At 41.2% G+C, this 288358-nt stretch overlaps 1 protein-coding gene across 2 annotated transcripts; it reads left to right on the plus strand.

Moving 5' to 3' along the window:
• The first annotated feature begins 5907 nt into the window (after positions 1-5907).
• On the plus strand, positions 5908-239364 carry KDM4B (lysine demethylase 4B). Of its 2 annotated transcripts, XM_053703173.1 has the most exons (23): positions 5965-6030; positions 21035-21186; positions 41015-41185; positions 78577-78752; positions 88121-88235; positions 90210-90403; positions 127074-127123; positions 136086-136189; positions 136284-136421; positions 169387-169583; positions 169783-169937; positions 201438-201832; positions 216759-216873; positions 217189-217367; positions 223360-223552; positions 223788-223864; positions 224090-224145; positions 224360-224468; positions 225416-225601; positions 228828-228992; positions 229229-229348; positions 229484-229576; positions 237955-239364. In XM_053703173.1, the coding sequence occupies exons 3-23, from the start codon at positions 41048-41050 to the stop codon at positions 238123-238125; spliced, it is 3126 nt and encodes a 1041-aa protein (XP_053559148.1). In that variant the 5' UTR covers positions 5965-6030; positions 21035-21186; positions 41015-41047; the 3' UTR covers positions 238126-239364. The 2 variants fall into 2 exon arrangements, with proteins under 2 accessions (XP_053559149.1, XP_053559148.1); XM_053703174.1 differs by lacking the exon at positions 21035-21186 and having other exon boundaries at positions 5908-6030.
• Positions 239365-288358: the final 48994 nt, after the last annotated feature.

A 288358-nucleotide genomic window follows, 5' to 3' on the forward strand; every position in this document is an offset into this window, starting at 1 on the left:
CTTCAACAAAGGACAAGGATTAGAAATCTGTGTGATATGTATTCACAACTATATTCTTAAAGTGATGGATAACTATATATAAAAGTACATATGGGTGTACAAAAAATATATAAATAAATAACAAAATAACTGTGGATATAGACAAAAACAATGTGCCTGTAAAGTGTTACTAGTGTGTCTTGCAAATCAAAAAATAAAGATATCGAAAACAACCTCCAGCAACTATGTTGCTGAGATGAAATAACTATCAATGCGAGAGTAGTTACAAACGCATAATAGTAACAAACAATGTTAGAGACACATATTAGTGGAGGTATAGCATAAAAATACCAGATACATACAATAGGTGCCCAAAAACAAATAGGGTGTATATATAGTTCTTATCCAAAGTTCATGGAGTGGAGATTATTTCCTCCGGGTGTTCCCTCAGATAGCGGGTATGCGGCAGCAAATACTCCTTCCAAAGCTGATGGCACCAGCGACGATCTGCAGATAGAGGGGAGAAAAGAAGGAGGCGCCACAATAGTGTGAAATCGTAGATGAATAGGACCCCCACACAACGATACAAGATCACTTACTAGATACAGAGCACTTGAGAAGTGCCACAGGTGCAGGCTGAACTATTCACAAGCTGTCCAGCGAGCTTATCCTCACGATCTACTCCGATCCAGTAGCCAAATATCTAGGTGTATAGAACTCTCTATACACCTGATGAAACGGTTGTTGTGACCGGGAAACGCGTAGTGTATTAGGTTTTAATAAACTTATATGTTATATTTTAACCTATCTGTCATCACGCTTGTTTTTATCTTTGCTTTGAAAAGCTATTTTCAACTTTTTATCAGCTATCAGCTTTTGACACATCAATATTAGCTGTACTTTTGCCCTGAGGAGGACACTCGTACCATCATTGGGCATCTTTGCGACCCCAAGTACTTGTGGGGTTTCATGTAATCTTCACTTTGGCTACTGGATCGGAGTAGATCGTGAGGATAAGCTCGCTGGACAGCTTGTGAATAGTTCAGCCTGCACCTGTGGCACTTCTCAAGTGCTCTGTATCTAGTAAGTGATCTTGTATCGTTGTGTGGGGGTCCTATTCATCTACGATTTCACACTATTGTGGCGCCTCCTTCTTTTCTCCCCTCCACATTTGAAATCTCTTTTCATATGCAGTGTTTTAAAGGCTTAACTAAGACTTTTAATTTCAAGAAAGCAAAATTCAACGATTTAAGGAAATCATTAAATAATATAAATTGGGACAATGTATTTTCTAATAAAAATACAGAGGATAAATGGATAATATTTAAAAATTTGTTAAATAAATATACATATCAATACATACCATATGGTTATAAAAATAAAAATAAAAAAAATAAGCCGTTATGGCTAAATAAAAATGTGTTAAAAGAAATTAGGAAAAAACGTAGGGCATTTAAATTATTAAAAGAAAATAGTACAGACTCAGCATACAATATTTATAAGGAATGTAACAAAGCATGCAAAAAAGCAATCAAATTAGCCAAAATTGAAAATGAAAAATTAATTGCCAAGGATTCTAAGTCTAACCCTAAAAGGTTCTTTAAGTACATAAATAGCAAAAAATCTAAGAAGGATAATATAGGTACATTAAAATGTGTGGAGGGTAGCATGATAAATAATGACAGGGAAAAGGCTGAGGTACTAAACCAGTTTTTTTCTTCAGTATACACAAGAGAGGAACCATTGAATGATACTTTGGAACAGAATAGAACATGCCAGTCCATACCACTAACTGGGTTTTGTTTAGAGGATATCAGGAAAAAACTAAAAAATATTAAGGTAAATAAAACTCCAGGCCCAGATGGAATACACCCAAGGGTGTTAAGTGAACTTAGCACTGTTATAGACAAACCTTTACTCTTAATTTTTCAAGACTCATTATCCTCAGGCATGGTACCCCAGGATTGGCGTAAAGCTGATGTGGTGCCACTCTTCAAAAAGGGAAGCAGGGATGATCCAGGAAGCTATAGACCAGTTAGTCTGACATCAATAGTGGGGAAGATATTTGAAGGGATTATAAGGGATTATATTGATGAGCATATTCGTGTAAACAAGATTATGAGTTCTAATCAGCATGGCTTTAGGAGAAATAGATCATGTCAAACAAATCTAATTAGATTCTATGAGGAAGTAAGTAAAAATATAGATAAAGGGGAATCAGTTGATGTGATATACTTAGATTTTGCAAAGGCATTCGATACAGTGCCACATGAGAGATTAATGCACAAAATTAAGGGACTGGGAATAGCTGAAAATGTTAGCTCATGGATAAATAACTGGATAAAAGATAGGGAGCAACGAGTAGTAGTAAATGGATCATACTCAGATTGGACAAAGGTAATCAGTGGTGTCCCCCAGGGATCAGTACTGGGCCCTGTTCTTTTTAATATTTTTATAAATGACTTGGAGCAAGGATTAAATAGCGACATCTCTATTTTTGCAGATGATACTAAATTAAGTAAGGTCATTAGGTCAGAGCAGGATGAACTCTCTTTGCAAAGGGATTTGCGAAAATTAGAACTATGGGCAAGTGAATGGAAAATGAGATTTAATACGGAAAAATGTAAGGTTCTACATTTTGGAAGTAAAAATAAGCAGGCTATGTATTTTTTAAATGGGACAAGACTTAGCCAAACACAGGAGGAAAGGGATTTGGGAGTAGTAATAGATAACAAGCTAAAAATGAGTGCACAATGCAGGGCAGCGGCTTCAAAGGCTAATAAGATACTAGCATGTATTAAAAGAGGCATTGATTCAAGGGAGGAAAGCATAATTCTGTCATTATATAAAGCCCTGGTAAGACCTCACCTTGAGTTTGGAGTGCAGTTCTGGGGACCGATTGCTAAAAAAGATATTGCAGAACTAGAAAAAGTTCAGAGAAGGGCCACAAAGCTAATAAGGGGATTGGAGAAATTAACCTATGAGGAGAGGCTAGCCAAACTGGGTCTGTTCTCTTTAGAAAAAAGGCGCTTGAGAGGTGACATGATTACTTTATATAAATATATTCAAGGCCCATATACAGAGATGGCAGAAGCTCTTTTTATTCCAAGAAAATTGGTTCTGACAAGAGGTCATAATTTAAGGTTGGAGGAAAGGAGATTTAATCTCCTGCAACGGAAACGTTTTTTTCACTGTAAGAGCAATAAAATTGTGGAACTCATTACCAAAGGAGGTAGTGAATGCCAATACCATAGATACATTTAAAAATAGTCTGGATAAATTTCTGTATATAAACAAAATTCATGGATATGATTGCTAGTATTAAATGGGTCACATTTTAATGGGGTTATTTAAGCTTAACTGGAGCTTTTTGTAAGTATTTTAGATTTGTATAGGTTGAACTCGATGGACTTCAGTCTTTTTTCAACCTTATCTACTATGTTATGTTATACTATGTTATGTTATATGTATCATAGTTTAGTTTCTATAGCACTTTTAAATGTAATCCCATTATAGTCTATGGGCATTCCATTTTGTCATTCACCCTTGTCATTCCATAGAAAGCAGCTATAATCTGAAGTAATCTCACTTTCAGAATATGCTACTGTACATGGGGAACATATCTGGTAAATATCTATTTGATATGTATCATAGTTTAGTTTGTATAGCACTTTTAAATGTAATCCCATTATAGTCTATGGGCATTCCATTTTGTCATTCACCCTTGTCATTCCATAGAAACCAGCTATAATCTGAAGTAATCTCACTTTCAGAATATGCTACTGTACCTGGGGAACATATCTGGTAAATATCTATTTGATATGTATCATAGTTTAGTTTCTATAGCACTTTTAAATGTAATCCCATTATAGTCTATGGGCATTCCATTTTGTCATTCACCCTTGTCATTCCATAGAAACCAGCTATAATCTGAAGTAATCTCACTTTCAGAATATGCTACTGTCATTCACCCTTGTCATTCCATAGAAACCAGCTATAATCTGAAGTAATCTCACTTTCAGAATATGCTACTGTACCTGGGGAACATATCTGGTAAATATCTATTTGATATGTATCATAGTTTAGTTTCTATAGCACTTTTAAATGTAATCCCATTATAGTCTATGGGCATTCCATTTTGTCATTCACCCTTGTCATTCCATAGAAAGTAGCTATAATCTCAAATAATCTAATTTTCAGAATATGCTACTGTACCTGGGGAACATATCTGGTAAATATCTATTTGATATGTATCATAGTTTAGTTTCTATAGCACTTTTAAATGTAATCCCATTATAGTCTATGGGCATTCCATTTTGTCATTCACCCTTGTCATTCCATAGAAAGCAGCTATAATCTGAAGTAATCTCACTTTCAGAATATGCTACTGTACCTGGGGAACATATCTGGTAAATATCTATTTGATATGTATCATAGTTTAGTTTCTATAGCACTTTTAAAACTAATCCCATTATAGTCTATGGGCATTCTATTTTGTCATTCACCCATGTCATTCCATAGAAAGCAGCTATAATCTGAAGTAATCTCACTTTCAGAATATGCTACTGTACCTGGGGAACATATCTGGTAAATATCTAGTTGATATGTATCATAGTTTAGTTTCTATAGCACGTTTAAATTTAATCCCATTATAGTCTATGGGCATTCCATTTTGTCATTCAACCTTGTCATTCCATAGAAAGCAGCTATAATCTGAAGTAATTTTACTTTCAGAATATGCTACTGTACCTGGGGAACATATCTGGTAAATATCTATTTGATATGTATCATAGTTTAGTTTCTATAGCACTTTTAAATGTAATCCCATTATAGTCTATGGGCATTCAATTTTGTCATTCACCCTTGTCATTCCATAGAAAGCAGCTATAATCTGAAGTAATCTCACTTTCAGAATATGCTACTGTACCTGGGGAACATATCTGGTAAATATCTAGTTGATATGTATCATAGTTTTGTTGCTTCAACACTTTTAATTTTACATCCCATTATAGTCTATGGGCATTCCATTTTGTCATTCACCCTTGTCATTCCTTTTAGTACATCCCCCCTTTAATATCTTTACTCTATAAAAGAGTTACAAAAAATATGTTTTTCACATTACAGAGAAAGAATGATTGATGTGGGAGCATATAAAAAATTAAATTTTTCGTTTATTTGTTGTTTTTTGTCAGATTGTCATGAACGTAATAAAAAAGGTTAAAAGCACATTAAATTGCCATAACATTTATACACGGCAGAACGAAGCCCAAATCACGTTTACCACGATAATGAAATTCTGCCTAGCCTCCTATGGTTATAAAAAAAAAATGCATCAAACGCCTGCCATTGAGGATTAAATAAAAAAATCCTCAAATGCTCAATGAAAATAAATTTATGTTTAAAATAATTGCATGGGCAGCAAAAATAGATCACAAATGAATGCTACCATACGTTTTTACCAAATCTGCAACCTCTTGGTCACCCTTTACTCGCTCTTCCCCTCCCATTTTTTCTGCTACAGTGTGCCTGGAATCACGTCTTCACTCTTTGTGCTACTGCCCCAGCTCGTAATCTTGAGTGACAATAATATTGACCAATTGTAGAGATTAATGAAATGTATAATACAGCAGGTCAGCCAATCAGAAAATAATTGTGTAAGGGCGGACGCAGGCTGGAGGATATATTATAAAGTGTCAATCATTTTATGCTTGGTCACTAATTGGAAGAAATTTTCTTCATAAAGACCTTCTTCCCTAATGTGCGTCACGAGACCATAGCCAATGAAACGCAATGTTGGTATCAGTAGGCGGGTATATGTCAGTTTTCAGCCTATAGTAAACCTCTATATTGTTGACCATCAAAGTAAAGGGGTAATGGGATAAATGTCACTCATGCTTGTACAGTCAATCACAAAACAGTATTGAGCTAGCTTGGTTCTCTTCCACCAATCAGCTCGCCATGTGGGCGGGCGCTGTTCAGTTGCGGCCTGTCCGGGGATTGAGGCAGACACTGGCCGAATAGACAGACGAAGATATCAGGCAACAAGACTGGGTGAGGAGTTGCTTGGGAGGAAATAATTACTACACTGTCCTTCGTTTTACAACGTGTTAGACAGCTTGGGTGATCACTGATGTTAATAAAACCATGATCTGAACACCAGGAAACTATATGTATTAAACATATACATGTCTCTTCACATATAAACACTGATATAAATACGCACATTTAGGGTATAAAATTATTTTTAGAATAGCAACGAACAGTTTAATGATTGTGTGAGGCGAGCTATCTGTAGTATTATAATAACCTACGGTATTATGTCTGTAAGCCTGTACATGTTTTGCATGTATCTGTATATAATACCCCCCCCCCACACACACACACACAGAAAATCATGAGTTTTCACATTATTTACGAATATACACAAATTGCATGTAGAGAACTATCATTTGTCTCCTTTTATAAACACAGGCTGACTTGATATATGTATGGAGTTTGCATTTATTTTTAGTGTATTTTATATTTGGAGATTGTCACTAGTAAATTACATTTGTGTGTATATATATATATATTATATTGTGCAGTTAATGTGTGTCTATATATGGCTGTTTAGAACAAATCTATATTTTTCTAAGGATGTGTAAACAAATACACCCTCCCAGCAGATATTATTTAGTGCAGTTCATGGTGCTGTGTCTGTGTTATTGTGCTTCCATTTTAAAAATGTAAAAAATCTATGCTTTTGGTGTGTTGCAAACATTTTGTCCCTCACCTTAAAAAAAGCATCTAAAACCCCCCTCCAACCCATACTTTCTATCAATTTTAAGCACAATGTGTATCCAAAATAATTTGTTCCAAACCAGGAATGTATACATTTGTGGCATATTTAGCTAAATAAATATTAATTTGCAGATTATATAAAAGTACATTTTGTGATTAGTTACACACACTCTCTCACTCAAAACTTTGGCATTTGTTAAAAAAAAAGTTCAACATTCAGGTTAAAAGTAATGAAATTTATTAGGTAATGTAAAAGTCTACAAACAGCAATTAGTACAACAGTGTAGAACAATTAGTAATTGTACCTTTTTAACGTTTATTCATATTTCCTGAGATAACTGATGGTTTGTTTCAATGTATTGCAGTTCTTATGAAGAATCATTTGTTGATGCATGTAACCCTTTAGATACACTACATACATTGATTTGAGATCTCTTAGTTATAAACACTGGTGATGCATGTGATGTCATTGCATTGTGCATGAGGATGTCACATGCAATGAAATGACCAGAGGCAAAGTGTTTTTGTTATAGGGAAAGTAAAGTCAAACTTAAACATTATTCAGAGCATGCAATTTACTTCAATTATCAATTTCTTTGTTCCTTTGGTATCCTCTGTTAAAAAATAATGCTAGGTGAGCTCAGGAGTGTGCCATCTATCAGCAGTGTTTGCAACTAAGATTGCTATAAACATTGCTACCATAGAATGCTATTAACACTCCACAGCAGCAGTATTCTTACAAAGGATACCAAGGGAACTAAGCAAAATTGTTTATATTTGTAGGCTCTACGATGTGTATCATGTTTGTTTATGTTTTTGGTGGGTCAATTGAACACATCCTTGTCTTGTATACACCAGTATGCAGCTACATATGCTTAGAGGCTGGCACTTGGAGTGTATACAAATTGCTGTAAAAGCTTAAAACTAAATAACATTTATATAAAACAATGAGTCAGCCATCTACAATTTTAATTTTTGGTGTTATGGGTACCTTGTAGACTCTAAACCTGGGCACCAGGGCCTGATGCTATGATTCAAAATGGTATCACTTTACAATAATTGCATTACTTCTGAGTTTTACAGTAGGGTATTTGCTCTTATGTAAAATTAAAAACAGTTTAGATTTACTGTATAAAAAAAAAAAATATAGGCCCCATGGTAGGAACTCATCAAAAGTCAGTATAACTTTCATTACTGAGATTCATATCCTTTTATTTGTTTCAATACTTCGGATGTCCACCTTTATTTTTGATGACAGACTCAATCCTCCTTACCATGGAGGATACCAGTGTTGCACAAATTTATGGAGAGAGGTTCTGCCAATCGCTAGAGAGACAATTTGTTTCAGCTTTTTTTGCTGGAGAGCTTGTGTTGCTCTTCCTTTCTCTTTAAAATGCCCCAGAGGTGTTCTATTGGATTCAAGAAAGGCAACATACTTGGCCAGGTCATAGTTTTTACTTTTTTCTTCTTTAGAAACTCCTGTGATTTTGGCAGTGTGCTTTGGATCATGATAAAGTTAGAATATTCCTTTTGCCAAGCTTCTCAAGACTGGAAGTTATCACGTCAGGCAGTATTTTGGTATATCCATAGGCGTTCATGGTACCATCTATAAATGTCATCTCCCCAACACCTTTTGCATTCATGCAGCATCATCACACTCCTACCTCCGTGCTTCACTGTTGTGTCTATGCATTCACTGTGGTAGTCAAACATGCTGGACTCCATCTGAGCCAAACAAATTTATCTTGGTCTCATCCGACCAAAAAACGTGCTCATAAGGCATCAGACTAATTCTCGTGTTTTTTAGCAAAGTTTAATCTTGCAGTTTTGTGCCGAAGAGCAAGCAAGTTTTTTTTTTTCTTGGGCACAGGTTGACGATACGCAATGTTTGAGCTGTCTCAGAAACTCATTGATCACCTTTGAGCCAGGTCTGAAGCATTTGCTCGTCTGTTTTTCAGAGCTAGATTGTGGAAGTAGCGCACTGTCTATGGCGTCATTTTAGGATGATGGCCACTGCAGCTTTAATTATTGGTACTATGGCTCGTTCTATACCTCCTGATTACTGCTGCAAGTGTATTTCGTCTGATTTTTAGTTGGTCACCAATCTTCCTGTATTTATTTCCATATTTGTGACATTGCATAATCAGATTTTTCAATTCCTCTGGCAATTCTTTTCCATGTGGAGAAACACTATAGTTCTAAAATTGAGAAAGTTCTGGTGTTCATAGGTAATTTTATAACCATGTTCATGTAATTAGGCTAATTGGCTAATTGGAAATCACAGGTTTACTAAATTGTTTCATTGATAACATGTTTTTTAACTTTTGTGTCAATGATCACAGGTGTATTCACATTTGTTACATTGTGTTTCTACTTTGGGGCCTGTATTTTCAATAAAGTCTTTCTAAAGTATTTTTTCCATTGTTCATATCTACTTGTCAACTTACAAATAAGGCAATTATTGAAAGGTGATACCATTTTGAATAATTTGATATTTAAGTGATATTGCACAGTGGTGTACCCACTTATGTTGTACGTATATGTGTGCGTATTTATATTTTTCTATATAACATGTATATGTTGCATTTTAAGGATTGTGTGGCTCCTTGGCATCTTAGATTTGTTGAGCTTGTTCTAGAGTACTTGCCTATCTATTTAATGACAAGGATCTAGTCAGCAGCACTAGTTGCACTGCTGATTAAAGGGACAGTATATTTTCATATAACTGCATGTAATAGACATTACTATAAAGAATAAGATGCTCAGATACTGATATAAAAATCCAGTATAAAATCGTTTAAAAACGTACTTAGAAGCTTTCACTTTAGCTCTGTTGAAAAGGTAGCTGGAAAGCCCACTGCAAGTGGGAAATAAGACACTCCCCCCTCCCCCTTCTTTTGCATATGAAAAGACCCTTTACACAAACAGGAGCAAGCTGGAGAAGGTAGCTGATGGTATTCAAATAAAACTTTGGGGCTTGGTTAGGAGTCTGAAAATCAGAGCAATATTCTTTAAAAATAAGCAAAATTATACATTTAAAAAAAAAAAAAAAACTTTATAGGCTTTATAAATAGATCATCTACAAAACATTTATGCAAAGAAAAAATGAGTGTATAATGGCCCTTTAAATCAGTGGCAGGTTCCGCTCGGGACCAGCAGTGCACTGTGGGTCCTGAGAGACATTTTTTATTGTGTGCTTCACCCCTTTTGCGGAGGTTAAGCATGCAGTAAGAGCAGGGTAGATAGTTGTAGAATTACATGCTCTTACAGATTAGAACAAGTCATTTTTTGACTATTATCGCCCTTTAAAACCTCTGACTGTCTTGTGTTGGTAGATGGTAGAAATGCTGGGATGCAGGGAAATGCAAAAGACTAAACAATAAATAACTTTGAGATACAGCATGGTTGATCATTCTTTCACATTTAATATAAACAGTAATCTTGAGTAGAGTAGTAATGTTTTGTGTGAGGTTAAGTAGACATAAAATTTAGTTCCCCATGAAATATTTAAATATGCATAGTTTAGGAACTTAACTGAAAATTTCAGTGTTTCCAATCTCTGAGGCTGAGTGCAATCAAGAAAGAGGCCTTTCAAGGGGTATGTCCTGGCCTGCAAAACATAATTATTTTCTAACAAAATGACGTATAAATTTTTTTAAAGTATTTTTTTTTGTATGCAGATTTTTTTTAATGCATTTAACAATTTCTGATGCATAAACAAAAAAAACAAAAAAAAACAAACAAACCCCAATGTCCCTTGAAATAATCTATTATTTGATTTCCAGGAGAAGGCAGCTACAGATCTGAATATGCATATTCAGGGGAAGTATGCTTTAGTTTCTGACTGGAACTTTGGTTGTGTCGGCATGTTACAAAACAGCTGTCCTTACTCGCTACACTTTTTATTTATCTCAATCGGTTTAGGTTTCAGTTTCTCTTCTGCAGACGCAGCTGTTTAGTGTGAGAAGTCACGTATCCTGACTAGCATGCTGTTTTCTCTTGGTCATATTTTTCTTTACATATTTATGAAATGATTTTATCAAATTTGCTTTATTCTCTTGGTATCTTTTGTGCAGAAATGCACTACTGGGAGCTAGCTGATCACATCTGTTGAACCAATAACAAAAGGCATACATGTGCAGCCACCTATCACCAGCTAGCTCCCAGGGGTGCATTGCTGCTCCTGAACCTACCTAGGCATGCTTTTCTGCAAAAGATATCAAGAGAACAAAACAAAGTAGATATCAGAAGTAAATTTGAAACTTTAAAATTGCTTCTTCTATCAGAAATACAAAAGTTTATTTAGACTTTACTGTCCCTTTAAAATTATAAGTTCTATCTGAATCATGAAAGAAACAAATTGGTATTCAGATAAGTTTAATAGTGTATTACTTGAATTGTCTGCAGATAAATCAATTTCTATTTCCTGTTTAAAATGCAAGATGACTTTTTAAAATGCAAAATATAGGAATTTTTATGGAAATGTTCAAGTTGTTCAGTGCTTAGTATGACAGACATATCTCCAATTCATCCTCCATACTCCCCCTTTTCTTGTCCTCAAGCTGAATTAAAGGGATATGAAACCCACATTTTTTTTCTTTCATGATTCAGATAGAGCATGCAATTTTAAGCAACATTCTAATTTACTCTATCTGAATCATGAAAGAAAAAAAATTGGGTTTCATATACCTTTTTGAAAGGGATTCTAAAAATCTTGTAATTAATAGATATTTCAGTTTGTTGTCTTGCTATAGAAAAACATATCAGCCATTTGTAAAACAAGTTAACATCTTGTTTTCTTCAGTAGTTTTTCAGTAGCCAAACCATGCCTACCACTTGCTTTATTTAGACGAGCCAGGCCGGAGAAGATAAGGCTAGCCATAGTGTTAGTATAAAATGCATTGTTTCGCTGTTCTCATGGAGCCAATTTTAGAAAGGTTATCCTTGAGAATTGTGGTGTGTGCATTTCCTGTTCTGAGAATCAGTAAGTCCACAATTTGTAGAGCTAAGTTACATGAAAAGGGGGCAAAACTAAATAACTTTATGCATAACTAGACATTTTCAATTACATTCTCATTATGTTCACTGTCTGTCAAGAACCAGCTATTCCAAGTGAGTCCGTGATGTAGTTTTGTGGGTGCAAGGATTAAAATTAAATTAAATTGCAAAAGACCTAAAAAAAAAAATGTATTAAAAATCACCTTTTAACACCACCACCCACACTAATTCAACTATGTAAGCCACCACCAGGACGTTTTTAGTCAGGGAATCCTCAGTCGTTCCAACCTAATAGATTACAAAATTGTAGTTTTTTTTTTTTTAAAAAAGCTATATAAAAGCAAAACTAATAACTGCATCTTCAGTAACATGAATCTTATGTCAGACAAAGACAGAACTTAAGGGGATACTGAACCCAATTTTTTTCTTTTGTGATTCAGAAAGATCATGAAATTTGAAGCAACTTTCTAATTTACTCCTATTATCAAATGTTCTTTATTCTCTTGGTATCTTTACTTAAAATGCAAGAATGTAAGTTTAGATGCCGGCCCATTTTTGGTGAACAACCTAGGTTGTCCTTGCTGATTGGTGGATAAATTCATCCACCAATCAAAAACTGCTGTCCAGAGTTCTGAACCAAGAAAAAAGCTTAGATGCCTTCTTTTTCATATAAAGATAGCAAGAGAATGAAGAAAAAATTATTATAGGAGTAAATTAGAAAGTTGCTTAAAATTGCATGCTCTATCTGAATCACGAACGAAAAATTTTGGGTTCAGTGTCCCTTTTAATAATTAAACATTTATTATAAACAAAAAAAGGTCACAGTGCATGCATAAAAAAAAAAAAAAAAAAAACGCTACAAAAAAAGAATTGCACCAAACAGTTTAAAATGAAAGGGTGGAAAATAACAGAAAATCATATTTTTACTCACTACTAGCAAGATAAAAGTATTTCCTGCCCCAAGGAAGCTTTGTCAAAGAAATAGACATCCAATACACCACAGGTTGGCTCCCCACTGAATGCCAAAGTTCTTCGGTTCTCCAACATATTTGATGTCATAACTCTGTCTCTCCTGGGAAAGTACACCGAGGAGCCTGGGGTGGGCTTTTACAAGGGGCCATAAAACTTATGCCAAAGCTAGATGACAGTATATATTACATCATATTTTATACTCAGGACCATACAGGAAATATCAGAATAAGTTTGCTACGGAATGTGATAAGTCTAATGTAAGAGATGTTTTAAATGCATAATATTTCGAAAAATCTTATTCTGATGTTGATTAAGCGCTAGCCCTTATTGACCTCAGGGCTGTGTGCTGAAGAGCCACAAGGTCTCTGGATGTATGTAATCTGCTCTGGCAAAACATAAAAACTATTTAGTACAGGGAACTGAAGAATGCTCATCTAGAAAAACCAAGTAATTAAGTTAACCCCTCACAACCTAAAATGTACAGGTCTTCTTGGTGCTGTTCCTTTAAAGGGGCTGTAAAAACCTTGTGATTTGTATATAAAATGTTTAGATATTATTTATTTGCTCCCTTCTCATGCAAATTAGCTCGGAAAATTGTTGATGTGCTAATACTCAGAATTCGAAAAGCACCTTCCTGACTTCTCACGACTAAGCCTGCTTAATATATTTCCTTATTTGTCTTTAAATAACAAAAAGCAATGCATTTTATACTAGCATGACTGTGGCCAGCCTTGTTGTGTGCAGGCTCAAGTCTGAATTGGCTCCTCCAAATGAGGTTAAAGGGACATTGTACGCTAGATTTTTCTTTGCATAAATGTTTTGTAGATGATCCATTTATATAGCCCATCTGGGAGTGTTTTTTTTTTTTTTTTTTTTTTTTTTTAACATGGTGTATAGTTTTGCTTATTAAATAATAATTGTGTTGATTTTCAGACTCCTAACCAAGCCCCACAGTATCAGATGTATACGCTCATTTACAGACTACTGCTGGCTCCTGTTTGTCTAATCTGTCTTTTTTTATGCAGGGGGAGGGGGAGTTTCTGTCTGTTTCTGATTTCCCAGTCCCTTTCACTGGGTGTCCCAGACTAACCTCATCAACAGAGCTAAACTGGGAGCTTCTAAGTAAATTTGTAAAAGGTTTTATACTGTTTTTTTTAAATCAGTATCTGTGCATATTCTTCGTTATAGTAGTGTCTATTACTTACATGCAGTTATATGAAAAATGGTGTATGCTGTCCATTTAAGTGGTGGGTGGCATATGGCTAATGAAAAACATTTAGACTTGGCTTTTATCTTTATACTTTTTATTATAGTTATATGAAAGCCACATTTTTTTTCTTTCATGATTCAGATAGAGCATGCAATTTAAAGCAACTTTCTAATTTACTCCTATTATCAATTTTTCTTCATTCTTTCGGTATCTTTATTTGAAACGGCAGAAATGTAAGCTTAGGAGCCGTCCCATTTTTGATTCATACCTGGGTAGCGCTTGCTGATTGGTAGATGGCAGCACAACAGTCTTGTAATTACATGTTGTTTACTGTATCTCTGGTGACCTGTAATGACAGTGGGAAATACCAAAAGGAAGAAACCCTTCTCTGATGCTCTTGCAGTACAGGACATGGTCATTGTGTTGCTTTTACCTTGACCCTACAGCCAGTGTTCCCTCTATGGTCAGTTTTGTGAAACAGTTGATAAGGGAACCACACCCTGCAGTCTTTATTGTGTAGTGTTTGCTAATTACTCTAATTATCTTTTCCGCTGCTGGGCTGCTCACAAAACTGGCATTAGAGGGATCATTGTCCACTGCATTATTATTATTATTATTATCGGTTATTTGTAGAGCGCCAACAGATTCCGCAGCGCTGTAAACAGAGGGTAGTACAACAAAACCATTAAAGGGATCAGATGGGTAGAGGGCCCTGCCAAGAGTTGCACTGTTGTAATTAGCTCTTAAGAAGGTGATTTACAAACAGCTGGACTTAAGGGGGTTCAGGGGATAGCAATGGAGGAGTGGAACTGGTATAAAGTAAGGTTAGCATAGGTTGTATGCATCCCTGAACAGTAGAGTCTTTAGGGAGCGCTTGAAGTTTTCAAAACTAGGGGAGAGTCTTGTGGGGCCAGGCAGAGAGTTCCACAAGATGGGAGCCAGTCTGGAGAAGTCCTGTAAACGGGAGTGCGATGAGGTAACCAGAGAGGAGGAGAGTAGGAGGTCATGAGCAGAGTGAAGGGGACGGGAGGTAGAGTATCTGGAGACAAGGTCTGAGATATAGGGGGGAGAAGTGCAGTTGGGGGCTTTGTATGTCAGAGTGAGAATTTTGTGTTTGATCCTAGAGGCAAGAGGAAGCCAGTGAAGGGATTGGCAGAGAGGAGCAGCAGATGAAGAGCGACGTGTAAGGAAGATGAGTCTGGCAGAGGCATTCATTATGGAGTGTAAGGGAGCTAGGCGGCAGGTGGGGAGACCAGAGAGGACAGAGTTGCAGTAATCAAGGCTGGAAAGAATAAGAGAGTGGATTAAAATCTTAGTTGTGTCTTGTGTAAGGAAGTGTCTAATTTTGGAGATGTTTTTAAAGTGGAAGCGGCAGGCTTTAGCCAAGGACTGAATGTGAGGAGTGAAGGAAAGATCTGAGTCAAGTGTGACCCCGAGACATCGGGCATGCGGGGTAGGGGTAATGATGGAGTTGTCGACAGTTATAGAGATATTGGGGGTGGAGATTTTGGAAGAAGGGGGGAAAATGAGGAGCTCAGTTTTGGAGAGATTTAGCTTGAGGTAGTGAGAGGACATCCAGGAAGAGATGTGAGAAAGACTGTTAGTGACACGGGTTAGCAAGGAAGGAGATAGGTCTGGTGCAGAGAAGTAGATTTGGGTGTCATCGGCATACAAATGATATTGGAAACCGTGGGACTTAATTAGGGAACCTAGTGATGACGTATAGATTGAGAAGAGAAGGGGACCGAGGACAGAGCCTTGCGGTACTCCGACAGAAAGTGGTGACGGGGCAGAGGAGGCCCCAGAGAAGGCTACACTGAAGGTACGGTTTGACAGGTAGGAAGAGAGCCATGAAAGGGCTGTGTCACAGATGCCGAAGGATTGGAGGGTTTGGAGCAAAAGAGGGTGGTCGACAGTGTCAAAGGCTGCGGACAGATCAAGGAGCATAAGCAGAGAGAAGTGGCCTTTTGATTTTGCTGTAAGTAGGTCGTTGGTGACCTTAACAATAGCTGTCTCTGTGGAGTGATAGGGACGAAATCCAGATTGCAGCGGGTCAAGAAGGGAGTTTAACGTAAGGAAATGGGATAGGCGTGCATATACTAGTTTTTCGAGAAGCTTTGAAGCAAGAGGGAGGAGGGAAATAGGGCGGTAGTTGGATGGGGAGGTAGGATCAAGGGAAGGTTTTTTGAGGATAGGTGTGACCAGTGCATGTTTTATCGATGAGGGAGAGGTTGAAAATGTGTGTTAGTATAGGGGTAAGTGTAGCAGAGAGGGAGGGGAGTAGCTGTGAGGGGATAGGGTCAAGGGGACAGGTAGTGAGGTGAGAGCGCAGTGTAAGTGCCGAAACTTCTTCCTCAGTAACAGGGGAGAATGAACTAAGTTTCAGGTTATGATTGTTGTGGTTGAGTGAGAGCATTTGAGGGGAGGAGAGAATGGAATTATGTTGAGAGCTGATTTCATGTCTGATGGAGTCAATTTTGTTAATGAAGTGACTGGCAAAGTCTTGAGCTGACAGAGAAGTTGTATTAGGAAGTGGGGGAGGGCGGAGGAGAGTATTGAAAGTGGAGAACAGACGTTTTGGGTTTGAAGAAAGATTAGAGATAAGAGTAGAGAAGTAGTGTTGCTTGTGGATACTAAGGGCAGAATACTGAGTTCAAGATGAATTTGTAGTGAAGAAAATCAGCTGAACTCCGTGATTTCTCTTGTAAGGTGTATCCAGTCCACGGATCATCCATTACTTGTGGGATATTCTCATTCCCAACAGGAAGTTGCAAGAGGACACCCACAACAGAGCTGTAATATAGCTCCTCCCCTAACTGTCATAGCCAGTCATTCTCTTGCAACTCTCAACAAGCAAGGAGGTCGTAAGAGAGAGTGGTTAAATATAGCTAGTTTATTTTCTTCAATCAAAAGTTTGTTATTTTTAAATAGTACCGGAGTTGTGCTATTTTATCTCAGGCAGTAAATAGAAGAAGAATCTGCCTGAGGTTTCTATGATCTTAGCAGGTTGTAACTAAGATCCATTGCTGTTCTCTCATATGTCTGAGGAGTGAGGTAACTTCAGCGAGAGAATGGCGTGCAGTTTACTCTGCTATGAGGTATGTGCAGTTATAATTTTTTCTAGAGATGGAAAACACTAGAAAATGCTGCTGATACCGGATTAATGTAAGTTAAGCCTGAATACAGTGATTTAATAACGACTGGTATCATGCTTACTCCCAGGGGTAATACCCTTATGATGTTGCAATATAAAACGTTTGCTGGCATGTTTAATCGTTTTTATATATGCTTTGGTGATAAAACTTTATTGGGGCCTAGTTTTTTCCACATGGCTGGCTTAAATTTTGCCTAGAAACAGTTTCCTGAGGCTTTCCACTGTTGTAGTATGAGTGGGAGGGGCCTATTTTAGCTTTTTTTGCGCAGTTAAAATTACAGACTAAGACATCCAGATTCCCTCAAAGGCCCTCTGAATGCTATAGGACATCTCTATAGGGCCCAAAGGCTTTCCAAAGTCGTTTATTGGGGAAGGTAGGGCCACAGAAAGCTGTGGCAGTTGGTTGTGACTGTTAAAAAAACGTCTATTTCGTTTTTTTGATCCGGTTTTTGAACTAAGGGGTTAATCATCCATTTGCAAGTGGGTGCAATGCTCTGCTAGCCTATTACATACACTGTAAAAATTTCGTTTGATTTACTGCATTTTTTCACTGTTTTTCAAATTCTGACACAATTTTTCTCTTAAAGGCACAGTACCGTTTTATATTTTTGCTTGTTAACTTGATTTAAAGTGTTTTCCAAGCTTGCTAGTCTCATTGCTAGTCTGTATAAACATGTCTGACATAGAAGAAACTCCTTGTTCATTATGTTTAAAAGCCATGTTGGAACCCCCTCTTAGAATGTGTACCAAATGTACTGATTTCACTTTATGCAATAAAGATCATATTCTGTCTTTAAATTTTTTTTATCACCAGAGGAATCTGCCGAGGGGGAAGTTATGCCGACTAACTCTCCCCGGGTGTCAGACCCTTTGACTCCCGCTCAAGGGACTCACGCTCAAATGGCGCCAAGTAGATCTAGGGCGCCCATAGCGTTTTCTTGACAAGACATGGCGGCAGTCATGGATAATACACTGTCAGGGTATTGCCAGACTACCTGAACTTAGAGGTAAGCGAGATAGCTCTGGGGTGAGACGAGATGCAGAGCATACTGACGCTTTAAGAACCATGTCTGATACTGCCTCACAATATGCAGAAGCTGAGAAGGAGAGCTTCAGTCTGTGAGTGATGTTTATGATTCAGGAAGGTGCAAGGATTACACGAAGATATCTCAATTAATATCTTTAAAACCGATTGTTCGACACTCTCTAACATGGTGGACAGATCACCATCGTTTAATTCAGGGGGCTTCTTTTGTGCTTCCGACCTGGACTGTAATTTCAACAGATGCAAGTCTCACAGGTTGGGGAGCTGTGTGGGGATCTCTGACGGCACAAGGAGTTTGGGAATCTCAGGAGGTGAGATTACCGATCAATATTTTGGAACTCCGTGCAATTTTCAGAGCTCTTCAGTTTTGGCCTCTTCTGAAGAGAGAATCGTTCATTTGTTTTCAGACAGACAATGTCACAACTCTGGCATACATCAATCATCAAGGAGGGACTCACAGTCCTCTGGCTATGAAAGAAGTATGGTTTGGGCGGAATCCAGCTCCTGTCTAATCTCTGTGGTTCATATTCCAGGTGTAGACAATTGGGAAGCGGATTATCTCAGTCGCCAAACGTTGCATCCGGGCGAATGGTCTCTTCACCCAGAGGTATTTCTTCAGATTGTTCAAATGTGGGAACTTCCAGAAATAGATCTGATGGCGTCCCATCTAAACAAGAAACTTCCCAGGTATCTGTCCAGATCCCGGGATCCTCAGGCGGAGGCAGTGGATGCATTATCACTTCCTTGGAAGTATCATCCTGCCTATATCTTTCCGCCTCTAGTTCTTCTTCCAAGAGTAATCTCCAAGATTCTGAAGGAATGCTCGTTTGTTCTGCTGGTAGCTCCGGCATGGCCTCACAGGTTTTGGTATGCGGATCTTGTCCGGATGGCCTCTTGCCAACCGTGGACTCTTCCGTTAAGACCAGACCTTCTGTCACAAGGTCCTTTTTTCCATCAGGATCTGAAATCCTTAAATTTAAAGGTATGGAGATTGAACGCTTGATTCTTGGTCAAAGAGGTTTCTCTGACTCTGTGATTAATACTATGTTACAGGCTCGTAAATCTGTATCTCGAGAGATATATTATAGAGTCTGGAAGACTTATATTTCTTGGTGTCTTTCTCATCATTTTTCCTGGCATTCTTTTAGAATACCGAGAATTTTACAGTTCCTTCAGGATGGTTTAGATAAGGGTTTGTCCGCAAGTTCTTTGAAAGGACAAATCTCTGCTCTTTCTGTTCTTTTTCACAGAAAGATTGCTATTCTTCCTGATATTCATTGTTTTGTACAAGCTTTGGTTCATATAAAACCTGTCATTAAGTCAATTTCTCCTCCTTGGAGTTTGAATTTGGTTCTGGGAGCTCTTCAAGCTCCTCCGTTTGAACCTATGCATTCATTGGACATTAAATTACTTTCTTGGAAAGTTTTGTTCCTTTTGGCCATCTCTTCTGCCAGAAGAGTTTCTGAATTATCTGCTCTTTCTTGTGAGTCTCCTTTTCTGATTTTTCATCAGGATAAGGCGGTGTTGCGAACTTCTTTTGAATTTTTACCTAAAGTTGTGAATTCCAACAACATTAGTAGAGAAATTGTGGTTCCTTCATTATGTCCTAATCCTAAGAATTCTAAGGAGAAATCGTTGCATTCTTTGGATGTTGTTAGAGCTTTGAAATATTATGTTGAAGCTACGAAATCTTTTCGTAAGACTTCTAGTCTATTTGTTATCTTTTCCGGTTCTAGAAAAGGCCAGAAAGCTTCTGCCATTTCTTTGGCATCTTGGTTGAAATCTTTAATTCATCTTGCCTATGTTGAGTCGGGTAAAACTCCGCCTCAGAGAATTACAGCTCATTCTACTAGGTCAGTTTCTACTTCCTGGGCGTTTAGGAATGAAGCTTCGGTTGACCAGATCTGCAAAGCAGCGACTTGGTCCTCTTTGCATACTTTTACTAAATTCTACCATTTTGATGTATTTTCTTCTTCTGAAGCAGTTTTTGGTAGAAAAGTACTTCAGGCAGCGGTTTCAGTTTGCATCTTCTGCTTATGTTTTTCGTTAAACTTTATTTTGGGTGTGGATTATTTTCAGCAGGAATTGGCTGTCTTTATTTTATCCCTCCCTCTCTAGTGACTCTAGTGTGGAAAGATCCACTTCTTGGGTAGTCATTATCCCATACGTCACTAGCTCATGGACTCTTGCTAATTACATGAAAGAAAACATAATTTATGTAAGAACTTACCTGATAAATTCATTTCTTTCATATTAGCAAGAGTCCATGAGGCCCGCCCTTTTTTTGTGGTGGTTATGATTTTGTATAAAGCACAATTATTCCAATTCCTTATTTTATATGCTTTCGCACTTTTTTTCTTATCACCCCACTTCTTGGCTATTCGTTAAACTGAATTGTGGGTGTGGTGAGGGGTGTATTTATAGGCATTTTGAGGTTTGGGAAACTTTGCCCCTCCTGGTAGGAATGTATATCCCATACGTCACTAGCTCATGGACTCTTGCTAATATGAAAGAAATGAATTTATCAGGTAAGTTCTTACATAAATTATGTTTTTTTTCAGTACAATGTCTGTCCCCCTCTACAAATACAAGCTACAATTAATTGCATTAACATATAGAACAATATAGCTATTTTTGATTGTCTTTTTTTTTTTTTTGTTTGCTTTTTAGAGCTTCTTTCCAGTGAAATTCTGCAAAAATGCTACAAAGGTCAATGTAAAGTACAAAGTAATGCCATAAACACACATATTCATGCATTTACTTAAAGGGACATTATACACTCATTTTTTCTTTGCATAAATGTTTTGTAGATGATCTATTTATATAGCCCATAACGTTTATTTTTTAAAAATTTATAGTTTTGCTTATTTTTAAATAACATTGCTCTGATTTTCAGACTCCTAACCAAGCCCCAAAGTTTTAGGAGAATACGACGTATACCTACTCCAGCTTGCTCCTGTTTGTGTAAAGGGTCTTTTCATATGCAAAAGAAGGGGGGAGTGGGCTTTCCAGCTACCTTTTCAAGAGAGCTAAACTGAGAGCTTCTAAGTAAGTTTTTAAACCTTTTATACTGGATTTTTATATCAGTATCTGTGCATCTTATTCTTTATAGTATTGTCTATTACATGCAGTTATATGAAAATTGTTGTATACTCTCCCTTTAATCAGAAGCAAAAATGACAGTGATTAGGAAACCATGTACATTATTTGGGACATTTTTCAAACTGAATTGTAATACAATTGCTATACAATGTTTTTAGCATGGCAGTGTAAATGAATTGAAATGCCATCATAGATAGTTTTATATATACCCTATTGTCATATTAAAGTGTTGGATAAATCCGAGCATTTAAAAAAACACTAGGATTTACCATCACTAAAAATAATGTGAAGTTTCATTGATCATTTGCTAAAAGAAAGGTGCTAAACTCAATCTGTCTGTGCCACGGCAGTTTGCTAAAGTCAGAGCCTCTGGCAGCCCACAGCACAGTGATCTTTTTCAATAAGGTGCCGTTTCCACCTCTAAAAACCAATAGCTGTGCGTGTCATCTGACAGTGTTCTTTATGCTAGCACGGCTATTGGTTTAGATGTGGAAAAGTCACCTCATTGATAGAGTGCAGTTATGACTAAAGCAAGAATCGACATGGATTTGCTATTGATGCAGTGGTCCCATTCCTCCTTGGCATATTATTGTTTTGTATTTTTGCATCAGCTTTTTGAATCTGTGTGTCAGATGTCAGTAAAACAGTTTTATTGCTGTTTGTGGAGTGAATTATCTCATCTTCTCTGCACCTTACTAAAGTCTGTTTCCATCAGGAAGTATACATCTTGCAGGACATTTTTATAATTGGAAAACATAGAAACTGAATCCTAAATGTGAATGTTTTGGAAAGATGAACTCATGCTATCAAACCATTAAGACGCTTGAAATCTACATTTTATAAATGAATAATGTATAGGCCCATCTGCACATTTTTCCTTTAGAAAATCTTAACTAATAATGTTTCATTTAAGGCCGGAGATTCTGGTTAAAGGGACACTCAGATTAAATTACATTTTCATGATTCAGATACAGCATGTAATTTTAAACAACTTTCCAATTTACTTCCATTAAAAAAAAATGTGCACAGTCTTTTATATTTATAATTTTTGAGTCACCAGATCCTACTGAGCATGTGCAAGAATTCAGACTATACGTATATGCATTTGTGATTGGCTAATTGCTATCACATGGTACAAGGGGAGTGGAAATATATATAACTTTGAAATTTGTTATAAAAAAATCTACTACTCATTTGAAGTTCAGACTAAGTGCTATTGCATTGTCTTGTTATCTTGCATTTGTTGATTATGCAAATCTAATGTGTTGACTTGTCCTTTAAGGAGATGCAAAGTGCCTCATATTTTTTTTTTATTCAAATGTTGAACAGTGCTCTCCACAGAAAATGTTGCAAGCCGGGTGGCATTATGAAGTAGCTGGGTGGGTGTAATATATCACTTTCCGCTATCTAAAGCACAAATTAATTGTATCATTTAACATAAATGTATTTAATGATCATTTAAAATTTTTAGCTTAATATTTAGCAGGGTGATCAGTAAAATCAGAATCGGCTTAAAAGGTCCTGGGGAGAACACTGTCTAAACACGTGCACGGACATTGGAAGCACAGGTGAAGCTTTATAAAGCTGATTTACATATCCTTACTCGGAATCCTTTACTGTTTTCTGTTCAGGGAAGTACAGACGGTCTATACAAGGATCTTTTGTGTATCACTATACATATAGTGGGTTATTGTACTAGTTACTTAAAGGGACAGTAAGGTCAAATTTAAACTTGCGTGATTCAGACAGAGCATGCCATTTTAAACAACTTTGCAGTTTACTTCTGTTATCAAATTTGCTTTGTTCGCTTGGTATCTTTTATTGGAGAGTAAAACTAGGTAGGCTCGTTAGAGCTCAGGAGTGTGCACGTGTCTTTAGTACTCTATGGCAGCAGTGTTTTGCAACATTGTATAACAAAGCTACAAATAATGTTGCAAAACACTGCTGCTATAGATTACTAAAGACACGTGCACACTCCTGAGCTCTTATGAGCCTACCTAGTTTTACTTTTCAATAAAAGATACAAAGGAGAACAAAGCAAATTTGATAACAGAAGTAAATTGGAAAGTTGTTTAAAATTACATGCTCTATCCGAATCATGAAAGTTTAATTTTGACTTTACTGCCCCTTTAAGACTGGGTTAGAAAAGAATAATCAAAACTGTTTACTTGTATGATATGAAGCATTGTGAGAAATAGATTTGTATTAGAAAAATACATTGTTTTATAATTTGCTAATTAATATTTCAAAGCACTGATGCTATATAGTTGCAGGAATTTAAAAGAACACAGATTGTCTGGCACATTTAAGTCAGTTAGTAAAACCGGCAACAAACTGCGTAAATATAAAGGTAAGAGGTTGTACAAATGATCTGATTATAAATTAGACTGACCACCGCCCCCCCACTAACAGCAGCACCAATCTGGCAATCCCCTAATATATCACATTATAATGCTCAGTTAAATCACAACTCCTTGCATAATTACATATTTAGTTATATGAGTGGTGCTTGCATCATGAATAGATTGTCCAAGTGTTTTGGACAAAGGCTCCAAAGAAAGGATGCAATTGTAGCACTCTATGCCCAGACCAATTTTAGACTAGTTACCTTTCAAACATAACTTATATTAAAATGTCACTTTTAAAAATATGGGAAATACCTTTAAAATATCACTCTAGCCTCAAACTGGTCTGGGCATAGAGTGCTACAAAAAAACCTTTGTCCAAAGAAAAATGTACAAAGAAGTTAGATCAGACCAAGCATGGTATCATGGCACTGGGTCTTGGGGAAAAAATGTTTGAAGAACAATAAGAAACATAATATTCTCTAGCAGAAAATGTGTGGCTAATGAAGAGATGTAATGGAGAAAAAACTAGGTGTTTCAGCCATAACCGGTGTATATAATCCAGCACATAGCCATAAAATCTTCATAGACAAACGTTGTCAATACAATGAGTTGTACCGAAGAGCTCAGTGTCTTTAAACCTGGCACTGTCATAGGACCTTTGTCAGTTCATGAATTTTCTGCCCTCGCTGGTTAACTAAAAATAAACTTTCATGATTTAGAACATGCAATTTAAAACAACTTTCCAATTTGCTTCAATTATCATATTTGCTTAGTTCTCTTGGTATCCTTAGTTGAATAGTGAATCTATGTAGTCTCATAGGAGCTCAGGAGTGTGCATATATCTTTTAATTCTCTATGGCAGCAGTGTCTTTCAACATTGTTTTTAGCAGCGCTAGATACTGTTTCAAACATAAAGAACTAAAGACAGGTGCACACTCCTGAGCTCCTATGATACTACATCGATTTACTATTCAACTAAGGATACAAAGGGAACAAAGCAAATTTTAAAATAGCATGTTCTGTCTAAATCATAAAAGATTATTTCTTTCATGTAATTAGCAAGAGTCCATGAGCTAGTGACGTATGGGATATACATTCCTACCAGGAGGGGCAAAGTTTCCCAAACCTTAAAATGCCTATAAATACACCCCTCACCACACCTACAAATCAGTTTTACAAACTTTGCCTCCTATGGAGGTGGTGAAGTAAGTTTGTGCTAGATTCTACGTTGATATGCGCTCCGCAGCAGGTTGGAGCCCGGTTTTCCTCTCAGCGTGCAGTGAATGTCAGAGGGATGTGAGGAGAGTATTGCCTATTTGAATGCAATGATCTCCTTCTACGGGGTCTATTTCATAGGTTCTCTGTTATCGGTCGTAGAGATTCATCTCTTACCTCCCTTTTCAGATCGACAATATACTCTTATATATATATACCATTACCTCTGCTGATTTTCGTTTCAGTACTGGTTTGGCTTTCTACAACATGTAGATGAGTGTCCTGGGGTAAGTAAGCAAGCTTATTTTCTGTGACACTCTAAGCTATGGTTAGGCACTTTTTTATAAAGTTCTAAATATATGTATTCAAACATTTATTTGCCTTGACTCAGGATGTTCAACATTCCTTATTTCCAGACAGTCAGTTTCATATTTGGGATAATGCATTTGAATCAATCATTTTTTCTTACCTTAAAAAATTTGACTTTTTCCCTGTGGGCTGTTAGGCTAGCGGGGGCTGAAAATGCTTCATTTTATTGCGTCATTCTTGGCGCGGACTTTTTTGGCGCAAACATTTTTTCTGTTTCCGGCGTCATACGTGTCGCCGGAAATTGCGTCATTTTTTGACGTTTTTTTGCGTCAAAAGTGTCGGCGTTCCGGATGTGGCGTCATTTTTGGCGCCAAATAATGTGGGCGTCTTATTTGGCGCTAAAAAATATGGGCGTCACTCTTGTCTCCACATTATTTAAGTCTCATTATTTATTGCTTCTGGTTGCTAGAAGCTTGTTCACTGGCATTTTTTTCCCATTCCTGAAACTGTCATTTAAGGAATTTGATCAATTTTGCTTTATATGTTGTTTTTTCTATTACATATTGCAAGATGTTCCACGTTGCAACTGACTCAGAAGATACTTCAGGAAAATCGCTGCCCGGTGCTGGAACTACCAAGCTAAGTGTATCTACTATAAACTTTTGGTATCTGTTTCTCCAGCTGTTGTTTGTATTGCATGTCATGACAAACTTATTAATGCAGATAAAATTTCCTTTAGTACTGTTACATTACCTGTTGCTGTTCCGTCAACATCTAATTTTCAGAGTGTTCCTGATAACATAAGAGATTTTATTTTTAAATCCATTAAGAAGGCTATGTCTGTTTATTTCTCCTTCTAGTATACATAAAAGTCTTTTAAAACTTCTTTTTTCAGATGAATTTTTAAATGAACATCATCATTCTGATACTGATAATGGTTCTTCTGGTTCAGAGGTTTCTGTCTCAGAGGTTGATGCTGATAAATCTTTGTATTTGTTCAAGATGGAATTTATTTGTTCTTTACTTAAAGAAGTATTAATTGCATTAGAAATAGAGGATTCTGGTCCTCTTGATACTAAATCTAAACGTTTAAATCAGGTTTTTTAAATCTCCTGTAGTTATTCCAGAAGTGTTTTCTCTCCCTGATGCTATTTCTGAAGTAATTTCCAGGGAATGGAATAATTTGGGTAATTCATTTACTCCTTCTAAAACGTTTTAAGCAATTATATTCTGTGCCATTTGACAGATTAGAGTTTTTTTGGGACAAAACCCCTAAGGTTAATGGGGCTGTCTCTACTCCTGCTAAACGTACTACTATTCCTACGGCAGATAGTACTTCATTTAAGGATCCTTTAGATAGGAGAATTGATTCCTTTCTAAGAAAAGCTTACTTATGTTCAGGTAATCTTCTTAGACCTGCTATATTTTTAGCGGATGTTGCTGCAGCTTCAACTTTTTGGTTAGAAGCTTTAGCGCAACAAGTAACAGATCATAATTTTATAGCATTATTATTATTCTATAACATGCTAATAATTTTATTTGTGATACCATCTTTTGATATCATTAGAGTTGATGTCAGGTATATGTCTCTAGCTATTTTAGCTAGAAGAGCTTTATGGCTTAAAACTTGGAATGCTGATATGTCTTCTAAGTCAACTTTGCTTTCCCTTTCTTTCCAGGGTAATAAATTATTCGGTTCTCAGTTGGATTCTATTATCTCAACTGTTACTGGAGGGAAGGGAACTTTTTTACCAAAGGATAAAAAATCTAAGGTAAATTTAGGTCTAATAATCGTTTTCGTTCCTTTCCTCACAACAAGGAACAAAAGCCTGATCCTTCATCCTCAGGAGCGGTATCAGTTTGGAAACCATTTCCAGTTTGGAATATATCCAAGCCTTATAGAAACCTAAAGCCAGCTCCTAAGTACTCATGAAGGTGCGGCCCTCATTCCAGCTCAGCTGGTATGGGTCAGATTACGTTTTCTTCAAAGAAATTTGGATCAATTCCGTTCACAGTCTCTGGTTTCAGAACATTGTTTCAGAAAGGTACAGAATTGGCTTCAAGTTAAGGCCTCCTGCAAAGAGATTTTTTTCTTTCCCGTGTCCCAGTAAACCCAGCAAAGGCTCAGCATTTCTGAAATGTGTTTCAGATCTAGAGTTGGCTGGAGTAATTATGCCAGTTCCAGTTCTGGAACAGGGGCTGGGGTTTTATTCTATCTCTTCATCGTACCAAAGAAGGTCAATTCCTTCAGACCAGTTCCGGATCTATCAATATTGAATCGTTATGTAAGGATACCAACATTCAAGATGGTAACTGTAGGACTATCCTGCCTTTTGTTTAGCAAGGGCATTATATGTCTACAATAGATTTACAGGATGCATATCTGCATATTCCGATTCATCCAGATCACTTTTAGTTTCTGAGATTCTCTTTTTAGACAAGCATTACCAGTTTTGTGGCTCTACCGTTTGGCCTAGCATCAGCTCCAAGAATTTTTTCAAAGGTTCTCGGTGCCCTTCTGTCTGTAATCAGAGAACAGGGTATTGTGGTATTTCCTTATTTGGACGATATCTTGGTACTTGCTCAGTCTTCACATTTTCGCAGAATCTCATACGAATCGACTTGTGTTGTTTCTTCAAGATCATGGTTGGAGGATCAATTTACCAAAAAGTTCATTGATTCCTCAGACAAGGGTAACCTTTTTAGGTTTCCAGATAGATTCAGTGTCTATGACTCTGTCCTTGTCAGACAAGAGAAGTTTAACATTGATATCAGCTTGTCAAAACCTTCAGTCACAATCATTCCCTTTGGTAGCCTTATGCATGGAAATTTTAGGTCTTAGGACTACCGCATCGGATGCGATCTCCTTTGCTCGTTTTCACATGCGACCTCTTCAGCTCTGTATGCTGAACCAATGGTGCAGGGATTACACAAAGATATCTCAATCAATATCTTTAAACCAATTATACGACACTCTCTGACGTGGTGGACAGATCACCATTGTTTAGTTCAGGGGGCTTCTTTGTTCTTCCGACCTGGACTATAATCTCAACAGATGCAAGTATTACAGGTTGGGGAGCTGTGTGGGGGTCTCTGACGGCACAAGGGGTTTGGGAATCTCAGGAGGTGAGATTACCGATCAATATTTTGGAACTCCGTGCAATTTTCAGAGCTCTTCAGTCTTGGCCTTTTCTGAAGAGAGAGTTGTTCATTTATTTTCAGATAGACAATGTCACAACTGTGGCATACATCAATCATCAAGGAGGGACTCACAGTCCTCTGGCTATGAAAGAAGTATCTCGAATTTTGGTTTGGGCGAAATCCAGCTCCTGTCTAATCTCTGCGGTTCATATCCCAGGTATAGACAATTGGGAAGCGGATTATCTCAGTCGCCAAACGTTGCATCCGGGCGAATGGTCTCTTCACCCAGAGGTATTTCTTCAGATTGTTCAAATGTGGGAACTCCCAGAAATAGATCTGATGGCTTCTCATCTAAACAAGAAACTTCCCTGGTATCTGTCCAGATCCCGGGATCCTCGGGCGGAGGCAGTGGATGCATTATCACTTCCTTGGAAGTATCATCCTGCCTATATCTTTCCGCCTCTAGTTCTTCTTCCAAGAGTTTTCTCCAAGATTCTAAAGGAATGCTCGTTTGTCCTGCTGGTAGCTCCAGCATGGCCTCACAGGTTTTGGTATGCGGATCTTGTCCGGATGGCCTCTTGCCAGCTGTGGACTCTTCTGTTAAGACCAGACTTTCTGTCGCAAGGTCCTTTTTTCCATCAGGATCTCAAATCCTTAAATTTAAGGTATGGAGTTTGTACGCTTGATTCTTGGTCAAAGAGGTTTCTCTGACTCTGTGATTGATACTATGTGACAGGCTCGTAAATCTGTATCTAGAGAGATATATTATAGAGTCTGGAAGACTTATATTTCTTAGTATCTTTCTCATCATTTTTCTTGGCATTCTTTTTGAATACCGAGAATTTTACAGTTTCTTCAGGATGGTTTAGATAAAGGTTTGTCCGCAAGTTCCTTGCATGGACAAATCTCTGCTCTTTCTGTTCTTTTTCACAGAAAGATTGCTAATCTTCCTGATATTCATTGTTTTGTACAAGCTTTGGTTCGTATAAAACCTGTCATTAAGTCAATTTCTCCTCCTTGGAGTTTGAATTTGGTTCTGGGGGCTCTTCAAGCTCCTCCTTTTTGAACCCATGTATTCTTTGGTCATTAAATTACTTTCTTGGAAAGTTTTGTTTCTTTTGGCCATCTCTTCTGCCAGAAGAGTCTCTGAATTATCTGCTCTTTCTTGTGAGTCTCCTTTTCTGATTTTTCATCAGGATAAGGCAGTGCTGCAAACTTCTTTTGAATTTTTTACCTAAGGTTGTGAATTCTAACAACATTAGTAGAGAAATTGTGGTTCCTTCATTATGTCCTAATCCTATGAATTCTAAGGAGAAATCATTGCATTCTTTGGATGCTGTTAGAGCTTTGTATTATTATGTTGAAACTACTAAGTCTTTCCGAAAGACTTCTAGTCTATTTGTCATCTTTTCCGGTTCTAGAAAAGGCCAGAAAGCTTCTGCCATTTCTTTGGCATCTTGGTTGAAATCTTTATTTCATCATGCCTATGTCGAGTCGGGTAAAACTCTGCCTCGAAGGATTACAGCTCATTCTACTAGGTCAGTTTCTACTTCCCGGGAGTTTAGGAATGAAGCTCCGGTTGATCAGATTTGCAAAGCAGCAACTTGGTCCTCTTTGCATACTTTTACTAAATTCTACCATTTTGATGTATTTTCTTCTTCTGAAGCAGTTTTTGGTAGAAAAGTACTTCAGGCAGTGGTTTCAGTTTGAATCTTCTGCTTATGTTTTCATTAAACTTTATTTTGGGTGTGGATTATTTTCAGCAGGAATTGGCTGTCTTTATTTTATCCCTCCCTCTCTAGTGACTCTTGCGTGGAAAGATCCACATCTTGGGTAGTCATTATCCCATACGTCACTAGCTCATGGACTCTTGCTAATTACATGAAAGAAAACATAATTTATGTAAGAACTTACCTGATAAATTCATTTCTTTCATATTAGCAAGAGTCCATGAGGCCCACCCTTTTTTGTGGTGGTTATGATTTTTTTGTATAAAGCACAATTATTCCAATTCCTTATTTTTTATGCTTTCGCACTTTTTTCTTATCACCCCACTTCTTGGCTATTCGTTAAACTGATTTGTGGGTGTGGTGAGGGGTGTATTTATAGGCATTTTAAGGTTTGGGAAACTTTGCCCCTCCTGGTAGGAATGTATATCCCATACGTCACTAGCTCATGGACTCTTGCTAATATGAAAGAAATGAATTTATCAGGTAAGTTCTTACATAAATTATGTTTTTTGACTTTACTGTCCCTTTTAAGTGCTATTTTTGTAAAATGGAAGCATCTAGGAGGAAGAACAGCAACAAAATGATATATTACGCAAACTCACTGCGGGGCTGCCAAGTGCTGAAATGCATACAAATTGCATAAACTGCACATAAAAATAAGTTGCATCAGTCACTTCAGAGCTCCAACATCAGCACATGAAGTGAGCATTGGAAGCTTCATGGCCGATCAACTGTATAAACATGCACCATGCCAAGCATAGTCTGATGTGGTGTAAATCGGCCACCACTGGACTCCGGGTTAGTGGAAACTTGTTCTCTAGAGCAGTGTTTCTCAACCGCGGTCCTCAAGTACCCCTAACAGTCCATAGTTTCATTATAGCTGAACTAGAGCACTGGTGAAATAATCAGCTGATGGGCGAGAGCAAGTTAGTAACCATGGTTACTTATCAGATTATTATTTCCTGTGCTTTAGTTCAGCTATAATGGAACCCTGGCCTGTTGAAGGTACTTGAGGACCGCGGTTGATAAACACTGCTCTAGAGTTGATAAACACCCTTCACCATCCGGCAGTCTGATAAAAGAATCTGGGTGTGGCGATGCCAGGAGAGCCCTTCCTAGGGGATGCATAGAGTCTACTGTAAAGTTTGGAGGAGATGGCATAAAGGTTTGGGGCTGATTTTCAGGGTTTAAGTTAGGCCTATTAGTTCCAGTGATGGGTAGTCATGATAGGAGATACAAAGACATTTTAGATAAACTGGTGCTTCTAACTTTGTGGCATCGCAACAGTTTGCTCCCAGTAGTGCATTGCTGCTCCTGAGCCTACCTATGCTTTCCAACAAAGAATGCTAAGAGAATGACGTCAGTTTAATTACACAAATAAACTGAAAAGTCTCTTAAAATTGTATGATCTGTCTGAACCATAAGTATTTAGTTAAATGGAAAGTAAACACCTTGAGATTTTTATATTAAAGGGACAGTCTACACCAGAATTGTTATTGTTTAAAAAGATAGATAATCCCTTTATTACCCATTCCCTAGTTTTGCACAACCGACAGTTACATAAATTCACTTTTTACCTGTGATTAGCTTGTATCTAAGCCTCTGCAAACTGCCCCCTTATTTCAGTTCTTTTGACAGACATCCATTTTAGCCAATCAGAGCTGACTCACTGGATCTCCACGTGCATGAGCACAGTGTTATCTATGTCACATATTAACTAGTACTGTCTAACTGTGAAAAACTGTTAAAATGCCCTGAGAGAAGAGGCGGCCTTCAAGGGCTTAGAAATTTGCATATGAACCTCCTAGGTTTAGCTTTCAACTAAGAATACCAAGAGAACAAAGCAAAATTGCTGATAAAAGTAAATTGGAAAATTGTTTAAAATTACATTCTCTATCTGAATCATGAAAGTTTATTATGGACTAGACTGTCCCTTTAAATGTTTACACGTAATGAAACAACTTTGCTATATAGTTTCATTATATTCAGTATTTTAAGTATATTTTTTTCTGTCAAATTTCAGTTCAATTTTCCTTCCCTCTGTATTATGTGACAATCATCAGCCAATCATAAAATACATATCTTCTATATATACTGTGAATTCTTGCTCAGTAGGAACTGGTGCCTCATAAAGGGTGCATATTAAAAAGACTGTGCACATTTTGATAATGGAAGTAAATTGGAAAGTTGTTTAAAATGACATGCTCTATCTGAATCATAAAAATTTAATATTGACTTAAGTGTCCTTTAAGCAATTTCCTATTCTCAGAACTTGAAATGCACTCTGCTGACTTCTCAAGGCTAACTCTTCTACATATATAGTCGTAATTGACCTTATCAGATAAATACTGTAAAAATATGCACTTTTAACTAACATTATCACAGTGACTTACCTTTTTGTTTGTGAACTAAAGCACCGAATGGCTTCTCCAAATAAGGCAAATTGTGGGCGGAATTTGCTATATAAAAAAAATTGCAGTAACAAAACCTATTAACTTAGCTGATATGTTATTATATAGTAACATAACAGAAATAACTTATAGGCCCCATTTAACAAACTCCAGGCAGACAAGGTTCGTTCCCGCAAACCTATAGACTCGTCCTCATGGAAAGCGTGGAGCTGTCAATCAGCCCAATTGGACTAGTCCCAGGTGATTGCAAATTGCCGGCTAAGAGCTGGCATATATTTTAGGAAACACCAGTCTGAGCTCCAGACTCACTTGATAAATGGAGACCATAATTACAAGGTGTTTTCTGTTCCCTTAAGCTCAGTTACAACAATGATTTATCTCAGCGCTAGCAACAGATAGGTAATCAAGGTATTAAATCTGTTTCATAACTTGTGTAATTAATCCATGATCTCTTACATCAGTCCTGGGTGCAGGGACTCACTCACTTTTGTTGTTGTTGTTGTTGTGCAAAGGGTTGGGAAGTGATAACATAAATACTGGTGAGTCTGCTGCCATGAGAAGACATAGATGATTTATGTGACTGTGGCAGTGCTTACTGCAAACTGAAGAGGTGCATGGGGTCACAACCACAACTCTGCTTATATAATGCTGTGCCCTGTTGTCTGGACGTCCTGTTGCCTGTATTGTAGACTCATTTTCTAACATTTGAATTGGTTGGATGAACGAATCAGATAATTAGAATGAAGAGATGTGTAATGAAAACACGTACAGATGCTAACTTTTGATTATAAGTTTGTTAATTGGGTCTCTACTATGCTGTTTGCAGTGGTTTTGGGGAGAATTACTAGCTTGTAAATCCTCAGTACTGCACACTTGGACAGCAGACCAATTTGGAGTACAGTATCTCACAAAAGTGAGTACATCCCTCACATTTTTGTAAATATTGTATTATATCTTTTCATTTGACAACACTGAAGCAATTACACTTTGCTACAATGTAAAGTAGTGAGTGTACAGCCTGTATAACAGTGTAAATTTGCTGTCCCCTCAAAATACTCAACACACAGCCATTAATGTCTAAACCGTTGGCAACAAAAGTGAGTACACCCCTAAGTGGAAACGTCCAAATTGGGCCCAAATAGCCATTTTCCCTCCCCGGTGTCATGTGACTCGTTAGTGTTACAAGGTCTCGGGTGTGAATGGGGAGAAGGTGTGTTTAAATTTGGTGTTATCGCTCTCACTCTCTCATACTGGTCACTGGAAGTTCAACATGGCACCTCATGGCAAAGAACTCTCTGAGGATCTGTAAAAAAGAATTGTTGTTCTACATAAAGATGGCCTAAGCTATAAGAAGATTGCCAAGACCCTGAAACTGAGCTGCAGCACGGTGGGCAAGACCATACAGCAGTTTCACAGGACAGGTTCCACTTAGAACAGGCCTCACCATGGTCGACCAAAGAAGTTGAGTGCACGTGCTCAGCGTCATATCCAGAGGTTGTCTTTAGGAAATAGACATATGAGAGCTGCCAGCATTGCTGCAGAGGTTGAAGGGGTGGGGGGGTCAGCCTGTCATTGCTCAGACCATACGCTGCACACTGCATCAAATTTGTCTGCATGGCTGTCGTCTCAGAAGGAAGCCTCTTCTAAAGATGATGCACAAGAAAGCCCGCAAACAGTTTGCTGAAGACAAGCAGACTAAGGACATGGATTACTGGAACCATGCCCTGTGGTCCGATGAAACCAAGATAAATTTATTTTGTTCAGATGGTGTCAAGCGTTTGTGGCGGCAACCAGGTGAGGAGTACAAAGACAAGTGTGTCTTGCCTACAGTCAAGCATGGTGGTGGGAGTACCATGGTCTGGGGCTGCATGAGTGGGGAGCTACAGTTCATTGAGGGAACCATGAATGCCAACATGTACTGTGACATACTGACATACATTGTAGCAAAGTGTCATTTCTTCAGTGTTGTCAATTGAAAAGATATAATAAAATATTTACAAAAATGTGAGGGGTGTACTCACTTTTGTGAGATACTGTATATAACTTGTGCATTTTTACCTGAAAATATTCTAGGGCTGGTGTTTTCAAACCTTTATCCTGAAGGAGTGAGGCAATCTAAATATTTTGAATATTGTTATTTGTTTTGTTTTTTCATTAATTGTCTATTAACATGCAAATTGAGCATGCAGAAGACGTCAAAGGACCATAAACATTATAACAAAGACCCACCCCCCTGCACTAAACTTACCCAGATCGACACTTTACTTCATATCACATAAGTCAATTAATCCACTAAATGTGTGTTTAAAGGCAGCATTTTTCTTAACTTTTTTGTCTCTGGACTACCCATCTAGGGTTGCTCTTTTTTATATGCATATTAGCTACAGGCTGCACGCATGTGCTGAGTGGCATTCGGTACATTGTAATATAAGCGATATGCTTTCTTTTATAGAGAGTTTGTAAAGTCGGGGAACGCACAGTGTAAATAATTGATGCTCGCCATTTTGGCTTCTGATTGGTCTTAACATCCAGTTAGTCAGTAACAAAAATAAGAGCAATTGTGGTGGGCATCGAGGAGATTATAAAAGTTAAGTAAGATGCTGCCTTAAAAAAAAACTATTAATAAAACTTTGCTAGGTATAGGGGGATGTTTGAATTTATAAACTCCATTAAAAGCAATGCAATGCACTTCACAAAGGAACCCAGCAGAATTCTCTCTTTCTCTTGCAAGGTGTATCCAGTCCACGGATTCATCCTTTACTTGTGGGATATTCTCATTCCCTACAGGAAGTAGCAAAGAGAGCACACAGCAAAGCTGTCCATATAGCTCCCCCTCTAGCTCCAGCCCCCAGTCATTCTCTTTGCTGGCTCTAAGCACTAGGGTCTCTCTCGGGAGTGTAAAGTGAATGTGGTGTTAGAATTGTAGTTTTATTATCTTCAATCAAAAGTTTGTTATTTTAAATGGTACCAGTTTGTACTATTTACTCTCTAGCAGAAAAGTGATGAAGATTTCTGCTGAGAGGAAAATGATTTTAGCATGTTGTAACTAAAATCCACTGCTGTTCCCACACAGGACTGAGGAGTACCAGAAAACTTCAGTTGGGGGGAACAGTTTGCAGGGTGATCTGCAATAAGGTATGTTCAGACATTTATTTCTAGACAAGACTGAGATAATGCTAGAAGAGACTGACAATATCCCCATGAGGGGGAGGGTAAGCTATGTTCACAGACTTAGTAAGGAATTGAATGCTTACATAATAGGGCTAATATACTGGTTGACACTTATTCAGGGCAATCGATTGTTTGGCTGAGGAAAAATAATTTTGCAAGACACTTTGAAAGCCCTTTCGGTTCTTTCTGGGGTTATTACCACATGGCTGTTTTTTAGTCACTTAGGAGTGATTTACTAGGCCTCACAGCTCCGGAGTAGAGTGGGAGGGGCCTAATTTCGCGCCTCAGATGCGCACTTAGAATTGCAGAGAAGTTCATGCTGTTTCACATGGAGGGTCCTGCTGATGTTTGAGGACCTAAAAGAAGCTACATTCCCCCAAATCTGATCCCTAAGGGCAGGTAGGGCCACAGCAAGGCTGTGGCAAGGTGCTGTAGTGATTTAACCGGGTGTTGGCTTTAGGCTGCTCCGGTTTGGGCATTAAGGGGTTAATCGTTTTGAAACTTGTGGTGCAATCTTATTAAGGCTTTAGCTACATACTGTGAAAATTTCAGAAAGATTGATGCATTTTTCACTGTTTTGTAAAATTGTGTGCTCTTTTTATCTCTTAAAGGCACAGTAACGTTTTTTTCAAATTGTGTTTTTTATTTGATTAAAGTGATTTCCAAGCCTGTTTGTGTATATTACTAGTCTGTTAAACATGTCTGACACTAAGGAAAATCCTTGTTCAATGTGTTTAGAAGCCATGGTGGAACCCCCTCTCAGAATGTGTCCCACTTGTACTGATATGTCTATACACTTTAAAGATCATATTGTTGCACTTAAGAATGTGGCCCAAGATGATTCTCAGACTGAAGGTAACGAGGGTAGCCCGTCTGTCTCTCCCCAAGTGTCACAACCAGTTACGCCCGCGCAAGCGACGCCTAGTACCTCTAGTGCGTCTAACCCTTTTACATTACAAGACTTAGCGGCAGTCATGGATAATTCTCTTACAGCATTCTTATCTAAATTGCCCGTGTTCCCTGCAAAGCGTGATAGCTCTGTTTTAAGAACAGATTATGAGCATTCTGATGCTTTGGTAGCCGTATCCGATATACCCTCACAACGCTCTGAAGTGGGAGCGAGGGATTTGATGTCTGAGGGAGAAGTCTCTGATTCAGGAAGAGTTCCTCCTCAGACAGATTCAGATACATTGGCTTTTAAATTTAAACTAGAACACCTCTGTGTTTTACTTAGGGAGGTATTAGCTACTCTGGATGACTGTGACCCTTTGGTGATCCCAGAGAAATTGTGTAAAATGGACAAGTACCTAGAGGTCCCTGTTTACACGGATGCGTTTCCGGTCCCTAAGAGGATTGCGGATATCGTTACTAGGGAGTGGGATAGGCCAGGTGTCCCTTTTGTCCCCACTCCTGTTTTTAAGAAAATGTTCCCCATATCTGACCCCATGTGGGACTCGTGGCAGACGGTCCCTAAGGTGGAGGGGGCTGTTTCTACACTAGCTAAACGCACAACCATACCAATTGAAGACAGTTGTGCCTTTAAAGACCCTATGGATAAAAAAATTAGAGGGTTTACTTAAGAAAATTTTTTTTCAACAAGGTTTTCTTCTCCAACCTATTGCCTGCATTATTCCTGTAACTACTGCAGCTGCTTTCTGGTTTGAGGCGCTGGAAGACTCGCTCCAGACGGAGACCTCATATGAGGAAATTATGGATAGAATTAAGGCTCTAAAGCTAGCTAATTCTTTTATCACTGACGCCACTTTCCAAATAGCTAAGTTAGCGGCGAAAAATTCAGGTTTCGCCATTTTGGCGCACAGGGCGCTATGGCTAAAGTCCTGGTCGGCCGATGTGTCGTCTAAATCCAAGCTTTTGAACATTCCTTTCAAAGGGAAGACCCTATTCGGGCCTGAATTGAAAGAGATTATTTCAGATATCACCGGGGGAAAAGGCCATGCTCTCCCTCAGGACAAAGCCTTTAAAACAAAGAACAAAGCTAATTTTCGTTCCTTTCGCGATTTCAGGAACGGCCCCGCTTCATCCTCTCCGGCTGCAAAGCAAGAGGGTAACGCTTCACAGCCCAAGGCAAACTGGAAACCTTACCAGGGCTGGAATAAGGGTAAACAGGCCAAAAAGCCTGCAGCTGCCACCAAGACAGCATGAAGGGGTAGCCCCCGATCCGGGACAGGATCTAGTGGGGGGCAGACTCTCTCTCTTCGCTCAGGCCTGGGCAAAAGATGTACATGATCCTTGGGCATTAGAGATTGTAGCCCAGGGATACCTTCTAGAATTCAAGGACTCTCCTCCAAGGGGAAGGTTCCACATTTCTCGTCTGTCTACAGATCAGACAAAGAAAGAGGCGTTTTTACGCTGTGTAGAAGATCTACATCCAATGGGAGTGATCCACCCAGTTCCAATTGCAGAACAAGGACTGGGGTTTTACTCAAACCTGTTTGTGGTTCCCAAAAAAGAAGGAACTTTCAGACCAATCCTGGATCTCAAAATTCTAAACAGATTCCTCAGAGTCCCATCATTCAAGATGGAGACCATTCGGACAATCTTACCAATGATCCAGGAGGGTCAATATATGACTACCGTGGATCTAAAGGATGCATGTCTGCACATTCCTATCCACAAAGATCATCACCAGTTTCTCAGGTTCGCCTTTCTGGACAAGCATTTTCAGTTTGTGGTTCTTCCTTTCGGGTTGGCCACTGCTCCCAGAATTTTCACAAAGGTGCTAGGGTCCCTCCTGGCGGTTCTAAGACCGCGGGGCATAGCAGTGGCGCCTTACCTAGACGACATCTTAATTCAGGCGTCAACTTTCCAAAGAACCAAGTCTCACACGGAGATTGTATTGGCCTTTCTGAGGTCTCACGGGTGGAAGGTGATCATCAAAAAAGAGTTCTCTCTCCCCCCTCACAAGAGTTCCATTCCTAGGAACCCTGATAGACTCGGTAGAAATTAAAATATTTCTGACGGAGGTCAGGAAGCTAAAACTCTTAACTACTTGCCGAGCTCTTTATTCCATTCCTCGGCCATCTGTGGCTCAGTGCTGGAGACAATCGGACTAATGGTTGCAGCAATGGACATAGTCCCTTTTGCTCGGATACACCTCAGACCACTGCAACTATGCATGCTCAAATAGTGGAATGGGGATTATGCAGATTTGTCTCCTCAAATTCAGTTGGACCAGGAGACCAGAGATTCTCTTCTCTGGTGGTTGTCTCAGGATCACCTGTCTCAAGGAATATGTTTCCGCAGGCCAGAGTGGATCATGGTAACGACCGGCGCCAGTCTGTTAGGCTGGGGTGCAGTCTGGGACTCCCTAAAAGCTCAGGGCTTATGGTCTCGGGAAGAAACTCTTCTCCCGATAAACATTCTGGAACTGAGGGCGATATTCAATGCTCTTCAGGCATGGCCGCAACTAGCGGCAGCCAAATTCATCGGATTTCAGTCGGACAACATCACGACTGTAGCTTACGTCAATCATCAGGGGGGGAACAAAGGGTTCCCTAGCGATGACGGAAATAACCAAAATAATCAGGTGGGCGGAGGATCACTCCTGCCATCTCTCAGCAATTCACATCCCAGGAGTAGACAACTGGGAGGCGGATTTTCTAAGTTCTCAGACTTTTCACCCGGGGGAGTGGGAACTCCACCCGGAGGTATTTGCCCAGCTGACTCAGCTATGGGGCACCCCAGAGTTGGATCTGATGGCGTCCCGTCAGAACACCAAACTTCCTATCTACGGGTCCAGGTCCCGGGATCCCAAGGCGGTATTGATAGATGCTCTAGCAGCGCCTTGTTCCTTCAATCTGGCTTATGTTTTTCCACCGTTTCCTCTCCTTCTGCGTCTGGTTTCCAGAATCAAGCAGGAGAAGGCTTCAGTGATTCTGATAGCGCCTGCGTGGCCATGCAGGACTTGGTATGCAGACCTAGTGGACATGTCATCTGTCCCACCATGGACACTGCCAATGAGGCAGGATCTTCTAATACAGGGTCCGTTCAAGCATCCAAATTTAGTTTAGGATTCCCAGGATATTGTCCTTTCTCCAAGAAGGATTGGAGAAAGGATTGTCAGTTAGTTCCTTAAAAAGGACAAATATCTGCTTTGTCTATCCTGTTACACAAGCGTCTGGCAGAGGTACCAGACGTTCAAGCGTTTTCTCAGGCTTTAGTCAGAATCAAGCCTGTCTATAAACCTGTGGCTCCGCCATAGAGTTTGAATCTAGTTCTTTCAGTTCTTCAAGGGGTTCCGTTTGAACCTTTACATTCCATAGACATTAAGTTGTTATCTTGGAAAGTTTTGTTTTTGATAGGTATCTCTTCTGCTCGAAGAGTTTCAGAATTATCTGCCTTACAGTGTGATTCGCCTTACAGTGTGATTCACCTTACCTAGTGTTCCACACAGATAAGGTAGTTCTCAAAATTCTAAAGTTGTTTCTAACGAGAATATTAACCAGGAAATAGTGTTCCTTCTCTGTGTCCTAATCCATCTTCGAAGAAGGAACGTCTATTACACAATCTTGATGTAGTTCGTGCTTTAAAGTTCTATTTACAAGCAACTAAGGATTTCAGACAAACATCTTCCTTGTTTGTTATCTATTCTGGTTAGAGGAGAGGTCAGAAAGCGACTGCTACCTCTCTTTCCTTTCGGCTGAAAAGCATCATCCGTTTGGCCTATGAGACTGCTGGCCAGCAGCCTCCTGAAAGAATTACTGCTCATTCTACCAGAGCAGTGGCTTCCACATGGGCTTTAAAAAATGAGGCTTCTATTGAACAGATTTGTAAGGCAGCGACTTGGTCTTCACTGCATACTTTTGCCAAATTTTACAAATTCGATACTTTTTGCTTCTTCGGAGGCTATTTTTGGGAGACAGGTTTTACAAGCAGTGGTGCCTTCCGTTTAAGGTACCTGTCTTGTTCCCTCCCTTCATCCGTGTCCTAAAGCTTTGGTATTGGTATCCCACAAGTAAAGGATGAATCCGTGGACTGGATACACCTTGCAAGAGATAACAGAATTTATGCTTACCTGATAAATTACTTTCTCTTGCGGTGTATCCAGTCCACGGCCCGCCCTGGCATTTAAGTCAGGTAAAAATTTTTTTGTTTAAACTACAGTCACCACTGCACCCTATGGTTTCTCCTTTTTCTTCCTAACCTTTGGTCGAATGACTGGGGGGTGGAGCTAGAGGGGGAGCTATATGGACAGCTTTGCTGTGTGCTCTCTTTGCTACTTCCTGTAGGGAATGAGAATATCCCACAAGTAAAGGATGAATCCATGGACTGGATACACCGCAAGAGAAAGTAATTTATCAGGTAAGCATAAATTCTGTTTTTTTGGTTATTGTGTAGGGCATAGAAGTAAAACGTTAATGTTGAGATCTGTTGTGTATAAGGTAGAGTTCTCTAAATATTGTTGTTTTTTTTGTTTTTTTTTGCTCAGATTCTTCTTGGGAGAAACTAAACTGATCCAAACATGGGGTCAGAGACTTCTCCTCACAATTCCAGCTGCAAGATTATGACGTTTAGGCCCACATTGGAGGAATTCCAAGACTTTGGTAAATACATGGCGTATATTGAATCCCAGGGTGCACATCGGGCTGGCCTAGCAAAGGTGAGCAGAACAGATGAGTATGGAAACATTTTATTTTTAAGCCTAGACTAAAGTGAGCAGCAAAGGTCTTTATATGTGTAATGAGTTGGGAACATGCAGATATAATTGCTGTTTATCTAGGTGTTTGTAGGGGAGCAATGTAGAACAGGAAAAATGTTTTTTTAGGCACTGTGACTCGGTTTATGGGATTTATAAAGCGTCTAAGAAAATTAATCTGGAAAATTTGCATCGTTAGATTTGTTAGTGGAAGGTATTGGACAATAGAAGTGGTGTTTTGTTGTGAAGACATCATGATTTTAGAATGTCAGGGGTAAAAAATTTTCTTTCTTTGCTTTTTCTTCTCTGTTATTTACATTATTTTTTTTTAAAAAATAGCCCAGAACTCTAAAAGTCAAACTTATGGGACCACTGATTTTTACTTCCTACATCTGGTTCATCAGGATACAGGGGGTCAATTAATTCTTCCCACTACATAGACTTTTATGAATCAAAAATGTCAAGCCAGGGTGACAGAAAACAATGTCCCTAGGAAGACACCAACTGAGGTTGGTCAGAGTAACACCCTGTGATATCTTAAAACATGCTTTCATCACATTTATGGTATTGGACAACGAAATATAACAGACGTTATGTAATCCTCATGATGTCACAATGGGATTGCTTATAAGTGTATGTGTACTGTATTTACATAAATGAAATTAAGTTATTCTATAATTTCAGCCAGGGCTGCAGGGCCTTTTATGGCTTGCCATAAAAGAGTGGCTATCTTCCTTGCCCACTCTGGAAGGGATCTGGTCAGAAAACTGACCTCAGGAAATGTTTTTATTTAACTGTGATTTCAGCAAAATATTGTCATTCTACATGGGATGCTGTATGCACAGCATGTTTGACTTGTCTTCATTCCATCTGCCTGGAACAGAGGCTATTCTGGTAAAATGAAAGGTTCTGTAATATTTCTGCTTTTTATTTAAAACTGTTGCTGTGTGTAATTTCTCCAACATAGGTGTGTCCGGTCCACGGCGTCATCCTTACTTGTGGGATATTCTCTTCCCCAACAGGAAATGGCAAAGAGCCCAGCAAAGCTGGTCACATGATCCCTCCTAGGCTCCGCCTACCCCAGTCATTCTCTTTGCCGTTGTACAGGCAACATCTCCACGGAGATGGCTTAGAGTTTTTTAGTGTTTAACTGTAGTTTTTATTATTCAATCAAGAGTTTGTTATTTTAAAATAGTGCTGGTATGTACTATTTACTCAGAAACAGAAAAGAGATGAAGATTTCTGTTTGTATGAGGAAAATGATTTTAGCACCGTAACTAAAATCCATGGCTGTTCCACACAGGACTGTTGAGAGCAATTAACTTCAGTTGGGGGAACAGTGTGCAGTCTCTTGCTGCTTGAGGTATGACACATTCTAACAAGACGATGTAATGCTGGAAGCTGTCATTTTTCCCTATGGGATCCGGTAAGCCATGTTTATTACGATGGTAAATAAGGGCTTCACAAGGGCTTATTAAGATTGTAGACTTTTCTGGGCTAAATCGATTCAGTTTTAAAACATATTTAGCTTTGAGGAATCATTTTATCTGGGTATATTGATATTATAAATATCGGCAGGCACTGTATTAGACACCTTATTTCTCTGGGGCTTTCCCAAAGCATAAGCAGAGCCTCATTTTCGCGCCGGTGTGGCGCACTTGTTTTTGAGAGGCATGGCATGCAGTCGCATGTGAGAGGAGCTCTGATACTTAGAAAAGACTTTCTGAAGGCGTCATTTGGTATCGTATTCCCCTTTGGGTTTGGTTGGGTCTCAGCAAAGCAGATACCAGGGACTGTAAAGGGGTTAAAGTGTTAAAACGGCTCCGGTTCCGTTATTTTAAGGGTTAAAGCTTCCAAATTTGGTGTGCAATACTTTTAAGGCTTTAAGACACTGTGGTGAAAATTTGGTGAATTTTGTACAATTCCTTCATGTTTTTTCGCAATTGCAGTAATAAAGTGTGTTCAGTTTAAAATTTAAAGTGACAGTAACGGTTTTATTTTAAAACGTTTTTTGTACTTTATTATCAAGTTTATGCCTGTTTAACATGTCTGAACTACCAGATAGACTGTGTTCTGAATGTGGGGAAGCCAGAATTCCTGTTCATTTAAATATATGTGATTTATGTGATAATGACAATGATGCCCAAGATGATTCCTCAAGTGAGGGGAGTAAGCATGGTACTGCATCATTCCCTCCTTCGTCTACACGAGTCTTGCCCACTCAGGAGGCCCCTAGTACATCTAGCGCGCCAATACTCCTTACTATGCAACAATTAACGGCTGTAATGGATAATTCTGTCAAAAACATTTTAGCCAAAATGAACCCTTGTCAGCGTAAGCGTGGCTGCTCTGTTTTAGTTACTGAAGAGCATGACGACGCTGATATTAATATCTCTGAAGGGCCCCTAACTCAATCTGAGGGGGCCAGGGAGGTTTTGTCTGAGGGAGAAATTACTGATTCAGGGAACATTTCTCAACAGGCTGAACCTGATGTAATTGCATTTAAATTTAAGTTGGAACATCTCCGCATTCTGCTTAAGGAGGTATTATCCACTCTGGATGATTGTGAAAAGTTGGTCATCCCAGAGAAACTATGTAAAATGGACAAGTTCCTAGAGGTGCCGGAGCTCCCAGAAGCTTTTCCTATACCCAAGCGGGTGGCGGACATTGTTAATAAAGAATGGGAAAGGCCCGGTATTCCTTTCGTCCCTCCCCCCATATTTAAAAAATTGTTTCCTATGGTCGACCCCAGAAAGGACTTATGGCAGACAGTCCCCAAGGTCGAGGGAGCGGTTTCCACTTTAAACAAACGCACCACTATACCCATAGAGGATAGTTGCGCTTTCAAAGATCCTATGGATAAAAAATTAGAAGGTTTGCTTAAAAAGATGTTTGTTCAGCAGGGTTACCTTCTACAACCAATTTCATGCATTGTCATGGACAGAATCAATGCTCTCAAATTGGCTAATTCTTTCACCCTAGACGCCACTTTGCAATTGGCTAGGTTAGCGGCTAAGAATTCTGGGTTTGCTATTGTGGCGCGCAGAGCGCTTTGGTTGAAATCTTGGTCGGCTGATGCGTCTTCCAAGAACAAGCTACTAAACATTCCTTTCAAGGGGAAAACGCTGTTTGGCCCTGACTTGAAAGAGATTATCTCGGATATCACTGGGGGTAAGGGCCACGCCCTTCCTCAGGATCGGCCTTTCAAGGCGAAAAATAGACCTAATTTTCGTCCCTTTCGTAAAAACGGACCAGCCCAAAGTGCTACGTCCTCTAAGCAAGAGGGTAATACTTCTCAAGCCAAGCCAGCTTGGAGACCAATGCAAGGCTGGAACAAGGGAAAGCAGGCCAAGAAACCTGCCACTGCTACCAAGACAGCATGAAATATTGGCCCCCGATCCGGGACCGGATCTGGTGGGGGGCAGACTCTCTCTCTTCGCTCAGGCTTGGGCAAGAGATGTTCTGGATCCTTGGGCGCTAGAAATAGTCTCCCAGGGTTATCTTCTGGAATTCAAGGGACTTCCCCCAAGGGGGAGGTTCCACAGGTCTCAGTTGTCTTCAGACCACATAAAAAGACAGGCGTTCTTACATTGTGTAGAAGACCTGTTAAAAATGGGAGTGATTCATCCTGTTCCACTAAGAGAACAAGGGATGGGGTTCTACTCCAATCTGTTCATAGTTCCCAAAAAAAGAGGGAACGTTCAGACCAATCTTAGATCTAAAGATCTTAAACAAGTTTCTCAAGGTTCCATCTTTCAAGATGGAAACCATTCGAACTATTCTTCCTTCCATCCAGGAGGGTCAATTCATGACCACGGTGGATTTAAAGGATGCGTATCTACATATTCCTATCCACAAGGAACATCATCGGTTCCTAAGGTTCGCATTCCTGGACAAACATTACCAGTTTGTGGCGCTTCCTTTCGGATTAGCCACTGCTCCAAGGATTTTCACAAAGGTACTAGGGTCCCTTCTAGCGGTGCTAAGACCAAGGGGCATTGCAGTAGTACCTTACCTGGACGACATTCTGATTCAAGCGTCGTCCCTTCCTCAAGCAAAGGCTCACACGGACATTGTCCTGGCCTTTCTCAGATCTCACGGCTGGAAAGTGAACGTGGAAAAGAGTTCTCTATCCCCGTCAACAAGGGTTCCCTTCTTGGGAACAATTATAGACTCCTTAGAAATGAGGATCTTTCTAACAGAGGCCAGAAAAACAAAACTTCTAGACTCTTGTCGGATACTTCATTCCGTTCCTCTTCCTTCCATAGCTCAGTGCATGGAAGTGATCGGGTTGATGGTGGCGGCAATGGACATAGTTCCTTTTGCGCGCATTCATCTAAGACCATTACAACTGTGCATGCTCAGTCAGTGGAATGGGGACTATACAGACTTGTCTCCGAAGATACAAGTAAATCAGAGGACCAGAGACTCACTCCGTTGGTGGCTGTCCCTGGACAATCTGTCTCAAGGGATGACGTTCCGCAGACCAGAGTGGGTCATTGTCACGACCGACGCCAGTCTGATGGGCTGGGGCGCGGTCTGGGGATCCCTGAAAGCTCAGGGTCTTTGGTCTCGGGAAGAATCTCTTCTACCGATAAATATTCTGGAACTGAGAGCGATATTCAATGCTCTCAAGGCCTGGCCTCGGCTAGCGAGGACCAAGTTCATACGGTTTCAATCAGACAACATGACAACTGTTGCGTACATCAACCATCAGGGGGGAACAAGGAGTTCCCTAGCGATGGAAGAAGTGACCAAAATCATTCTATGGGCGGAGTCTCACTCCTGCCACCTGTCTGCTATCCACATCCCAGGAGTGGAAAATTGGGAAGCGGATTTTCTGAGTCGTCAGACATTGCATCCGGGGGAGTGGGAACTCCATCCGGAAATCTTTGCCCAAGTCACTCACCTGTGGGGCATTCCAGACATGGATCTGATGGCCTCTCGTCAGAACTTCAAAGTTCCTTGCTACGGGGCCAGATCCAGGGATCCCAAGGCGGCTCTAGTGGATGCACTAGTAGCACCTTGGACCTTCAAACTAGCTTATGTGTTCCCGCCATTTCCTCTCATCCCCAGGCTGGTAGCCAGGATCAATCAGGAGAGGGCGTCGGTGATCTTGATAGCTCCTGCGTGGCCACGCAGGACTTGGTATGCAGATCTGGTGAATATGTCATCGGCTCCACCTTGGAAGCTACCTTTGAGACGAGACCTTCTTGTTCAGGGTCCGTTCGAACATCCGAATCTGGTTTCACTCCAGCTGACTGCCTGGAGATTGAACGCTTGATTTTATCGAAGCGAGGATTCTCAGATTCTGTTATCGATACTCTTGTTCAGGCCAGAAAGCCTGTAACTAGAAAGATTTACCACAAAATTTGGAAAAAATATATCTGTTGGTGTGAATCTAAAGGATTCCCTTGGGACAAGGTTAAGATTCCTAGGATTCTTTCCTTCCTTCAAGAAGGATTGGAAAAAGGATTATCTGCAAGTTCCCTGAAGGGACAGATTTCTGCCTTGTCGGTATTACTTCACAAAAAGCTGGCAGCTGTGCCAGATGTTCAAGCCTTTGTTCAGGCTCTGGTTAGAATCAAGCCTGTTTACAAACCTTTGACTCCTCCTTGGAGTCTCAATTTAGTTCTTTCAGTTCTTCAGGGGGTTCCGTTTGAACCCTTACATTCCGTTGATATTAAGTTATTATCTTGGAAAGTTTTGTTTTTAGTTGCGATTTCTTCTGCTAGAAGAGTCTCAGAATTATCTGCTCTGCAGTGTTCTCCTCCTTATCTGGTGTTCCATGCAGATAAGGTGGTTTTACGTACTAAACCTGGTTTTCTTCCAAAAGTTGTTTCTAACAAAAACATTAACCAGGAGATTATCGTACCTTCTCTGTGTCCAAAACCAGTTTCAAAGAAGGAACGTTTGTTGCACAATTTGGATGTTGTTCGCGCTCTAAAATTCTATTTAGATGCTACAAAGGATTTTAGACAAACATCTTCCTTGTTTGTTGTTTATTCAGGTAAAAGGAGAGGTCAAAAAGCAACTTCTACCTCTCTCTCTTTTTGGATTAAAAGCATCATCAGATTGGCTTACGAGACTGCCGGACGGCAGCCTCCCGAAAGAATCACAGCTCATTCCACTAGGGCTGTGGCTTCCACATGGGCCTTCAAGAACGAGGCTTCTGTTGATCAGATATGTAGGGCAGCGACTTGGTCTTCACTGCACACTTTTACTAAATTTTACAAGTTTGATACTTTTGCTTCTTCTGAGGCTATTTTTGGGAGAAAGGTTTTGCAAGCCGTGGTGCCTTCCATTTAGGTGACCTGATTTGCTCCCTCCCTTCATCCGTGTCCTAAAGCTTTGGTATTGGTTCCCACAAGTAAGGATGACGCCGTGGACCGGACACACCTATGTTGGAGAAAACAGAATTTATGTTTACCTGATAAATTTCTTTCTCCAACGGTGTGTCCGGTCCACGGCCCGCCCTGGTTTTTTTAATCAGGTCTGATAATTTATTTTCTTTAACTACAGTCACCACGGTACCATATGGTTTCTCCTATGCAAATATTCCTCCTTAACGTCGGTCGAATGACTGGGGTAGGCGGAGCCTAGGAGGGATCATGTGACCAGCTTTGCTGGGCTCTTTGCCATTTCCTGTTGGGGAAGAGAATATCCCACAAGTAAGGATGACGCCGTGGACCGGACACACCGTTGGAGAAAGAAATTTATCAGGTAAACATAAATTCTGTTTTGTTCTTTTAAAGGGACATTAAACACTAAATACATGCTAGATAGAATGATGCATTCAAAGAAAAGATAAGTCCATGACTAACATGTAGATGTATTTTTTAAAGTTTCATTAGTTTTTTCAAAAGTGACAAAATAAGGGTAAAGTTTTAGTGCTTATAAAACACTGGGAGCTGCCATGTTGTAACTTGTGTTACCTTCTCTGCTGTGGCCAATTAGGGGCAGTTATACATAGGTCATTAGAGTGTGCAGCCAATAGTTGTGCTGGATTTAACAGTGTTCTGCACTTCCATTTCTATCAGGAACTGAAAAGCTCACAATTTCAGAATGGAATTACAGGCAAAGAGGACAAAATAAATAATGAAAGTATATTGCAGAGTTGTTTTATATATACAATTTATCATTTTATATTACCATCTCAAAGTGTTTAATATCCCTTTAATTCCTTTTTTTATATAAATGCACTGTGATTTATTAAGTGTTTGCCTTTGTCTAATATTTGAACCACGTTACTGAAGAGACTGGTAATAACAATACTGTGTTTTTTAGATTGATTTTTTGCTAAATTATATTTTGGGATTTCTAAACTGTTAGTTGGGGGTTTTCCTTAGGATTTACCATATAATAACCTTAAAGTGAGATAGTTTAGTGTGGGTGGCATTAAAGGAGAGTTTGGGCATTTTTCCTGGTCTAGTACAGACTAGAGAGTCTTGACCCTTGCACCCACTGAACTAAGTTACAGGTTTGCCTGGAGTGGCTAGACTGTAACAAACTGGTTATGGTGGAAAGAGTTGATTAACCCTGTATGTCACAAACCTTCTTTTCTTCTGTTAAGTGTGATCAGTCCACGGGTCATCATTACTTCTGGGATATTACTCCTCCCCAACAGGAAGTGCAAGAGGATTCACCCAGCAGAGCTGCATATAGCTCCTCCCCTCTACGTCACTCCCAGTCATTCTCTTGCACCCAACGACTAGATAGGATGTGTGAGAGGACTATGGTGATTATACTTAGTTTTATATCTTCAATCAAAAGTTTGTTATTTTAAAATAGCACCGGAGTGTGTTATTATCTCTCTGGCAGAGTTTGAAGAAGAATCTACCAGAGTTTTTGTTATGATTTTAGCCGGAGTAGTTAAGATCATATTGCTGTTTCTCGGCCATCTGAGGAGAGGTAAACTTCAGATCAGGGGACAGCGGGCAGATGAATCTGCATAGAGGTATGTAGCAGTTTTTATTTTCTGACAATGGAATTGATGAGAAAATCCTGCCATACCGATATAATGTCATGTATGTATACTTTTCACTTCAGTATTCTGGGGAATGGTACTTCACTAGAATTACACTGTAAGAAATACATAAAGCTGTTTAATAACTAGAGATTATGTTTAACGTTTTTGCTGGAATTTAAAATCGTTTTCATTTGCTGAGGTACTGAGTGAATAAATGTTTGGGCACTATTTTTCCACTTGGCAGTTGCTTAGTCTGTTTTCTGACAGTTTCTGTTCTCCCTCACTGCTGTGTGTGAGGGGGAGGGGCCGTTTTTTGGCGCTTTTACTATGCATCAAATATTTCAGTCAGCAACTCATTGTATTCCCTGCATGATCCGGTTCATCTCTACAGAGCTCAGGGGTCTTCAAAACTTATTTTGAGGGAGGTAATTTCTCTCAGCAGAGCTGTGAGAATTATAGTTTGACTGAGATAAAAAACGTTTATTCTGTAATTTGTTCCTGCTTTCAGAATTTGTTATCTTTGCTAATGGGATTAAACCTTTGCTAAAGTTGTGTTGTTTACAAGGATTGAGGCTATAACTGTTTCAATTTATTAATTTTCAACTGTCATAGATCTTCTGTGCTTCTTAAAGGCACAGTACGTTTTAATATTATTCTAATTGAATTGTATTTCCAAGTTGCAAGTTTATTTGCTAGTGTGTTTAACATGTCTGATTCAGAGGATGATACCTGTGTCATTTGTTGCAATGCCAAAGTGGAGCCCAATAGAAATTTATGTACTAACTGTATTGATGCTACTTTAAATAAAAATCAATCTGTACAAATTGAACAAATTTCACCAAACAACGAGGGGAGAGTTATGCCGACTAACTCGCCTCACGTGTCAGTACCTACATCTCCCGCTCAGAGGGAGGTGCGTGATATTGTAGCGCCGAGTACATCTGGGCGGCCATTACAAATCACATTACAGGATATGGCTACTGTTATGACTGAGGTTTTGGCTAAATTACCAGAACTAAGAGGTAAGCGTGATCACTCTGGGGTGAGAACAGAGTGCGCTGATAATATTAGGGCCATGTCAGACACTGCGTCACAGGTGGCAGAACATGAGGACGGAGAACTTCATTCTGTGGGTGACGGTTCTGATCCAAACAGACTGGATTCAGATATTTCAAATTTTAAATTTAAACTGGAAAACCTCCGTGTATTACTAGGGGAGGTGTTAGCGGCTCTGAATGATTGTAACACAGTTGCAATACCAGAGAAAATGTGTAGGTTGGATAAATATTTTACGGTACCGACGAGTACTGAGGTTTTTCCTATACCTAAGAGACTTACTGAAATTGTTACTAAGGAGTGGGATAGACCCGGTGTGCCGTTCTCACCCCCTCCGATATTTAGAAAAATGTTTCCAATAGACGCCACCACAAGGGACTTATGGCAAACGGTCCCTAAGGTGGAGGGAGCAGTTTCTACCTTAGCTAAGCGTACCACTATCCCGGTGGAGGATAGCTGTGCTTTTTCAGATCCAATGGATAAAAAGTTAGAGGGTTACCTTAAGAAAATGTTTGTTCAACAAGGTTTTATATTGCAACCCCTTGCATGCATTGCGCCGATCACGGCTGCAGCGGCATTCTGGATTGAGTCTCTGGAAGAGAACATTGGTTCAGCTACTCTGGACGACATTACGGACAGGCTTAGAGTCCTTAAACTAGCTAATTCATTCATTTCGGAGGCCGTAGTACATCTTACTAAACTTACGGCGAAGAATTCAGGATTCGCCATTCAGGCACGCAGGGCGCTGTGGCTAAAATCCTGGTCAGCTGATGTTACTTCTAAGTCTAAATTGCTTAATATACCTTTCAAAGGGCAGACCTTATTCGGGCCCGGGTTGAAAGAGATTATCGCTGACATTACAGGAGGTAAAGGCCATGCCCTGCCTCAGGACAAAGCCAAAGCCAAGACTAGACAGTCTAATTTTCGTTCCTTTCGTAATTTCAAAGCAGGAGCAGCATCAACTTCCTCTGCACCAAAACAGGAAGGAGCTGTTGCTCGCTACAGACAAGGCTGGAAACCTAACCAGTCCTGGAACAAGGGCAAGCAGACTAGGAAACCTGCTGCTGCCCCTAAAACAGCATGAATTGAGGGCCCCCGATCCGGGATCGGATCTAGTGGGGGGCAGACTTTCTCTCTTCGCCCAGGCTTGGGCAAGAGATGTTCAGGATCCCTGGGCGCTAGAGATAATATCTCAGGGATACCTTCTGGACTTCAAATACTCTCCTCCAAGAGAGAGATTTCATCTGTCAAGATTGTCAACAATCCAGACAAAGAAAGAGGCGTTTCTACGCTGCGTACAAGAGCTCTTGTTAATGGGAGTAATCCATCCAGTTCCACGATCAGAACAGGGACAGGGGTTTTACTCAAATCTGTTTGTGGTTCCCAAAAAAGAGGGAACTTTCAGACCAATCCTGGACTTAAAGATCCTAAACAAATTCCTAAGAGTTCCATCGTTCAAGATGGAGACTATTCGGACAATTTTACCTATGATCCAAGAAGGTCAGTACATGACCACTGTAGATTTAAAAGATGCTTACCTTCACATACCGATTCACAAAGATCATTATCGGTACCTAAGGTTTGCCTTCCTAGACAGGCATTACCAGTTTGTGGCTCTTCCATTCGGATTGGCTACAGCTCCAAGAATCTTCACAAAGGTTCTGGGTGCTCTTCTGGCGGTACTAAGACCGCGGGGAATCTCGGTAGCTCCATACCTAGACGACATTCTGATACAAGCTTCAAGCTTTCAAACTGCCAAGTCTCATACAGAGTTAGTGCTGGCATTTCTAAGGTCACATGGATGGAAGGTGAACGAAAAGAAAAGTTCACTCGTTCCACTCACAAGAGTTCCCTTCCTGGGGACTCTTATAGATTCTGTAGAAATGAAGATTTACCTGACAGAGGACAGGCTAACAAGACTTCAAAGTGCTTGCCGCACCCTTCATTCCATTCAACACCCGTCAGTGGCTCAATGCATGGAGGTAATCGGCTTAATGGTAGCGGCAATGGACATAGTACCCTTTGCACGCTTACACCTCAGACCACTGCAACTGTGCATGCTAAGTCAGTGGAATGGGGATTACTCAGACTTATCCCCTTCTCTGAATCTGGATCAAGAGACCAGAAATTCTCTTCTATGGTGGCTTTCTCGGCCACATCTGTCCAGGGGGATGCCATTCAGCAGACCAGACTGGACAATTGTAACAACAGACGCCAGCCTTCTAGGTTGGGGTGCCGTCTGGAATTCTCTGAAGGCTCAGGGACAATGGAGTCAGGAGGAGAGTCTCCTGCCAATAAACATTCTGGAATTGAGAGCAGTTCTCAATGCCCTCCTGGCTTGGCCCCAGTTGACAACTCGGGGGTTCATCAGGTTTCAGTCGGACAACATCACGACTGTAGCTTACATCAACCATCAGGGAGGGACAAGAAGCTCCCTAGCTATGATGGAAGTATCAAAGATAATTCGCTGGGCAGAGTCTCACTCTTGCCACCTGTCAGCAATCCACATCCCGGGAGTGGAGAACTGGGAGGCGGATTTCTTAAGTCGTCAGACTTTTCATCCGGGGGAGTGGGAACTTCATCCGGAGGTCTTTGCCCAAATACTTCGACGTTGGGGCAAACCAGAGATAGATCTCATGGCGTCTCGACAGAACGCCAAGCTTCCTCGTTACGGGTCCAGATCCAGGGATCCAGGAGCAGTCCTGATAGATGCTCTGACAGCACCTTGGGACTTCAGGATGGCTTACGTGTTTCCACCCTTCCCGTTGCTTCCTCGATTGATTGCCAGAATCAAACAAGAGAGAGCATCAGTGATTCTAATAATAGCACCTGCGTGGCCACGCTGGACTTGGTATGCAGACCTGGTGGACATGTCTTCCTGTCCACCTTGGTCTCTACCTCTGAAACAGGACCTTCTGATACAGGGTCCCTTCAAACATCAAAATCTAACTTCTCTGAAGCTGACTGCTTGGAAATTGAACGCTTGATTTTATCAAGACGTGGGTTTTCTGAGTCAGTTATTGATACCTTAATACAGGCTAGGAAACCTGTTACCAGAAAGATTTACCATAATATATGGCGTAAATACCTATATTGGTGTGAATCCAAAGGTTACTCTTGGAGTAAGGTTAGGATTCCTAGGATATTGTCTTTTCTACAAGAAGGTTTAGAAAAGGGTTTATCTGCTAGTTCTTTAAAGGGACAGATCTCAGCTCTGTCCATTCTGTTACACAAACGTCTGTCAGAAGTTCCTGACGTCCAGGCTTTTTGTCAGGCTTTGGCCAGGATTAAGCCTGTGTTTAAAACTGTTGCTCCACCATGGAGTTTAAACCTTGTTCTTAATGTTTTACAGGGCGTTCCGTTTGAACCCCTTCATTCCATTGATATAAAGTTGTTATCTTGGAAAGTTCTATTTTTAATGGCTATTTCCTCGGCTCGAAGAGTCTCTGAATTATCAGCCTTACATTGTGATTCTCCTTATTTGATTTTTCATTCGGATAAGGTAGTCCTGCGTACTAAACCTGGGTTCTTACCTAAGGTAGTTACTAACAGGAATATCAATCAAGAGATTGTTGTTCCTTCTTTATGCCCAAATCCTCCTTCAAAGAAGGAACGTCTACTGCACAACCTGGATGTAGTCCGTGCTCTAAAATTTTACTTACAGGCAACTAAGGAATTTCGACAAACGTCTTCTCTGTTTGTCATTTACTCTGGGCAGAGGAGAGGTCAAAAAGCTTCCGCTACCTCTCTTTCTTTTTGGCTTCGTAGCATAATTCGTTTAGCTTATGAGACTGCTGGACAGCAGCCTCCTGAAAGAATTACAGCTCATTCTACTAGAGCTGTGGCTTCCACTTGGGCCTTCAAGAATGAGGCCTCTGTTGAACAGATTTGCAAGGCTGCAACTTGGTCTTCGCTTCATACTTTTTCCAAATTTTACAAATTTGACACTTTTGCTTCATCGGAGGCTATTTTTGGGAGAAAGGTTCTTCAGGCAGTGGTTCCTTCTGTATAAAGAGCCTGCCTATCCCTCCCGTCATCCGTGTACTTTTGCTTTGGTATTGGTATCCCAGAAGTAATGATGACCCGTGGACTGATCACACTTAACAGAAGAAAACATAATTTATGCTTACCTGATAAATTCCTTTCTTCTGTAGTGTGATCAGTCCACGGCCCGCCCTGTTTTTAAGGCAGGTAAATATTTTTTAATTTATACTCCAGTCACCACTTCACCCTTGGCTTTTCCTTTCTCGTTGGTCCTTGGTCGAATGACTGGGAGTGACGTAGAGGGGAGGAGCTATATGCAGCTCTGCTGGGTGAATCCTCTTGCACTTCCTGTTGGGGAGGAGTAATATCCCAGAAGTAATGATGACCCGTGGACTGATCACACTACAGAAGAAAGGAATTTATCAGGTAAGCATAAATTATGTTTTTACAGGCCTTAAAATGTTGAAAGGGTATTTAATAGACTAAGAAGCACTATCAGGGTTTGGCTTTTAGTAACCTAATGATTAACACTATTTCATTCTATATGTACTAAAGCAGCACTGACTGGTACTGATTTTGTAATTTTACAGGAATTTAAATGGTTGTCCAAAGTCTCATTTGACTTACTGTATCTTGATAGGGCTACTGGTGGAGGCATGGTCTCATTTGACTTACTGTGGCAGTTTGGGATAATCACAATAAAATAAACACAAAGTAAATTTAATCTATATGCAGCTGATATGGTAGCTCTCTTAAAGCGCCATTAAAATCCAATGTAATAAAAACATAGAAATAAACAGAATTTGATTTAATGCTTATGGGGTGGTGTCACTGCCCACAAACTGTCTCCAAGGATAAGCATTTTCTCCAACATAGGTGTGTCCGGTCCACGGCGTCATCCTTACTTGTGGGATATTCTCTTCCCCAACAGGAAATGGCAAAGAGCCCAGCAAAGCTGGTCACATGATCCCTCCTAGGCTCCGCCTTCCCCAGTCATTCTCTTTGCCGTTGTACAGGCAACATCTCCACGGAGATGGCTTAGAGTTTTTTAGTGTTTAACTGTAGTTTTTATTATTCAATCAAGAGTTTGTTATTTTAAAATAGTGCTGGTATGTACTATTTACTCTGAAACAGAAAAGAGATGAAGATTTCTGTTTGTAAGAGGAAAATGATTTTAGCAACCGTTACTAAAATCGATGGCTGTTTCCACACAGGACTGTTGAGAGGAATTACCTTCAGTTGGGGGAACAGTGAGCAGACTTTTGCTGCTTGAGGTATGACACATTCTAACAAGACGATGTAATGCTGGAAGCTGTCATTTTCCCTATGGGATCCGGTAAGCCATTTTTATTACAGAAAGAAAAAAAGGGCTTCACAAGGGCTTTTAAGACTGTAGACATTTTCTGGGCTAAATCGATTTATATATAAGCATATTTTATACTCCATAGCCTTGAGGAATTATTTTAATCTTGGAAATTATGTAAAATAACCGGCAGGCACTGTAGTGGACACCTTATTCTCTAGGGGCTTTCCCTAATCATAGGCAGAGTCTCATTTTCGCGCCTCTATTGCGCACTTGTTTTTGGAAGCATGACATGCAGATGCATGTGTGAGGAGCTCTGATACATAGAAAAGACTTTCTGAAGGCGTCATTTGGTATCGTATTCCCCTTTGGGCTTGGTTGGGTCTCAGCAAAGCAGATACCAGGGACTGTAAAGGGGTTAAATATAAAAACGGCTCCGGTTCCGTTATTTTAAGGGTTAAAGCTTCCAAATTTGGTGTGCAATACTTTTAAGGCTTTAAGACACTGTGGTGAAATTTTGGTGAATTTTGAACAATTCCTTCATACTTTTTCACAATTGCAGTAATAAAGTGTGTTCAGTTTAAAATTTAAAGTGACAGTAACGGTTTATTTTAAAACGTTTTTTGTACTTTGTTATCAAGTTTATGCCTGTTTAACATGTCTGAACTACCAGATAGACTGTGTTCTGAATGTGGGGAAGCCAAGGTTCCTTCTCATTTAAATAGATGTGATTTATGTGACACAAAATTTAGAGAAAATGATGCCCAAGATGATTCCTCAAGTGAGGGGAGTAAGCATGGTACTGCATCATCCCCTCCTTCGTCTACACCAGTCTTGCCCACACAGGAGGCCCCTAGTACATCTAGTGCGCCAATACTCCTTACTATGCAACAATTAACGGCTGTAATTGATAATTCTATCAAAAACATTTTAGCCAAAATGCCCACTTATCAGCGAAAGCGCGACTGCTCTGTTTTAGAAAATACTGAAGAGCATGAGGACGCTGATGATATTGGTTCTGAAGTGCCCCTACACCAGTCTGAGGGGGCCAGGGAGGTTTTGTCTGAGGGAGAAATTTCAGATTCAGGGAAAATTTCTCAACAAGCAGAACCTGATGTGATTACATTTAAATTTAAATTGGAACATCTCCGCGCTCTGCTTAAGGAGGTGTTATCTACTCTGGATGATTGTGAGAATTTGGTCATTCCAGAGAAATTATGTAAAATGGACAAGTTCTTAGAGGTCCCGGGGCCCCCCGAAGCTTTTCCTATACCCAAGCGGGTGGCGGACATTGTAAACAAAGAATGGGAAAGGCCCGGTATACCTTTCGTCCCTCCCCCCATATTTAAGAAATTGTTTCCTATGGTCGACCCCAGAAAGGACTTATGGCAGACAGTCCCCAAGGTCGAGGGGGCGGTTTCTACTCTAAACAAACGCACCACTATACCCATAGAAGATAGTTGTGCTTTCAAAGATCCTATGGATAAAAAATTAGAGGGTTTGCTTAAAAAGATGTTTGTTCAGCAAGGTTACCTTCTACAACCAATTTCATGCATTGTTCCTGTCACTACAGCAGCGTGTTTCTGGTTCGATGAACTAGAAAAGGCGCTCAATAATAATTCTTCTTCTTATGAGGAGATTATGGACAGAATTCATGCTCTCAAATTGGCTAATTCTTTCACCCTAGACGCCACTTTGCAATTGGCTAGGTTAGCGGCGAAAAATTCTGGTTTTGCTATTGTGGCGCGCAGAGCGCTTTGGCTAAAATCTTGGTCAGCGGATGCGTCTTCCAAGAACAAATTGCTTAACATTCCTTTCAAGGGGAAAACGCTGTTTGGCCCTGACTTGAAAGAGATTATTTCTGATATCACTGGGGGCAAGGGCCACGCCCTTCCTCAGGATAGGTCTTTCAAGACCAAAAATAAACCTAATTTTCGTCCCTTTCGCAGAAACGGACCAGCCCCAAGTGCTACGTCCTCTAAGCAAGAGGGTAATACTTCTCAAGCCAAGCCAGCCTGGAGGCCAATGCAAGGCTGGAACAAAGGAAAGCAGGCCAAGAAACCTGCCACTGCTACCAAGACAGCATGAGATGTTGGCCCCCGATCCGGGACCGGATCTGGTGGGGGGCAGACTCTCTCTCTTCGCTCAGGCTTGGGCAAGAGATGTTCTGGATCCTTGGGCGCTAGAAATAGTCTCCCAAGGTTATCTTCTGGAATTCAAGGGGCTTCCCCAAAGGGGGAGGTTCCACAGGTCTCAATTGTCTTCAATCTGTTCGTAGTTCCCAAAAAAGAGGGAACATTCAGACCAATCTTAGATCTCAAGATCCTAAACAAGTTTCTCAAGGGTTCAAAATGGAAACCATTCGAACAATTCTTCCTTCCATCCAGGAAGGTCAATTCATGACCACGGTGGATTTAAAGGATGCGTATCTACATATTCCTATCCACAAGGAACATCATCGGTTCCTAAGGTTCGCATTCCTGGACAAGCATTACCAGTTTGTGGCACTTCCGTTCGGATTAGCCACTGCTCCAAGAATTTTCACAAAGGTACTAGGGTCCCTTCTAGCGGTGCTAAGACCAAGGGGCATTGCAGTAGTACCTTACTTGGACGACATTCTGATTCAAGCGTCGTCCCTTCCATAAGCAAAGGCCCACACGGACATTGTCCTGGCCTTTCTCAGATCTCACGGGTGGAAAGTGAACGTAGAAAAAAGTTCTCTATCTCCGTCAACAAGGGTTCCCTTCTTGGGAACAATAATAGACTCTTTAGAAATGAGGATTTTTCGGACAGAGGCCAGAAAATCAAAACTTCTAAACTCTTGTCAAATACTTCATTCTGTTCCTCTTCCTTCCATAGCGCAGTGCATGGAAGTAATAGGTTTGATGGTAGCGGCAATGGACATTGTTCCTTTTGCGCGAATTCATCTAAGACCATTACAACTTTGCATGCTCAGTCAGTGGAATGGGGACTATACAGACTTGTCTCCGACGATACAAGTAGATCAGAGGACCAGAGATTCACTCAGTTGGTGGCTGTCCCTGGACAACCTGTCACAGGGGATGAGCTTCCGCAGACCAGAGTGGGTCATTGTCACGACCGACGCCAGTCTAGTGGGCTGGGGCGCGGTCTGGGGACCCCTGAAAGCGCAGGGTCTTTGGTCTCGGGAAGAATCTACTCTCCCGATAAATATTCTGGAACTGAGAGCGATTTTCAATGCTCTCAAGGCTTGGCCTCAGCTAGCAAAGACCAAGTTCATACGGTTTCAATCAGACAACATGACGACTGTTGCGTACATCAACCATCAGGGGGGAACAAGGAGTTCCCTGGCGATGGAAGAAGTGACCAAAATCATTCAATGGGCGGAGACTCACTCCTGCCACTTGTCTGCAATCCACATTCTAGGAGTGGAAAACTGGGAAGCGGATTTTCTGAGTCGTCAGACATTTCATCCGGGGGAGTGGGAACTCCATCCGGACATCTTTGCCCAAATCACTCAACTGTGGGGCATTCCAGACATGGATCTGATGGCCTCTCGTCAGAACTTCAAGGTTCCTTGCTACGGGTCCAGATCCAGGGATCCCAAGGCGACTCTAGTAGATGCACTAGTAGCACCTTGGACCTTCAAACTAGCTTATGCATTCCCGCCGTTTCCTCTCATCCCCAGGCTGGTAGCCAGGATCAATCAGGAGAGGGCGTCGGTGATCTTGATAGCTCCTGCGTGGCCACGCAGGACTTGGTATGCAGACCTGGTGAATATGTCATCGGCTCCACCATGGAAGCTACCTTTGAGACGAGACCTTCTTGTTCAAGGTCCGTTCGAACATCCGAATCTGGTCTCACTCCAACTGACTGCTTGGAGATTGAACGCTTGATCTTATCAAAGCGAGGGTTCTCAGATTCTGTCATTGATACTCTTGTTCAGGCCAGGAAGCCTGTAACTAGAAAAATCTACCACAAAATATGGAAAAAATATATCTGTTGGTGTGAATCTAAAGGATTCCCTTGGGACAAGATAAAAATTCCTAAGATTCTATCCTTTCTTCAAGAGGGTTTGGAGAAAGGATTATCTGCAAGTTCTTTGAAAGGACAGATTTCTGCCTTGTCTGTGTTACTTCACAAAAAGCTGGCAGCTGTGCCAGATGTTCAAGCCTTTGTTCAAGCTCTGGTTAGAATCAAGCCTGTTTACAAACCTTTGACTCCTCCTTGGAGTCTCAATTTAGTTCTTTCAGTTCTTCAGGGGGTTCCGTTTGAACCCTTACATTCCGTTGATATTAAGTTATTATCTTGGAAAGTTTTGTTTTTGGTTGCAATTTCTTCTGCTAGAAGAGTTTCAGAATTATCTGCTCTGCAGTGTTCTCCTCCTTATCTGGTGTTCCATGCAGATAAGGTGGTTCTGCGTACTAAACCTGGTTTTCTTCCGAAAGTTGTTTCTAACAAAAACATTAACCAGGAGATAGTCGTGCCTTCTTTGTGTCCGAATCCAGTTTCAAAGAAGGAACGTTTGTTACACAATTTGGATGTAGTTCGTGCTCTAAAATTCTATTTAGATGCTACAAAGGATTTTAGACAAACATCTTCCTTGTTTGTTGTTTATTCTGGTAAAAGGAGAGGTCAAAAAGCAACTTCTACCTCTCTCTCTTTTTGGATTAAAAGCATCATCAGATTGGCTTACGAGACTGCCGGACGGCAGCCTCCTGAAAGAATCACAGCTCATTCCACTAGGGCTGTGGCTTCCACATGGGCCTTCAAGAACGAGGCTTCTGTTGATCAGATATGTAAGGCAGCGACTTGGTCTTCACTGCACACTTTTACTAAATTTTACAAGTTTGATACTTTTGCTTCTTCTGAGGCTATTTTTGGGAGAAAGGTTTTGCAAGCCGTGGTGCCTTCCATCTAGGTGACCTGATTTGCTCCCTCCCTTCATCCGTGTCCTAAAGCTTTGGTATTGGTTCCCACAAGTAAGGATGACGCCGTGGACCCGACACACCTATGTTGGAGAAAACAGAATTTATGTTTACCTGATAAATTACTTTCTCCAACGGTGTGTCCGGTCCACGGCCCGCCCTGGTTTTTTAATCAGGTCTGATAATTTATTTTCTTTAACTACAGTCACCACGGTATCATATGGTTTCTCCTATGCAAATATTCCTCCTTTACGTCGGTCGAATGACTGGGGAAGGCGGAGCCTGGGAGGGATCATGTGACCAGCTTTGCTGGGCTCTTTGCCATTTCCTGTTGGGGAAGAGAATATCCCACAAGTAAGGATGACGCCGTGGACCGGACACACCGTTGGAGAAAGTAATTTATCAGGTAAACATAAATTCTGTTTTTGTTCAATATCATTCTTTAACTACATGTTTGTGTAAATATGTTTGTGTTTAGATAGTGCAGTTTCATAAGGTCCATTTAGCGCAGGATTGGAATAATCAATCCACCTGGATGCCTTAGAAATTGGGTCTGATGCGTATGCTTTATAGTAATATGTTTGCTTCAGCCATAATCTACTACTACCACATTTTAATTTTGCTGTGGTTGCAGTGGGCAACTGGTAAACTACTTTTCCCATGCTGTAGTATATGGAATGTATAAGTGTTCATGCATGAGCATAAGAGAGGCAGAAAACAGAAATTGGTATGAAGAAGTGTGAACATCTGAAGAGCAGGCAGTAGCAAATAGAGTGTAGCTTAAAGGTATATGAATATCACCACTGATGCTGAAGCTCTTGTGAGGACCTCTATAGAGCAGCAGTGTAGAATTAGTCTTATATTTTCTTCCTAAGATAGGGAGAGTCCACGGCTTCATTCCTTACTGCTGGGAAATACAACACCTGGCCACCAGGAGGAGGCAAAGACACCCCAGCCAAAGGCCTAAATATCCCTCCCACTTCCTCATTACCCCAGTCATTCTTGGCCTTTCGTCACGCTAGGAGGTTGCAGAGAAGTGTCAGAAGATTCGCAGAGTCCTAAAAAATGGGTATCTGCCCTTCGAGATAGGACTTGCGTTTTAAGTAGTCATGTCGACCTCTCAGGGAGAGTATTGATGAAAGTTACAGTCTGGAGATGCAGGGAAAGTTTATTTCTTCTGTTATGTGTGATCAGTCCACGGGTCATCATTACTTCTGGGATATAACTCCTCCCCAACAGGAAATGCAAGAGGATTCACCCAGCAGAGCTGCATATAGCTCCTCCCCTCTACGTCAGTCCCAGTCATTCTCTTGCACCCAACGACTAGATAGGATGTGTGAGAGGACTATGGTGATTATACTTAGTTTTTATGACTTCAATCAAAAGTTTGTTATTTTAAAATAGCACCGGAGCGTGTTATTACTTCTCTGGCAGAGTTTGAGGAAGAATCTGACAGAGATTTTTTACTATGATTTTAACCGGAGTCGTTAAGATCATATTGCTGTTCTCGACCATCTGAGGGAGGTAAAGGCTTCAGATCAGGGGACAGCGGGCAGATGAATCTGCATTGAGGTATGTGGCAGTTTTTATTTTCTGAATGGAATTGATGAGAAAAGCCTGCCATACCGTTAAAATGACATGTATGTATACACTTCAGTATTCTGGGGATGGTATTTCACCGGAACTACTGTGTTAAGGTCACTAATCCTTTTAATAACTATTCTCATGTTAAACGTTTTTGCTGGAATGTAGAATCGTTTACATTGCTGAGGTACTGTGTGAATAAATGTTTGGGCATTATTTTCCACTTGGCAGTTTTTTGCTTTAATTGTGACAGTTTCGTTTCTCTTCACTGCTGTGTGGGAGAGGGAGGGGCCGTTTTTGGCGCTCTTTGCTACGCATCAAAAAATTCCAGTCAGCTACTTTTATATGTCCTGCATGATCCGGTTCATTTCTGACAGATCTCAGGGGTCTTCAAACTTCTTTGAAGGGAGGTAAATTCTCTCAGCAGAGCTGTGAGAATTCTTATAGTGACTGTGTATAAAAAACGTTGTTTTGTTTTCTTATGTACAAATTTAATTAGTGTGGTTTTTTACTAATGGGAACAAACCTTTGCTAAAAGTTGTGTTGTTTTAAAATTTGATGCAATAACTGTTTTTCAGTTCATTATTTCAACTGTCATTTAATCGTTAGTACCTCTTTGAGGCACAGTACGTTTTTTGCTAAAAAAGATTATAACCAAGTTGTAAGTTTTTTGCTAGTGTGTTAAACATGTCTGACTCAGAGGAAGATATCTGTGTCATTTTTCCAATGCCAAGGTGGAGCCCAATAGAAATTTATGTACTAACTGTATTGATGCTACTTTAAATAAAAGTCAATCTGTACAATGTGAACAAATTTCACCAAACAGCGAGGGGAGAGTTATGCCGACTAACTCGCCTCACGCGACAGTACCTGCATCTCCCGCCCGGGAGGTGCGTGATATTTTGGCGCCTAGTACATCTGGGCGGCCATTACAGATAACATTACAAGATATGGCTACTGTTATGACTGAAGTTTTGTCTAAATTACCTGAACTAAGAGGCAAGCGTGATCACTCTGGGGTGAGAACAGAGTGCGCTGACAATGCTAGGGCCATGTCTGATACTGCGTCACAGCTCGCAGAGCATGAGGACGGAGAGCTTCATTCTGTGGGTGACGGTTCTGATCCAAACAGATTGGACTCAGATATTTCAAATTTTAAATTTAAATTGGAGAACCTCCGTGTACTACTAGGGGAGGTCTTAGCAGCTCTCAACGATTGTAACACTGTTGCAATACCAGAGAAACTGTGTAGGTTGGATAAATACTTTGCGGTACCGGCGAGTACTGACGTTTTTCCTATACCTAAGAGACTAACTGAAATTGTTACTAAGGAGTGGGATAGACCCGGTGTGCCGTTCTCACCCCCTCCAATATTTAGAAAGATGTTTCCAATAGACGCCACCACTCGGGACTTATGGCAAACGGTCCCCAAGGTGGAGGGAGCAGTTTCTACTTTAGCTAAGCGTACCACTATCCCGGTGGAGGATAGCTGTGCTTTCTCAGATCCAATGGATAAAAAATTAGAGGGTTACCTTAAGAAAATGTTTGTTCAACAAGGTTTTATATTACAACCCCTTGCATGTATCGCGCCGATTACGGCTGCGGCAGCATTTTGGATTGAGTCGCTGGAAGAGAACCTTAGTTCCTCTACGCTAGACGACATTACGGACAGGCTTAGAGTCCTTAAACTAGCTAATTCTTTCATTTCGGAGGCCGTAGTACATTTAACCAAACTTACGGCTAAGAACTCAGGATTCGCCATACAGGCACGCAGGGCACTGTGGCTAAAATCCTGGTCAGCTGATGTTACTTCTAAGTCCAAATTACTTAATATACCTTTCAAGGGGCAGTCCTTATTCGGGCCCGGTTTGAAAGAAATTATCGCTGACATTACGGGAGGTAAGGGCCACGCCCTACCTCAAGACAAGGCCAAAGCTAAGGCTAGACAGTCTAATTTTCGTCCCTTTCGGAATTTCAAAACAGGAGCAGCATCAACCTCCACTGCACCAAAACAGGAAGGAGCTGTTGCTCGTTACAGGCAAGGCTGGAAGCCTAACCAGTCCTGGAACAAAAGCAAGCAGGCCAGGAAACCTGCTGCTGCCCCAAAGACAGCATGAACCGAGAGCCCCCGATCCGGGACCGGATCTAGTAGGGGGCAGACTCTCTCTCTTCGCCCAGGCCTGGGCAAGAGATGTTCAGGATCCCTGGGCACTAGAGATCATATCTCAGGGATACCTTCTAGACTTCAAATTATCTCCCCCAAGAGGGAGATTTCATCTGTCAAGGTTGTCAACAAACCAGATAAAGAAAGAAGCGTTTCTACGCTGCGTACAAGATCTGTTAACAATGGGAGTGATCCATCCGGTTCCGTGGTCGGAACAAGGACAAGGGTTCTACTCAAACCTGTTTGTGGTTCCCAAAAAAGAGGGAACTTTCAGGCCAATCTTAGATTTAAAGACTCTAAACAAATTCCTAAGAGTTCCATCGTTCAAAATGGAAACTATTCGGACTATTTTACCCATGATCCAAGAGGGTCAGTTCATGACCACAGTGGATTTAAAGGATGCTTACCTTCACATACCGATCCACAAAGATCATCACCGGTATCTAAGGTTTGCCTTCTTAGACAGGCACTACCAGTTTGTAGCTCTTCCATTCGGATTGGCTACGGCTCCAAGAATCTTCACAAAGGTTCTGGGTGCCCTTCTAGCGGTACTAAGACCGCGAGGGATTTCGGTAGCTCCGTACCTAGACGACATTCTAATACAAGCTTCAAGCTTTCAAACTGCCAAGTCTCATACAGAGTTAGTTCTGGCATTTCTAAGGTCGCATGGATGGAAAGTGAACGAAAAGAAGAGTTCTCTCTTTCCTCTCACAAGAGTTCCATTCTTGGGGACTCTTATAGATTCTGTAGAAATGAAGATTTACCTGACAGAAGACAGGTTAACAAAACTTCAAAATGCATGCCGCGTCCTTCATTCCATTCAACACCCGTCAGTAGCTCAATGCATGGAGGTGATCGGCTTAATGGTAGCGGCAATGGACATAGTACCTTTTGCACGCCTACACCTCAGACCGCTGCAACTATGCATGCTAAGTCAGTGGAATGGGGATTACTCAGATTTGTCCCCTACTCTGAATCTGAATCAAGAGACCAGAAATTCTCTTCTATGGTGGCTTCATCGGCCACACCTGTCCAGGGGAATGCCATTCAGCAGGCCAGACTGGACAATTGTAACAACAGACGCCAGCCTACTAGGTTGGGGCGCTGTCTGGAATTCTCTGAAGGCTCAGGGACTATGGAATCAGGAGGAGAGTCTCCTTCCAATAAACATTCTGGAATTGAGAGCAGTTCTCAATGCCCTTCTGGCTTGGCCCCAGTTAATAACTCGGGGGTTCATCAGGTTTCAGTCGGACAACATCACGACTGTAGCTTACATCAACCATCAGGGAGGGACAAGAAGCTCCCTAGCAATGATGGAAGTATCAAAGATAATTCGCTGGGCAGAGTCTCACTCTTGCCACCTGTCAGCAATCCACATCCCGGGAGTGGAGAACTGGGAGGCGGATTTCTTGAGTCGCCAGACTCTTCATCCGGGGGAGTGGGAACTTCATCCGGAGGTCTTTGCCCAAATACTTCGACGTTGGGGCAAACCAGAGATAGATCTCATGGCGTCTCGCCAGAACGCCAAACTTCCTCGCTACGGGTCCAGATCCAGGGATCCGGGAGCAGTTCTGATAGATGCTTTGACAGCACCTTGGAACTTCAGGATGGCTTATGTGTTTCCACCCTTCCCGCTGCTTCCTCGATTGATTGCCAAAATCAAACAGGAGAGAGCATCAGTAATTCTAATAGCACCTGCTTGGCCACGCAGGACTTGGTATGCAGATCTAGTGGACATGTCATCCTGTCCGCCTTGGTCTCTACCTCTGAGACAGGACCTTCTGATACAGGGTCCATTCAAACATCAAAATCTAACTTCTCTGAAGCTGACTGCTTGGAAATTGAACGCTTGATTTTATCAAAACGTGGTTTTTCTGAGTCGGTTATTGATACCCTGATTCAGGCTAGGAAGCCTGTTACCAGAAGGATTTACCATAAAATATGGCGGAAATACCTATACTGGTGCGAATCCAAAGGTTACTCCTGGAGTAAGGTTAGGATCGCTAGGATATTGTCTTTTCTACAAGAAGGTTTAGAAAAGGGTTTATCAGCTAGTTCATTAAAGGGACAGATTTCAGCTCTGTCCATCTTGTTACACAGACGTCTGTCAGAAAATCCAGACGTCCAGTCCTTTTGTCAGGCTTTAGCTAGGATCAAGCCTGTGTTTAAAGCTGTTGCTCCACCATGGAGTTTAAACTTAGTTCTTAACGTTTTACAGGGTGTTCCGTTTGAACCCCTTCATTCCATTGATATAAAAATGTTATCTTGGAAAGTTCTGTTTTTAATGGCTATTTCCTCGGCTCGAAGAGTCTCTGAGTTATCAGCCTTACATTGTGATTCCCCTTATCTGATTTTTCACTCAGACAAGGTAGTTCTGCGTACTAAACCTGGGTTCTTACCTAAGGTAGTCACTAACAGGAACATCAATCAAGAGATTGTTGTCCCATCCTTGTGTCCAAATCCTTCTTCAAAGAAGGAACGTCTTTTACACAATCTGGATGTAGTTCGTGCCCTCAAGTTCTACTTGCAGGCAACTAAAGATTTTCGCCAAACTTCTTCCTTGTTTGTCGTTTACTCTGGACAGAGGAGAGGTCAAAAAGCTTCTGCTACCTCTCTCTCTTTTTGGCTTCGTAGCATAATACGTTTAGCCTATGAGACTGCTGGACAGCAGCCTCCTGTAAGAATTACAGCTCACTCCACTAGAGCTGTGGCTTCCACTTGGGCCTTTAAGAATGAGGCCTCTGTTGAACAGATTTGCAAGGCTGCAACTTGGTCTTCGCTTCATACTTTTTCCAAATTTTACAAATTTGACACTTTTGCTTCTTCGGAGGCTATTTTTGGGAGAAAGTTTCTTCAGGCAGTGGTTCCTTCTGTATAATGAGCCTGCCTATCCCTCCCGTCATCCGTGTACTTTTGCTTTGGTATTGGTATCCCAGAAGTAATGATGACCCGTGGACTGATCACACATAACAGAAGAAAACATAATTTATGCTTACCTGATAAATTCCTTTCTTCTGTTGTGTGATCAGTCCACGGCCCGCCCTGTTTTAAGGCAGGTAAATATCTTTTAAATTATACTCCAGTCACCACTTCACCCTTGGTTACTCCTTTCTCGTTGTTTCTTGGTCGAATGACTGGGACTGACGTAGAGGGGAGGAGCTATATGCAGCTCTGCTGGGTGAATCCTCTTGCATTTCCTGTTGGGGAGGAGTTATATCCCAGAAGTAATGATGACCCGTGGACTGATCACACAACAGAAGAAAGGAATTTATCAGGTAAGCATAAATTATGTTTTTGCAAAACCATCCAGACTACTGCTAACAGCTCCTAAGCAATCAGTGTTGACGAGTTTCGCTGCCTGCTTTCTCTCACTCAAGTCCATGTCAGCAGCACTGCTATTAGACTGTCACACTTGAGAGGCATCCTGGAGGTAAGATCGTTTTAATTTTTACACATAAAACGCTATAACATGGTCACAGTGTGGCTCCTTTATTCCTTGATAGGATCCAGGGTTAATATCCACTGAAGGGGGTTTATTGAACAGTTGGGGTTAATTTATCAGTGTATTAATTATTTACATACTGCTGATAGACTGTGTGTTTTTGGCTGGAACAGACAGGTTTCACTTTCATTTTTGAAAGTGTTGCTCAACTCCTATTACTTGCTGTATTTGTAATAACATGGGAAGTATTGTTTTGCTTTCCATGTGACCAGGTGTGGTCTATGTTCATTTCCTCCATTCCGGCTGAGACTTGAACCTGAGGAGAGTGTTTCCTCTGTTAACTGTCTGGGTCTAGGAGGTGGTGAGTGCCTCAGCCATTGGGAGTATAAAGGTGCAGTTTTCTATAATAAAAAACGTTTTTATTTCTCCAACATAGGTGTGTCCGGTCCACGGCGTCATCCTTACTTGTGGGATATTCTCTTCCCCAACAGGAAATGGCAAAGAGCCCAGCAAAGCTGGTCACATGATCCCTCCTAGGCTCCGCCTACCCCAGTCATTCTCTTTGCCGTTGTACAGGCAACATCTCCACGGAGATGGCTTAGAGTTTTTTAGTGTTTAACTGTAGTTTTTATTATTCAATCAAGAGTTTGTTATTTTAAAATAGTGCTGGTATGTACTATTTACTCAGAAACAGAAAAGAGATGAAGATTTCTGTTTGTATGAGGAAAATGATTTTAGCACCGTAACTAAAATCCATGGCTGTTCCACACAGGACTGTTGAGAGCAATTAACTTCAGTTGGGGGAACAGTGTGCAGTCTCTTGCTGCTTGAGGTATGACACATTCTAACAAGACGATGTAATGCTGGAAGCTGTCATTTTTCCCTATGGGATCCGGTAAGCCATGTTTATTACGATGGTAAATAAGGGCTTCACAAGGGCTTATTAAGATTGTAGACTTTTCTGGGCTAAATCGATTCAGTTTTAAAACATATTTAGCTTTGAGGAATCATTTTATCTGGGTATATTGATATTATAAATATCGGCAGGCACTGTATTAGACACCTTATTTCTCTGGGGCTTTCCCAAAGCATAAGCAGAGCCTCATTTTCGCGCCGGTGTGGCGCACTTGTTTTTGAGAGGCATGGCATGCAGTCGCATGTGAGAGGAGCTCTGATACTTAGAAAAGACTTTCTGAAGGCGTCATTTGGTATCGTATTCCCCTTTGGGTTTGGTTGGGTCTCAGCAAAGCAGATACCAGGGACTGTAAAGGGGTTAAAGTGTTAAAACGGCTCCGGTTCCGTTATTTTAAGGGTTAAAGCTTCCAAATTTGGTGTGCAATACTTTTAAGGCTTTAAGACACTGTGGTGAAAATTTGGTGAATTTTGTACAATTCCTTCATGTTTTTTCGCAATTGCAGTAATAAAGTGTGTTCAGTTTAAAATTTAAAGTGACAGTAACGGTTTTATTTTAAAACGTTTTTTGTACTTTATTATCAAGTTTATGCCTGTTTAACATGTCTGAACTACCAGATAGACTGTGTTCTGAATGTGGGGAAGCCAGAATTCCTGTTCATTTAAATAAATGTGATTTATGTGATAATGACAATGATGCCCAAGATGATTCCTCAAGTGAGGGGAGTAAGCATGGTACTGCATCATTCCCTCCTTCGTCTACACGAGTCTTGCCCACTCAGGAGGCCCCTAGTACATCTAGCGCGCCAATACTCCTTACTATGCAACAATTAACGGCTGTAATGGATAATTCTGTCAAAAACATTTTAGCCAAAATGAACCCTTGTCAGCGTAAGCGTGGCTGCTCTGTTTTAGTTACTGAAGAGCATGACGACGCTGATATTAATATCTCTGAAGGGCCCCTAACTCAATCTGAGGGGGCCAGGGAGGTTTTGTCTGAGGGAGAAATTACTGATTCAGGGAACATTTCTCAACAGGCTGAACCTGATGTAATTGCATTTAAATTTAAGTTGGAACATCTCCGCATTCTGCTTAAGGAGGTATTATCCACTCTGGATGATTGTGAAAAGTTGGTCATCCCAGAGAAACTATGTAAAATGGACAAGTTCCTAGAGGTGCCGGAGCTCCCAGAAGCTTTTCCTATACCCAAGCGGGTGGCGGACATTGTTAATAAAGAATGGGAAAGGCCCGGTATTCCTTTCGTCCCTCCCCCCATATTTAAAAAATTGTTTCCTATGGTCGACCCCAGAAAGGACTTATGGCAGACAGTCCCCAAGGTCGAGGGAGCGGTTTCTACTTTAAACAAACGCACCACTATACCCATAGAGGATAGTTGCGCTTTCAAAGATCCTATGGATAAAAAATTAGAAGGTTTGCTTAAAAAGATGTTTGTTCAGCAGGGTTACCTTCTACAACCAATTTCATGCATTGTCCCTGTCACTACAGCCGCATGCTTCTGGTTTGATGAGCTGATAAAGGCGCTCGATAGTGATTCTCCTCCTTATGAGGAGATTATGGACAGAATCAATGCTCTCAAATTGGCTAATTCTTTCACCCTAGACGCCACTTTGCAATTGGCTAGGTTAGCGGCTAAGAATTCTGGGTTTGCTATTGTGGCGCGCAGAGCGCTTTGGTTGAAATCTTGGTCGGCTGATGCGTCTTCCAAGAACAAGCTACTAAACATTCCTTTCAAGGGGAAAACGCTGTTTGGCCCTGACTTGAAAGAGATTATCTCGGATATCACTGGGGGTAAGGGCCACGCCCTTCCTCAGGATCGGCCTTTCAAGGCGAAAAATAGACCTAATTTTCGTCCCTTTCGTAAAAACGGACCAGCCCAAAGTGCTACGTCCTCTAAGCAAGAGGGTAATACTTCTCAAGCCAAGCCAGCTTGGAGACCAATGCAAGGCTGGAACAAGGGAAAGCAGGCCAAGAAACCTGCCACTGCTACCAAGACAGCATGAAATATTGGCCCCCGATCCGGGACCGGATCTGGTGGGGGGCAGACTCTCTCTCTTCGCTCAGGCTTGGGCAAGAGATGTTCTGGATCCTTGGGCGCTAGAAATAGTCTCCCAGGGTTATCTTCTGGAATTCAAGGGACTTCCCCCAAGGGGGAGGTTCCACAGGTCTCAGTTGTCTTCAGACCACATAAAAAGACAGGCGTTCTTACATTGTGTAGAAGACCTGTTAAAAATGGGAGTGATTCATCCGTTCCACTAAGAGAACAAGGGATGGGGTTCTACTCCAATCTGTTCATAGTTCCCAAAAAAGAGGGAACGTTCAGACCAATCTTAGATCTCAAGATCTTAAACAAGTTTCTCAAGGTTCCATCTTTCAAGATGGAAACCATTCGAACTATTCTTCCTTCCATCCAGGAGGGTCAATTCATGACCACGGTGGATTTAAAGGATGCGTATCTACATATTCCTATCCACAAGGAACATCATCGGTTCCTAAGGTTCGCATTCCTGGACAAACATTACCAGTTCGTGGCGCTTCCTTTCGGATTAGCCACTGCTCCAAGGATTTTCACAAAGGTACTAGGGTCCCTTCTAGCGGTGCTAAGACCAAGGGGCATTGCAGTAGTACCTTACCTGGACGACATTCTGATTCAAGCGTCGTCCCTTCCTCAAGCAAAGGCTCACACGGACATTGTCCTGGCCTTTCTCAGATCTCACGGCTGGAAAGTGAACGTGGAAAAGAGTTCTCTATCCCCGTCAACAAGGGTTCCCTTCTTGGGAACAATTATAGACTCCTTAGAAATGAGGATCTTTCTCTCAGAGGCAAGAAAAACAAAACTTCTAGACTCTTGTCGGATACTTCATTCTGTTCCTCTTCCTTCCATAGCTCAGTGCATGGAAGTGATCGGGTTGATGGTGGCGGCAATGGACATAGTTCCTTTTGCGCGCATTCATCTAAGACCATTACAACTGTGCATGCTCAGTCAGTGGAATGGGGACTATACAGACTTGTCTCCGAAGATACAAGTAAATCAGAGGACCAGAGACTCACTCCGTTGGTGGCTGTCCCTGGACAATCTGTCTCAAGGGATGACGTTCCGCAGACCAGAGTGGGTCATTGTCACGACCGACGCCAGTCTGATGGGCTGGGGCGCGGTCTGGGGATCCCTGAAAGCTCAGGGTCTTTGGTCTCGGGAAGAATCTCTTCTACCGATAAATATTCTGGAACTGAGAGCGATATTCAATGCTCTCAAGGCCTGGCCTCGGCTAGCGAGGACCAAGTTCATACGGTTTCAATCAGACAACATGACAACTGTTGCGTACATCAACCATCAGGGGGGAACAAGGAGTTCCCTAGCGATGGAAGAAGTGACCAAAATCATTCTATGGGCGGAGTCTCACTCCTGCCACCTGTCCGCTATCCACATCCCAGGAGTGGAAAATTGGGAAGCGGATTTTCTGAGTCGTCAGACATTGCATCCGGGGGAGTGGGAACTCCATCCGGAAATCTTTGCCCAAGTCACTCACCTGTGGGGCGTTCCAGACATGGATCTGATGGCCTCTCGTCAGAACTTCAAAGTTCCTTGCTACGGGGCCAGATCCAGGGATCCCAAGGCGGCTCTAGTGGATGCACTAGTAGCACCTTGGACCTTCAAACTAGCTTATGTGTTCCCGCCATTTCCTCTCATCCCCAGGCTGGTAGCCAGGATCAATCAGGAGAGGGCGTCGGTGATCTTGATAGCTCCTGCGTGGCCACGCAGGACTTGGTATGCAGATCTGGTGAATATGTCATCGGCTCCACCTTGGAAGCTACCTTTGAGACGAGACCTTCTTGTTCAGGGTCCGTTCGAACATCCGAATCTGGTTTCACTCCAGCTGACTGCTTGGAGATTGAACGCTTGATTTTATCGAAGCGAGGATTCTCAGATTCTGTTATCGATACTCTTGTTCAGGCCAGAAAACCTGTAACTAGAAAGATTTACCACAAAATTTGGAAAAAATATATCTGTTGGTGTGAATCTAAAGGATTCCCTTGGGACAAGGTTAAGATTCCTAGGATTCTATCCTTCCTTCAAGAAGGATTGGAAAAAGGATTATCTGCAAGTTCCCTGAAGGGACAGATTTCTGCCTTGTCGGTATTACTTCACAAGAAGCTGGCAGCTGTGCCAGATGTTCAAGCCTTTGTTCAGGCTCTGGTTAGAATCAAGCCTGTTTACAAACCTTTGACTCCTCCTTGGAGTCTCAATTTAGTTCTTTCAGTTCTTCAGGGGGTTCCGTTTGAACCCTTACATTCCGTTGATATTAAGTTATTATCTTGGAAAGTTTTGTTTTTAGTTGCGATTTCTTCTGCTAGAAGAGTCTCAGAATTATCTGCTCTGCAGTGTTCTCCTCCTTATCTGGTGTTCCATGCAGATAAGGTGGTTTTACGTACTAAACCTGGTTTTCTTCCAAAAGTTGTTTCTAACAAAAACATTAACCAGGAGATTATCGTACCTTCTCTGTGTCCAAAACCAGTTTCAAAGAAGGAACGTTTGTTGCACAATTTGGATGTTGTTCGCGCTCTAAAATTCTATTTAGATGCTACAAAGGATTTTAGACAAACATCTTCCTTGTTTGTTGTTTATTCAGGTAAAAGGAGAGGTCAAAAAGCAACTTCTACCTCTCTCTCTTTTTGGATTAAAAGCATCATCAGATTGGCTTACGAGACTGCCGGACGGCAGCCTCCCGAAAGAATCACAGCTCATTCCACTAGGGCTGTGGCTTCCACATGGGCCTTCAAGAACGAGGCTTCTGTTGATCAGATATGTAGGGCAGCGACTTGGTCTTCACTGCACACTTTTACCAAATTTTACAAGTTTGATACTTTTGCTTCTTCTGAGGCTGTTTTTGGGAGAAAGGTTTTGCAAGCCGTGGTGCCTTCCATTTAGGTGACCTGATTTGCTCCCTCCCTTCATCCGTGTCCTAAAGCTTTGGTATTGGTTCCCACAAGTAAGGATGACGCCGTGGACCGGACACACCTATGTTGGAGAAAACAGAATTTATGTTTACCTGATAAATTACTTTCTCCAACGGTGTGTCCGGTCCACGGCCCGCCCTGGTTTTTTTAATCAGGTCTGATAATTTATTTTCTTTAACTACAGTCACCACGGTACCATATGGTTTCTCCTATGCAAATATTCCTCCTTAACGTCGGTCGAATGACTGGGGTAGGCGGAGCCTAGGAGGGATCATGTGACCAGCTTTGCTGGGCTCTTTGCCATTTCCTGTTGGGGAAGAGAATATCCCACAAGTAAGGATGACGCCGTGGACCGGACACACCGTTGGAGAAAGAAATTTATCAGGTAAACATAAATTCTGTTTTTTGTCCTTCTGTGGGTATAACCTGAGCTATGGAGGACTCTGACATGTTAGAAGGTACTCCTTCTGTACTAAATCATACCTATTTATATTGTGAGGAGGCCGTGGTTTTCCCGCCCACTCAATTATGTTCCACATGCCTTACCACCGTTATAAAGTCTAAGGGAGACAAGCCTGCTAAGGCTCTTAGTCCCTCTGAGCCATCTACCTCTCAGGACTGGGCGTCCCGTGAGATTACTACTCTTGCTACAGTATCCACTTCACATGCAGTTCCCCGTAGTACATCTAATCCTCCATCCAGAGGGGGCCTTCTTCCTGTGGACTTTGCTGCGCAGTTACAAATGGCGGTGTCTGCAGCCCTGACCCGGAGTCATCTAAATATTTATCGGATTTAGCTATTATGTCCCAGTTATCTAATGATTAGTTAACCTCTGTAGCTTTAGATTTAAAATTGAGCACTTGAGTTTTTTAGAGGTTCCAGAGGCCGCCCTGCCTGAAGAACCTATGATACCTAAATTAGACAGAGTTTATGAAGACAGGAAATTTCCTTTGATTTTTCCTGTTCCGGTTAAGATGGCGAACATTATTCAGAACGAATGGGAAAAAATTGGTTCTTTTCCCCCTCGTCTGCTTTTAAAAAGTTGTTCCCGGTCGTGGACTCACAACTGGATTTGTGGGGCTCCATTCCTAAGGTGGATGGTGCTATCTCTACGCTTGCTAAATGTACTACTATATACCTCTTGAGGATAGTTTTTTCTTCAGAGAGCCGATGGATAAGAAAATGGAAACCTTTCTGAGAAAGATGCTTCAACATACAGGATTTTTGTTTCAACCGGCGGCTGTGGTTGCTGGAGCGGCTACCTACTGGTGCGACTCTTTGTCGGAATTCATTGAGGTGGAGTCTTCCCTTGAGGATATTCAAGACAGAATTAAAGCTCTGAGAATTGCTAATTCTTTAATCTGTGATGCGAACTTGCAAATTATTCGCCTAAATGCAAAGGCCTCTGGCTTTACGGTCCTAGCCCGCCGGGCGCTCTAGTTGAAGTCTTGGTCTGCAGATATGACTCCTTTCTCTTCCCTTCAAGGGAAAGATTTTATTTGGTCCAGGCCTGAACTCCATTATTTCTACGGTTACTGGAGGCAAGGGTGCCTTCCTACACAAGATAAGAACAACAAGTCTAAGGGATGACAATCTTCTAATTTTTGTTCTGACAAATTCCAACGACAACAATCCTCCTCCAAGCCTGATCAACCCAAGAGTGCTTGGAAGCCAGCTCAGTCCTATAATAAATCCAAGCAGAATAAGAAGCCTGCCGAAAACAAATCGGCATGAAGGGGCAGCCCCCGATCCGGGATCAGATTGTGTAGGGGGCAGTCTGTCTCTTTTTTCAGACGCATGGTTCAAGGACGTACAGGATCTGTGGGTCCTGGAGGTGGTATCTCAGGGTTACAAGATAGGCTTCAAATCTCATCCGCCAAGGGGCAGATTCCTTCTCTCGAATCTGTCTACCAGACCAGAAAAGAGGGATGCATTTCTAGGGTGTGTTCGGGATCTATCCTCAGGAGTTGTTGTCCCGGTGCCTATTGAAAAAAGAGGTTTGGGGTTTTATTCAAACCTTTTTGTTGTCCCAAAGAAGGAGGGAACTTTCTGCCCTATTCTGGACCTAAAGTGCTTAAACAAATTTCATAGTGTCCCTTCCTTCAAGATGGAGACAATAAGGTCCATCCTTCCTTTAATTCAGGAAGGCCAGTTTATGACCACTATAGATCTGAAGGACGCTTACCTTCATGTTCCAATCCCCAGGGAACACTTTCAGTTCCTGAGGTTTGCATTCCTGGAACAGCACTTCATTTCTCTTCGTTTGGCCTAGCTACTGCTCCAAGAATCTTTACAATGGTTCTGGGGGCTCTTCTAGCCATTGCCAGAACTCAGGGTATTGCAGTAGCCCCATAGTACCATCTTTTAGTCTTGCAGAAGAATTCTCTGAGTCCCTTCTCAGTCTTCTTCGATCACATGGATGGAAGATAAACTTTGAGAAGATTTCTCTTATCCCAAGTTACCAGGGTGGAATTCCTGGGTACTATAATAGACTCCATATCTATGAGGATTTTTCTAACAGACTTGAGACATTGCAAGCTAACTTCGGCATGTCTTGCCCTCCGGACCTCCTTGAGTCCCTCTGTGGCTCAGTGTATGGAGGTGATTGGTCTCATGGTGTCCTGCATGAAAATCATTACTTTTGCCAGGTTCCGTCTCAGACCTTTACAACTGTGCATGCAGAAGCAGTGGAATGGCGATCATTCAGATCTGTCTCATTAGATTGTATTAGACAGCTGGTCGAGAGAATCGCTTTCTTGGTGGCTCTGTCCAGATCATCTGTCCCGAGGGACATGCTTCTTAAGACCATCCTAGGAGATTGTGCTTACGGATGCAAGCCTATCTGGATGGGGAGCTGTTTAGGGTGCCAGGAAGGGACAGGGGTTGTGGACTCAGGAGGAGTCCTCCCTCCCGATCAATATTTTGGAACTACGGGCAATTTTCAAGGCCTTGAAGGCTTGGCCACTTCTGGGTTCGTCCCAGTTTATCAGATTCCAATCAGACAATATAACCTCAGTGGCTTACATCAACCATCAGGGGGGAACGAGAAGTTCCTTGACAATGAAGGAAGTATCTCAGATTCTGGAGTGGGCGGAGGCCCACAGCTATACAGATAAGGTAGTTTTACGTACCAAACCTGTCAGCGATCCACATTCCGGGTGTGGACAACTGGGAGGCGGATTTTCTCAGCATGCAATCCTTCCATCCAGGGGAATGGTCTTTCCATTTCAAGGTGTTTGCAGAGATATGCAGCCAGTGGGGGATGCCGGAGATAGATCTCATGGCGTCCCATATCAATACCAAGCTACCCAGGTACGGGGGATGCCCAGGCAGATCTAATAGATGCACTAGCAGCGCCCTGGAGGTTCAAACTCGTATATCTTTTTCCTCCATTACCGCTTCTTCCTCGAGTGGTGGCCCGCATCAAGCAGGAGCAGGTATCAGTAATCCTGATTGCTCCATGCCGCGAAGGACGTGGTTCGCGGATCTAGTGGGTATGTCCTCATCTCCTCCGTGGAAGTTACCTTGTCGCAGAGACCTGCTGATACAAGGTCCATTTGAGGCTAACTGCGTGGAGATTGAACGCTTAGTCTTAGTCAAGAGAGGTTTCTCTGAGTGTCATTGATACTCCTTATTCAAGCTCGTAAACCAGTTACTCAGCTTATCTACCACAAGGTGTGGAGGACCTACTTATTCTGGTGTGAAGAGCCTTTTTTTTTTCCTGGCACAGAGTTAAGGTTGCCAGGATCTTATCTTTTCTCCAGGATGGGCTGGAGAAGGGCCTTTCTGCTAGTTCCCTGAGGGGACAGATTTCGTCCCTGTTGGTTTTATTGCACAAGAGACTGGCTGAGCTTCCAGACGTACAGTCCTTTGTTATGGCTCTGATTAGGATCAGACCTTTGTTTAGATCTGGGGCTCCACCTTGGAGCCTAAATCTTGTTCTTCGGGTTTTGCAACAGGTTCCGTTTGAGCCTCTGCATTCCTTTGACATTAAGTTCTCTTTTTATTGGCTATTGCCTCTGCGTGCAGAGTTTCTGAGATCTCTGCTTTGCAATGTGAGCCTCCATATCTGATTTTTCATGCAGATAAGGCAGTTTTACATACTAAATTAGGTTTTCTTCCTAAGGTTGTGTCAGATTGCGACATCAATCAAGAGATTGTGGTACCAACTATATGTCCTAATCCTCCTTCATCGAAGGAACGCTTCACAATTTGGATGTGGTTCACGCCTTGAAGTTCTACCTTCAGGCTACTAATATCTTTTTGGTTAAGGAGTGTCATCCGCTTAGCTTACGAGACAGCGGGACTTCGTCCTCCTGAGAGGATAACTGCTTATTCCACTAGAGCAGTGGCTTCCTCTTGGGCCTTTAAAAACGAGGCCTCTATGGATCAGATTTGTAAGGCGGCTACCTGGTCCTCCTTAAATAAATTTTCTAAATTTTACAAGTTTGATGTTTTTGCTTCGGCTGAAGCAGCTTTCGGGAGAAAAGTTTTACAGGCTGTGGTGCCCTCAGAATAGGGTCCGCCTTTTCCTTTTTGTTCCCTCCTGTTATTCATTCAGTGTCCTCTGGAGCTTGGGTATAGTTTTCTCAACAGTAAGGAATGAAGCTGTGGGCTGTCCCTATCTTAGGAAGGAAAACATACTTTATGCTTACCAGATAAATTTCTTTCCTTCTGGATAGGGAGAGTCCACGGCCCCCGCACGTCCCCTATTTATTTTCTTCTGGCACCATTTTTACCCTAATGTTTCTCCTACTTTTCCTTGTTCCCTTGGCAGAATGACTAGGGTATTGAGGAAGTGGGAGTGATATTTAAGCCTTTGGCTGGGGTGTCTTTGCCTCCTCCTGGTGGCCAGGTGTTGTATTTCCCAACAGTAAGGAATGAAGCTGTGGACTCTCCCTATACGGAAGGAAAGGAATTTATCTGGTAAATTTTTTTAAGCCCAATATGTTCATGTCCCTGCATTGCAGGTGCACAGTTTTGTAGAACAGCATTAGAGAGATCTTTAAAAAAAGACATCTTTATAGTTATTTACTACAGTATTTCATGTTTCTATCTAGGTGATTCCCCCTAAGGAGTGGCGACCTCGAAAGACATATGATGATCTTGATGACATGATGATTCCAGCTCCCATTCAGCAGGTAGTGACTGGTCAGTCTGGCCTCTTCACCCAATACAACATCCAGAAGAAAGCTATGACTGTGGGAGAATACCGGAGACTGGCAAACAGTGACAAGTAAGAATGCGTGGGGCAGTAATTCAGTGGAAGTTCTACTGCTGGGTATGGGGCAGCAAACAGGTTTTCAAAAGGGATGTAATGTTAAACGACCATTAAATACAGTAGAATTGCATAATCCACAAACCTACAATAAAAAGACAATGCAATAACACATTCGGAATTTCAGATGAGTGACAAATTTCAGTTACTTTAATTTTCCCTGTCCCAGTTTTATGTGACAGCTATCAGAAAATCACAAATATATATATATTGCACATAAAAAGACATTTTGATTATGAAAGTAAATTGGATTTAAAAAAAATCGTTAAAAGTTTAATTTTGTGTTTTCTAAATGTGTTGTTTAATGGCTAAAATGTACTCCTATTTATTTTGGGCAAATACCCTAATGGCCATAAAATATGAAATTGTTTTTAATAAGAACTGAAAATGCACCCTATTCATTTTCCGTGCCACTGGTATGTTTGTAAACAGTGTAAGAAAAAACATGTATTTGTTAGCTTTATGTCTCAAAATATCATACAAAACTCAGAATCTATAGGCAAATGTGAGTAAAATGATGCATTAGAGAAAATTCTAGTGCAATGATAAGCAATTGCCACCTGGTTATATTTGTAAACTTCAATACAAAATAAATGGTAGTGAATACGATTAATTTTTAGTTCACACAAGAACTAATTCAGTTCTTAAGTGCTGGAGACATTAAATATCCGATCATGTCAGTCATTATATTTATACTTTTCGAGAACAGTTAGTTTATTTAAAAAAAAGAAAAATGTATACATGCAATAAGATCATATATAAATTTACTTTTTTTCTTGGTATCCTTTCTTAAAGAAAAGTAGGCTCAGGAGTGTGCACGTCTTGAATACGGTGTCTGCAGTGTTTGTAACAATATTATGCATTACTCCAAAAACTACTGCGATATAGTGCTTATGACATGCATGTGCATGTTCCTGAGCATGAAACGGGTAGGGCAAAATCATATTACTTATCATCCTTTTCAGTTTCATTACCCTTTATACACTTGGATAAGTTGTTTAGTTGGAGTCTCCTGTAAGCCTTTGTAAAAGAGCTATTGCAAATAAATAAATGTAAAAGGATAGCTTCTCATTGTTGGAGTGTGCACACTTTCTGAGGCACCAGCTTTTACTAAGCATGGGCAAGAGTTCACAGCTCATATATGTTTATGTGATAAAGGGAACAGGGAAATTAAAGGAAACTTATAAATTTATCAGAAGATAATCTATTGTTTTTCTGTAATTGTTATTTAATTGTCTTTTTATTATGCATTTTTGTTTATACAGTTCAACTGTTGTTAATGGTCTTTAAAGTTCTTTTTGTGAGTTGAGTTTTCTTTCCCAAGAGTGACTTCTTGGGAGAGTTCATCTGTAGTATGTGCAAACACAATTATATACACACTCCTGATCACGTTCCCCAGGGGAGGTAGCTTGTGCTCTCATTATACTGATTTCTTTCATGTAATTGGCAAGAGTCCATGAGCTAGTGACGTATGGGATATACAATCCTAACAGGAGGGGCAAAGTTTCCCAAACCTCAAAATGCCTATAAATACACCCCTCACCACACCCACAATTCAGTTTTACAAACTTTGCCTCCTATGGAGGTGGTGAAGTAAGTTTGTGCTTAGATTTCTATGTTGATATGCGCTTCTCAGCATTTTGAAGCCCGGTTCCTCTCAGAGTACAATCAGAGGGATGTGAAGGGAGTATCACCTATTGAATGCAATGGTTTTCCTCACAGGAGATCTATTTCATAGGTTCTCTGTTATCGGTCGTAGAGATTTATCTCCTACCTCCCTTTTCAGATCGACGAAATACTCTCATATTCCATTACCTCTACTGATAACCGTTTCAGTACTAGTTTGGCTATCTGCTATATATGGATGGGTGTCTTTTGGTAAGTATGTTTTCATTACTTAAGACACCTCAGCTATTGTTTGGCACTTTATGCATTTATTATAAAGTTCTAAATATATGTATTGTACTTATATTTGCCATGAGCCAGGTTTATGTATTTCCTTTTGCAGACTGTCAGTTTCATATTTGGGGAAAAATATTTTTAGGAAATATTTTTCTTACCTGGGGTTTAGTCTTTTTTTCAAATTGACTGCTTTTTTCTTTCAAATTCGTGGGCAAAATTAGGCCCGCGAGGGGGCAAAATGCCAAAGTTTATTGCGTCATTCTTGGCAGCTAGGAATACCCCCTTAGAGCATGTGCCTGCTACTGCTACATGAAAATTTTCAGTTTTTTGTAGCTAAATTATTAATCCTTAGACACTAAACAGCACACTTCATGGTTTAAGCAGCTGGCATTTGCAGAGCTGTACCACAACACCTACCCTAGCTGAGCATTTTCATCCATTGAAAACCTACTTTCTTTTATAAGGTGGTGAGAGTCCACACTTAATAACTCCTGGCTTTTAACTCCTTGCCATTAGGAGGAGGCAAAGGTTCCCAAAATGTCAAAAGCACTTAATGCCTCCCATGTCTTTTGGTGTGCCAGTCTTACCTTTGCCTCCACAGGAGGAAGTTTCTTCTTTGAGGGGGTCCTCAGACTGATTTGAGGCCCATTTTCCCCATCTGAACACTGTAACTGATAGACGGAGGGGAGATTGGAATATGGGGCAGTGACACAATCACTCCCAGTGAGGAGTTAGTCTCAAGCCAGCCAAAGGTGTTGCAAGGTCCGGTCCCTAAGCTTTCTCCTGTTGGTGTGTAGATATACTCCACATTTAAATCCTCTGCTGTGACATACACAGCACTGGATTGGCTCTCTACTTGAACCAGCTTTTCTGCAGCTGACTAAGTACAGTAGAGTGGGTGCATCTCAAGGTAAGTGTGCACTCACTTAGCCCACAGGCTATGATCAGGTACACCATTCAGGGTATACATCATAGCCAGGGGACCTTATTGTATACATACACTACCACAGTAGCTCTATATTTGGCTTAGCTAACTACTTTTAGGACAAACACTTTCACTTTGTTGCTCTTCCATTTGGTCTAGCTACAGCTGCCATAGTTTTTTCCAAAATTTCAGCAGCTCTATTACAGTGATTACTCATTGTTTACTTCTGTTCCATCTGCTTCATTTGTAAGCTTGGTTCAATGCCTGTGCTGGCTGTCTTACTGCTTAGAAATGCACCTCTGCATTGTTTCAGAGTTCATGACTCCCATTTGGCTTGCACTGATTGTTCCGTGTAAATAGCGTTCCTATGGTGGGTGTTCCCAAATCACTCTCCAATGCTTACAACAAAGTAAGGAGTGAGTTGCAAGGAACGGAAACCAAGACCTCTGATTATATCTATTGGGTACTTGTAAAGCGCAAACTAATCACCCGTGAGGGTCTCAAGGCGCTATGGGAGGGGGGGAGAGGGGGGCTAAGGGAAGACGATTCAGTCGAAGAGCCAGTTGTTGGACGATGGCGGCGAGGGGGGCCATATAGATGTTGAAGAGGGTGGGGCTAAGAGAAGAGCCTTGGGGTACGCCGCAGCTGATTGCTGTGGGATTGGAGTAGAAGGGTGGGAGTCTGACTTTCTGGATTTTGCCGCTGAGTAAGGAGGTGATCCATTCCAGGGCCTTATTGCGGATGCCGGCATCGTGTAGGTGCGTGAGGAGGGTGCTGTGGTCTACAGTGTCGAATGCGGCTGAGAGGTCTAGAAGGATGAGGGCGGCAGTCTCTCCTTGGTCGAGCGGGGCACGGATGTTGTCTGTGGCGGTGAGGAGGGCGGTCTCGGTGCTGTGATTGCTCCTGAAACCGGATTGGGAGGGGTTCAAGATGTGGTTGGTCTCGATGTGGTCAACAAGTTGTGCGTTGATGGCCTTCTCGATTACTTTGGCTGGAAAGGGGAGTAGAGAGATGGGACAGTAGTTTTTAGGATCTATGGGGTCAGCTGTGGGTTTCTTCAGCAGGGGTTTCAGCTCTGCATGATTCCAGTCATCTGGGAAGGTACCAGTTTTGATGGAGCAGTTTATGGTGAGGCAGAGTTCGTGGGCGAGGGTAAAACCCGCTTTGTTAAATATATGGTGCGGGCATGGGTCGGAGGGTGCTCCGGAGTGGATAGATTTCATGATTCTGAGTGTGTCCTCCGTGATGAGGGGGATCCAGGTAGTCCGTAGACGGTGGCGGGTGGTGGGTTTGGGTAAGGTGTGGGTGGGTCGGCGGTGAGTGGTGAGTTCTGGAGCTCGAGGCTGTCGTAAATGTTGATGATCTTGCGGTGGAAGTAAGTAGCGATGTTGTCGCAGAGGTCCTGGGAGGGTGGGATGTCGTTAGTGTCACTGTTGGGTTTGGAGAATTCCTTGATGACTGTGAACAGCTCCTTGCTGTTGTGGGTTTTAGTGTGGATTCTGTCTAGGATAGCGGTTTTCTATGTGGTTTTTATGAGGTGGTGGTGGGTGGCGACGGCTTCTTTGTAGGCGGATTTGTCCGAGGGGGACTTGCTGGATCTCCATGTTCTCTCTAATCGTCTGCAGTGGCGTTTGGAGTCCTGGAGGGTGGGGGTGAACCAGCTGGCCTTGTTGGTGGGCTGGCGGCTGTACGGTTTCTTGAGGGGGGCGAGGGTATTTGCGCAGTCTGTGATCCAGCGATGTAGGTGGCGGGCGGAAGAGTTGGCGTCAGTGGAGGTCAGTGGGGGGGACTTGATCAGGGTGGAGTGCAGTTGTTCTTGGGTGATGTTGTTCCAGTTTCTGCGGGGCGGGTGGTGATGCTGGAGGTGTGTGGTGTATTTGTTGAAGGAGAAGTGTATACAGTGATGGTCAGTCCAGTGGAGAAAGTGCAGCTACACAGAACTCTTCTTCAGACTAGGCACCTCCAGGCAGGAAATGTGTAATGGTTCAGTGTAGCTGCAACTTCTTACACTAATTTAGAGGTCTTGCTTCCATTCCCTGCAATTCACTCCTTACTTTGTTCTGTCTATTTTTACCTTTAGCTGTATCTCATACAAACAAACTTTTGTTGTTTCTTCGCAAGCATAATTGGAAGAATTAATGTTCCAAAGAGTTCTCTTTCTTCTTAAACCAGGGTCTCTTTCCTAGGAGTTATCATCTATGAGACTTTCCTTAATGGATAAAAAAAATATTAAAGCTTCAGACATCTTTTATTGCGCTTCAATTCCTTTCCAATCCTACAGTAGCTGAGTGCATGAAAGTGTCAGGTCTTATAGCAGCATCAGACTCTATTTCTTTAAAAAAGGTTTCGCATGATACATCTTAAGCTCTGCATGATAATGCAATGGTGCAAGGACTATTGCCAACTTTCTCAAATAATCTTCTTGGATTTCAAAATGAGAGTCTCTCTGTCCTGGTGGATAAATCGCCAATTCATTTCTCTAGGGGTTTCCTTCAAACTCCCAACCTGGACAATAGTCATAGCAGATGCAAGTTGGGTGCAGTGTGGTGGTCATCCAGGAGGAAGGGCACAGGGAGTCTGGTCTCAGGGGACGAGGTTACCAATAAATATCCTAGAACTTAATCTTCAGGGCTCTTCATAGCTGGCATCTCCTGAAAGAAGATACTTATCTGTGTGTTCAGTCAGAGTCACAGCAGTGGCCTGTATCAATCATCAAAGGGGAACTTCCAGTTCCCTATCGATGGAAGTTTTTTTAGAATTTTGACTTGGGTATAGAACAATCTCTGTACAATTTCAGCAATTCATATTCCAGGTGTGGTCTCTTCATCTGGATGTCTTTAATCAGATTATAGATCAATGGGATCTACAAGAGGCAGACCTGATGATGGCTTCTCATTTCTTAAGGCAGAGTTTATAAATAAATAAAAATAGAGAAGAGCTCAACCTGGGAACGAACAATAGCATAATAGCGTGTTTTATGGCTAGTTACCACCCGAGAAGCAGCCTCTTTTTGCTCAACATGTGCCTTTCACAGAGAAGAACTTTCCTGTAGCATATCAGTCTGATCATGACTTAACAGTGCAGTTCAGGCATTCCCTCTCTGAACAAGAGAAAATGCAAAACCCCAGATGTATGTTTCGGCCTAGTGTGGGCCTCGTCAGTGAGGTGCAGCCATATCCCTCTAGGCACACTGAGCAACGGGTCCATGTTTGGATTCCCGCATCATGCTTAGGGAGACTACCCTAAGAGTCATAATTTGCATAAATAAAAAAAGAGAAGAGCTCAACCTGGGAACAAACAATAGCTTGTTCTATCGCTAGTTACCTCCCAAGAAGCAGCCTCTTTTTGCTCAACATGTGCCTTTCACCGAGAAGAACTTTATTGTAGCATATAAGTCTGATCCTGACTTAACAGTGCAGTTTAGCCCCGAAATACCAGGCAATCCCTTTCTGAACAAGATCGTCTGGGGTAGTCATGTTCCTTGTTCAGAGGAGAATTGCCTGCTATTTCGGGGCTGGACTGACCTTACTTGGCGGGATCAGACTGATATACTTCAGGAAAGTTTTTTTCTCTGTGAAAAGCACAACTGGGCTAAAAGAGGCTGCTCCTAGGTGGTAACTCACCATAGAACAAACCACTGAGCTGTTGTTTGTTCTTGGTAGAGCGCTTCTCTCTTGTATGCAAATTTTTATGACCCTGTGGAGGTCTCCCTAAGGGTGATGGGGGAAACCAGACGTAGACTCCTTGCCCAGTGTGCTTAGAGGAATATGGCTGCACCTCACTGACGAGGCCCATAGAAGGCCGAAACGATCGTCTGGAGTTGTGGAGTTGTCATGTTCCTTGTTCAGAGGAGAATTGCCTGGTATTTCAGGTGTTGGACTGACCTTACTTGGCGGGATCAGACTGATATACTTCAGGAAAGTTTTCCTCTGTGAAAAGCACAACTGGGCTAACACAGGCTGCTCCTAGGTGGTAACTCACCATAGAACAAGCCACTGAGCTATTGTTCATTCCTGATAGAGCGCTTCTTTGTATGCAAATTTTTATGACCCTGGGCAGGTCTCCCTAAGGGTGATGGGGGAAACCAGATGTGGACTCCTTGCCCAGTGTGCTTAGAGGCATATGGCTGCACCTCACTGACGAGGCCCATAGAAGGCCGAAACGATCGTCTGGGTTTGTCATGTTCCTTTTTCAGAGGAGAATTGCCTGGTATTTCGGGGCTGGATTAACCTTACTTGGCGGGATCAGACTGATATACTTCAGGAAAGTTTTCCTCTGTGAAAAGTACAACTGGGCTAAAAGAGGCTGCTCCTAGGTGGTAACTCTCTATAGAACTAGCCACTAAGCTGTTGTTCTTTCCTGGTAGCGCGCTTCTCTCTTTGTATGCAGAGTTTATGAATACTCTAGCAACTCCCTGGTCATTTCATTTAGCTTACATATTTCCTCAGACTGTTCTTCTGCAAAGAATGATAGCTCGGATCAAACAAGCGCCATCATCAGTAATTCTGACATTCTATCTCAAGGCCCTTCTATTATCAAGAACTCTAGTCTCTCAACTTTAAGGCTTGGAGATTCAATGCCTAATATTAAAACAGAGATTTTTCTGGTGCTGTTGTCAAAACCTTTAATTCAGGCCAGAATGCCTGTTACAACAAAAACCTCCTCCAAACAGCTGTTTAAGCAGACTTATTTGATAACGGGTCAGGGGATTCTATGGGCCGTGCCGCTCATGCGCACATGCACCAAATTGTTTCATCGCACGCCGCCGACTTGCCTTGCCCCGGGGGGGGTCATGCTTATGGGGTTTACAGGGGGTGCTGATGGGGCTTACATTAGTTACACAGGGGGTGCTTATGGGGGTTACAGTGGGTGCAGATGGGGCTTATGTAGGTCCATAAGCACCCACTGTAACTCCTATAAGCACCCCCTGTGTAACTTGCGTAAGCCCCATCAGCACCCCCTGTAAACATAAGCACAACCCCCCCCAGGCACAGCAAGTCGGTGGCTTGCAATAGAACAATTTGGTGAATGGACGTGGGCAAATCAAACGGACCGATCAGATAATACATAGCAAAAAAAAGCGTTACTGCATTATCCGATTGGTCCGTGAAGTCAGTGGCTGTACAACCAATAGTGTCTTGGCTGATGAGTAGGACCGTGTGCGCATGCGCGGCACGGCCCATAGAATCCCGTGACCCGTTGTTATCAAATAAGTCTTAAACAGCTGTTTGGAGGAGGTTGGGCCTCTTGCGCATGCGCAGGGAGCGCCACAAACCTACAATAGCTGATTACACGTCACCGGAAGTGACGTGGTACACACATTCCTATGGTAGACAACTTCTTTTAGAACATAAAACCTCCTTGGAACCCTAATTTGATTCTAAGAGTTTTGCAGGGCTCTCTGTTTGAGCCTATGCATGCTTTAGACATTCAGCTACTCCCTTGGAAGGTTTTGTTTCTTTTAGCAATTTCTTCTGTCAGGAAAGTTTCTGAATCGTCTGCTCTTTGTTGTGATGTGTTTCATCAGGTTAAGGTGGTTTAAAGGACTAAATCTGTCTTTTTACCAAAGGTTGTCTAATAACATCAATAAGGAAATTCTATTGTTATGCTACAAAGGATTTTAGAGAATCCTCTAATTTGTTTGTTCATTTCTTGGGTTCACACAAAGGCCAGAAGACCACAGCCATTACTTTTAGCTTCTTGGCTAAAACTCTTGATTAACGAAGCTTACTTGGAGGGCTCCCCCAAAACGCATTACAGCCCATTCGACTAGATTAGTTTCCACTTCTTGGGCTTTCAAAATAAGGCTTCTGTAGGAACAAAATTGCAAGGCAGCAGCATGGTAATCCTTACATACCCTTACTAAATTTTACAACTTTGATGTTTTTGTTTCTTCTGAATGGGCTTTTGGTAGTAAAGTCATCCAGGCAGCAGTGTCTGGAAATTAGGCACCCAGCCTAAATTACTCATAGACTCCACAGATTGGGTATTAGTTCCCAGGAGTAATGGATCACCACCTTGTGAAAGAAAACAACATTTATGCTTGCCTGATAAATTAATTTCTTTCATGGTGGTGAGATTTCATGAGCTGCACCAAGTTTTATTAAATAAAATATTTTTGGCGGCAGTTCTATTTTGCACCTCATTTTCCCAACTTTGTCCTTTTTTATTTTTCTACTTCTTTGCTTGGCTATATGTCAGACTGGCATACAAGAGAGGTGGAAGGCATAAAGTACTCTTGGAGTTTTGGGAACCTTTGCCTCTTCTTAATGGCCAGTAATTAAATCTGAGGCGTAAAATAGAAACTAATTTATCAGGTAATCATAATTTTTTTTTGTTTTCTCACCAGCATTTTAAATGTGTATATGGGTGATAATGTATGATAATGTTAATCCCAAAGAATTTAAAACTTGTACATTTCTGGGTATAGTCACATCAAAGACTATTATAAAACACTGTGCTGTTTACTTTGGTTTAAAAACACAAACTTAAATTCCAGGTACTGCACCCCACGACATCAGGATTTTGATGATCTGGAACGTAAATATTGGAAGAATCTGACCTTTGTTTCCCCTATCTATGGAGCGGATATAAGTGGCTCGCTCTACGACACTGTGAGTTTTCTTCTCCTTTCATCCCATTCTCTTCCCAGCATCCTACTTTCTTTGTCTTGCATTGCTTCCTCTTTTTGCTCATTCTTTTATTTGCTGTTTAAATAGCCGGAAAAAAAATAGGTGGTTCAGGTGTCATTCTTTTACAGAAACCAGCAATATGTTCTTAAACAATAGCTCAGCTATTGCAAATGAGCCTGTAAGGGACAAACAGTTTAACATTGTAATAGGAAATGTTTAATTATATGTAGTAAAAGTTTTAATCTTTTCTTTTTTTTTTTTATTTCCTCAATCCCACTGTGTTTCTATAAAGTAATGGTAGTTGCCATATAAGAACTCAGGTTTTCACTTTATCTTACTTATCTGCTGAAGAAAATTTAGGGCAGATATAAAACAGGCAATAAAAGAGTGTGCAAACCCTGTTAGTTCTTTTTTATCAATCCTAAAATTAACATAGCCTTGTTTGCACATTCTCTTTTATTGCCTTTTTTTACTTCTGTCTCTAATTGTCCTCAACAGAAGAGATAGTTGAGGAGAGAGCCTAGGTTCTAACATTGGAGCACCAATTACTTTATAGAAACTAAATTGGACAGTGAATATTATATTGTTATAAGTAGATAAAGAACAAAGGAGAGTAGCAGAAACTATTAAGTTGTAATAATAATGAATACAATGTAATAAACTGCAGCCAACCACAATTTCTTCCAGCTGTAAATAAATACAAAATGCTCTCTAACATAATGGAACAGAAGAAAAAATCCCAATAGTTTAATAATATAACAAAGAATAAAACAAAGGCTACTCTTTATTTTCACGTGATTCAGATTACATAAAAGCTCATCTGAAATCCCCTTTCTAATGATGGTTGCAGTAGAGGTGAAAATTGAACACAATTATGCAGTTTAGAATTAACATTTATAAATAATACATAGTGGGGCCCATTTATCAAGCTCCGAATGAAGCTTGAAGGCCCGTGCAGGCTCGCCAGAAACAGCAGTTATGAGACCGCTGCTCTATAACCTGTCCGCCTGCTCTGAGCAGGCGGACAGACATCGCCGCAATTCAACCCGATCGAATATGATCGGGTTGATTGACACCTCCCTGCTAACAGCCGATTGGTCGCGAATCTGCAGGGGGCGGCGTTGCACCAGCAGCTCACAAGAGCTGCTGGTGCATTGCTGAATATAGATAGCGTATTGCTCTCCACATTCAGCGAGGTCTGGTGGACCTGATCCGCACTGTCAGATCAGGTCCGCCAGACCTTTGATAAATATCCCCCAGTGTCTTCTCTTTGTAGAGCAACATAGCTGCATACAGGAGCATGAATGGATAACTAAATTCTTTTGATATACTGTATGTATTGCCCTGTGCATTATTAGTTCCTTACAGTAAATCCTGAATGACTCATTTACTCGTATTACTGGCTGGTGCATAATGTTTATTTCAGCATTGGGAGTTATGACACATACTAGTACAGTATTCTTTAACGGGACAGTATACACTCATTTTCATATAACTGCATGTAATAGACACTACTATAAAGAATAAGATGCACAGATACTGATATAAAAATACAGTATAAAACTGTATAAAAACGTACTTAGAAGCTGTCAGTTTAGCTCTGTTGAAAAGGTAGTTGGAAAGCCCACTGCAAGTGGGAAATAAGACACTCCCCCCTCGTTTGCATATGAAAAGACCCTTTACACAAACAGGAGCAAGCTGGAGAAGGTAGCTGACAGTATTCTCATAAAACTTTGGGGCTTGGTTAGGAGTCTGAAAATCAGAGCAATGTTATGTAAAAAATAAGCAAAACTATACATTTTTTTTAAAACAAAAACGTTATGGTCTATATAAATAGATCATCTACAAAACATTTATGCAAAGAAAAAATGAGTGTATAATGTCCCTTTAAGTTTCAAACTCCTATCTGACATTCATCTGGGGGATTTTTCTTTTCCTCCCTCAAACATATTTTAGGATATCAACTTGTGGAACATAGCAGGACTGAACACACTGTTAGACATGGTGGAAAATGAGTGTGGGATTATCATTGAAGGTGTCAACACGCCTTACCTCTACTTTGGTATGTGGAAGACGACATTTGCCTGGCACACTGAGGACATGGATCTGTACAGCATCAACTACCTGCATTTTGGAGAACCCAAATCTTGGTGAGTACCAAAAGTGCAGATGCACCTACAAAGGGCAGGAGGCAAGAATGGTAACACTTTGACCCTTGATGCAAATGAACATAAGGGAATCGGAAGTTGGAATGTGATTACTATTTATTTTTTGAAATGAGAAAATAGTTGGTATGATGGTAACTTAAAGGGAAAGTCTAGTCAAAGTTAAACTTTCATGATTCAGATAGGGCATGTCATTTTGAACAACTTTCCAATTTACCTTTATCATCAAATTTGCTTTGTTCTCTTGGTATTCTTAGTTGAAAGCTAAACCTAGGTAGACTGATAAGCAAATTTCTATGCCCTTGAAAGCCACCTCTTATCTGAATGCATATGACAGTTTTTCACAGCTAGAGGGTATTAGTTCATATGTGCCATATAGATAACACTGTGCTCATGCCTTGGAGTTAATTCTGAGAGGGCACTGTCTTAAATGCAAGTCTGTCAAAAGATCTGAGATAAGGAGGCAGTCTGCAGAGGCTTAGATGCAAGGTAAAAAGTATATTAATATAACTGTTGGACTAGCACAGGAGTACAACTTTTTCTTTGTATTTAACTTCTGTAACTCAAAATGAAATAAAGGAATGTGTTTAAAAATAAAATTCATTTATAAAATAGGACATTTGATTTGTACTCCAGAATCTACATTTTAATTTGTTTTGTGTTACAAGCACTGTTTAAAGGGATAGAAAGTCCAAAATGAAATCTATATAGGTGCATTTCAATTTGGAATAGAAGCATTTTTTAAATATACTTCCATTAGCAAAAATGCTTTTAATTAAAGTGAATGTAAATTTTGATGCTAAAGTGCCCGGTTTTTACAAATTCGATTAAAAACAGAGGCACTTTAATTCATCAAAATTTACATTTCACTCCTGTTGTGAAAAAATGCTTACCTTTTAATCTTCACAGCAGCTCCAGCTTCCTCCGGTTGTCGCAAGCCATTTCCTACGTCAGAAATGATGGATAGGTCATCCTCCAATCATGGCTTCCCCCCGGGGGAATCAGTGTCTGATTCAACGCCGTGATTGGAGGAAGCCGGAGCCCTCATTTTAGACCCAGGAAAAGGCTTTGCGACGGGCAGAGAAAGCTGGAGCGGCTGTCAAGATTAAAAGGTAAGTATTTTTTTACAACAGAAGTGAAATGTAAATTTTGATGAATTAAAGTGCCCCTGTTTTTAATCGAATTTGTAAAAACCGGGCACTTTAGCATCAAAATTTACATTCACTTTAAAGTTAATGTTTTTATATGGCATACCCAAATATCCTGTGAGGGCCCAGTACACCAGTATTTAAACACCACACCTTTCTTAGAAGGTCAGCTTGTAGGACACAAATTATTATATTTTCTGAAGCAATACACATCACAGTCACCTCTCTGAGCAAGCATGGTGTTTGAATACTGGTGCACGGCCTTCACAGGATTTGTGCGTATGCTGCTGAACAGTAATATCTTTTACTAGAAGCATTTTTGCTAATGGAAGTATATTGCAAAAATGCTTATATTTCAAACTGAAATAGTTTTATCTCTATTTGTGTTGTCTGCGAGTCTTTCTTTTCCTTCTTGTCTTATACTTTTGATTCAAAATACCCAGTCTAATATAATCTCTTTCGTTCTCTATGCATATGTTTATTCTCCCTTCTGTTTCCTTTTCTCTTTATCCTGCTCTCCCCTCTTCTACCTACTCAAATTATCTTCCTAATCCCTTCTGGGCTTCTGTATCTCATATTCCACCCTTCTGTCTTCTCTGATAACATAGTCTTAAATTCCTCTGCTCCTTATTCAATCAATCTTATCTGTACATTTCCTAATTACAGCCACTAATTAACTGAGCTGTTTGTGTGGCATTAATCAGAAAGCAAATATTCTGATGCCTAGGAGAGGTGAACATGCATGCCTCGTGTACACTTATTTTCTCACCTTTAACTGTTCTGTCTTCCTCTTAATTCCATTTCATACATTTTCTCTCAGAGATATCTTTTTATTCTGCCATATTTCTTTCTCTGTCTCCTCACCTTTTCATTAAATCTTTTTTATGTTCTTTCATTTTGTAATCTTTTGCTGTCCACTATTGGCTATTTTCCCCCGTGTTCTCTAAAACACTTTAAAATGTAACTCTTAATGAGTTCTCAAGTACTTGTTACACCAGCTGCAGAGCATTAAAGGGGACATTAAACCCAATTTTTTTCTTTCATTATTCAGATAGAGAATACAATTTTAAACAACATTCCAATTTATTTATATTTTCTAATTTGCTTCATTCTTTAGATATCCTTTGTTTAAGAAATAGCAATGTACATGGGTGAGCCAATCACACAAGGCATCTATGTGCATCCACCAATCAGCAGCTTCTGAGCCTATCTAGATATGCTTTTCAGCAAAGCATATCAAGAGAATTAAGCAAATTAGATAAGAGAAGTAAATTGGAAAGTTGTTTAAAATTGCATGCTCTTTCTAAATCATGAAAGAAAAAAAATGTGGGTTTAATGTTCCTTTAACTATATTGAATTTTTTTTTTTTTGTATTTGAAATAACTGTTTGTACTAGTTGAAACCATCACCCATTGATCTCAAGAACATGCCCATTTAAATGGACTAAGCCTGCACGAAACAGCAAACCTGCTCATATTATCTCTATACACAAAGCCTATTAGGTATTGAAATGTTGATTATATGCAGTGTTTCAATAAAAAACCCGTCTGCTTCAGATACAAAAATCTCTCATCTCCTTCTCCCCCCACGGCGAGGTTAATTTATGCTGCTAGCCTCTGTTTACTTAGCTTTTCTATCCATTACTGCAATATTTATTTTTTCTGTATAAGTGGTGGTTTAAACAGCTGATAGCGTCTATTTTAAGTGATAAAGGTAAAGGACATTTGTAAACAATTTAATGCACTCTAGCAGGTAAAATGGATCATTGGGATCATATTTTTTTTGTATAATATGACATACAATACGTGCCTTAATGTTGTAAGTTTTTCGTAGAAAAGAAATTAGAAAAGAAAAGCCACCCACAAATTCCTGAATGCAGTGGAAGCTCTGTAGCATTTTTACAGCTATGTTTTTAAAAGACATATACCATATATGTGTACATGGTATACATACGCAGTTAAACACTGCATTGCAAAAAGTCTGCTTATAGATTACATGTTTTAAATGTATTGCTTTGCATTCCAGGCTCCATTCCTGTGACTGTTTAGAGGTAGATATAAATGAGCACCTGCATATATCAAGTAATCACAGTGTAGAATGTTTGGTATTGTAGGATCAAAGTTCAGACTCCTGCAGGAAGCTGAACAGGAAGAAGCAGGCAAAATATGAGGATAATACTGAAAAGATGTATTGATTGGATTGCTAACAGGTTCCATACTTTCTGGCAAAGCTTTTAAAGACAAAGGTATTCATTCAAGAATACTAATTATCCACAAGGTAATGGCTTAACGTAAATTTAAATTAGCTTCCTCAGATTCAAAATCCACCTCAGTATATGGCTATACTTCCTCTAACTCTAGAAGGAAGAAGCATACAATCTTTTTCTTTTTGTCAGATTTAAGGGATAAAAAAAACACAAACGTGTTTTAGTTATGGTGAAAAAGTTTTGTAATATACATGAGCTATTGTGCCTGCTGCTTATACTTTTTCTTTTAGAAAAATTTGGAACATGGGGTGCAGTTATCTGATACTCTATGTGCATAGGACAAACCTACAGTGACTTAAAGTTCCCATTATTGTCACCTTATTGTCATGGATATATGGGCAAAATCTGTTCTAGACATCTGTAGCCTAGAGATTAATTGGGAGGGTTATCTAATTAAGTTCATCACCAAACCTCCAGATCTCTGTCACATCAACACACCCTTGTGGATCCAGTTAAGGCTACAGCCATAGTCTAGTTAATTGACAAGTTCTTCCAAGAGGTGTCCGGGTTTTTCCTCACCCCTGGTCTTGGCAAAGATGTTGAATGGTTTGTGGAGGTCTATGTTGGGCCTCAGGGCCTTGAACAGCTGCCTCACTATCCCCTTGTTCAAGATGGAGTCTGTTCTATGATCAATAGTCTCATACCACAAGGTGCGTATCTTCTGTCAGTAGGTCTCAAGGATGCTCATTCTCATATCTCCATATCTAAGAAGCATACAGTGCATACACTTGACGTGCGGCGATGACGTAATCTCCGCACGCTAACAGCAACTGTCGCTTCCCTGGCAACAGCCAGAGTGGCGCAACGGTTAGCGGCGTGACATAGCCCCCCACTCAAGGGTTCCCTCTGGTAAACCAGAGTCGGCTTCGAAGGGTGAGCAGCATGGAACTTGGAGACTAAAAATGGAGCATGCACATTTCAGGAAGGGACCCAGGAACGCTAAGCCACAGAGTAATCCTTCCAGTGTATGAGGTATTGGAGCTGCCTGTGTCTGATTCTGGAATCCAGGATTTTGGCAACCTCATACTCAGATTTGCCATGAATCAGGAGTGGAGGTGATGGACGTATGAGTCGAGTATACCTATTCGTGATGCAGGGTTTGAGCAAAGACTGGGTGAATGTTCAAGGTCTTAGACAAGGCCACACTGTAGGCAACAGGAGAAAGTCTTTTGAGAACTTTATAAGGACCAATATACCAAGGTCCTAATTTGTGACAAGGTTGACGTAAGCGGATATGTCGGGTAGAGACCCAGACACGATCACCTGCTTAAAAGGCACGAATATTAGCTTGATGATGATCGGCAAACCTCTTGTACCTGGAAATGGTTGAGTGTAACTTAGAGCGTATTCGTTGCCAATGGGTAGTGAGGTCAGTGAAGTGACGTTCTGCAGCAGGGACTCCTGTGGATTAAGGAGAAAGCAGAAAAACACGAGGTTGATAACCAGCTACATCCTGGAAAGGAGATCATCATAGAGAAGAATGCCAATGAGTGTTCTTTGCCAGTTCAGCTAGGGGTAACAACACAGACCAATTAGTATGCTGTGAATTGACATATGCTCTGAGATAAGCGTCAAGATCCTGATTGGTTCTCTCAGTCTGCCCGTTAGTCTGGGGGTGGTAACCAGGGGACAAAGAAACAGTGGTTCCAAGCAATTTGCAAAAGCTTCTTCAAAAGGTAGAAATATATTGAGGTCCTCTGTCAGACGATATTTACGGGGATACCATGGAACCATACCACGTGTTACAGAAAAAGAGTGGACAATTCTTGGGCTGTAGGAAACTTAGGTAAAGGTACAAAATGATCAAGTTTGGAGAATCGATCCACCACAACCCAGATGACTGTATGATGGTCAGAAGGAGGTCTACAACAAAATCCATGGCTATGTGTGTCCATGGTTGTTTAGGTATGGACAATGATTGAAGTAGGCCGTGAGGTAGGGAATGGGGAGTCTTATTAACAGCACAAGTCTGACAAGCCTAGACATAATCCTGAGAGTCTGACTTCATGGTAGGCCACCACACGTGTTGGGAAAGAAATTTAAAGGTTCTTGTCAGACCAGGATGACCTGACAGCTTGCTGTTATGAGCCCAGGATAGCACAGGAGAGCAAAGGTTTGGAGGAACATAAAGTATCTCAGGAGTCGCAGGGGCTTCAGAAGGTTTTCTTGACTGGGCACAATGCAGGCTATGAGGAAGAGAGGTGTTGAGCTGAGCAACCACACAGGAGGGAGGTATGTTGTGTTTGATAGGAACTTCAGAAGAGTCATTAGACTGAGGAAACTGACGAGAAAGGGCATCAGTCTTTTTATTCTTGGTCCCAGGAAGGTTAGAGACTGTAAAGTTAAATCGGGAAAAGAATAAGACCCACCTGGCCTGTTGAGTATTGAGTCAATGAGCAGTCTCTAATTATGTCAGGTTCTTGTGATTCGTGAGAATCTGATTGGGTTGGTAGTACCCTCTAGCCAGTGACGCCATTCAGTAAGGTCCATCTTGATGGCTAGGAGTTCACGATTTCCCACGTCGTAATTCCTCTCTGCAAGAGAAAACCGCTTAGAGAAAAAGGCCACAGGGTGCAACTTGGTTGAAGGGTCTCTCTGGGTTAAGACTGCACCAGCTCCTATTTCAGAGGCATCAACCTCTAAGGTGAACTGTAAATCAGGATGACGTAGCACAGGAGCAGTACAAAAGGCCGTCTTCAGGCTAGAGAAGGCGTCCACAACTACTAGAGGCCAATTCTTACAGTCTCTGTTCCCTTTAGTCAGCTCAGTGAATGGAGCAACAATCTTGGAGAAATTCTTTATAAACTTGCGATAATAGTTAGAAACCTCCCAGAATCTCTAACTCCTAAAATGTGGTGGGCTGCGGCCATTCCAGAACTGCTGTTAGCTTAGTGGGATCCATGGCGAAACCTTCTTTAGAGATTATATATCCAAGGAATCGAATCCGGACTTGAATGAATTCACATTTCTCTAACTTGTCTACCAGAGAATTGTCTCTGAGATGAAGAAGCACCTGTTTCACATGTTCATGATGCTCTTCCAGGGTGGCGGAGAATATGAGGATGTCATCTAAATAGACGATGACAGTACAATTAAGGAGGTCACAGAAGACATTAACGAATGCTTGAAAGACAGCAGGGGCATTGCACAGCATAAAAGGCATTACGAGATACACATAATGCCCTGATCTCGTGTTGAAGGCAGTCTTCCATTCATGTCCCAGGAAGATGCGAATGAGATTGTACGCCCCACGAAGATCTAATTTTGTAAAGTAGCTCGCATTTTGTAGTGAATCATATAATTCAGTGATCAAGGGAATAGGATAACGATTCTTGATCGTTATGTTGTTTAGGGCTCTGTAGTCGATACAGGGTCTCAGACCACCATCCTTTTTACCGACAAAAAAGAACCCTGCCCCCCAGCAGGAGAGGAGGAAGGACGAATGAAGCCTTTAGCTAAATTTTCTTGGATATATTCTTCCATAGCTTTGGTTTCTGCTTTGGACAGTGGATAAGTCCTTCCTTTAGGAAGTGGGGCTCCAGGAAAGAGGTCAATTTTGCAGTTGTAAGGGCGGTGAGGTGGTAGCACATCAGCTGCTTTCTTTTCAAAGACATCCGTAAAGTCTGCATATACTGAGGGAAGGTTAGAAGGGGTCAGAAGACTGTCTATAGGAATGTGTTGTAATGGAGTAACTATAGCCAAGCAGGAGTGAAAACAGGATTTACCCCAGGAGGCAAACTGTCCTTCAGTCCAGTCGAATTGAGGATTTTGTTTACGTAGCCAAGGAAGACCAAGGATAACTGGTTGTGCAGGAGAATGAATGACATCAAACTTCAACTGTTCAGAATGTAGGACCCCCACAGTCATGGTTAGGGGTGCTTATTCGAAATGGATTAAACCTGGTCCAAGGGGAGTGCCATCCAAAGTGGTTATTTTTAGACATTGTTTTTTCTGGAGAAGAGACAACCCTGCATGAATCATAAAACGGTGATCTAGGAAATTTCCAGCTGCCCCTGAATCAACAAAAGCCTGAGCATTGACAGAGTTCTGGAGAAAGGTGAGGGTAACAGGTACCAAGATCCGATAAGAATGAGGGGAATTAGTAGTGACCATGCTTGGAGGTACCCCACTCTTCCTTTAAGCGTTGGCTTTTTCCAGCAGTATATCACAATTCTTAAGTTGGTGTGCATTAGAACCAAAATAGAAGCACAGTCTTAATCTCCCTTTTATCTGTCTTTCAGATCCTGAGGATTTAAGGGAAGAGAGATCCATAGGTTCCTCTTCAGAGGTAACAGGAGGTGCTGGAAGGGTAGGACGGCAAGAGGGAAGGATTCTGCAAGTTCTCTCTCTCAGCTTGTCTTTCCTGAAAGCGAGAATCCAGACTGATGCAGAGTGCAATAAAATCATCCAGGCAAGAGGGAACATCACGATAAGTGAGCTTATCCTTGATGCGCTCAGGCAGGCCTCTCCGGAAGGCCGCCTTGAGAGCACTGTAATCCCAACTGGTCTCAAGTGCTAAGGTGCGAAATTCGATGGCATATTGTGCCACAGATCTACTGCTCTGGTGAAGATCCAGAGTACTCCACAGCAGAAGTGTGACCAGAAGTCCCAAATACGGAAGATAATGCAGAAATGAAGGTATCCGCATCGTTCAGGAGTTGAGCACTCTGTTACAAAAGGGAAGAGACCCAGGCTAGGGCCTTGACTTTCAACAAAGAAGTCATCACCGCACACTCACAGCAACTGACGCTTCCCTGGCAACAACCAGAGTGGCGCGATATCTACAACGCCAAGGTGGTTTACAAAGATTTTGGTTTCTCTCAACCAGAGAAGAATTTTTCATCTGCGTTATTTGGATGATAGCCTGCTGATAGTAGATTCTGTGTAATGGGCTTGTCATTAGAGAGGTAATTGATTTTTTTCAATTACAAAGGTGGCTTATGAATCTAAAAATAACAACTTTATCATTCTCAGGAAATGACTTTTTAGGGAGCAATTTTCAACAAATGCAAAGATGTTGTATCTCACAACAGAAGATCTTAGTGTAATAGCCTACCTCAGCAGCCTAATGTACTCACAATTCCTTAAAATCTGAGTCTGGCTGTGCCTGCTGAATCATCTCATGGCTTTTTGAATCCCTTAAATGATAGTAAATGTTAGAGAGGGATGATTTAAAGGCGAAAGTGCTATATTCATATTGCTTTAATGAATCTACTCTGTTTTAATTAATCTAATCTATTAATTTACGATTTTGAATGAAATAGAGAAGAAACACATGGTAGAAAATTGACTTTTAGTCCTATGGGATGACTGAAAAATGATATTGTTTTTGGGAAAAAAACTAAATTTATGCTTACCTGATAAATGTCTTTCTTTCTTGACATGATGAGTCCACGGATCATCATTAATTACTGTTGGGGAATATCACTCCTGGCTAGCAGGAGGAGGCAAAGAGCACCACAGCAAAGCTGTTAAGTATCACTTCCCTTCTCACAACCCCCAGTCATTCGACCGAAGGAAGAGGAGCAAAAGGAAGTAACACAAGGTGCAGAGGTGCCTGAGGTTTACAAAACAAAAAGACTGTCTGAATAAACAGAGCGGGCCGTGGACTTATCGTGTCAAGAAATAAATAAATTTATCAGGTAAGCATAAATTTGGTTTTCTTTCTAATGACACAATGAGTCCACGGATCATCATTAATTAGTGTTGGGAATCAATACCCAAGCTAGAGTACCTCGATGATAATGGAGGGCAAGACAGGCACCACCACTTGAAGAACCCTTCTCCCAGAAAAAGCCTCAGCCAAGACCAACTATCAATCTTGCCTTGCAATGCTGAACCACAAAAGCTTCATTCTTGAAAACCCAAGAAGCAGATACAGCCCTAGTGAAAAGAGCTGTAAATTCTCTCAAGACGCTGCTGTCCAGCAGTCTCATAACCAAACAAAGTACATTTCCAACCAAGGAAAAAAGAAGGAACTGTCCCAGAGAAATAAACAACCAAATAGAAAATTGGCGAAAATCGCCTGTAGACAGAGATTAAAAACACGCACAACATCCAAGTTGTGCCACTAACATTTGTTCTGATAAAAAGGATTGGGACATAGACAAGGAATAACAAATCCCTGTAAAGAACCACCTTATCTGAAAGAAAGATAAGATAAAGCAAAACACACACTGCCAAGCTGAGAGTTCCGAGACTCTCCGAGCAGAAGAAAGCCTTCCGAGATAACACTAAATATCTATGGAAAGTACAACAAAACCTTAAAAACAAGGTTAAGAACAAAGTTAAGGCTCCGAGGGGGAGCAACAGACTTAAAGGGACACTGAACCCAAATTTTTTCTTTCGTGATTCAGATAGAGCATGAAATTTTAAGCAACTTTCTAATTTACTCCGATTATCAATTTTTCTTCGTTCTCTTGCTATCTTTAATTGAATAAGAAGGCATCTAAGCTTTTTTTTTGGGTTCAGCACTTTGGACAGCACTTTTTTATTGGTTGATTAATTTATCCACCAATCAGCAAGGACAACCCAGGTTGTTCACCAAAAATGGGCCGGCATCTAAACTTACATTCTTGCATTTCAAATAAAGATACCAAGAGAATGAAGACAATTTGATAATAGGAGTAAATTAGAAAGTTGCTTAAAATTTCATGCTCTATTCGAATCACGAAAGAAAAAATTTGGGTTCAGTGTCCCTTTAAGGACAGGCCTGATTCTAACCAGGCCTGACAAGGATTGCACAGCTGGCACGACCACCAGACACTTATGTAGCAAAATAGACAATGCAGAAACTGACCCTTCAGGGTATTGACAGACCTTTGCCAGACATCCTAGAGACAGGCAAAATTCTAGGAATCCTGACTCCACTCCAAGAGAAGCCCTTGGCGTCACTCCAATAAGGACAAGTACACCATAGTCTATGGCAATCCCCTCGAAAACATGCCTGCAAGTCTGAGCCACAGTCTCAATGACAGACTCAGAAATCCCCACGCTTAAAGAAAACCAAGCGTTTAATCACCAAGCAGGCAGCATCAGAGAAACTAGATTTAGATGAAGAAGGGACCCTGACTCAGAAGGTCCTCCCTCAGGTACAGTCACCAAAGTGGAGAGATATTACCAGGTGGTCCACATACCAGACCTTGCGAGGCCACGCAGAGGCTTTTAGAATCCCCACCACTCTCTCCTGTTGAATACAAGCAATGACTTGTGGAAGGAGAACAAACAGAGTAAACTGGCATGACAGGCTAAAATTTAAGAAAAAAAAAACGCCAGAACAGCTATCAGGGCGGTCAGTGGATAACTTGACAATGAACCACACCTTGGAAACTAGGTGTTCTGCCGAAACGCCCTCAGAAACCAACTCTAGACCCCCCATTTGAGAGTTTACCTAGAGAACACCTCCGGAAGAAGAATCCACTACCCGGGAGGAAATATATGTCTGTTCAGAAGTCCAACTCTCAAATGTCCACCTCTGGAGAGAGGACGACAGACAGCCATTGTGAGATTCCGCCCACTGAACAATCTAAGTCACCTTTTATATGGCAAAGGAAACCTTAGATCCTCCCTGTTGGTTTAAATAAACCATTGAGGTGACATTCCCCGACTGGAACCAAACTAGGAAGCCACTGAGGCCAAGCTATCAGAGCATTGGAGATCGCTCTCTACTTCAGATATTAAAGAGAAGAGCAGACACTTCCCAGTCCATAATCTTAACGAGACCCAGACAGCATACCGGTCCAGCAGGTTGGCATCCGTGGTCACATCACCCATGAATATCTCCAGAAGCACAAGCCCTGAGATAGATATTCCTGAAAATTACTCCGGTAGAGAGACTCTTGTCAACTGATCCATATATATCCTTTGAGACAGATCCGATGCTCTCCCCTTTTATGGAAATTAGCATAAAGGAATGATGTCCCATGGAAACCATTAGACCACTTCCCTCCTAAATTGAATCACTGAAAGTGAAGGAGAATCAGCTGCAGTTAGATTCAAACTACCAACCTACTGGTTGTAAATAGTTAAGCCATCTACCGGACAACTAAAACTTGCTGTTGGCTAGGCAGGAGCCTGCAGAGAGAGGAAAAAGGAATAAATCCTAGATATCGGACCTCTGTTAGAAAACTTCTTTTAAAAACAGATTCATAAAAATCCACCCATGAAGATGGAACAAGGAAACACTTCTTTAGATTTAATTCCCAACCCTGAGAAAGAAGATTGGACAAAATCTCTTGAAAAAGAGAGAGCTACCCCAGGACCTAAAAGTCTTTCTTGGCTGATGAAACTCATAAGCAAGAGAAGCTCCCTAAACATGAGAGCAATAAACACACAGCCCTCCGGTCTATATTCTTATGAACAGACCCACCAGAACCAAAAGAAGGTCAGTACCAGAGAAAAATACCCAGATCCCGTTCCCAGACAGGGACTGGAACTCTCACTCCCAGCAAGGAACGTCCTGAATCCTGTCCAAGGAATGTTTCCGATCGTACCTGGATTTCAGAAATCTTAGATTGTATTCCAAACTCTACTAAGGAAGAAAAGAAAAGCTTTCCTTTAGACCTACCCCAGAAAAATCTGTAAGTCAGGTATTGTTCTGCCAAACCAAGTCCAAAGTAAGACTAATCCTTGGAAGGAAATATTGAACCTGCAACTGCAGCACTATAAAGCCTATAAAACCTAGGCTGTACCACTAAGCCACAGGTAGGCTTCTCAGCTGACAAAGACATTAGCCATAACACCCCGCGGCTAGCACCGCAAGCTTAACCCCTTGAGTGCTAACGACGGCTTTGAGCCGTCGCAGAGTTTCCCACTCAGGTGCTAACGACGGCTCAGAGCCGTCGCTAGCACTCTCCCACCTTGAGGGAGATCTGGGGGCTCCCACCCGCTCCTACCCCGGCGATTGGGCCTGTATAGTTACAGGCATCGCCAGGGCTACACGTTTTGCACGGTGATGTAATGCGCAATGTCGTGATGATGTCACCGCGCAACTTTATTGAAAAATGACAAGAATAGGGAAAGGGGGCATGCTGCTTAGAAGCATGTATCTCAGGCATATAAGCAGCTACAGAACCCCAAGTCCCACTGTTGGAAAGGTAATCGCCTAACCTTTCCAACTGTGTAAGTCTTTGGGATCTGAAAAAAAATCTAAAAGTTATAAAAAAATATATTTCAAAAAATTAAAAATACAAAAACCATTAAATCAGCTTAGCACCCAGGTGGGAAAGTGCTTAGCACTCAAAGGGTTAATAGACAAGTAATTGCTCTAAATGAACAATTAAACCTCCCGCTTCTTATCTATGAATCCGTAAAGGAGCAGGTACCCTCTAAAGGATCGAAGATCTCTGCGCCACAGTAGCGAGGCCCCTCTCTACTTTAGGCATTGTGCATTTTAATGGAGACAGCGACGGGTAAATCCTTGAAAAGACGTAAGACAGGGAGAAAGCTATCCCTAGTTTATCCCATTTTTGTGAGAATATCCAAGGTACGCCTATAAAAAGAAGGAACATCATATAAAAGATAAAGTTCACAAAAAATTTCAAGGTTGACAACGACAGGGGTATCGATGTCGTCCAAATAGCCAAAATCTCCTTTAACAGTACATGAGGTGTGCAGGCATACATATGAAGGAAACCACTTCAGCATCAGATGAAGGAATTATACTGTCCGCATCTGAGATTTTTAATCACAGAAGCTACTGGCGAATTCCCCTCACCGGACTTAGGAGAGAGAGAGCAACCTGTGTAGCAGATGAGAAGCAGAAACCTTACTATCCGAATATTTAAATGTCCTTTTTTGCATTTTTTCTGTAGAAAGGAAAAGCAGATAAAGCTGCAGATATCGCAGGGGATACCTGAGCTACAAATCTATAGGCAAATACACTCCTCCAGGAGATTAAAAGGAACCGCAGGGAACTGTATGTGATGCCATAAAGGCTTGGGACACTTGAGGAGAAAGCTATGAAATTGCCTAAAACAGCAACAGCAAACAGACATGAGACTCAGCATATAACAACTGATCTGTATTTCAGAAGGCAATACATTAGATAAAACAAATTTGTCCTGAAGGATATGAGGCTCAAAACAAAAGTGGCATAAATGTTCTTTCATATTATGGTCTATCAGCTCCAATTAACATATATTGGAAGTGTGGGTAGATACCCCAGTGGATAAAACTTATAATATAACATGTCTATTAAATCCTGTACTAGACGATGAAGGTAAATAACACATAGGAACATCAATGTGGACCTCTGAATATAATGAGCATGTCTACAACAGTCTCCAGCTCCTAAAAAGGAATGCACACTACACAGAATGGATGGAAAATACCATGTGTACTGTCACTTTAAGAGCAAAAATAACGTTAATTTCATAACCCCTACACGGAACCCACTTTTAGATTGAGGGGACATGCAAGCCAGAGGCAGGGAAAACAGAGCTCATACATTTATAGAGCTTTATATAACGTTAAGGCAGGAGGAGAATTGAGTTCCACAATATCGATAACAATTTCCTGTAAACAGAAAACACTCAGCGCCTCATCTGAGGAGAACATGATAAACAAAGGACAACTCTGTAGGGATCACATCGCAAAGATTAGACTTCCTACATGATGAATTAGTTGGAAAAGTCGGCTTAGTAATGGCGCCGCTTGGAAGACCCTCGGAAGCAACGTATTAACAATAATTGCGCAGTTAGAAACAGAGTGCGCCTCAGATCCAGCTTATCTGAATTCCAGCCATTAAAATCGCTCTGTATACAGAGCAGTAACGATAAAAAAGACAGCCCTTGTATACAAGTCTCTAACCTTGGTAAACAAAAGGAGCCATTAAGGAGACCTAAGCCCTCTCAGCTATGTAACTTCTTTAAGCTTACTAGAATTAAGAGCAAACTCAATAAACCTAAAAGGAGCCTTAAACATAATATCAATTACAAATGAATAATACACGAGGCATACAGGATTACCCAGATAAGCCTCTGAACGTACAAGAGCCAACACAAAATAATAGGGTATACTACTATACAGGAAAGTATTAACCCATACGGCAAGCAATACGCTCGCCGTATTCAGCATTGCACCAGCAGCTCACAAGAGCTGCTGGTGCAACGCCGCCCCCTGCAGACTCGCGGCCAATCGGCCGCCAGCAGGGGGGTGTCAATCAACCCGATTGTACTCGATCGGATTGATTTCCGGCGATGTGTGTCCGCCTGCTCAGAGCAGGCGGACAGGTTATGGAGCAGCAGTCTTTGTGACCGCTGCTTCATAACTGCTGTTTCTGGCGAGTCTGAAGACTCGCCAGAAACAGGGGCCATCAAGCTCCATACGGAGCTTGATAAATAGAGCCCCTAGTCTCCTAGTCACAATAGTGCCAGCATCCTGCTAAAAATATATCCTTCCAAGGATGTAATATGTCCCAAAGAAAGCTGCAGTATATATAATAAGTGCACAGTCCCCCTATATAGAAGAACAAAAGGCACTTAACTGCAATCCAGCCGTCCAGCAGGAGGACAGCCTAACCGGTATGAGAGGAAGCCACTTCTCACATCAACCTTAATGTAAACTTGCCTGGCAGCAGGGCAGCTCACTAGGTTTGCGAGGCATTCTCCCTCACATGGACCTGTGGGAAAAAAAAGGAAGACTGAGTAGTCTTACTCAGGCTTTCAAGTTAGTGCAGCAACAACTATTTGAGAGGCGCAGTGAGGATTATACCCCACAAGTTCCCAATTGCTTAAAAGCCACCACTGCTCTACTGAAGAGACTGACATTGGCTACGGCTAAACCCCAGGAAAGAGCAGAACCAACTTGCTCTGCTTTAAAATAATAAAATCTTGATTGAAGAATCTTCTTTTCAGACACCTAAATTTTATCACCTCCTTGCTTTTAACGTAGGCAAAGAGAATGACTGGGGGTTGTGGGAAGTTAAGTGATACTTAACAGCTTTGCTGTGGTGTTCTTTACCTCTTCCTGCTGGCCAGGAGTGATATTCCCCAACAGTAATTAATGATGATTCGTGGACTCACCGTGTCATTAGAAAGAAATAACTGACATCAAAACTAAAGAAGAGAAGGCACAAAAGGTTGACTAGTTTAGCAGTTTGTTGTTTAAGGGATTACAGTTTGCTGTTCAAAAGAGAAGACTAAATATCATCACAAAAGATAGGTAGGATGTAACTGAGATAAAGGAATGGAGGATGGCATAGGAGTTCTGGTGGGGGTTGCCATCTTAGAATGACGCCATATGTAGGAGTTGTAATGTTATGAACTTCTCCCCTTCTTTGTGTTCTGGTTAGCTCACTGTGCTAAAAACAGTTTCTGAGTGCATTACTTTAGTTTGAAGGCTACTCCTTTTTTCTGCATGATATTGACACCAGGGTAACAGGTCCTTCTTCTGCAAATGCTCACTGCTATGGTGAGTCTCTCAGACTGTTAACCCATGTATGGCTGTCTTCTAGATGGATACTTTGCCTTCTCTGGAGCCTGCTTCTCCAATGCTTAGGTATGTTACCAATTTTATATTTGGTTATTTCATACAAATTATCTTTGGGCTTATTATTATATATATTATAGTTTTTGTTTTTTTTAATTATTATTTATTTTTTTAGCCCTGAACATAATGCTACAGGTATCTCTGTTTGTACTTTGTGCTTGAATACTGCAAGATAAGAAACTTTTGGTGTATGGATTGTCCAAATTTATGGTGGATGTTTCTGTAATTACACTGCTTCTGGGAAAACTACTGATTTAACTGAAATTAACTAGTTCTGCTTCTAATGGAGAGATTATTAAATGTGACTTTTCTGATGTCTTTACTTCAACAGACTCTGCAGTTGTGTCTGAATTTATTACTTCAATCACAGAGACTTTGTGTGTTGATATTAGTGTTTCCTCTACTTCCATTTACTGGTTTTCTGATACATTTCCTATCTGAAGCGATTCAGCATTTATTTTTAGAATAATTTGCTGAACTAGAAAACGGCTTCGGTGCCAGAGAAACTTTTTAAGACTTTCCCAGTTCATAAATCTAGTTTTTTTGTTGTTTTTTTTTTCTAGTGCCCCCAAGGTGGGTGCGGCTGTTACTAGATTTTTAACTGAAAAACAAAAAACATTTTTTCCCTACTGGTAACTCTGGGGCCTTTAAAGATATGATGTAGAAAAACAATTAAACAAAACTTGTTATTTTTGCAACAGAGAGCTATGTTTCACCCTATACTGGCAATGTTTTCAATTGTTATGGTGCTGGTCCTTTTGTTAACTCCACTCTGAGTCAGAAAATCTGAGCGGTCTACAAATTTCAGAGCCAGAATGTATGCAGGTCACAACAGATTTCAGTAAACTCGGCGTGGAAACCCTTTCTCAGGGTTGGGATTGATCAGGCAAGTGGCAGGCAGAGATGTCTTCTCGTCCTTAAAATATTTTAGAAATCCTGGCAGTGTATTAGGCCCTTCTCCATTTCCAACCAGTTCCGCAGAAAGCGGTTGTGAAGGATTTATCAGACATAAGAACAGCAATGTATTTTAGCTTCAGTTACAAGGGAGAAAGCAAGCTTTAAGAGGTTGTTCCAATTATCACTTAGGCTTAAAGACATCTTCAACATGTCACAGCAGCTCAATTCCAAAGTGGACTGTCTCAGCAGACATGAGATTCAACCTACAGAATGGCAACTGAATTTGGAAGTATTCAGATTGATCAATAAATGGGATGTTTCAGATGTGTATCTCATAGCATCCAGTGTGAATGCTCAAGTTCCCAACTTTTTTTAGTTGCTTTCCATCTCCCACATCCAGGGGAGTGGAGGCACTGTCCCAGGTATGGAACTGATCTACGTCTTTCCTCCAATTCCTTTCATTCCTCAGCTTTTCAGCAGAATGCAGAAAGAAAGTTATATCTTTATGGTGATCCTTCCTTTCTGGCCTTGCAGACCATTGTTCCCTCTGCTTCAACACTCTCCATGGATTCAGTTAAGAGTTCTAAATATTTCACATCAAGGATGGATTCTAAATCCCAATCCTCTCCATTTGTAACTGACAGCCTAGCTGCTGAATTTGCATGTCTGCAGTCGTTCAGACTTTATTACAGGCTAGGAAAAAGGTTTTCCTTTTTGGTTTACTATAAGGTTTTGGAGGCCTTTTCTAAGCTGTTATGAAAACAGGCGTTAACAAAATGTTCCTAATGTCATCTTTTCAAATTTCTGCATGAGGGGTATCTTCAAGCAGTATGCCCCAACACTTGCAAGGTGCAAGTATTGGCTATCTCAGCTATTTCCGGTATTAAGTAGGTTCACAGCCTCTCATTATACAATTATTTTTTTTCAAGCTCTGGCTCATATCTTCACAACTTCTAGATATGTTATTCCTACATGGGATCTTCCTTTGGTACTAGAAACTTTGCTGGAAGAACCCTTTGGACCCTTAGGAGACGTTCCTCTATGATTTCTTACGTTGATAATCTTTTTGATGGCTATCACCTCAGCTCTCAGAGTTTCTGAATTACGTGCCAATGTCGGGGGAAGATCCTTACATTTCTTTTCATAAGAATAAAGTTCTTCTGACCATGCCTGATTTTCTGCCTAAAGTGGTGTCAGAATTTCATACCTCAAAGGATATTGTGTTATCTTTCTATCTTGATAAGGAGATGGCTGGTAAGTCACTGTACTGGTTGGATGTGGTACGATGCACACGCACACGCACACACACACACATATATATATATATATATATATATATATATATATATATATATATATATATATATATAAATATATATATATATATATATCAAATTCACCAAGGATATCAAGAAAACAAATAGACTTTTTGTGGTCCATCACAAACTCTGACAAGGCATAGCTTCTGAAAGTACTCTTTCGAGATGGATTGTTCAAGCCATCAAGGGCTTATTGGCAAAAGTGAGAACCTACCAGGGCTATGGCTACTTCAATTGCTACTCCAGAGGTAATTTGCCATGCAGCTGTTGGGAAATCTGCTCATACTTTAAATGAATATGAAACACAATTTTTTTTCCTTTCATAATTCAGATAGAGCAAGCAATGTTAAGGAACTTTCTAATTTATTCCTATTATCACATTTTCTTTGTTCTCTTAGTATCTTTATTTGAAAAACAGGAAACCAATAAAGATACCAAGACAACAAAGAAAAATTGATAATAGGAGTAAATTAGAAAGTTGCTTAACATTGCATTCACTATCTGAATCATGAAAGAAAAAATTTGGGTTTCATATCCCTTTAAAGGGACACTGAACCCAATTTTTTTCTTTCGTGATTCAGATAGAGCTTGCCATTTTAAGCAACTTTCTAATTTATTCCTATTATCAAATTTTCTATATTCTCTTGGTATCTTTATTTAAAATGCAAGAATGTAAGTTTAGATGCCGGACCATTTTTGGTGAACAACCTGGGTTTTCTTGCTGATTGGGGGATAAATTCATCCACCAATGAAAAAATGTTGTCCAGAGCCTGAACCAAAAAAAGCTTAGATGCCTTATTTTTCAAATAAAGATAGCAAGAGAATGAAGGAAAGTTGATAATAGGAGTAAATCAGAAAGTTGCTTAAAATTGCATGCTCTATCTGAATCACGAAAGAAAAAATTTGGGTTCAGTGTCCCTTTAATTAATCTCACTATATAAATATATATTTCTCCAACATAGGTGTGTCCGGTCCACGGCGTCATCCTTACTTGTGGGATATTCTCTTCCCCAACAGGAAATGGCAAAGAGCCCAGCAAAGCTGGTCACATGATCCCTCCTAGGCTCCGCCTACCCCAGTCATTCTCTTTGCCGTTGTACAGGCAACATCTCCACGGAGATGGCTTAGAGTTTTTTAGTGTTTAACTGTAGTTTTTATTATTCAATCAAGAGTTTGTTATTTTGAAATAGTGCTGGTATGTACTATTTACTCAGAAACAGAAAAGAGATGAAGATTTCTGTTTGTATGAGGAAAATGATTTTAGCAACCGTCACTAAAATCCATGGCTGTTCCACACAGGACTGTTGAGAGCAATTAACTTCAGTTGGGGGAACAGTGAGCAGTCTCTTGCTGCTTGAGGTATGACACATTCTAACAAGACGATGTAATGCTGGAAGCTGTCATTTTCCCTCTGGGATCCGGTAAGCCATGTTTATTACGATTGTAAATAAGGGCTTCAAAAAGGGCTTATTAAGACTGTAGACTTTTTTTGGGCTAAATCGATTGATTATTAACACATATTTAGCCTTGAGGAATCATTTTATCTGGGTATTTTGATATAATAATATCGGCAGGCACTGTTTTAGACACCTTATTCTTTAGGGGCTTTCCCAAAGCATAGGCAGAGCCTCATTTTCGCGCCGGTGTTGCGCACTTGTTTTTGAGAGGCATGGCATGCAGTCGCATGTGAGAGGAGCTCTGATACTTAGAAAAGACTTTCTGAAGGCGTCATTTGGTATCGTATTCCCCTTGGGGCTTGGTTGGGTCTCAGCAAAGCAGATACCAGGGACTGTAAAGGGGTTAAAGTTCAAAACGGCTCCGGTTCCGTTATTTTAAGGGTTAAAGCTTCCAAATTTGGTGTGCAATACTTTTAAGGCTTTAAGACACTGTGGTGAAAATTTGGTAAATTTTGAACAATTCCTTCATGTTTTGTCGCATTTGCAGTAATAAAGTGTGTTCAGTTTAAAATTTAAAGTGACAGTAACGGTTTTATTTTAAAACGTTTTTTGTACTTGTTATCAAGTTTATGCCTGTTTAACATGTCTGAACTACCAGATAGACTGTGTTCTGAATGTGGGGAAGCCAGAATTCCTATTCATTTAAATAAATGTGATTTATGTGACAATGACAATGATGCCCAAGATGATTCCTCAAGTGAGGGGAGTAAGCATGGTACTGCATCATTCCCTCCTTCGTCTACACGAGTCTTGCCCACTCAGGAGGCCCCTAGTACATCTAGCGCGCCAATACTCCTTACTATGCAACAATTAACGGCTGTAATGGATAATTCTGTCAAAAACATTTTAGCCAAAATGAACACTTATCAGCGTAAGCGCGACTGCTCTGTTTTAGATACTGAAGAGCATGACGACGCTGATATTAATATTTCTGAAGGGCCCCTAACTCAGTCTGATGGGGCCAGGGAGGTTTTGTCTGAGGGAGAAATTACTGATTCAGGGAACATTTCTCAACAAGCTGAACCTGATGTGATTGCATTTAAATTTAAGTTGGAACATCTCCGCATTCTGCTTAAGGAGGTATTATCCACTCTGGATGATTGTGACAAGTTGGTCATCCCAGAGAAACTATGTAAAATGGACAAGTTCCTAGAGGTGCCGGGGCTCCCAGAAGCTTTTCCTATACCCAAGCGGGTGGCGGACATTGTTAATAAAGAATGGGAAAGGCCCGGTATTCCTTTCGTCCCTCCCCCCATATTTAAAAAATTGTTTCCTATGGTCGACCCCAGAAAGGACTTATGGCAGACAGTCCCCAAGGTCGAGGGAGCGGTTTCCACTTTAAACAAACGCACCACTATACCCATAGAGGATAGTTGTGCTTTCAAAGACCCTATGGATAAAAAATTAGAAGGTTTGCTTAAAAAGATGTTTGTTCAGCAGGGTTACCTTCTACAACCAATTTCATGCATTGTCCCTGTCGCTACAGCCGCATGTTTCTGGTTCGATGAGCTGATAAAGGCGGTCGACAGTGATTCTCCTCCTTATGAGGAGATTAAGGACAGAATCAATGCTCTCAAATTGGCTAATTCTTTCACCCTAGACGCCACTTTGCAATTGGCTAGGTTAGCGGCTAAGAATTCTGGGTTTGCTATTGTGGCGCGCAGAGCGCTTTGGTTGAAATCTTGGTCGGCTGATGCGTCTTCCAAGAACAAGCTACTTAACATTCCTTTCAAGGGGAAAACGCTGTTTGGCCCTGACTTGAAAGAGATTATCTCGGATATCACTGGGGGTAAGGGCCACGCCCTTCCTCAGGATCGGCCTTTCAAGGCAAAAAATAAACCTAATTTTCGTCCCTTTCGTAGAAACGGACCAGCCCAAAGTGCTACGTCCTCTAAGCAAGAGGGTAATACTTCTCAAGCCAAGCCAGCTTGGAGACCAATGCAAGGCTGGAACAAGGGAAAGCAGGCCAAGAAACCTGCCACTGCTACCAAGACAGCATGAAATGTTGGCCCCCGATCCGGGACCGGATCTGGTGGGGGGCAGACTCTCTCTCTTCGCTCAGGCTTGGGCAAGAGATGTTCTGGATCCTTGGGCGCTAGAAATAGTCTCCCAAGGTTATCTTCTGGAATTCAAGGGACTTCCCCCAAGGGGGAGGTTCCACATGTCTCAGTTGTCTTCAGACCACATAAAAAGACAGGCATTCTTACATTGTGTAGAAGACCTGTTAAAAATGGGAGTGATTCATCCCGTTCCATTAAGAGAACAAGGGATGGGGTTCTACTCCAATCTGTTTATAGTTCCCAAAAAAAGAGGGAACGTTCAGACCAATCTTAGATCTCAAGATCTTAAACAAGTTTCTCAAGGTTCCATCGTTCAAGATGGAAACCATTCGAACTATTCTTCCTTCCATCCAGGAAGGTCAATTCATGACCACGGTGGATTTAAAGGATGCGTATCTACATATTCCTATCCACAAGGAACATCATCGGTTCCTGAGGTTCGCATTCCTGGACAAACATTACCAGTTCGTGGCGCTTCCTTTCGTTTTAGCCACTGCTCCAAGGATTTTCACAAAGGTACTAGGGTCCCTTCTAGCTGTGCTAAGACCAAGGGGCATTGCTGTAGTACCTTACTTGGACGACATTCTGATTCAAGCGTCGTCCCTTCCTCAAGCAAAGGCTCACACGGACATTGTCCTGGCCTTTCTCAGATCTCACGGATGGAAAGTGAACGTGGAAAAGAGTTCTCTATCTCCGTCAACAAGGGTTCCCTTCTTGGGAACAATAATAGACTCCTTAGAAATGAGGATTTTTCTGACAGAGGCCAGAAAAACAAAACTTCTAGACTCTTGTCGGATACTCCATTCCGTTCCTCTTCCTTCCATAGCTCAGTGCATGGAAGTGATCGGGTTGATGGTAGCGGCAATGGACATAGTTCCTTTTGCACGCATTCATCTAAGACCATTACAACTGTGCATGCTCAGTCAGTGGAATGGGGACTATACAGACTTGTCTCCGAAGATACAAGTAAATCAGAGGACCAGAGACTCACTCCGTTGGTGGCTGTCCCTGGACAACCTGTCACGAGGGATGACATTCCGCAGACCAGAGTGGGTCATTGTCACGACCGACGCCAGTCTGATGGGCTGGGGCGCGGTCTGGGGATCCCTGAAAGCTCAGGGTCTTTGGTCTCGGGAAGAATCTCTTCTACCGATAAATATTCTGGAACTGAGAGCGATATTCAATGCTCTCAAGGCTTGGCCTCAGCTAGCGAGGGCCAAGTTCATACGGTTTCAATCAGACAACATGACAACTGTTGCGTACATCAACCATCAGGGGGGTACAAGGAGTTCCCTGGCGATGGAAGAAGTGACCAAAATCATTCTATGGGCGGAGTCTCACTCCTGCCACCTGTCTGCTATCCACATCCCAGGAGTGGAAAATTGGGAAGCGGATTTTCTGAGTCGTCAGACATTGCATCCGGGGGAGTGGGAACTCCATCCGGAAATCTTTGCCCAAGTCACTCAGCTGTGGGGCATTCCAGACATGGATCTGATGGCCTCTCGTCAGAACTTCAAAGTTCCTTGCTACGGGTCCAGATCCAGGGATCCCAAGGCGGCTCTAGTGGATGCACTAGTAGCACCTTGGACCTTCAAACTAGCTTATGTGTTCCCGCCGTTTCCTCTCATCCCCAGGCTGGTAGCCAGGATCAATCAGGAGAGGGCGTCGGTGATCTTGATAGCTCCTGCGTGGCCACGCAGGACTTGGTACGCAGATCTGGTGAATATGTCATCGGCTCCTCCTTGGAAGCTACCTTTGAGACGAGACCTTCTTGTTCAGGGTCCGTTCGAACATCCGAATCTGGTTTCACTCCAGCTGACTGCTTGGAGATTGAACGCTTGATCTTATCGAAGCGAGGATTCTCAGATTCTGTTATCGATACTCTTGTTCAGGCCAGAAAGCCTGTAACTAGAAAGATTTACCACAAAATTTGGAAAAAATATATCTGTTGGTGTGAATCTAAAGGATTCCCTTGGGACAAGGTTAAGATTCCTAGGATTCTATCCTTCCTTCAAGAAGGATTGGAAAAAGGATTATCTGCAAGTTCCCTGAAGGGACAGATTTCTGCCTTGTCTGTGTTACTTCACAAAAAGCTGGCCGCTGTGCCAGATGTTCAAGCCTTTGTTCAGGCTCTGGTTAGAATTAAGCCTGTTTACAAACCTTTGACTCCTCCTTGGAGTCTCAATTTAGTTCTTTCAGTTCTTCAGGGGGTTCCGTTTGAACCCTTGCATTCAGTTGATATTAAGTTGTTATCTTGGAAAGTTTTGTTTTTAGTTGCAATTTCTTCTGCTAGAAGAGTTTCAGAATTATCTGCTCTGCAGTGTTCTCCTCCTTATCTGGTGTTCCATGCAGATAAGGTGGTTTTACGTACTAAACCTGGTTTTCTTCCAAAAGTTGTTTCTAACAAAAACATTAACCAGGAGATTATCGTACCTTCTCTGTGTCCGAAACCAGTTTCAAAGAAGGAACGTTTGTTGCACAATTTGGATGTTGTTCGCGCTCTAAAATTCTATTTAGATGCTACAAAGGATTTTAGACAAACATCTTCCTTGTTTGTTGTTTATTCTGGTAAAAGGAGAGGTCAGAAAGCAACTTCTACCTCTCTCTCTTTTTGGATTAAAAGCATCATCAGATTGGCTTACGAGACTGCCGGACGGCAGCCTCCCGAAAGAATCACAGCTCATTCCACTAGGGCTGTGGCTTCCACATGGGCCTTCAAGAACGAGGCTTCTGTTGATCAGATATGTAGGGCAGCGACTTGGTCTTCACTGCACACTTTTACCAAATTTTACAAGTTTGATACTTTTGCTTCTTCTGAGGCTATTTTTGGGAGAAAGGTTTTGCAAGCCGTGGTGCCTTCCATTTAGGTGACCTGATTTGCTCCCTCCCTTCATCCGTGTCCTAAAGCTTTGGTATTGGTTCCCACAAGTAAGGATGACGCCGTGGACCGGACACACCTATGTTGGAGAAAACAGAATTTATGTTTACCTGATAAATTACTTTCTCCAACGGTGTGTCCGGTCCACGGCCCGCCCTGGTTTTTTTAATCAGGTCTGATAATTTATTTTCTTTAACTACAGTCACCACGGTACCATATGGTTTCTCCTATGCAAATATTCCTCCTTAACGTCGGTCGAATGACTGGGGTAGGCGGAGCCTAGGAGGGATCATGTGACCAGCTTTGCTGGGCTCTTTGCCATTTCCTGTTGGGGAAGAGAATATCCCACAAGTAAGGATGACGCCGTGGACCGGACACACCGTTGGAGAAAGTAATTTATCAGGTAAACATAAATTCTGTTTTTGGATGTGTGGCAATCTGTTTCAGAAAATTTTGGTTGCAAGATTCTATTCCTTACTGAATAAAATGTATTTTCTTTTGCAGTTGATTTTGTCAGGATCTCTTTTTACACTTATGTTTTATGGTTATATTACTTTGCAGTTGTCTTAATTGGCCAGGGAGAGCCAAGGTAATAACCTCTTAAAATTAGAATTTATCATCCAAAATGTAAGCAATTTCTATATCTTGGCTCATATTCCTGGATAATGCTCACATGCCCCCCCCCCCTTCTTGCCTGTCCAGGATGGGGATGGATAAGGGGTCCTATTTATTTGGTAGGTTTGGGGATTTACCTTAGTGTAGGGGTCTCAACTGTGAGTATTATCTATGAGCCAAGATATATGCTTCCATTTGAAAAATAATTTCTAACTTTTTCTGAAGTGAGTGGAAAAAGGAGGGGGGGGAGGATTGGAGGACATTTGGCTCTTTTAGGAACCTTAGTTGCTAACAGAATGTTTTCATTGGCCATCTTTTTTTAGTTTATTATCTATGTTGTATACATTTGTGTATTTGTTTATTAAACAGCGCATGTGGCACAGATACATAAATAATATAGCATAGAAATGTGGTAAACAGATACATATCAGAATGCAGAAAAAGCAAATGATATAAGCAGGAATATGTAATCATCCATAGGAGGTACGATCTAATCATTAGCAAAAAAAATGATATACACAAATAATATAAACAGAGGGGGAATTTTTCTCTGGTGTTTATTTTCTTAATTCAAAATAGAAAGGAAATAAGAAACAAAGTAAATCTATTGAACAGCAAAGTTTGAACAAACAATAAGCATACTCAAATCTTATAACATTGAAAGAGATTGTATTTGCAATTAAAGGAGACCAGTATTAGGCGACATACAATGCCCACTCAAGACAGTGTAGTGCTAACTGTAGCGTGCAAACGATAAGGAGTGTTCTTTATCTCTCTCTGTGCGCATCGGAAATAGCGCACGTATTAAGAGTTGAAAGTAAACTCATTCACTTGAGCGCTACCGAATTTAACATGTGTCAGGTTAGTGCAACTTTAGAGTTCTGGTTAACTGTTACTCGAGACAAAAAAGTAGGTGGATTCTTTCACCACGCTGCCGTTTTCGGAATCAACCTGGATGCAGCGTAGGCAAACTAAGCCTTTAAAAAAAAATAACACATAACCGCCCCCACGAAGAAATAAAAAAAAAACTAACCACCTGCACGAAATAATAAAAAAAACTAACCTTCTGCACGAAGTATTAACAAACACCTAAACCGCCAACCCCCACATCGCAAAATTATAAAGTAATTAACCCCTAATCCGCAAATTTAAACAGCGCAAATAACATAATTAAAATATTAACCCCTAAACCACCACCCCCCACATCGCAATAAACCTAATTAACCTTGTGACGGACACCCCGGCTACCCTGACTGGGTCACTCCGCCAAACGGGTCCTGCTTCCTCCCTGCCGACTGCAGCTATGTAGCTGGCAAGTGACCACAGCCTGTAGCCACCCCTGATGCCCGACAGCACCAGTACTCAGGGTCTCACCCTGTGGCAAACTCCAGCTACCCGACTGAGTAGCTCTGCCAGAGGGTCCTTCCTTTGCCTGGAACAGGCTGCTATGTAGCCCAGGAAAGTGATTTTAGCTGGAGCTCACCCAAATAACTAGACAGACTAGCCTTTAGGTGAAACAGGAACTGATTTTATTGTAAAACATACACTCCTTTTATACACATAGCTCATCTTGATAACACAAAGGACAATCCCACAATTTTCCCGCCATTCCCGCCCCTCCAGACTGATCGGCGCCTCCATAGGAGCCACAGTCCCACATAATCTCAATACAAAGGGGTGGCGGTTTCGGGGTGATCCCGGTGGAGCGGCGGCACTTCCAGGGTGCATTCGTTACTGGGGACCGGAATTACAGTCCGTTGAAGTTATGGGGTTAGGGGTCTCCAAAACCCCCGGTTCCCAAAGGAGCTCCCCTCCTGTAATTTGCCCACCTCTTGTCCTCCCTAGGGACTACTAATCCCCAAAAGAGCGGAGCTCTGGGGCACATGGTTGCTGGAGCGACCTGGGTTAAAGTTAGCGGGTGTTCTGCTGTCCTGTGGCTGACCGGGAGTTCCAGGAGCCTGGACAGCCTGAGAAGGGTTAGGCGGGTGTCCGTTGTGAGGCGGCCGACCGGGAGTTCCAGGAGCCCGGCCAGCCTAGGAGGGTTTTCCTGGTCATAAACCAACTCTTCTCTGAACACAAAAACAAGCCAACACAAAGCAAACACACAGTCTCCAGAGATGGTGGTTGCTCTGAGGAGCCCAAAACCACTGAGAAACAACGGGGTGAGGTTGTAGGGGGGTGGGGGATAGCCTTTGCTGTCTGCTATCCGTGACATCTCCCCCCCCTCCAGTTCGACAGACCCGGCTAGACCCTTAACGGGTCGGCCAGGGGCTGTCCGACAGTTGCCCTCCACTTCTCGGTTGCTGGAAGAGGTTATTTCATCTCTCCTGAGCTTGGGGCATCCTGGGGGGTTCCTGCTGGCGTTTATACCCTGCGCCCAGGGCGCAGGGATAGTCGCATAATGCAAAGTCCCAAACAAGTTTGCTAAGGCCGGCTCCCAAACAATTGCTTTTCCACAGGTTCCAGTGACCTTAAGTTCCATGGCCAAACTGTCTCCCTCTGTGACACACTGTTGAGTACCGGCTGACCCACCCACAAACAAAGCCAGTACCGGTTTCCCAGCTGTATACCCACCCCAGACTGTAGGTTGAGGTTGCTCCTTGGTGGGGCAGGCAAGACTCGGGTGCCCAAACTGGTGGCAAAAAATGCAGGGGCGGGTATCCAACAAAGCCATTGCCGGTTTCCCGGCTGTTGCTGGAAGTTGCTCCTTGGTGGGGCAGGCAAAACTCAGGTGCCCAAACTTGTGGCACCAACTGCATGAGCGGGTACCCCCCTAGCCTGCCCCCTGTGAGATATACTCCAGGACAAGCAAAGGGTATAGACCCTGCCAAGCTACTGAGGGGAGAGACCGTCTGTCTCTTCTCCCGAGAAGGAGATCTACTGCTGGGGAGAGAGGTCTGCTACCTCCGCTCCATGGGAAACTGTGCTGCCGCTGGGGAGAGAGACCGACTGTCTCCTCTCCCAAAAAGGGGCTCTGTTTACGGGGAGGGAGGACGACTACCTCCGCTCCCAGGGGATGGCTCTGCCGCTGGGGAGAGAGACCGACTGTCTCCTCTCCCGGGAAGGGGTTCTGCTGCTGGGGAGAGTTATTGACATCCATCTCTTCCTGCAAAGGGTTCTCTGTAAGGGGAGGGAGGACGACTTCCTCCTCTCCCTGGTTTTCTGTAGCTGTTACAGGTGCTAGGCAGAGGCCGGCGGCTCTCTGCCCTGTTGCCAGCGCTTCTGCTGGGGTGGCTCCCTTGTCCAAGTCTATAAGCTCGGGGCCAGGCTGCTGATCTGTATCTAGCAGCTCGTCGTCTCTTATGCTCTGTTGCCACTCATCTGAGGCCAATTTCCATGATTCCCAGAGTGCTGCACCACAGCTCCGTGCAGACTCTGTGGCATGCTGCAGAACTCGGTCTAGCAGCCTCTTGTATGCCTTTTCCAGTTCCCATTCTTGGACAATAAGGGATACCATATCGGATACCAGCCAGGGTACCCTCCGAGAGATCCAACATCTGCTCTCGGGAGAGGTAAATGTAAGTTGCTCTCAGTTTCGCCCCGCTCCCAAATTCTGGGTCTTCTCCAATAGTAACCCAGGGCCGCCAAAGCCCTCTGTGGGGGAGCAATCCTCCAGCCATGGCCGTGCTTACATATCGAGCCATCGGAGGTCCCGGTAGCCGTCCTCCACCCACATCTCTGCCCGGACCAGTCGATCTAGATCCGATAGCCATTCCTCCATGGGCTGCTCTCCCAGGAAAAGCACTCGCAAGTCCCACCGGACCCAGTATCTTTCATCATCTGTAGGGAGGACCTTTCCATTACAATCCTTTTCTTGTTGAAGCCTCTCCCTCCATAGTTGCCGGCGGACAATGCTCCTGCAGCTCAGCTGGTCCAGTTCAGAACCAGGATCGTCCAGCTGGGTCAGTGCCTCCTGTACTCTCCTTAGGTACTCGGCTTCCATAGTTACCAGCTACTGTGGCCCTTCTCTGTCAGCAGGAATCTTATGGAAAAGCAGATCCCACCACTGCCAGCCAATGTGACGGACACCCCGGCTACCCCGACTGGGTAGCTCCGCCAAACGGGTCCTGCTTCCTCCCTGCCGACTGCAGCTATGTAGCTGGCAAGTGACCACAGCCTGTAGCCACCCCTAATGCCCGACAGCACCAGTACTCAGGGTCCCACCCTGTGGCAGACTCCAGTTACCCGATTGAGTAGCTCTGCCAGAGGGTCCTTACTTTGCCTGGAACAGGCTGCTATGTAGCCCAGGAAAGTGATTTTAGCTGGAGCTCACCCAAATAACTAGACAGACTAACCTTCAGGTTTAACAGGAACTGATTTTATTGTAAAACATACACTCCTTTTATACACATAGCTCATCTTGATAACACAAAGGACAATCCCCCCGCCATTCCCGCCCCTCCAGACTGACCGGCACCTCCATAGGAGCCACAGTCCCACATAATCTCAATACAAAGGGGTGGCAGTTTCGGGGTGATCCCCAGATTTCACAGTCCAAAAATCAGCATGATTCGTTACTGGGGACCGGAGCGTGTTCTGCTGTCCTGTGGCCGACCGGGAGTTCCAGGAGCCTGGGCAGCCTGAGAAGGGTTAGACGGGTGTCCGTTGTGAGGCGGCCGACCGGGAGTTTCAGGAGCCCGTCCAGCCTAAGAGGGTTTTCCTGGTCATAAACCAACTCTTCTCTGAACACAAAAACAAGCCAACACAAAGCAAACAGTCTCCAGAGATGGTGGTTGCTCTGAGGAGCCCAAAACCACTGAGAAACAGGGGTGAGGTTGTAGGGGGGTGGGGGATAGCCTTAGCCGTCTGGTATCCGTGACAAACCTATTAACTCCTAAACCGCCAACCCACAACGCAAATAACTAATTTACTAAGCCCCCTAACCTAACACCCCCTAAATTAACCCCAATTACATAAACTAAGTTACAATTAAAATAATACCTAACATTAAATTGCAAAAAAATTATCTAAAATTACAGAAAAAAATAAACAAAATAAAAAACATTAAACCTATCCCTATGAAAATAAAAAAGCCCCCCAAAATAAAAACACCCCCTAATCTAAACTACGAATTGCCCTTAAAAGGGCCTTTTGTAGGGCATTGCCCTAAGTTAAACAGCTCTTTTTCATTTAAAAAATACTAAGTCCCCCCCCCCCAACAGTAAAACCCCACCCACCAAACCCCCAAAAATAAAAAAAACCTAAACTATAAAAGCAATATTTTAAATTTCAATGTTCTTCACATAGAACATAATGTACTTTTTGCTTAAATATATGGCACTGAAACTGAACATGCATGGAAGTTATTCTAGCTTTTGTTCTGTTTAGCAGAGTGCGTCTCTCTCTTTTCTTATTTATGCAAATTGCTCTTTAATCTCCCTAAGAGTAAAAAAACCCCAGATGTGGACTCCTTGCACACATGTCCCTAGAGCAGAGCTTTCCAAACTTGTTATGTTGGTGACACACTTTTTAGACCTACATCATTTCGCGACACAGTAATTCAGTTGTACTAGCAAAAAGGAGGTTAAACTAACTTGTTTTAAGAGATACAGACACATACATAAATTATATAATAATGAAATGTATTTACAAGTAACAGTATGTATGTGCAAGAATTAAAAAGTTTAATAACACCAATAGCTACTTGCTATTATAATGGGATGTATGAGGTTGATGGGATGAACACAATTTCTGAATATTTGGTGGAATATTAGATAAAGACACTCGCATTTCATCATCAAGCATTTTTAAGATTCCACTTCCTATCCATATATCAAGAGCAGGAGCAGCAATGCACTACTGGGAGCTAGTTGCCAAAAAAAAAACACTGTTTTCAGCTCAGCATTTAAGCTGCCGCCCTCAGAGCTCGGTGAGTACGATTGACTACTGCCTGCGCTGCAAACACACTGCTGTCCTACTCACTGACTACACATGCAGTCACAAGCCAATTAAGGAGACTACACGTGCAGTCAGGAGCCAATGTGCCGCCAATGGGAATAGTTTCAGTTCCCACTGAGCTGCACCAATAGGTTAAGATGATCTGTGACCCACTAGGTATCAATAACGTGTCAATCATGTGATATGCCTAGCAGGCAGGCGCAAAGTCAGAAACCAAAAAAAAAAATTTTTTAAAAATTTGTGCTGAAGCAGGGACACACCTACACACTGCTGCCGACACACTAGTGTGTCCCGACACACAGTTTGGAAAGCACTGCCCTAGAGAGATGCAACTACACCTGAAAAATGTTAACAAACTTTAAACTATCATTTTTTATTCTTACTATTATCGATTCCTTCCTCCTCCCCCTTCATTTTCCTTGATTCAGCAGTGTGGACATAGTGAGCGGTCCCACCCGCTCTCTACGTCGGCATAGATGCGCGCCCCCAATCTAGATTACTCTGCGTATGCCTAAATTCTCCACAATGTAAGCAATGACTCACAAGATTCATTGTTTACTTGTGGAGCAGTTCAATGCGAAAGTGAATTCCCATCTGTTTTCCCCTGTGCATATTACTCCCAGGATTGTTCACTGAGTGACTGACAGCATGTTGTCATTTATGCATGCGCACTCCATTTTTTTTCCATCATGAAATACATACCAATTTGTCAGTCTTCTGATTGGACAGCCGGAAAATCTTAATAAAAAAAAAAAAGTGCACTTCCAAACGAGGTGGAAAAAGCGGCGATAGAATGCAGAGGTATTTACAGCGATTACAAAATATAGACTGTAGATAGTAGCAGGAATATGAATGAAGGTCATGTTAATTTCAGCAAAAAAATTATTGCAGCATTGTGGTGGATAAAAGTTTACAATAACTTTAAGATAACCTTTCACTGGAACTAAGGGCCTAGCCCAAACCCTACAAAACTGCACAGACCTTTATCCACTTTACAGTAGGCACTATGCATTTCAGTAGATCGCATTCTTCTGACATCCACCACATTCAGATTATTCTATCAGACTGCCAGATAGTGAAGCATGATTCATATCTCTATAGAACATGTTTTCATTGCTCCAGAGTCCAGTGCCAGCATGCTTTACTCCACTCCAACCGATACTAGGCATTGGTGCATGTTGATGTGAGGCTTGTGTACAGCTGGTTTGCTATGGAAACCCATTTCATGAAGCTCCCAACACAAAATTATAGTGCTGATGTTGCTTTTCTTCCTAATGGGAAAGAGTCCACAGCCGCATTTATTACTTATGGGAAATAAGAACCTGGCCACCAGGAGGAGGCAAAGACCCACCAGTCAAAGGCTTAAATACCCTCCCCACTATCCCCCAGTCATTCTTTGCCTTTTGTCCCAGGAGGTTGGCAGAGAAATGTCAGAAGTTTTTTCTTATTTTTCTATTTGTTATACTTTTATTCATTGTTAATAAGTCTCTTATGGAGGGTGCTACCCTTCGACATGGGACAGGAGTTTTAAGTAGTCCTGTTAGCCTCTCGTGGAGGGCCTGGGCAAAAGTTAGAGTCCGGAGATGCAGTGGGAACTTCCCCTGCGACACCATCCTGACTCGTTATAACAGCTCCTTTCAGCACTTGGTGGTGTTGAACTTCGCTTCGCTACCTGCTGTCTTCTCTCGAGTCCATGGCGGAGGTGCTGCTACTATTTGTCACATTTGAAGGGCCGTGTTCCTGTTCCACGGCGTAGATTCCGGTAAGATCGTTTCATTTTATTACATTGTCTGTAATGTAATTTATTATGATAGTATAGTATGGGCCTCGCTGAGGCACCTTCAGTACAGATCTTGGAATCAAGGGATATTTCCTCCTTAGGGTGGATTAGTGAACGGGGAAGAGGTCTCTTATCATGTTTCGTTTGTGACTCAACCTGCATTGGATATGTGTGTACGGGCTCTGAGGCTGAGACATGAAGCGTTAAAGTATTTGCCTGTTTGTTTAGACTTGCCTATCCTTTTATTGGGCCTAGTTTTGCCACCTTTTGGTGGCGCACTTTTTGGATTTCGCGGGGCTTCTGCTGACTGTGCGTGTTTCCGCTAGGGTGGGGTTTCTTCCCCTTCCGCATTCCTGACCGAGTGGCAACGGAGGAAAGAGTCTGCTCCACTGAGGTCTGGTCATAGGAGGTGGTGAATGCCCCAGCCATCGTGTGTCAGGTGCCAGTCGATTTTTTTCCAAAATTGTGCGTTTATATTAGTCGTAGTCATGGAGGATTCTGATGCCGGGACTATTGTCTTATCAGATTATGAGTTGTCCTCGGACGAGGATTGTCGTTTAGCCCCTTTGTCGCAAGTCTACCACTCTTGTCTCTTGTGCCTGCATTGTTTGCTGGGTCGCTTGGGCTCGGGGGACCTTGGGTCTGCTGAGCCATCGGCCTCCGGGAGCTATGTTCCTCAGGAGGCACCTTCCCAATCGCACGCTCCTTTTGTTTTCACAGGTGCCCCTGACTTTGATGTCTCCTTCGTGCAGGGTGGATTGCTTCCCCCGGAGATGGCGGGACATTTTCGTTTTAATATTTTATTGGCTCTGATTTGTCTGCAAGACCCTGAGGTTTCCTTGCAGTTATGTGCCTGTCTGCCTGCCTATCCCGGGTGTTCAGACCGTGAATGGCACTATAGTGTTCCCCCCGGGGGTGATTGTGCCGCCTTGTTGTTCTTTTCATTATAGGATTGTGCGGCTGCGTGTCCTACTACGACGTCTTTTTGATCTGTTGGGGGATCCTTTACTTTATCGTCCGGGGACTTCTCAGTTCTCGCACGGTTCTTCGGTATAGATTAATGGGGATAATCTTATCTCCGGTCGGTCTACTTTTGAGCTTTCCCAGCCTGTTTTTCTGAGGGTTCCGGTCTCTGGCAGGTCCTGCGGAGACATAGTTCCTTCTGGGCAGATGCCTTTGGGCGTCCTTATTTATTTTATCCGAGTTGGATTTATTTACTTTATATTCTTTTCCTTACGGGTATTCTTGGATTGCTTGGTTTTAGTTCTTCCAAGGAAGTCGTTCCTGGGTTTTCATCCGGAGTTGGTGTGTGCACTGTTAATTGATAGTGACGCATGTTGCGTCTGGCTGGTCCGGCGGGACCTACTGGTTCACTTGTTTTTGTTGTTTGTTTTTGTAAACTACCCCTTTCCCCGCGACCTTCGGGTCTGGATGTAAGGAGCGCTTGGGCTGGCCGTGTCAGTTTGCTCCAGTGACATGGGCCGGTGTGGTCCCACCACGTCCCCTCGCATCCCTGGCCTGAGGGGTGCGGTCCTTGCTGCTCTGCCGCCACTCTGCCCTTTGGGGCGTTCGGTGCCTGTACACTCATCGGTAGATGGTTTAGGTGTCTTGGGGACACGTCCTCTCGGTCCTTTCATAGGGGGGACTCTGGTTCCCCTAAAAAGGGGCGTTGGTCCTTAGTGTTTTTTTCTGAGTGCATTCTGTCAGCTTGGATGCTCGACTTAGATATAGCTATCTTATGGTACTTAAGATCAAGGTTCGTTTCCATCTGGATTACATACGTTTATGCTGCCTTGTGGGCTTGCTCTTTGGGATTACTTGTTCTCTCGTTTGTGGGACTTATCACTGGGTTCTGGTGGCTTTTTCTTTGACGCATGCCTGGTTGTTGTTTTTTTTTCTCCCTCCCTTTGGGTGGTACCCAAGGGATATGTAGCTTAGTGGTTAGCTCCACTGCTCCTGAATCAGAAGGTTGTGGGTTTGAACCCAGGCAAAGCTCCTTTAAAGAGGAGTCTCTTGCTCACTCTGTGGGATTGGGATCCTTAGGGATTCTTCGGTTGTCGAGAAAATTGGTTCTCGGATGAGTTTCGGCTGCTCTGCGGCCTCTAGCAGTGTTGTGTTGGTCTACACCGTCTGGATTGAGAAGGAGCGTGAAGTTTTTTTGTTCCTTCGGGTAGTGGCTGTGTTTCCTCTCTTACGATTTTAGCATGGTTGTTTTTTCTCGATCATTCTTCGGCTGCGGAAGTTCTTCCTAGCTTGTGAGGCATCCTCAGTCTATTGTGGACTGGGTGTGGGTCTTGACAGTGGTAAGGGATGTTCCCTTCGCGATCCTGATCGGTGGTGACGCTCATCCACGCTGTGTAGAGGTTTCTGCGTCTGCCGGTCCTTGGGATCTTTTGGTCATTTCCTGTTTTCTGCTGCTGTCTTTTTCTACCCTGACATATGTTCAGGTTAGTCTGGCGAACGGATCTTGGTTGTCTTCTTGTAAGCCTGAGTTCGTCTTTCTGTCCTGTCTGGTTCTCCCTCTGGGAATTGTTAGTCGGGTTCCCCTTGTCAGTTTAAGGGGCTGTGACTGGGTTGTTGCCCATGAGAGGGGGTCCTCAGGGCCTGTGTCTTGGTTGCTTCTACTCGTGGTAACTGTCCAGGTACTTTGGACTGTCTGTGGTTTTGCGTCCACTGGGTTGATTTTTCTTTCAATTAGGTTTTTCCCGGGTTTCGGACGAAATGGGACTTTTTCTGGGAATATGTTTTTTCTGTGGGTGCCTTCAATGGTCCGCCTCTTACCCTCCCGTCTTGGCATTCTGTGTCCTCTTTGGCTTGGGTATAAATTTCCCATAAGTAATGATAGCGGCTTTGAACTCTTTCACCTTGATGCTTCTTCCACTGTTCCTTGTTACTCGGCTGAATAACTGGGGGATAGGGGAAGTGGTAGGAGTATTTAAGCCTTTGGCTGGTGGGTCTTTGCCTCCTCCTGGTGGCCAGGTTCTTATTTCCCATAAGTAATGAATGCGGCTGTGGACTCTTTCCCACGGAAGAAAAGGAAATTATCAGGTAAGCATAATTTATGTTTTCAGTGGCAGTTTGGAACTCTGTAGTGAGTGAAGGCTGTGACACACTGCAAGTGGAGTGGCGGGCACCGTGTGTGTAGATGCGGCTGTGCGCGCTCAGTGTGGTCCTGCCTTTTCATCTCTGAGCACTCTGCTGCGTCAGGTAGCGTAGCTGAGCGCTCGGAGATGAAATATCTGAACTTCAGAAGCGATGCGAAGCAGCTGCTTCGCCTCACGCCGCATCACTTGCAGTGTGTCACATCCTTGATTCAACAGATGATAGGTGACTCTTAAGGCTGTGACACACTGCATGGGGAGCGGTGCGCGCTCAGTGTGTCTTGCCTTTTCATCTCTGAGCACTCTGCTGCGTCAGGTCGCGTAGCTAAGCGCTCAGAGATGAAATATTTGAACTTCTTCGCGTCGCTTTCAGTGTGTCATAGCCTTTATGCTCTACGCGCTTCAGCATTCAGCATCCCCACTCTGTGAGTTTGCATTGTTTACTACTTGGTGGCTGGGCAATTGTTGCTCCTAGACACTTCCACTTCACCATAATAGCACTTAGTTTACCTGGGCAGATCTAGTAGGGCACACACTTCATTAACTGACAGTGCCACGTTTAAAGTCACTGAACTCTTAAGTATGAATATTTAAAAGGGATGTTCACATACTTTTGGAAACATAGTGTAATAGTTCTTATTTAAATGTGTCTTATTATATATTCTGGTTATATTGTGTATATTAATTTGCCTCTACTTATACCTCTCTATCATTTGTTTATGAATATGTTTCCTTTCTGTACTGTAGGTATGCAATCCCCCCCGAACATGGCAAGAGACTGGAGCGCTTGGCAAAAGGTAAGGCACATATACACATCTGTAGCAAGTCACATTGAGAGGTGTGTGTGTGTGTGTATATGTATATATACGTGTGTGTGTAGATGTATATATACCTGTGTGTGTGTGTGTGTGTGTGTGTGTGTGTATATATGTATATACTGTGTATGTATATATATATTAGAGCTGCGCATCTTCACTTGTCTCACGATTCGATTCGATTACGATTATCATCGTAACGATTCGATACGATTCGATTCTACGATGCATCGCGATGCATCACGATTACTGCCTATGATTTTCATGATCTTGTTCTATTCCATATTTTATATATATATATATATATATATATATATATACACACACTTATATATATATATATATACACATATACATACACACACTATGTATATATATATATATATATATATATATATATATATATAGTGTGTGTGTGTGTGTGTATATATAATAATCTTTTAAACAACTGTGTAAGATGGAAGAGCACTTATAAACATAATGCTACAATATGCACAGATATGTATCTGTAGATTTATTTTACAAAGGAAAATATAACCAGCAGCAGTGTACTCACTCAAACATTCTCACAGAGTACATGCAGACATCTGAAACCTGACCCAGAGAGCATTACCAATAGACCTCCTCTCACATGTTCCGGTCAGGAATTTTTATGACACCTATCCTAAAGAGCCGACAGCAGCCTCATGTAAACAGTGAATCTTTTCTTGTATTATAGATTCACTGTTTACTGTTGCGGTCTCTGCTGCATGTTTCCTCTCAGTCAGATCCCTAGCCCAAACGAGCATTTGAGGGTTGCTATTAGATACAGCAAGTCAAAAGTTTTACAGCAACCCTCAAATGCTCGTTTGGGCTAGGGATCTGACTGAGAGGAAACATGCAGCAGAGACCGCAACAGTAAACAGTGAATCTATAATACAAGAAAAGATTCACTGTTTACATGAGGCTGCTGTCGGCTCTTTAGGATAGGTGTCATAAAAATTCCTGACCGGAACATGTGAGAGGTCTATTGGTAATGCTCTCTGGGTAAGATATCTGCGCAGTGTGCACAGGAAGTCCTGATGTGGTGTAGCTGGGGGCTGTAACCAGATTAATCCTGACACAAATGCTGTCGGCTCGTCTGCTATGTGAGAGAGGCGGGGTCACGTGACATTGCGCGATGATGTCACCCCTGAATCGATTCTGATCTGCACTGCATCGATGCAGCATCGTTAACAGGCTGCATCGCGATGCATCGCAGAATCGATTATTTTAGGCACCCCTAATATATATATATATATGTATGGCATAGTATATAATGCACTATATATCCCTAACGTTTGGTGGTGGTACAACAGTTTGGATGTTATTTCTCAGTTAATCTGTCAGGAAATCTAAACAGCTTAGTTAACAGCACCACCCTTTTGAAAGGATGAGGTGTATAATGTATTTTAGTAAATTAAGTAGAATTTTTTGAAGCTGTACATTGAACTGAGAATATAAGCCTGGCATTACTAGGTAATAGTAATACGACTTAAAGATTTATCCACTGTTCAGTCTTTTAAACCCATATATATTCACAATTTATTATAATATTTTGAAGGCAGTGATGTGAAAATGCTAAGTTGTCCTTTATACTACTTTCATATAATACCATTATTTTCTGAGAATCCTCTGATAAGACAAAAAATATGTTGTTTCTTTCTTATGACACAGTGAGTCCACAGGATCATCAATTACTGTTGGGAATATCACTCCTGGCCATCAGGAGGAGGCAAAGAGCACCACAGCAGAGCTGTTAAGTATCACTTCCCTATTTTCGTCATTCCTCTACATTGTTTGTTGGCCTTTCTGGTAAACGTAAAGGCCAAAAAAGCTACTGCCTCTTCTTTTTGCCTCTGGTTGAGAGTTGTTAGCGTACAGCTTATGAGTCTACTGGATAGCAGCCTCCTGAGAGAATATCAGCTCACTCCACTTGGGTGGTGTCTTTTTCTGGGGCCTTCAAGGATGAGGCCTCTAAGTCAGATCTGTAAGGCTGCGACTTGGTCTTCTTTGCACACTTTTTCTAAATTCTATAAATTTGATACTTTTGCCTCGGCTGAGGTTTCTTTTGGGAGAAAGGTTCTTCAAGCAGTGGTGCCTTCTGTTTAGGTTACCTGTGTTGTCCCTCCCTTATCATCTGTGTCCTCTAGCTTGGGTATTGAGTCCCAACAGTAATTGATGATCCCGTAGACTCACCGTGTCATAAGAAAGAAAACAAAATTGATGCTTACCTGATAAATGTATTTATTTCTTGACACGGTGAGTCCACGGCCCTCCCTGTTTTTAGACAGTTTTTTGTATAAATCTGACACCTCTGCACCTTGTGTTATTTCCTTTCTCTTCTTTCCTTCGGTCGAATGACTGGGGATTGTGGGAAGGGAAGTGATACTTAACAGCTCTGCTGTGGTGCTCTTTGCCTCCTCCTGCTGGCCAGGAGTGATATTCCCAACAGTAATTGATGATCCCGTGGATTCACTGTGTCAAGAAAGAAATACATTTATCAGATAAGCATACATTTTTTTGTTTTTTCCTTTCTTCGGAAGATAACTAGGAAGGTAGATTTTTAGTAGGCAAGTTTTCTTTTCCTTTAGTTTAACAAGACATCGTAATACAGGTCTGTGTATGAGTGTGTGTGTGTTTATATTTGTGTGTGTATATACATACATATAAACACACATACACATATATAATATATATATATATATATATATACACACACACACATATACACACACACACTATCATTAACATTAATTCTGGTGTTATGTAATTCTGGACAATAAGATGAACGGTGATCGGTCTCTTCATAAAACAACAATCTTTATTGCAAATCCTTAAATTATAGGGTGCTGCGTGTCAGACAGGCTCACGTGTTTCGGCGGGAGCCGTAGTCATATCCTGACTTGTCTGGCAAACAGTACCTATTTAAACACATATGTTGCCAGTCATAGGCTAAGTGTTAATTACAAGGAACACCCACATTTGTGCAAATCAATACATGATACATCTATACAATTAGTATTGTAGTGCAATAAGATATCTTCCTCCCGTAAACTGCTGGCTTTAAGTTAATATTTAACTCTTACGGCATTACAGAGATATATATATATATATATATATGTGTGTGTGTGTGTGTGTTTCTATTAGTGTAAGCACAAATACTGTAGTTAATTAGCGAAGGGTAGATTCAAATATATTTTATATGTCCTGCATTTATCAGGGATATGGAAACTTTACACTGTTTATGTTACAATGAGAGAAACAATGCAAACGTGACCCTTTTTCTTCATAAATGGAAAGAGTCCACAGCTGCATTCATTACTTTTGGGAAATTCAGATCCTGGCCACCAGAAGGAGGCAAAGACACCCCAGCCAAAGGCTTAAATACCTCTCCCACTCCCCTCATCCCCCAGTCATTCTTTGCCTTTCATCCCAGAAGGTTGGCAGAGAAGTTTTAGAAGTTTTCGATAGTCTCTTATGGAGGGTAGTACTCTTCGGCATGGGACTGCAGTTTTAAGTACTCCTGTCAGCCGATCAGTGAGAGCATGGATGAAAGTTAGAGTCTGGAGATGCAGGGATAGTCTTTCTGTGAAACCATCCCGACTCATATTAACAGCTCCACAAGCAATCAGCGTTGACGACTTTCTCTGCCAGCTTCTCTCAAGTCCATGGCAGAGGCAATGCCACTATCTGTTACACTTGAAGGGCCGTGTTCCTGTTCCACGGCGTAGATTCCGGTAAGATAATTTCATTTTTTATGATTGTCTGTATTACAAATGTTTTCCCGAGAGGCTACCACCTTGCGGGACTAACTATATCTCATGGTTTCAGTGAGGCTCCTTTTGTATCTTGGAATCAAGGGTTAATATCTACTGAGGGGGGTTATTGAACAGGGGGGGTTTCATCATGTTTGTTATGTGATTCAACCTGCTTATGTGTAGTGTTATTTAGGCTCTTGGCTATGAAACATAACGGCCTTTTGAAGTGACGCAGCCTTTACAGTTGAGCACGCTTTTTGGACTGCATGGGGCACCCGGTGACCGGGCGTGGTCATGTTTGGCTCTCCATTTCCGTATTCCTGACAGTGTGGCGATGGAAAAATTCTGGTCTGCTGGTGTCTGGGTCCTAGGAGGTGGTGAGTTCCCAAGCCATTGTGGGTGTTAGGTGCCGTTTATTGTTTCCTTATTTGGTCCGTTTTTTGTATTCAGTATCCCAGTTATGGAGGATTCTGATACTGTGGAGACGAATGTCTCTGACTCAGATTCTTTTTCTCGTGAGGAATACGAATTGGCCCGGGTGATGCATGCTCTTCAGTTATGTTCAGAATGCCGTCTTAGAGTGCTCAATTCCTCGGGATCGGGGAATCAAGGGGCCACTGAGCCACCTGTCTCTGGGGGATCCGTTCCCTGAGTGGCGAGTTCCCTACCACCAACGCTTACTACACATGCAGGTAACCCAGATTTTGCTTATCCTTCTCTGGAAGGTGGCTTGTTTCCCCCGGAGGTCATGGCACCTTTTCGCTTGTCCATTGTTCTGGCGCATCTGCAACTACCAGAAGTGTGCTTGCGATATTGTACGTGTTCTGTTGACTTGGGGCTCTTCAGGCATGGGATGGCCTGCTCAGCTTTCTGGGGGAACGACTGTCCCTGAGGCTTCAGGGGGTCAACCTTCGGGTCGGGGTTGTCTTCTGCTCCAGCAAAGGTATGCTGCACCTTTTGTTACAGACTGGCGCGCCTTTGTGTCCTTTTGAGACACATTCTGGCGTTGTTGGAGGATCCCATCCTTAACGGAGGTGGGAATTTTCAGTCCTCTTCTTAGAACTGCTTGCAACATTAGCTATATGAGGATGAAGTAATCTTTCTATAGCCTTGTTTATTGAGTATCCTTTCTAGTCCTGAGCTGGGAAAACAGGATCCTGGTCCTGCGGGTCTGTCTGTTCTTATTGCGCGATAACCTATGGGTTGCCTTATTTTTATTTTATTCCGGTTAGGATGATTTTTTATTTGAGCTCATGTTTATGTATTCCCTTCAGAAATTTTTCTGGAATCGATGCTCGCGATTTTTTATAGCTCAGTTTACTTCTACGGAAGTTGTTTGGTGTGAGGACATGTTAGTCCTATGTTTGTCTGATGTTTATTCTCCATCTCTGGGGATGTCTATCTGCGGCTTTGACAGTATCGACCCTGAGTTTCAAGCTGATCCTGATTGGGTTCGGACTCTTCTGTCTTGTGGCCTATTTCAGACACGTGGCGCCTGTTCTGCCTGGCTGGTCCGGTTTGGGCACCAAGTGTTTCACATTATTATTTTTGTTATTACTAGTTTTTCTTTAACAAGTTCAGTTCGAGGCATGGAGAATTGGTTCATTCCTTGTTGGCCTTTCTAGCTGGTCGACTGTGATTTGGTAAGGTTCTGCTGCGACACACTCGGTTGTTTCCATTATTTCATCTGGGCTTAAGAGTGTTTCCTTCCTGCGTGGGTTGGAAGTCTGGAGAACTTTTCTTTTCCTGGACTTGTTCCTTTTTGAATTCTCTTCCTTCGGGTCGGGATTTCTGGACTTGTTCGTTCCCCTTAGCAGTTTGGCCTCCTTATGGGTGATACAAGGTAGCCTTGTGGTTTGAGAAAGAGCCATCTGATGATTATACTTTCTTAAGAAGGGCTGTGTGGATTTTCCTGCTTTCGGGAGTTTGTTGTCTCCCTATCAGGGATGTTAGGCTGGGTTGTCTCCTTCCCCACGCTTTGCTTAAGGGTTTTCTCTACTGGGAGTTTTGGGATTCTCTGCATTCTTTTTCCTCGGGTTGGTCCTCTGGTTAGGTACTCTGAAGAGATATGGAGACTAGTCTTTGTGCTACTCGCTCTTCGGGTGACTTTGTCCTTGATATTCTCCCTTGGTCTCAGGAGTCTTGGTGCGCCTCTGTTGGGCCCTAACTCTTTTTTGGAGTGTTGAACTCCTGTATGGAGGGTTCTCTTCCTTTTGGGTTAAGTTTTATGAGTGAGTTTTGTCCCTGTTCCGGGTTATTCCCCTGTGAGGTCTGAATTTTCAGACCGCGAATTTGTGTTCCCCGGGGCGTTTGTTTGTTTTAAACAAATTCTGGGGCTCGGGCCTTAGTTTTGTTTGGGATTTTTCTGGATGTCCGGAAGCTTCTGATCCTGTGGCTGGTTCGGGGCGATCCAGTTTTATCCGGGGAACATAGGCTGTGGCCTAAGGACTGGCTAGTTGAGCCTGCTAGCAGCTTTGCCAGACTTTCTGTGTGCTTGCAGATACATTCCTATGGCTTGCCTTTTCCTTGTACGATGTATACTCCCCTTCGGGAGGAGTTTTTTTTTTCTGTGTTCTTCAGGTCATCTGGATGTTTTTCATTCGGCTTTTTGTTTTCATCAGTCTCCAGCTCATGTCTTGTGAGCATGTGCGCTGTTCTTATATGTGCCCTTCCCTTTGTGGGGGGAGTTGTTTGTCCTTCTTGAGGAGGGGGGTTTCCTCTCTCTGGAAGTTTGTTGTCCTGCCCGGTGTGCAGGAGGTTGGAACAGGTGTTTTTTCTCCTGTAAGAGTGAGAAGTTTGCTCTTCTGGGTTTGTTCTGTTCCATCTGTGGAGATTGGAATCTCCATGTTGAGACTGTCAATTATGCTGGGTCTTCATAGGGATCTACTGCATTTAGCTATGTTCATCTCCTAAGGGGTTCTCTTTGGAAGTAACTATTTGAAGGAGCTCTTTGGGTTGGCACCCAACTCCTGTTGGGGTGGCCGAGTTCACCCATTCTGTCCTTCCCTGAAGGTAGGTGATTGGGGGTCCTTACTGATACCCTGTTTTTCAGACTTGCCTGTAGCTTGGGCTGGTCCGGTGTGGAGCAGGATCTGAGATCTGTTATTCGTCCTTGGATCATTTAAGCGGTGAACCTCTTTGAGATTCTGTGCTTTTCCATGTTCAAGATATGTGAGAGGGAATGGCAGCTTTTGGATAGCTTGTGTTATGCCCACTGTTTAGTGGATGTTTAGCAGTCTGACGATTAGAGTTTGATATCTCTTTTCGGCTGCTCTTACTTGCCTGCAAGTAGTCTTTTTCAGAGACATCCTGATATGGCTGTGGCGTGTAGTGTTGGCTCAGGTGTTCACTTATCTGGGGTTGTTGCACGCGTCCGATCTCTGAATATTTCGATATTCTGAGCTATCGGTAACTTGAGGGCTCTGTCTTCGGTTGTCCTTTAGGGTGCGGTTGCACTGCTTTTAAGAAAAATTTTGTTTTTCTGGGTTTCCGATTCCCGGGCCTAACCTTTGGTCTCTGTACTTTCCAGGATCTGGGCATTGCCTGCCTTGTTTCTCTTGGTTCGGGTCTCTGTGAGCTTGGTTCAGGTCTCAGGGTTCCTTATTTTATTTGGAACTTGTTGTACCCTAATTAGGGTTCTTTTGGGAACCCTGATTTTTTTCTTCCACGTTCTCTCCTTTTTTGGGGAGAGTTTTCGGTAGTTGATTTATTTCTCTTCTAAAGGGTGGGTTGTTGAGGACTGACTGCTGGGCGGCGGTGTCTCCTGGGGTTTGTGTTGGCTCAGTCGAGTCTATTTCTGCGGTCTCTAGCAAGGCTTATGGACTATCTGCGGGTCAGTGCCCTTGGGGCTATTTCTTTTTTTAAAGTTTCTCGGCTTCGGATGAAGCAGGGTTTTTTGGGTGGGGCTTGCTGGCCTTGTGCCCTCAGAATGGGACCGCCTTTTGTACCCTCCCGTTTTTGCATTCAGTGTCCTCTATAGCTTGGGTATTGTTTTCCCAAAAGTAATGAATGCAGCTGTGGACTCTTTCTATTTATGAAGAAAAACATAAATTATGCTTACCTGATAATTTTCTTTTCTTCAGATGGAAAGAGTCCACAGCTCCCCGCCTGTGTTTTTTTCTGTGGGTCGTCTGTTATTTTTATTCTTCTGGCACCTTTTCACCCTGCTATTTCTTCTACTGTTCCTTGTAACTCGGCAGAATTACTCGGGGATGAGGGAAGTGGGAGAGGTATTTAAAGGGACGCTGAACTCAAATTTTTTCTTTTGTAATTCAGATAGAGCATGCCATTTTAAGCAACTTTCTAATTTATTCCTACTAGCATATATTCTTCATTCTCTTGGTATCTTTATTTAAAAAGCAAGAATGTAAGTTTAGATGCCGGCCCATTTTTAGTTAACAACCTGGGTTGTTCTTGCTGATTGGTGGATACATAAATCCACCAATAAACGAGTGCTGTCCAGGATTCTGGACTTTCTTTTTCAAATAAAGATAGCAAGAGAACGAAGAAAAATTGATAATAGGAGTAAATTAGAAAGTTGCTTAAAATTGCATGCTCTATTTGAATCACAAAAGAAAAAAATGTGGGTTCAGTATCCATTTAAGCCTTTGGCTGGGTGTCTTTGCCTCCTCCTGGTGGCCAGGTTCTGAATTTTCCAAAAGTAATGAATGCAGCTGTGGACTCTATCCATCTGAAGAAAATAAAATTATCAGGTAAGCATAATTTGTTTTACTTGTTATGTAATTCTGACCCAATATATGCTATTGTAAGCTGATCTAGCAAGTAGTTGACTTTAGAAAAGGGCTTATATTGTTAAAATGTTGCAAGGAAATTTTCTAGCAATGTTTTTCGTTTTAATCCCCCCCCCACACACACACCAAATTGCAGAACCTATGTGTTTTTTTATTTCCCCACAAGCCACTGCCCTTTCTGTGTTAAAGCAATTTGTAGGTTCCGGTGAAGATTAGATCGGCTTCTCTAATCTACTCTTCTAGCTCTTGTGTTGTCCAGTTGGGGTCTTATATAAAAAAATTCTCCTTGTCAAAGAACCCAGTAAATGTATTTATTTAATTTATTAGACTCTTAAAGCAGTTACAGACTGTGTCTCCTCTACCGTTTTGCTTCATGTTTAACCGCTGTTTTCCATGCTCACTTGTTTCACTTAGGTTTCTTCCCTGGCAGTTCTCAAGGATGTGAAGCTTTCCTGCGACACAAGATGACATTGATTTCTCCATCCATTTTGAAGAAATATGGCATTCCATTTGACAGAGTGAGTTCTATGCGGGGTTACTGGTTTGGAACCTTGGGTCCCTCTGTCATCATAACTTACAAAATGTGGCATTTCACCTTCTATTTCTAAACAGATTACACAAGAAGCTGGTGAGTTCATGATCACCTTCCCATATGGTTACCACGCTGGATTTAATCATGGTTTCAACTGTGCTGAGTCCACTAATTTTGCCACATTACGCTGGATTGATTATGGGAAGATGGCAACACAGGTAGAATAAATAAGCTAAATACCTTTGCTTTTTCTGTGTTAAGCCTCTCTCTAGTTTCACCCTATTCCTTAAACTATTCTTCTGTAGGATTTTTATGTCTGTGTTCCACTGTAATAGCATTCACCAAAGAAGAGGCTCACTTTTATAGGTGGTCACTCCGAAACCTAACATTGAAAACCTTTTCAGGCTGGTATTAAACACTCCCCCTTCCTGCTAAATAACATATTTTTTATCCTGTCCTCTGGATAGATACATACTAGCTGTTGTGTCTCTGAGCTCTGAGTTTTTTCTCAGTTCATCCTTTGGCAGATTTGTGACATTATGTATTCATTATTTGAGTCCTGCAGAATGTGTAGATTTTTGCAATTATACATTTTATATACATTTATTTATTTGCAATTAATGCTGATTTAGTTTGAACTGAATTTTGCGTAAAGAGCCATTCGACGTTCAAATTAATCTTACATAATTCTGTGACACCTGCAAAAGAAAAACGTGTTTACAAAAAATGTAACCCCCCAAACCTGTGCTTACCTTACCTTCCTCGCCAGCCTCTTCTGCTCTTCTGGTTTCTTCAACAGCGCATCACGGCCGCGTGCAAATATGCACTATAAACTATAGTGCAAAATTATGTAACATTAAAGTGATTGTAAATCCAAGAGCTTAACAAATGCTAGGATTTAGCATCACTAAAAATAAGGTGCAGTTTAAGTTATCCGTTATTTAAAAAAGAATACTAAACTCACCCTGACTGTACCGCTGCAGCTTTCTAACCTCAGCGGCTCCGGCCACCAGCCCGCAGCACAGCGCTCTTCTACCAACGAGGTGACATTTGCACCTCTAACCCAATAGCAAACGTCACCTCATTGAAGGAAAGCACTGTGCCATGGGTGGCTGGAGCTGCTGGAGTTAGCAAGCTGCAGCGGCACAGTCAGGGTGAGTTTAGCACCCTTTATTTTTAATAACTGATGACTTAAAAGGATACTAAACCCAAAGTTTTTCTTTCATGATTCAGATAGAGCATGCAGTTTTAAGCAACTTTCTAATTTACTCCTATTATCAGTTTTCTTCGTTCTCTTGTTATCTTTATTAGGGTTGCACCGATACCATTTTTTTAAGACAGAGTAAAAGTACCTTTTTTTTAATGTCATGTGACAGTTTCTCAAGCTCAATATCAATACAGACTAATGATTTAAGATAGCTTCTTTATAATTATGAAGAACTGTAACTCTAAACACATTATGGAATAATAAAACAGTTTTATTTGCTTGTTGTCACAAAGTGTAAAAACTCTAAGAAATTTCACAGAAAATGTTTATATGTAAAAATTTTACAATAAAATCACAACCAACCAAAAGTGCAATACAGTTAAAAATATAACAGTGCACTGTTTAATCATGGGGAACAACAGTATGGGATAGATTACATTGACTGGTAAGCTTTACCAATGCTCACATTACATGTCCAACTCCATTAAAGTCTATGGAGTTGGAAATGTGAACTCTTCCTGCAATTATATAAGCCAAGGATGTTCCTCAGAGTACAGTATGTTTTGAGCATGATTGTGCAAGATGAGAACTAGCAGTATAACAGGCAATCTAACAATTAGAATACATTTTTCAAAAGTTAGTGGCAAGTTCTTTTTAAGGAACAGAAGCATCTCTGCATATTCAGCTATAAGTCTGTTTCTTTTATCAGTATGGACGTTTGATGCTAAGCTGAACAGTCTCACTTTCCACACTACTGCATGGGGCAGAAATATATTTTTGGGCCATTAAATCTGTTTATTAACTGCCCAGTACTTCAGGGGTTTATCTGAATGAGGTACAATGATCTCTCCTAGGTAGGCTTCCAGCTGTATAGTAGCAGCTTTTGGAGCACTGCTCTCAGACAAACAATAATACAAATACCAACATTTTTTATTGGCAAAACAGAAGTGAACAACTTTTAGTTAAGTCTCCAAACCAGCTTAAAATGAAAAAAACGCCACAAGATGGCGTATCGGTAAGATCTGGAGGTATCGGTTTAAATATCGGTGCATTTGCACGAGTACAATTACTGGCTAGCATGAACGCGCTTTAAGAAACAGAATGAGTTCGGAGGTAGCCGCATGCAAATTAGAAGCCGTGGGCGTTGTTCTTGATGCTGGAGACGCCAATGGGGGAGCCAATCTGTTAGATACCGATAGATTTGTCACAGCAAAATAAAAAAATTTTTTTAACATGGGTGGAGGAACGATTAGCGGTTTGCACACAATGCGAAAGGGAAAAAAGGTATTTAGAAACAGATGTTTAAAAATTCATGAATGATAGTTAACTTTATTTCTCCAACATAGGTGTGTCCGGTCCACGGCGTCATCCTTACTTGTGGGATATTCTCTTCCCCAACAGGAAATGGCAAAGAGCCCAGCAAAGCTGGTCACATGATCCCTCCTAGGCTCCGCCTACCCCAGTCATTCTCTTTGCCGTTGTACAGGCAACATCTCCACGGAGATGGCTTAGAGTTTTTTAGTGTTTAACTGTAGTTTTTATTATTCAATCAAGAGTTTGTTATTTTGAAATAGTGCTGGTATGTACTATTTACTCAGAAACAGAAAAGAGATGAAGATTTCTGTTTGTATGAGGAAAATGATTTTAGCAACCGTCACTAAAATCCATGGCTGTTCCACACAGGACTGTTGAGAGCAATTAACTTCAGTTGGGGGAACAGTGAGCAGTCTCTTGCTGCTTGAGGTATGACACATTCTAACAAGACGATGTAATGCTGGAAGCTGTCATTTTCCCTCTGGGATCCGGTAAGCCATGTTTATTACGATTGTAAATAAGGGCTTCAAAAAGGGCTTATTAAGACTGTAGACTTTTTTTGGGCTAAATCGATTGATTATTAACACATATTTAGCCTTGAGGAATCATTTTATCTGGGTATTTTGATATAATAATATCGGCAGGCACTGTTTTAGACACCTTATTCTTTAGGGGCTTTCCCAAAGCATAGGCAGAGCCTCATTTTCGCGCCGGTGTTGCGCACTTGTTTTTGAGAGGCATGGCATGCAGTCGCATGTGAGAGGAGCTCTGATACTTAGAAAAGACTTTCTGAAGGCGTCATTTGGTATCGTATTCCCCTTGGGGCTTGGTTGGGTCTCAGCAAAGCAGATACCAGGGACTGTAAAGGGGTTAAAGTTCAAAACGGCTCCGGTTCCGTTATTTTAAGGGTTAAAGCTTCCAAATTTGGTGTGCAATACTTTTAAGGCTTTAAGACACTGTGGTGAAAATTTGGTAAATTTTGAACAATTCCTTCATGTTTTTTCGCATTTGCAGTAATAAAGTGTGTTCAGTTTAAAATTTAAAGTGACAGTAACGGTTTTATTTTAAAACGTTTTTTGTACTTGTTATCAAGTTTATGCCTGTTTAACATGTCTGAACTACCAGATAGACTGTGTTCTGAATGTGGGGAAGCCAGAATTCCTATTCATTTAAATAAATGTGATTTATGTGACAATGACAATGATGCCCAAGATGATTCCTCAAGTGAGGGGAGTAAGCATGGTACTGCATCATTCCCTCCTTCGTCTACACGAGTCTTGCCCACTCAGGAGGCCCCTAGTACATCTAGCGCGCCAATACTCCTTACTATGCAACAATTAACGGCTGTAATGGATAATTCTGTCAAAAACATTTTAGCCAAAATGAACACTTATCAGCGTAAGCGCGACTGCTCTGTTTTAGATACTGAAGAGCATGACGACGCTGATATTAATATTTCTGAAGGGCCCCTAACTCAGTCTGATGGGGCCAGGGAGGTTTTGTCTGAGGGAGAAATTACTGATTCAGGGAACATTTCTCAACAAGCTGAACCTGATGTGATTGCATTTAAATTTAAGTTGGAACATCTCCGCATTCTGCTTAAGGAGGTATTATCCACTCTGGATGATTGTGACAAGTTGGTCATCCCAGAGAAACTATGTAAAATGGACAAGTTCCTAGAGGTGCCGGGGCTCCCAGAAGCTTTTCCTATACCCAAGCGGGTGGCGGACATTGTTAATAAAGAATGGGAAAGGCCCGGTATTCCTTTCGTCCCTCCCCCCATATTTAAAAAATTGTTTCCTATGGTCGACCCCAGAAAGGACTTATGGCAGACAGTCCCCAAGGTCGAGGGAGCGGTTTCCACTTTAAACAAACGCACCACTATACCCATAGAGGATAGTTGTGCTTTCAAAGATCCTATGGATAAAAAATTAGAAGGTTTGCTTAAAAAGATGTTTGTTCAGCAGGGTTACCTTCTACAACCAATTTCATGCATTGTCCCTGTCGCTACAGCCGCATGTTTCTGGTTCGATGAGCTGATAAAGGCGGTCGACAGTGATTCTCCTCCTTATGAGGAGATTAAGGACAGAATCAATGCTCTCAAATTGGCTAATTCTTTCACCCTAGACGCCACTTTGCAATTGGCTAGGTTAGCGGCTAAGAATTCTGGGTTTGCTATTGTGGCGCGCAGAGCGCTTTGGTTGAAATCTTGGTCGGCTGATGCGTCTTCCAAGAACAAGCTACTTAACATTCCTTTCAAGGGGAAAACGCTGTTTGGCCCTGACTTGAATGAGATTATCTCGGATATCACTGGGGGTAAGGGCCACGCCCTTCCTCAGGATCGGCCTTTCAAGGCAAAAAATAAACCTAATTTTCGTCCCTTTCGTAGAAACGGACCAGCCCAAAGTGCTACGTCCTCTAAGCAAGAGGGTAATACTTCTCAAGCCAAGCCAGCTTGGAGACCAATGCAAGGCTGGAACAAGGGAAAGCAGGCCAAGAAACCTGCCACTGCTACCAAGACAGCATGAAATGTTGGCCCCCGATCCGGGACCGGATCTGGTGGGGGGCAGACTCTCTCTCTTCGCTCAGGCTTGGGCAAGAGATGTTCTGGATCCTTGGGCGCTAGAAATAGTCTCCCAAGGTTATCTTCTGGAATTCAAGGGACTTCCCCCAAGGGGGAGGTTCCACAGGTCTCAGTTGTCTTCAGACCACATAAAAAGACAGGCATTCTTACATTGTGTAGAAGACCTGTTAAAAATGGGAGTGATTCATCCCGTTCCATTAAGAGAACAAGGGATGGGGTTCTACTCCAATCTGTTTATAGTTCCCAAAAAAGAGGGAACGTTCAGACCAATCTTAGATCTCAAGATCTTAAACAAGTTTCTCAAGGTTCCATCGTTCAAGATGGAAACCATTCGAACTATTCTTCCTTCCATCCAGGAAGGTCAATTCATGACCACGGTGGATTTAAAGGATGCGTATCTACATATTCCTATCCACAAGGAACATCATCGGTTCCTGAGGTTCGCATTCCTGGACAAACATTACCAGTTCGTGGCGCTTCCTTTCGGATTAGCCACTGCTCCAAGGATTTTCACAAAGGTACTAGGGTCCCTTCTAGCTGTGCTAAGACCAAGGGGCATTGCTGTAGTACCTTACTTGGACGACATTCTGATTCAAGCGTCGTCCCTTCCTCAAGCAAAGGCTCACACGGACATTGTCCTGGCCTTTCTCAGATCTCACGGATGGAAAGTGAACGTGGAAAAGAGTTCTCTATCTCCGTCAACAAGGGTTCCCTTCTTGGGAACAATAATAGACTCCTTAGAAATGAGGATTTTTCTGACAGAGGCCAGAAAAACAAAACTTCTAGACTCTTGTCGGATACTCCATTCCGTTCCTCTTCCTTCCATAGCTCAGTGCATGGAAGTGATCGGGTTGATGGTAGCGGCAATGGACATAGTTCCTTTTGCACGCATTCATCTAAGACCATTACAACTGTGCATGCTCAGTCAGTGGAATGGGGACTATACAGACTTGTCTCCGAAGATACAAGTAAATCAGAGGACCAGAGACTCACTCCGTTGGTGGCTGTCCCTGGACAACCTGTCACGAGGGATGACATTCCGCAGACCAGAGTGGGTCATTGTCACGACCGACGCCAGTCTGATGGGCTGGGGCGCGGTCTGGGGATCCCTGAAAGCTCAGGGTCTTTGGTCTCGGGAAGAATCTCTTCTACCGATAAATATTCTGGAACTGAGAGCGATATTCAATGCTCTCAAGGCTTGGCCTCAGCTAGCGAGGGCCAAGTTCATACGGTTTCAATCAGACAACATGACAACTGTTGCGTACATCAACCATCAGGGGGGTACAAGGAGTTCCCTGGCGATGGAAGAAGTGACCAAAATCATTCTATGGGCGGAGTCTCACTCCTGCCACCTGTCTGCTATCCACATCCCAGGAGTGGAAAATTGGGAAGCGGATTTTCTGAGTCGTCAGACATTGCATCCGGGGGAGTGGGAACTCCATCCGGAAATCTTTGCCCAAGTCACTCAGCGGTGGGGCATTCCAGACATGGATCTGATGGCCTCTCGTCAGAACTTCAAAGTTCCTTGCTACGGGTCCAGATCCAGGGATCCCAAGGCGGCTCTAGTGGATGCACTAGTAGCACCTTGGACCTTCAAACTAGCTTATGTGTTCCCGCCGTTTCCTCTCATCCCCAGGCTGGTAGCCAGGATCAATCAGGAGAGGGCGTCGGTGATCTTGATAGCTCCTGCGTGGCCACGCAGGACTTGGTACGCAGATCTGGTGAATATGTCATCGGCTCCTCCTTGGAAGCTACCTTTGAGACGAGACCTTCTTGTTCAGGGTCCGTTCGAACATCCGAATCTGGTTTCACTCCAGCTGACTGCTTGGAGATTGAACGCTTGATCTTATCGAAGCGAGGATTCTCAGATTCTGTTATCGATACTCTTGTTCAGGCCAGAAAGCCTGTAACTAGAAAGATTTACCACAAAATTTGGAAAAAATATATCTGTTGGTGTGAATCTAAAGGATTCCCTTGGGACAAGGTTAAGATTCCTAGGATTCTATCCTTCCTTCAAGAAGGATTGGAAAAAGGATTATCTGCAAGTTCCCTGAAGGGACAGATTTCTGCCTTGTCTGTGTTACTTCACAAAAAGCTGGCCGCTGTGCCAGATGTTCAAGCCTTTGTTCAGGCTCTGGTTAGAATTAAGCCTGTTTACAAACCTTTGACTCCTCCTTGGAGTCTCAATTTAGTTCTTTCAGTTCTTCAGGGGGTTCCGTTTGAACCCTTGCATTCCGTTGATATTAAGTTATTATCTTGGAAAGTTTTGTTTTTAGTTGCAATTTCTTCTGCTAGAAGAGTTTCAGAATTATCTGCTCTGCAGTGTTCTCCTCCTTATCTGGTGTTCCATGCAGATAAGGTGGTTTTACGTACTAAACCTGGTTTTCTTCCAAAAGTTGTTTCTAACAAAAACATTAACCAGGAGATTATCGTACCTTCTCTGTGTCCGAAACCAGTTTCAAAGAAGGAACGTTTGTTGCACAATTTGGATGTTGTTCTCGCTCTAAAATTCTATTTAGATGCTACAAAGGATTTTAGACAAACATCTTCCTTGTTTGTTGTTTATTCTGGTAAAAGGAGAGGTCAAAAAGCAACTTCTACCTCTCTCTCTTTTTGGATTAAAAGCATCATCAGATTGGCTTACGAGACTGCCGGACGGCAGCCTCCCGAAAGAATCACGGCTCATTCCACTAGGGCTGTGGCTTCCACATGGGCCTTCAAGAACGAGGATTCTGTTGATCAGATATGTAGGGCAGCGACTTGGTCTTCACTGCACACTTTTACCAAATTTTACAAGTTTGATACTTTTGCTTCTTCTGAGGCTATTTTTGGGAGAAAGGTTTTGCAAGCCGTGGTGCCTTCCATTTAGGTGACCTGATTTGCTCCCTCCCTTCATCCGTGTCCTAAAGCTTTGGTATTGGTTCCCACAAGTAAGGATGACGCCGTGGACCGGACACACCTATGTTGGAGAAAACAGAATTTATGTTTACCTGATAAATTACTTTCTCCAACGGTGTGTCCGGTCCACGGCCCGCCCTGGTTTTTTTAATCAGGTCTGATAATTTATTTTCTTTAACTACAGTCACCACGGTACCATATGGTTTCTCCTATGCAAATATTCCTCCTTAACGTCGGTCGAATGACTGGGGTAGGCGGAGCCTAGGAGGGATCATGTGACCAGCTTTGCTGGGCTCTTTGCCATTTCCTGTTGGGGAAGAGAATATCCCACAAGTAAGGATGACGCCGTGGACCGGACACACCGTTGGAGAAAGTAATTTATCAGGTAAACATAAATTCTGTTTTTGCATGTAATTTCGATATATAAAGAGTGCAACCCCTGACTTTACTTTCACTTTAAATCTTGTGTTGGAGACAATTTTTCTTTTGGTTATTACTAGCGCTAAAAGAAAAGAAAAGCTGTGCAGCCCATCCATTGTTCCTATTTCATCAAATTGATAAACTGGGTCTCTGCGCAGTGCATGAATTTTAATGCAGGATGGTCTCCCAGTTTCATGTCTCTCAAGATATCTTTCTTCCAAAAAATGTTGCTGATAAAAAGCCATTGAAAAGGAAGCTGCTTTACATCTAAGATCAGTGTTTTTCAATTCCAGTCCTCAAGGCACACTAACCGGCCTGATTTTCATGATACATGAACTAGAGCACAGGCGAAATAATCAGTTAATGGGTGAAAGTAGGTTAGTAACCATGGTTACTGATCAGCTGATTATTTCACCTCTGTTATAGTTAATATATCATGGAAACCTGGCTCGTTGTTGTGTCTTGAGGAATGGAGTTAAAAAATACTTACCTTAGATGATCTGTGCCTATACATATACTGAGTGGACCAAGGACTAGAGGCAAGATATAGCAAACTTATAAAGCAACAAAGTTTTTTTTTTGCTATTGGGGCTTAAAATTCATTCGTGAAGGATATTTTACACAGAGATTTTCAGCACAGTTACTGTAGGATTTTTGCACCCTCTTGATTGGTCAGTGCTAAAAGGATAAGCCAAAATAAAGAGAAAATAAATTATGCTTTCTTCTATAAGGTAAGACGAATCCACGGATTCATCCTTTACTTGTGGGATATTATCCTCCTGCTAACAGGAAGTGGCAAAGAGCACCACAGCAGAGCTGTCTATATAGCTTCTCCCTTAGCTCCACCCCCCCAGTCATTCTCTTTGCCTACTCTTAAGTACTAGGAAGGGTAAAGTGAAAGAGGTGATAAAATATTAGTTTTTAATTTCTTCAAGCAAGAGTTTGTTATTTTAAATGGTACTGGTGTGTACTATTTACTCTCAGGCAGTAGATGGATGAAGACTTCTGCCTAGAGGATGATGATCTTAGCATTTGTAACTAAGGTCCAGTGCTGTTCCCACAGAGGCTGACGAGTACAGGAAACTTCAGTGTGAGGAACGTTTTCATGCTATGCAGCAGTGAGGTATGTTCAGTCATATTTTTCTGGAGAGACTGTGTATTTCAGAAAGGCTGACAGTATCCCCATGAGGGTAAGGGTAAGCAGTAATCCTAAGAGCTATAAGAAGGGCATTACTAAGCTTGCAAAAGGGGCTAATTACAAAAATGGTTGACACTGAATTGTAAATGTTTGTGGGCAAACGTTTTATGAACTGGGAGTGCTGTTTAACGTTTTGGGCAACTTTATTGAGGGTACACTTGGCTTATTTTTTTTGGGTCTCAGAACCCACATGGCTAGTTGAAAACCGCCCTGGTGCGGTTCTTTGAGGCTGTAGAGACATCGAGTGAGATGGGCGGGGCCTATTTTCGCGCCTCAGATGCGCAGTTATTTTCTCTCAGCAAGCTCTAACTCCTAAGGGCCATGGTGAATGTTTTGGGCCAAATCGAAGCTTTTACCCCATATTTACTATCCCTGAGGGCAGGTAGGGCCACAGCAGGGCTGTGGCAAGGTGCTGAGGTTTTTTTTTTCCCCGGATTTAGGCCTAATTTCAATCCGGTTTGCACATCAAAGGGTTAAATGTTAAAATTCCTTGTGGGGCAATCTTAACTACATGAAAATTTTTGTGACGGAGTCAAGGAAATCAAAGATTTTTATCCATCTGCCGAGCTCTTCATTCCATTACTCGGCCGTCAGTGGCTCAGTGTATGGAGGTAATCGGCTTAATGGTAGCGGCAATGGACATAGTTCCGTTTGCTAGCTTGCATCTCAGACCACTGCAACTATGCATGCTCAAACAGTGGAATGGGGATTATGCAGATTTATCTCCTCAGATAAATCTGGACCAAGAGACCAGAGACTCTCTTCTTTGGTGGTTGTCACAGGATCATCTGTCCAAGGGAATGTGTTTCCGCAGGCCAGCGTGGGTCATAGTGACGAAGGACGCCAGCCTATTGGGCTGTGGTGCAGTCTGGAATTCCCTGAAAGCACAGGGTTTGTGGACTCAGGAGGAGGTTCTCCTTCCGATAAATATTCTAGAACTGAGAGCGATATTCAACGCGCTTCAGGCGTGGCCTCAGCTGGCGTCGGCCAGATTCATAAGATTCCAGTCGGACAATATCACGACTGTAGCATATATCAATCATCAGGGGGGAACAAAGAGTTCTCTAGCGATGATAGAGGTTACCAAAATAATTTGATGGGCAGAGACTCACTCTTGCCATTTATCAGCAATCTATATCCCAGGAGTGGAGAACTGGGAAGCGTATTTTCTAAGTCGTCAGACTTTTCATCCGGGGGAGTGGGAACTCCATCCGGAGGTGTTTGCACAATTGATTCGGCAATGGGGCACACCAGAATTGGATCTGATGGCGTCTCGTCAAAATGCCAAACTTCCTTGTTACGGGTCCAGGTCAAGGGATCCTCAGGCAGTACTGATAGATGCTCTAGCAGTACCATAGTCGTTCAACCTGGCTTATGTGTTTCCACCATTTCCTCTCCTTCCTCGTTTGATTGCCAGCATCAAACAGGAGAGAGCTTCAGTGATTTTGATAGCACCTGCGTGGCCACGCAGGACTTGGTATGCAGACCTGGTGGTCTCTTCCACCATGGACTCTGCCACTGAGACAGGACTTTCTGATTCAAGGTCCATTCCAGCATCCAAATCTAGTTTCTCTGCGGCTGACTGCTTGGAGATTGAACGCTTGATCTTATCTAAGCGGGGTTTCTCGGAGTCGGTCATAGATACCTTGATTCAGGCTCGAAAGCCTGTCACTAGGAACATTTATCATAAGATATGGCGTAAATATCCTTATTGGTGCGAATCCAAAGGCTACTCATGGAGTAAGGTCAGGATTCCTAGGATTTTGTCCTTTCTCCAAGAAGGATTGGAGAAGGGGCTATCAGCTCGTTCCTTAAAGGGACAGATATCTGCTTTATCAATTCTACTGCACAAACGTCTGGCAGATGTTCCAGACGTTCAGTCGTTCTGTCAGGCTTTAGTTAGAATCAAGCCTGTTTTTAAACCTGTTGCTCCGCCATGGAGTTTGAATTTAGTTCTTAAAGTTCTTCAAGTGGTTCCGTTTGAACCTATGCATTCCATAGATATTAAGCTTCTATCTTGGAAAGTTCTGTTTTTAGTTGCTATCTCTTTGGCTCGAAGAGTTTCTCAACTATCTGCATTGCAATGCGACTTGCCTTATCTTGTTTTCCATGCTGATAAGGTGGTTTTGCGTACCAAACCTGGATTCCTTCCTAAGGTTGTTACTAATAGGAATATCAATCAGGAAATTATTGTTCCTTCTCTGTGTCCTAATCCTTCCTCTAAGAAGGAGCGTCTGTTGCACAACTTGGACGTGGTTCGTGCTTTGAAGTTTTACTTGCAAGCGACCAAAGATTTCTGTCAAACATCTTCTTTGTTTGTTGTCTATTCTGGAAAACGTAGAGGTCAAAAAGCTACGGCTAACTCTCTTGCCTTTTGGCTGAAAAGCATCATCCGTTTGGCATACGAGACTGCTGGACAGCAGCCTCCTGAAAGAATTACAGCTCACTCTACTAGAGCGGTGGCTTCCACATGGGCTTTTAAAAATTATGCTTCTGTTGAACAGATTTGTAAGGCTGCGACTTGGTCTTCGCTTCATACCTTTTCCAAATTTTACAAATTTGATACTTTTGCTTCTTCAAGGCTATTTTTGGGAGAAAAGTTCTTCAAGCAGTGGTGCCTTCTGTTTAACCATCTGTCTTGTCCCTCCCATTTATCCGTGTCCTGTAGCTTTGGTATTGTATCCCACAAGTAAAGGATGAATCCGTGGACTCTTCTTACCTTATAGAAGAAAAGTAAATTTATGCTTACCTGATAAATTAATTTCTTCTATGGTAAGACGAGTCCACGGCCCGCCCTGTCATTTTAAGACAGATTATATTTTTTTGATTTAAACTTCAGTCACCTCTGCACCTTGTAGTTTCTCCTTTTTCTTCCTGTACCTTCAGTCGAATGAATGGGGGGTGGAGCTAAGGGAGGAGCTATTATAGACAGCTCTGCTGTGGTGCTCTTTGCCACTTCCTGTTAGCAGGAGGATAATATCCCACAAGTAAAGGATGAATCCGTGGACTCGTCTTACCATAGAAGAAATTAATTTATCAGGTAAGCATAAATTTAGTTTCCCATACTTTCCATGTCTTTGCTCGTATCTCTAAGTAGTATTCACCAAGGTTTCATCTTCCCATTTTTTTAGTAATTTTTTTTTCAAGAATTGTACATTGCTGGAAAAACTGGGATTTTAGGCTTTGGGTTTCTGTCCAACTGTCTATAAAAAATGTTTTTATGGTTACCTGATAAATGCATTTATTTCTGGACATGGAGAGTCCACAACATCATTCCAATTACTAGTGGGATATTCAACTCCTGGCCAGCAGGAGGAGGCAAAGAGCACCCAGCAAAGCTGTTAAATGTAACTGCCTTACCCATAACCCCCAGTCATTCAGCCGAAAGGAAATGGAAAGGAAGAAAAACACAAGGGTGAAAAGATGCCTGAGGGTGGGGTCGTGGACTCTCCATGTCCGGAAAGTAAGAAATTTATCAGGTAAGCATAAATTTTGTTTTCTTTCCTATGACATGGAGAATCCATAACATCATTCCAATTACTAGTGGGAACCAATACCCAAGCTAGAGGACACAGAATGAACAGGGAGGGAGAAAAAAAGGCAGGAGGAACTAAACAGAAGGCAAAACCGCTTGAAGAGCTTTTCTCCCAAAAGAAGCCTCGCCCGAAGCAAAAGTATCAAATTTGTAGAATTTTGAAAAAGTATGAAGAGAGGACCATGTTGCCGCCTTGCAAATCTGATCCACAGAAGCTCCATTTTTGAAAGCCCAAGAAGAGGAGACAGCCCTAGCAGAATGAGACGTAATTCTCTCAGGAGTCTGCTGTCCAGTCGTCTCATAAGCAAAGCGAATCATACTTCTTAACCAGAGGGAAAGAGTAGTAGAAGTGGCTGTCTGACCCTTACGTTTTTCCAGAGAAAACAACAAACAGGGCAGAAGATAGCCGAAAATCTTTAGTAGCTTGCAAGTAGAATTTTAGAGCCCACACGACATCCAAGTTATGCAAGAGACGTTCCTTCTGATAAGAAGGATTAGGACAAAAAGAAGGAACAACAAGTTTCTGATTAATGTTTCAATCCAGTACCACCTTAGGGCCTGATTCTTACCAGGGCCTGTACAAAGGCTTGGACATCTGGTAGGTCTGCCTGACTTTAGTGCAAAAGGATAGATAACGCAGAAATCTGACCCTTTAGGGTACTGACCGATAAACCCTTTTCCAGGCCATCCTGAAGTAAAGGCAAAATCCAGGAGAACCCCTTAGATTTACACAAATAAAGATATTTACGCCATATCTTATGGTAAATCTTGCAAGTAACTGGGTTTCGAGCATGAATCATAGTTTCAATGACTGCTTCAGAAAAAACACGTTTAGACAGAACTAGACGTTCAATCTCCAAGCAGTTAGCTTCAGAGAATCTAGGTTTGGATGGAGGAAGGGACCCTGAAGTAGAAGGTCTTTCCTCTGAGGTAACCTCCAAAGAGGTAGAGATGACATCCTTACTAGATCCGTGTACCAGATCCTGTGAGGCCATGCAGGAGCTATTAGTATCACCGATCTCTCTTGTTTGATGCAAGCAATGACTCGTGGAAGGAGAGCAAATGGAGGAAACAGATAAGCCAGAGAAAACGTCTAAGGAACCACTAGAGCATCTATCAGAACGGTCTGAGGATCTCTTGACCTTAAACCGTACTTTGGAACCTTGACTTTTTGGCGTGACGCCATCAGATCCAACTCTGGAACCCCCCACTTGAGGGATATCTGAGAGAACACTTACGGATGCAGAGCCCACTCCCCAGGAAGAAAGGTCTGTCTGCTTAGAAAAATCTGCCTCCCAGTTGTCCACTCCTGGAATGTGGATGGCAGATAGAAGACAATCGTGGGCTTCCGCCCACTGCAGAATGCAAGTCACCTCCTTCATGGCTAAGGAACTCAGAGTGCCTCCCTGGTGGTTGATGTAAGCCACGGAGGTGATGTTGTCTGTTTGGAATCTTATACACCGGACCAACGACAGTTGAGGCCATTCTAATAGGGCATTGAAGATAGCTCTCAAATCCAAAATGTTTATGGGAAGAGAGGACTCTTCCCGAGACCACAGGCCCTGAGCCTTTAGAGGACCCCAAACAGCTCCCCAGCCCGACTGGCTGGCCTCCATAGTCACAATTTCCCATGAAGGTCTCAGAAAGCAACTGCCCTGAGACAGATGTTCCTGTGACACCCACCATGAGAGAGAGTCTCTTGTTAGAGGGTCCAGATGTATCCTCTGTGATAAATCTGAATGATCACTATTCCATTAACGGAGCATACAAAGTTGCAGGGATCGTAGATGGAACCGAGCAAAAGGAATGATGTCCATGGATGCCAGCATTAGACCAATCACCTCCATGCATTGAGCCACAGATGGACGAAAGGCAAACTGGAGAGAAAGGTAGGAAGCAAGAGTTTTGGTCTTTCTGACTTCCGTCAGGAAAATCTTCATTGACACAGAATCTATTATAGTCCCTAGGAAACGCACTTTGGTAGATTGAACAAGATAACTTTTTTCCAAATTCACCTTCCACCCATGGGAACAAAGAAAATACAACAACATCTCTGTAGTCTGTATGAGATTGGGCTAGTTGAAAAGATGACGCCTGAACCAAGTTGTTGTCTAGATAAGGCACCACATCAATTCCCTGGGATCTGATCACAGCCAATAGCGCCCCCAGAACCTTTGTAAATATTCTGGGAGCCGTGGCCAGACCAAATGGAAGTGCAACATATTGGAAGTGCTTGTCCCGAAAGGCAAACCTCAGATACTGATATTGTTCCCTAAAAATGGGAACATGAAGGTATGCGTCCTTCAGGTCTATGGTGGTCATAAACTGACCTTCCTGTACCAAAGTAAGAATGGAATGAATATAATAGTTTCCATCTTGAAGGACGGAACCCTGCGGAATTTGTTGAAACACTTGAGGTCTAGAACAGATTTGAATAGAATCCTAGACCCTGTTCTGTTAGAGAGGAACAATAACTCCCAGAGAGTATAGGTCGTTTACACAGTTTAAGAAGTCCTCCTTAATTTGATTTGAGGATAATATTGACAGGAGAAATCTGCCCCTTGGAGGGCAAGACTTGAATCCCATTCTGTAACCCTGGGACACTATGTCCACCGCCCAAGGGTCTGGGATATTGCGTATCCAGACTTGACAAAAAGGGGAAAGCCTGCCCCCCACCTGATCCACACTGGAATCGGGGGCGGAACCTTCATGCTGATTTAGAGTCAGCAGAAAGTTTCTTGTTTTGTTTTCCCTTGTTCCAGGGCTGGTTGGATTTCCAAGAGGATCTGGGTTGGTCAGGTTTTGAAGAATAAGAAGAGGACTTTTGTCCCTTAAAGTTACGAAAGGAACGGAAATGAGAAGTCTGATAACCTCTAGGCTCATTCTTCTTGTCCTGAGGTAGGAAAGATCCCTTTCCACCTGTAATTTCTGAAATGATCTCTGCCAGACCGGGTCCAAACAGAGTCTTTCCCTTGTATGGTAAAGCCAAAAGCTTGGTCTTAGAAGAGACATCGGCCGACCAAGATTTTAACCACAGAGTCCTGCAGGCTAGTACCATGAATCTAGACATCTTAGCTTCCAGACAAATTATCTGCATATTGGCATGACAGATAAAGGTATTGGCCAATTTGAGAGCTTTGATCCTATCTTGGATCTCCTCTACTGTAGTTTCCTCTGTAATAAGATCAGACAATGCATCGCACCAATAAGATGCAGCTCCCGCAACCGTAGCAATACTCACTGTCGGTTGCCACTGTAACCCTTGATGGATGTACATCTTTTTTAGGTAAGCCTCTAGCTCAGTGCTTTCCAAACTGTGTGTCGGGACACACTAGTGTGTCGGCAGCAGTGTGTAGGTGTGTCCCTGCTTCAGCACAAATTTTTTTAAATTTAATTTTAAAACATTTTTTTTTGTTTCTGACTTTCCGCCTACCTGCTACGCATATCACATGGTTGACACGTGACTGATACCTAGGGGGTCACAGATCATCTTAACCTATTGGTGCAGCTCAGTGGGAACTGAAACTATTCTGATTGGCGGCTTTGGCGGCACATTGACTCCTGACTGCACGTGTAGTCTCCTTAATTGGCATGTGATTGCACGTGTAGTCAGTGAGTGCGACAGCAGTGTTTTTGCAGCGCAGGCAGTAGTCAATCGGACTCACCGAGCTCTGAGGGCAGCAACTTAAATGCTGAGCTGAAGTCAGAAGTCAAAGGGTTGTTTTTTGCAGCTAGTTTCCAGTAGTGCATTGCTGCTCCTGCTCTTGATATATGGATAGGAAGGGGAAGCTTAAAAGTGTTTCATGAAAATGCAAGTGTCTAATATTCCACCAAATATTCAGAAATTGTGTTCATCCCATCAACCTCATGCATCCCATTTAAATAATAAGTAGCTATTGGTGTTGTTAAACTTTTTTTTAATTCTTGCACTTTCATACGGTTACTTGTAAATACATTTCGTTATTATACCATTTATGTATGTGTCCGTATCTCTTAAAACAATTTAGTTTAACCTCCTGTTTGCCAGTACAACTGAATTACTGTGTCGCGAAATTATGTAGGTCTAATAAGTGTGTCGCCAACATGAAAAGTTTGGAAAGCTCTGCTCTAGCTTCTTGTCCATTGGGTCCTTAAAAGAGCAACTATCCTCTATAGGAATGGTAGTTCTCTTAGCAAGAGTAGAAATAGTTCCTTCTACTCTAGAAACAGTGTGCCATGAATCACGAATAGAGTCAGCAACAGGAAACATTTTCTTAAAAACAGGGGAAGGGGAAAAAGGAACCCCTAACTTATCCCATTCCTGAGCAATAATTTCAGACATCTTCCTTGGGACAGGAAAAACCTTAGAAGATGGGGAATCATAAACTCTATCCAATTTTGAAGGTTTTGTGGGGTTGACAGCAACCGAAGGTTCAGAGTCGTCTAAAGTAGCTAAAACATCCTTCGATAGTAACCGGAGGTGTTCAAGCTTAAATCTAAAATTAGCCTCTTCAGTTTCTGAAGATTTTTCTGCTAAAGTGTCAGAGTCTGAGATCTCACCTTCAGAAGCTACTGAAGTATTCTCCTCACCAGACATCTGAGAAAAATTGGCTAATGCAGACCTAGAATTAGAAGCCTTACTATCAGGCAGATGTTTAGATTTTCTCTTACGCTTACCCGATAAAGGGAAAGCTGACAAAGTCGCTGTTATTGCAGAAGAAATCTGAGCGGCAAAATCCCCAGGTAAATAAACACCCCCAGGTGGATGAGAGGACACAGAAGGCACAGTATGAGAAACAATTAAGGCTTGGGACATCTGAGGAGAAAGCTGATGCATGTCACGCACAGCAGTATCCTGAGAGACACTTGGCTCAAAAGGGAGCATTTTTTCTTTAAATTTTTTTTTTTTTATAAACTTTCTTTATTAAAGCTTTCCAAGAACAGACAGGTATATACAAATCTTTTGCATTCACTCTAATGTATAACTTTCAATGTCTATAGCATTTATGATTTGAAATTATCTTTGTAGTCCAGTTATTCCTGTCTTTAAAGGCAGGAGCCCATAGAGTCTATTTCTATCTGCTCTTTTCAGCCATGTTAAGGTTATGAGAACAAAAATTAAAGGGACACTGAACCCAAATTTTTTCTTTTGTAATTCAGAAAGAGCATGCAATTTTAAGCAACTTTCTAATTTACTCCTATTATCAATTTTTCTTCGTTCTCTTGATATCTTTATTTGAAAAAGAAGGCATCTAAGCTTTTTTTGGTTTCAGTACTCTGGACAGCACTTTTTTTATTGGTGGATGAATTTATCCACCAATCAGCAAGGACAACCCAGGTTGTTCACCAAAAATGGGCCGGCATCTAAACTTACATTCTTGCATTTCAAATAAAGATACCAAGAGAATGAAGAAAATTTGATAATAGGAGTAAATTAGAAAGTTGCTTAAAATTTCATGCTCAATCTGAATCACGAAAGAAAAAAATTTGGGTACAGTGTCCCTTTAAACAAAAACTGCACCAGAATTTTTATTGTTTTAAAAGATAGATTATACCTTTATTACCCATTCCCCAGTTTTGCATAACCAACACAGTTATAATAATATACTTTTAACCTCTGTGATTATCTTGTATCTAAGCCTCTGCAAACTGCCCCTTTATTTCAGTTCTTTCGACAGACTTGCAGTTTAGCCAATCACTTCCTGCTCCCAGATAACTTCACGTTCACGAGCACAGTGTTATCTATATGAAATACGTGAACTAACACCCTCTAGTGGTGAAAAACTGCTCAAATGCATTCTGAAAAGAGGTGGCCTTCAAGGTCTAAGAAATTAGCATATGAACCTCCTAGATTAAGCTTTCATCTAAGAATACCAAGAGAACAAAGCAAAATTGGTGATAAAAGTAAATTGGAAAATTGTTTAAAACTACATGCTCTATCTGAATCATGAAAGTTTATTTTGGCCTAGACTGTCCCTTTAACAAGGTTTACCTAAAATAAAACATACAGCATAAGATGGAGTAAGATACAGCCATAATAAAATACAATATAAAGTCTAACTTATACAACTCCGTCAAGCAACCAATTATTGCCATCATTATTGTTAGTATCATCATTAAGAATAATAGGATTTCTCCATAATGCACTAATGTCAGTCAAAAGTCCATTGTCTTGTAAGCTGTTTTTCTAGGATATAAATTGTGTTTCTCCTGTTAAGTGTAGTCAGTCCACGGGTCATCCATTACTTATGGGATTATAACTCCTCCCTAACAGGAAGTGCAAGAGGATCACCCAAGCAGAGCTGCTATATAGCTCCTCCCCTCTACGTCACACCCAGTCATTCTCTTGCACCTAACTAATAGATAGGACGTGTGAGAGGACTGTGGTTGTTAAACTTAGTTTTTATTTCTTCAATCAAAAGTTTGTTATTTTAAACAGCACCGGAGTGTGTTGTTTTTTCTCAGGCAGCATTAGAAGAAGAATCTACCTGAGTTGTGTATGATCTTAGCGGACGTAACTAAGATCCATTTGCTGTTCTCGGCCATTCTGAGGAGCGAGGTAACTTCAGAACAGGGGACAGCGGGCAGGGTTCACCTGCAAAGAGGTATGTTGCAGTATATTATTTTCTAAGGAAGGGAATTGACTGAGAAAATACTGCTAATACCGATGTAATGCAAGTACAGCCTTAAATGCAGTAGTAGCAACTGGTATCAGGCTGATATGTATGTATGTTTGCACTGAAGTATTTCTGGGGAATGGCACTTCACTAAGAAAATACTGTATGCATATAAATTATAGCCTTTTCTGCAGTGAAAGCGACTAGCAACAGGCTTTTTATTAACATTTCATATATTTATATTTAAAACGTTTACTGGCATGTTAATCGATTTTTTTTCTCTGAGGTACTTGGTGAAAAATTTTATGGGCTTTATTTTCCACATGGCTATCGTTTATTTTTGAATAAAATCAGTTTACTGAGCTTCCCCACTGTTGTATTATGTGTGGGAGGGGCCTATTTTGGCGCTTTATTGCGCACTAGAAATTCAGTCACAGTCTTCCTTGTTCCCCCTGCATGATCCAGGACGTCTCTACAGAGCTCAGGGGTCTCCAAATCTAGTTTTGAGGGAGGTAATCACTCACAGCAGACCTGTGAGATTGTGCTTGACTGTGACAAAAACGTATATATATTTTAATTGTTATCCGGTTTTGTTATTAAGGGGTTAATCATCCATTTGCTAGTGGGTGCATTCCTTTGCTAAATCAATGCATTTACTGTAAAAATTTTGTTGCTATAACTAATCCGGTTCCTTGTTATTTCAACTGTGACAGTTTTTTTGTGTGCTTCTTAAAGGCACAGTAACGTTTTTTTATATTGCTTGAAAATTTGGTTGATAAGTATTTTCCAAGCTTGCTAGTCTAATTGCTAGTTTGTTTAAACATGTCTGACACAGAGGAATCTCTTTGTGCTATATGTTCAAAAGCCAATGTGGAGCCCAATAGAAATTTGTGTACTAATTGTATTGATGCTACTTTAAGTAAAAACCAATCTGTACATGTAAAGAAAATTTCACCAGACAACGAGGGGGAAGTTATGCCGACTAACTCTCCTCACGTGTCAGTACCTGCATCTCCCGCTCAGGAGGTGCGTGATATTGTGGCGCCAAGTACATCAGGGCGGCCATTACAAATCACTTTGCAAGACATGGCTAATGTTATGACTGAAGTTTTACCTAAATTGCCAGAACTTAGGGGTAAACGCGACCACTCTGGGATGAGAACAGAGTGCGCTGATAATACTAGGGCCATGTCTGATACTGCGTCACAGTTTGCAGAACATGAAGACGGAGAGCTTCATTCTGTGGGTGACGGTTCTGATCCAAATAAACTGGATTCAGACATTTCAAATTTTAAATTTAAGCTTGAGAACCTCCGTGTGTTACTAGGGGAGGTATTAGCGGCTCTGAATGATTGTAGCACGGTTGCAATCCCAGAGAAAATATGTAGGCTGGATAAATATTTTGCGGCACCGACGTGTACTGACGTTTTTCCTATACCTAAAAGGCTTACAGAAATTGTTAACAAGGAGTGGGATAGACCCGGTGTGCCCTTCTCACCCCCTCCTATATTTAGAAAAATGTTTCCAATAGACGCCACCACACAGGACTTATGGCAGACGGTCCCTAAGGTGGAGGGAGCAGTTTCTACTTTAGCTAAGCGTACCACTATCCCGGTGGAGGATAGCTGTGCTTTTTCAGATCCAATGGATAAAAAGTTAGAGGGTTACCTTAAGAAAATGTTTGTTCAACAAGGTTTTATATTACAACCCCTTGCATGCATTGCGCCTGTCACGGCTGCGGCTGCATTCTGGTTTGAGTCTCTGGAAGAGACCATTAGCTCAGCTACATTGGATGAGATTACAGACAAGCTTAGAGTCCTTAAGCTAGCTAATTCATTTATTTCTGATGCCGTAGTACATTTAACTAAACTTACGGCTAAGAATTCCGGATTCGCCATTCAGGCGCGCAGAGCGCTGTGGCTTAAATCCTGGTCAGCTGATGTGACTTCTAAATCTAAATTGCTTAACATACCTTTCAAGGGGCAGACATTATTCGGGCCCGGTTTGAAAGAAATTATAGCTGACATTACTGGAGGTAAGGGCCATGCCCTGCCTCAAGACAGAGCCAAACCAAGGGCTAGACAGTCTAATTTTCGTGCCTTTCGTAACTTCAAGGCAGGAACAGCATCAACTTCCTCCGCTCCAAAACAGGAGGGAACTGTTGCTCGCTACAGAAAGGGCTGGAAACCTAACCAGTCCTGGAACAAGGGCAAGCAGGCCAGAAAACCTGCTGCTGCCCCTAAGACAGCATGAAGTCAGGGCCCCCAATCCGGAAACGGATCTAGTGGGGGGCAGACTTTCTCTCTTCGCCCAGGCTTGGGCAAGAGATGTCCAGGATCCCTGGGCGTTAGAGATCATATCTCAGGGATATCTTCTGGACTTCAAAGCTTCTCCTCCAAAAGGGAGATTTCATCTTTCAAGGTTGTCAACAAACCAGATAAAGAAAGAGGCGTTTCTACGCTGTGTACAAGATCTTTTTCTAATGGGAGTGATTCACCCGGTTCCGCGGTCGGAACACGGACAAGGGTTTTACTCAAATCTGTTTGTGGTTCCCAAGAAAGAAGGAACCTTCAGACCAATCTTGGATTTAAAGAACCTAAACAAATTCCTAAGAGTTCCATCGTTCAAAATGGAAACTATTCGGACAATCTTACCCATGATCCAAAAGGGTCAGTACATGACCACAGTGGATTTAAAGGATGCCTACCTTCACATACCGATTCACAAGGATCATTATCGGTACCTAAGGTTTGCCTTTCTAGACAAGCATTACCAATTTGTAGCTCTTCCCTTCGGGTTAGCTACTGCTCCAAGAATCTTCACAAAGGTTCTGGGTTCTCTTCTGGCGGTACTAAGACCGCGAGGAATATCGGTAGCTCCGTACCTAGACGACATTCTGATACAAGCGTCAAGTTTCCAAATTGCCAAATCTCATACAGAGTTAGTACTGGCATTTCTAAGGTCACATGGGTGGAAGGTGAACGAAGAAAAAAGTTCTCTATTGCCACTCACAAGAGTTCCCTTCTTAGGGACTCTTATAGATTCGCTAGAAATGAAAATTTACCTGATGGAGGACAGGTTAACAAAACTCCTAAATGCTTGCCGTGTCCTTCATTCCATTCCACACCCGTCAGTGGCTCAGTGCATGGAGGTAATCGGTTTAATGGTAGCGGCAATGGACATAGTACCTTTTGCACGCCTACATCTCAGACCACTGCAATTGTGCATGCTAAGTCAGTGGAATGGGGATTACTCAGATTTGTCCCCTATGCTGAATCTGGATCAGGAGACCAGAAATTCTCTTCTATGGTGGCTCTCTCGGCCACATCTGTCCAAGGGGATGCCCCTCTGCAGACCAGATTGGACGATTGTAACAACAGACGCCAGCCTGCTAGGTTGGGGCGCTGTCTGGAATTCCCTGAAGACTCAGGGATCATGGACTCAGGAGGAGAGTCTCTTACCCATAAACATTCTGGAATTAAGAGCAGTTTTCAATGCCCTTCTAGCTTGGCCTCAGTTAGCAACTCTGAGGTTCATCAGGTTTCAGTCGGACAACATCACGACTGTGGCTTACATAAACCATCAGGGAGGGACAAGGAGTTCCCTAGCAATGATGGAAGTCTCAAAGATAATTCACTGGGCAGAGTCTCACTCTTGCCACCTATCAGCGATCCACATCCCAGGTGTGGAGAACTGGGAGGCGGACTTTCTAAGTCGCCAGACTTTTCATCCGGGGGAGTGGGAACTTCATCCGGAGGTCTTTGCCCAAATACTTCGACGTTGGGGCAAGCCGGATCTGGATCTCATGGCGTCTCGCCAGAACGCCAAGCTTCCTTGTTACGGTTCCAGGTCCAGGGACCCGGGAGCGGTTCTGATAGATGCTCTGACAGCACCTTGGGCCTTCAACACAGCTTATGTGTTTCCACCTTTCCCGATGCTTCCTCGATTGATTGCCAGGATCAAACAGGAGAGAGCATCAGTGATTCTGATAGTGCCTGCGTGGCCACGCAGGACCTGGTATGCAGATCTAGTGGACATGTCATCCTGTCCACCTTGGTCTCTGCCACTGAGACAGGACCTTCTAATTCAGGGTCCTTTCAAACATCAAAATCTAATTTCTCTGAGGCTGACTGCATGGAGATTGAACGCTTGATTTTATCAAAGCGTGGATTTTCGGAGTCAGTAATTGATACCTTAATACAGGCTAGGAAACCTGTTACCAGGAAAATTTACCATAAAATATGGCGTAAATACTTACATTGGTGCGAATCCAAGAGTTACTCATGGAGTAAGGTTAGGATTCCTAGGATATTGTCTTTTCTACAAGAAGGTTTGGAAAAGGGTTTATCTGCAAGTTCTTTAAAGGGACAGATCTCAGCTCTGTCCATCCTTTTACACAAACGTCTGTCAGAAGTTCCAGACATTCAGGCTTTTTGTCAGGCTTTGGCCAGAATTAAACCTGTGTTTAAGTCTGTTGCTCCTCCGTGGAGCTTAAACTTAGTTCTTAACGTTTTACAGGGTGTTCCGTTTGAACCCCTTCATTCCATTGATATCAAACTGTTATCTTGGAAAGTTCTTTTTTTAATGGCTATTTCCTCGGCTCGAAGAGTCTCTGAGTTATCGGCCTTACATTGTGATTCTCCTTATCTGATTTTTCATTCAGATAAGGTAGTTCTGCGTACTAAACCTGGGTTCTTACCTAAGGTAGTCACTTACAGGAATATCAATCAAGAGATTGTTGTTCCATCATTGTGTCCTAACCCTTCTTCAAAGAAGGAACAACTTCTACACAATCTAGACGTAGTCCGTGCCCTGAAATTTTATTTGCAGGCAACTAAAGAATTTCGCCAAACTTCTTCCCTGTTTTTCGTTTATTCTGGACAGAGGAGAGGTCAAAAAGCTTCTGCTACCTCTCTCTCTTTCTGGCTTCGTAGCATAATACGTTTAGCCTATGAGACTGCTGGACAGCAGCCTCCTGAAAGAATTACAGCTCATTCTACGAGAGCTGTGGCTTCCACTTGGGCCTTTAAGAATGAGGCCTCTGTTGAACAGATTTGCAAGGCGGCAACTTGGTCTTCACTTCATACTTTTTCCAAATTTTACAAATTTGACACTTTTGCTTCTTCTGAGGCTGTTTTTTGGGAGAAAGGTTCTTCAGGCAGTGGTTCCTTCCGTGTAAAGATCCTGCCTGTCCCTCCCGTCATCCGTGTACTTTTAGCTTTGGTATTGGTATCCCATAAGTAATGGATGACCCGTGGACTGACTACACTTAACAGGAGAAAACAAAATTTATGCTTACCTGATAAATTCCTTTCTCCTGTAGTGTAGTCAGTCCACGGCCCGCCCTGTTTTTATGGCAGGTCTAAATTTTAAATTAAACTCCAGTCACCACTGCACCCTATAGTTTCTCCTTTCTCGTTTGGTTTCGGTCGAATGACTGGGTGTGACGTAGAGGGGAGGAGCTATATAGCAGCTCTGCTTGGGTGATCCTCTTGCACTTCCTGTTAGGGAGGAGTTATAATCCCATAAGTAATGGATGACCCGTGGACTGACTACACTACAGGAGAAAGGAATTTATCAGGTAAGCATAAATTTTGTTTTCTCAGTGGGTGAATGATCTGCCTCTGCGTCTCCTGATCTAGTGAAAGTATAAAAGGCTCCCATTTTTTAATGAACTTTGCAGTTCTTCTGTTTGGGTCCCCAATGGTGTCCAATTTTTCTTTTGTTAGCTGGAAAAGTAGGATATTTTTCAGTTCATTCAGTTTCGGAATTTCATCTGAGGGCCAGTATTTAAGAATTAACTTCTTCGCCAGAATTATTACATTAATAATAAATGCTCTTAACGATGCTGGCGTAATGTGTAAATTAAGTAATAAAATGTGTTCTTCTTCTAGCGGTGTACTATGTAGTGTAATGACCTTGATCCAGTATGCTATCTGAGCCCAATATCTCTTAATGTGTGGGCATCTGATAACAAAATGTAGGATATCTGTATCTGGATATCGGCATTTTGGGCATATGTTTGGGATTGTTTTCCATTGGTGAAGCATTTTTGTGCTGACTTCCCTAAGATCTGAGGCTAATGTGGCATTTCTCACTACCTAAAAACTGTCTATAATAGCGTGAGCTGTAATAATATCTCCAGATGTGGAAGACCATTTTGAAACAATTGAATCTATCGTGTGTTTCTCTATATTTTGCAATGACGTTCTGTAAAACAAAGAGATAGAATGTCTACTGTTTTTAAACAGTGAGATAGTGGACTCCAGTCCTGGGTGTCCTAACAGCGATGTTGGTTCTTTAAGTATCTGATTGGTGTAATGTTTAGCCTGTAAATACGCATAATGATGAATAGTGGGTAAGTCATATTCCCTCTGCAGCTCTTGAAATGTTTTGGTCTCTCTCCCCCCCTGTTTTAATAGTTGGCTTACCTACCGTCCTTATGCCTTTCTCGTACCACACTTGGAAAGGTCTAGTAGAGAAACCTGCTATAAAGTTAGGGTTTCCCCTTAGGGGAAGATGTTTAGAATAGGTATTGTCTATCTTTAGCCATTTGCAAACTTTTTGCCACCATCTTAGGGGTTCACTAAGGGGTAGGTAGGGTCCCACTATTCTCGCTGCCTGTGATCTCGTAAGGTGGGGTAACATTTCTAGCGACCAAGGGGCTATCATTTCTCGTTCCAACTGTGGGAATGTGAAACATCCCTCGCCCGTCAACTAGTCATGCACAATCTTCCCAGATGTTGCCCAGTTATAAAGTTCTAGGTTGGGGAGTCCAAACCCTCCCTGTCCCATCGTAGCAGTTAATTTTCGTAGGCTTATCCTATGTTTCTTTTGTCTCCATATGAAAGTCAGTATTGCCCTGTTAAGTGTGTTGAGATCTGATTTTTTCAATATAAGTGGTAGCATCTGGAGAGTATACAGGATTTTGGGGAAGATTGTCATTTTGATTACGCTAATCCTTCCCGAGAGGGAAGACCACCCCAAGACTCCAGCTGTGAGACAATGGATGTGATCAACTGTTTAAAGTTAAGATCATACCATTTATGTGGGTTTCTATTCAATTGTATGCCTAGATATCTAAAACTGTCCTTGACTATTTTAAACTGGTAATTGTGTAGTTTCTTTCCTCCAAAGGGGTGTAGCCACAAAAGTTCTGACTTTCCGTTGTTTATTTGATAACCTGAAATTTTCCCAAAATTTTCAATGAGGGTTATTAGGGGCTGTAAGGTTTCTCTTGGATTGGGGACTACTAAAATCATGTCATCCACATACAATGACAGGTTTATTGTTTCTGAGCCTATCTTAAGACCTTGTATAGTATTTGTAATCTTTATAGCTAATGGCTCTAACGCTAGGTCGAAGAGGAGAGGGGATAGAGGGCATCCCTGTCTAGTACCCCTGTGTAACCTAAAGGGCTCTGAGACCCTGCCATTGATGATCAGTGCCGCTTTGGGATTAGAGTAGAGCCTTTTAATAATTTGTACAAAATTCCCTTGAATTCCAAATTTCTCTAGTGAGTAAAATAAATGTTTCCATAAGACTTTGTCAAAGGCCTTCTCTGCATCTACCGCAAGTAGTGTTTTTAATGACTATATTTATTTCCTCCATTGTTATGGGTAAGCTCAGTGTGTCAGAGTCTGTAATTGGCAGTTGGGGTAAATTTAGGTCTGACCAAAAGTGGTCTCTTAGATTTGTATCTATGGGTGTTGAGTTGTAAAGGGATTGATAATACTCTATGAAGGCTCTCGAGATTGTATCATTGTCTGACTTCACAGAGTCTCCCACTTTTATGTTTGTTATCATACTGTTAGGTCTTAATATTTTTGTCAATGCCGCCAAGTATTTACCTGTTTTGTTATCATGTCTGTAATAAAATCCTGACGTTTTGTTCAATGTATGCAAGGAGTTATCTAAAAGGTAAGTGTCTCTTTGTCGTTTGTCTAGGTAATATTTTCCCCTATTTGGTATGGTGGGACATCTTAAGTATTTATTATATGCATTTTTAAGTTGACGGAGTAAAAGGTCCGACTTCGCTTTATATTGTTTTTTTAGTTTTATAGTGTATGATGTAACTGCTCCCCTCAGGACTGCCTTTGCAGCTTGCCAAAAAAGCATCGACTGATCATTGTGAGATTGATTGGCTTCCTTATAATGCTGCCATTCCTTGTTAAATGGACATAATACTCATATGCTAAATCACTTGAAACTGATGCAGTATAACTGTAAAAAACTTACAGGAAAATATCACCTGAGCATCTCTATGTAAAAAAGGAAGATATTTTACCTCACAATCTCCTCAGCTCAGCAGAGTAAGTTCTGTGTAAAAAGTTATGCTCAGCTGCAGCCCAGCTGCAGGTAAAAAAATAAAAAACATGAAGAAATGAACAGCAGCCAATAAGCATCAGCAGTGCTGAGGTCACGAACTCTTTTACTGTGATCTCATGAGATTTCACTTAACTCTCATGAGATTTCATGGTAAACTTCCTTTAAACTGAATAGGGAAATAAGATGAGAGTGCACGTAAGCTCGCCCCTTCCGCTCTCCCGGGACAGACATACTGATTTGCTGCTTAGAAGTCCTTTACAATGGGATGTGGCTACTGACAAACTTGTGAGGTAAAATATCTTTCTTTTTTACATAGAGATGTTCAGGTGATATTTTCTAGTCAGCTTTTTACAGCTATGCTGCATCACTTTCAAGTGTTTAAACATTTGGGTTTTATGGCCCTTTAAAGAAGGTGTGGAAACTGGCATCATTATAGAGATATGATGAGAATCTCCAGATATTCATCCTCCTTTCTGGTATATTCAGATTCATCACCTGCTGGATAGGCATGTGGTCTGAAAGTGTTATGTCTTGTATTTTTGTGCGCTCTACTCTTGGGGTCAGGGAGGGGGATATTAGAAAATAGTCAATACGAGAGAGGGGGTATTTTGATGTAGAGAGGCAAGTGTAATTTTTAACTTCTGGGTTTTATCTCTCCAGATGTGTCTCAGCTCTAACGTATTCCTGAATTTGGTCATGATACAGGAATCTCTCCTAGAGTAATTAGTGTCGGTTGGGGTGGTTCCCTCCGACAGGGGGTCTCTAAATCTGTCCAGAGGCGTTTGCGGGGCAATATTAAAATCACCTCCTATTACTATTGGAAGATCTAGAAATGGCAACAATTTGTTATGTATCATATTCCAGAACTCCTGTTTCTGATTTGGCGGCCCATATATTCCACACAACACTAAACTGTATTCATGTACCTTAATTTGTAGTATGATATAACGCCCCTCCTTATCTATATCTCTGTTAATGATAATATATGGGAGTTTTTTTAAAAAAAAGAATGGCTACTCCTCTGGCTCTACGAGATTCAAATGGGGTGTAAATTCAATCACCCAATTCTGTTTCAATTTTTGATGTTCAATCTGGGATAGGTGGGTTTCTTCTAAGAAGGCTATATCTGCATTTATAGTTTTAAGGTGTTTCAGAATTGCTTTGCGTTTAATGGGTGACGTTATACCCCCCACATTCCAGGCAATTAAGTTAAGGTGAGGTGTGTTTTTACTCATTTTTGGGATGAGCTTGTGAAGAAGAAAGTACCTTACCGTGGTCATATTTCTCTCTTAAATGCTTATTACCGTCAGTTGTCCAGTTCTGGCAAGTCTTATGGATGTAAAATCGGTTCCTTTCCACTCTATTCTACCATTCCCCCATTCCCCTCTCCTATCTAAAAGGGTGATCACATAGTTAGAATCATGGATGATATGACACAGATACAGACCGTCACATTTCATTTTAGCATGATTACATGTTATTGAGCTACTATCCAGGGCTGCATAGAAAAGACAATCAAAAACAAAATCTAAAAGGAAATAAACAACAACTACTAGTACTAACATTCTTGTTAACATTTCAAATCCCGAAAGGAAAACATATTATACTTCCCTCACCCATAAGATGATATGTATGAAATTAACTACATAGGCCTATACCTACTAAATAACATAGTTCTCACAGAGTTGCCGTTCCTTAAAGAGTATTAGGGGTCATGATCTCAAGCTAAAGGGTAGTAGATTCAGGAATAATTTGAGGAAGCACTTCTTTACAGAAAGAGTGATTGATTTATGGAATAAACTTCCTCAAGAGGTAGTAGCGACAAACACTGTAGGGGACTTTAAAAATGCATGTGACAAGCATAAGGCTATCCTACAAACTAGATAAGTTTATACTATTAGGTAATATCGGGCAGACTTGCTGGGCCTATGGCTCTTATCTGCTGTCAATATCTGTTTCTATTAGCATGGATCCTGGGCTCTCACTATTTAATCAGGAGCATTTTCGCTTGCAGCTTGTTCCTTCTCTTCCTCCTCTAGGAATCTTTGTAGTTGCCTTGTAGACTCGAAGAATTTATGTCATTTTGATGTGTGATTTCTCAATTTTGCTGGGTACAGCAGTGATACTTGTCTCCCTTGATCCATGAGTGTCCTGCAGTAAGGTGCAAATTCCCGTCTTCTCCTGCTGACTTCAGTCCTGAAATATTAGTAGCTTTTTCCCCTCAAACAATATTGGGACCATTCTGCCTATATGCCCTGAGGATGGCGATCCTATTTTTGAAATTTAGATATTTGACCATTACTTGTCTTGGTGGGAACTTCGCCTGGTCTTTATTTCCATCTGCAATCCCCACTCTGTGCGCTCTTTCCACTTGGTATGGAAGCGAGTTATCTGGCAGCTTTAGGAGTTCAGGCAGCGTTCTTTCTGCCAAGTCTATAAGGGTTGAGCTGGCGACCGTTTCTGGGAGCCCTACTATGCGAAGATTATTTCGACGCAATCTATTTTCTAGATCATCTATTTTCTCTGATAATGCTGCATTTTGTTTTTGCAGGGCTGTGAGGCTTGTGGATTGAGATCTTTGCAAATCTTTGACTTCTGATACTCGATGTTCAGCTCTAGTGATTCTATTGGAGATTTGCTTTAAGTCCGCCGCCATTGCATCCATGCCTGTCTGTAACTGTCCCATCTTTGGAAGAAATAGAGCAGAAAGCTGTGTAACAATAGGATGTGGATCTTGACTTGTGGTGTCTAATTCAATATCTCTGCTGTCCACTGGTGCGGGGTTCTCTGAGTGATGTTTAGACTTTCTGTCAGTTTGCTTATGTCTGGCTGCCATTGTTCTTGTAGCCTTTTGAAAGCTGCTGTAATATTTCTGCATACAGTGATCACTTTAGGGAGACCAGATAAGAGTTGCCCTGTCTGCATGAGCTGCAGTCCCCCTGTATTGTGTCCTGGTGTTAAAATACCAAGTTACCACAACTCCCCTTTATTCAATGTATGAAAGTATTCTTGCACAGAGATTATGAATTATGTACTAGATTTAAACATCTCCTCATGCCTATGGGCATCCTCTGGGGCAGCTGTTTCTGTTGCAAATTGAAATTCATTAGGTATCATGAATAACATTCACTCCTGGGATCAGGATCAATGCAGCCCATGAATGCAGTTTCCCATGCTCTGCCAGGGCAAGGCCGTTTGTGGATTGTTAGGGGAGGGAATTAACTTTTCAGTCCTTTGCCATTGTCGGGTATTCTCCTCTAGATCCTATGTAACATGCTGGGTTTTAATCTGCTTTCTCTCCCCTCTCTCTTCTTTTGTCCGATGTCACCAGCTGTAGCCACCACCTCTCGCTGTGGTGAGTTAACCTGCGCTGTTTTTTACCGCCGTGTGTATAGGTCCTGATGCGCTGCAGTCGTGTTATTTGAAATTTAAACTCCCGTGGTTGAGCAGATCTTTTGGCTCCCTCCTCGGTCTCTACCTGACAGGTGAAGGTTTATACTGCCTAAGGTAGTTGTTGGAGTGGGCCTTTTTTGTTATATTTGCCCTTATTGTTGTAGCGACTACGGAGCTCCTTTTCTGTGCGACCGTTCCAGCGGCCCGCCCACCGGAAGTCTTTTCTTTACATTTTAATATTTTTTGCTAAACATGAGGAACAAAACTGCATAGGTAGGGCAATCTGGTTGTCTAAACAAAGCAAACATCTATCCATAGAGATAGACTGATCCTGTTCTGCATCCAAAGCTTAGAATAACAGGTCCACTAGCAATGTTCAAAAAATAAATTTTAATTCTTCAGTTAAATATTAAACATTAAGCACTTGAAAGGATTCACATATATAAATATAACTTTGAAAAACTGCCTCAGTCGCCTGAAGCTCCTACCGGCCAGAAAAAATATCCCACTAGTAAAGGCAACTTTCTAGTAGTGATTTCTCTCCTCTGGTAATCCAGTGAGCTGATAAACAGAGCTGAAACAGAAGACTGACAAGCTGAGTCAAAGACGGCTGCACAAAACACTCTCCAACTGCTCCACTCCGTAAAAGCGGAAGTGCGGTTATCACGTGAGCGGGTAGCCAGAGAAAACTGTGTCACAGAAATTTACACAGCTCTAAAAAGAGCGCGAAGAAACCGCAGTTTGAAAAATGGGAAAAATATAAAGACAGTTATTAAAACAGTTTAACATAAGCCCCAATAATGAAAAGGAGGAGTCCTGTATATATATTAAGCCTCTAAACCTATGAGCATAAATATAGTAGTAGGTAGCCAATAAAGAACTCCTTTATCGTTAACCCATGAAATCCCCTGGCAAAGTGAACACCCCATATTTGAGTCTCATACTATATAAAAATACTCAAGTGCCATGTCCTCAATATGAATCCTTAATTAATAAGCAGTATTAAGTCCCAAAGGAAAGATCTGAAAAAAGAGGATTAACATCTAAAGTGCTGCTATCCTTCTGTTCCTAGAAGGCAAAGGCACTTACCTTAGATCCAAGGGCAGGACTGATGCTGCTCCTTAGGTGTGGCAGGCGCTTCACTCCCTGTCATGCACCTGTAGGAAAAGAAAGAACAGAGTAACCAACTCTGGCTTTCTACAAAGGGGTAGCAAAGTGGTAAAAGTAAAGCAAAGACTTCCTCATCGCCTTTTAACTGCTCAAAGCCACCACTACTCTTACTCAAGAGATTCACATGGACACAGCTAGACCCCAATCCTTGCTTGCAGGGAAAAGTACCCATAAAAGGAGTAAAATCTTCAGACACCAACTTCGCACAGCCTCCATTGACATAGGCAAAGAGAATGACTGGGTGTTATGGGTAGGGCAGTTACACTTAACAGCTTTGTTGGTGTGCTCTTTGCCTCCTCCTGCTGGCCAGGAGTTGAATATCCCACTAGTAATTGGAATGATGTTGTGGACTCTCCATGTCCTAGGAAAGAAAAGGGGCCATTCTTCATTGGTGAGTGCAACTTAGTGAACAGAGTATGGAAGCTTTAGTATTTGATATCAATTTCTTTAAAGCATTTTACTGTTTTTATTTCAGTTCTCCTCATTCCCTCTATATGTTGTCCAAGCCTTCTACTAATGCTTGCTTTCTTTTGCTCTTAGTGCACATGTCGGAAAGACATGGTGAAAATTTCAATGGATGTGTTCGTAAAAGTTCTTCAGCCTGATCGATATGAGTTGTGGAAACAGGGAAAAGATATCACCCTCCTGGACCATTTGAAACCAACAGAACTCAGTAGTCCTGAGTTAGAGGCCTGGATAGAGAGAAAAGCTCTGATGAAGAATAGGGTTGGCCGCAGGTAAAAGTTTTGGAATGACGTAGGCAGGCTGTTGATAGAGGGTAACATCCATTTTGAAGGCAACATTTTTATTGTACGTTCACAGGCAGTGCCAGTTTTTTGTTTGTCACCTATCACAGGAATTAGTGTCTAGTTTTTACTTAGAATAGGCCCATCTGTCTTGTATGTGCTTGATTTTCTGTCTACCTCTATCCCTTAGGCCATACAGGAAACGCACGCAGCCTCGCAGACATAAGGCACAGGATCAGAATCTGCTCAGGGAGGTGTTAGGAACTGACCTGGTGCTAGATGGAAAGGATGAGGAAAATAAAAAGAGTGGAGAAGAGGAGGAAGCCAGCACAGTTTGCAGTAAAAGTAAGTAATTGCTGGAAGACAGAAGGTGCCCATCTTATCTTTCTTATCATTTTTTGATCACAATTAGATTTCTCCAAAGACATGATTAACTCGTATATAAATAACAAAAAATGTGTACATTTTCCATTAGTGCAATGTACATTAATTATTTATTTATTTCATAAAGGTTGTGAGAGTCCATGATCCATTACTTCTGTAAATTATACTCCAGGCCACCAGGAGGAGGCAAGGATCCCAAAACTCGCAGAACCCGTAAAACCCCGCCCACCTTGCTGGAAACTAGAAGGGAGGTGCTCCAGGTGTTTGTGACTGAGGTTTTCAGAACAAATTGAGCCACAGTTTTCCCCTCAGAGAGCTACTGTTTGGACAGTATGGGTAGTGGCACAAGAACACCCTATGGAAGTTAGTCACAGGCCTGACACAGGTGTTGCAAGGACCACAGTCCCTAGCCTCTCCTGTTGGTTCAACGTTTTACACTTATGGGTATATTATAGCTTGGGGACCATTATGTCAGGCATTTTAGGTTTGGACATATAAGTACCTTATTTCACCCTATTATAGGCCTTGAAGTGCTTTATAGGGACATGATACTCAAATGTTAAAGTACTTAAGTGATGCATCATATCTGTAAAAAGCTGACTAGAAAATATCACCTGAACGGGGGGGAACTTCCGGGCAGCGCCCATGATAGGACGCATCACTGCATGCTGCTCCAGCTTTTCATCTGCAATCTTTGCAAATCGCTTGCCACCAACTTTATTCAGAGAAATAACTCGTAGAATCTAACTCTCCTGATGATGGTGTACAAAACAAGCCCACAATCTGTCTGAATTGCTGTTGGCATCAGCGCTTGGAACTGCTACAACATCTAAGCAACAACTATACCCCCGGCGGGGCTCTCTGGGCCATGTCGTTAAGCGGCACTTCTTGTGCCTATTGTTTATTCTCATATATATCCCTCAGATACTAAACTACAGCCAGGTCCTATCTATTCACCCTGGGGGCAAACATGCAGCAACTACAGGAAGCAATTGGCTTACTACTAGAAGAGCATTTCTTCAGGCTACATTCTACTGTGGATCGGTGTTTTCATAACAAAGATGGCTGCTTACAATCCTGCTGTTCATGAAGAGGAAACTAACGCAAAACTTTACTCCCAGCAAGACGCCTGGGCAGTATCTCTTTGCCACCTTCAACCAACAGTATTGGATCGCCAGACACTAGAGCCATCCGCAACATCCAGTGAAGATGACATTCCTAGCGAGCTCTACCCGGAGAACACCACATTACCAGATCACACAACAGACCCCCATGATACCAACTGCTGTTATACCACCATCAATAATCCAAAGACGGAGCTTTCGAATTTACCTCCACTTTACTGGACACAAGGCGGCAGGGCTGCTGATGGCTTGGAAGTAGTTTGCGTGGAGATTCCGGTCTCTAAGCTGAGATGGTGTTTTGCCGTATTTTTGGGACATGTTCCGACTGTGTTTACTGAGGCATGGCGTTCCGGAATTGGTTGAGGATACTGTACAAGTGGCTGAGGTATGAGAGTCAGTGACAGTGAAGTGTGCCCATTAATATATCTCCAGCCGGACAACTTTGGGAACTGTTATTTTTTTTTATTTCTTTCATGTAATTAGCAAGAGTCCATGAGCTAGTGACGTATGGGATATACATTCCTACCAGGAGGGGCAAAGTTTCCCAAACCTCAAAATGCCTACAAATACACCCCTCACCACACCCACAAATCAGTTTTACAAACTTTGCCTCCCATGGAGGTGGTGAAGTAAGTTTGTGCTAGATTCTACGTTGATATGCGCTTCGCAGCAGGCTGGAGCCCGGTTTTCCTCTCAGTGTTGCAGTGAATGTCAGAGGGATGTGAAGAGAGTATTGCCTATTTGAATTCAATGGTCTCCTTCTACGGGATCTATTTCATAGGTTCTCTGTTATCGGTCGTAGAGATTCATCTCTTACCTCCCTTTTCAGATCGACGATATACTCTTATATACCATTACCTCTACTGATTCTCGTTTCAGTACTGGTTTGGCTTTCTACTACATGTAGATGAGTGTCCTGGGGTAAGTAAGCCTTATTTTTTGTGACACTCTAAGCTATGGTTGGGCACTTTTATATAAAGTTCTAAATATATGTGTTTAAACATTTATTTGCCTTGATTCAGGATGTTCAATATTTCTTATTTCAGACAGTCAGTTTCATTATTGGGATAATGCATATGAATTAAACATTTTTTCTTACCTTAAAAATTGACTTTTTTTCCTGTGGGCTGTTAGGCTCGCGGGGGCTGAAAATGCTTCATTTTATTGCGTCATTCTTGGCGCGGAATTTTTTGGCGCAAAAATTTTCTTTGTCATTTCCGGCATCATACTTGTCGCCGGAAGTTGCGTCATGTTTTTGACGTTTTCGCGCCAAAAATGTCGGCGTCACCGGATGTGGCGTCATTTTTGGCGCCAAAAGCATTTAGGCGCCAAATAATGTGGGCGTCTTTTTTGGCGCTAAAAAATATGGGCGTCATTATTGTCTCCACATTATTTAAGTCTAGTTGTTTATTTGCTTCTGGTTGCTAGAAGCTTGTTCATTGGCATTTTTTCCCATTCCTGAAACTGTCATTTAAGGAATTTGATAAATTTTGCTTTATATGTTGTTTTTTCTATTACATATTGCAAGATGTCTCAGATTGACCCTGAATCAGAAGCTACTTCTGGAAAATCGCTGCCTGATGCTGGATCTACCAAAGTTAAGTGTATTTGCTGTAAACTTGTGGTAACTGTCCCTCCGGCTGTTGTTTGCGATGAATGTCATGATAAACTTGCTAATGCAGATAATATTTCCTTTAGTAATGTTCCATTACCTGTTGCTGTTCCATCAACATCTAATACTCAGGGTGTTCCTGTTAATATAAGAGATTTTGTTTCTAAATCTATTAGGAAGGCTATGTCTGTTATTCCTCCTTCCAGTAAACGTAAAAGGTCTTTTAAAACTTCTCATTTTTCAGATGAATTTTTAAATGAACATCATCATTCTGATTCTGTTTCTGATGATGATTTGTCTGGTTCAGAGGATTCTGTTTCAGAGATTGACACTGATAAATCTTCATATTTATTTAAAATGGAATTTATTCGTTCTTTACTTAAAGAAGTCTTAATTGCATTAGAAATAGAGGAATCTGGTCCTCTTGATACTAAATCTAAACGTTTAAATACGGTTTTTAAACCTCCTGTAGTTATTCCGGAGGTTTTTCCCGTCCCTGATGCTATTTCTGAAGTAATTTCCAGGGAATGGAATAATCTGGGTAATTCATTTACTCCTTCTAAACGGTTTAAGAAATTATATCCTGTGCCATCTGACAGATTAGAGTTTTGGGACAAAATCCCTAAAGTTGATGGGGCTATCTCTACTCTTGCTAAACGTACTACTATTCCTACGGCAGATAGTACTTCCTTTAAGGATCCTTTAGATAGGAAAATTGAATCCTTTCTAAGAAAAGCTTATTTATGTTCAGGTAATCTTCTTAGGCCTGCTATATCTTTGGCGGATGTTGCTTCAGCTTCAACTTTCTGGTTGGAGGCTTTAGCACAACAAGTAACAGATCATAATACTCTTAGCATTGTTAATCTTCTTCAACATGCTAATAACTTTATTTGTGATGCCATCTTTGACATCATTAGGGTTGATGTCAGGTATATGTCTTTAGCTATTTTAGCTAGAAGAGCTTTATGGCTTAAAACTTGGAATGCTGATATGTCTTCTAAGTCAACTTTGCTTTCCCTTTCTTTCCAAGGTAATAAATTGTTTGTTTCACAGTTGGATTCTATTATTTCAACTGTTACTGGGGGGAAAGGAACTTTTTTACCACAGGATAAAAAATCCAAAGGTAAATATAGGGCTGCTAATCGTTTTCGGTCCTTTCGTCACAATAAGGAACAAAAGCCTGATCCTTCCCCTACAGGAACGGTATCAGTTTGGAAACCATCTCCAGTCTGGAATAAATCCAAGCCTTTTAGAAAGCCAAAGCCAGCTCCCAAGTCCACATGAAGGTGCGGCCCTCATTCCAGCACAGCTGGTAGGGGGCAGATTACGATTTTTCAAAGAAATTTGGATCAATTCGATTCACAGTCTTTGGATTCAGAACATTGTTTCTCAAGGGTACAGAATAGGTTTCAAGATAAGGCCTCCTGCAAGAAGATTTTTTCTTTCTCGCGTTCCAATAAATCCAGTGAAGGCTCAAGCGTTTCTGAAATGTGTTTCAGATCTAGAGTTGGCTGGAGTAATTGTGCCAGTTCCAGTTCTGGAACAAGGTCTGGGGTTTTACTCAAATCTATTCATTGTACCAAAGAAGGAGAATTCCTTCAGACCAGTACTGGATTTAAAAATATTGAATCGTTATGTAAGAATACCAACATTCAAAATGGTAACTATAAGGACTATTCTGCCTTTTGTTCAGCAAGGGCATTATATGTCCACAATAGATTTACAAGATGCATATCTGCATATTCCGATTCATCCAGATCACTTTCAGTTTCTGAGATTCTCTTTTCTAGACAAGCATTACCAGTTTGTGGCTCTGCCGTTTGGCCTAGCAACAGCTCCAAGGATTTTTACAAAGGTTCTCGGTGCCCTACTATCTGTAATCAGAGAACAGGGTATTGTGGTATTTCCTTATTTGGACGATATCTTTGTACTTGCTCAGTCTTCACATTTAGCAGAATCTCATACGAATCGACTTGTATCGTTTCTTCAAGAACATGGTTGGAGGATCAATTTACCAAAGAGTTCGTTGATTCCTCAGACAAGGGTAACCTTTTTAGGTTTCCAGATAGATTCAGTGTCCATGACTCTGTCGTTAACGGACAAGAGACGTCTGAAATTGGTTTCAGCTTGTCGAAACCTTCAGTCTCAATCATTCCCTTCGGTAGCCTTATGCATGGAAATTCTAGGTCTTATGACTGCTGCATCGGACGCGATCCCCTTTGCTCGTTTTCACATGCGACCTCTTCAGCTCTGTATGCTGAACCAGTGGTGCAGGGATTATACAAAGATATCACAATTAATATCTTTAAAACCGAATGTACGACACTCTCTGACGTGGTGGACAGACCACCATCGTTTAGTTCAGGGGGCTTCTTTTGTTCCTCCAACCTGGACTGTGATCTCAACAGATGCAAGTCTGACAGGTTGGGGAGCTGTATGGGGGTCTCTGCCAGCGCAGGGGGTTTGGGAATCTCAGGAGGCGAGATTACCAATCAACATTTTGGAACTCCGTGCGATTTTCAGAGCTCTTCAGTCGTGGCCTCTTCTAAAGAGAGAGTCGTTCATTTGTTTTCAGACGGACAATGTCACAACCGTGGCATATGTCAATCATCAAGGAGGGACTCACAGTCCTCTGGCTATGAAAGAAGTATCTCGAATACTTGTATGGGCGGAATCCAGCTCCTGTCTAATTTCTGCGGTTCACATCCCAGGTATAGACAATTGGGAAGCGGATTATCTCAGTCGCCAAACATTACATCCGGGCGAATGGTCTCTTCACCCAGAAGTATTTCTTCAGATTGTTCAATTCTGGGGACTTCCAGAAATAGATCTGATGGCTTCTCATCTAAACAAGAAGCTTCCCAGGTATCTGTCCAGATCCAGGGATCCTCAGGCGGAAGCAGTGGATGCATTGTCTCTTCCTTGGAAGTATCATCCTGCCTATATCTTTCCGCCTCTAGTTCTTCTTCCAAGAGTGATTTCCAAGATTCTAAAGGAGCGTTCGTTTGTTCTGCTGGTGGCTCCAGCATGGCCTCACAGGTTTTGGTATGCGGATCTTGTTCGGATGGCTACTTGCCAACCATGGACTCTTCCGTTAAGACCAGACCTTCTATCGCAAGGTCCTTTTTTCCATCAGGATCTCAAATCCTTAAATTTGAAGGTATGGAGATTGAACGCTTGATTCTCAGTCATAGAGGTTTCTCTGACTCCGTAATTAATACTATGTTACAGGCTCGTAAAACTGTATCTAGGAAGATATATTATCGAGTCTGGAAGACTTACATCTCTTGGTGCTCTTCTCATCATTTTTCCTGGCATTCTTTTAGAATTCCTAGAATTTTACAATTTCTTCAGGATGGTCTGGATAAAGGTTTGTCTGCAAGTTCTTTGAAAGGACAAATTTCTGCTCTTTCTGTGTTGTTTCACAGAAAGATTGCTAATCTTCCTGATATTCATTGTTTTGTTCAGGCTTTGGTTCGTATCAAACCTGTCATTAAGTCAATCTCTCCTCCTTGGAGTTTGAATTTGGTTCTGGGGGCTTTACAAGCTCCTCCGTTTGAACCTATGCATTCTCTGGACATTAAATTACTTTCTTGGAAAGTCCTGTTCCTTTTGGCCATCTCTTCTGCTAGAAGAGTTTCAGAGATATCTGCTCTTTCTTGTGAATCTCCTTTTCTGATTTTTCATCAGGATAAGGCGGTGTTGCGAACTTCATTTAAATTTTTACCTAAAGTTGTGAACTCTAACAACATTAGTAGAGAAATTGTGGTTCCTTCATTATGTCCTAATCCTAAGAATTCTAAGGAAAGATCGTTGCATTCTTTGGATGTAGTTAGAGCTTTGAAATATTATGTTGAAGCTACTAAGGATTTCCGAAAGACTTCTAGTCTATTTATCTTTTCCGGTTCTAGGAAAGGTCAGAACGCGTCTGCCATTTCTTTGGCATCTTGGTTAAAATCTTTGATTCATCATGCTTATGTCGAGTCGGGTAAAACTCCGCCTCTAAGGATTACAGCTCATTCTACTAGGTCAGTTTCTACTTCCTGGGCGTTTAGGAATGAAGCTTCGGTTGATCAGATTTGCAAAGCAGCCACTTGGTCTTCTTTGCATACTTTTACTAAATTCTACCATTTTGATGTGTTTTCTTCTTCTGAAGCAGTTTTTGGTAGAAAAGTACTTCAGGCAACTGTTTCAGTTTGATTCTTCTGCTTATAATTTCAGTTTTTTTCATTATAAGATTTAAACTTTATTTTGGGGTGTGGATTATTTTTTCAGCGGAATTGGCTGTCTTTATTTTATCCCTCCCTCTCTAGTGACTCTTGCGTGAAAGCTCCACATCTTGGGTATTATCCCATACGTCACTAGCTCATGGACTCTTGCTAATTACATGAAAAAAAACATAATTTATGTAAGAACTTACCTGATAAATTCATTTCTTTCATATTAGCAAGAGTCCATGAGGCCCACCCTTTTTTGTGGTGGTTATGATTTTTTTTTATAAAGCACAATTTTTCCAATTCCTTATTTTTTATGCTTTCGCACTTTTTTATCACCCCACTTCTTGGCTATTCGTTAACCCCTTAATGACCGCAGCACTTTTCCATTTTCTGTCCGTTTGGGACCAAGGCTATTTTTACATTTTTGCGGTGTTTGTGTTTAGCTGTAATTTTCCTCTTACTCATTTACTGTACCCACACATATTATATACCGTTTTTCTCGCCATTAAATTGACTTTCAAAAGATACCATAATTTTCATCATATCTTATAATTTACTATAAAAAAAATTATAAAATATGAGGAAAAAATGGAAAAAAAACACATTTTTTCTAACTTTGACCCCCAAAATCTGTTACACATCTACAACCACCAAAAAACACCCATGCTAAATAGTTTCTAAATTTTGTCCTGAGTTTAGAAATACCCAATGTTTACATGTTCTTTGCTTTTTTTGCAAGTTATAGGGCCATAAATACAAGTAGCACTTTGCTATTTCCAAACCACTTTTTTTCAAAATTAGCGCTAGTTACATTGGAACACTAATATCTTTCAGGAATCCCTGAATATCCATTGACATGTATATATTTTTTTTTAGAAGACATCCCAAAGTATTGATCTAGGCCCATTTTGGTATATTTCATGCCACCATTTTACCGCCAAATGCGATCAAATACATTTTTTTTTTCACTTTTTCACAAATATTTTCACAAACTTTAGGTTTCTCACTGAAATTATTTACAAACAACTTATGCAATTATAGCATAAATGGTTGTAAATGCTTCTCTGGGATCCCCTTTGTTCAGAAATAGCAGACATATATGGCTTTGGCTTTGCTTTTTGGTAATTAGAAGGCTGCTAAATGCCCCTGCGCAAAATACGCCCAGCAGTGAAGGGGTTAATTAGGGAGCATGTAGGGAGCTTCTAGGGTTAATTTTAGCTTTAGTGTAGTGTAGTAGACAACCCCAAGTATTGATATAGGCCCATTTTGGTATATTTCATGCCACCATTTCACCGCCAAATGCGATCAAATTAAAAAAAACGTTAATTTTTTCACAATTTTAGGTTTCTCACTGAAATTATTTACAAACAGCTTGTGCAATTATGGCACAAATGGTTGTAAATGCTTCTCTGGGATGCCCTTTGTTCAGAAATAGCAGACATATATGACTTTGGCATTGCTTTTTGGTAATTAGAAAGTCGCTAAATGCTGCTGCGCATCACACGTGTATTATGGCTAGCAGTGAAGGGGTTAATTAAGTAGTGTGTAGGGAGCTTGCAGGGTTAATTTTAGCTTTAGTGTAGAGTTCAGCCTCCCACCTGACACATCCCACCCCCTGATCCCTCCCAAACAGCTCCCTTCCCTCCCCCACCCCACTATTGTCCCCGCCATCTTAAGTACTGGCAGAAATTCTGCCATTAATAAAATAAAAGATTTTTTTTTTTTAAAAGAAAAAAAAAAAAAAAAAGCATATTTACATATGCTGTGTTTAGGATCCCCCCTTAGCCCCCAACCTCCCTGATCCCCCCCAAAACAAATGTTTATTTCTTTTTTATTGTTTTTATTTTTTCTGTAGTGTAGCTTCCCCCCCCCCCCCCCCCCCCCCACGGACCACCCCCCACCACCTAAATAACGAATAAGGCTTTTTTTAAACAATTACTGGTCCCACTTTTATTTTTGGGACACATTTTTTTCTGTAGTGCAGCGGTCCCCACCCGGTCCCTGCCCCGGCGCGCCCCCGCGCGCGCCCCCTCGTGCACGTGCGCGCGCCCCCGGACTTTCACGCCCACGATCCCGCCCCCCTCCACATGACCAGGGCCATCGATGGCCGCCACCCACCTCCCACACCGGCTCCCACCCACCAACGATACCGGCCATCGATGTCCGGTGCAGAGAGGGCCACAGAGTGGCTCTCTCTGCATCGGATGGCCATCTAAGGTTATTGCAGGATGCCTCCATATCGAGGCATCACTGCAATAACCGGAAAGCAGCTGGAAGCGAGCAGGATCGCTTCCAGCTGCTTTCCACACCGAGGACGTGCAGGGTACGTTCTCAGGCATTAACTGCCTTTTTTCTGAGGACGTACCCTGCACGTCCTCGGTCATTAAGGGGTTAAACTGATTTGTGGGTGTGGTGAGGGGTGTATTTGTAGGCATTTTGAGGTTTGGGAAACTTTGCCCCTCCTGGTAGGAATGTATATCCCATACGTCACTAGCTCATGGACTCTTGCTAATATGAAAGAAATGAATTTATCAGGTAAGTTCTTACATAAATTATGTTTTTTTTGTTTATTGCTCTCTCTGCTATAGGAACTCTCACTTGCAGCTGACATGCCTATTCCAGCTAACACTCATAGGAACCCTTATGGCGGCATTAGACCCTGTGGTCTGAGAGATGACACATGATTGAGCACTGCTGCATTTTATCCTAGCTTGAGACCTGTGTGTATAACTCTCCACCTTTTATGTTTGCAGCTAGGGTATAGATCAACATTTGGACTTAGTGTTTAGACATAATAAGTTTACAATGTTTTAACTATCTTTTTCTGCTGAACGTTATAAAGGTTAACTGCACTAAGTTAGATACCCTGTTCTGGTAAAATAGAGGCCAGTCAAAGCTTTTCCCATAAATATCTTATTGAATATCCTTTTTTTAAACTTGGATTCTAGGAGCTTATATTTATGATATGTCTATAACTTTTACCCCTATGCATTATACCATTAATGCTGAGCTGTCAGCGGCCGAGACGGCAAAAGCATGTTCACCTTTTTTTTTTTTACCACCTTAATCTTGGGGGGATTAATATGATATGATATTCCTACATAGCAGATAATACACTTTACTTGCTATATTGATACTGGTTTTACCTTCGCAGAGCTTTTTCTGTACAGCATTACTCTCTTTCAAAATTAAATATTTATCTGGCCTCTACTTAATAAAGACACCATAGGTTTTTTAGCTTATCCTTTAAAATAAACTGATTTGGCCCCTATAAATTCATAAATTTGGGAAAGTTTTCTAATTAGCCCTTAGTGGCAAGCAACCAACTTACCTACATCAAAACAAAACTAGCTTTACTTTTTGTAATGTACCTAGTTCCTCATAACATAGATTTCTAGGTCCGCCATAGATATTAAGATATTAATTTATTATGTCTTCTTGTTATTGTTCTTATTGAAGATGTCCAATCACTATAAAACATTTTTTGTAAATAGTTAAGAACCTTGGGGTGGCCAACAGTTGTTTATGTCCCTCTGCGTAGTTTAGGTCCATTGAGTCCCCAAATCAGAGTTTGTTATTAAAATGTATAGTGCCTGGCTGTGGATGTTTTCTCAAACGTTAGCATTCACCTAACAGGGATTTGTGTTTTCAAAAACTACCTATAAAACTTAAAACAGAGGTTTACCAATTGGGACCCAAAAGTGGTCCCCTATTGTTTATAATTGTCTTCTGTAACTCCATGTCTATGTAATACAGGGGGGTTCAAAAGAGGCCTCTGATGCCATCTAGAAGACATACCATTCTATAAATAAGTAGGATATTTACTGGGGGTTTTTTTAACCAATGCCATATAGGTATACTATGCACATAATGGTTTTATTACCTTTGTCTGTATAATTCGAAACAATTTTGTATATTGACTGTATTGAAAGGCATTGATTGTGTACTTTGAACTAAACCTCAATAAAAATCTTTTAAAAAAAAAAATCACCTGAACAGCTCTATGTAAAAAATATCTTGTACCTCAGAATTTTTTCAATAACAACATCCCATTGCAAAGCAGCCAATCAGGATGCAAGTCCCAGGACTTCCAAGGGAGTATGCTTCTGGCATGTGCAGGCACAGTCATGTTATGTAAGGAAGTTTACAATAAAATCTTGCAAGATTTCAGTGAAATCGAATGAGATCACAGTAAAACAAAGCATGACCCCGGCGCTACTGATGCTGTGATTGGCTGTTGCTTTTTTTTTTCACCTGCAGCTGGACAGTATCTGAAGATAACTGTTCACTGAGCACTTACTATTGAGGTCATATTTCAGCTTTTTAGCTGGGTATTATGTCCCTTTAAGTATTTATGATAACACGTGTTGGCTTCTTTATTAACGCTTATTTTTTACATTGGCACATGGCTTTTGCATTGTTTTTTTCGTGCTTTTAATCTATACACTTGTCATGTGCGCCCCAGTAGGTACGCTATTTGACGTTTGTCAGATTTTTAGCGTGCTTTGTTTGTTACCCACTTAGGGGTCGATTTATCAAAGGCTTTCGCCAGCCTTTGAGCCCCTATGGCTGCAGGCTCGAAAAGGTTGTGCGCGGGCAGGGGACGGGATTGCACGTGAGCGCAAAATAGCTCTCGTGTGCAATGCTGAATTCTGCCAAGGGAATTGAGCCCGCCAGAGGCGAGCTGCGACGGACAAGGACGCGTATGTTCGCCTCTGTCCGCCTCAGCTTGATAAATCGCCACCTTAGTCTTTTGTGCGTGGTTATGTTCGGCCTGTTGTTGGGTTAGCGCTCATCTGATGCTGTATGGATATTTAACGATCCTGAAGTTTGCTTAAAGGGACAAGACAGAGAAAGAAGGCGCCACAATAGTGCAGGGTCAAATGGGTCAGATGTCTCCCCACTCAAAATTCCTGTACTTACTAAATTCAAAGCACTGGATCAGTGCTGTATAAGCCATTTGGGCTCTCAACAGTCGCCCAGCTAACTGCTCAAAGAGTAACAGCACGGCTCCTCTATGCCGACACGTCCCTAGAACATCCAGCGTCTGGAAGCGAAAGTCTGTACTCTCCTCTGTGAGTCACTCAAGTGCCTCCGGCAAACACCCGATCAATGGGGATATGTGTATGAAAATATATTGTATACCGCTAACTCCTCTGTAGGTCAGTGTAGGCAAACTGACAAACACATTAGCGGTAGTAAGGATATTTTTAAAATTAAAATACCGTGGCAAGTCTGGTATAGTAAAAACAGATTACGCCATTATCCGGTAGTTCTTTGAACATTTATACAAACACATTTTTTCCAGATGGAATATAAAATACGCTGCGCTTAATATTACGAGTAGGTATTGTCGTTATGAGTGCTCATCATTGGTGGAGCCATGAACCAATAGTTTATCGTTATAATACCTGAATGAACACCATGACATATTGACACACCTTTGTATTGACCAATTGTAACAAGGATAATGACGCAAGCGCAATGTGAATCCTGAGACGCTGAATAAGCGTATTTAAAGCCTTGGTTTTTAATTATGCAGTACACTTGAAAAAACGGTTTGATACCGTGAAACGTCGTGATTGCTTTTAAATAAAGTCTGTTTTTACTATACCAGACTTGCCACGGTATTTTAATTTTAATAATATCCTTACTACCGCTCATGTGTTTGTCAGTTTGCCTACACTGACCTACAGAGGAGTTAGCGGTATACAATATATTTTCACACACATATCCCCATTGATCGAGTGTTTGCCGGAGGCACTTGAGTGACTCACAGAGGAGAGTACAGACTTTCGGTTCCAGACGCTGGATGTTCTAGGGACGTGTCGGCATAGAGGAGCCGTGCTGTTACTCTTTGAGCAGTTAGCTGGGCGACTGTTGAGAGCCCAGATGGCTTATACAGCACTGATCCAGTGCTTTGAATTTAGTAAGTACGGGAATTTTGAGTGGGGAGACATCTGACCCATTTGACCCTGCACTATTGTGGCGCCTTCTTTCTCTGTCTTATCTTTGATATCATAGGAGAGTATTCCAACTGCAGCCTGCCACTGACAATATTATATTTGACCTGTGACATCTATTCAACCCTCGTCGAGGAGACAACAGTATAGCCTGAGGACTTTACACCATATTTGAACTGATAAGTTTCTCATATATTACAGATTGGAACTGTTAATATTACTAATCTCAACACTATTGATTTAACTCACTATGTATATGAAGTTATAGATGAAGTTAACGGTATTTTGTGAATGCTAATACATTTACACCTTTGTGTATTTAACACTGCACTATTTTTATATTTTATATATAAAAAGGGAGAACACCCATTACACTATATTATACATTGTAATATACACACCAATATTACAATTTTGAGATTACAGGTTTAAGATCAGTTTGCTACAGATCTAGCTCACTAATATTAATTCCTGAATACACTATCATTTTAGGTTCGATACCAACAATATTGAATGCTTTAATATATATTTGTACACTTTTAGGCGCATCCAATTTTACATTTGTGTTTATCAATTGTTTTTTATTGCTTAAAGGGACAGTCTACTCCAGAATTTTTATTTTTTAAAAATATAATCCCTTTATTACCCATTCCCAAGTTTTGCATAACCAACACTGTTATATTAATATACTTTTAACCTCTGTGATTACCTTGTATCAAATCCTCTGCAGACTGCCCCTTATTTCAGTTCTTTTGACAGACATGCATTTTAGCCTATCGGTGCTGACTCCTAGGTAACTCCACGTGTGTGAGCACACTGTTATCTATATGGCACACATGAACTAACCCCTCTAGCAGTAAAAAACTGTCAAAATGCTGAGAGATAAGAGGCAGCCTTCAAGGGCTTAGAAATTAACACATGAGCCTACCTAGGTTTAGCTTTCAGCAAAGAATACCAAAAGAAAAAAACAAATTTGATGATAAAAGTAAATTGGAAAGTTGTTTAAAATTGAATGCCCTGTCTAAATCATGAAAGTTTAATTTTGACTAGACTGTCCCTTTAAGCCTCTAGTGAGGGGTTAAGATTTCATTACTTCCAAGAGCTGCTTTATTTGGGTTTAATGTTTCTTTATTTAACCTACCTTTATTACAATGATTTTCTCATTGCCTGCCTGCTATTTTTATTTTCTTTATGGAGCATACTGATTCTGTCCCCGCTTCAGTTATTACTACTACCCCAGAAGCTAGATCCTTTGAACACTTTCCTACTAATATAAAGTGCATTTCTTCCCTATGGCATGGAGAGTCCACAAATCCATTCCAATTACTAGTGGGAATTCAACTCCTGGCCAGCAGGAGGAGGCAAAGAACACCCCAGCAGAGCTGTTAAGTGTCACTCCCATTACCCATAATCACTAGTCATTCTTTGCCTTGAACATCGGGGGGCTGTTCGAAGATGGTGTCTGAAGATTTTTTTAATCCTTTAATAGATACTTTTCCCTGCAAACAAGGATTGGGGTCAAGCTATGTCCATGTAATTCTCTTTAGTAAGAGTAATGGTGGCTTTTAGCAGTTAGAAGACAGCGAGGTGGTCTTTGCTTAACTTCTAACATGAATGCTACCTCCTGTATAGAAAACCAGGGTTGGTTACTCTGTTGTTGAATCTATCACACCTAAGAATCTGTTCCTGCCCGGCAGTTGGACCACAGGTAAGTGCTATTACCTTCTAGGTTTGAAGGGCAGCACTTTAGGGGTTAATCCTCAGTGGCCTTAATTTTGGGACATACTATCCCTTTATGTAGAGATTTCATTAAGGGCAACAATACAGACTCTAGCTACGGTTTGGAGAGTAAGGGGTTAATCATATTTCCCCCTTAAGTTGAGGCTGTTTTACAAGAAAGGATGAAGAGCAATATCGGTCTAATTTTTCTATTGAGCATTAATAGTGGAACGTATATATCGCTTTTAATGTTTTTTGGGTCTTCTTTATTATTTAACTTTGTACGTGCACTCTTTAGTTTGTGGCGCAGTTAATATTTCCCTTGTGCTCACATTATCTCTCTGCGCTTCAGCTCCAGCCTTTTATATATCGACTTGGATAGTGGAGTTTATTTGATGCAGTGACCTCATCGGATATCATACTGACTTTAGGAATCTTCTTTAAAGCCCTAATTTATCCTTTGCACTAGTTCCAGTTTTTACTGTGTGCCTCCTGGTCTCAGGGGTGGTAAGTCTCCTCAGTCAGACTGAGGACATAGAGGTGCAGGGGATAATTTTGCAATGCAGTGCCCTGCGGTTCCTCTCAACAAATTCCTGGGGGTGTTTATTTACCAGGAGATTTTACTGTACAAATAACTTCTGCAGCCCTAGCAGCTTTCCCTACTGCTGGTAAAAGGAAGAGGAAATCTAAGATAAATATGGAAAAGAGTTCTCTGGTGACAGATACTAGGGTATGCTTTTTGGGAATGATCATAGACTCTCTGTCCATGAAAAATTTTCTGACGGAGGTCAGAAAATCCAAAATTCTGGCTTCTTGTTGTTCTCTTCAGTCCGTCAGTAGCTCTTTGTATGGAGGTAATTGGTCTAATGGTTGCTTCTAAGGACATTATTCCTTTTTCTCGTTTTCATCTGAGACCTCTACAGTTATGCATGCTCAGACAATGGAACGGAGACCACTGATCTCTCGCAGAGGATAGTTCTAGATCCCTTAACAATAGACTCTCTATCTTGGTGGATTTCGCAGGACCATCTGTCTCAGGGTACATGCTTTCTGAGACCATCCTGGGTCATTGTGACCACAGATGCCAGCCTGTCGGGCTGGGGTGCAGTTTGGGGTTCTTTAAAGGCTCAGGGTCTTTGGACTCGAGAGGAGTCTTCTCTCCCCATAAACATCCTAGAGTTGAGAGCAATCTTCAATGCTCTAACAGCCTGGCCTCAACTAAGTTTGGTCCGGTTCACCAGATTCCAATCGGACAATATAACCTCAGTGGCATACATCAATCACCAAAGAGGGACTCAGAGTTCATTAGCTATGAAGGAGGTGACTCACATTCTCCAGTGAGCGGAATCTCATGATTGTTTCCTCTCTGCAATCCACATCCCAGGGATGGACAACTGGGAGGCGGATTTTCTGAGCAGGCAGACCTTTCATCCCGGGGTGTGGGCTCTCCATCCGGAAGTATTCACTATGATAATCCTCAGGTGGGGGGTTCCGGAGTTGGATCTGATGGCATCACGCCTAAATGCCATGCTTCCAAGGTACGGTTCAAGATCAAGCGATCCAAAAGCCGATCTGATCAACGCTCTGGCAGTTTCTTGGAACTTCAGTCTTGCATACCTGTTGCCTTCGGTTCGCGGATCTGGTGAAGATGTCATCTCTTCCCCCTTGGAAGTTACCTTTGAGGAAGGACCTTCTACTTCAGGGTCCCTTCCGACACCCAAATCTAGATTCTCTGAAGCTGACTGCTTGAAGATTAAATGTCTAGTCTTGGCTAGGCGTGGTTTTTCTGAGAAGGTCATTGATACCATGCATCAGGCTCGTAAGCCTGTTACTCGCAAAATTTACCATAAAGTAAATCGAAAGGTTTCTCTTGGAGCTGGGTGAGGGTTTTAACTTTTCTTCAGGATGGCCTGGAGAAAGGTTTGTCAGTCAGCACTCTGAAGGGTCAGATTTTTGCACTTTCTTTTCTTTTGCACAAACGTCTGGCAGATCTGCCAGATGTTAAATATTTTGTGCAGGTCAGAATCAGGCCTGTATTTAAACCTGTTGCTCCTCCTTGGAGTCTTAATCTTGCTCTTAAAGTTCTGCAGCAGGCTCCGTTTGAGCCTATGCATTCAGTTGATATTAAGTTGTTATCTTGGAAAGTTTTGTTTCTCCTTGCTATTTCTTCTGCTCGCAGAGATTCCGAGCTTTCAGCTCTGCAGTATAATTCCCCTTACCTTATATTTAATGGGGATAAGGCAGTCCTTCATACTAGGTTTGGATTTCTTCCCAAGGTAGTATCGGATCGCAATATCAATCGGGAAATTGTCGCTCCTTCTCTTTGTCCTAATCCTTCTTCGCAGAAGGAACGTCTGTTGCATAACCTGGATGTTGTGCATGCTGTAAAATTTTTCCTTCAAACAACTAAAGATTTTCGGCAAACATCTGCCCTGTTCGTTGTTTTCTCTGGTAAATGTAAGGGTCAGAAGCCACTTCTAGTACTCTTTCTTTCTGGTTGAGAAGTGTTATCCGGTTAACTTATGAGACAGCTGGACATCAACCTCCTGAGAGAATTACGGATCATTCCACTAGGGCTGTTTCTTCTTCCTGGGCTTTAAAAAGGAAGCTTCTGTGGAACAAATCTGCAAGGCGGCCACTTGGTCCTCACGGCATACCTTTTCCAAATTCTACAAATTGAATACCTTTGCCTTGGCTGAGGCTTCCTTTGGGAGAAAAGTTCTTCAAGCGGTGGTGCCTTCTGTTTAGGTCTGCCTGTCTTGTTCTCCCTCCCTTCCATTCCTCTAGCTTGGGTATTTTTTCCCACTAGTAATTGGAATGGATTTGTGGACTCTCCATGCCATAGGAAAGAAAACTAAATTTATCCTTACCTGATAAATTTCTTTTGTTCCTTGTATGGAAAGTCCATGACCCGCCCTTGTTTTGAGTTGACGGCTTTTTTTTTTTATAAACCTCAGGCACCTCAATACCCTTGTGTCATCTTCTGTTTCCATTTTCCTTCTGCCGAATGATTATGGGTAATTAGAGTGACACTTAACAGCTCTGCTGGGGTTTTCTTTGCCGCCTCCTGCTGGCCAGGAGTTGAATTCCCATTAGTAATTGGAATGGATTCGTGGACTCTCCATGCCAGGAAAGAAATCCGGTAAGCATAAATTTAGTTTTTTTGCAAACTGGTTGATTTAATCCCCCTGTTCAGCTTTACGAATCATCTTATGCATTCCAATCAGTCTAATGCTGCTCTTGCTTCTGAGGGGTATATGCTTTCCTTTTTTTTTTTTGTTCTATACAAGTGAGTTCTTCAGATTTCTCTCTGATGTTTGCTGCCATGCCCCCTCCAAGTAAGCATAAGAAGGTGGTTTCTGATAATACCTCTACTAGCTTATCTAATTTGAGTAAGTCTGTTAAGCTGAATTTTCCAGGCCCTGATGCTTCTGATTTATCCTCTGAGGGAGAAGTGTTCTCAGATGATCAAAAGTCAGTCTCTGGTCAGGAGACTGAATCTCCCTCTTTTTTTTTTTTTTTTTTTTTTTTTTAGTTTAAGCCCTTAAGGACCAGCGACGTACCCTGTATGTCACTGGCCCTTTTTTTGGGACTTGATTGTTTTATATCGCGGTCTTGCCACCAGTATTGAGACTGCTCTATTCCACAAAGCCTGCTGGAGGGAGGGCATTAATAGCGTGTTCATGCTAGACTTGTGCTATTATGTCCGGAAAAAACCCTTAACGACCAGTGACATACAGGGCACATTGTGGTCATTAAGGGGTTAAGCTTGAACTCCTTTATCTCTTTTTAAGAAAAGTGTTATGTACTTTAGGGGTTCAGGATCCAGAGGATAAGTCTGTTAAGTAGCTGGAATTCATTTTTAAACCTTTTAAGGCACCTGAGGTATTTCCAGTTGCTAATGCTATCTGAGATATAATTCTAAAGAGTAGTCTAAGCCTGGTATTCATTTTAATCCTGCTGGATGTTTCCTTTGCATGCTTCTAATTTAGAGCTTTGGGAAACTATTCCTAAAGTAGATGGGGTTATTTCTACTTTTGCTAAATGTACTATTATTCATCTGGAGGATAGTACCTATTTTAGAGACCCCATGGATAGGAAATTAGAGCCTTTCATAGAAAGGCAGTTCTGCAAGCAGGTTTTCTTTTTAGGCCAGCAATTGGTATCTGAGCAACTCTCTGAGGATTCTTCTAATAAAGAGTTTTCTATTCAATTAAAACTCTAGAAGACAGCTAATGCTTTCATATGGGATGCTGCTGTTATTATCAATGCTAAGAATATGGCTCTATCAGTTTTTACTAGGAGGGCCTTGTGGATGAAATCGTGGTCTGCTGACATGGTTTGTTAATCTAGACTTATGTCTCTTCCTTTTAAAGGGAAGATGTTGTTGTATCTGGTCTGGTCTGGATGACATTATTTCTATGTTAACTGTGGGGGGGAAAAGGAGCCTTTCTCCCCCAAGATAAGAAGTCTAGGGGTTCTACCAGTTTCTCCTGGAAGCCTAACCATAATTGGAACAGATCTAAACAGTCCAAAAGACTATTTCCATTACCATATCATGAATGTCCGTCCCTCGATCCAGCTCTTCTGGTAGATTATGCCTTTTTCAAAGGGCTTGGTTTTATTCTTTTCAAAATCCTTGGGTTCTAAAAATTATTTCCCAAGGATACAGAATAGTTTTCAGATCAATGCCTCCCAGGGCAATGTTTCTTCTGTCTCATGTTCCAAGGAATCCTGTAAAGGCAAGAGCCTTTTCTCAGTTGGTTTAAGATCTGGAGTTTATATGTGTAAAAGTTCCGGAATTATTGTTCCCAAGAAAGAAGAAACTTACATACCTGTTCTGGATTTGAAAAATGTAAACCAGTTTCTCAGTTCTTTCTTTCAAGATGGAGACCATCCTTCCTCTTGTTCAACAGGGACAATTCATGTCCTCTATACATATGAAGGATGCTTATCTTCATATCCCTATTCACAGGGATCATCATAAATTTCTAGGGTTTGCTTTCCTGGACAAGCATTTTCATTTTGTTGCTCTTCCGTTTGGTCTTCCTACCGCTCCCATTATCTTTACTAAGGTTCTTGGGACTCTCTTATCGGTTGTTAGAGCTCAGTGTGTGTTGGTGGTATTTTACCTTGACTTTCTTTCTGGTACAGGCAACATCTTAACATTTAGCAGTATTTCATACCAACAGACTTTTGTTGTTTCTTCTAGAGCATGGTTAGAAAGTAAAATTTCCCACAAATTCTCTGTCCCCTCAGTGCAAGATTACTTTTCTGAGTGTATTAATAGACTCAGTCTCCATGACTCTCAGCTTATGTAAATCTTCAGTCAGTTCCTTCTCCTTCCATAGTTTTTTGTATGGAAGTTTTGGGTCTGATGAAAGTGGCTTCAGATGCTATTCTTTTTGCTTAGTTTCACATGAGACCTCTTCAGCTGTGTATGCTTAATCAGTGGTGCTGGGATTATACTTATAGTTGGCTCATAAAATTCTTTTGGATGCCAAATCAAGACGATCTCAATCTTGGTCGATCGATTATCGACCCATTGTTCTGGGGGCATCCTTTGTCCAAATTGGACAGTGATCTCGACAGATGCAAGTCTTTCAGGTTGGGGTGCAGTCTGGGGGTCCCAGAGTGTACAGGCAGTTTGGTTACTTTGTGAGGCGAAGTTGCCTATATATTTTCTGGATCAATGTCACAGCAGTAGCTTACATAAATCATCAGGGGGGAACTTGCAGTTCCCTGGCGATGAGGGAGGTTTCCCGAATTCTGATTTGGGCAGAAAGAAATTCTTGTATAATGTCTGCACTTCATATTCCAGTGGTGTGCAGTTGGGAAGCAGACTTTCTCAGTCGTCAATCCCTTTACTCAGGGGGATGGTTTTTTCATCTGGAAGTCTTCAGTCAGATTGTAAACCTATGAGGTCTTCCGGAAGTGGATCTGATAGCTTCTTGTTTAAACAAAGAATTCCCCAGATATTTTGCAAGGTCCAGGAATCCTTAAGCGCAGTTTGTGAATGCTTTAGTAGCTCGTTGGTTGTTTGCGTTTGGCTTATATTTTTCCACCTCTTGTCTATTACCAAGGGTAATAGCCAGGATCAAGCATGGGGTATCGTCAATAATCTGGTGCAGATGTCCAGTTGTCCTTAGTGGCTTCTTACTCTGTGTCACACCCTTCTGTCTCAATTTCCATTTTTTCATCAGGATATAACATTTCTAAACTTGATGGCTTGGAGATTGAGTGCTTAGTTTTAAGAAAAGTTTTTCTGATTCTGTCGTTTAGGTTCAGGACAGTAAACCTGTGACAAGGACGTTTTATCTCAAGGTTTTTATTTCCTTGTGTGTGGAACATGGGTTCAGTTGGCTCTCTTTTAGAATTCCTAGAATTCTTCAATTTCTTCAGGGTGGTTTGGATAAGGATTTATCCACTAGTTCTTTTTAGAGCCAGATCTCTGATCTTTCTGTCTGTTTTACAAGAAGTTTGCTGAATATACAGGATTTTATCCAGGTTTTAGTCTTGATTAAGATTTCTCCTCCATGGAATCTTATTTGTTTTTCAGAGTTTTGCAGGTTCCTTCTTTTTTTAACCTATGCATGTTTTGGATATTCAGTTTTTGTCCGGGAAAGTTTTGTTTCTTTTGGCTATTCTGCTAGAGTTTCTGATTTGTCTGCTCTCTGTTGTGAGCATCTTTATCTTGTTTTTCTTCAGAATAAAGCAGTTTTGAGAGCAAAGTTTGGCCAAGGTGTGTTTTTTTTCTGTTAACATCAATCGTGAGATTATTGTTCTCTCTTTTTTGTCCTAATCCAAAGTATTTTAAGGGGGGAGCTTCTCCATTATTTGGATGTGGTCAGAGCTTTGAAGTTCTATTTTGCAGGCTACTATATATCTATGGCAATCTTTTAGCTTGTTTATTCATTGTTCTGGTTCCAGAAAGGATCAGAAGACCACTGCCCAGGGCCGCCATCAGGGGGTGACAGGGGTGACTCCTGTCAGGGGCCCAATGGGCCAGGGGGGCCCCATGAGGCAAGAACTAAAAAAAAAAAAAAAAAAAAAAAAAAATTTTTTTTTAATTTTGGCAGCTACCAGTGGGTATTACAGCAGAGTGCTAATTGAGCGTGGGAAATGTTATTAAAAGGAGTAAAGTATTAGCATTTGAGAGGATTTCTGAATGTGCCCTAAACCAAAAAGCCTAAATCCTGCATTTAACTAGATCTAATGGTATGAGTACCACAGCTTATGGTTCCACCAAGACCATATAGAGTACAGCATTTTCAAAATACATAAGTACAGCTGACAGATGGGAACATTTGTACACTATATTTGAAGTGGTGCTCTTGGTTGGGGAAAATGGGGAAAAAACAAACAAACATATGTCAACCTTTTAAAAGTACTTTCTCCAACATAGGTGTGTCCGGTCCACGGCGTCATCCTTACTTGTGGGATATTCTCTTCCCCAACAGGAAATGGCAAAGAGCCCAGCAAAGCTGGTCACATGATCCCTCCTAGGCTCCGCCTACCCCAGTCATTCTCTTTGCCGTTGTACAGGCAACATCTCCACGGAGATGGCTTAGAGTTTTTTAGTGTTTAACTGTAGTTTTTCATTATTCAATCAAGAGTTTGTTGTTTTCAAATAGTGCTGGTACGTACTATTTACTCAGAAACAGAAAAGAGATGAAGAATTCTGTTTGTATGAGGAAAATGATTTTAGCAACCGTAACTAAAATCCATGGCTGTTCCACACAGGACTGTTGAGAGCAATTAACTTCAGTTGGGGGAACAGTTTGCAGTCTCTTGCTGCTTGAGGTATGACACATTCTAACAAGACGATGTAATGCTGGAAGCTGTCATTTTCCCTATGGGATCCGGTAAGCCATGTTTATTACGATTGTAAATAAGGGCTTCACAAGGGCTTATTTAAACTGTAGACTTTTTTTGGGCTAAATCGATTGATATTAACACTTATTTAGCCTTGAGGAATCATTTATTCTGGGTATTTTGATTTAATAATATCGGCAGGCACTGTTTTAGACACCTTATTCTTTAGGGGCTTTCCCAAAGCATAGGCAGAGTCTCATTTTCGCGCCGGTGTTGCGCACTTGTTTTTGAGAGGCATGGCATGCAGTCGCATGTGAGAGGAGCTCTGATACTTATAAAAGACTTCTGAAGGCGTCATTTGGTATCGTATTCCCCTTTGGGTTTGGTTGGGTCTCAGCAAAGCAGATACCAGGGACTGTAAAGGGGTTTAAAGCTTAAAACGGCTCCGGTTCCGTTATTTTAAGGGTTAAAGCTTCCAAAATTGGTGTGCAATATTTTCAAGGCTTTAAGACGCTGTGGTGAAAATTTGGTGAATTTTGAACAATTCCTTCATGTTTTTTCGCAATTGCAGTAATAAAGTGTGTTCAGTTTAAAATTTAAAGTGACAGTAACGGTTTTATTTTAAAACGTTTTTTGTACTTTCTGATCAAGTTTATGCCTGTTTAACATGTCTGAACTACCAGATAGACTGTGTTCTGAATGTGGGGAAGCCAGAATTCCTATTCATTTAAATAAATGTGATTTATGTGATAATGACAATGATGCCCAAGATGATTCCTCAAGTGAGGGGAGTAAGCATGGTACTGCATCATTCCCTCCTTCGTCTACACGAGTCTTGCCCACTCAGGAGGCCCCTAGTACATCTAGCGCGCCAATACTCCTTACTATGCAACAATTAACGGCTGTAATGGATAATTCTGTCAAAAACATTTTAGCCAAAATGAACCCTTGTCAGCGTAAGCGTGGCTGCTCTGTTTTAGTTACTGAAGAGCATGACGACGCTGATATTAATATCTCTGAAGGGCCCCTAACCCAATCTGAGGGGGCCAGGGAGGTTTTGTCTGAGGGAGAAATTACTGATTTAGGGAACATTTCTCAGCAGGCTGAATCTGATGTGATTACATTTAAATTTAAATTGGAACATCTCCGCATTTTGCTTAAGGAGGTATTATCCACTCTGGATGATTGTGAAAATTTAGTCATCCCAGAGAAACTATGTAAAATGGACAAGTTCCTAGAGGTGCCGGGGCTCCCAGAAGCTTTTCCTATACCCAAGCGGGTGGCGGACATTGTTAATAAAGAATGGGAAAGGCCCGGTATTCCTTTCGTCCCTCCCCCCATATTTAAAAAATTGTTTCCTATGGTCGACCCCAGAAAGGACTTATGGCAGTCAGTCCCCAAGGTCGAGGGAGCGGTTTCTACTTTAAACAAACGCACCACTATTCCCATAGAGGATAGTTGTGCTTTCAAAGATCCTATGGATAAAAAATTAGAAGGTTTGCTTAAAAAGATGTTTGTTCAGCAGGGTTACCTTCTACAACCCATTTCATGCATTGTCCCTGTCACTACAGCCGCATATTTCTGGTTTGATGAACTGCTTAAGGTGCTCGATAGTGACTCTCCTCCTTATGAGGAGATTATGGACAGAATCAATGCTCTCAAATTGGCTAATTCTTTCACTCTAGACGCCTCTTTGCAATTGGCTAAGTTAGCGGCTAAGAACTCTGGGTTTGCTATTGTGGCGCGCAGAGCGCTTTGGTTGAAATCTTGGTCGGCTGATGCGTCTTCCAAGAACAAGCTACTAAACATTCCTTTCAAGGGGAAAACGCTGTTTGGTCCTGACTTGAAAGAGATTATCTCTGATATCACTGGGGGTAAGGGCCACGCCCTTCCTCAGGATCGGCCCTTCAAGGCAAAAAATAGACCTAATTTTCGTCCCTTTCGTAAAAACGGACCAGCCCAAGGTGCTACGTCCTCTAAGCAAGAGGGTAATACTTCTCAGGCCAAGCCAGCTTGGAGACCAATGCAAGGCTGGAACAAGGGAAAGCAGGCCAAGAAACCTGCCACTGCTACCAAGACAGCATGAAATATTGGCCCCCGATCCGGGACCGGATCTGGTGGGGGGCAGACTCTCTCTCTTCGCTCAGGCTTGGGCAAGAGATGTTCTGGATCCTTGGGCGCTAGAAATAGTCTCCCAGGGTTATCTTCTGGAATTCAAGGGACTTCCCCCAAGGGGGAGGTTCCACAAGTCGCAGTTGTCTTCAGACCACATAAAAAGACAGGCGTTCTTACATTGTGTAGAAGACCTGTTAAAAATGGGAGTGATTCATCCTGTTCCATTAAGAGAACAAGGGATGGGGTTCTACTCCAATCTGTTCATAGTTCCCAAAAAAGAGGGAACGTTCAGACCAATCCTAGATCTCAAGATCTTAAACAAATTTCTCAAGGTCCCATCGTTCAAGATGGAAACCATTCGAACTATCCTTCCTTCCATCCAGGAAGGTCAATTTATGACCACGGTGGATTTAAAGGATGCGTATCTACATATTCCTATCCACAAGGAACATCATCGGTTCCTAAGGTTTGCATTCCTGGACAAACATTACCAGTTCGTGGCGCTTCCTTTCGGATTAGCCACTGCTCCAAGGATTTTCACAAAGGTACTAGGGTCCCTTCTAGCGGTGCTAAGACCAAGGGGCATTGCAGTAGTACCTTACCTGGACGACATTCTGATTCAAGCGTCGTCCCTTCCTCAAGCAAAGGCTCACACGGACATTGTCCTGGCCTTTCTCAGATCTCACGGCTGGAAAGTGAACGTGGAAAAGAGTTCTCTATCCCCGTCAACAAGGGTTCCCTTCTTGGGAACAATTATAGACTCCTTAGAAATGAGGATCTTTCTAACAGAGGCCAGAAAAACAAAGCTTCTGGACTCTTGTCGGATACTTCATTCCGTTCCTCTTCCTTCCATAGCTCAGTGCATGGAAGTGATCGGGTTGATGGTGGCGGCGATGGACATAGTTCCTTTTGCGCGCATTCATCTAAGACCATTACAACTGTGCATGCTCAGTCAGTGGAATGGGGACTATACAGACTTGTCTCCGAAGATACAAGTAAATCAGAGGACCAGAGACTCACTCCGTTGGTGGCTGTCCCTGGACAATCTGTCTCAAGGGATGATGTTCCACAGACCAGAGTGGGTCATTGTCACGACCGACGCCAGTCTGATAGGCTGGGGCGCGGTCTGGGGATCCCTGAAAGCTCAGGGTCTTTGGTCTCGGGAAGAATCTCTTCTACCGATAAATATTCTGGAACTGAGAGCGATATTCAATGCGCTCCAGGCCTGGCCCCAGCTTGCGAGGACCAGGTTCATACGGTTTCAATCAGACAACATGACGACTGTTGCGTACATCAACCATCAGGGGGGAACAAGGAGTTCCCTAGCGATGGAAGAAGTAACCAAAATTATTCTTTGGGCGGAGTCTCACTCCTGCCACCTGTCTGCTATCCACATCCCAGGAGTGGAAAATTGGGAAGCGGATTTTCTGAGTCGGCAGACATTGCATCCGGGGGAGTGGGAACTCCATCCGGAAATCTTTGCCCAAGTCACTCACCTGTGGGGCATTCCAGACATGGATCTGATGGCCTCTCGTCAGAACTTCAAAGTTCCTTGCTACGGGGCCAGATCCAGGGATCCCAAGGCGGCTCTAGTGGATGCACTAGTAGCACCTTGGACCTTCAAACTAGCTTATGTGTTCCCGCCATTTCCTCTCATCCCCAGGCTGATAGCCAGGATCAAGCAGGAGAGGGCGTCGGTGATCTTGATAGCTCCTGCGTGGCCACGCAGGACTTGGTATGCAGATCTGGTGAATATGTCATCGGCTCCACCTTGGAAGCTACCTTTGAGACGAGACCTTCTTGTTCAGGGTCCGTTCGAACATCCGAATCTGGTTTCACTCCAGCTGACTGCTTGGAGATTGAACGCTTGATTTTATCAAAGCGAGGATTCTCAGATTCTGTGATCGATACTCTTGTTCAGGCCAGAAAGCCTGTGACTAGAAAGATTTACCACAAAATTTGGAAAAAATATATCTGTTGGTGTGAATCTAAAGGATTCCCTTGGGACAAGGTTAAGATTCCTAGGATTCTATCCTTCCTTCAAGAAGGATTGGAAAAAGGATTATCTGCAAGTTCCCTGAAGGGACAGATTTCTGCCTTGTCGGTATTACTTCACAAAAAGCTGGCAGCTGTGCCAGATGTTCAAGCCTTTGTTCAGGCTCTGGTTAGAATCAAGCCTGTTTACAAACCTTTGACTCCTCCTTGGAGTCTCAATTTAGTTCTTTCAGTTCTTCAGGGGGTTCCGTTTGAACCCTTACATTCCGTTGATATTAAGTTATTATCTTGGAAAGTTTTGTTTTTAGTTGCGATTTCTTCTGCTAGAAGAGTCTCAGAATTATCTGCTCTGCAGTGTTCTCCTCCTTATCTGGTGTTCCATGCAGATAAGGTGGTTTTACGTACTAAACCTGGTTTTCTTCCAAAAGTTGTTTCTAACAAAAACATTAACCAGGAGATTATCGTACCTTCTCTGTGTCCAAAACCAGTTTCAAAGAAGGAACGTTTGTTGCACAATTTGGATGTTGTTCGCGCTCTAAAATTCTATTTAGATGCTACAAAGGATTTTAGACAAACATCTTCCTTGTTTGTTGTTTATTCAGGTAAAAGGAGAGGTCAAAAAGCAACTTCTACCTCTCTCTCTTTTTGGATTAAAAGCATCATCAGATTGGCTTACGAGACTGCCGGACGGCAGCCTCCCGAAAGAATCACAGCTCATTCCACTAGGGCTGTGGCTTCCACATGGGCCTTCAAGAACGAGGCTTCTGTTGATCAGATATGTAGGGCAGCGACTTGGTCTTCACTGCACACTTTTACCAAATTTTACAAGTTTGATACTTTTGCTTCTTCTGAGGCTATTTTTGGGAGAAAGGTTTTGCAAGCCGTGGTGCCTTCCATTTAGGTGACCTGATTTGCTCCCTCCCTTCATCCGTGTCCTAAAGCTTTGGTATTGGTTCCCACAAGTAAGGATGACGCCGTGGACCGGACACACCTATGTTGGAGAAAACAGAATTTATGTTTACCTGATAAATTTCTTTCTCCAACGGTGTGTCCGGTCCACGGCCCGCCCTGGTTTTTTTAATCAGGTCTGATATTTTATTTTCTTTAACTACAGTCACCACGGTACCATATGGTTTCTCCTATGCAAATATTCCTCCTTAACGTCGGTCGAATGACTGGGGTAGGCGGAGCCTAGGAGGGATCATGTGACCAGCTTTGCTGGGCTCTTTGCCATTTCCTGTTGGGGAAGAGAATATCCCACAAGTAAGGATGACGCCGTGGACCGGACACACCGTTGGAGAAAGAAATTTATCAGGTAAACATAAATTCTGTTTTTCTTCATCTAGCCATCTACCCAGATCATTAATGTACAATTTTGAAATCACAGAATTATTTTTGTTTGCACATTTACAAATATAATTCTTCAAAAAGTGATCTTGTAATTTCCGCAATTTTTTTTTATCATGCATGTCACACAACGTTGATTTAGGGGATGCAAGGTGCATAAATGTTTCCTCCTGTAAATGTGTTCCTGTGGGTGTCTGTGTTTATGTCTTTGTGCTTTGGTTTGTGTCTCTATGAGTGTGTATGTATTTTTTTCGGTGGGTCTCTCTGTGAGGGTGGGTGTGTATGTCTTTGTGCATTTTTCTGTGGATGTCTGTGAGGGTGTGTGCATATGTCTTTGAGCTTTTTCTATGGGTGTCTCTGTGAGGGTGTGTGTATGTTTGTCTTTGTGTATTTTCTCTGGATGCCTCTGTGAGGGTGGGTGTGTATGTCTGTGTATTCTGTGGATGTCTCTGTGAGGGTGTGTGTTTTCTGTGGATGTCTCAGTGAGGGTGTGTGTATGTCTTTCTGTGTTTTATGTGGTTGTCTCTCTGTGTGTGCATGTCTTTGTGTGTTTTCTGTGTGTGTCTCTGTGTGTGTATGTCTTTGTGTGTTTTATGAGGATGTCTCTGTCTGTGTTTCCTTGGGTGTATGTGCAAGTTTGAGTTTGTGTGTGTGTGTGTCCATTGTCTGTTCCTTTTTAGGACATTTTTTTACCTTACTACTGATTATTCACATCTTTCTACAGACTTTGAGACTAATGAGACCTTTCCGGAAGTCACCAATCTACCATTTAACCTTTAAATGATTGATTAGGCAGTTCAGGGCCCTTCCTTTCAGCCACTGCATGCTGTTGTCATCATTTAGTTGGCATCTTCCTTTACAAAAAGATAATCAGAACTCCATATTTTGTTTTCTAAATCTCTTTTTTTTTTACAAAACTGTAGTTTACCTCATTACTTGTCAGGTCAATGTAAACAAGTGCTAAGTGTCTGTTTGGGTGTCTGTGTCTGAGTGTGTTTCTTTGCGTGTCTGCTAGAGTGTCTATATGTGAATCCTTATGTGTGAGTGTGTGTGTTTCAGTGTATGAGTGTGTCTGTGTGTTTTTATGTTACTACCTTTACAACATTTCCTAGTTTAAATAGACACTCAAGAATAAAGTGTATAGACGTTTTAGTCACTTGGTCAAAAATTGCACATGTCAAAAGAGGGGGGGGGGGGCCCTGATCAATGGTTAAGTCAGGGGCCCCAAAATTTCTAGTGGCGGCCCTGCCACTGCCTTTATGTTAGCCTCTTGGTTAAAGCTTTTTGCTTAAAGCTTAATTGGTGGCGGTTCAGCTTCCGTCTAAATGGTTTACTGCCCTTTCTACCAGATCAGTTGCTTCCTTATTGGCCTTGAACAATGAGGCCTTTGTTGATTAAATTTGCAAGGCATGCCAATAACCACTAAATGGGCTGCTATTACATATTTCTACATATAACATACAGCTATTTCCCACAGATTTTGAATTCATCATCCCCTTACCTTCTTCCCTCTACACCCCCCCCCCCTTTTTATTTTTATTAAATCTCTTCTCGTTCCCCCACTACACAAGTTTGGAACTGACTATTTTGGGACTATTGTCTACTATTTAAGATATACTGTTTTACTTTTTGGTTGTTCTCATATCTGACTCACATATTGTTATTGTAATTAACTCAATTTGATGTATTGAACTTTCACAGTCTTTAATATTCCAGGAAAATACTTACTGTTTTGATTGTTAACTTTGTACTTAAAATTTGAAAAACTGGAAATTCAAGCAAATTTTCTTAACAGAGCATACCCTGCCTTGTCAGGGCGCCAACTCCAGAACTTTGCCTTTATCTCATTTGCCGTCATGGACACTCCCTTTTCCCAACTGTTGGATAACATATACAGTATTGTAGAATTTCTGGACAAGTTTGTATTTTTTTGTTACACTCTGTACACTTTTTTGATAAATCTTAAAGGCACACTGAACCCAAATATTTTCTTTCGTGATTCAGATAGAGCATGCAATTTTAAGCAACTTTTTAATTTACTCCTATTATCAAATTTTCTTCGTTCTCTTGCTATCTTTATTTGAAAAATTATGAATCTAAGCTTTTTTGGTTCAGACCCTGGACAGCACTTTTTTATTGGTGGATGAATTTATACACCAATCAGCAAGAACAACCCAGGTTGTTCACCAAAAATGGACTGGCATCTAAACTTACTTTCTTGCATTTCAAATAAAGATACCAAGAGAATAAAGAAAATGTAATAATAGGAGTAAATTAGAAAGTTGCTTAAAATGTCATGCTCTATCTGAATCTTGAAAGAAAAAATGTGGGTTTAGTGTCCCATTAATAAATCTCTTTGAAAATAAATAAATACATTTGCAAGGCAGTTTTTTTGGTCTTCCTTACATAGCGCTTCACTCGTAATCTAGCCCTATTTATCACTCCCTCTGGTGCGTTAACTGCACTCTACTGTGTATATATATATATATATATATATCTTTAAATACATATATACACATATAAATACATATGTATACACACACACATATACATATATATATACACATACATATTTAGACATTTATACTTTTAAATGTATTTTTTTTATGTGTTTGTAACTTTTTTTGACTACCCCCGACGTACGCAAACACCCACTATAAACCCCTTATTACTCACACGAAACAGCATGCCACTCATACTTTAGCCCATATTTTTTCATTTTGGATGTTTTTGCGTCTTCTGAAGCTGCTTTTGATAGATCAGTTCTTCAGGCAGCCGTTTGTGGGCATTTAGTATTTATTTTATATATACTTTTTCTGCATGAAAACTTAAAAATACATAAATAACAATAATCATCCAATGTATTTGGAATATTATAAGTCTGGTCCCACCCAGATTACTCGTGGACTCCACATCTTGGGTATTAGTTCCCAGGAGTAATGGATCATGGACTCACACAACCTTTATAAAAAATAACCTAACAAATTAATTTCTTTCATGGTGGTGAGAGTCCATAAGACCCCACCCACTTTTTTTCTGGCAGCAGTTTGAGTATCATCCTCCTTTTTTATTGCTCTTATTTATTTTCCTACCTTCTTCTTTTCTAGCTTGACGTCAGGCTAGTTTCCAGTAAGGGGGGATGGGTTTTAAGGGCTCTGGGAGTTTTGGATCTTTGCTACTTCCTGGTGGATTTGTATAGGTTGAACTCAATAGACTTCTTTATTCTTTCAACTTCATCTACTATTTTACTATGTTTTGATTTCATTTTTAATCCAAGCTGCCATGTAGCAAATAGAATTTCATTTTTGCCATGGAGTGGTGTGCATTGTGGAATAAGGCCATATGTTTTTTGTGGGTTAACAGTACTGGTAAGGCTGGGAAACAATGTTCTTTTATTTCTGCTGGATTGGTACCTATAAAATAAATAATAAACATTCTTAGAAAAGATCAAAATGGTAAAATTACATGTCTGCCAATATTAATAAATATTGCTTGCTGCTACCTGTTTAGCAGACATCCACTAATAACATAAATTATTTTTAATCTCTTCACAGGTAACTTGACAGATGGCATAAAATGTTGCCCTCGTGCCCCAAAACTGAAGGGGGAGAGGCACAAAAAAAAGCATGTAGGAGAAGGTTCTGGAGTTCAGCCACTCCCAGCAGACCTATTACTCAATGCCCCAGAGATAAACAGCATTGCCTCATTCATCAGAAGTCCCTTGGTCTTCTCTGGAGAGGGCAAGTTTAAACCTCGTCCCATCATCCCCACACTTTATGTGGTCCCTCAGCCCAAAAAGGTTGTGTTTGACAAATCACGGATGTCCTGTCAGGAAGCCTTTGAGCGCTTTGCTACAAAAGACAGCAAGTCTTGTAATGATTTGGAGCCATTAGAAGAAACACAAGGCGATGAAGCAGCTAAAGTGCGCCAACATGTTGGAAAAACTAAGGTGTGTAACTTAACTGATCTGCCTGATACCTAAGTTTCTAAGATTATTTTCTTTCATAAGGTAGTGAGAGTCCATGAGCCATAACAGTTGGGATAAAACTCCCTCCACCAGGAGGAAGGCAACAATTACCCAAAACACATGAAGAGCTTTAATCCCTCCCTCTTCCTAATTCCCCTCAGTCTTAATTTTTGCCTTCACAGGAAAACAGGTGAATGGCGCGTAGCTGATATATTTGTGCTGAGTGGGGTACTCAAAACGCAGTGAGGCCCATTATCCCCCTCACAGGACTGAGAACAGGGCAGAGGGGTGTATAGCAGTAACATGGCCAGTGAATGTAATTCTTCTACAGGAGTTTTCCACTAGCCTTCCACAGTGGTCGCTGGGAGTGGACCACTAGTCACCTACTGTTGGCCGCGTTAGAGTACTTCCTGAACAATATCCTGAGCGAGTTTAATCTAACTAGGAATGGGGGCTTTACTACTGGATACAGGTAAGATCAGTAGTGTGACTCACAGCCACAAGTTTTATTAGTAAATACTTCAATGGGGTACTTAAGAGCCAGGGGACTCCTTAACCCCTTAAGGACCACAGCACTTTTCCATTTTCTGTCCGTTAGGAAACAAAGTTTTTTTTTACATTTCTGCAGTGTTTGTGTTTAGCTGTAATTTTCCTCTTACTCATTTACTGTACCCACACATATTATATACCATTTTTCTCGCCATTAAATGGACTTTCTAAAGATACCATTATTTTCATCATATCGTATAATTTACTATAAAAAATATATATAAAATATTATGAAAAAATTTAAAAAACACACACTTTTTCTAACTTTGACCCCCAAAATCTGTTACTCCTCTACAACCACCAAAAAACACCCATGCTAAAAAGTTTCTAAATTTTGTCCTGAGTTTAGAAATAGCCAATGTTTACATGTTCTTTGCTTTTTTGCAAGTTATAGGGCAATAAATACAAGTAGCACTTTGCTATTTCCAAACCACTTTCTTTCAAAATTAGCGATAGTTACATTGTAACACTGATATCTGTCAGGAATCCCTGAATAACCCTTCACATGTATATTTTTTTTTTAGTAGACAACCCAAAGTATTGATCTAGGCCCATTTTGGTATAATTCATGCAACCATTTCACCACCAAATGCGATCAAATAAAAAAAATCGTTCACTTTTTCACAAGCTTTTCCACAAACTTTAGGTTCCTCACTGAAATTATTTACACACAGCTTGTGCAATTATGGCACAAATGGTTGTAAATTCTTCTCTCGGGTATCCCCTTTGTTCAGAAATAGCAGACATATATGGGTTTGGCGTTGCTTTTTAGCAATTAGAAGGCCGCTAAATACCGCTGCACACCACACTTGTATTATGCCCAGCAGTGAATGGGGTTAATTAGGTAGCTTGCAGGGTTAATTTTAGCTTTAGTTTAGAGATCAGCCTCCCACCTGACACATCACACCCCCTGATCCCTCCCAAACAGCTCTTTCCTCCCCCACCCCTCATTTGTCCCCGCCATCTTAAGTACTGGCAGAAAGTCTGCCAGTACTAAAATAAAAGATATATTTTTTTTTTTTTTAAAAACAAACATATTCTGCTGTGTAGGATCCCCCCCCCCCCGCCAACAGCTCTCTAGCCCTCCCCCTCTACCTTTTTTTGTGCCATCTTGGGTACTGGCAGTACCCAGTTTACAATAAAATGGTTTGTTTTTTTCCCTATTTTTCTGTAGTGTAGCTTCCCCCCAACCCAACCAACCCCCCACCCCAGATACCTTAGATCACAATTCCCTCCCTCCTCCTCTCCCACTTTTTTGGCTAAATGTTCCATAGTGTAGCGGTTCCCACCCGCTCCTGTCCCGTGCACACGCGCTCCCGGTGACTCCGCCCTCGATCCCGCCCCCTCTGACTAATTCCTCCCACCGATGGCCTCCCACATTGGCTCCCACCCACCAGCGATCGTGGCCATCGATGTCGATGCAGAGAGGGCCACAGAGTGGCTCTCTGCATCGGGGATGGCTATAAACTGTTATTGCAGGATGCCTCAATATCGAGGCATCACTGCAATAACAGGAAAGCGGCTGGAAGCGATCAGGATCGCTTCCACCGCTTGAAGTAACCAACGACGTACAGGGTACGTCCTTGGTTGTTAAGGACATTTTTTTGTAGGATGTACCCTGTACGACGTCGGTCCTTAACGGGTTAAAGGGATAGTCATCACCAAAATTATTATTATTGTTTAAAAAGATAAATAACGCCTTTAGTACCCATTCCCCACCTTTGCATAACCAACATTGTTATATTAATATTCTTGATAACATTTAAACCTCTACATGTCTGCCTGTTTCTAAGCCACTACAGACAGCCTCTTATCACATGCTTTTTTTTATTAGCTTTTCACAAAAAGAGACTGCTTATCCATGTGGGCCATATAAATAACATTGCGCTTTCTCCTGTGGAGTTGTGGCTGATACTGCACTAATTGGCTAAAATGCAAGTCAATAGATAATAAATACATAGCCATGTGATCAGGGGCTGTCAAAAGAGGCTTAAGATACAAGGTAATCACAGAGGTTAAAAGTATATTAGTATAACCATGTTGGTTGTGCAAAACTGGAGAATGGGTAATAAAGGGATTATCTATATTTTTAAACGATAAACATTTTGAACTGTCCCTTTAATGTAGGGCTATGCTGGGACTGAGAGACAGCACAGTATAGTTTGTCTTATAACCGTTGCTGTTCAGCATAGCGCAAGGGACTTGGCATGTTTTTTCTAAGTTACAGTACGGGTCTAATAATACTTTGAAGTGCTGAAGTGGTTGATGCTGTTAACACTAACACCCTTGGTTAGTGCGGGTATGCTCTGAACCTGTGAGAGATGACAATGCTGCAGAGAGAGTTTTTTTTACAAGATTGCTACAGAACAGCTGCTCTTTGCGCTATGGGGGTGGAGGGGTTAATGTTTTTTGCTCGCTTAGAGTTACGCTCCCGCCCTCTCTCCTTTCCTATCAGTGCAGTGGCGGCCATCTGCAGAGCAATCTTCTACAATTTTGATCCAGTTGAGGAGGTAAAGTACCCCCACATCAGGAGCTTTACTCTGGGTGTCTAATCTCTCGGGCTAGGATTATTATTGTAAAACAATATATGCTTGATAACGTTCCCACATTATCACACATTTATGTGCCTGTTTTGTAAAAGATTATTATACTTTTCGTCACATTAAATATTGGACTAAATTTCTTTTTGACTTGTTAGTACCTTTTCTCTTGTAAGGTGTATCCAGTCCACGGATCATCCATTACTTGTGGGATATTCTCATTCCCAACAGGAAGTTGCAAGAGGACACCCACAGCAGAGCTGTAATATAGCTCCTCCCCTAACTGTCATAGCCAGTCATTCTCTTGCAACTCTCAACAAGCAAGGACGTTGTAGGAGAGAGTGGTTAAATATATTTGCCCAGGCGTGGGCAAGAGATGTTCAGGATCCCTGGGCGTTGGAAATTATATCCCAGGGATATCTTCTGGACTTCAAAGCTTCCCCCCCAAAAGGGAGATTTCACCTTTCACAATTATCTGCACACCAGATAAAGAGAGAGGCATTCTTACACTGTGTACAAGACCTCCTAGTTATGGGAGTGATCCATCCAGTTCCAAAGGAGGAACAGGGACAGGGTTTTTACTCAAATCTGTTTGTGGTTCCCAAAAAAGAGGGAACCTTCAGACCAATTTTGGATCTAAAGATCTTAAACAAATTCCTCAAAGTTCCGTCGTTCAAGATGGAAACTATTCGTACCATCCTACCACTGATCCAGGAGGATCAATATATGACTACAGTGGATCTAAAGGATGCTTATCTTCACATTCCGATACACAAAGATCATCATCGGTTTCTCAGGTTTGCCTTTCAAGACAGGCATTACCAGTTGTAGCTCTTCCCTTGGGATTAGCTACAGCCCCAAGAATCTTTACAAAGGTTCTAGGGTCGCTTATGGCGGTCCTAAGGCTGCGGGGCATAGCAGTAGCCCCTTATTTAGACGACATCCTGATACAGGCGTCAAACTTCCAAATTGCCAAGTCTCATACGGACGTAGTACTGGCATTTCTGAGGTTGCATGGGTGGAAAGTGAACGAGGAAAAGAGTTCTCTATCCCCACTCACAAGAGTTTCCTTTCTAGGGACTCTGATAGATTCTGTAGAAATGAAAATTCACCTGACGGAGTCGAGGTTATCAAAGCTTCTAAATTCCTGCCGGGTTCTTCATTCCATTCCGCGCCCTTCGGTGGTTCAGTGTATGGAAGTAATCGGCTTAATGGTAGCGGCAATGGACATAGTGCCGTTTGCACGCTATGCATGCTCAGTCAGTGGAACGGGGATTACACAGATTTGTCCCCTCAACTGAATCTGGACCAAGAGACCAGGGATTCTCTTCTCTGGTGGCTATCTCGGGTCCATCTGTCCAAAGGTATGACCTTTCGCAGGCCAGATTGGACAGTTGTTACGACAGGTGCCAGCCTTCTAGGTTGGGGTGCAGTCTGGAACTCCCCTGAAGGCTCAGGGATCGTGGACTCAGGAGGAGTCTCTCCTTCCATTAAATATTCTGGAACTAAGAGCGATATTCAAGGCTCTTCAGGCTTGGCCTCAGTTAGCAACTCTGAGGTACATCAGATTTCAGTCGGACAACATCACGACTGTAGCTTACATCAACCATCAAGGGGGAACGATAAGTTCCCTAGAGATGTTAGAAGTTTCAAAAATAATTTGCTGGGCAGAGATTCACTCTTGCCACCTATCAGCTATCCATATCCCAGGTGTAGAGCACTGGGAGGCGGATTTTCTAAGTCGTCAGACTTTTCATCCGGGAGAGTGGGAACTCCATCCGGAGGTATTTGCACAACTGATTCATCGTTGGGGCAAACCAGAACTGGATCTCATGGCGTCTCGCCAGAACGCCAAGCTTCCGTGTTACGGATCCAGGTCCAGGGATCCCAAGGCGACACTGATAGATGCTCTAGCAGCGCCCTGGTCTTTCAACCTGGCTTATGTGTTTCCACCGTTTCCTCTGCTCCCTCGACTGATTGCCAAGATCAAGCAGGAGAGAGCATCAGTGATTCTGATAGCAACTGCGTGGCCACGCAGGACCTGGTATGCAGATCTAGTGGACATGTCATCCTTTCCACCATGGTCTCTGCCTCTGAAACAGGACCTTCTACTTCAGGGTCCTTTCAACCATCCAAATCTAATTTCTCTGAGGCTGACTGCCTGGAGATTGAACGCTTGATTTTATCAAAGCGTGGCTTCTCCGAGTCAGTTATTGATACCTTAAGACAGGCACGAAAGCCTGTCACCAGGAAAATTTACCATAAGGTATGGCGTAGATATCTTTATTGGTGTGAATCCAAGGGTTACTCATGGAGTAAGGTCAGGATTGCTAGGATATTATCTTTTCTCCAAGAAGGTTTGGAAAAAGGATTGTCAGCTAGTTAAAGGGACAGTCAAGTATAAATTAAACTTTCATTATTCAGATAGGACTTTTAATTTTAATGGACTTTCCAATTTACTTTTATCATCAAATTTGCTTTTTTCTCTTGGTATTCTTAGTTTAAACTAAACATAGGTAGGCTCATATGCTAATTTCTAAGCCTTTGAGGGCTGCCTCTTATCACATGCTTTTTAAATCTCTTTTCAACACAAAGAGACAGAAAGTACACGTGGGCTATATAGATAACACTGTGTTCAGGCACAGAGGGTTATTTAAGATCTAGCACAATACAATGCTAAATTTAAGACAATAGATAATAAACAATCACAGTCATGTGATCAGGGGGCTGGAAGAAGGTTCCTAGATACAAGGTAATCACAAAGGTAAAAAGTACATTAATATAACTGTGTTGGTTATGCAAAACTGGGGAATGAGTAATAAAGGGATTATCTATCTTTTAAAACAATAACAATTCTATGGTTGACTGTCCCTTTAAGCATCTGGCAGATGTTCCAGACGTTCAGGCATTTTGTCAGGCTTTAGTTAGAATCAAGCCTGTGTTTAAACCTGTTGCTCCACCATGGAGCTTAAACTTGGTTCTTAAGGTTCTTCAAGGAGTTCCGTTTGAACCTCTTCATTCCATAGATATCAAGCTTTTATCTTGGAAAGTTCTTTTTTTGGTAGCTATTTCCTCGGCTCGTAGAGTCTCCGAGCTATCTGCCTTACAATGTGATTCTCCTTATCTGATTTTTCATACGGATAAGGTAGTCCTGCGTACCAAATATGGGTTCTTACCTAAGGTGGTATCTAACAAGAATATCAATCAAGAGATTGTTGTTCCATCCTTGTGTTACACAATCTGGACGTGGTCCGTGCTTTTTTACTTACAAGCTACTAAAGATTTTACTTACAAGCTACTAAAGATTTTCGTCAAACATCTGCTTTGTTTGTTGTCTACTCTGGACAGAGGAGAGGTCAAAAGGCTTCGGCAACCTCTTTTTCTTTTTGACTAAGAAGCTTAATCCGCTTGGCCTATGAGACTGCTGGACAGCAGCCTCCTGAAAGGATTACAGCTCATTCCACTAGAGCTGTGGCTTCCACTTGGGCCTTTAAAAATGAGGCTTCTTTTGATCAGATTTGCAAGGCGACGACTTGGTCTTCGCTTCATATTTTTTCAAAATTTTACAAATTTGATACTTTTGCTTCTTCGGAGGCTATATTTGGGAGAGAGGTTTTACGGGCAGTGGTTCCTGCCTTGTCCCTCCCTTCATCCGTGTACTTTAGCTTTGGTATTGGTATCCCACAAGTAATGGATGATCCGTGGACTGGATACACCTTACAAGAGAAAACACAATTTATGCTTACCTGATAAATTTATTTCTCTTGTGGTGTATCCAGTCCACGGCCCGCCCTGTCATTTTAAGGCAGGTAATTTTTAAATTTAAACTACAGTAACCACTGCACCCTATGGTTCCTCCTTTCTCGGCTTGTTTTCGGTCGAATGACTGGCTATGACAGTTAGGGGAGGAGCTATATTACAGCTCTGCTGTAGGTGTCCTCTTGCAACTTCCTGTTGGGAATGAGAATATCCCACTAGTAATGGATGATCCGTGGACTGGATACACCACAAGAGAAATAAATTTATCAGGTAAGCATAAATTGTGTTTTTATTTTTATCTGTGGAATACCGACATTGCTGTGTGGGAAAAGCAGCCAGAGTTTAGGGAGATGGTCTCCAGAACGTCTCTATCAGCACATTTGGGTGCTGCTACTTCATTGGAGTACCCTGTGTCTATTACTGTTACCAGTTGGTTGATAGATTAATATACACATGAAGCATCCTCTTTTGTCTTTTGGATGTTTATAGATCTTCATTCAGACCTGGTTGGGATTTTTGAAGGGAAGCAGCTGTATCATGTGTCGCTTGGAAACCTGGGATCACCTCCTATCCACTGTATTTATTTTATGTTTAATTGGAATATTTTACAAATTATCTGGTGGACATTTATATAGACTTTGTTTTATAAGTCACTATTGTTATATATACAACTATCATAGTCACTGTCAGGTTATCATTTGAGTTGAAATATTAGCGAATCCTAGGAGTTCATAGAAACCTATATTGTATCATATTACCTGCTATATTTGTTTCAGTATGTCTCCTTTATTATTCTAATATGGAGCAGTCTAAAGCTGTCCCCACTTCTAATAATCATCTTGTCCTTTCCGAGGAAGGACCTATGGATATTATCTCTGACCAAGTGTTTGCAAAGTTGTTCAGGTCTGAACAATTATGTCAAAGTTGCATAAAGGGGATTACAAACTCTTAACCTGTACTACATGCTTTCCCCTCTCAGGGGACATGCCTCCCTCCTGAGTGTACATCCTATGGAGGAAATTTAGATTTCCCCTGTGATTTTAAGCATTACCTTCATTCTCAGATTAAAGAGGTATTGGGGGTTATGCTGCCTTCAGGTAAGCGCAAACGTCTTACACAGGAGGCATTGTTTCTGCATTTTCTGACCAGGCTGCTTGTAAGAGTATATGTAACCAACCTGCCTCCATTTTGTATCTATTCAGCATTTCTGAACTATTGTTTTTCTCAACTTATTTTGTTGTTGTTATTCTCAAGCTTAGTCTGCTGACATTTGTTCTGCTGGAATTACATTTTTATCTCGTTGCTAACCGTAACTTTGCACCTGTTAGTATCAACATGGTCTCACCACATTTCTTCCTTATCTTATACCAAGGACGAATGTCTAAGTTTTTTTGCCTCTTCCATAAGCAATTTCATGTCGAAAGTTTTGTAACTTTCCACTAACTAACTTGTAATAATGGGTGTATATGAAGGCCCTCTGTGTCAATTTACAATGTATGTGATGTATACTATATAACCGCAGCACTTTTTTTTTTTTTTTTTTTTTTTTTTTTTTTTATTGAGGAGAAAGAGAAAAAAAAAACATACAATATTTATAAACAGTATGCAATATAATATCTACATTTTGTAGTAAGAGTGAATAATTTGCTTTAAAGTCCTCATTTTTCTTCCCCAACTGTAATATATTAGGTCACTCTTGGACCTTTCAGGTGATATAGCTAGAGTCCAGGGGATATTATTACGCAAAGAACAAAAAGTATCTAACTTTGACAAAATCATTACAAGTATGATATAAACAAGTTGTATTCCAGATACTTAAACCTGAGCTGAACATAATGTATGGGCATAACGTCTTGACACATTTTATTAACCGTTGAACAGCTTCAATATAAATTTAATACAATAAACCATTGTGACCTGGTAGTGTAAGAATTAGAAGCTACGCCTAAAATCATGACAAGTATGATATAAACAAGTTGTATTCCAGATACTTAAACCTGAGCTGAACATAATGTATGGGCATAACGTCTTGACACATTTTATTAACCGTTGAACAGCTTCAATATAAATTTAATACAATAAACCATTGTGACCTGGTAGTGTAAGAATTAGAAGCTACGCCTACTGTATTTATCCTAAGAAAGTTGTACAAAACCCAGTAGAAAAAACCAAACTTCCCTTTTATGCAAGTTTATCTGTGGGGTCATTCTGGAGGTACAGATTGGGATACCATATTTGGAGAGAATGAACATTAAAGGAAAAAGAGAAAGGTGATTAATTATGGGTGGTATACTATCCTATTACAATTTACATATATGCCTAAAGTTGGTAGTGTTATCATGGATGCCAAATGCCATGTGCCTTGTGTCTGTCTCGCGGTCCCGGCCGCGGACTGCCCGACCTGACAGTTTATGTGAGTCTGCACTACCTAATGACACAGCTTTTTGTAAGATCCAGTGTCCTTCCTTCTATATAACTTGAGCAGTGTCCTCTTAGGGGCCCCCCCTTAACCCCCACGATGTACATATATTTGCCTAGTTTGAGAAAGGATTATAACACTTCACCCAGCGACATACTGTTTAAAAACTCACATTAAAATAAAAATATATGATACAGACATCCCACTGGTGATTCTACTTTCCTTTAACTAATTATCGTGCATATGAAGCTATAGAGGGTTTATATACATAAGAGTTGAAGTGTGCTGGTTATATCATGCAATGCTACATAAACAAATTTGAGCCCTATGTGCATAATGAATAACATTCCTAAACAGAATATCTACAAAGAGAACAAAACTTTCTTTAACTTAAGGCATAGCCAGATTGTAATATTTAGTTATAGTCCTAGGGGTCTTATCCCTGCTTGACTCTTGCAAAAGTTGTTAAGTAACAGCTAGACCCCCTATTAAATGTCCTGCTTTTGGTCTTGATCCCGGCGCGGCCAGAGCAATGCTGAAGTGCTTACCTAGTGGGCCTTCTCGGTAGCTGGTTCTTTGATCACTGTGCGGTGCTCCATTTTGCAGGGTATAGATCTTGGTGATTTCTGGAGAAACACCGTATAATGAGGGATTTAGGATCTCTGGAATCACAGACCCTCCGGAGTCACCCCCCAGGCCCAGAGGCAACCCCAGCGGTCTCGGCCAGTGCCTGTCCAGATGGAATAGCTGAGCTGTCTTCGTGTGAGAACAAGGTGGCTCCTTCGCGCCTTCTTTGCGGCCTCCGTCACCGCTACTCGATGCGTCTATTTTATCAGGCGCCATCTTAACACGAAGACCATGCTGTTGTAGCCCGTCTCTCCGCGCCGGGAAAAGCCGCTTTGCACCAGAAGAGCCCCGGTAAGCTTTGTCTGCCCAGTCGTGCTGCTCTGTTGGTAGAGATAGATAAAGTAGAGTATCAGCTCGTTGAGAAGGCTCCTTCTTTATCTGAGTGCTAAGGAATTCAACCTTCATGGGCCTCGTGTAAGGTTCAGGTCTGTGAGCAATAATTTGCTGCGTAGTTTTCATCATTGATGTAGCCTGTGGTAATCTATCCATAAGTAGCTGCAGTTCACTCTCAGATAGCGCTTTCTCAATGAGAGGTTGAAAGAGGTTCTCTAGCCTTATGAGAAAAACGTCCCATTTGTCTGGAAGGGTATTACCTCTCATGGTAGTTATGGTGTTCAGCAGCCTTTCTAATTTCTGATATTTTGCGTAGTTGTCCACTGTCAACAGTAATGTTGTAGAAAGTTACGAGCACTCTCGTGTGTCAGCAATAAATAGTTGTGTGAACAGCTCTGGTCAAACACCCCAGAGAAGCTGGGGGGAAGGCGCTGCCTGCAAGTTTGCCACGACTACAGGCCTCAGGTGTCCTTTTCCGACCCTGGGGTCATTAATACAGCAAACAAGTATAATTTTGATTAATGTTCAGTAATATTCACGAATCCAGTCGTGCAGGCTCTTGATGCTGTGTAAACCAAGCAATAACTGGCATATTATTAGCTCTTCTCCCAGGAGCTCTAGAAAAATGCGACCGCTCAGAGTCACTTCGTGGACACGCCCCCCGCAGCACTTTTTATAATAAACAGAGCAGACTTTGCTCTCCAAGGCAGAGTATTGTGGATTATTCAGTTCCAGGTGAATACTAACTAGTGATAAGTGGTATCCCGGCTATGAGAGGACCTCTAACAATGTTGGTACTTTAAAGTAGAAGAGAGTTCTCCAACTTAATAAAGAATCTGAGTCGACTGACTCATATTCATTTTCAGATGGCAAATTCTTTTAGAGGTTCAGGATTCTGTTTCTAAACAATATTCAGAGCCTTCTCCTTTTCTGTTCAGACTGGAACATTTAGTCTTTTTTTATATGAGGGCTTAGTGACCCAGGGAGTTCAGGAGTTGTCCTCATAGAAAAATTAGAAAATAACTGGATCTCTTGTTTAAACCTATATCTAAACCTGCATAAGTTTTTTTTTTCGTTTCCTGACACCATTTCTCAAGTTATTTCTAAAGAATGGGAAAAAACAGGTATTCCGTTTGTCCCATCTTTTAAATTCAAAAAGATATGTCCTGTTCCCGCTAATCATTTTGAGCTCTGGAATCTATTCCAAAGATGGGCGGATACAATGTTTACTCTGGCAAGAAGAACCACTATTCCTTTAGAAGATGGTACCTCTTTTAAAGATCCCACGGCTAGGAAGCTAGAGGCTTTTTTACAAGCAAGGTTTTTTTTCAATACAGCTGTTAGCATTGCCTGTGTGACAGGGGAGGTCAACTTGTGGTGTGACTTGCTTTCCGAGTTAGTTTCAGAGGAAATTTGACTGGAAGATGTACAAGGTTGCTTGAAGGTGGTCAAGGTTGCAAATTCTTTTATTTCCGAAGTTTGAATGCAAAAAATTGGCCTAGCTAGAAGGACTTTGTGGCTATAGACAGAAGTCCTTGTCTACTTCAGCTCTGGTCATCTCTGGTTGTGGGCAGACTAAACCTGTTTCAGTAGGCCTGGTTCACATCTGTTCGTGATCTCTGGATATTAAACATAATTTCAGAGGGCTTCAAAATAGGTTTTTGAGTCAGACCACCCTGAGGAAGGTCCATTCTGGCCCATGTTTCCAAAAAAAAAAAAAAAAAAGCTTCAGTTTTCTTTTAATGTTCAAGACTTAGAACACATGGGAATATTGCAAAACAGAAAGAGAAGCAGTCTGCCAGGAACGAACAGCAGCTCAATAGCTTGTTCTATGTGCCAGTTGCCACCTGGGAGTAGCTTCTTTCTGCCCAATTGTGGGAATATTGTGCCAGCTCCAAAGGCAGAATGCCTAGGGTACTATTCCAATCCCTTTATAGTATCAACAAAGGAAGGTACTTTCAGGCCTATTCTAGACTTAAAGTTTCTGAACAAATTTCATAGGGTCCCTACCTTCAAAATGGAGGCTTCACTTCATACAAGACTTTAATTTTGTTTGTATGTCTGATGGTTGCAGCTTCAAATATCAGTCTTTCAGGCTGGGGGGCTGTCTGGGGGTGTCAGAAGGCACAGGGAGTTTGGGCACCTCAGGAGGAGTGGTTTCCAATCAATGTATTACAACTTTGAGCGATTATCCGGGCCCTTCAGAGTTGGCCTCTTCTCAAGAGAGAGACCTATTTAAAATTTCTGTCTGTTAACGTCATGGCTTTGACTTGTATAAATCATCAAGGGGGACCAAGAGTTCTCTGGCAATGGAGGGCTCTCACATTCTTTTTTGTGCAGAACTCCATCAGTGCATAATTTCAGCAATTCACATTCCGGGAGTCTACAATTGTGAGGCTTTTTTTCTGAGCCAAGAGGTGTTCGATCAGATTGTAATTGGTTGGGGGAGACCGGAGATGGACATGATAGCATATTGTCTGAATCACAAACTTCCAAGATACTGTTTCAGATCAAGGGTACCTCAATTGACTCTCATAGATGCGTTGGTGGTTCCTTGATCTTATCCTGATGTACTTGTATCATCCTCCTTGTTCTGCTTCCTCGAGTTATGGCCTGGATCAAACAGGGGGGCTCCCCAGTAATCCTAATTCCTCCAGCCTTGTCACGCAGGACCTGGTATGCAGATCTAGTAAAGATTACTACTTCTGTCACTACTTCCATTACATCGAGTCCTTCTGTCGCAAGATCCGTTCATACATACAGATTTAAAGTCTCTAAATTTGATGGCATGGAAATTGAACGCTTAGTTCTTCTTCAGCATGGATTTTCAGTTAGTTGTTAACACGCTTATTTAGGCTAGGAAACCTATTACCAGGAACATTTATTGCAAGACTTTAAAGGGGTTTCTATCTTGCTGTGAATCTCAGGGTTTCCTTGGGTTTCAATTCGAATTCCTAGGATTTTGCAATTCCTTCAGGATGGGTTAGATAAAGGTTTATCAGCCAGTTCTTTGAAGGGTCAAATTTGAGCTCTTTCCATTTCGTACCATAAAAAAACTTGCTAAAATGCCCGATATCCAAACCTTTGTTAACGGGACAGTCTACACCAGAATTGTTATTGTTTAAAAAGATAGATAATCCCTTTATTACCCATTCTCTAGTTTTGCATAACCAACACAGTGATATTAATATATGTTTTACCTCTGTGATTACCTTGTATCTAAGCCTGCAGACTGCCCCCTTATCTCAGTGCTTTTGACAGACATTCAGTTTAGCCAATCAGTGCAGACTCCTAAATAACTGAATGGGAGTGAGCACAATGTTATCTATATGACACACATGAACTAGTACTGTCTGTGAAAAACTTTCACAATGCTCTGAGCTAAGAGGCGGTTTTCAACGGTTTAGAAATCAGTTTGAGCTTTTTAAAAATACCACCAAGGGAACAAAGCAAATTTAATTATAAAAGTCAATTGGAAAGTTGTTTAACTTTTAATGCCCTATCTGAATCATGAAAGTTTAATTTTGACTAGACTGTCCCTTTAAGGCTCTGCTTAGAATTAGACCAGTAGTTAGAGCAGTGTCTCCTCCATGGAATCTCAATCTGGTCCTGAGATCCTTACAAGTTTGTACTTTTGAACGTATGTTCAACTCTTGTCTTGGAAAACCTTATTTAATTTGGCCATTTTGTCAGCAAGAAGGGCTTCTGAGCTTTCTGCTTTATCTTGTGAGTCTCCTTATTTAGTGTTCCATCAGAACAAGGCAGTGTTGAGAACTCACTATGATTTCTTACAGAAGGTTGTATTTTTCAGGACAACGTAAGGGTTAAAAAACTTCTGCCGTTTCTTTGGCTTCCTGGTTAAAGCCATTGATTTGCAAGTCTTACTTGAAGGCGGGGAGATCACCACCACCTTGTATCACAGGTCATTCCACTAGATCTGTTCCACCTCTTGGGCTACCAGGATTAAACAGATTTGCAAAGCTGCTACTTGGCCTTCTCTCCATACTGTCACAACGTTTTATCATGTTTATATTGATGTTTCATATTGATGTTTTTGCCTCTTTGGAGGCTGCTTTTGGCAGAAAGGTTTTCCAGGCAAATAGTGTCTTGTCAATGATGTGCCTGCTTTTTTTTTATTTATTTTTTTTTATTTAAATTTATTCCCAATTTTAATTTATTCCCAATTTTAATTTTTTTCCCACCCTTTGTTATGTTATAGTGGACGCTATGGCTTGGGTATTGGATCCCAACTGTCATGGCTCATGGACTCTCCCCACCTTATGAAAGAAAACATAATATATGCATACCTGATCAATTTATTTAATGTTGGTGAGAGTCCACGAGACCCACTCAATATTTTTAGTATTTTATCTGATGGTTTTAGAATGTCCTACATGACCCTCATTACGCTGCTTTGTTCTTCTTGCTCTTCTGTTTCTTCTACTTTCTTGGCTATACTACAGACTGAGGGGAATCAGGAAGTAGAAGGGATTAAAGCTCTTGATGTGTTGGGTAATTTTTGCCTGCCTTTTGGTGGAGGGAGTTTAACCCCTGTTATGGCTTGTGGACTCTCACCACCATGGAAGAAAGACCTTTATCATGTAATCATAAATAATTTTTTGCATAATAATAAGTTGGGAAATTAATTCCCCCCTAATGCATTTATTTGTTTATCTTAAAGACACCTAGCATGTTTTCAAAGATGGAAATAAAAAAGAGCAGACGTCACCCCCTTGGTAGACCACCTACCCGCTCCCCTATGTCTGTTGTTAAACAAGAGGTCTCTAGTGATGATGGTGAGTGTTCTTCATTCTCACATTGTTTTCTTACTATCTCTTTCACAAACTGTTTCATCCATTTTCTCCTTTCTTTACCATCTAAATAGGCTGACCATACTGCCGCTGTAAAAAGGGACACATATGAAAAATACATGTCAGGGTTCTTACACAAAACATTTCTTTAAACAAACCTTAAAAATAGCCTGACATATGTATTTTTCATATGTGTCCCTTTTTAAAGTGGCGATATGGTCACCCTACATCTAAATGACTTCTCAAACATACAAACTCCACTCCAATGTGTCACCTTTCTTTTACCTCAAATCTTTCTAGATTCTATACCATTCTCTGGTGAAGATGATGTTAGTGATCCTGAAGCCCTCCGCACACTTCTTTCTCACCTCTGGAAGAACAAGGCTCCAAACTTTCTAGCAGAGAGAAAGTTCAATGCTGCTGCTGCCTTGATAGAGCCTTACTGCGCTGTGTGCTCTCTATTTTTCCCATACACACAGGTAATGCACAATTTTCATTTGGTTACAAAAATCACAAACCATGAGATTTGTTCCCTGCTTTTTCTCACACTTTGTGGTACATTAGTTATCCCAGCACTTATGAGCGTGCTGCCTTATTAGTACATACACTTTAGAGTTCCTCCACTTATACTTAATAAAAGGCTGCAGCTATAAAGTTTGTTTTACACTGTTGAAGAAAGAATTGTGACCCACTATGTACAGCATGCCCTAGGGTAAGTAGACTGTGGTTATGTATGTAAATAGGTCTGGTCGGCAACCGTATGACTGTTCTGGATTTTAAAGGCTATTCAGCACAGCTTTTTATGTATATTTATGGTCTGTAAATACTGGAGCTAGTGCATTTTGCTATATGTCGCTTATTGTTGGGGAATTTGTTCATTATGGGTCATTTTCCACTAAATTATCTATATATTTCTCTCATGTTCTCAAGAATAATTTCAGTCCTGCTGAGTTTGTCTCCTGGAGTAGGTCCATTTAAAGGGACTTGAAACCCCAAAATTCTCTTTCTCCAACATAGGTGTGTCCGGTCCACGGCGTCATCCTTACTTGTGGGATATTCTCTTCCCCAACAGGAAATGGCAAAGAGCCCAGCAAAGCTGGTCACATGATCCCTCCTAGGCTCCGCCTACCCCAGTCATTCTCTTTGCCGTTGTACAGGCAACATCTCCACGGAGATGGCTTAGAGTTTTTTAGTGTTTAACTGTAGTTTTTATTATTCAATCTGTTCATAGTTCCCAAAAAAGAGGGAACATTCAGACCAATCTTAGATCTCAAGATCTTAAACAAGTTTCTCAAGGTTCCATCGTTCAAGATGGAAACCATTCAAACTATTCTTCCTTCCATCCAGGAAGGTCAATTCATGACCACAGTGGATTTAAAGGATGCGTATCTACATATTCCTATCCACAAGGAACATCATCGGTTCCTAAGGTTCGCATTCCTGGACAAGCATTACCAGTTCGTGGCGCTTCCTTTCGGATTAGCCACTGCTCCAAGGATTTTCACAAAGGTACTAGGGTCCCTTCTAGCTGTGCTAAGACCAAGGGGCATTGCTGTAGTACCTTACTTGGACGACATTCTGATTCAAGCGTCGTCCCTTCCTCAAGCAAAGGCTCACACGGACATTGTCCTGGCCTTTCTCAGATCTCACGGATGGAAAGTGAACGTGGAAAAGAGTTCTCTATCTCCGTCAACAAGGGTTCCCTTCTTGGGAACAATAATAGACTCCTTAGAAATGAGGATTTTTCTGACAGAGGCCAGAAAACCAAAACTTCTAGACTCTTGTCGGATACTTCATTCCGTTCCTCTTCCTTCCATAGCGCAGTGCATGGAAGTGATCGGTTTGATGGTAGCGGCAATGGACATAGTTCCTTTTGCGCGCATTCATCTAAGACCATTACAACTGTGCATGCTCAGTCAGTGGAATGGGGACTATACAGACTTGTCTCCGAAGATACAAGTAAATCAGAGGACCAGAGACTCACTCCGTTGGTGGCTGTCCCTGGACAACCTGTCACAAGGGATGACATTCCGCAGACCGGAGTGGGTCATCGTCACGACCGACGCCAGTCTGATGGGCTGGGGCGCGGTCTGGGGATCCCTGAAAGCTCAGGGTCTTTGGTCTCGGGAAGAATCTCTTCTACCGATAAATATTCTGGAACTGAGAGCGATATTCAATGCTCTCAAGGCTTGGCCTCAGCTAGCGAGGGCCAAGTTCATACGGTTTCAATCAGACAACATGACAACTGTTGCGTACATCAACCATCAGGGGGGAACAAGGAGTTCCCTAGCGATGGAAGAAGTGACCAAAATCATTCTATGGGCGGAGTCTCACTCCTGCCACCTGTCTGCTATCCACATCCCAGGAGTGGAAAATTGGGAAGCGGATTTTCTGAGTCGTCAGACATTGCATCCGGGGGAGTGGGAACTCCATCCGGAAATCTTTGCCCAAGTCACTCAGCTGTGGGGCATTCCAGACATGGATCTGATGGCCTCTCGTCAGAACTTCAAAGTTCCTTGCTACGGGTCCAGATCCAGGGCCCAAGGCGGCTCTAGTGGATGCACTAGTAGCACCTTGGACCTTCAAACTAGCTTATGTGTTCCCGCCGTTTCCTCTCATCCCCAGGCTGGTAGCCAGGATCAATCAGGAGAGGGCGTCGGTGATCTTGATAGCTCCTGCGTGGCCACGCAGGACTTGGTATGCAGATCTGGTGAATATGTCATCGGCTCCACCTTGGAAGCTACCTTTGAGACGAGACCTTCTTGTTCAGGGTCCGTTCGAACATCCGAATCTGGTTTCACTCCAGCTGACTGCTTGGAGATTGAACGCTTGATCTTATCGAAGCGAGGGTTCTCAGATTCTGTTATCGATACTCTTGTTCTGGCCAGAAAGCCTGTAACTAGAAAGATTTACCACAAAATTTGGAAAAAATATATCTGTTGGTGTGAATCTAAAGGATTCCCTTGGGACAAGGTTAAGATTCCTAAGATTCTATCCTTCCTTCAAGAAGGATTGGAAAAAGGATTATCTGCTAGTTCCCTGAAGGGACAGATTTCTGCCTTGTCTGTGTTACTTCACAAAAAGCTGGCAGCTGTGCCAGATGTTCAAGCCTTTGTTCAGGCTCTGGTTAGAATTAAGCCTGTTTACAAACCTTTGACTCCTCCTTGGAGTCTCAACTTAGTTCTTTCAGTTCTTCAGGGGGTTCCGTTTGAACCCTTACATTCCGTTGATATTAAGTTATTATCTTGGAAAGTTGCAATTTCTTCCGCTAGAAGAGTTTCAGAATTATCTGCTCTGCAGTGTTCTCCTCCTTATCTGGTGTTCCATGCAGATAAGGTGGTTTTACGTACTAAACCTGGTTTTCTTCCAAAAGTTGTTTCTAACAAAAACATTAACCAGGAGATTATCGTACCTTCTCTGTGTCCGAAACCAGTTTCAAAGAAGGAACGTTTGTTGCACAATTTGGATGTTGTTCGCGCTCTAAAATTCTATTTAGATGCTACAAAGGATTTTAGACTAACATCTTCCTTGTTTGTTGTTTATTCCGGTAAGAGGAGAGGTCAAAAAGCAACTTCTACCTCTCTCTCTTTTTGGATTAAAAGCATCATCAGATTGGCTTACGAGACTGCCGGACGGCAGCCTCCCGAAAGAATCACGGCTCATTCCACTAGGGCTGTGGCTTCCACATGGGCCTTCAAGAACGAGGCTTCTGTTGATCAGATATGTAGGGCAGCGACTTGGTCTTCACTGCACACTTTTACCAAATTTTACAAGTTTGATACTTTTGCTTCTTCTGAGGCTATTTTTGGGAGAAAGGTTTTGCAAGCCGTGGTGCCTTCCATTTAGGTGACCTGATTTGCTCCCTCCCTTCATCCGTGTCCTAAAGCTTTGGTATTGGTTCCCACAAGTAAGGATGACGCCGTGGACCGGACACACCTATGTTGGAGAAAACAGAATTTATGTTTACCTGATAAATTACTTTCTCCAACGGTGTGTCCGGTCCACGGCCCGCCCTGGTTTTTTTAATCAGGTCTGATAATTTATTTTCTTTAACTACAGTCACCACGGTACCATATGGTTTCTCCTATGCAAATATTCCTCCTTAACGTCGGTCGAATGACTGGGGTAGGCGGAGCCTAGGAGGGATCATGTGACCAGCTTTGCTGGGCTCTTTGCCATTTCCTGTTGGGGAAGAGAATATCCCACAAGTAAGGATGACGCCGTGGACCGGACACACCGTTGGAGAAAGTAATTTATCAGGTAAACATAAATTCTGTTTTCCTGATTAAGATAGAGCATGTCATTTTAAACAGATTTGTAATTTACTTCTAATATCAGTTTTGCTTCATTCTCTTTGTATCCTTTATTGAAGGTGCAACAGTGCCCTACTGGGAACTAGCTAAAAACATTGTCAGCTCAATGATGAGGCATATGTGTGCTGCCACCTGTCAGCAACTAGATTTCAGCTCCTGAGCCTACCTAGGTATCCTTTTAAACAAAGGATACCAAGAGAATTAAGTAAATTAAAAAGTTGTTTAAAATTGTATGCTCTATCTGTATCATGAAAGAAAATGTTGGGCTTTTACGTCCATTTAAGCATACTTCAACTTCCATGACCCACTATCTGTTCTTTTCATGACACTCAAGTCAAAATTAAAGCTTCATGATTCAGATAAAGCATAAAGCATGCAGTTTGGAAAAAAAACTTTCCAATATACTTCCATTATCAAAATGTGCACACTTTCTGAGGCTCCAGCTCCTATTGAGTATGTGCAAAAGTGCAGATTATATACATTCTGTGATTGGCTGATAGCTGTCACATGATACTGGGGGGGTATTGGTTTAAATGACATTTGTCTGAAAATATTCTACTGCTCAATTCAAATTAAGTGGTTTATTGCATTGTCTTTGTGTTGTGTATTTTTCAATTGTTCAATTCTACTTTATTTAGTGGTCCTTTAACTTATTTCCTGGCATACATCCTACTAGCTCTTCAGTCTTTGCATTGTACTTCACTTAAAACAGTGCACAAAATCGTCCTTCCCTAACAATTCGGACCTTGGTTAAGACCTGGAATCCTTATTGCACACTCACCCTTGTAGATTGAAAGTTAGTCCTCCAGGAGCCATTTTGTTTTATTGCCCAGCCCCCATTAGACTTCTTTTTTTGGATATAATAAGGTGCTCTTTACTTTCATTTTTTTGTATTCAGCTATGTACAGCAACAGTTTTTCAAGATAAAATTTTCTTTATGTACCAAATAAAATAGGTTAAATGAGTCCTATTAGGAGCAGGTCCTCTTTTAATCAAGAAAGCCCAAAGGGAATTTGTGAGAGAAAAAAAACAACCTGTTGGAGGAAGTGAAAAAGGTGAATTTTCTTTCGCAGGTTGGGACAATGGTTTTATTCAAATGGTTGTATTGTGCTTATAAAAGAGAGATAATTTTGTCCTGTTCTGGACATCGATGCAGAACTTCATATCAATATAGATCCGTCCCACTACATGTGTCTCCAAGATTAGCTTCCCTATTTTCTTTTGATTAGCTATTGTTTTGGTATACCTGACAGCAGGGAAGGACCTTACACACATTTGTGGCCTTGTGGGAAGTTTGACACTTGGTATTATTTGAGCAAATGTAAAGCAGTCTCGTGGTCTTCTTTACATACCTTCACAAAAAATGTTCACAGTTTTAGAGACAGCTCTGTTCTTTCTTAATAGTTTTTTTTTCTCTCACTATCCTGATTCTTGTGGTGGTTTTTGAAACCTATGTCATACCATATATTGATTTCCATTGCTTTTGTCTGGAATAATCTCTTGCTTCATGTGCTGTCACAATGAATGTGAGAGAAAATGGTATTCTTGTAGAGTTAAATTTATTTTTTCACGTTCATTGTGACTGCATATAAAGACACCTACCCTTGCAATTCTGGTGCGTTTGTCTTCCTTGTGTTGCACTCTTCTATTCAACTTTCATGTAGAGAAAAGGGGTTAAATGAAGAGAGATTTCTGTTAAACACTTTAAATACATGTGATGTCCAAGCAAAGTCCTTAATTCTATTGTCTAGTCATTATCTCCTGCTTCACCTTCAGTCATTGAGAACATTATGAAATGGTTTTAGTTAAAAGTATAAATTTCTATTATTATTTTTCCTAATAGAATAAGAAAGATATGTAGGAAATGGTGGAACCCTAAATATTTTTTGAAAGTGTTTTTAACTGTTGCAAGTATAGACAAAGGAAGATATCCCCTTATTTAAGTACCCGTTTCACCTCATGGTGTGAAATAATCAGTAGATGCAAATCTTGTGTTGATCTCCCTCTTTGAGTCAACCAGACAAGCATGTTTTTGCTCACTTTGTATTTACCGTTTTTACGTGACTTGTCCTGTGCTCTTCTGGTTTTTGTTTACATGCTTCTTTCTGAAAAAGTCCTAGACTTTCACTAATATGGAGTTCATTAACCCTGTCAACAGGAGGCTACTCATCTGCCAGATTCGTTTGTCCCAATGTCTAAAAAAGGACAAAGGACAAAACCGTTGATTCCAGAGATGTGTTTTATTCCTAGTGAGGGCAACACAGATCCTCTTCCTGTCAGCCCTTACACTGCAGAGGATGGTACAAGTCCATTGCTTTCATGTGCCAAATGCTGTTTACAGGTCCATGCCAGTAAGTGTTATTTACTTTATTTTATTTTATGAATATCATACAAGTAGACTAACTGTGAATATATAAGTTCATTATCTAGATGCATTCTATTTGTTTTCCAAGTGTTTGTTATATATATTATTAGTTATAAGATGTTGTAGCTTTGTTTTTACGCAACCATCAATTACCTGAACAGTCAATTATACGATCTCCCTTCATATTCTTCCGTAATTTCACCAGTTGTTATTTTTTACAGGCTGTTATGGGGTATCTCCAGATTTGGTGAGCGAGAACTGGACATGCTCACGTTGTACAGCCTCTGCTTGGACTGCAGTAAGTAGTGGGTGAAAAGTTGTAGAAGTGGTGTGTATGAGATGAGTGGATGTCCTAATTTGTTATACTAGTAGGCAAGTGTACATAGGAGAAGATGTAGATTAAGAATAACAGAGGCTGAATGCACAACTGAGAATAATGCTAATTCGAATATTGTAACTGGTTTGGCACTTAGGAAGATCATGTGGTAAACTGTGCTGCTTTCTCATAATCTCTCCTTTGCAGGATTGTTGTCTGTGTAACCTCCGGGGTGGAGCTCTCAAGATCACAACTGACAATAGGTTTGTTAGGAAAATAAGATACCTGAAAACACATCTTCCCAGATGACTAAATCTGGCTTTCTCTCATCATTTTCTGAAATAATTTAAATGTATTTTTCTTTTTTCTATTTTCCTTTTTACTCTCTTGCCTTTTTTCACCAGCTATGTTTTGGACTTAATGCTTCTCTTCTGTGCTAACCAATTTTCTTCTCAACCATCCTCCTAAATTCCACAGATGGGTACACATTGTATGTGCTGTTGCAGTCCCAGAGGCTCGTTTTCTGAATTTAGTTGAACGCCAGCCAGTGGATGTGAGCCCCATTCCTGAACAGCGGTGCCGACTGGTGAGAACAGATATGTATTTGCATAAACGGAACACATAGTCAAAGCGCAAGATACATTAGTGTTCAGATATATTTAAGTGGACACAGATCATTAAATAAGAATGGTGAGGGGAAGAGGGAGAACATAAAAAGGGAATACTGTATTGTTCTGCACATATATGAACAAATTATGTATGAAAGTCCATGGTGAAAAGTTCACAGATGTATGTGCATGTTTTTAGGACCTATGTGTTTACAGCTTGTTGCATGTATGAAGGGGGCATTTTTTATTTTCATTCCGTGTTGCGTTTAGAAAATGTAATCTTTCTAGCCTAAGAAATAATATAAATTTAAATGTCTTTTAAATTACTTTCAGTATTCATTTCTTATGTGTTCTCAGTAACTCATATGACTTGTATGGTAGGCATGATGTTTAGCTTACACATATTATTAAATCATATCTTTTCATAAGAAATAAGTGGTTCTATAGAAATGATGGCTTAGCTGAGACAAGAGGATGGAGATATGTTGTTAGAGCAGTTAATGGAAGGCAAATGAGATGATGGCAGTCAAGTTTAGGCTGCAAGTTAAAGAGCCGTGAAACCCAAAATGTTTCTTTTGTGATTTATATAAAGCACACAAAATGTTTCCAGTTTACTTCTATTATGAAATTGTCTTCATTCTCATGGTATTTTTCAACTTGGCTGAAAAAGTGCTGCCATGTAGTGCTCTTGCAAATGCATACCATTCTTGCAAAACTTCTGTTTAAAATGACATGCTTTATCTAAATCGTGAAAGAAAAAAATTTGTGTTTCATCTCCCTTTAATGTTGAAAGCAAACGAGCATACTGGAGGGAAAAGAATTGGGGTTGGTTATCTTAGAAAAGTGTTGGAAGTATATAAAACAAAGTAATTGGAGTAAATCAAATGGATAGAATTTGTCTGACAATGGGGTCTTCTCTTCACAGAAGTGTGTCTACTGCCGCAGAAAAATCCGCAAAGAGGTGGGGGCCTGCGTTCAGTGCTCGGTTGATCGATGCTCCACCTCTTTCCATGTCACCTGTGCACACACTGCTGGCATTTCCATGGAACCTGATGACTGGCCTTATGTGGTGTCAATCACCTGCTTTAAACACAGAGCGACCAGTCAAAATGTAAGTACAGAGTTATCTCCTTTACCTGATGCATACTTAGAATTAGTTCCTACTAATTCCCTTTTTGCTTAATTTTTCTTTTCATATTCCTAACACCTACACTTTCAAAGGTTTAAACGTGTATTCTGGTTTTCACTCTGTACAAAATTAATTTCCTGACTTCTAGTATTTCTCCACCCATTGCAATTTTTCCTTCACGACCAACACATAGAGTTAAATGTAGCTTTAAAGATAGTTTTGCTCAATGGATTTACTGAAAATGTTAACTACACCATTTCTTTCATGTAATTGGCAAGAGTCCATGAGCTAGGGATGTTTGGGATATACAATCCTACTAGGAGGGGCAAAGTTTCCCAAACCTCAAAATGCCTATAAATACACCCCTCACCACACCCACAATTCAGTTTTACAAACTTTGCCTCCTATGGAGGTGGTGAAGTAAGTTTGTGCTAAGATTTCTACGTTGACATGCGCTTCTCAGCATTTTGAAGCCCGATTCCTCTCAGAGTACAGCGAATGTCAGAGGGATGTGAAGGGAGTATCACCTATTGAATGCAATGGTTTTCCTCACGGGAGATCTATTTCATAGGTTCTCTGTTATCGGTCGTAGAGATTCATCTCCTACCTCCCTTTTCAGATCGACGATATACTCTCATATACCATTACCTCTACTGATAACTGTTTCAGTACTGGTTTGGCTATCTGCTATATGTGGATGGGTGTCTTTCGGTAAGTATGTTTTTATTACTTAAGACACCTCAGCTATGGTTTGGCACTTTATGCATTTATATAAAGTTCTAAATATATGTATTGTACTTATATTTGCCATGAGTCAGATTCATGTATTTCCTTTTTGCAGACTGTCAGTTTCATATTTGGGAAAATAAACATATTAAGAAATATTTTTCTTACCTGGGGTATTAAATTGACTACATTTTTCTTTGCAAATTGCGGACAGGATTAGGCCCGCGGGTGCGCCAAATGCTAGACTTTATTGCGTCATTCTTGGCGCAAGAATTTTTGCCGCGAAAGTACGTCCGTTGACGCAAGTTCGTCATTTCCGGCGTCATAGTTGATGCCGAGTTCCTTACACAAGGTTGCGTCATTAGTGACGCGAGTATCCAGACGTTGTTGGCGCCAAAAAAATTTCAGTTACGCTGTGCGTCATACTTGGCGCCAAATTTTTCATTATTTTGTCACCCCATTGCTATTTGCCTCTTGCCTTTTTCTATGTCAGAGGGCTATGCTATTTGCATTTTTCCCATTCCTGAAATTGTTATATAAGGAAATTGATCATTTTGCTTTATATGTTGTTTTTTCTTTTACATTTTTGCAAGATGTGTCAATCTGATCCTGTCTCAGAAGTATCTGTTGGAACTTTGCTGCCTGATATCAGTTCTACCAAAGCTAAGTGCATTTGTTGTAAACTTGTGGAGATTATATCTCCGAATGTCATTTGTAATAGTTGTCATGATAAACTTTTACATGCAGATAATGTGTCCATCAGTAATAGTACATTGCCGTTGCAGTTCCTTCAACTTCTAATGTACATGATATTCCTATGAATTTTAAAGAATTTGTTACTGATTCTGTTCAGAAGGCTCTGTCTGCTTTTCCGCCTTCTAATAAACGTAAAAGGTCTTTTAAAACTTCTCATAAGATTGATGAAATTTCAAATGACCGACAACATAATGAATTCTCCTCCTCTGATGAGGATCTATCTGATTCAGAAGATCCTTCCTCAGATATTGACACTGACAAATCTACCTATTTATTTAAAATGGAGTATATTCGTTCTTTGTTAAAAGAAGTGTTAATTTTTTTAAGAATGAAGCTTCAGTTGATCAGATTTGCAGAGCGGCAACTTGGTCCTCTTTGCATACATTTACTAAATTCTACCGTTTTTATGCATTTGCTTCTTCAGAAGCAGTTTTTGGTAGAAAAGTTCTTCAGGCAGCTGTTTCAGTTTGATTCTTCTGCTGATGTTTTAAGTTTTTCTTGTCATTAAGAATAAACTTATAATTTGGGTTGTGGATTATTTTTTCAGCGGAAAATGGCTGTTTTTTATTTGTATCCCTCCCTCTCTAGTGACTCTTGCGTGGAGTTCCACATCTTGGGTATTGATATCCCATACGTCACTAGCTCATGGACTCTTGCCAATTACATGAAAGAAAACATAATTTATGTAAGAATTTACCTGATAAATTAATTTCTTTCATATTGGCAAGAGTCCATGAGGCCCACCCTTTTTATGGTGGTTATGATTTTTTTGTATAAAGCACAATTATTTCCAAATTCCTTTGTTGATGCTTTTTACTCCTTTCTTAATTACCCCACTACTTGGCTATTCGTTAAACTGAATTGTGGGTGTGGTGAGGGGTGTATTTACAGGCATTTTGAGGTTTGGGAAACTTTGCCCCTCCTGGTAGGATTGTATATCCCATACATCACTAGCTCATGGACTCTTGCCAATATGAAAGAAATGAATTTATCAGGTAAATTCTTACATAAATTATGTTTTTTCTATTAAGTTACTACAATAACTATATACTTATCTCACACTTGTTTGTAACCATATAGGAGGTATTCTTCGCTAGATGACCTCTAACCACTGGAGTAGGTATAACTGCTCCTCTCAGAAGTCAGAGGAGTTGTATTTCCACCCTTACATATATATCCCATGTTCCTGCTTGAAACAAACTAAGACAGACACATGGATAGATAAATGGCCTGACTTATTTAATAAAGTTCTGGGAGAAAACTTTAAATAAACAGTTGGTTGCAGTAGGTGACAGAATATTTGCAAGTGAAAAAGCAACCCCTAAATATACCTCTTCATATACAGATTTAAAGGGATACTTAATTAGATTTAGAGGTCTGGTAGCAAATTGTAGAATAGAGTGTTCATAGGAGTATTAGATGGCATGTAAATAAATGGGAATCATTGAATTAAATGCAGTAACACTTTAAAATGTTTAGACTGTCTAAGAATTAAATTATTTATATTGGCACATTGGCAAATTGGTTAAGCTTATTAGCAATATAATAATGTCTTGAGAAAGACCTGTACAAAGTCCCACTTTTAGATTCACTAACCAGCAACTTATGTCTCTTTGCAGTACTTTTCCGTTTGGCTTCTGCAATGTACTGAACTTGTCTACTTACATTAAAATAAATATATTTACAGCAACAACAACAAAAAACAGTTATGTTATTGTTTCTGCAGGGTCTTGCCACTCGTGAAATCAGTGTTGGGCAAACTGTTATTAGCCGAAATCGTAATGGGCTATACTACAAGTGCCAGGTCATAGGTTCAGCTACACAGATTTTCTACGAGGTCAACTTTGATGATGGTTCCTACAGTGATAATGTATATCCAGAAAATATTACGGTAAGATTATCTCTGGAGGAAAAATATGTAGAAAAAAATGTTTTAGTGAAGATCATACAATGCTAGTTTATAATAACTATCTGCTTTTGCTTTTTTCTGCCCTAGTTATTTTTATTATTATTATTTTTGGTCTGTGCATTGTCAGTGTAAGGGAGTTAAATGTAAGGGCCATTTAAAAAAAAAATGTCTGCACTTGTTTTCAGCTGTTAGATTTTTATCTTAACTTTGTGTCTCAGAGCAGGGATTGTATCCTGGATGGACCCCCAGCTGAAGGTCAGCTGGTGGAGCTGAGATGGACAGATGGAAATATCTACAAAGCCAAATTCATTTCAGCTAATATCAGCCATGTGTTTCAGGTAAGAAGAGCGTAAATCAAGACAGAGTTTTAATTTTGATGAAGTAATCTCCTTAACAGAATTTAATCAGTCAATAAAATAATTAGTGGTTGAATTTTTTTGATTCCTGTATAATGCTGTTTTTTCCCCTTAAAGGTGGAGTTTGAGGATGCTACTCAGCTGATGGTGAAACGTAGTGAGATTTTCACTCTGGAGGAACCTCTGCCCAAACGAGTCAGGTGCCGTCTGGTATGTATTAGAATATAAGGAACTACAAAAGCATTTTCACACTGATGAACTAGATGAGTAGGGATTATTAATGACTGTTGTTATGGCTATTTTGTAAATTACAGAAAAAAGGCTTTGCATCATACTATACAGCTACTGTATATATGGATTCTCCCCTATACTAGTACTCCTTTTTCATGTTGTGTCAGAGTTACTTTTTGTCTAATTTTTTGGTTAATTGGTATTTAGGTACAAGTGGCGTATACTGCGTCCTTGACTTCTTGGAATAGGTAGAAACCTCAAAAACATTTATTTGGTTAAGATAACTAAGGTAAAAATGCATTTTACTACTGTACTTCCAATATTTTATTATTACTTATTTTTTTAATCTTCTCTTTTATATATATATATATATATATATATATATATATATATATATATATATATATATATACTATCTTCTTTGAACCTTGACAACTGTGTTATGTTATGCATTAATTGCATTAGTTATCATAACCATGGAAACTGATTCTATCCAGGAATATATCTAAGCCCTTTTATAGCTGTCCAATGTCTTCAGTCACTACATTTTATCAACAGTGTGCTTGTCTGCAGTATCTAGAAGAAAACAACCTTTGATGATAATTAAAATCTCCTTTCATTTGTCTTTAAAGGGGCATTAAACATTGAATACATTTTATAAGCATTGTGTTAAGGTTATTCCCTGCCTCTTCCTAGTCATGGATGCCACCATGTTTAAATTTAGCTTTCACTCCATTTCAGTGCTGATGTTTTTTGCACATGTGCAGCGACTCTCATTTATATATCTACAGTGAAACCTTGCTTCCAATATGGTGGCACCCATTATTAGAGAGGGGATATAAAATGTATTTAGGGGTAGATTACAAATGGAGAACTAAATATATTACCACTCCACTTTGTAATACCAGCACACACTAATGTGCTCTGGTATTACAAGTAAACAGCAATGCGAACGCAGCCTGAGAAGCGTTGTGCTCACGAGAGCGAACATCCATAGGCTCCAATGGGAGCCTCGTTCTTATTCTCAGTTCAGAAAACTATATTATACTATATATAGACTATATATTATATATTTAGTGGAAACAGGGCAGTTCTGGCAATTTGTAGCTCCCCAGCAAGCTCGCCTCCAGAATAATCCCTGTAGTCTCTTTAAAGTTACTGGGACAATTTTGCAAAACTTAGTATTACAATTTTCATTTAGTGTGTACTTGTAACAGAGGTCCTTTTGTGTTCTCTGCCTTTTCTTTTCAATGGCATGGAGAGTCCACGATTCCATTCCAATTACTATTGGGAATTCAACTCCTGGCCAGAAGGAGGAGGCAAAGAACACCCCCAGCAAAGCTTTATGTATCCTCCCACTTCCCACAATCCCCCAGTCATTCTTTGCCTTGTACATCAGGAGGATGTGCGAAGATGGTGTCTGAAGATATTTAATCCTTGAATGGGTACTTTTCCCTACAAGCAAGGATTGGGGTTATGCTGTGTCCATGTAATCCTCTTTAGTAAGAGTAATGGTGGCTTTTAGTAGTTGGAAGATGGTGAGGTAGTCCTTGCTTCATTTCCAACATGTATGCTACCCCTTCATAGAAAACCAGGGTTGGTTACTCTGCTTTTCTACAGGTCCCTGTAAGAGGTCGGCTGAGTTTGTCATACCTGAGAAGCTGTTCCTGCCCTGCAGCTGGATCCACAGGTAAGTGCTTTTGCCTTCTAGGTACAGCACTTTTGGGTGTTAATTCCCTCAGTGGATCAAATGTGGACTTGCTATACGTGCTCATTTGGGCAGCACCGTCAGGACACTATACTGCAGGATCATAAGGGGTTAATATTTTCCTCTTTAGTGTGAAACTGGCTCTGAGGGGATATACTCTACTTGGGCTCATGTAATGCCCTTATAGCTTACAACGGTGACTGATGGCTTCATACTTTTAGGGTTAAAGCCCTAAGTAGCAAATATTTTTACATTTTCTTTACTAGAAGTGCAGCGTAACTCGCACGCTTTCTAGCTGTCGCATTCAAAATTGTTTTCTGTGGTCACGCGACCGCTCTCCGCTTTCGCTTTCTCAGCGGTGCCTGAACAGCTTGAAGAGCGGAGTTACTGGGAGCGTGTTCAACTGTATAAGGGTCTTTTTCTCTCAGCGGATCTGTGAGATTTTGTGCAAACTTTCCAATCATTATTGCAAATTGACTGTTACTGTATCCTGGTTATTTTCTGTGGCGCCGGTGGGAGTGTGTCACCTCATCAAGGCTGGGGTTTTTAGCGGTGCCTGCCTCTTTTGTAATTTATTTTCCATCTCTTCCATTTTTGTTTAAAAAACATTTTTGCTTTATAAGGTGACTTAAAGAGATATCCTCATAGCCCTTATATTTTATTTCTCTTAAGAAACAATATTTCTAATGTTAGCAATATTACAAGATGGATGCTGACAAAAATGTATCCATGCCTTTTGAAAAATGTTTATATTATTTGAAGGCTCAGATTATCCCTCCTGTGCAATTCTGTTCCACTTGTGTAAATAAGATGTTACTTTCCAAAAATAAAGATACCCTCTCAGAGCCGTCTGTCTCTCAGATAATGTTGTCTGTGACATGCCTCAACTTTCTCCCCAGGCGTCCCAGTCTTTAGCAGTGTCACAAGCAAATCGGCATGAAAGGGCGGCCCCAATCCGGGATCGGATCGTGTAGGGGGCAGACTGTCTCTTCTTTTTTTTCAGACGCCTGGTTCAAAGACGTACAGGATCCATGGGTCCTGGAGGTGGTATCTCAGGGATACAAGATAGGCTTCAAATCTTATCCGCAAAGGGGCAGATTCCTTCTCTCGAATCTGTGTACTAGACCAGAAAAGAGGGATACCTTTCTAGGGTGCGATCGGGATCTATCCTCCTTAGAAGTTGTTGTCCCGGCGCCTATTGAAGCAAGAGGTTTGGGGTTTTATTCAAACCTTTTCGTGGTCCCAAAGAAGGAGGGAACTTCCCGCCCAATTCTGGACCTAAAGTGTTTAAACAAATTTCTCTGTGTGTCCCTTCCTTCAAGATGGAGACGAGGACCATCCTTCCTTTAATTCAGGAGGGCCAGTTTATGACCACTATAGATCTGAAGGACGCTTACCTTCATGTTCCAATCCACAGGGAACACTTTCAGTTCCCGAGGTTTGCATTCCTGGACCAGCACTTCCAGTTCATTGCCCTTTTGTTTGGCCTAGCTACTGCTCCAAGAATCTTTACAAAGGTTCTGGGGGCTCTTCTAGCCGTTGCCAGAACTCAGGGTATTGCAGTAGCCTCATACTTGGACGATATTCTGGTGCAAGCACCATCCTTTCGTCTTGCGGAAGAATTCTCAGAGTCCCTTCTCAGTCTTCTTCGATCACATGGATGGAAGATAAACTTGGGAAAGAGTTATCTTATCCCAAGTACCAGGGTGGAATTCCTGGGTACTATAATAGACTCCATATCCATGAGAATATTTCTAACAGACCAGAAATGTTGCAAGTTAACTTCAGCATGTCTTGCCCTCCGGACCTCATTGAGTCCCTCTGTGGCTCAGTTGTTGGAGGTGATTGGTCTCATGGTGTCCTGCATGGACATCATTCCTTTTGCAAGGTTCCATCTCAGACCATTACAACTGTGCTTGCTGAGGCAGTGGAACGGCGATCATTCAGATCTGTCTCAACAAATTGTATTAGACAGCTGGTCGAGAGAATCGCTTTCTTGGTGGCTCTGTCCAGATCATCTGTCCCGAGGGACATGCTTCTTAAGACCATCCTTGGAGATTGTGACTACGGACGCAAGTCTATCCGGATGGGGAGCTGTTTGGGGTGCCAGGAAGTCACAGGGGTTGTGGACTCAGGAGGAGTCCTCCCTCCCGATCAATATTTTAGAACTACGGGTAATCTTCAAGGCCTTGAAGGCTTGGCCACTTCTGGGTTCGTCCCAGTTTATCAGATTCCAATCAGACAATATAACCTCGGTGGCTTACATCAACCATCGGGGGGAATGAGAAGTTCCTTGGCAATGAAGGAAGTATCTCAGATTCTGGAGTGGGCGGAGGCCCACAGCTGTTCGCTGTCAGCGATCCACATTCCCGGTGTGGAACGCTGGGAGTTGGATTTTCTCAGCAGGCAATCCTTCCATCCAGGGGAATAGTCGCTCCATCCCGAGGTGTTTGCAGAGATATGCAGCAAGTGGGGGACGCCAGAGATAGATCTCATGGCGTCCCAATACCAAGCTACCCAGGTACGGGTTGAGGTCGAGGGATCCCCAAGTGGATCTAATACAGGTGAAACTCAAAAAATTAGAATATTGTGCAAAAGTTCATTTATTTCACTAATGCAACTTAAAAGGTGAAACTAATATATGAGATAGACTCATTACATGCAAAGCAAGATAGTTCAAGCCGTGATTTGTCATAATTGTGATGATTACGGCTTACAGCTCATGAAAACCCCAAATCCACAATCTCAGAAAATTAGAATATTGTGAAAAGGTGCAATATTCTAGGCTCAAAGTGTCCCACTCTAATCAGCTAATTAAGCCATAACACCTGCAAATGGTTCCTTTGCCTTTAAATGGCCTCTCAGTCTGGTTCAGTAGGAATCACAATCATGGGAAAGACTGCTGACCTGACAGTTGTGCAGAAAATTATCATTGATACCCTCCATAAGGAGGGAAAGCCTCAAAAGGTAATTGCAAAATGAGTTGGATGTTCCCAAAGTGCTGTATCAAAGCACATTAATAGAAAGTTATGTGGAAGGGAAAAGTGTGGAAGAAAAAGGTGCACAAACAGCAGGGATGACCGCAGCCTGGAGAGGATTGTCAGGAAAAGGCCATTCAAAAGTGTTGGGGTCTTTCACAAGGAGTGGACTGAGGCTGGAGTCTGCATCAAGAGCCACCACACACAGACGGATCCTGGACATGGGCTTCAAATGTCGTATTCCTCTTGTCAAGCCACTCCTGAACAACAAACAACGTCAGAAGGGTCTTACCTGGGCTAAAGAAAAACAGACCTGGTCTGTTGCTCAGTGGTCCAAAGTCCTCTTTTCTGATGAGAGCACATTTTGCATCTCATTTGGAAACCAAGGACCCAGAGTATGGAGGAAGAATGGAGAGGCACACACTGCAAGATGCTTGAAGTCCAGTGTGAAGTTTCCACAGTCTCTGTTGATTTGGGGAGCCATGTCATCTGCTGGTGTTGGTCCACTGTGCTTCATTAAGTCCAGGGTCAACGCAGCTGTCTACCAGGAGATTTGGAGCACTTCATGCTTCCTTCCGCAGACAAGCTCTATGGGGATGCTGACTTCATTTTCCAGCAGGACTTGGCACCTGCCCACACTCCCAAAAGCACCAAAACCTGGTTCAATGACCGTGGGATTACTGTGCTCGATTGGCCAGCAAACTCGCCTGGCCTGAACCCCATAGAGAATCTATGGGGCATTGCCAAGAGAAAGATGAGAGACATGAGACCGAACAATGCAGAAGAGCTCAAGGCCACTATTGAAGCATCCTGGTCTTCCATAACACCTCAGCAGTGTCACAGGCTGATAGCTTCCATGCCACGCCGCATTGAGGCAGTAATTGCTGCAAAAGGGGCCCAAACCACGTACTGAGTACATACAGTACTCAGAGGTCTGATATTGTTCTATGTACAATCCTTGTTTTATTGATTGCATGTAATATTCTAATTTTCTGAGTTGTGGATTGGGGTTTTCATGAGCTGTAAGCCATAATCATCACAATTATGACACTGAACACATGAACTATCTTGCTTTGCATGTAATGAGTCTATCTCATATATTAGTTTCACATTTTAAGTTGAATTAGTGAAATAAATGAGCTTTTGCACGATATTCAAATTTTTTGAGTTTCACCTGTAGATGCACTAGCAGTGCCCTGAAGGTTCAAACTCATATCTTTTTCCTCCATTACCGCCTCTTTCTCAAGTGGTGGCCCGCATCAAGCAGGATCGGGTATCCGTAATCCTGATTGCTCCATCGTGGCAGCGAAGGACTTAGTTTGCGGATCTTGTGGCGATGTCCTCATCTCCTTCGTGGAAGTTACCTTGTCCCAGAGACCTGCTGATAAAAGGTCCATTTGTTTATCAAAATCTAGATTCTCTGACGCTGACTGCGTGGAGATTGAACTCTTAGTCTTAGCCAAGAGAGGTTTCTCTGAGAGTGTCATTGATACTTTTATTTAAGCTCGTAAACCAGTTACTCGGCGTGTCTACCACAAGGTGTGGAGGACCTACTTATTCTGGTGTGAAGAGTGTGTTTTTTCCTGGCACAGAGTTAAGGTTGCCAGAATCTTATCTTTTCTCCAGGATGGGCTGGAGAAGGGCCTTTCTTCTAGTTCCCTGAGGTGACAGATTTTGGCCCTGTTGGTTTTATTGCACAAGAGACTGGCTGAGCTTCCAGACGTGCAGTCCTTTGTTAAGGCTCTGATTAGGATCAGACCTGTGTTTAGATCTGGGGCTCCTCCTTTGAGCCTAAATCTTGTTCTTCTGGTTTTGCAACAGGTTCCGTTTGAGCCTCTGCATTCCGTTGACATTAAATTGTTATCTTGGAAGGTTCTCTTTTTATTGTCTATTGCCTCTGTGTGCAGAGTTTCTTAGATCTCTGCTTTGCAATGTGAGCCCCCTTATCTGATGTTTCATGCAGATAAGGCAGTTTTACGTACTAAATTAGGTTTTCTTCCTAAGGTTGTGTTAGATCGCAACATCAATCAGGAGATTGTGGTTCCTTCCTTGTGTCCTAATCCTTCTTCATTGAAGGAACGCTTACTTCACAATTTGTATGTGGTTCGTGCATTGAAGTTCTATCTTAAGGCTACTAAGGAGTTTAGATCATCTTCCTCTTTGTTTGTTGTCTATTCGGGGAAGCGGAAGGGGCAGAAGGCTACTTCAACTTCCCTATCTTTTTGGTTAAGGAGTGTCATCCGCTTAGCTTACGAGACAGCGGGACATCGTCCTCCTGAGAGGACAATGGCTCATTCCACTAGAGCAGTGGCTTCCTCTTGGGCCTTTAAGAACGAGACCTCTATGGATCAGATTTTAAGGCGGCTACCTGGTCCTCCTTACATACATATTAAAAATTTTACAAGTTTGATGTTTTTGCTTCGGCTGAAGCAGCTTTCGGGAGAAAAGTTTTGCAGGCTGTGGTGCCCTCAGAATAGGGTCTGCCTTTTACTTTTTGTTCCCTCCTGTTATTCATTTAGTGTCCTCTGGAGCTTGGGTATTGTTTTCCCAACATTAAGGAATGAAGCAGTGGACTCTCCCTATCTTAGGAAGGAAAACATAATTTAAGCTTACTAAATAAATTCCTTTCTTTCCGGATAGGGAGAGTCCACGGCCCGCCTATTTTTTCTTGTTTATGGGCGGCCCCCTATTATTTATTTTATTCTTCTGGCACCATTTATACCCTAATGTTTCTCCTACTTTTCCTTGTTCCCTCTGCAGAATGACTGGGGTAATGAGGAAGTGGGAGGGATATTTAGGCCTCGCTCCTGCTCTGTCTGATAGCGGGAGCGAGCTACATTGAGTGTAATGGCGCGATCGGGCCGGGCTGTGACTAGACAGCTGCCCAGATGCGCTCAGAAGGAAAACCAAACCCGCTCAGTAGAGCAAGAGCGGCAGTCTGAAAAACCCTCTTTTTTAATCAAATTTCATTGGCAATATTATGTTGCATAAAGTTTGGCTAAGATAATGTTATATAATTCTGCACTATGTGCAGAATTATATAACATTATTTTCTAGGTTTACTGCCCCTTTAAGCATACCTAAAAATATTTTCAACGAAGGATAGTAAGAGAACAAATCAAATTAAATAGAAAGTTGTTTAAAATTACATGTGCTATCTAAAACATGAAAGAAAAAAAAAAGGTTTCAAGCCTCTTTAATATGAATTTTTTTATTTTTTTTGTCATTTATTTTAAGATCTTAAAGGACCAGTAAACACAGTAGATTTGCATAATCAACAAATGCAAGATAACAAGACAATACAATAGCATTTACTCTGAATTTAAAATGAGTAGTAGATTCTTTTAACACATTTCAAAGTTATGTATATTTCCACTCCCCCTGTACCATGTGACGTCAATCAGCCAATCACAAATGCATATACGTATAGTCTGAGTTCTTGCACATGCTCAGTAGGAGCTGCTGACTCAAAAAAAGTGTAAATACAAAAGACTGTGCACATTTTTTTTAATGGAAGTAAATTTGAAAGTTGTTGAAAATTACATGCTGTATCTGAATCATGAAAATTTAATAAAACCTGAGTGTCCCTTTAAGTTTGTCTCCAGGATTTGTATTTGTTATATACACAATCTTTATTGTTTTCCTGCTAATATGTTTATCTTTTGCTGTAGTCTGTAAGCACTGGTGCTTCCCTGGAGGATACATCTGAAAATGGGCTGTCAGCCAAACGTCCGCGGGTGACCATTCCCAAAATTACTGAGGAGCCATCAAGGAGCCACGAGACCTTGGATCCTAAAGAGCCCCTTGCCCAAATCCCATTCCAGGCTGATGCCTTCTTTTGACATTGCCAGCTGGCCGCTCTGTGCAATTGAGCAGGCAAAACATTCAACCACACCATTGCAACAAGAAAGACTTGGATGCATCTTTTGTGTTTGCAGAGCTAATAACCTGAAGGCTCAAAATGGGCAAAAAAAAGTTGTTATTCCATTGACCAGGGATTGATCACATATAAAGCTGCAGGGAGCACGGATGCTCCAGGTGCTATCTGTAACTGCCCGACGATCCTATCTGTACTTTGTGAACCTTTCTTGACTCTTTCTATAAAGAAAAACTAAGGAAGAAATTTGGATCTGATTTTATACATTTTTGGCTTTCAAAACAAGAAGCAGAAGCCATTTTTGTAGGCATGCCCAAGGCAGGTGTCAGAGCAGCCAGCATTTTATTTATTATTTTTATATATATATATTTTTATTTGTAAATGACACAGAATTGTTCTTTGTGATGATGTGATTGAGAGGATAATAATGTTGTATATCTGAGAAAATAGTCTGTAATTTTCCTCTCCGGTTTATTTGCTCCACCATTTTTCACTCCCACTCCTTCTTTCCTTCTTCTCTCCATATATTTACTTTTGTTCTAGATCTTGTCCTTGCCTTTTTCTGGTCTGTGTTGCTTTTCTCTGCCTGGCCTGTTCTTGGCCCTTCTGCTTGATTTCTGCAGATGTTCTTATGTATGGCATGCATTGAAAGATCATTGTGAGGGACAGTATTCTCACTTAATCACCATTCTTCAGGGGTTTAAGTTTCTCATTTTTTTAAATGACCCCAGGAATTTAAGAAAAATAAAAATCATTGCAGTGTTATGTTTCTCAAGGTAATCATGGTTCCTGGGAGTGTGTATTGGGTGGTTCTTTTGCTGGGTTTGTGGTGGGGAGTGGGTGGCTGTACAGGTACCCTAAACTGACTCTGCATGTGTTCAGGATGCTGATGAACCTAGATCAATTTGAAAGGACTCTTGTTTCGAGGTAGTAATATTTAAAATGATGTGTATTGTGAGGTGTTGCCCTCAGGAGCTGTGCTCTGTTGGGTATGTAGCGTGAAAACCCACAGCATGTTCCCTCATCATGTTATTTCCAATGCTATACAGGGACAAAAGAAGTATGGGAATTAACATTTTTCTTAGATTTGTTTGTCTCATTTCATTGGAATATTTTGCCTGTTATAGATGACAGATGTGATGTATTTTTTGCATATGATTTTCTGCCTTCAGTTTGTAATGAATTAAAACCCCTGGACACATTTTTTATTAGATCTTTTCTTTCCTTCACGTCTGCCTTTCATACATTCTTGTTTTATACATCCCACATGCAAACTCGCATCAGTAAGATACAATCAGTTAAATAGAGATGTACATAGAGAAGCATGAACGCTTAAAGAAGTTACCCACAAATAGCTTGCAGAGTGGAGGTCTTAGTGGCAGACCTGTTTAGCTGGAATAGTGGAAAGTATCAGAGGGACTGGAACCATCATCTGTGGAGAGGATCACATATCCAGCAGCAGGAGGATATTATAGTTTCTAGAGTAGCAGGAAAGGTCAAACTTTGTAGAAACACGGATAGGGAAGAACTGTTTATAAAATACTTTTTGTTTAAGAGTCGATAGTCGGAAAGTGAATACATTTAATTACGGAGTATATGATTATAAACTGAGGAGAGAAACATAATTTGACTAAACGCAGTTACACAAAAAAGATGGTATAGATTTGTAGTATTGAGTGGGGTGTTCTAAAACAGTTTATTTCACAGTCAGAATTTCCTGCACGGGTACTGCAATCAAAGGAAAGTTTCTAACGTACAGTGACGAAAAGCAAGAGTGATCTGGGTTAATGCAGAAATCCAAATTATTTATACATTGTTTTCCTTTGGTCTTAGTCATGTTATGCAAGTATGCATTAATTAGAAGTATTAGACAGGACCAGAAAAATTAGCTGACTGGTGAAACAAATACAGAATATATATTGAATAAAATATATATACAAAATGCCCTGTGTGATCTAGAAGGTATTTTTTGCTCAAACTGATTTATACTGTATATATACACAATTCTTAATTATTCCTAAAAAAAATGGATAGATCATGTAAAAGCTGTGAGAATACCTTTCAGTAAACAATTTATTAAAAAAAGAAAATGGTCTTCAAATATGAGTCGAGAATGATTTAAAAAAAAGTTAATTTATAGACATTTAGACAATGATTTATTTTCATGATAGGTTAGAGTCAACAAGATCACCGCATGTGGGATAAACTTTTCCTGTTCACCAGGAGGAAGCATAACACCTCTACATTCTAGAGCTTTGCTACATCCCATATTCCCAACACTTCCCTAGCTTACTTAGTTACTTGTTTTTCTAGAAGTTTGAAGATATGAAGTGCTCTGAACTTCACATAGTTGATAAGGATTCTCTAACCAATCTGAGACCCATATGCCCCCTCATATTGCTTCCTGAACAAGCAGTTCAACCAGGAAGATGTTGGAGATGTCACAGTCTTCCCAAGTGAAATAGAGATTTATTTGCCAATCCTCAGGTCTCTAGTGTGTTGCTCCTTGACAGATCCTTGAAACTGTGTTTGCACCTCCTCAGATTGGCCCTTCTACTGAAAGCAGTCTGGGTCATATGTGGTGCAAGAGGTTCTGTCTGGGGTTCATACACACAGTTAACACACTTTGACACAATTTTCTCAACGTTTACTGATGTTTTTAGACTACTGTTTTGTTTTTGTTTTAAGAGACAGCATAACTAGCACATACTGCTGCAGTTCCTCTTCTCTCACACCTCATTTTAACTTTATTTTTATATTTGACATAAACACCTTGAGATTTTAATATAAAATTTTTAGTTGTGCATAGTAAAACAACTTTTAAATATACTTCCATTATTTATATCTTGGACGAACCTATGCTAATACTGACCAGGTTAGAGACCCCTCTCCAGTGAGTGCATAGACAGGAAATGAACCACACCCCTTTACCTATATCGTTCCTAGCTACTTTAACTAATTCATTCATAGTTCCTGACCATCATAGGAACAACAAAAGTTTCTTTCATGTAATTAGCAAGAGTCCATGAGCTAGTGACGTATGGGATATACATTCCTACCAGGAGGGGCAAAGTTTCCCAAACCTCAAAATGCCTATAAATACACCCCTCACCACACCCACAAATCAGTTTTACAAACTTTGCCTCCCATGGAGGTGGTGAAGTAAGTTTGTGCTAGATTCTTCGTTGATATGCGCTTCGCAGCAGGCTGGAGCCCGGTTTTCCTCTCAGCGTGCAGTGAATGTCAGAGGGATGTGAAGAGAGTATTGCCTATTTAAATTCAATGATCTCCTTCTACGGGGTCTATTTCATAGGTTCTCTGTTATCGGTCGTAGAGATTCATCTCTTACCTCCCTTTTCAGATCGACGATATACTCTTATATATACCATTACCTCTACTGATTCTCGTTTCAGTACTGGTTTGGCTTTCTACTACATGTAGATGAGTGTCCTGGGATAAGTAAGTCTTATTTTTGTGACACCGAGTCTAAGCTATGGTTGGGCACTTTTATATAAAGTTCTAAATATATGTGTTTAAACATTTATTTGCCTTGATTCAGGATGTTCAACATTCCTTATTTCAGACAGTCAGTTTCATTATTTGGGATAATGCATATGAATAATCTATTTTTCTTACCTTAAAAATTTGAACTTTTTTCCTGTGGGCTGTTAGGCTCGCGGGGGCTGAAAATGCTTCATTTTATTGCGTCATTCTTGGCTCTGACTTTTTTGGCGCAAAAATTTTCTTTGTCATTTCCGGCGTCATACTTGTCGCCGGAAGTTGCGTCTTTTTTTTTTTTTTGACGTTTTTGCGCCAAAAATGTCGGCGTCACCGGATGTGGCGTCATTTTTGGCGCTTAAAGCATTTAGGCGCCAAATAATAATAGCTATTTTAGCTAGAAGAGCTTTATGGTTTAAAACTTGGAATGCTGATATGTATTCTAAGTCAACTTTGCTTTCCCTTTCTTTCCAGGGTAATAATTTGTTTGGTTCACAGTTGGATTCTATTATTTCAACTGTTACTGGGGGAAAAGGAACTTTTTTACCACAGGATAAAAAATCTAAAGGTAAATTTAGGTCTGTTAATCGTTTTCGTTCCTTTCGTCACAATAAGGAACAAAAGCCTGATCCTTCCCCTACAGGAGCGGTATCAGTTTGGAAACCATCTCCAGTCTGGAATAAATCCAAGCCTTTTAGAAAGCCAAAGCCAGCTCCCAAGTCCTCATGAAGGTGCGGCCCTCATTCCAGCCCAGCTGGTAGGGGGCAGATTACGATTTTTCAAAGAGATTTGGATCAATTCAATTCACAATCTTTGGATTCAGAAGATTGTTTCACAAGGGTACAGAATAGGCTTCAAGATAAGGCCTCCTGCAAGAAGATTTTATCTTTCCCGTGTCCCAATAAATCCAGTGAAGGCTCAAGCATTTCTGAAATGTGTTTCAGATCTAGAGTTGGCTGGAGTAATTATGCCAGTTCCAGTTCTGGAACAGGGGCTGGGGTTTTACTCAAATCTCTTCATTGTACCAAAGAAGGAGAATTCCTTCCGACCAGTTTTGGATTTAAAAATATTGAATCGTTATGTAAGGATACCAACATTCAAAATGGTAACTATAAGGACTATTCTGCCTTTTGTTCAGCAAGGGCATTATATGTCCACAATAGATTTACAAGATGCATATCTGCATATTCCGATTCATTCAGATCACTATCAGTTTCTGAGATTCTCTTTCCTAGACAAGCATTACCAGTTTGTGGCTCTGCCGTTTGGCCTAGCAACAGCTCCAAGGATTTTTACAAAGGTTCTCGGTGCCCTTCTATCTGTAATCAGAGAACAGGGTATTGTGGTATTTCCTTATTTGGACGATATCTTGGTACTTGCTCAGTCTTTACATTTAGCAGAATCTCATACGAATCGACTTGTATCGTTTCTTCAAACACATGGTTGGAGGATCAATTTACCAAAGAGTTCGTTGATTCCTCAGACAAGGGTAACCTTTTTAGGTTTCCAGATAGATTCTTTGTCCATGACTCTGTCCCTGACGGACAAGAGACGTCTGAAATTGGTTTCAGCTTGTCGAAACCTTCAGTCTCAATCATTCCCTTCGGTAGCCTTATGCATGGAAATTCTAGGTCTTATGACTGCTGCATCGGACGCGATCCCCTTTGCTCGTTTTCACATGCGACCTCTTCAGCTCTGTATGCTGAACCAGTGGTGCAGGGATTATACATAGATATCTCAATTAATATCTTTAAAACCGATTGTAAGACACTCTCTGACGTGGTGGACAGACCACCATCGTTTAGTTCAGGGGGCTTCTTTTGTTCTTCCAACCTGGACTATGATCTCAACAGATGCAAGTTTGACAGGTTGGGGAGCTGTATGGGGGTCTCTGACAGCACAAGGGGTTTGGGAATCTCAGGAGGCGAGATTACCAATCAACATTTTGGAACTCCGTGCAATTTTCAGAGCTCTTCAGTCGTGGCCTCTTCTAAAGAGAGAGTCGTTCATTTGTTTCCAGACGGACAATGTCACAACCGTGGCATATGTCAATCATCAAGGAGGGACTCACAGTCCTCTGGCTATGAAAGAAGTATCTCGAATACTTGTATGGGCGGAATCCAGCTCCTGTCTAATTTCTGCGGTTCATATCCCAGGTATAGACAATTGGGAAGCGGATTATCTCAGTCGCCAAACGTTACATCCGGGCGAATGGTCTCTTCACCCAGAGGTATTTCTTCAGATTGTTCAAATGTGGGGACTTCCAGAAATAGATCTGATGGCTTCTCATCTAAACAAGAAGCTTCCCAGGTATCTGTCCAGATCCAGGGATCCTCAGGCGGAAGCAGTGGATGCTTTGTCACTTCCTTGGAAGTATCATCCTGCTTATATCTTTCCGCCTCTAGTTCTTCTTCCAAGAGTGATTTCCAAAATTCTAAAGGAGCGTTCGTTTGTTCTGCTGGTGGCTCCAGCATGGCCTCACAGGTTTTGGTATGCGGATCTTGTTCGGATGGCTACTTGCCAACCGTGGACTCTTCCGTTAAGACCAGACCTTCTATCACAAGGTCCTTTTTTCCATCAGGATCTCAAATCCTTAAATTTGAAGGTATGGAGATTGAACGCTTGATTCTCAGTCATAGAGGTTTCTCTGACTCCGTAATTAATACTATGTTGCAGGCTCGTAAATCTGTATCTAGGAGGATATATTATCGAGTCTGGAAGACTTACATTTCTTGGTGTTCTTCTCATCATTTTTCTTGGCATTCTTTTAGAATTCCTAGAATTTTACAGTTTCTTCAGGATGGTTTGGATAAGGGTTTGTCTGCAAGTTCCTTGAAAGGACAAATCTCTGCTCTTTCTGTTCTTTTCCACAGAAAGATTGCTAGTCTTCCTGATATTCATTGTCTCTTTCTTGTGAGTCTCCTTTTCTGATTTTTCATCAGGATAAGGCGGTGTTGCGAACTTCATTTAAATTTTTACCTAAGGTTGTGAATTCTAACAACATTAGTAGAGAAATTGTGGTTCCTTCATTGTGTCCTAATCCTCAGAACTCTAAGGAAAGATTGTTGCATTCTTTGGATGTAGTTAGAGCTTTGAAATATTATGTTGAAGCTACTAAAGATTTCAGAAAGACTTCTAGTCTATTTGTTATCTTTTCCGGTTCTAGGAAAGGTCAGAAGGCTTCTGCCATTTCTTTGGCATCTTGGTTAAAGTCTTTGATTCATCATGCTTATGTTGCTTATGTTGAGTCGGGTAGAACTCCGCCTCAAAGGATTTCAGCTCATTCGACTAGGTCAGTCTCTACTTCCTGGGCATTTAAGAATGAAGCTTCGGTTGATCAGATTTGCAAAGCAGCAACTTGGTCTTCTTTGCATACTTTTACTAAATTCTACCATTTTGATGTGTTTTCTTCTTCTGAAGCAGTTTTTGGTAGAAAAGTACTTCAGGCAGCTGTTTCAGTTTGATTCTTCTGCTTATAATTTCAGTTTTTTTCATTATAAGATTTATACTTTGTTTTGGGTGTGGATTATTTTTCAGCGGAATTGGCTGTCTTTATTTTATCCCTCCCTCTCTAGTGACTCTTGCGTGGAAGATCCACATCTTGGGTATTCATTATCCCATACGTCACTAGCTCATGGACTCTTGCTAATTACATGAAAGAAAACATAATTTATGTAAGAACTTACCTGATAAATTCATTTCTTTCATATTAGCAAGAGTCCATGAGGCCCGCCCTTTTTTTGTGGTGGTTATGATTTTTTTGTATAAACTTCTTGGCTATTCGTTAAACTGATTTGTGGGTGTGGTGAGGGGTGTATTTATAGGCATTTTGAGGTTTGGGAAACTTTGCCCCTCCTGGTAGGAATGTATATCCCATACGTCACTAGCTCATGGACTCTTGCTAATATGAAAGAAATGAATTTATCAGGTAAGTTCTTACATAAATTATGTTTTTTTCCAGACAATGTGACAAGTCTTCTACATAAAGATTTATGATGCTCCTCATGCCCCCCAGTCTGATTATCCTTTTGTATAAATCAGCAGACTGCAGGACGCCAAACATAGGATGTTCTATGCGGTCCTAAGGGCATAAAAGCCCAGCACTGTTAGGATGGCATGGAATGTCCTAATGGGCGTTAAGCGGTAGGATCAAGAGAGAGAAGGGAAAGGTAATTTTGATTGCCCCTAACTGACCAAGAAGGCCATGGTTTTCTGATTCTACATAATCTTTGGACACTGTACGTAGCACAACCTTATTTTGATGAAAAGCTATATATGGCTCGTAGACTGACAAAGAATGAAGTTCTGAAATTCGTCTTGCAGATGTAATAGCAACTAAAAATATTTCCTTCAGCGTCACAAAACCACAAAGCGATCTCTCACAATGGTTCAAAAGGAGATTCCAGGAGAGCCTTAAGGACTAAAAGTAAATCCCAAGTTGGTAAAATAGATCTGGTTGGAGACAGGATATGAGCAAGTGCCTGAAAAAAAAATATCATTAACTAGAGTATAATGGAGACAGTCTAACTCCAGAAATTGCACTCAGGTCCTGTAGACCAATGTTTTTCAACCAGTGTGCTGTGGCACACTAGTGTGCCGTGAGAGATCCTCAGGTGTGCCACGGCAGACTGACAACAGTGTGACATATTTTTTAAACTTTGCTTGTTTTTTACTCCCAGTGCAGGGGTAGTTTGTAGGAGGCATGGCATAACAGCACAATACATACAGTATGTGTGTGTTTGTGTGTATGTGTATATATATATGCTGTATTAGGCTACAATGTGTGATTTTTTTAAATTTTGGGATGGTGGTGTGCCACAGGATTTTTTAATGTAAAAAAGTGTGCCACGGCAAAAAAAAGGTTAAAAATCACTGCTGTAGACATACTTAATGAAGAAATTCTAGAAAAATGAGAACTCTATAGGTTCCAACAATGCATTTTGACGACGCAATATCCAGACTGAAAATATAGCTTATATACGATAATAAATGGGAAATGTAGATTTCTTTCCTAAGATATAGTGAGTCCACGGCGTCCCCAATTACTGTTGGGAATATCACTCCTGGCCAGCAGGAGGAGGCAAAGAGCACCACAGCCAAGCTATTAAGTATCATTCCCGTTCCCACAAACCCCAGTCATTCTCTTTGCCTTCGATGCAAGGAGGAGGTGAAGTTTTAGTGTCTGAAAAAAATTGAATTGCTTTGCTACAAGCAAGATTTTATTATTTTGAAAGCCAGAGTAGGTTTGCTCTGATGTTTCCTGTGTTCTGGGTATAGCTGTAAACCACGTTAATCTCTTCAGTAGAGTAGTGGTGGCTTTAAAGCAGTTAGGAACTTGTGAGGTGGGCCTTGCTGCGTTTTCCTAACATTGTTGCTGCCCTTAAATAGAAAGCCAGAGTAGGTTTACTCTGTTTTCTCTTTTTTTCTACAGGTCTCTGTGAGGAGTGGCATCTTCTCATACCGGGCAGGCTGTCCTCCTGCCAGACGGCTAGATGCAGGTAAGTGCCTTTTTGTTTTCTCCTTGGTACTGGGACTGAGGGGGTTGAAATCCCTGAGTCTGAAAGCATTTGTGGGGCTAGAACCATGTGAGTAGGGTTAATTGAGCAGTAGCAGGCACTTTACATGTGAGAGAGACAAGGGGTTAAACTTAGCTTGAAATGCTAAGGGTTAATTTTGGCTGACATTAAACACTTATGTGGTTCCGTCTAGGAACTTAGCTTGGAACACATTTTTGTGGGGGCTTTTTTATTTCCTCCATTTCCGTAGCTGAGTGCTACAGGAAACAGTTTTATTTTGGTCCCTTCTCTTCCGGCTGGAAGCGTGCCTTTTGCAACTAGTGGCGCAGCTCAGAAGCCTGTCACATGATCCCTGGCCGGTTCCAGGTTAGTTTGTGCAGATGCTGATAAATAAGCAGTCGCACTTCAAGGATGAGAGTGTGGTTTTCTCAGGAGTCCGGCAAGCGTACTGCTAGTCCATCTCACTTTGAGGGGGCAGGAAAGCACTGCTCTCCACATAGAGGTGTGAAGGTTCCTGTTAGGCAGGGTTTTAAAAATAAATACATTTTGACTTAGCAAACGGTTTTCATTGTAGCGGTTTATGTGTGCAAACACATCGTTTTCACCGCAAATAAATTTAAAGAAACAGTACTACAGAAAAAATTTTTTTTTTTTTTTTTTTTAGTTAATTGGTTCCGTTTTTCATACATGATGGATCAGGATCCCAATGTTATGGACTTATGTAGCCTTTGCTTGGATAGTCAAGTGTTGTCACCTATGCAATTTTGTTTCTCTTGCATAGAGAGAACTTTAAAAAAGAAAGATAAGCTTTTCTTTCTTAAGACACAGTGAGTCCACGGATCATCATCAATTACTGTTGGGAATATCACTCCTAGCCAGCAGGAGGAGGCAAAGAGTACCACAGCAAAGCTGTTAAGTATCCCTTCCCACAAACCCAAGTCATTCTCTTTGCCTACGGTGCAAGGAGGAGGTGAAGTTTTCGATGTCTGATAAGAGTTTTCTCCAATCAAGATTTTATTATTTTAAAGCAGAGTAGGTTTGCCCTGGTCTTTTCTGGGGTCTAGCCATAGCCCACGTCAGTCTCTTCAGTAGGACAGTGGTGGCTTTTAAGCAATTGGGAACTTGTGAGGTACAATCCCCACTGCTCTTTCTCAAAAATGTTGCTGCCCTAATCAGAAAGCCTGAGTAAGCTTACTCGGTTCTTTCCTTTTCCACAGGTCCATGTGAGGAAAGACACCCTCTCAAATCAGGTGAGCTTGCCTGCTGCCGGACAGACTGACTTTCAAGTAAGTTCCATGTTTATTTTTTCTTTTAATGGAAAGGAAAATCTGGCACTTCAGCAGCTGGATGCTGCTAAAAAATGGGGAGTTTTTATCATTGACCCTATTGAGGGTTAATCATTTGGGCAGTTAGCAGGCACTGTGGACGATGGGGAGCTTATTAATTTTATTGGTGACTCAGTTTGTGTCTTTAGCTCCGGTTGAGATCCGGCCAGGTCTTATGTGATTGTGTGGTTATTTTGACTTTTATTACGCCAATACTTTTTCCTAGTACGGAACTCTGTATTAATTGCCGCCGGGACCGCCTTAGATTAGAGAGGGGTGGGTCCTTTACAGAGGCAGCTGTCGGTTTTTGGCGCGCTTTCTGTTTCACTTTTGTGTAGTTCTGGAGCAGTGACGCATATGGTATTGGCTGCTTTGCTGGGGATAATTGCTCAGCCGATGGATATCACAGGTCCGGAGTAAAAGCCATATCGTTTTGGGTAGTTGAATCGATCTCGGGCAGCAGGACAGGTAGGCACCTTAGTAAAGCTGCTGAGGTGTAGAGGGTTGCTTGGGGATTGTTGCAGTATCTCTGCTCCGTATGTAGGTTGTTAGTTTTTTTTTTTTGTTTTTTTTTAATAAAAATAATTTTTTTTTATTTTTTATTTTTTTTATTGAGGTGTATTTAAAGGCATACATTGATCATAAAGATAGGTTCTTGCATTGCATGTCACATACAGTAAGATTTCTGTGTTACAAGAGTGATAAGATAAACATAAAGGAAACGTAAAGATAACAATTTACATATCATGCAAACATGGGATACATAGGATGCCAAACATTTAGAAGCCTTCTAAATAATATGATAGGCCACTCTTGGACCATCACAAACATTAAGAGAAAAGAAGGCATATGCAAACAAAGGAGACCACTTATGGATCTCATTGGTAAAGCTCGATTTTATATAATTTTATCACGTGCTTATGTGAAAAGTGTGTATGTTAGGTTAAATGTTATAGGGATAGTATTGATAGGATAAATTCCCTTATTTGAAAACAAAAATAGTACACAGAAGTGTAGTTAGGGTGCGGCATAGAGAAGATAAGCCGCGTAGTTAGCCCTCCTAAGATAGAAGGTTTATTATAGAGGGGGGGGAGGAGGTGGTTAGGTGAGTGCTATAAGTAGGATATGTAGCCTAGGAGCTAAAAGGTTCATTAAGGGTTAAGGAGGAGATAAATTAATAAGTGTGATAGGCAGAAAAAACCTTGGTGTTTATCTCCACAACATCAAGCGCTTACTTTCTATTTTGGAACAAGAGGTGCTGGTGGATTGGTTATGCCATCTCTGTATATAGATTAATAGAATCAACACACATGTAATTTCAAGGGGTAACATAGGGCTAGAGTACCCTCTTAGCGGGGCATTGTAGTCTCAATATGAGTTTATTGGTTCTGCTGGTAGGGTACGGGCCCTATACCCCACAGCAGAAGTCTATTCCAAACAGTAAGAGAGAATTATTTTGAGGGATAGCCCTCAGAACATTTAAGCAAACACCAGTTCTCTAAGCACACTATGACTCCTACAGTTGTGTGTAGCAGGAATTTTGCATGAAGTTAGTACTCCAAAGTCCTTTCATAAACCCGTGAAAGTGCATAAGACAGAGAGTAGCGCTGACATAGTAAAGCTATGTGTAGATTAGGCTAACTAGAGCTGACAGTATAGGTGGTGCAAAAGGATGTTCAGAAATCGCTAGTTCTAGAATTACAGCTAGATGTGTTACTTCGGCTAAGGTGTACTAAGTGCTGATGGGGGTTATGGAATGATATGGGGGTTCCCAGCTATAAATATCAGGAAGCGTGATGTGTCGCTGCTAACATCAATAAATAAATTGCAATTACGGATCTAAGCAACTAGCGGACAATGATACCTGTATATCATGAGACTATATAAAAGCAGTAGACTATATGGCTGTAATCAGGTTTTGTACAGAGAAAGGAATAGGTATAACCATGTCCAAATATAATATAGCTACTAGAATAGGCATATAAAAATAACAGTGAATCTAGATTCTATTAGCATCTAGGTAGGTGCAAATAAAGTGGTACATAGGCTCAACAAGGCTTCCGTACAAATAATAAAAGGTAGTAAATACAACACAACATAACAAGTGAGTCTAAATTATACTGATGCTAAGCAAGGTAACCTTGAATTCTGGAGTACTAAAGACCCTACTAGTTTTTATATGTATATATTTATGTTCAAGTACTATAGGGGCATTCTAAAAAGTCAAATGGAGAACGTTGTGGATTCAAGCTGCTGCGCCAGGCTCAATGTACTAGGGTAAGAGCAGCAAACCACATACAGTGATTAGTGCAATCTCTGCTAGGATATTAAACTATATCTTGTCCTGAGAGGGTAGTAACAGCTATGCTCGCAGGTGAGGGATCTATAAAAGTATATGCCTGGAAAATTGTAAGCCAGTAACCCTGTTGTAGCTCACTTAAAATATCCAAGCAAACATTAAAGTGTTGATAGATACATATGAGATATGAGTAATAGTATTATGGTATGGCATGTATCTATAGCGTGGGGCTCACCATATGTGAGTACATTGTGTTCAGACATGCCCAGGGGTTAACAGCTCACGTGTTACGCGCACATAGACTTTGCATGAGAGGAAGGATATAAACACATAATATAATGAACAGTTTGCATCACTTTAGAGCGCGATATAGAGAAAAACAATAATAATAGTACTACCTATAGTAAAGAACTAATAAACACTTGCGTGAAGAGAATACACCAAACAACAGCCAACCATCAACATAAAGTTCTATGTCTGCGAGACAAAATGAAATAAATGCAGTCTGAGGCGGGATCGGCTCACCACTGTCTTTGGGGCATGATAGGGGACAGTGAGGTGATGCGATGTGACAGTTATTTTCACCCGACACCAAGCCGCAGTCTAGGGCAGTCTCTCTGTATCAAATGTTCCAGCAGCGCCATAGATCTATAGTGCCGGGCTGCGTTGTAGTAGCTGTTCTGATGAATATGATCAATATGCTGGAGGTCCGAATAGCTTAAGCTGTTCCTTTTGCCCCTAACACCTTTTGCCAAGAGAAAGTTGCGTGGCGTCTTCTTATCTTCTAGGACTGCCTGGAGCGGGGGAAGCTCTAATGTAGAGATCTCTTTCATGCTGCAAGGGATGCTCGGGTGTTCAATTAAGGTTAGCCTGTCAGCAGTCTCTGCGTTAGGTGAGCACGGTACTGTAGTGTGTGGAGGCTCTGCCGTAATGGCGTTTAGAATAGAAGAGGCGCAGGTAGCGTGTGCTCTGTATCTCACTGCAGCTTCTTGTCTGGGCTCCATCCCATGTGGGTATTCCAGCATCATACGGCAGCCATCTAGAAAGTCATGAATCTCCTCCATGATGCGCTCTGAATCCTCCATGGCAAAAAATTGTGATAATCCCCCAGCCTAAGGGGCAAAGCTGTAAATTTAGATCAATCTCGTTTACCACAACTATTGCTGCGTAGGTCGCAAAATGGCTGCTCCCAGAATCTGTCGCCGTCTGTGTATAGATCAGGGATGTGGGGTCCCTTTAATCCTGTGCTGCAAACTTCTGAATTAAATGTGTTGAACCTCAGTGGTCTCTGTTCCACGATAGTGTCCCCAAATTTGAGTTAGTATGATTATTAAAATCACAGTTAATAGAAATACAGCAGGAGCTATGAAAATATGCGTCCACTCGGCTATGCAGTTGGCTCCTCCCCCCTAATAAAAATAATTTAAAGGCGCAGTATAGTTTTTCAGGTTCATATTTAAAGGTGAAATAAAAGCTGTTTTCTTTCATGTAATTAGCAAGAGTCCATGACCTAGTGACCTACCAGGAGGGGCAAAGTTTCCCAAACCTTAAAATGCCTATAAATACACCCTTCACCACACCTACAATTCAGTTTTACAAACTTTGCCTCCCATGGAGGTGGTGAAGTAAGTTTGTGCTTGATTCTACGTTGATATGCGCTTCGCAGCAGGCTGAAGCCCGGTTTTCCTCTCAGAGTGCAGTGAATGTCAGAGGGATGTGAAAGAGTATTGCCTATTTGAATACAATGGTCTTCCTCTAGGGGATCTATTTCATAGGTTCTCTGTTATCGGTCGTAGAGATTTCTTCTCCTACCTCCCTTTTCAGATCGACGATATACTCTTATATACCATTACCTCTACTGATTCTCGTTTCAGTACTGGTTTGGCTATCTACTTTATGTAGATGAGTGTCTTAGGGTAAGTAAGTCTTATTTCTATTTATGACAATCAAAGCTATGGTTTGGGCACTTTATATGTAAAGTTCTAAATATATGTCTTTAAACTTATATTTGCCATTATTCAGGATAATCAGTATTCCTTCATTCAGACTGTCAGTTTTATTTTGGGAAAATGCATATAAAATTCATTTTTCTTACCTTAATTTTCAATTGAACTTTTTTTTTTTTTTAAATTGCCGGCTGTTAGGATTCGCGGGTGCAGAAAATGCTTCTATTTATTGCGTCATTTTTGGCGCAAAAAATGTCGTCATTTCCGGCGTCATAGTTGGCGCCGGAAGTTTAAACGTAATTGCGTCATTTTTTACGTATGTGTATTGCGGATGTTTTTTTGGCGCCAAATAATATGGGCGTCATTCTTGGCGCCAAAATGTGTGGGCGTTATACTTGGCGCCAAAAATATGGCCGTCATTCCTGGCGCCAGTTTTTTTCACACTATTTCAGTCTCATTATTCACTTGCTTCTGGTTTTCTAGAAGCTTGTTTCATTTTGCATTTTTTCCCATTCCTGAAACTGCCATTTAAGGAATTTGATAATTTTGCTTTATATGTTGTTTTTTCTTTTACATATTGCAAGATGTCACTACCTGAGCCTGGATCAGAATCTACTTCTGGAAAGACGCTGCCTGATGTTGGTTCTACCAAAGCTAAGTGCATTTGTTGTAAACTTTTGGTAACTGTTCCTCCGGCTGTTGTTTGTGATACTTGTCATGATAAGCTTTCAAACGCAGATAGTATTTCCATTAGTAATAATCCATTACCTGTTGTTGTTCCTTCAACATCTAATGTTCAGGATGTTCCTGTTAATGTTAAAGAATTTTTCTAAATCTATTCAGAAGGCTCTGTCTGTTATTCCTCCTTCTGCTAAACGTAAGAGGTCTTTTAAAACTTCACATATTTCAGATGAATTTTTAAATGACCGCCATCATTCTGACTTATCTATTTCTGATGTGGATCTATCTGATTCAGAAGATTCTACCTCAGATATTGACACTGATAAATCTTCATATTTATTTAAGATGGAGTTTATTCGTTCTTTACTTAAAGAAGTGTTAATTGCTTTAGATATGGAGGAGTCTAGTCCTCTTGATATTAAAACTACTAAGCGTTTAAATGCAGTTTTTAAACCTTCTGTGGTTATTCCAGAAGTTTTTCCAGTTCCTGATGCTATTTCAGAAGTAATTTCTAGGTAATGGAATAGTTTGGGTACTTCTTTTACTCCTTCTCCAAGGTTTAAGAAATTGTACCCTTTGCCATCTGACAGATTAGAGTTTTGGGATAAAATCCCCAAAGTTGATGCGGCTATTTCTACTCTTGCTAAACGTACTACTATTCCTACGGCAGATAGTACTTCGTTTAAAGATCCTTTAGATAGGAAGCTTGAATCCTTTCTAAGGAAGGCTTATTTATGTTCAGGTAATCTTCTTAGACCTGCTATTTCTTTGGCTGATGTTGCTGCAGCTTCAACTTTCTGGTTGGAGGCTTTAGCGCAACAAGTGTCAGACCATAATGTTTATAGCATTATAAAACTCCTTCAACATGCTAATAACTTTATGTGTGATGCCATTTTCGATATCATTAGAATTGATGTCAGGTATATGTCTTTAGCTAGAAGAGCTTTATGGCTTAAGTCTTGGAATGCAGATATGACTTCTAAGTCAACATTGCTTTCTCTTTCTTTCCAAGGTAATAAATTGTTTGGTTCTCAGTTAGACTCAATAATTTCAACTGTTACTGGGGGGAAGGGAGCCTTTTTACCTCAGGATAAAAAATCTAAAGGTAAATATAGGGCTGCTAATCGTTTTCGTTCCTTTCGTCAGAATAAGGAACAAAAGCCTGACCCTTCCTCTAAAGGAACAGTTTCCGTTTGGAAACCTTCTCCAGTCTGGAATAAATCCAAGCCTTCTAGAAAATCAAAACCAGCTCCCAAATCCGCATGAAGGTGCGGCCCTCATTCCAGCTCAGCTGGTAGGGGGCAGGTTACGATTTTTCAAAGATGCTTGGATCAATTCGATTCAAAGTCTTTGGATTCAGAACATTGTTTCACAAGGGTACAGAATAGGTTTCAAGGTAAGACCGCCTGTGAGAAGATTTTTTCTTTCACGCATTCCAGTAAACCCAGTGAAGGCTCAAGCGTTTCTGAAATGTGTTTCAGATCTGGAGTCAGCTGGGGTAATTATGCCAGTTCCAGTTCTGGAACGGGGCTGGGGTTTTATTCAAATCTGTTCATTGTTCCAAAGAAAGAGAATTCTTTCAGACCGGTTCTGGATCTAAAAATATTGAATTGTTATGTAAGGATACCAACATTCAAAATGGTGACTATAAGGACTATTCTGCCTTTTGTTCAGCAAGGGCATTATATGTACACAATAGACTTACAGGATGCATATCTTCATATTCCAATTCATCCGGATCACTATCAGTTCCTGAGATTCTCTTTTCTAGATAAGCATTACCAGTTTGTTGCTCTTCCTTTTGGTCTAGCTACAGCCCCAAGGATCTTTTCAAAGGTTCTCGGTGCCCTTCTCTCTGTAATCAGGGAGCAGGGTATTGCGGTATTTCCTTATTTGGACGATATCTTGGTACTTGCTCAGTCTTTACATTCTGCAGAATCTCACATGAATCAACTTGTGTTGTTTCTTCAAACACATGGTTGGAGGATCAATTTACCAAAGAGTTCCTTGATTCCTCAGACAAGGGTAACCTTTTTGGGTTCCCAAATAGATTCAGTGTCCATGACTTTGTCTCTAACAGAAAAGAGACGTCTGAAATTGGTTTCAGCTTGTCGAAATCTTCGGTCTCAATCTTTCTCTTCGGTAGCTTTATGCATTGGAAATTTTAGGTCTCATGACTGCTGCATCGGACGCAATCCCTTTTGCTCGTTTTCACATGAGACCTCTCCAGCTTTGTATGCTGAATCAATGGTGCAGGGATTATACAAAGATATCACAATTAATATCCTTAAATCCCAATGTTCGTTCTTCTCTGACTTGGTGGTTGGATCACCATCGTTTAGTGCAAGGGGCCTCTTTTGTTCGTCCAACCTGGACTGTGATCTCAACAGATGCGAGTCTTCTAGGTTGGGGAGCTGTATGGGGATCTCTGACAGCGCAGGGGGTTTGGGAATCTCAGGAGGCGAGATTACCAATCAATATTTTGGAACTCCGTGCGATTTTCAGAGCTCTTCATTTCTGGCCTTTTCTGAAGAGAGAATCGTTTATTTGTTTTCAGACAGACAATGTCACAACTGTGGCATATGTCAATCATCAAGGGGGGCTCACAGTCCTCAGGCTATGAAAGAAGTATCTCGGATACTTGTATGGGCGGAATCCAGCTCCTGTCTAATTTCTGCGGTTCACATCGCAGGTATTGACAATTGGGAAGCGGATTATCTCAGTCGCCAGACGTTACATGGTCTCTTCACCCAGAGGTATTTCTTCAGATTGTACAAATCTGGGGGCTTCCAGAAATAGATCTGATGGCTTCTCATCTAAACGAGAAACTTCCCAGGTATCTGTCCAGATCCAGGGATCCTCAGGCAGAAGCGGTGGACGCGTTGTCACTTCCTTGGAATTATCAACCTGCTTATATCTTTCCGCCTCTAGTTCTTCTTCCAAGAGTGATTTCCAAAATCCTAATGGAGCATTCGTTTGTACTGCTGGTGGCTCCAGCATGGCCGCACAGGTTTTGGTAAGCGGATCTTGTTCGGATGGCAAGTTGCCAACCTTGGACACTTCCGTTAAGGCCAGACCTTCTATCTCAAGGCCCTTTTTTCCATCAGGATCTCAAATCATTAAATTTGAAGGTATGGAAATTGAACGCTTAATTCTTAGTCATAGAGGTTTCTCTGATTCAGTGATTAATACTATGTTACAGGCTCGTAAATCTGTGTCTAGGAAGATCTATTACCGAGTCTGGAAGACTTACATTTCTTGGTGTTCTTCACATAAATTCTCTTGGCATTCTTTTAGAATTCCTAGAATTTCACAATTTCTTCAAGATGGTTTGGTTCAGGGTCTGCAAGTTCCTTGAAAGAACAAATCTCTGCTCTTTCGGTTCTTTTTCACAGAAAGATTGCTAATCATCCTGATATTCATTGTTTTGTACAGGCTTTAGTTCGAATCAAGCCTGTCAATTTTTTCCTCCTTGGAGTCTCAATTTGATTCTGAGGGCTTTACAGGCTCCTCCTTTTGAGCCTATGCATTCTTTGGATATTAAACTACTTTCTTGGAAAGTGTTGTTCCTTTTGGCTATCTCTTCTGCTAGAAGAGTTTCTGAATTATCTGCTCTTTCTTGTGAATCTCCTTTTCTGATTTTTCATCAGGATAAGGCGGTGTTGCGGACTTCATTTAAATTTTTACCTAAAGTTTTGAATTCTAACAACATTAGTAGAGAAATTATTGTCCCTTCATTGTGTCCTAATCCTAAGAATTCTCTGGAGAGATCTTTACATTCTTTGGATGTAGTTAGAGCTTTGAAATATTATGTTGAAGCAACTAAAGATTTCAGACAGACTTCTAGTCTATTTGTTATCTTTACTGGTTCTAGGAAAGGTCAGAAGGCTTCTGCCATTTCTTTGGCGTCTTGGTTAAAGTCTTTGATTTATCATGCTTATGTGGAGTCGGGTAAATCCCTGCCTCAAAGGATTACGGCTCATTCTACTAGGTCAGTTTCTACTTCCTGGGCTTTTAGGAATGAAGCTTCTGTTGATCAGATTTGCAAAGCAGCAACTTGGTCTTCTTTGCATACTTTTACTAAATTCTACCATTTTGATGTTTTCTCTTCTTCTGAAGCAGTTTTTGGTAGAAAAGTACTTCAGGCAGCCGTTTCAGTTTGATTCTTCTGCTTATAATTTCAGTTTTTTTCATTATAAGATTAAAACTTTTTGATTTGGGTTGTGGATTATTTTTTCAGTGGAATTGGCTGTCTTTATTTTATCCCTCCCTCTCTAGTGACTCTTGCGTGGAAGTTCCACATCTTGGGTATCTGCTATCCCATACGTCACTAGCTCATGGACTCTTGCTAATTACATGAAAGAAAACATAATTTATGTAAGAACTTACCTGATAAATTCATTTCTTTCATATTAGCAAGAGTCCATGAGGCCCACCCTTTTTGTGGTGGTTATGATTTTTTTGTATAAAGCACAATTATTCCAATTCCTTATTTTTTTGATGCTTTCGCTCCTTTCTTATCACCCCACTTCTTGGCTATTTGTTAAACTGAATTGTGGGTGTGGTGAGGGGTGTATTTATAGGCATTTTAAGGTTTGGGAAACTGCCCCTCCTGGTAGGAATGTATATCCCATACGTCACTAGCTCATGGACTCTTGCTAATATGAAAGAAATGAATTTATCAGGTAAGTTCTTACATAAATTATGTTTTTTATTTTTTACTTTTATTGGGCTTCTTACTTGCAAAGATGGATCAAGAGGCCTTGCAGATGGTTGCATGTAAACTATGTTTTGACTCCCAGGTGGAACCACCAGTACCCTTATGTTCTTCATGCATTGAGAGAACTTTGTGTTACAGGGATAGACTTTTTGATCATGAGTCCCATTAGCTAAGGCGGATGCTGTTCAGGTATCTCCTGTATCAGATATGCCACAGCTTTCTCCTCAAGCGTCCCAGTCTTTTTCGTCTACACATGCAGTGCCCTACGTTTCCTCGCACAATCTGGTAGGATTTTCTTTGCAAGACATTGCTACCCATGTATCCTCTGCGGTATCTGAGGCGCTGTCTACTTTTCCCATACTTCAGGGAAAGCGCAAGAGGAAATTTAAAAAAATCATTGAGTAAGGTTTCTGATTAAGTTGTAGCTAGCCAAGGTGCCCCTTCTCAAAAGTCTGAGGAGGAAGACACTTCGGTAGCATCTGAGGGTGAAATCTCAGACTCAGACAGTATAATTCCTTCTTCTGATGCTGAAGTTGTATCCTTCAGGTTTAAGCTGGAGCACCTTGTCTGTTACTTAAGGAGGTTTTGGCTACCTTGGACGACTCCAATACGACTGTCGTAGACAACCCTAAACAAGTACTTTGATGTTCCCTCTGCGGTGGAGGTTTTCCCTGTACCAGACCGTGCTACAGAAATTATTGCACGGGAGTGGGAGAGACCTGGAATTCCTTTTTCTCCATCTCCAATTTTCAAGAAAATGTTTCCAATAGCTGACTCCATTAAGGAGTCGTGGCAGACGGTTCCTAAAGTGGAAGGAGCAATCTCCACTTTGGCCAAGAGAACCACTATTCCCATAGAGGATAGTTGTTCCTTTAAGGATCCTATGGATAAGAAGTTGGAGGCCTTGCTAAAGAAGATGTATATGTTCACCAAGGTCTCCAATGGCAGCCTGTAGTGTGTATTGCCACTGTCACCCGTGCAGCAGCCTACTGGTTTGATGCGTTGTCTGATTCTATTCAGACAGATAATCCTCTTGAGGAGATCCAGGATATGATTACGGCTCTTAAGTTAGCTAATTCCTTTATAACGGATGCTTCCTTACAAGTCATTAAGTGTTGAGCAAAAATGTCTGGCTTTGCTGTACTAGCTCGCAGAGCCTTATGGTTGAAATCCTGGTCTGCAGATGTTTCATCTAAGTCCAAGCTTTTGACGATTCCCTACTAGGGTAAGACCTTGTTTGGGCCGTATTACAGGAGGAAAAGGGTCTTTCCTCCCACAGGATAAGAGGAATAAGCAGAAAGGGCATCAGAGTAATTTTTGTTGCTTTCGAAACTTTAGAGGTAAGTCTTCCCCTCCCTCTTCCAAGCAGGAACAGTCCAATCCTTCCTGGAAGCCCAATCAGTCTTGGAACAAGGGGAAGCAATCTAAGAAGCCCGCAACTGATTTTAAATCAGCAGGGTCTGACCCCGATCCGGGAACGGATCCAGTAGGGGACAGACTATCTCAATTCGCTCAAGCTTGGATACGAGATGTCCTGGATCCTTGGGCGGTGGACATTGTATCCCAAGGGTACAAGCTAGAGTTCAAGACTTTTCCTCCCAGGGGCAGCTTCCTCCTCTCAAGATTATCTGTAGACCAGATAAAAAGAGAGGCGTTCTTAAATTGTGTTCAGCATCTTTCCACTCTGGGAGTGATAGTTCCTGTTCCAAGGCAGGAACAGGGTCTGGGATTCTACTCCAATCTATTAGTGGTTCCCAAGAAAGACGGAACTTTCAGACCAATTTTAGACCTAAAATGTCTAAACAAGTTCCTCAGAGTACCATCCTTCAAGATGGAAACTATATATGTTCCATTCTTCCTTTGGTCCAAGAGGGTCAGTTCATGACAACCATAGACCTAAAGGATGCGTACCTTCATGTTCCCATTCACAAGGACCATCACAGGTTTGAGATTCGCCTTTTTAGATAATAACTTTGTTTGTAGCTCTTCTGTTTGGACTTGCCACAGCTCCCAGAATTTTCTCAAAGGTTCTGGGGGCTCTACTGGCAGTGGTCCGGTCTCGGGCATTGCAGTGGCGCCATATCTGGACGACATTCTGGTTCAGGCACTGTCTTTTCAACAAGCAAACTCTCATACGGAGATCTTGTTGTGTTTTCTTTGCTCCTACGGATGGAAGGTGAATCTGGACAAAAGTTTGCTGGTCCCAGCTACAAGGGTAATGTTCTTAGGGACCATAATAGATTCCCTATCGATGAAAATGTTTCTAACGGAGGTCAGAAAATCAAAGATTTTCGACTCTTGCCTTACCCTTCAGTACTCGTCTCGGCCAGTGGCTCAATGTATGGAGGCGATTGGTCTGATAGTTGCTTCCATGGACATCATCCCATTTGTTCGGTTTCATCTCAGAGCTCTGCAGTTATACATGCTAAGACAATAAAACAGGGGCTATGTGGATCTGTCTCCTCTAATAGATCTGGATCAGGCGACAAGAGACTCTCTTCCGTGATGGTTGTCTCAGGAACACCTCTCCCAGGGAACTTGCTTTTGCAGACCTTCATGGGTGATTGTGACCACGGATGCCAGCCTGCTGGGCTGGGGAGCAGTCTGGGGCTCGTTGAAGGCTCAGGGTCTATGGACTCAGGAGAAGTCAGATCTCCCCATAAGCATCCTAGAGCTGAGAGCGATCTTCAATGCTCTACTGGCCTGCAACAATCCCCAGGCAACCCTCTACACCGGATATGGGGCCAAGCCATCAGAGCACTTGCGGTGAGTTGATGCCGGCATAGGGGGTTAATAGATAGAACTTGCGGTGGGTTGATGTCTGCATAGGAGTTTAATACTTAGCATTGGTGGTGGGTTCATATCGGCATAGGGGTTAATAAATAGTACTTGTGGTGGGTATGTGGTGGTTTAGAGGTTAATAGCGATTTGAGGTGGGTGGGTGGGTGGGTGGTTGGTGGTTTAGATGTTAATTAATTTAGTGAAGAGCAACCAAGGAAAACAAAAAAGACTGAAGGTTCAGACAAGCTGAAGAGGCCTCGTGAAATTGGAATTGCAGCTGAAGCTGCAATTATGAGACCTTGGACTTCCATACGAAGAGCAACCGAGGGAAACAAGAGAGACTAAACTGAAGGTTCAGACAAGTTGACACCAATTTTAACCTTCTCTGCTCTGTTAGAGAGAGGCTCATGGAGACTGAATCTATTTGAAAACCCAAAAAGGTTACCTTTATCTGAGGAACCAAATAACTTTTTGTTAAATTGCTTGGTGTGAGATTCTGCTAAAGTAAAAGATGGAGCTTCAACCAAGATATCGTCCAGGTATGGAAACATTGCAATACCCTGAGACCTGATGACAGACAAAAGGGATCCCAGAACCTTTGTAAATATTCTTGGCGCAGTAGCCAGACCGAATGGTAGAGCAACAAACTGAAAATGCCTGTCCAGAAAAGCAAACCTCAGTAACTGGTAAACTTATTTGTGAATAGGAACATGAAGGTAAGCACAAAAGGCAAAATAGTCTGAATAGTTTCCATTTTTGAAAGATAATATCCTTAAAAACTTGCTCTGGGCTTTCAGATCCAGAACTGGTCTGAAAGAACCTTCCTTCTTTGAAACAATGCAGAGATTTGAATATAATCTAGCCCTTGTTCCTGCAAAGGAACTGGAACAATAACACCCATAGCTTCCAGATCTTAGACAGACTTGAAAAAAGCTTGAGCTTTTACAGTATTCCTTGGACATTGGACAGAAAAAAAAACTGCCTTTGGGAGGCCTTGTTCCAAATCCTATTTGATATTCCTGAGAAACTATATTCAAAACCCCGGGATCTGGGAAAGAATGAAACCAAGCCCCCTGAAAGAGGCTCAATCTGACCTTTCCAGAATGTCTGGCTCGGGAGCCACACCTTAATGCAGTTTTGGTAGTAGGGACAGATTTCTTACCCTGCTTTGACTTGTTCCAGTTAGCTCTAGGTCTCCAGACTGAACTAGAGGTGCCTTGCTTTTGAGCAGAGTCGTCAATTTTTGTTCCCTATTCTGACAAAAGGAACAAAAACAATTAAATCTTTAGATGTCTCTATAGACTTCTGTTCCTGAGGAAGAAAAGCCCCTTTAACTCCAATAACAGTAGATATTAGATAATCTAAATCAGAACCAAACAATTTATTTCCCTGAAAGGAAAGAGATTATAATCTGGATTTTGACACCATATCAGACAGCAGACCAGGATTTAAGCCATAAGGCTCTCCTGGCAAGGACTGTGCAATACATGCTTTTAACATTAATCCTCATAATATCAAATACAGCATAACAAATAAAATAATTGGCACTTTTAAGCAAACCTAAAAGATTTGCACAAGCAGAATCATCAGAATACTGCTCTGAAAGACTAGACAACCAGTAAGTAGAAGCAGCAGCAGCTACATTAGCAATAGAAAAAGCTGGCCTGAGAATATAACCTGCTTGTAAAAAGGCCCAACTATGAAAAGACTCTAACTTTCTATCTAAATGGTCATTTAGCCATAGTGGAACTGTTTCCCAAAAATTAATACTAGCAGCAGGTAAGGGATATGACCTTTTAAACCTTGCAGAAGGGGTAAACAAATTACCTGGCCTAGACCATTCCCTAGAAATCATGTCAGAGACAGCATCAGGAATAAGGAAAACCTCAGGGAGATTAATAACAATCTTAAAAACTAAATTTAAACGATTAGCCTTATACAAATTAAACAAAAAAGGGAAAATATCCGGTTCAACATCAGATGAAGATTCCTCAACACCAGAGGAAAGTTCATAATCTGAAGACATAACAGTATCCCTGGTTTCAGGACACAAGAAGGAAAGTAAAATCTGAACTGCCCTTTTACGCTTGTTTGAAGACAGGAGAGCAGCCAGCGCCTCAGAAACTGCAGCCTTGATAAAACTTTTCACAGTAGGTGAAACTACTATATGTCAGTATTCTCCTGTAAACAAGAAACAGAAGACATTTTACTACCCAAAGAAATATCATTAGGTTGGTCTGATTGCATGAACAATTCTAAACATGAGCCACATAAATGAACTGGAGGAGGCATTTCAGCTTTTTTACAATAAGCACATCTATTAATGGTAGAAAGGCGGTCAGGGGACAGGGGTAGATTTAGGGACATAATCAGACTGCTCCATTATAACAAATGGTAAAGCAATGCAATAAAACTATGAACCCCCTTAAAAACATAATTTATGTAAGAACTTACCTGATAAATTCATTTCTTTCATATTGGCAAGAGTCCATGAGCTAGTGACGTATGGGATATACATTCCTACCAGGAGGGGCAAAGTTTCCCAAACCTCAAAATGCCTATAAATACACCCCTCACCACACCCACAATTCAGTTTAACGAATAGCCAAGAAGTGGGGTGATAAGAAAGGAGCGAAAGCATCAAACAAGGAATTGGAATAATTGTGCTTTATACAAAAAAAATCATAACCACCACAAAAAGGGTGGGCCTCATGGACTCTTGCTAATATGAAAGAAATGAATTTATCAGGTAAGTTCTTACATAAATTATGTTTTCTTTCATGTAATTGGCAAGAGTCCATGAGCTAGTGACGTATGGGATAGCAGATACCCAAGATGTGGAACTTCCATGCAAGAGTCACTAGAGAGGGAGGGATAAAATAAAGACAGCCAATTCTGCTGAAAAAAATAATCCACAACCCAAATCAAAAAGTTTTAATCTTATAATGAAAAAAACTGAAATTATAAGCAGAAGAATCAAACTGAAACAGCTGCCTGAAGTACTTTTCTACCAAAAACTGCTTCTGAAGAAGAAAAAACATCAAAATGGTAGAATTTAGTAAAAGTATGCAAAGAAGACCAAGTTGCTGCTTTGCAAATCTGATCAACAGAAGCTTCATTCCTAAAAGCCCAGGAAGTAGAAACTGACCTAGTAGAATGAGCCGTAATCCTTTGAGGCGGGGATTTACCCGACTCCACATAAGCATGATGAATCAAAGACTTTAACCAAGACGCCAAAGAAATGGCAGAAGCCTTCTGACCTTTCCTAGAACCAGAAAAGATAACAACTAGAAGTCTTTCTGAAATCTTTAGTAGCTTCAACATAATATTTCAAAGCTCTTACTACATCCAAAGAATGTAAAGATCTCTCCAGAGAATTCTTAGGATTAGGACACAATGAAGGGACAATAATTTCTCTACTAATGTTGTTAGAATTCACAACTTTAGGTAAAAATTTAAATGAAGTCCGCAACACCGCCTTATCCTGATGAAAAATCAGAAAAGGAGATTCACAAGGAAGAGCAGATAACTCAGAAACTCTTCTAACAGAAGAGATGGCCAAATGGAACAAAACTTTCCAAGAAAGTAATTTAATATCCAGAGAATGCATAGGTTCAAACGGAGGAGCCTGTAAAGCCCTCAGAACCAAATTAAGACTCCAAGGAGGAGAGATTGACTTAATGACAGGCTTGATACGAACCAAAGCCTGTACAAAACAATGAATATCAGGATGATTAGCAATCTTTCTGTGAAAAAGAACAGAAAGAGCAGAGATTTGTCCTTTCAAAGAACTTGCAGACAAAACCTTAACCAAACCATCCTCAAGAAACTGTAAAATTCTAGGAATTCTAAAAGAATGCCAAGAGAATTTATGAGAACACCCAAGAAATGTAAGTCTTCCAAACTCGGTAATAAATCTTTCTAGACACAGATTTACGAGCCTGTAACATAGTATTAATCACTGAGTCAGAGAAACCTCTATGACTAAGTATCAAGCGTTCAATCTCCATACCTTCAAATTTAATGATTTGAGATCCTGATGGAAAAATGGGCCTTGAGATAGAAGGTCTGGCCTTAACGGAAGTGTCCAAGGTTGGCAACTGGCCATCCGAACGAGATCCGCATACCAAAACCTGTGTGGCCATGCTGGAGCCACCAGCAGTACAAACGAACGCTCCATTAGGATTTTGGAAATCACTTTTGGAAGAAGAGCTAGAGGCGGAAAGATATAAGCAGGTTGATAATTCCAGGGAAGTGACAACGCGTCCACTGCTTCCTCCTGAGGATCCCTGGATCTGGACAGATACCTGGGAAGTTTCTTGTTTAGATGAGAAGCCATCAGATCTATTTCTGGAAGTCCCCAGACTTGAACAATCTGAAGAAATACCTCTGGGTGAAGAGACCATTCGCCCGGATGTAACGTCTGGCGACTGAGATAATCCGCTTCCCAATTGTCTATACCTGGGATGTGAACCACAGAGATTAGACAGGAGCTGGATTCCGCCCATACAAGTATCCGAGATACTTCTTTCATAGCCTGAGGACTGTGAGTTCCACCTTGATGATTGACATACGCCACGGTTGTGACATTGTCTGTCTGAGAACAAATAAACGATTCTCTCTTCAGAAGAGGCCAGAACTGAAGAGCTCTGAAAATCGCACGGAGTTCCAAAATGTTGATTGATAATCTCGCCTCCTGAGATTCCCAAACCCCCTGCGCTGTCAGAGATCCCCATATAGCTCCCCAACCTGAAAGACTCACATCTGTTGAGATCACAAACCAGGTTGGACGAACAAAAGAGGCCCCTTGAATTAAACGATGGTGATCCAACCACCAAGTCAGAGAAGATCGAACATTGGGATTTAAGGATATTAATTGTGATATCTTTGTATAATCCCTGCACCATTGGTTCAGCATACAAAGCTGGAGAGGTCTCATGTGAAAACGAGCAAGGGGATCGCGTCCGATGCAGCAGTCATGAGACCTAGAATTTCCATGCACAAAGCTACCGAAGGGAATGATTGAGACTGAAGGTTTCGACAGGCTGAAATCAATTTCAGACGTCTCTTTTCTGTTAGAGACAAAGTAATGGACACTGAATCTATTTGGAAACCCAAAAAGGTTACCCTTGTCTGAGGAATTAAGGAACTCTTTGGTAAATTGATCCTCCAACCATGTCTTTTAAGAAACAACACAAGTTGATTCGTGTGAGATTCTGCAGAATGTAAAGACTGAGCAAGTACCAAGATATCGTCCAAATAAGGAAATACCGCAATACCCTGTTCTCTGATTACAGAGAGAAGGGCACGAGAACCTTTGAAAAGATCCTTGGAGCTGTTGCTAGGCCAAAAGGAAGAGCAACAAACTGGTAATGCTTGTCTAGAAAAGAGAATCTCAGGAACTGATAGTGGTCTGGATGAATTGGAATATGAAGATATGCATCCTGTAAGTCTATTGTAGACATATAATGCCCTTGCTGAACAAAAGGCAGAATAGTCCTTATAGTCACCATTTTGAATGTTGGTATCCTTACATAACGATTCAATATTTTTAGATCCAGAACTGGTCTGAAAGAATTCTCCTTCTTTGGTACAATGAACAGATTTGAATAAAACCCCAGACCCCGTTCCAGATCTGGAACTGGCACAATTACCCCAGCCGACTCCAGATCTGAAACACATTTCAGAAACGCCTGAGCCTTTACTGGGTTTACTGGAATGCGTGAGAGGAAAAATCTTCTCACAGGCGGTCTTACCTTGAAACCTATTCTGTACCCTTGAGAAACAATGTTCTGAATCCAAAGATTTTTGAGTCGAATTGATCCAAACATCTTTGAAAAATCGTAACCTGCCCCCTACCAGCTGTACTGGAATGAGGGCTGCACCTTCATGCGGATTTGGGAGCTGGTTTTGACTTTCTAAAAGGCTTGGATTTATTCCAGACTGGAGAAGGTTTCCAAACGGAAACTGTTCCTTTAGGGGAAGGGTCAGGCTTCTGTTCCTTATTCTGTCGAAAGGAACGAAAACGATTAGCAGCCCTATATTTACCTTTAGATTTTTTGTCCTGAGGCAAAAAAGCTCCCTTCCCCCCAGTAACAGTTGAAATTATTGAATCCAACTGAGAACCAAATAATTTATTACCTTGGAAAGAAAGAGAAAGCAATGTTGACTTAGAAGTCATATCTGCACTCCAAGATTTAAGCCATAAAGCTCTTCTAGCTAAAATAGCTAAAGACATATACCTGACATCAATCCTAATGATATCAAAAATGGCATCACAAACAAAGTTTATTAGCATGTTGAAGAAGTTTAACAATGCTATAAGCATTATGGTCTGACACTTGTTGCGCTAAAGCCTCCAACCAGAAGGTGGAAGCTGCAGCAACATCAGCCAAAGAAATAGCAGATAATAATAAGAAGATTACCTGAACATAAATATGCCTTCCTTAGAAAGGATTCAAGCTTCCTATCTAAAGGATCCTTAAAAGAAGTACTGCCGTAGGAATAGTAGTAAGAGTTGAAATAGCCTTATCAACTTTGGGGATTTTTTCCCAAAACTCTAATCTATCAGATGGCAAAGGGTACAATTTCTTAAACCTTGGAGAAGGAGTAAATGAAGTACCCAGACTATTCCATTCCCTAGAAATTACTTCTGAAATAGCATCAGGAACTGGAAAAACTTCTGGAATAACTACATGAGGTTTAAAAACTGAATTTAAACGCTTATTAGTTTTAATATCAAGAGGACTAGACTCCTCCATATCTAATGCAATCAACACTTCTTTAAGTAAAGAACGAATAAACTCTATCTTAAACAAATATGAAGATTTATCAGTGTCAATATCTGAGGCAGAATATTCTGAACCAGATAGATCCTCATCAGAGATAGATAAGTCAGAATGATAGCGGTCATTTAAAAATTCATCTGAAATATGAGAAGTTTTAAAAGACCTTTTACGTTTACTAGAAGGAGGAATAACAGACAGAGCCTTCCGAATAGAATTAGAAACAAATTCTTTAACATTAACAGGAACATCCTGAACATTAGATGTTGAAGGAACAACAACAGGTAATGGGATTATTACTAATGGAAATATTATCCGCGTTAGATAGTTTATCATGACAACTAACACAAACTACAACTAAAAAGTGAGACTGAAATAATGTGAAAAAAACTGGCGCCAAGTATGACGCCCACATTTTTTGGCGCCAAAAAAACGTCTGCAACAAACATGCGTCAAAAATTACGTGAAAACTTCCGGCGCCAACTATGACGCCGGAAACGACGATATTCTCGCGCCAAAAATGACGCTATAAATTGAAGCATTTTCTGCACCCGCGAGCCTAACAGCCCGCAATTTAGAAGAAAAAAGTTAATTGAAAATTTTAAGGTAAGAAAAAATATTTAGTTCATATGCATTTTTCCAAAAAATGAAACTGACAGTCTGAAAGAAGGAATACTGATTATCCTGAATCATGGCAAATATAAGTTTAAAACATATATTTAGAACTTTACATATAAAGTGCCCAACCATAGCTTAGAGTGTCATAAATAAAATAAGACTTACCCTAAGACACTCATCTACATATAGTAGATAGCCAAACCAGTACTGAAACGAGAATCAGTAGAGGTAATGGTATATAAGAGTATATCGTCGATCTGAAAAGGGAGGTAGGAGAAGAAATCTCTACGACCGATAACAGAGAACCTATGAAATAGATCCCCTAGAGGAAGACCATGGTATTCAAATAGGCAATACTCTCTTCACATCCCTCTGACATTCACTGCACTCTGAGAGGAAAACCGGGCTTCAGCCTGCTGCGAAGCACATATCAACGTAGAAATCTAGCACAAACTTACTTCACCACCTCCATGGGAGGCAAAGTTTGTAAAACTGAATTGTGAGTGTGGTGAGGGGTGTATTTATAGGCATTTTGAGGTTTGGGAAACTTTGCCCCTCCTGGTAGGAATGTATATCCCATACGTCACTAGCTCATGGACTCTTGCCAATTACATGAAAGAAAAGCTAGTAAGTAATTGAAATCACTTACCCCCTTCTAAATAGTTTTTAAATAAACCCACAGGTACAATGCCAAAGCCAAACTGTAAAACAAAGCAGGAGACATTAAAATAACATCCAAAGGCAGCTAACGCTCATTAGAAAAAAAATAACGCATGCGAAAAAACTACCAGCTAAAAGTAATTTTAGTGTGTCGAAACCCGACCGAGGACGAACGTAAACCGGACAACATGCAAATGAACGATAAAAAGTCTAAAGGGACGTGCCTAACCACGACCTGTGTAACCCTAAAGGCCGCAGCTTCCGCTGGGGGAGGGGCCTCGCAGAGACATGCAAGCGTAGCGTCCGACAGTTTTAAACGAAGGTGTGCCATCGCAGCCCTCCAAACCGAGACTCCTGTGTTGGGATGTGAGAGCCCAAGTTTGGAGGCAATTACAGGCGAGTCGGAAGTTTCACAGTGGGAGAATACAGCCTAGTCGCTAAGGCCTTAAACCCTATCCATGCTTCCTTGAGGTGTACCTAACACTAAACCTGAAAAGGCCGTTGGTAAAAGTGCTCTTGGAGACGGATTCCGTGTGCCCAGAGTGATCCACTATAACCATATCCAGAGAAGTCTGAGAGTTGCCAAAGCAGTAGAAGGGGCGGTTTGGAGGAGCGAGACTAAGGTAGTCTCTGAAACCGGTAAGAAATTGTGTAGGGCACTATACACTATACATCCCGGTGTGGCTATTTAGAGCTGTACACAGAGAGACGGTTCCAGCAAGCCAGAGAGATGGAGGGGTGAGAGGAAGCCCTAACTGGATCCACTCTGGTCAACTTAAAAAGGCTGCATGAAAGGGCATTGAAACTCTTCCAAGGTGTTCAGAACAGAAGGCGGTAACCCTAACCGCAGATCACATACAATTCCTGCCGAAGCTGGGATACAGAGTCATCAAAGGGTACAGTCTGTCAGATTTACATGACTGGGATACCAGAAAGGAGCCCTTAAGCGGAAAGAGAGTACTAAAGTTGTACCTGAATGGAAGAAAACTAAAAGGGACTATCTTGAACCAGGTATTTGGATCCTCTTATAAACCTGCATCTGAATGGCAAGTATCTTGCCTATGATATTGGCAAGACTGTTTAACTGTTTTTTTTCTATGGGCTAATCGGATAATGTAAATCAGGCTATATATAAAACACTTGTAGTCTCCCTCGGTGACTTTACTGCTTCAGGAGAAATTAAAGGGGACTACTTTGAATCAGACAGTTGGATCCCTGCAAGCTATTAACTCTGTTTAGAAAATGTTCCATGCTGGTCTCTGAGGACCCCTTGACTATGTAAATGAACTTTACAACTAAGAAAATAGTGTAAATGATATTTCAAGGGGTATCCTGGCCCCCTTCTGGCTATTTTTGAGAATCTTTGCTATATAATAGGCTGCAGGTTATATATGCTATAAATGTTGTTTAAATTGGTTATAATCTTAGATATATATATTCTTGTTTAAGCTCCCTTAAGACTATTATCTGTTAATTGGTGTTTTAGTGCTTTAACTGCACCACACTTAGGTGGTATTAATTTTGTTTAACAGACACAAAATATAAAAATATAAATATAAAAAGATTTCAATATTGTATATTAACATATATGCATTCACTTAGTCTGCACTAATTTAGGAAGTAATTTACTCCCTGGTAATCACAAGGATCACAAAGAGTGTATTATATCATATATCACTTTATACACGTAGTTGTAATATAAATCACTAAGCTATATATCGCATTATCACTAACTATTTTTAGGAAGGCTTTCTCCTTCCTACATTTAAATAGATATTGAGTGAGTATTAACACAGTTTTGGTTTTTGGTTTTTTAGTTTGGGTTATTTTTTTCTTTTCTTTGTGTTTTTTTTTTTTTTTTTTTATGGATAGGTTTGTCACACAAGGTAAAGCCAAATCGCCAGCTATGCCGGCAAAAGAAAGGGAAAAAAAAGCTATGAGTAGCGATATGGAACATAGCATAGAAATCCAGTCACCAGCTTCTTTGAGCCTAGATAAACAGAATTTAATTAATCAGATTGCAGAACTGGTCATGCCCCAATTTAATATTCTTAAAACTGAAATCTCAGAACTTACTGGGGAGGTAAGGCAATTTGCATCTAGGCTCGCTGAGGTAGAGTCAAGGGTGTCGGATTTAGAAGACCAGATAGGGATACAAGAGTCAATAGTAAAAAATAAGGGGGATTTAATCAAAACACTACAAAGTCGCTTAGAGGACATAGAGGATCGTTCCCGCAGGAACAATGTAAAGATTATAGGCCTACCCGAATCTATTCAACACCATAAATTAGTACATTTTGCTTCAGTAGAATTACCTCAATTAGTTGGCCTTCAAAATCCTGAAAAAGTATTTGTTGTAGAAAGAGCGCATAGGTTGGGTACAGCTAGACCTGGCTCAGATGGTACGATCAGACCTAGACCAGTAATGGTAAAATACCTTTGCTTCTAGGATAAAGTCACTCTGATGACTCAATATAGAAAGGTGAAATCACTTATGCGAGGCCAAGACAAGATTCTTTTATTTCAGGATTTTTCTCTAGAAACTTCGCTTAAATGAAGGGAAATGGCCCCATATTGTTCAATACTATTTAAAAAAGGTATACAGGCAAGAATGTTCTATCCAGCAAAGATTTATCTAAATGTAAATGGTGTAAACCATATTTTAAATAATCCCCAGGAAGCAAAAGATTATATTATGGACTTTGTAAGTTAAGATAATAGCAATCTGAGGTTTAAAAAGGAAAAACAAGTATCAAACTACTGTGTTTTGTTAGAGATGGGGGTCTAAGATGTTCTTGTTTTTTTGCTTTTTATATACACAATTTTTTTTTTCTTCATTTTTTTCTTTTTTTTTCTTCATTTTTTTTTTTTTTTTTTTGTCCCTGCTCACTTTTTGCCTGAAGTGTGTATTAGTTAGTAAAAAGGGATGTTGAATTTTTTATCATGGAATGTTGGGGGGGATTACCTCCCCAGCTAAAAGGAGTATTATTTTAAAACAGCTTAAACAATATAAAACCGATGTTGTTTTCTTAGAAGAAACCCATTTAAAAGAAAAAGAAATCCCCAAGCTAAAAGGTAAATGGGTGGGGGATGTTATAGCTACCCCGTGCCGGACACGCAAGAGAGGGGTTGCTTTCTTATTCTCTAAAGCTTTGGATTATACTATTATATCACAGGAGTATGATAAAAATGGCAGATATATTATAATAGAGCTGGAGTGTAATGGCATAAGGTATGTTTTATGTAATGTCTATGGCCCAAACTAGGATGTTTTATATATTAAACTTTTTCCATATATTAATAAAAACTTAATAATCGCAGGAGATTTTAATATGACCTTATGTCCTCAGATAGACAGAGTTAGGATAGGAACCCGCCCACAGGATTTATGAATAAATTAAACCTCTGGGACATATGGAGAATTAAAAACCCAGACATAAAGGCATTTTCTTGCGAATCCAAAACCCATAGGAATTGTCACGAATTGACCTTTTTTTGATAAGTGATAATATGATTAAACTAGAGTTGAACCCTACGATCCAGGATATTGTCATATCAGATCATGCAATAATAATATTATAGGTAGATGGGGTTAGAAGGCAATCTTCCCAAAAAAGTTTTTTCTTTCCTAAGCATCTTATACAGGATAATGATTTCAAAGATTTTTTAACACACTCTTGGTCAGAATATTGTTCTCATAATAGGATATATTTGGATAAAATAGAGATTTTTTGGGAAGCAGCAAAAGCGGTCCTTCATGGTGAGATAAGGGCATATTTGCTCAAATGGAAGAAAAAAAGTCACTGCTAGGGACCTCCAACTAACTAACCAGCTCAGAAATGCCTATAAGGCTTATATAGTTAACCCTAATGTTAATACCTGGGGGAAATACAAAAAAGCTAAACTAGAAAGAGATATGTTTCTTATACAGAAGGGGCAGAAGGAAGATCTTAAAACAAAGGCTTTTTTCTCGACTTACCAGGGAAGGTCTGCCAAGTTTTTAGCCAAACTAATCAAAACAGGGAAAGATAGTAAAAAATATAGTTAGTATTCGGAAAAAAGATATAAGATATACTTCTTCACAAGACATTATATCAATACTATCAAGAGATATATGCGGCACAGGAAATTAATGATATTGTTAAGAAATCCTTTTGGAGTAAAATTGCTCTTCCTAAATTATCCCCAGAATAACTCCAAGACTTAAATAAGCCAATCTCTGTAGAAGAAGTTTCTGCTGCTATAGAGAAATCCAAATTGAACAAAGCACCAGGCCCAGACCAGATACCAGCAGAATTTTATAAAATGATGAAGGAGAATATTTTAGATACTTTAACTAAGCTATTCAATAAATATTATACAAATAATCAGATGGAGTCAATGTATTTCTCTACGTCGATCATCACCCTTATCCATAAAAAAGATAAAGATCCAGAACAGCCCAGTGCATATCGTCCTATTTCATTACTGAATAATGATTATAAGCTATTAACCTCCATAGTTGCAGATAGACTTAAGAATTGTATGAATACATTAATACATACAGATCAAACAGGGTTCATGATGGGTAGAAGTGTAACTAAAAATATACAAAAGGTATTGTTAATTTTGGATCATTGGTGGAATAGGGTTAAAAATGGGCAGAAATCTGTTAAATCAGAGATGGCGATATTGACATTGGATGCGGAGAAAGCTTTTGACTCCATAGATTGGAATCACTTATTTACATCCTTAACCCAGTTTGGTCTGACAGGAGACTTTCTCCATTTTGTAAAATTAATATATAAAAACCTGTGTTCATATCTTCTAGTTAATGGGGAACTGTCCCCTAAGATAAGGCTAACTAGAGGTACAAGACAGGGGTGCCCGCTTTCACCGCTTCTTTTCAACCTTTCAATCGAACCATTAGCCATACGTCTTAGACAAGAATTAGAAGGTATTACTATTGGGGATAATAAATTGCTCCTCTCTTTATATGCAGACAATCTTTTACTGTTTTTGTCCAAAATTAAGTTCAGTATACCCCTTGCTCTAGAAATAATAAATGAATTCAGTATGTTCTCAGGTTATAAAGTGAATCAAAATAAATCTGAACTGCTATGGATTTATAAAAAGAAAGATAGTCTAAGAGAATTCCCCTTCCAAATAGTAGAACAAATTAAATATTTAGGGATTCATTTATCTAAGAATCCTGCTAATTGGTATTCATCAAATTATACCAAATTTTTTGGAGAAGCTAAGATTATGATGGATAAATGGAAGTTACTCCCAATTGCCCTGTCAGCAAAAATTGTATTGTTGAAAGCCTTCATATTCCCGCGCCTTTTGTATCTACTACAAAACCTTCCATTATTTATTAAAAGCATAGACTTAAGACAATTTAAGAAACTATGTACAGGGCTGCTATGAGGGAAGAGGAAGGCTCGCCTCCCTATGCAGTTTTTGGAATTAGACAGGGAATTTGGAGGATTTGGGTTACCAAATATCAAATTCTATAATTGGGTTACTATGGTTAAAATTGCAGCAGATTGGATAACAGAAACTAACCATTTTTCCTTCTTGGAAATAGAGGAGGAAATGATTAAACCATTTACATTAAAAGCCATTTTACATATAACTCCAAGTAAAATGCCATTAAATGTCCGTAATATGAGTGTTATTAAGAACGTGGTGACAGCCTAGCAGAAATTATGTAGGGAACTTAAGATAAAATATGTTTTTTCCAGGTATTTACCTATTCTGGGGAATCCTGAGTTCACTCCGGGTCTTAACCCTGGAATCTTCCATGGCTGGTATTTACGGGGACTTAAGTATGTAGCCCAATTACTTGAAACAGATACACAAATTATTAAGACTTTTGACCAAATTAGAAGGGAATACGATCTCCCAAAACACCACTTCTATGCGTATTTACAAATTAGACATTTTCTTCATCAACTTAGGCTAGAACATAATAACAGTCGGGATTTAGGAATACTTGAAAATGGGATCCATATGTTTAGGAGTGGTTGTTACTCAATTATAAATTGGTACAAAATGATCATGTTAAGAGTAGGACATCTATTTCTTTCATGTAATTGGCAAGAGTCCATGAGCTAGTGACATATGGGATATACAATCCTACCAGGAGGGGCAAAGTTTCCCAAACCTCAAAATGCCTATAAATACACCCCTCACCACACCCACAATTCAGTTTTACAAACTTTGCCTCCTATGGAGGTGGTGAAGTAAGTTTGTGCTAAGATTTCTACGTTGATATGCGCTTCTCAGCATTGTTGAAGCCCGATTCCTCTCAGAGTACAGCGAATGTCAGAGGGACGTGAAGGGAGTATCACTTATTGAATACGATGATTTCCCTAACGGGGGTCTTTTTCATAGGTTCTCTGTTATCGGTCGTAGAGATTCATCTCCTACCTCCCTTTTCAGATCGACGATATACTCTCAATTTACCATTACCTCTACTGATAACTGTTTCAGTACTGGTTTGGCTATCTGCTATATGTGGATGGGTGTCTTTTGGTAAGTATGTTTTTTATTACTTAAGACACCTCAGCTATGGTTTGGCACTTTATGCATTTATATAAAGTTCTAAATATATGTATTGTACTTATATTTGCCATGAGTCAGGTTCATGTATTTCCTTCTGCAGACTGTCAGTTTCATATTTGGGGAATATAAACATCTTTTAAAATGAAATTTATTTCTTACCTGGGGTTTAGTCTTTTTTTCAATTGACTACTTCTTACAAATTGCGGGCGGTATTAGGCCCGCGGGTGCGACAAATGCTAAACTTTATTGCGTCATTTTTGGCGCAAAAATTTTTTTGGCGCTTAAGAGTACGTCTATGACGCAAGTTCGTCATTTCCGGCGACATACTTGACGCCGAGACCTTTCACACGGTTGCGTCATTAGTGACGCGAGTGTGTCATTTCCGGTTATTTTTTGGCGCCAAAAAAAGTTTAGTTACGTTGTGCGTCATACTTGGCGCCAAATTTTTTCATTATTTCAATACCCCATTGATGTTTGCCTCTTGATTTTTTCTCTATCAGAGGGCTATGCTATTTGCATTTTTTCCCATTCCTGAAACTGTCATATAAGGAAATAGAAAATTTTGCTTTATATGTTGTTTTTTTCTCTTACATTGTGCAAGATGTCCCAATCTGATCCTGCCTCAGAAGCTTCTGCTGGAACATTGCTGCCTGACATCGGTTCTACCAAAGCTAAGTGCATTAGTTGTAAAATTGTAGAAATTATATCGCCGAATGTCATTTGTAATAGTTGTTTTGATAAACTTTTACATGCAGATAATGTGTCCATCAGTAATAGTACATTGCCAGTTGCAGTTCCTTCAACTTCTAATGTGCATAATATACCTGTAAATTTTAAAGAATTTATTTCTGATTCTATTCTGAAGGCTTTGTCTGCATTTCCACCTTCAAATAAATGTAATAGGTCTTTTTAAAACTTCTCATTTAGTTGATGAAATTTCAAATGACCAACAATATGATAATTTATCCTCTTCTGATAAGGATCTGATTCAGAAGATCCTCCTCAGACATTGACACTGACAAATCTACTTATTTATTTAACATTGAGTATATGCGTTCTTTATTAAATGAAGTGTTAATTACTTTGGATATTGAGGTAACCAGTCCTCTTGACGTTTTAATGCTGTTTTTAAAACCTCCTGTGGTTTCTCCAGGAGTTTTTTTCCTATTCCTGAGGCTATTTCTGATATGATTTCTAAGGAATGGAATAAGCCAGGTACTTCTTTTAATCCTTCTTCAAGGTTTAAAAATTGTATCCTGGGCCAGCAAAATCTATAGAGTTTTGGGAAAAGATCCCCAAAGTTGATGGGGCTATTTCTACTCTTGCTAAACGTACCACTATTCCTATGGAAGATAGTACTTCCTTTAAGGATCCTTTAGATAGGAAGCTTGAATCTTATCTAAGGAAGGCCTATTTATATTCAGGTCATCTTCTCAGACCTGCAATGTCTTTGGCTGATGTTGCGGCTGCATCAACTTTCTGGTTGGAGAATTTAGCGCAACAAGAATTGGATTATGACATATCTAGCATTATTCGCTTACTGCAACATGCTAATCATTTTATTTGTGATGTTAGATCCATGTCTTTAGCTATATTAGCTAGAAAAGCTTTGTGGCTTAAATCTTGGATTGCTGATATGACATCTAAATCTAGATTACTATCTCTTTCTTTCCAAGGTAATAATTTATTTGGTTCTCAGTTGGATTCTATTATTTCAACTGTTACTGGGGGAAAGGGAGTTTTTCTGCCTCAGGATAAAAAACCTAAGGGTAAATCTAAGGCTTCTAACCGTTTTCGTTCCTTTCGTCAGAATAAGAAACAAAAACTCAATCCTCCCCCCAAGGAATCTGCCTCCAATTGGAAGCCTGCCTCAAATTGGAATAAATCCAAGCCTTTTAGGAAACCAAAGTCAGCCCCTAAGTCCGCATGAAGGTGCGGTCCTCATTCCAGCCCAGCTGGTAGGGGGCAGATTAAGGTTTTTTCAAGGATATTTGGATAAATTCTGTTAAAAATTAATGGATTCAGAGCATTGTCTATCAAGGGTATCGAATAGGATTCAGAGTAAGACCTCCTGTGAGAAGATTTTTTCTCTCACGTATCCCAGTAAATCCAGTAAAAGCTCAAGCTTTCCTGAAGTGTGTTTCAGACCTGGAGTCTTCAGGGGTAATAATGCCAGTTCCTCTTCTGGAACAAGGTTTGGGGTTTTATTCAAATCTATTCATTGTCCCAAAGAAGGACATTATATGTCCACAATAGACTTGCAGGATGCATACCTTCATATTCCGATTCATCCAGAACATTATCAGTTTCTGAGATTCTCTTTTCTAGACAAGCATTACCAATGTGTTGCTCTTCCATTTGGCCTAGCAACCGCTCCAAGAATCTTTTCAAAGGTTCTGGGTATCCTACTCTCTGTAATCAAAGAACAGGGTATTGCGGTGTTTCCTTATTTGGACGTTATCTTGGTACTAGCTCAGTCTTTATGTACTGCAGAATCTCACAGGAATCAACTAGTGTTGTTTCTTCAGAAACATGGTTGGAGGTTCAATTTACCAAAAAGTTTCTTGATTCCTCAGACAACGGTCACCTTTTTTAGGCTTCCAGATAGATTCAGTGTCCATGACTCTGTCTCTAACAGACAAGAGAGGTTTTAAATTGGTTGCAGCCTGCCGGCACCTTCAGTCTCAGTCATTCCCTTCAGTGGCTATGTGCATGGAAGTTTTAGGTCTCATGACTGCAGCATCGGACGCGATCACCTTTGCTCATTTTCACATGAGACCTCTTCAGCTTTGTATGCTGAACCAGTGGTGCAGGGATTATACAAAGATATCACAAATAATATCCTTAAATCCCAATGTGTTGCTGGTAGCGCCAGCATGGCCACACAGGTTTTGGTATGCGGATCTGGTTCGGATGTCCAGTTGCCCGCCTTGGCCACTTCCGTTACGGCCAGACCTACTATCTCAAGGTCCGTTTTTCCATCAGGATCTCAAATCACTAAATTTGAAGGTATGGAAATTGAACGCTTAGTACTAAGTCATAGAGGTTTCTCTGACTCAGTGATTGATACTATGTTACAAGCTCGTAAATCAGTCTCTAGGAAGATTTATTATAGAGTTTGGAAGACTTACATTTCATGGTGTTCTTCTCATAAATTCTCCTGGCATTCTTTTAGAATTCCTAGAATTTTACAGTTTCTTCAGGATGGTTTGGATAAGGGTTTGTCTGCAAGTTCCTTGAAAGGACAAATCTTCGCTCTTTCTGTTTTATTTCACAGAAAGATTGCTATACTTCCTGATATACACTGTTTTGTACAGGCTTTAGTTCGTATTAAGCCTGTCATTAAATCAATTTCTCCTCCTTGGAGTCTTAATTTGGTTCTGAAGGCTTTACAGGCTCCTCCATTTGAGCCTATGCATTCTTTGGACATTAAACTACTTTCTTGGAAAGTGTTGTTCCTTTTGGCTAGCTCTTCTGCTAGAAGAGTTTCTGAGCTATCTGCTCTTTCTTGTGAATCTCCTTTCTGATTTTTCATCAGGATAAGGTGGTTTTGCGGACTTCATTAGAATTTTTACCTAAGGTTGTGAATTCTAACAACATTAGTAGAGAAATTGTTGTCCCTTCCTTGTGTCCTAATCCTAAGAATCCTTTGGAAAGATCCTTACATTCTTTGGATGTGGTGAGAGCTTTGAAATATTATGTTGAAACTACTAAAGATTTCAGGAAGACTTCTAGTCTATTTTTTATATTTTCTGGTCCTAGGAAAGGTCAGAAGGCCTCTGCTATTTCCTTGGCCTCTTGGTTAAAGCTTTTTGATTCATCAAGCTTATTTGGAGTTGGGTCAAGCCCCGCCTCAGAGAATTATAGCTCATTCTACTAGATCAGTCTCCACTTCGTGGGCTTTTAAGAATGAAGCTTCAGTTGATCAGATTTGCAAAGCAGCGACTTGGTCCTCTTTGCATACATTTACTAAATTCTACCGTTTTTTGTATTTGCTTCTTCGGAAAGCAGTTTTTGGTAGAAAAGTTCTTCAGGCAGCTGTTTCAGTTTGATTCTTCTGCTTTTGATTTAAGTTTTTTTCTTTCAAAAATGAAAATAAACTTATTTTTTTGGGTTGTGGATTAATTTTTTCAGCGGTATATGGCTGTTTTTATTTTATTCCCTCCCTCTCTAGTGACTCTTGAGTGGATAACTCCACATCTTGGGTATTGATATCCCATATGTCACTAGCTCATGGACTCTTGCCAATTACATGAAAGAAAACATAATTTATGTAAGAACTTACCTGATAAATTCATTTCTTTCATATTGGCAAGAGTCCATGAGGCCCACCCTTTTTATGGTGGTTATGATTTTTTGTATAAAGCACAATTATTTCCAAATTTCCTTTGTTGATGCTTTCTACTCCTTTCTTTATCAACCCACTGCTTGGCTATTCGTTAAACTGAATTGTGGGTGTGGTGAGGGGAGTATTTATAGGCATTTTGAGGTTTGGGAAACTTTGCCCCTCCTGGTAGGATTGTATATCCCATATGTCACTAGCTCATGGACTCTTGCCAATATGAAATAAATGAATTTATCAGGTAAGTTCTTACATAAATTATGTTATTTAGAATCGTCCCTTTCCAAATGGCAAAGGCTGCTAGGAGAGTTAGAAATATACGATATACAAAAAAGCATACAACTAGTAGGCTACACCAATACGCTGTGGAAAGAGTCCCACAGCAAATTAGTACATTTCTCTTATATTTCTCCAGTAATTCTTGCTAAATGGGCCAAAAAATGTTTAGGTAGATGTTTTCATTGTACATATTTGAATGCAGATTTGATGCATTGTTTCTGGTTCTGTCCAAAAAATTAGAAGATTTTGGAATAGAGTTAACTATTGGATAAATAAATTTATTCATCATAACTTAATACTTTCTCCAAAAACTATAATTTTTTTGTTTTATGTAAGAACTCAAGATTTAAAACAGGACCAATCTTTTATTAATACTGCCATAATGGTGGCAAGAGATATAATACTGTTACATTGGAAGGCAGATAAACCCCCTAGCATTGCTGAATTTGTACAAAAAATGTACCTACAAATGATAGTAGAACAATATCAGGTGGAGGCAAATAATGAGAAACAATTTAAAGGGTTTTTTGAGAAATGGTTAAAATTAATTCAGTCATTTGCTCTCCCAATACAGCTTAAGATCATCTATCCTCTACGTAAATCTGGTGCTTTTTATACACTTATTTTGGAGGGGTATCCCCCAATCCAATGGGCCAATTGATACGAAAGGGGTGAGAGGTGAGTAGGGACCTAATTTTAATTTCTTTTTTTTTCCCATGATATCATTAAAGGGGAGACACTGATTCAAAGTGCTGTAAATTAGTGTCCATTTATTAATCCATTAAGAGAACGCTATGATTTATACAACTATTAATGTTTTGGTTATACATATTTAGTTTAGTACAAAATAGCATGATGCTAGCTGATTATCTTTAGGGATTTTCCTCTTTTTTTTTTTGTTCAGTCACTGTTTTAAGATAAAACATAAAACTCCAGCAATGTGATGTAATATGATAAATACATGGTTGCCGTACTTTTTCTCTTAAATTTGAATGCAATTGTAACTTTTTTTTTTTGGAATATTTTCTGTAACTTTATTACTGTTCCGTCTAGTAAGGCGTTGATTCTATGTTTTTGTCACATTTTTGGTTTTACAGTGGGGAAAAAAAGTATTTAGTCAGCCACCAATTGTGCAAGTTCTCCCACTTAAGAAGATGAGAGAGGCCTGTCATTTTCATCATAGATATACCTCAACTATGAGAGACAAAATGTGGAAACAAATCCAGACAATCACATTGTCTGATTTGGAAATAATTTATTTGCAAATTATGGTGGAAAATAAGTATTTGGTCACCTACAAACAAGCAATATTTCTGGCTCTCACAGACCTGTATCTTCTTCTTTAAGATTCTCCTCTGTCCTCCACTCATTACCTGTATTAATGGCACCTGTTTGAACTTGTTATCAGTATAAAAGACACCTGTCCACAACCTCAAACAGTCACACTCCAAACTCCACTATGGTGAAGACCAAAGAGCTGTCGAAGGACCCCAGAAACAAAATTGTAGACCTGCACCAGGCTGGGAAGACTGAATCTGCAATAGGCAAGCAGCTTGGTGTGAAGAAATCAACTATGGGAGCAATAATAAGAAAATGGAAGACATACAAGACCACTGATAATCTCCCTTGATCTGGGGCTCCACGTAAGATCTCACCCCGTGGGTTCAAAATGATCACAAGAACGGTGAGCAAACATCCCAGAACCACACGGGGGGACCTAGTGAATGACCTGCAGAGAGCTGGGACCAACGTAACAAAGGCTACCATCAGTAACACACTACGCCGCCAGGGACTCAGATCCTGCAGTGCCAGACGTGTCCCCCTGCTTAAGCCGGTACATGTCCGAGCCCGTCTAAAGTATGCTAGAGAGCATTTGGATGATCCAGAAGTGGATTGGGAGAATGTCATATGGTCAAATGAAACCAAAGTAGAACTGTTTGGTAGAAACACAACTTGTCGTGTTTGGAGGAGAGAGAACACCATACCTACTGTGATGCATGGGTGTGGCAACATCATGCTTTGGGGCTGTTTCTCTGCAAAGGAAACAGGGCGACTGATCCGTGTACATGAAATAATGAATGGGGCCATGTATTTTGAGATTTTGAGTGCAAACCTCCTTCCATCAGCAAGGGCATTGAAGATGAAACGTGGCTGGGTCTTTCAGCATGACAATGATCCCAAACACACCGCCCGGGCAATGAAGGAGTGGCTTCGTAAGAAGCATTTCAAGGTCCTGGAGTGGCCTAGCCAGTCTCCAGATCTCAACCCCTTAGAAAACCTTTGGAGGGAGTTTAAAGTCTGTGTTGCCTAGCGACAGCCCCAAAACATCACTGCACTAGAGGAGATCTGCATGCAGGAATGGGCCAATATACTGCAACAGTGTGTGAGAACCTTGTGAAGACTTATAGAAAACGTTTGACCTCTGTCATTGCCAACAAAGGATACATAACAAAGTATTGAGATGAACTTTTGATATTGACCAATTACTTATTTTCCACCATAATTTGCAAATAAATTCTTTCCAAATCAGACAATGTGATTGTCTGGATTTGTTTCCACATTTTGTCTCTCATAGTTGAGGTATATCTATGATGAAAATGACAGGCCTCTCTCATCTTCTTAAGTGGGAGAACTTGCACAATTGGTGGCTGACTAAATACTTTTTTTCCCCACTGTAAAATAAATGGTAAAAAAAAACAAAAAAAACTAAAGTCCGAGTTGTAAAATTCAAACAGAGCGCCAAAAAAGCCAACACGTGCAAAAAAGTAAGGGAATAGTGTAAAGAATTCTGTCTCAGGGCCATATAAATTAGCAAATATATATACAAATTCAAAAAGTGCCCATAACATAGCTATAGAGTGTCTAAAATGTATATTAACCCCTTAATGACCACAGCACTTTTCCATTTTCTGTCCGTTTGGGACCAAGGCTATTTTTACATTTTTGCGGTGTTTGTGTTTAGCTGTAATTTTCCTCTTACTCATTTACTGTACCCACACATATTATATACCGTTTTTCTCGCCATTAAATGGACTTTCAAAATATACCATTATTTTCATCATATCTTATAATTTACTATATTTTTTTTTATAAAATATGAGGAAAAAATGGAAAAAACACACTTTCTTTAACTTTGACCCCCAAAATCTGTTACACATCTACAACCACCAAAAAACAACCATAGTAAATAGTTTCTAAATGTTGTCCTGAGTTTAGAAATACCCAATGTTTACATGTTCTTTGCTTTTTTTGCAAGTTATAGGGCAATAAATACAAGTAGCACGTTGCTATTTCCAAACCACTTTTTTTCAAAATTAGCGCTAGTTACATTGGAACACTGATATTTTTCAGGAATCCCTGAATATCCATTGACATGTATATATTTTTTTTTAGAAGACATCCCAAAGTATTGATCTAGGCCCATTTTGGTATATTTCATGCCACCATTTCACCGCCAAATGCAATCAAATAAAAAAAATTGTTCACTTTTTCACAAATTTTTTCACAAACTTTAGGTTTGTCACTGAAATTATTTACAAACAACTTATGCAATTATAGCATAAATTGTTGTAAATGCTTCTCTGGAATCCCCTTTGTTCAGAAATAGCAAACATATATGGCTTTGGCTTTGCTTTTTGGTAATTAGAAGGCTGCTAAATGCCCCTGTGCACCACACGTGTATTATGCCCAGCAGTGAAGGGGTTAATTACTGGGTCGCAACACCATGGTTACTGGGTCGCGACTTGTGTGTGTTATGAGAGTGTGTGTGCTGTATGAGAGTGTTTGTGGTGTGTGTGTGTGGTGTATATGTGTGATATGAGAGTGTGTGTGTTGTATGAGAGTTTGTGTGGTGTGTGTGCTGTATGAGAGTGTAGGTGGTGTGTGTGTGTGTGTGTTATATGAGAGTTTGTGTGTGTGCTGTATGAGAGTGTTTGTGGTGTGTGTGTGTGTGGTGTATATGTGTGATATGAGAGTGTGTGGTGTGTGTATGTGTTGTATATAAGAGTTTGTGTATGTGTGTTAAATTCTATTACAAGTTTGACTACAATCAATAATAAAGTATGCTCACATTTTAGTTACTATTTTGTATATTACTTCAGAAATGCTCAGACCAAGTATAAAAGTAGGGCTGAAAAGGTATGTGGTATCATGGCACTGGGTATTGGGAAAGAAAGTTTGAAGAACCCTGCGCTATTGTATGCTTTTTTAAGGGGACCTTGTGTGTAACCTCTTACTTTGAATCTATCTTGAAGCATTCTAGCTTCAATTTTGAACTGAAGTGCATAGGGAGTCAAGGCCCTTTTTTCTGTCTTGTTCCAACCCTGCTTTGCTGCCTTTTTGCTTACCTGACGCGAGTGTGGGAACACAGTCTTGTAAGACAAACCCTGTTGGGACCCACTTTCTGGATAAGAGATTATTGTTCTCAATTCATTTCCTACCAAATTGTGCATGAAAGCTTTGTATGACAGTGAAAAACTCTGATTAGAAAAGCTAAATCTCAAATTAGTTAACTGGTAACGTATAGTGATTGTTTTTCGATATTTTAATAGACTTTAGCAAAGATAGTCTCTATAGCAAAAGTTTAATTGTAGCTGTGATTTAAAAGTGTATTTCTCCAACATTGATGTGTCTGGTCCACGGCGTCATCCATAACTTGTGGGAATATTCTCTTCCCCAACAGGAAATGGCAAAGAGCACAGCAAAAGCTGTCCATATAGTCCCTCCTAGGCTCCGCCCACCCCAGTCATTCTCTTTGCCTGCTGAACAAGCAGCATCTCCACAGAGATGGTGAAGAGTATGTGGTCTGGAAGTGGTTGAAAAGGTCCCTAGAAGGCTTCATTTGGTATCGTATACCCCCCTGGTTTTGGTAAAGTCGCAGCAAAGGCTGTAGCTGGGACTGTAGAGGGGTTAAAATTGTAAACGGCTCCGGTTTCGTCATTTTAAGGGTTAAAGGTCTGAAATTTGGGGTGCAATGCTTTGAATGCTTTAAGACACTGTGGTGAAAATTTGGTTAAAATTGAACAATTCCTTCATAGTTTTTCACATATTCAGTAAAAAAGTGTGCCCTGTTTAAAATTTAAAGAGACAGTAACGGTTTTGTTTTAAAACGGTTTTTGTATTTTATTGACAAGTTTAAGCCTGTTTAACATGTCTGTGCCTTCAGATAAACTATGTTCTGTATGTATGGAAGCCAATGTGTCTCCCCCTTCAAAATTGTGTGATAACTGTGCCATAGCGTCCAAACAAAGTAAGGACAGTACTGCCACAGATAGTAAAGTTGCCCAAGATGATTCATCAGATGAAGGGAGTAGACATAGTTCTACATCATCTCCTTCTGTGTCTACACCAGTTTTGCCCACGCAGGAGGCCCCTAGTACTTCTAGCGCGCCAATGCTTGTTACTATGCAACAATTGACGGCAGTAATGGATAACTCTATAGCAAATATTTTATCCAAAATGCCTGCATTTCAGAGAAAGCGCGATTGCTCTGTTTTAAACACTGTAGAGCAGGAGGGCGCTGATGATAATTGCTCTGTCATACCCTGACACCAATCTGAAGTGGCCATGAGGGAGGTTTTGTCAGATGGGGAAATTTCTGATTCAGGTAGAATTTCTCAACAAGCAGAACCTGATGTTGTGACATTTAAATTTAAATTAGAGCATCTCCGCGCACTGCTTAAGGAGGTGCTATCTACTCTGGATGATTGTGACAACCTGGTTATTCCAGAAAAATTGTGCAAGATGGACAAGTTCCTAGAGGTTCCGGTGCACCCCGACGCTTTTCCTATACCCAAGCGGGTGGCGGACATAGTGAATAAGGAGTGGGAGAAGCCCGGCATACCTTTTGTCCCCCCTCCTATATTTAAGAAATTATTTCCTATGGTCGACCCCAGAAAGGACTTATGGCAGACAGTCCCTAAGGTCGAGGGGGCAGTTTCTACACTAGCTAAGCACACTACTATTCCTATCGAGGATAATTGTGCTTTCAAAGATCCTATGGATAAAAAATTGGAGGGTTTGCTTAAAAAGATTTTTGTACAGCAAGGTTACCTCCTACAACCTATTTTGTGCATTATTCCTGTCACTACAGCAGCGTTGTTCTGGTTCGAGGAACTAGAAAAGTCACTCAGTAGAGAGACTCCGTATGAGGAGGTTATGGACAGAATTCACGCACTTAAGTTAGCTAATTCCTTTATTTTAGATGCCGCTTTGCAGTTAGCTAGATTAGCGGCGAAAAATTCAGGGTTTGCAATTGTGGCGCGCAGAGCGCTCTGGCGAAAGTCTTGGTCAGCGGATGTATCTTCCAAGACAAAGTTGCTTAATATCCCTTTCAAGGGTAAAACCCTTTTTGGGCCAGAATTGAAAGAGATTATCTCAGACATCACTGGGGGTAAGGGCCACGCCCTCCCACAAGATAGGCCTTTCAAGGCCAAGAATAAGTCTAATTTTCGTTCCTTTCGCAATTTCAGGAACGGACCGGCCTCCAACTCTGCAGCCTCTAGACAAGAGGGTAATGCTTCGCAAACCAAACCAGCTTGGAAACCGATGCAAGGCTGGAACAAGGGTAAGCAGACCAAGAAGCCTGCTGCTGCTACCAAAACAGCATGAAGGAGTAGCCCCCGATCCGGGACCGGATCTAGTAGGGGGCAGACTCTCTCTCTTCGCTCAGGCTTAGGCAAGAGATGTTCAGGATCCCTGGGCACTAGAAATAGTTTCTCAGGGTTATCTTCTAGAATTCAAGGAACTACCCCCAAGGGGAAGGTTCCACATGTCTCACTTATCTTCAAACCAAATAAAGAGACAGGCATTCTTACATTGTGTAGAAGACCTGTTAAAAATGGGAGTGATACACCCAGTTCCATCTGTGGAACTAGGAATGGGGTTTTACTCAAATCTGTTTGTAGTTCCCAAAAAAGAGGGAACTTTCAGACCAATTCTGGATATAAAGATTCTAAACAAATTTCTCAGAGTACCATCGTTCAAAATGGAAACTATTCAAACGATTTTACCCTCAATCCAGGAGGGTCAATTTATGACTACCGTGGATCTAAAGGATGCGTACCTACATATTCCTATCCACAAAGATCATCATCAGTTCCTAAGGTTCGCCTTTCTGGACAAACATTACCAGTTTGTGGCTCTCCCATTCGGGCTAGCCACTGCTCCAAGGATTTTCACAAAGGTACTTGGGTCCCTTCTAGCGGTTCTAAGACCAAGGGGCATTGCAGTGGCACCTTACTTGGACGACATTCTGATACAAGCGTCGTCTCTTTCAAAGGCAAAGGCTCACACAGACATCGTTCTGGCCTTTCTCAGATCTCACGGGTGGAAGGTGAACATAGAAAAGAGTTCCCTGTCTCCGTCGACAAGAGTTCCTTTCTTGGGGACAATAATAGATTCTTTAGAAATGAAGATTTTCCTGACAGATGTCAGAAAGTCAAAACTTCTAAACGCTTGTCAAGTTCTTCACTCTGTTCCACGACCTTCCATAGCTCAGTGCATGGAAGTAGTAGGGTTGATGGTTGCAGCAATGGACATAGTTCCTTTTTGTGCAAATTCATCTAAGACCATTACAACTGTGCATGCTGAAACAGTGGAATGGGGACTATACAGACTTGTCTCCAGTGATTCAAGTAGATCAGAAGACCAGAGACTCACTCCGTTGGTGGCTAACCCAGGATCACCTGTCCCAGGGAATGAGCTTCCGCAGACCAGAGTGGGTCATCGTCACGACCGACGCCAGTCTAGTGGGCTGGGGCGCGGTCTGGGACTCCCTGAAAGCTCAGGGTCTATGGTCTCGGGAAGAGTCTCTTCTCCCGATAAACATTCTGGAACTGAGAGCGATATTCAATACGCTCAGGGCTTGGCCTCAACTAGCAAAGGCCAGATTCATAAGATTCCAATCAGACAACATGACGACTGTTGCTTACATCAACCATTAGGGGGGGAACAAGGAGTTCCCTGGCAATGAGAGAAGTGACCAAAATCATAAAATGGGCGGAGGATCACTCCTGCCACCTATCTGCGATCCACATCCCAGGAGTGGAAAACTGGGAGGCGGATTATCTGAGTCGTCAGACATTCCATCCGGGGGATTGGGAACTCCACCCAGAGATATTTGCCCAGTTGACTCAATTATGGGGCATTCCAGACATGGATCTGATGGCGTCTCATCAGAACTTCAAGGTTCCTTGCTAC

The sequence above is a fragment of the Bombina bombina genome, chromosome 2 (assembly GCF_027579735.1).
Source record: "Bombina bombina isolate aBomBom1 chromosome 2, aBomBom1.pri, whole genome shotgun sequence".
NCBI classification, from domain to species: Eukaryota; Metazoa; Chordata; class Amphibia; order Anura; family Bombinatoridae; genus Bombina; species Bombina bombina.

Bases quoted from the DNA above. Each gene is read 5' to 3' on its own strand.
- KDM4B (XM_053703174.1), top strand. From the start codon at position 41,048: ATGGGGTCAGAGACTTCTCCTCACAATTCCAGCTGCAAGATTATGACG. The intron at 127,124-136,085 runs GTAAGGCACATA...TGTTTCACTTAG, and splicing joins ACTGGAGCGCTTGGCAAAAG to GTTTCTTCCCTGGCAGTTCT. The intron at 169,938-201,437 runs GTAAGTAATTGC...ATCTCTTCACAG, and splicing joins CAGCACAGTTTGCAGTAAAA to GTAACTTGACAGATGGCATA.